The sequence below is a fragment of the Homarus americanus genome, unplaced genomic scaffold (assembly GCF_018991925.1).
Source record: "Homarus americanus isolate GMGI-L3 unplaced genomic scaffold, GMGI_Hamer_2.0 scaffold39155, whole genome shotgun sequence".
NCBI classification, from domain to species: Eukaryota; Metazoa; Arthropoda; class Malacostraca; order Decapoda; family Nephropidae; genus Homarus; species Homarus americanus.
The window spans coordinates 1,792,802-2,073,043 of NW_024737042.1; the positions used below are offsets into that span (position 1 = coordinate 1,792,802).

General features: G+C 40.4%; 10 protein-coding genes across 26 annotated transcripts in view; 3 read left to right on the forward strand and 7 right to left on the reverse strand.

Annotated features, from left to right (window-relative positions):
* Nucleotides 1-44,670: 44,670 nt before the first annotated feature.
* On the reverse strand, nt 44,671-66,183 carry LOC121872556 (zinc finger protein 345-like). Of its 4 annotated transcripts, none has more exons than XM_042375364.1 (6): nt 66,151-66,183; nt 64,627-64,691; nt 64,066-64,174; nt 61,846-61,965; nt 58,497-58,742; nt 44,671-49,111 (listed from the first exon to the last, which is right to left on the reverse strand). In XM_042375364.1, exons 3-6 carry the CDS (start codon nt 64,163-64,165, stop codon nt 48,312-48,314), a joined length of 1,266 nt encoding a protein of 421 aa, XP_042231298.1. In that variant the 5' UTR covers nt 64,166-64,174; nt 64,627-64,691; nt 66,151-66,183; the 3' UTR covers nt 44,671-48,311. The 4 variants fall into 4 exon arrangements, with proteins under 4 accessions (XP_042231298.1, XP_042231296.1, XP_042231299.1 ...); XM_042375362.1 differs by lacking the exon at nt 66,151-66,183 and adding an exon at nt 66,066-66,143; XM_042375365.1 differs by lacking the exon at nt 66,151-66,183 and adding an exon at nt 66,066-66,142 and having other exon boundaries at nt 61,846-61,929.
* A 3,154-nt stretch (nt 66,184-69,337) lies between these two features.
* Nucleotides 69,338-87,972, forward strand: LOC121872557 (prolyl 4-hydroxylase subunit alpha-2-like). Its single transcript, XM_042375367.1, has 10 exons — nt 69,338-69,545; nt 75,160-75,290; nt 81,622-81,792; nt 82,415-82,587; nt 82,978-83,154; nt 83,739-83,983; nt 85,211-85,373; nt 86,092-86,148; nt 86,678-86,843; nt 87,269-87,972. Exons 1-10 carry the CDS (start codon nt 69,388-69,390, stop codon nt 87,337-87,339), a joined length of 1,512 nt encoding a protein of 503 aa, XP_042231301.1. The 5' UTR covers nt 69,338-69,387; the 3' UTR covers nt 87,340-87,972.
* Nucleotides 87,973-91,816: 3,844 nt separating this feature from the next.
* LOC121872558 (protein Aster-C-like) lies at nt 91,817-100,996 on the reverse strand. Its single transcript, XM_042375368.1, has 9 exons — nt 100,918-100,996; nt 98,734-98,944; nt 97,900-98,055; nt 96,516-96,640; nt 95,957-96,149; nt 95,381-95,554; nt 94,527-94,698; nt 93,479-93,605; nt 91,817-93,384 (listed from the first exon to the last, which is right to left on the reverse strand). Exons 1-9 carry the CDS (start codon nt 100,930-100,932, stop codon nt 93,193-93,195), a joined length of 1,365 nt encoding a protein of 454 aa, XP_042231302.1. The 5' UTR covers nt 100,933-100,996; the 3' UTR covers nt 91,817-93,192.
* An 8,702-nt stretch (nt 100,997-109,698) lies between these two features.
* LOC121872559 (protein Aster-C-like) lies at nt 109,699-118,179 on the forward strand. The gene is made up of 9 exons (XM_042375369.1): nt 109,699-109,917; nt 110,238-110,433; nt 111,044-111,187; nt 112,002-112,123; nt 112,441-112,630; nt 113,427-113,630; nt 115,155-115,329; nt 115,949-116,075; nt 117,505-118,179. Exons 1-9 carry the CDS (start codon nt 109,903-109,905, stop codon nt 117,712-117,714), a joined length of 1,383 nt encoding a protein of 460 aa, XP_042231303.1. The 5' UTR covers nt 109,699-109,902; the 3' UTR covers nt 117,715-118,179.
* A 12,307-nt stretch (nt 118,180-130,486) lies between these two features.
* Nucleotides 130,487-144,733, reverse strand: LOC121872560. 2 transcript variants are annotated; one of them, XM_042375370.1, is made up of 5 exons: nt 144,465-144,733; nt 139,685-139,873; nt 137,330-137,491; nt 133,864-134,010; nt 130,487-131,376 (listed from the first exon to the last, which is right to left on the reverse strand). In XM_042375370.1, exons 1-5 carry the CDS (start codon nt 144,477-144,479, stop codon nt 131,245-131,247), a joined length of 645 nt encoding a protein of 214 aa, XP_042231304.1. In that variant the 5' UTR covers nt 144,480-144,733; the 3' UTR covers nt 130,487-131,244. The 2 variants fall into 2 exon arrangements, with proteins under 2 accessions (XP_042231304.1, XP_042231305.1); XM_042375371.1 differs by lacking the exon at nt 144,465-144,733 and adding an exon at nt 141,216-141,332.
* A 10,824-nt stretch (nt 144,734-155,557) lies between these two features.
* LOC121872562 (ferritin subunit-like) lies at nt 155,558-178,209 on the forward strand. Its single transcript, XM_042375372.1, has 6 exons — nt 155,558-155,853; nt 163,784-163,828; nt 167,480-167,577; nt 171,371-171,532; nt 175,195-175,269; nt 177,177-178,209. Exons 1-6 carry the CDS (start codon nt 155,817-155,819, stop codon nt 177,399-177,401), a joined length of 642 nt encoding a protein of 213 aa, XP_042231306.1. The 5' UTR covers nt 155,558-155,816; the 3' UTR covers nt 177,402-178,209.
* LOC121872563 lies at nt 164,342-200,403 on the reverse strand. 9 transcript variants are annotated; one of them, XR_006090116.1, is made up of 10 exons: nt 200,181-200,381; nt 195,765-195,903; nt 195,245-195,358; nt 193,550-193,626; nt 191,484-191,621; nt 189,446-189,575; nt 187,447-187,576; nt 185,448-185,577; nt 183,448-183,576; nt 178,161-181,334 (listed from the first exon to the last, which is right to left on the reverse strand). XR_006090116.1 is itself a non-coding variant. In XM_042375373.1 (4 exons), exons 1-4 carry the CDS (start codon nt 200,191-200,193, stop codon nt 191,579-191,581), a joined length of 309 nt encoding a protein of 102 aa, XP_042231307.1. In that variant the 5' UTR covers nt 200,194-200,381; the 3' UTR covers nt 191,483-191,578. The 9 variants fall into 9 exon arrangements, 1 of the variants encoding a protein (XP_042231307.1); XR_006090121.1 differs by lacking the exons at nt 178,161-181,334; nt 193,550-193,626 and adding an exon at nt 164,342-166,010; XR_006090117.1 differs by lacking the exons at nt 193,550-193,626; nt 200,181-200,381 and adding an exon at nt 200,388-200,403.
* A 7,475-nt stretch (nt 200,404-207,878) lies between these two features.
* LOC121872564 lies at nt 207,879-243,115 on the reverse strand. Of its 4 annotated transcripts, none has more exons than XM_042375375.1 (3): nt 241,675-243,115; nt 213,813-213,912; nt 207,879-210,512 (listed from the first exon to the last, which is right to left on the reverse strand). In XM_042375375.1, the coding sequence occupies exon 3, from the start codon at nt 210,505-210,507 to the stop codon at nt 209,155-209,157; it is 1,353 nt and encodes a 450-aa protein (XP_042231309.1). In that variant the 5' UTR covers nt 210,508-210,512; nt 213,813-213,912; nt 241,675-243,115; the 3' UTR covers nt 207,879-209,154. The 4 variants fall into 4 exon arrangements, with proteins under 4 accessions (XP_042231309.1, XP_042231310.1, XP_042231311.1 ...); XM_042375376.1 differs by lacking the exon at nt 241,675-243,115 and adding an exon at nt 239,472-239,730; XM_042375377.1 differs by lacking the exon at nt 241,675-243,115 and adding an exon at nt 221,076-221,430.
* A 4,345-nt stretch (nt 243,116-247,460) lies between these two features.
* Nucleotides 247,461-263,218, reverse strand: LOC121872565 (neurotrypsin-like). 2 transcript variants are annotated; one of them, XM_042375380.1, is made up of 15 exons: nt 263,109-263,218; nt 262,637-262,713; nt 261,576-261,644; nt 261,247-261,385; nt 260,892-261,016; nt 258,599-258,735; nt 257,846-258,005; nt 257,332-257,535; nt 256,915-257,031; nt 256,471-256,670; nt 256,147-256,312; nt 255,453-255,602; nt 255,164-255,273; nt 254,931-255,042; nt 247,461-249,045 (listed from the first exon to the last, which is right to left on the reverse strand). In XM_042375380.1, the coding sequence occupies exons 2-15, from the start codon at nt 262,691-262,693 to the stop codon at nt 248,734-248,736; spliced, it is 2,058 nt and encodes a 685-aa protein (XP_042231314.1). In that variant the 5' UTR covers nt 262,694-262,713; nt 263,109-263,218; the 3' UTR covers nt 247,461-248,733. The 2 variants fall into 2 exon arrangements, with proteins under 2 accessions (XP_042231314.1, XP_042231315.1); XM_042375381.1 differs by having other exon boundaries at nt 263,159-263,213.
* Nucleotides 263,219-269,288: 6,070 nt separating this feature from the next.
* The window catches only part of LOC121872766 (signal recognition particle subunit SRP68-like), a 24,971-nt gene continuing 14,017 nt past the window's right edge, over nt 269,289-280,242 (reverse strand). The window contains 5 exon segments of the mRNA XM_042375821.1: nt 269,289-270,262; nt 274,612-274,746; nt 275,216-275,327; nt 277,271-277,431; nt 279,350-279,538. Coding sequence (XP_042231755.1) covers nt 270,005-270,262; nt 274,612-274,746; nt 275,216-275,327; nt 277,271-277,431; nt 279,350-279,538 — 855 coding nt within the window. The 3' untranslated portion in view covers nt 269,289-270,004.

The window sequence follows — 280,242 nt, forward strand, 5'->3', positions numbered from 1 at the left end:
ACAGCCGTCGAACATATTAGGGTGAAGGGAGGGATCCCTATCATATGTGGTGTCCTGCTTAGAAGGAGAGTTGGCAATGAATGGTTGTCAAGGGCAGTTGATGTCAATGGCCATCTTGACAGATATTACAAGTCAATATCAGTCCCATTCATAGACAACTGGGACAACTTTTATGGCAGAAGGGACCTTTATGCTTGGGAAGGGGTACATTTGTCTAGGGATGGGGTGGCAACCCAGGCTGGCTCTCTCGAGAGGGCAGTTCAAAAGATGTCGAAGTCTTAAACTGCTAGGGGAACATGTGAGCACGGGGGTGGAGGAGACTGCAGTGGGAGCATGTAAACAAAATGAAAGGTTACAAAAAATAGTACTAGGAATGATGACAAAAGTAAATTAGGCAGGGAATTAAAACCTAAACGCAACAGTAAGAGGACTACGAACAAGACTAAATGTCTACTACGCAAACAGTAGAAGTATGAGAAACAAAATGGATGAAATCACGGCTTTGGTATGTACCGAAAAAATCGATATAATAGTATTCACCGAAACGTGAGTTACCTGTCGAATACCAAATTAAAGGCTACAAATTATTCCATGCTGATAGGCAGATTAGGGAAGGAGGTGGAGTAGCAATCTATGTCAGGATAAATCTGAATTGTGAAATAAATAAGGAAATAAAAACTAAACTGCATACAGAAACAATTTGGATATATTAATCGATGGTAGAGAAAAATTAACCATAGGAGTAATATATAGACCTCCTAATCTTGATAGAGTTAATGAGCGACTTATTTGGGATGAAATGCGCAGGGCTTCCACACATAGCAAAGTCTGTATAGTAGGCGACTTTAACTTTAGCCAAATAGATTGGACGGACCTTAAGTGTATCTCAGAATCAAACGATTTTCTTGTAACAGTTCAGGACTCTTTCCTAAGTCAACATAAAGCCAAACCCACCCGGGGTAATAATATATTAGACTCAGTTCTGTCAAACAGAGAAAATCAGGAGCGAACTCGTAACAATGGTTTTAAATTCGACAAATTTAGATTTAGGCGTGAGATAGGTAAACATTGGTTTGGAAATAGAGTAGTGGATGAGTGGAACAAGTCACTAAACGTCATCATTAACTCAAATACGCTGGATAGCTTCAAATATAGGTTGTATGGATATATGAGCAATAAGGGTTGGGTGTACAGTAAATGGAACTGCCCAGTATGGACCAATAGGCCTGCTGCAGTTTCCTCCATTGTTATGTTCTTATGTTCTTAAAACAGCACTAGTGGTCTTAAAACAGTAACAGGAACCTTAAATCAGCAACAGGGACAATAAAACAGCACCAGGGGCCTTAAAACAGCAACAGGAACAGCAACAGGAACAGCCAACCTGATAGCTACAACACAAGGCTGATGACCAAAGAGCGAGCGGGCGAGTGAACAGCTTTCATTATCTTCAGCTTAATTTGCAAGTTGAGAAAATCTTGTTTCCATCATCCGGGTCGCACTAATTGCTGCTGGAAAATGCATGAGGGTGAGGGATAATTCGATTTGGCATTATCACAGTGAAGCCCGAGTGTAGAGAGTGACATGCCACGCCAGCCAGCTAGTTAGTTAGACAGACAGACAGACAGACAGACTGACCTACATACATACATACATACATACATACAGACAGACATACATACATACATACATACAGAGACAGACAGACAGACAGACAGACAGACAGACAGAGACAGACAGACAGACAGACAGACAGACAGACAGACTGACCTTCACACATACAGACAGACAGACAGACAGACAGACAGACAGACAGACAGACAGACAGACAGAGACAGACAGACAGACAGAGAGACAGACAGACAGACAGACAGACAGACTTTCACACAAACATACATACATACACACAGACAGACAAACAGACAGACAGACAGACAGACAGACTGACTTTCATACACACACACAAACTTTTTGCACTGTCACTATGTTGAAATGCCCTGTAGTATGACTTTCTCCCCACCTAGTTATTATATATCATATTTTATCACTTATGTTACTTGTGTATTATTTGTAAATCAAGCGACCCATTCCCCAATTATGTAACTGTATATTTTCAGCCTTCCGTCTGCCATGCTCTTTCAATAAAGCGTTAATTATTATTATTATTATTATTATTATCACACACACACACACACACACACACACACACAGTAAACGGTACCTATAACCACTCAAACTAACACTATAAACACAAAAACAAACATCTGTAACTTCCACGGATTCATGTACAATATTTATCCCCACGTTCGCTCGACCAAACACTGGACATATATAAACAGCATTTTTTCAGGTAGAGATAGAGATCATAGCGGCTCTCCTTTATCCAGCATTTGGTGAAAGCTGCCATAACTTTCAAGAGCGTGTTGCATGAGCGTGACGTTAATTATCCTAAGGTACTTTTAAACGTTTTAGCCCCTTTAACCACTACCTTAAAAGAGTTAATACTATTACGGGTTAGTAACACTCGCCAAAGAAGACATTTGTAAAAAAAATTGAAGAAAAAAATATGTATATGGACAGTAGGTTGATAAACACGGAATTAACATTGAAGAGATAACTATTCTGTTCAAATCAGCAAAAGACATATCTGTTTAAATCATCAAAAGACGACACCTGTTTAAATCATCAAAAGACTACACCTGTTTAAATCATCAAAAGACGACACCTGTTTAAATCACCAAAAGACGACACCTGTTTAAATCATCAAAAGACGACACCTGTTTAAATCACCAAAAGACGACACCTGTTAAGTCGACAAAAGACGACACCTGTTAAATCACAAAAGACGACACCTGTTAAGTCGACAAAAGACGACACCTGTTAAATCGACAAAAGACGACATCTATGAAAATTAACTAAGACAACACCTATTTACGTCGACAAGGTACAACTCCTGTTCAAGACGACAAGGACAGCATTTATTTAAGACGACAAAACACACCATTATTACACCATAACTACACCTTAAACCTGTTTTAAGTTATACCATATTGGCCAAGTGACCTTAACCCGTCCTACTGCACAAAGGATGTGATCAATTCAACGTTGACCCATAACTCGACAATGGTATGGTCTACGGTATTCCAACTTAACGACCTAAGGTAAAACTAAAATGTAATCACCTATAGATTACCTCCCCCCCGCCCCTCTCACCCAAAACAACCTAAAGTTAATTGGGGTGGGGGGGGGATGATTTGGTTTAGTGTGGTTTGGTAGGATTTGATTTGGTTAGCATCAGGTTAAGTTAGTTTTGGGGGAGCTTTATCATCAGGTGAAATATGCTCGGGTGTCTAATCTCCAGGTGGGTCGTAAAAACCCATTATCCAGTGTGAGTTAGCAATCCAGTTGATAATTTAAAAAGTTTGGGTAATATTCTTTGATTTATGCAGATTATGATGCAAATGACCGTCAGAAGTTTCGTGTCTTTTCATAATGGGGAATGTTCAACTTGAGGTCTTTCAAGAGGAGAAAAAAAATATAATGAACAAGTTATATATGCAAATTATAAGGGGACATTCGCAGAAAAAAGTCCTGTCAGTCCCATCTATGAACCCTGAGATTGGTGAACCTTTGAATCCGAGACATGACATAGTCGTATAGTTGTATATTGTTATGTTGAAGAAAACGAAGGAAATAACATTGTTGCTATAAGGGTGTTGTTCAGTAATACGGATATTGAGGGGTAAAAGACGTTTGAATATCAATAACATACAGACATTTTGTAATCTAACTATATCACATTCTGATAATAATGACTAGCAAGTAACTCGTTAACTGGTTAGTCCTAAAGAGAATAGGAAGTAGTGTTATCGCTCATATAACTAGACATCTTTTGGTTTTTTTAATATCATCACTCCTCTCTCAGTACCGATACAATTATCACTATCATACTACTACTACGAAAAGCATAGGCAATGGTAGAATGTGTGGGGAGGTGCTGTTGCCTTCAGTGTGAGTCCTAGACACCAACCGGAACATCAAACAAGTGCAGGGTGACAGCGCCCATCCACACTACTGATGTGGTGACGGACTGGTTCGCCCAACACCCCGAGAGAGAGGTATTCATCTGGCCGAGCAAGGGTTGTGATTTAAACACAACTGAATATCTATCGGGTATAACGTACCAGGTCTGGGAAGTGGGGGAAACGTGGCCAAACCATACTGCCTCACCACCCAACCATACTTCCTCACCACCCAACCATACTGCCTCACCACCCAACCATACTGCCTCACCACCCAACCATACTTCCTCACCATCCAACCATACCGCCTCACCACCTACCCATACCGCCTCACCCCAACCATACCACCTCACCACCCAACCATACTGCCTCACCACCCAACCATACCACCTCACCACCCAACCATACTGCCTCACCACTCAACCTCACCTAACCTAACAACACCCTCAATCAGGGTAAAGATTTGGAAGCATTGTACACCGTCTCCAGAAAATTGGGTGTGATTTTATGTGTGTGGAGCACCCCCCCCCCTTACCTCCTCTCCAGAACCTCACCCCGGGGAAGGGGCTGGTAGATGGGAGAGGGAGGGGGGAGAGGAGGGGAAGAGATGGAGTTACCCGATTGATTTCACCCGATTACCTGTTATTAATTGTTTTATGTAAAGTTGTTTTTGTTCTCCAGATTTCTGTATTTTTAAAAGCTATTCCGAGTATAATTTTTGTCAGTTTTAACTATCAGATTTAAACTAACTTAATTCCGGCGACTAAAGTCTACGATCGTTCGTTTGCAGGTAACAATTAGTCATCCAGGTGTCAGAGGAGGCTGATGCCTTGTGAAATGGTTTACTGCACTGCCTGGGTGAGGAGGTGCGTCTTTACCTACACTTGCCTAAAATTGTAATAGGAGTAACCTTACCTGAGCTAACGCTAACATAACCTATCGCGAGCCTAAAGGAACGCTAGACTAACCTAACGCCAAGCTAACTTAAGCTAACTTGCTTTGGTTAGATTAAGTTCAGTTAGCGTTGGGGAGGTCAACCTCAAGGTAAAATAAGATCAAACGCTCAAAGAATAATACTTCCCACAAACAGTGAACATCTCAAGTGTACCCTCCCCTCCCCTCCCCTCCCCTCATAAACAGACCAACGAAAAAATAAATTATTTTATAAATCTCTCTCTCTCTCTCTCTCTCTCTCTCTCTCTCTCTAATGTAAACACGAACACACATAATAATAATAGTTGCTCGTCGTGTAACGGGAATGGCCGACCCAAGGGCCACCTAGGAGTGAATTTGTTTAAGATGTAGAAGCTGTCGCCAACACAACATCCACACCCTGAGTTAACGAGCTGCATGACCCAATGTCAAGGAATAGTCCGAGAAGATCGGACAACTCGCCAACTGCATTGGCTAACCATTACTCAGGAATACGATCCTCAAATCGATTAACATCCAGGTTCCCAATTACTGCTGGGTAGACGAGGCAAATGGCGTAAAGAAACTTGCCCATAGTTTCACCCTGCCCTGGGATCGAACCCGGGTCCGCTCGCTTGCGAGGCGAGCATACTGACCATTACACCACAGGTCACCACGAACACACACACACACACACAGAGACAAACCAAAACTAAAATACACCTATTTTGAAGCAGCATATAATAATCTCACAGAATCTCCAAAAATTAATAAAAATAAAACCGACGAGAACAAATTTAAAAACTAATCTATCGACTCAGCCGCCATTAAATTGCAAACTCAATTTCTCATTCATCTTTTGATCTTGTGTTAATTTCCGTTAACTCTGAGTTAATGTGGTGATAGTGGGAGAGAGGCGGGGGTATTCGCCAAGATGACCAGTAACAGGGGTAGTAAACACAGGCTATCTGGTCACAGGATCACATTAAAAACCTCCCCTAGTGGAGCGCTGGCCACACTATGCTGAGGCGCCTGGCGTCTGTCTGCTGGCGCTAAGAGCAGACTGTAGCATATAAATCGCGTGCTAAAGATAACAAGTCGCTAAATTCACGTTATATTGCGGGTGTTCTTTTAATATCCAGTGTAAATCTAATGCCAAGGGCAGCAAACTACTGTACGCTAGAGTCATGTTTTATATGTTTATCTTGGTTGGGTCGGCGAAAAATACCTGACACACTGACAAGCTGTTGAAGCCCACCTGTGTCACCTCTCGCTCACCTGTCTTTTGTCTCATTAAAATATTGGTTTGTCTATTAAAAAATGATTTAGCATAAATAAAACACACGCTTAAAATATTTATAACTAGAAACATTATAAAACTATCTTTCATTTTCCGGAGGAGAAATCTCGCTAATGCTAAGGACTGCAGACTGCGCTAAACTCGAAAGTATTTGGTAATTTCGTTAGACATCTTATGTGTTGGATAAAGATTTTTGTCCTCATAAAAAAGTTTTTTAGGAGACGATTTATTCTTATTATTATTATTAGTAGTAGTAGTATTAGTATTAGTATTATTATTATTATTATTATTATTATTATTATTATTATTATTATTATTATTATTACGTACTCAAGGGATTTCCTGATCTAATGGTCGTTGGTTTGAGTGGGGCGCCCTACAAAAATATATTAATTTTAATTAATAACTAAATAAATAACTAATAATCCACTAATTTCAGTAAAAACAAATCGACAAATATATATATATATATATATATATATATATATATATATATATATATAGGTATTTCATGTAGATTCAATAATGAAAAAACGTGGATAAGATAAATTAAGACCTTAGCTTGGCCTTGAATAAAGATTTTAAAGCTAAGGTGTCTAATATTTCCCTTTTCCTGTGTGGATTTTTTCAAGATATATATATATATATATATATATATATATATATATATATATATATATATATATATATATATATATATATATATATATATATATATATATATATATATATATATATATATATATATATATATATATATATATATATATATATATATATATATATATATATATATATATATACACAAAATATATATAAATAATTGCCCACAAATCAACTGTTGGCTCATCACCCTCAATTAATACTGTATTCGACTATTAACAAGTAATAACATTAAAGATAAAACTTAATAAAAAAAGCATTCCATAAAAATTATTGAATTGATTAAACTCAGACAAATATCAAAGAATTAAAAATAATCTGCCATATATATCAACACTGGTTCATCACTCAACAAAAGCATTCAACCTAAATCAGAAAAATTTAACCCAAAAAATCAAATAGTGAAAACGATAAATTTACAGGATACCCAACACCGGCCCATCACCCACCAACCACACCATCCATAAAATTTGCCTCAGGTGTCAGGGTAAGGCATCACTGTATTAATAATTCAATGTATGTATGACAAATACACATACATACACACACAAACACACTGGTATACACAATAAACCATTACCCAAATTTCTCATCAAATTCTCACGCATGACAAACTTTGTGAGGCGAGAATATATAAATGTTTGATGTTATTTTTTACAGTTTTGCCCCGTTACCGAGTGAAAAATAGCCTGTGTGTGTGTGTATCAATGAGCCCCAGAGGAACGGCGCATAGGCCCATTGGCATGTGGACACGTCCAGGCGCCTACCAATCATTGCCCGCTGCCTTGCGGATTAACCTTGGTAGGTATAAGACTACGGGAGTAAACCCCGAACGAAAAATCTGCTGTGGAGCCCCGCATCAGGCAGACTTGCTTACAGAGCTCCAACAAGACTCCAGCGGCGGTAGAGGCGGAAGAGGTGACCAACATGGGAACCCAAAGACTACACCAGCGGATGAAGGCAGTGCATGATGGACAGGCTACTAAGGCGAAACCCAACAAGCTGGGCTATCGGCAGTCCATTGCAACTCTCCCTCTCCCCAGTCATAGCAAGATTTGCACTACTGGATCATGAAAAGGGAGAGCCAAGATGTGTGGTTGCAGCCTGCGCTCCTGCCTCACCACATAAATCAATTCATGCGCAGCCATCATCCAGCTCATCATACCTCTCATTATCATCAAAACCCCTATACCCCCAAAAGTCCTTTGGCGACAGACGAGTGGCGACGGGGACAGGCAGAGATGACTGCCGGGAGTCTCTAGTCACAACTCTGCACATGGGCGGCACAGATAAGATGGTCGCACTAGGCAGCAGTGCAATCCGGTCCTGTCTGTGCGAATGAGCAGCCCTTTCGAGGAGCCACTCTGCTCACCCCACATGGGGAGGGGGCTAGAAAAGGTGCCCTAAACATAGCCTGCCTAAAGAACCAACCTGACTGGGCAACCGCACCCAGTAAGGTCATCCTTATGCGGTCGAAAACAATCATAATCACAGATCCAAACAAAAACAAACTATACAACTTCTTATGGCCGCTGCATGGAATGTCAGGACCTTTCTGGATACTGGCACAAATAAGCGTCCTGAAAGAAGAACCGCCCTTGTGGCAAAAGAGCTGGCTAGGTATAACATCGACATAGCAGCCATTAGTGAGTCCCGGCTCCCACACGAGGGTCGAACCAGCGTCGTCCATTATTGTGTCTGGGAGGAGTGTGGGGGAGGTGTCATACGATGGGACGATGTTAATTCACCCAGGGTTGAGTTCTCCATGCGGGTCCTTCAGAGGCTTGGGCAGTAGAAGGAAAAGATGTAAAAGTAGAGAAAAGTCAATAAAAAGATCGACTCTGAATGACTGAGGTAACTGATGTAAACAAGATGGCAGCTATGGCGGATATTCACCCTGGGTTCAGCTAAGTTTAAAAAATATTAGCCTTCACAAAATTGTCGGGTGCACTTTCATACGCTAGCTTGTAATTAGTCAAGAAGCTTTGTTGTCTTAGTTACCCAGAACGTGGAGCTCTCTCTCTCTCTCTCTCTCTCTCTCTCTCTCTCTCTCTCTCTCTCTCTCGTCCAACATTTCATCACTATCATTACAGTATTTTTAATCCTTTGAGCACACTTTAATCTTCTGAGTACAATGTCAGTCATCAAATGAATAAAACATTGTACTCAAGGGCTCACGTCATCATACTTAAGAGATCATACACAATAGATTTGGTCATCATATTCAAGGGGTTAAGCCATCGTACTCAAAGGATTACGACATCGTACTCAAAAAATTATGCCATCGTACTCAAGAAATTAAATCAACGTACTCGTAGGGTTAAGATACCACACTCGCTGGGCTAATTCACTGTACTCAAGAGGTTTAGTCATGAAACTCAAAAGAATTTATCGAAAAGTGAACCTAAAATATTTTTAGTATCACATCAATTTTAGTTTTGACAATACAGTTAAGAAGTTAACCGCATGAACTAAGATAAAATTCCATGAGTCTTGCATTAAAAGGTTTATAAACAGCTAGAAGTAGACTTACAAATGGTAGATAGGTTGTTAGAAAGACAGGTAGATTGTGGGCGGCCAGAAAACAATGGTGTGGGTGGCCAGTGATTTAAGGTGTGTGGGTGGCCAATGACTCAAGGTGTGTGGATGGATCTGACGGTGTGAGGGCAGCCAGTGAACAATGGTGTGGGGTAATAATGACTCAAGGTGTGTGGGTGGCCAATGACTCAAGGTGTGTGGGTGGCCAATGACTCAAGGTGTGTGGGTGGCCAGTGACTCTGTTATTTGTCGTTTACCGGTACTTGTCGTTTTTCCCCACTAGTTGTCGTCAAGATCCACACTCGATAATGAGGATAGTTATATAAAATAAAATATCGAGCCACGTAAAATAACTAAATTTATTTTTTTATTAACTGCTTTAAGTATATTTTTTTATTGCTGTTGATATTCCTAAAGACACCTCATAATTATGTTGGGTTATATTAGAAGCACCTGGCCTGGGTTTACAGTCGACGAAGGATGAATAACTCACGTTGGGGCTGTGTTATATGCGTGTGTAACTAACCGAACCTAACCTGACCTATCCTAACCTAACCTAAGCTAAGCTAACCCAACCCAACCTAACAAGTATGGGTGTCGAAAGAAGAAAAGGAGAGAGAGAGAGAGAGAGAGAGAGAGAGAGACGCCAGGTTTAGGTAGGTAGGCAAGCTGGTGTTGACGGGAGGAAGGGTGGTAGGAACTCTATCAACAAACACCCTGTCTGCCTCAATGGTTCCTGAGCCCTCACTAATGGCCATGCTTGATACACGCGGCCGCTACCCTTTGTGCACCGAATTTAAAGCTTGTTTACTCCCTTCGTGGAACTCAGGAGGGCTTCCAACCTACCCACAAAAGAAAGGCCCCCTACCCACCCACACAGGACGGGTCCCCAACCTACCCACAAAGGACGAACCCCTTACCCACCCACATACGACGGGGCCCCTACCCACCACCCACCCACCACCCACCCTCCCTTCCTTCCCACCACACCAGGGCGGAGAAGGAACCTAGATTTATGGCCAGATAGTGCAAGTCCCAGGCAGCCGGGTAACCTAGATGTGCGGCCGGATAGTGTTTTAGGTATACTCTGCCTCCTCCTCCTCCTACGGTGTGTTGTAAGCGTCCCCAGAAGCCTTCAGGGGTCTGGATCAATGTGTACCAGCTTTGTGTGAGGAGAGAGAGAGAGAGAGAGAGAGAGAGAGAGAGAGAGAGAGAGAGAGAGAGAGAGAGAGAGAGAGGAGAGAGAGAGCACACACTGCCATGCCACTATGCATATTTTTCCCTCCCGACAAAGAACGTATATTTCTGTCACAATAATTAAGACACTCTCTTGTTTATCCCTTGGATGGCACACCTGTGTCTTACATTTGTCTGTGTGTCTGTGTGTCTAGCCCGTGTGGTCTGTGTGTGTGTCTGGTGTGTCTGTGTGTCTGTGTGTCTGGTGTGTCTGTGTGTCTGTGTGTCTGGGTGGCCCTGTGTGTGTTCTGTGGGGCCCAGTGTCTGTGTGTCTGTGTCTGCGGCCCTGTGTGTCTGTCTGTCTGTCTGTGTGTGTCTAGTGTCTGTGTGTCTGTGCCTGTGTGTCTGTGTGTGTCTGTGTCTGTGTGTCTGTGTGTAGTCTGTGTGTCTGGTGTGTCTGTGTGTCTGTGTGTCTGGTGTCTCTGTGTGTCTGTGTGTCTAGTGTCTGTGTGTCTGTGTGTCTGGTGTCTCTGTGTGTCTGTGTGTCTGGTGTCTCTGTGTGTCTGTGTGTCTCTGTGTGTCTGTGTGTCTGCGTGTCTGTGTGTCTAGTGTCTGTGTGTCTGTGTGTCTAGTGTCTCTGTGACTAGTGTATCTGTCTTTTCTGTGTCCATGTTCATGCTTCCCAAAGTGAACAAAATACTGCAGACTGTTGGAGGAAACTGTCCATACTAGGCAGCCCCGTTTACAGCCAACCCCTACCGCTCATATATCTGTCCCCAAGGTTCAGGAGGGTATCAGAAGTGATCGTATATCTGTCCATAAAAAAAAAAATATATAAAATAGCTATATACTGTAGGTCTCAAAGGCGTGTGGACAAAATTATCGTGTGTATTTTCACTGATCTGGACAAAATTACCGAAAATATAGTAGTTGCCAATAATCTGGACAAATTTACAAATTAAATCATAGCTTTCTCAATAATCTGGACACAATTGCCTAAAATTATTAGTTTTTATCAATAATTTGGACAACATTGCTTAAAAAATCATAGATTTTCTCAATAATCCGCAAGTAAAAAAAAATTCCTGGTGTTTCTCAATAACCTGGAGAAAATTGCCTAAAAATCATAGCTGTTCTCAACACCTGTAATATAAGCAACGAAATATTTCATGAATTCTCCTCTCAACAGTAGAGTTCAAATTTACCCCCCCCCCCAAAAAAAAACAATTAAAATCCTTCAGTAAATGCCAAACTCCATCATCCGTAACATTAAAAAAAAATCACAGCTCTCAAAAAATAATTGATTAATCGTATAAGTGATTAAAAAAAATCGAAAAATTCAATAAAAAATAATTGGGACGATTATTTACAAGTCATACATTCAGATAACATAAACTTTCCTCGTTCAGGGAAGCTTCGGAAAAATGCACTGCTGTACCAAACTAACCTGCCAGTGCACCAAAAAAAAGTGAGATATTTGTCTTCCTTCCTCGCCCTGTACACAAACTAGAGCCTGAAGATGGTGATTATAGTGTGGTGACGAGAAATATCACCAATCATCGACAACAGACGATGATATATAAAAAAAAGACAGATTGGACAAACATACAACTAATTTTAATGTCCAAACACCCAATCACATGAACTCTCTCTCTCCAATCTTAGAAAAAAATCGAGGAAATTTTGATTATTAGACAAACCAATAGTGAATATCAGCTCCCATCCTCTATAACATGAGCTCCTTCCAATCTTGAAACACAGACGGGAAAATGAAAAAGAATCACCGCAAACATCAACACCAATACCCAATCAAAATCTAAAAAAAAAAAAAAAAAAATTAACAACATGACCTAACCTAACTTAACCTGACCTAACTAACCTGCCCTGATCTAACCCAAGCTAACCTAATTTAACCCGACCTAACTTAAAACCCCAGGTAACATTAGCTTGGGGTTAATCTTCACGTGACTCTTAGTTTATAACGATATCAAAACACCTATACAAATTTCGCCGTATATACCACATACTAACGTAACTCAAACCTAACTTCACCTCCTCGACTCGACCTCAGTGCCAACAAGACTGCCAGATGTGGGTAGGGAGTCACTTGGCACTTGTAGACGAAATGGAAAATAGTAGTGGTGGTGGAAAGGGGGAGATGGTGGAGGAGGAGAGAGGTGGAGGATGTGGAGGGAGGTGGAAAAGGAGGGAGGTGAAGAAGGAGAGAGATGTAGGAGGAGGAGGAGGAGAAGAGAGAAAGGTGGGAAAAGTAAATAAACCTTCTGTTACTTTTCAAATTATTTATGTCAGCCACGTGTCATTGTTTTTGTTTACGCTCAACAGCTGACGGAGGTGGGCGTGGCTCTCCTAAGGACCGCCTCCTGAATCAACTACCTCTATTTTTTTACCCTCACCATCCATTACTATTTCCCTTTCGCCCTCACTACACGTTCGCGTATACTACTACTGCCCCTCACCTCTCACTAACTACCCGCCTTCCCCCCTTCCCACTACTTTCATCTCCTTTCTCTGGGCACATCTCTTTCACTGCTTCCCTCTGCTGGTCTTAATTACCACTTCCTTTCATTTTCTCCCTTTCATCTCCTCTCTCTCTCTCTCCCCCTCTTCTCCCCGCCCCCTTGTTCCTTCTCATCGCCTATTTTACTCTTCGTTTGCTGTGTTAAGCCTTTTCACTGTGTGTGTGTGTGTGTGTGTGTGTGTGTGTGTGTGTGTGTGTGTGTGTGTGTGTGTTTAAATTATAAAATACATGGGTGGTAGCTCAACACTTACACTACACATATACATATACATATATATACACACATATTACATATACATACATACATATTACACACATACACACACACACATACATACACACATACATACACACACATACACACATATTATTATCACACATCACATTATTATTTACACATATTATTATTTACACACATTATTATTATTATTATTATTATTATTATTATTATTATTATTAATAATATATTATTATTATTATTATTATCATTATTATTATTATTATTATTATTATCATTATTATTATTATTATTATTATTATCATTATTATTATTATTATTATTATTATCATTATTATTATTATTATTACTATTGTTATTATTATTATTATTATTATTATTATTATTATTATTATTATTATTATTATTATTATCATTATTATTATTATTATTATTATTATTATTATTATTATTATTATTATTATCATTATTACACATACCTCCAAGACAGTATCGTGTCACCTTTGAACCCATGACCTCCTGAAACGATCTTATTCAGCAAAGGTTTACATTATCACACCAACTTGGAGGTCCTCGCCCGAGCAATTACCCGACACGGCACAAGGATGATTCAAACAGATTATATCCTAAGACCAATTTGTCTTAAAGTTTGTTTTGAGACGAGAGAGTTGAGTTAAGCTTAAGATCACAGGTGTCCTGTCTCCTCAGGTACAGCCACGTACTCTTTATGTTATAGAATTCATTGCAATTTTACTCACTTTAAGATAATTACTCTTCTAATTAACTATCATATCACTAACGTGCTCTATTAACAAGCTATCACATTAAGGTGTTCAGTCAAATGTGTCCTGGTGGATTCAGGTAAACAGTACAGGTATGAAATCTTTTAGCTCTCAATTATACGTCGGATTCCAGAAATATGTGAACAGGTATATCCATACTTAGGTACACAGTACAGCTACACAACTCAAGATTAAAGTAACTATTTAAATTTCAAAGTATATTGTTTTTAAATCTTTTTTTCCCCGTAACAAAAATTCCTGTTAGACATAAATCACGTTGATATATGTCTGTCTGCCTGCCTCTCACATCTGGTCTCGGTTGAGGGACTAGCCATTTACATGATGATCTTACAGCGTTGGATACTAAGGCAGTTTGTTAAATATTTGATACATAAAATTTCACCAGTGACGTGTGCCCGGGTGGACTAATCCCCATGGAAAAAATTGAATCTCCGCGATAGAACCTGTGATGTAAAAAAAATACAATAAATAAATAAATATCCTTAGTTCAATGGAAGTTTCTTAAGAACGACACAAAATGATTCGGATCACCTGAAGATTAGCAACCCCAAACTTGGCTCATCTGATGCTTAAACACCCCAACGCTGCCGGGGGGAAGTGCTTAGGTTATATTATGTAGTCTTGGGTTAAGCTGGGCAGGGCAGGGCAGGGCAGGGCAGGGCAGGGCAGGGCAGGGCAGGGGCAGGGCAGGGCAGGGCAGGGCAGGCAGGCAGGGCAGGGCAGGGCAGGGCAGGGCAGGGCAGAGCTGGGCAGGGCAGGGCTGGGTTGGCTTAGGTTAGGATAGGGTTGGGTATTTAATCATCAGGCGAAATAAACAAGGGATGCTAATCTTCAGGTGATCCGAGGCATCCCCCTACTCCAGTCAACTTAAGTGAGAAACTAAAGGAGCAACAGAGAAACGCCGTCAACAAGCAAACCTCCTAAACAACGGCGTCTCAAGGTGAAAAGATATGATTCTTCTCCACGAGGCTTCAATAGACAAACATAATTGAAGACTACACGATGAAATGATAAAGGAAGGAAGAGATGGCCGGTGAGAGGGATCGGATGAGAGGAAGAGGATGAGTGGGGTAAATAGATGAACCCAAACGGAAACCAAAGGAGCGAAATGTAACCCAAATGTAACCCAAATGGTGTAAATTCAAAACAAATGAGTTTTAATGAACCCATGAACCCGAATGACACTCATGCGGACCCATGGAGTTGCGTGAAACCCAAATTGAACTCAAATCGTACCACACCGCTTCACCCCAGCTTAACATGACACAACCGAGGACCACAACACCTCTTGACATGACACAACCCATGAACACAACACCTCTTGACATGACACAACCCATGAACACAACACCTCTTGACATAACACAACACCTCTTGACATGACACAACCCAGGACCACAACACCTATTGACATGACACAACCCAGGTCCACACCACACCACAACACCTACACTCGTACTCTGAGACAGACGTGTAATATATGAAGCATGACATCCAATACCACTTTCTGAGAAATAACAAGACTGAGGCATTGTGAGTCGTCTTGGGTACAGTTCTATTGCTGGACCAGGTGTGTGAGTCGGTCATAACATATACACGGTGTTCACAAAAGAATCATATATATTCGCAATATTTAAGGTCTGAATTTATGTATTTGTATATGTACAGTTTCCTAAGTATATTAATATACAAGTGAATAAATAAACTACATGTACACAAATACTAGACCTCAATAAGTATGAATATGAATGAATGATTTCTTATCGACACCCTGTATGTCCGGTGAATCAATGATACGACAACAGTGAAGCAATATAAACGTTGGGCAATTTGGACTCTTAAGGTGAACGTTTTCTGTAAAGTTGTTTACTATACAAAACCGCTTCCGATACATGAAACAGTTTGTCATCAGAACTAGAAGGAGTGTCATGAGGCATTCCATAGTATAATTCCTGGTCCCTTACATTACAATGATGATCTTTAACAATATATTAAGGTCCCGAACTTCATATGGTCCCTATCATTATTTTAAGGCTATCATCTTTGTTGTTCTTGAAATATACTTAGAACCACACAGACTAATCATTGGTTCCTAAACTATATCATGACCCTAAATATCTTATTGTAATCTTATACAAATCGTCATAAGTGTGCTGATGGCTCTGTAATATACCTTGAACTTGACCGTCCGTATTATAAGACACAGAAAAGTTAATATTTTCTCACCGGTGATCCAAATTTTTCATCGAGGAGAAGGGAAGGTCAGTTTTCTTAAGGTAGTTGGGATTAAATATATTGTCCACTCGTACAATACACGAACGAAAGAGACAGACAGACAGACAGACAGACAGACAGACAGACAGACACACAGAGCCTTCACACTACACAACAAATCCTTCGTCCATTTCTCTTTGTCAATTCTCTCTCACACAGTTCGTCTTTTCCCCTCACTTACATAATTAAAGTCTCAACCCTCTCCTACTCCACCTCCATAGCCGGACGCATAGAGAGTGCCAAGAGTCCTCACCCTCTTAATTAAATTGAATTACGGTTTCCGGCCAACTTCGAATAAATTAATTATCGGGAATATTAATATCGGAGCTTCAAAGTGATAATTAGATTTAATTATGTTGCCCGGGAGTTCTTATAACTTAATTGTGGGGAATATTAATGAGGAGTCTAACTTGTGTTCAGAAAGATTAATGGAGCACCACCCCCCCCCCCTCCCGCCCTTGTGTTCCATCATCAACACACACCGCCACCATCCCCCAACACCCCTGTACAGTTTTCTCTTAACCCTCACAAATAATGATGAAAAATAAACTGTTCTGATCAGATGAAGAAAACACCTTTCTTTTATATATAATTTGGGAAACTTACATAATTTACATAAATGACTTGTCACCCAGTACCTACCACCCAACACCTGCCACCCAACACCTGCCACCCAACACCTGACTCCCAACACCTGAAACCCGTCACCTGCCACCCAACACCTGAAACCCTTCACCTGCCTCCCAACACCTGCCACCCAATACCTGCCTCCCGATACCTGCTACCTAACACCTGCCATCCAACACCTGTTACCCGCCACCTGCTTCCCAATAACATCAATATCAACCCTGGACATAGACCCCAAACTTAAAGAAGGAAACATACACAAACAGTTTCGATACCCACTTACATCATCGTCAAACACACACGCATTATACAGAACAGCTCCAGGAGTGAGGTAAAACATTAATTCTCAGCTCACTGGAACCACATGACCAATGTATGATAACACGACACAGGCAGAGGGTCACCACACCAAAGCTGGCATTAATACGTCCAGTGTATATAAGTACCGCCCCTCACTCTAGCCTACAGGAACACGCCTAGACCAGTATTCTACATTCAAGGTGCAGTATTCACAACACGAGAGAAGCTCCACCTACACGAATGCAGTCAGTGGACTTTGGTACACCCCCAGTAATCCGATTACCAGGTACAAACAGCATAATTTGCGTGTGAGTAGAAAGTTTAAACTGTGTGGGAAGGGAGGGGAAGGTGGAGAGGAAAAGTGGGAAGGTGGAATCATCAGAAGAATAAGTCGCAGTCCACTTATACGGTCATGAAATATTACGACCCTCCGACACCAACAAGACCACGAAAACCAACATCAAAATAAAGACAAGTACATTTCTGTCCACTCTCATATTTCAATAAGGTAATAACGATGACTATACCAAAAACTCATCCTTGCCTTAACGCAATTCAAGATATATTACACCTAAACATATAGGAAATATACTAACTACCCAAAATTGTATTTAATCTCAATATATATCAAGTACTAAAGGCTGAAATTCAATCCAGGCAAGACTACATAATACATACACCTTTAATTAAGTTACCTGTAAAGCTAATCCAAAGGCCTATCTCGTATACGTGGAAATCATTCTGTATGTGTTACTTTCAACTCTGGATACCTGTATTAAAATTTCGGGATCATATGAGGCTTAACTCCACACCCCCCAGCCCTAGCTTATTTTATCTGATGATTAAACACCTCAATGCTACCTGGTGCGAGGGTCGGGATAGTGTTAGGTTAGTGTTAGGTTAGGTTAGTGTTAGGTTTGGTTAGGTTAGGTTAGTGTTAGGTTTGGTTAGGTTTGGTTAGGTTAGTGTTAGGTTTGGTTAGGTTAAGTTAGTGTTAGTTTGGGTTAGTTTAAGCTAGAGTTAGGTTTAGGTTAGATTAGGTTATGTTAGGTTAGATTAGGTTAACATGAATTGAATTGGGTTCATAAGGTTAGGTTAGGTTAGGTTAGGTTAGGTTAGGTAAGGTTAGGTTAGGTTAGGTTAGGTAAGGTTAGGTTAGGTAAGGCTGGTGTTATGGTGCTTAATATTAAGATTAATTAAGCTCAGGGATAATCTTCCGGTGATCCTAGTTAAGTTACTTGAGAACATAAGGTCATAATGCATAGTAGTCTACATTATATCAACCAGACAGACAGACAGACAGACAGATTGAGTCTTATCATTCGTCCACCTGCAACTCAGTAGGTGGTGGTAGTGGTACAATGGGTGGTGGTAGTGGCACAATGGGTGGTGGTAGTGGCAATAATGGTGGTGGTAGTGGCACAATGGGTGTGGTGGTACAGTGGGCGGTGGTAGTGGCACAATGGGTGGTGGTAGTGGCACAATGGTGGTGGTAGTGGTACAATGGGTGGTGGTAGTGGTACAGTGGGTGGTGGTAGTGGCACAATGGGTGGTGGTAGTGGCAATAATGGGTGGTGGTAGTGGCACAATGGTGGTGGTAGTGGCACAGTGGGTGGTGGTGGTGGCACTGTGTGGTAGTAACTCAGTGGGCAGGTGGTAGCAACTCAGTGGGTGGTGGGTAGTAAATTCCAGTGGGTGGTGGTAGTAACTCAGTGAGGTGGTAGTAACTCAGTGGGGTGGGTGGTGATAACTCAGTGGGTGGTGGTGATAACTCAGTGGGTGGTGGTAGGTGTGGTACATTGGGTGGTGGTAGTAACCTTCAGTGGGTGGTGGTAGTAACTCAGTGGGTGGTGGTAGTAACTCAGTGGTTGGTAATGGTGGCAAAGCGGTGGTGTAGAAAACTCAGTGGGTGATGGTAGTAACTCAGTGGTGGTGGTAGTAACCCAGTGGGGTGCGTGTAGTAACCAGTGGGTGGCGGTAGTAACTCAGTGGGTGGCGGCAGTAACTCAGTGGGTGGCGGTAGTAACTCAGGGTGGCGGTAGTAAATCTCCAGTGTGGCGGTAGTAACTTCAGTGGGTGGTGGTAGTAACCCCAGTGGTGGTGGTAACTCAGTGGGTGGTAGCAACTCAGTGGGTGGCGGTAGTAAATCAGTGGGTGGTGGTAGTAACCAGTGGGTGGCGGTAGTAACCTGCGGGTGGCGGTAGTAACTTCAGTGGGTGGCGGTAGCACCAGTGGGTGGTGGTAGTAACTCAGTGGGTGCAGGTAGTAACTCAGTGGGTGGCGGTAGTAACTCAGTGGTGGTAGTAACCAGTGGGTGGCGGTAGTAACTCAGTGGGGTGGCGGTAAAACTCAGTGGGTGGTGGTAGTAACTCAGTGGGTGGTGGTAGTAACTCAGTGGGTGGTGGTAGTAACTCAGTGGGTGGTGGTAGTAACACAGTGGGTGGTGGTAGTAACTCAGTGGGTGGTGGTAGTAACACAGTGGGCGTGACTTCATTGATGTCGCTGTGGTTGTCGTAGTTGTTGTTGTTGTGATTGTTGTTGCTGTGGTTTTTGTTGATGTAGTTTTGATTGCTGGGGCTGTTATAGTTGTGATAACTAGTGTTGTTTTAGTTGTTGTAGTTGTTATCGTAGTTGGTACTGGTGTTTTAGTTGTTGTAGTTGTGGTTTTATTTGTATTTGTTACTGATGCATTTGCAGTTGCTGTTGTGGTGGTTGTTGTTGTGGTTGTTGACATGTTTACCACAACACAACAGCTCCAATTATTTTACAACCATGTTTTTCTCGTCGCTGTTGTTGTTACTATAGCGGAAGGTGGTGGTGGTGGTGGTGGTGGTCACTGGGTGGCGGGCAATCGCGGCAGTGGGTGGTATGCGGTGATGGTGTGTGGTAGGTGGGTGGGTGGGTGGGTGGCAGGCCAGTGGTGGTGGTGGCAGGCGGTGGCAGGCAACTGGGGGTTGCAGGAGGCAGTGGCAGGCAACTGGGGGTTGCAGGCGACAGTGGCAGGCAACTGGGGTTGCAGGCGGCAGAGCAGGCACTGGGGTTGCAGGCGGCAGTGCCAGGCAACTGGGAAGCAGGCAACTGGGGTTGGGAAGACAGTGGCAGGCAACTGGGGGTGCAGGCTGCAGTGGCTGTGCAACAGTTGGGAGGGGTGGCAGAGTGTGTGGGGCAGGCAGGAGGTGGTGGGGGCGGCAGGCAGGAGTGGTGGGGGTAGTGGCAGGCAGGAGGGGGGGAGGGCAGGCAGAGTGGTGGGGGGGTAGGCAGGCAGGAGGGTGGGGGTGGCAGGCACAGAGAGGTGGGGGTGGCGGCAGGCAGGAGAGGGGGGGGTGGCAACAAGGAGTGGTGGGGGTGGCGGCAGGCAGGAGTGGTGGGGGGTTGGCACCAGAGTGTGTGTGCAGGCAAGGAGGTGGGGGTGGCAGCAGGAGTGGTGGGGGAGCGGGGCATGAGAGGTGGGGGGGGCAGGGGCAGAGTGGTGGGGGGCAGGCAGGAGGGGGATGGGCAGGCAAGGAGAGGTGGGGGGTGGCGGCAGGCAGGAGTGGTGGGGGGCGGCAGGCAGGAGGGGGAGGGCAGGCAGGAGGGGGGTGGCAGGCAGGAGTGGTGTGGGGTGGCGGCAGGCAGGAGTGGCGGCACTCAGGAGTGGGGTGGGAGGTGGAGGCAGGAGTGGAGGTGGCGGCAGGCAGGAGTGGCGGCACTCAGGAGTGGTGGAGGGGGCAGGAGGTGGGGGAGGTGGCACTCAGGAGTGGTGGAGGGTGGCGGCAGGCAGTGGGGGGGGCAGGCAGTAGTGGTGGGGGGGTGGCACTCAGTGTGGGGGGTGGGTCAGGCAGAAGTGGTGGGGGTGGCGGCACTCAGGAGTGGTGGCAGGCAGGAGTGTGCGGCAGGCAGGAGTGGTGGCGGCAGGCAGGTAGTGGGTGGGGGTGGCGGCAGGCAGTAGTGGGGGGGAGTGGCAATGGTGGAGTGGTGCAAGCAGGAGTGGTGTGGGGTGGCGCGGTGCAGGCAGCTGCGTTTTTGTACTATTATAACGGCTACAAAAGTTTGGGATCCAGCAAAATATGTTTTATACAACCTGTGACCTGAATATGGAATATCAAGAACACGAAAAACATCCACTACTCTTCGTGGGTTTTTTATTTGTTGTTTTTTTCACAAGCGACACCTTCATAGACCCAGTCGGATAAACTGCCCCCGAGTTTGAGCCTTGTGGGGGTTTACTGTACACTGACTCTTTTGTGTTTCCTCTTTTGTTTTAGTTATATCTTTTTTGTCCCCTTTTCTATTATTAACTAAACGTATAATTCTCACTTTTTTTTAAATATTATTATCAGGTTCTTTAATACCCATTTTATTTTTAATTTTAACCTTACTTTTGTAGCTGTTGGGGCATAGAGAATTGGCACGGAGGGTAGGGGGTATAAGGGAGGGTAGGGAGGGTATATGGGAGGGTAGGGAGGTGGGAGGGTAGAGGGTAGGAGGTAGGGGTATATGGGAGGGTAGGGGGTATATGGGAGGGGTAGGGGTATGGGAGGGTAGGGGGTATAAGGGAGGTAGGGGGCAATGGGAGGGTAGGGGGTAAGGGAGGGGTAGGGGGGAGTGGGGAGGGGGTATATGGGAGGGTAGGGGGTATGGGAGGAAGGGTGTGTGGGGAGGGTAAAAGGGAGGGGTATATGGGAGGGGTAGGGGGCAAGGAGGTAGGGGGGTATATGGAGGGTAGGGGGTATAGGGAGGAGGGGGGGGGTAGGGAGGGTAGGGGGGTATATGGAGGGAAGGGGTATATGGGAGGGTAGGGGGATGGGAGGGTAGGGGTATGGGAGGGTAGGGGGTTAAGGGAGGAAAGGGTAGGGAGGGGGTATAAGGGAGGTAGGGGGTAAGGGAGGGTAGGAGGTATATGGGAGGTGTGGGGTAGGGAGGGTAGGGGGTATATGGGAGGGTAGGGGGTATATGGGAGGGTAGGGGGGGTATATGGGAGGGTAGGAGGTATATGGGAGGGTAGAGGTATATGGGAGGGTAGGGGGATATGGGAGGGTAGGGAGGGTAGGTGGGAGGGGGGGAATGGGACAACTGCTGCCGCCATCTGGCCGCCGTGACTGGGGGTAAACTGCAAACGCCTAATTTTGCGCTCTCAAGGCAGGTTAGGTTAGGTTAGGGTACTTTCATGGGCTGGTGGCCAGATGGGCCAGTTGTCCAGACCTGGGTGGGGGTATATGGGAGGGTAGGGGGTATATGGGAGGGTAGGGGGTAAGGAGGGGTAGGGGGTAGGGAGGGTAGGGGTATATGGGAGTAGGGGTAGGGAGGTAGGGGTAAGGTGGGAGGTATGGGGCAAGTGGAGGGGGTGGTGGGAGGGTAGGGGGCAGAGGAGGGTAGGGGGGTATATGGGAGGGTAGGGGGTATATGGGAGGGTAGGTGGAGAAGGAGGAGACTTGGTATCGTTGAATCAGGATGAGATTTTTGTGGTTGTTTTGAGTTATTTACAGCACATTGTTAGTGTAAGCTGTGTCTACTTTATAATTAAACTAAAAAAAAAATCAATTTTTGGCGTGAAAAGAAAATCTCAAACTATGGCAAATCTCAACCTACCTTGCCCTGCCGTACACCGCCTCCCTCACTATCTCCCTCCCTCTCTGACCAATTCTTTTTGACCACAACTGGACAATGTTTATATACCTGCACTGTCTTTATACTGTAAATAAATAAATAAATAAATAAATATATCTATACATCTGTCTATATCTATCAATCAATCAATCTATCTATCTACGTTTACTCAATTTTAAAATGTTTATGGAGTTATCTGACAAATTATATGAAGGAAAAACAATAACTTAACATTTATAATAGCAGTAACCAACCGGCCTTCCTCACATTCATTCTTTTATACACAGTCGATGAACACTATTGAGTCGGGTCTCTCGTTCAAGGAGTCATCCATTCATTTTGAAGTTGTCGATATCATGAACAAAATATATTAACTCTGTATACCGTATCGATCATAGTTAAAAAATATCATAACTTTCAGAACTGTTCACTTTAAGGCAATTATATTAAGAGTGTATTATATATTCTTCAGAGCGAAAATCTTTCAGAAATATCTAAGTGAAATAATAAACAAATATGTTAATATCGTGTCTAATTTCGATCAAAGTAAAATTATTTCTATAACTCTTTCAGAATTATTTGACCGAAGACAAGAATTCCCGGAAGGATTAACTCTACTGTGTAAAGCCGCTTGTGTTATACTTGACCTTTGACGCCACTCGACCAGACTCCATTTTTCATCTAAAATTGAACAGTAACACTCCAAGTAAGAATTAAAAACCTAATTTATGTACCGGTTTCTCTTATAAAAAAAATCACTAATTATATTTCCTTTCTTAAACTAAATTTATCAACAACTAATAAGATGAAAAAAATATTAAATAACGTACACTACTGTACACTATAATAAAGGTTTTATGGATGACAAGACGAAATAGTGAAATACTATTACAGAAAATGGCATGGGGTAACTGTGGTAAATCTGGGCTCCACATACCTATTTTCAAAGTGATACCGATTTTCAAGAAGGGAGATAGATCACTATCCTCTAACTGCCTTCCCATCAGTTTAACATCAATTGTAGGCAAATTGCTGAAAGCAACAATATCAAACTCTGGAGAAGAGCAAATTGATCAATGGTTCCCAACATGGCTTCACAAGTGGGCGTTCATGTCTGACCAATCTATTAACATTTGTTTCAACTGTTTTCGAATCAGTGGATGACGGGCACGATTATGATGTGGTATATCTTGTTTTTAGCAAAGCCTTCGACAGAGTCCCCACGAAAGATTAAAAAGACAAGTGGAGGCTCATGGCATTGGAGGAGATATTCTAAAATGGATTAGGGCGTGGTTACAAGACAGGAAACAGCAAGAGGGTCTCGTTGCCGGGTTCTGTTATGACAGCTCAAATGGGACCCCATTTGGCGCTCTGATTTTGGTTGTTTATTGTTGGGTTGTTTATCAGCCCATCGTTGAGCTGCTCTCTGAAAGCATGTACTACCTCTGGATCCTCCAGTCGCTTGATGGTAAAGCCTCTTCTGGAGGCTTGTTGCCTTCGCCATTTTGGGTTTACTTGAAGGGAGAGTTTGGCTCTAACGAACCGATGATCTGTGTCACAGTGGTCTGAGCCACACATGGCTAGGATGATGAGGACATCTTGGCGATCTCTTTCTCTGACACTGATGTAGTTAATGTGATGCCAATGTTTGGATCGTGGGTGTTGCCAAGCACCTTTGAACTTGTCGGTCTACCTAAACATAGCAAACAAGGTGTTGGTGATAGTGAGGTTGTGATCAGCACACTTGCTAAGGAGGAGTAGGCCGTTGGGATTACACTTGCCTACTCCGTTCCGTTTCTCCCTATGGTTCCTTGCCATATGTCAGCGTCTCTATCAACTCTAGCATTGAAGTCACCTAGGAGCACAACCTCTGTCAAGGACGGCATAAAAGGCCTCCTTGATGTCATCATCTGCATCCAGTGTTGGGGCATATGCACTGATGAAGAAGGCATGACGTGAGTCATTCAGTGGGACTCGGAGCGTCATGAGCCGCTCGTTGATCCCAACAGGCATCTCGGTTATCCAATGTACGGTGGATTGGCGAATGATCAAAGCCAACTCCGTAAATGCGGTTCCTCTCTAGTGTAGGGTAACCCTTCCAGAAGAAGGTATAGCCGTTCTGTAAGTCGACCCTCGTCTGGGAGCCGCGACTCACTAATGGCTGCTATGTCGATGTCATACCTAGACAGTTCCTTTGTCACAAGGGTGGTTCTTCTTTCAGGACGCTCATTTGTGCCAGTTTCCAGAAGGATCTTGACATTCCATGTAGCGACCATAAGAGGTTGTATAGTTTGTTTTTGTTTAGATCTGTGATTATGATTTGTTTCCGACCGCATTAGGATGACCTTACTGGGTGCGGTTGCCCAGTCAGGTTGGTTTTTATTCAGGCTCTGTTTAGGGCACCTTTTCAAGCCCCCTCCCAGTGTGGGGTAAGCAGAGTGGCCCCTCGAGAGGGCTGCTCAGTCGCACACACAGGGCCGGATTGCACTGCTGCCTAGATCCCAGTGCATTAACGGCCATATTATCTATGCCGCCCACGTGCAGAGTTATGACTAGAGACTCCCGGCAGTCATCTCTGGCTGTCCCTGTCGCCACTCATCTATTGCCATAGGATTTATGGGGGTATAAGGGGTTTTCATGATGATGAGAAATATGATGAGTTGGATGATGGCTGCACGTGAGTTGATTTATGTGGTGAGGCAGGAGCGCAGGCTGCAACCACACATCTTGGCTCTCTTTTCCTGATCCAGTGGTGCAAGTAGTTGCAACGACTGGGGAGAGGGAGAATTGCAATGGACTGCCGATAGCCCAGTTTGTTGGGTTTTGCTTTAGTAGCCTGTCCATCATGCACTGCCTTCATCCGCTGGTGTAGTCTTTGGTTAGCTGAAAGCGTGAGGAAGCAAGCAGTGCCTGGACCTTAACACTAACGTAATGCTGCCAAGCACACTCAGGACGACACACCACCTTATGCACACACACACACACACACACACACACATGCCTCCTAACTCCACCAACAACGCTGGGGCCAGGAGAAGGTACAGAAAAGAGCCTGCAGAATCATGCTCGGCGCAGAATACTCCGGCTACACCAACGCTCTCTCCACCCTGGAAATGCCATCCCTCAGTGACCTCTACCACCAAGCACTGGAAAGGTTTGGCCGTGGACTACTGCACCACCCTCGCCATCGCCACCTCCTGCCACCTGCAGCCCCCCACCCAACTCGCGCAGTCCGCCACTACAACAAAATTCAGCCCATAAGAGCCCGCACCGATAGATATAAGAACAGCACCATCCCATCTATTGTTAAAATAATAAACAACTCCTGATTTATGTACTGTACAGCCCTGTAAATGTATTCAATGCATATTATATCATTATGTCTGAATCAAATGTAAGTCTGTATATTTTCAGCCACCGGCTGCAACTCTATTAATGTTCATTTATTATTACATATTATTACACACACACACACACACACACACACACACACACACACACACACACACACACACACAGTAGCTATCAACCTGTTTCTTCCATCTCCTACCTGATTCAAGTTCTGAGTTCTCACCTGAGCTCCCAGTGTTTAATTTCCACATCTGTACTACTTGCTTCCTATTTCCCTGCTCAGTCTCCATAAACAACAAAGACCTAGAAAGTGCAAAGATGGCATGCAAGATTATTCTCCTATCTATACATATCAAGAAGCGCTGAACACACTGACCCTCTCGGCTCTCTCTGACCATCACCATGACCTCATCTGCAAATTTGGCGAGAAGCTTCTGCACCATCCTCGACACCGGCTCCTACTTCCACCCGAGATCCCTCGTCTGCAAATTGCTGTTCGAAACCACAACCGCATCCAGCCAATACGAGCACGTACTGATCGCTGTAAGAATAGCCCAGTCCCAACCATTGTAAAGATTATCAACAACTCGTAATCAACCAGTGTATTCACTCCTAGCCAATCCTTACCTTTTTGCACTGTCACTATGTTGAAATACCCTGTAGTATAACCTTCTCCCCACCTAGTTATTATATATCATATTTGTATCACTTATGTAACTTGTACATTATTTGCCAATCAAGTGATCCATTCCCCAATTATGTAACTGTTTATTTTCAGCCTTCCGGCTACCATGCTCTTTCAAAAAACCGTTAATTATTATTATTATTACACTCCAAACACATTTTTATTTTAAATGTCCTAATTATTCTTGGTATACAATTTCTCTCTCTCATGAATCTACATTAAAATACTCCCAGTGGCGGTGATCGTCCTGCTCTTTTTATTGCCAACACTTAATGTCTGTCGCCTGGGGAAGCCTCGTACATGCAACAGATGACCATGGCCTATTAATATTTATTGTTAATCATTTTGTTCATTTATTTAGTCCAACTGCAAAACCCAAGCCTTTCATGTTATGTATGTATGTATGTATGTACATGGCTTTGTATACAACGAGATGGTACAGATATAAGGTACGGTATGTATAGTCTCTCAAGTGTAATTTTACTTCAGTGACACATACATTCTCCTCAAGGTAAACTACGAGTTGGTATATACATAGAGGTATACATAGCAGTATCCACTATGAGAAGAACTTACACCACACTCATTTTCCCGCTAAAACTCTCTTAACCATAACTTGTTTATGTGTCGAGACTCACCAACTTCCACCATTAGCGGTCTGTTGGCATCGCTTCAAAACAAAATGTTCCTAAAATTGAACAACTTTGACAAAACACTCACTGCAAAGGTCGACACAGTTTTCAATTACCAGAAGCTTCAGTAAAGCAACGAGAATTGTGTTTCGATGTTGTATGTCTTTTTGTATTTATTTACTAGAAATATACAAAACACAAAAAGATGAGAACATTTTGAAATATAGGAAATATTCGCTACATTACACTTGCATATTTTTTTTTAAACAATTGTCTTCTGATGTTTGTTTTTTCTTCTCACGTTGTTAAAAAAAATCGTCCGAAATTATTAAATAAATAAATAGAAGAAAAAGACAGTTTGCATTACGTTACATCAACTTCATAATATTAAATCAAGAGGTAGGCATGAGTGGACGTTGATACACACACACTCTCTCCAGGAAGTGTGTGTGTGTGTGTAAACGCATGGAAACGTTTATTTCTGTTTAAGTATGTATGTATATATTACGTGTATGTATGGATACAATTATACATGTATCATTGTATAAGTGTTTTGTGTTTATAAATACATGAGTCTTTTATATGTACACTATATGAATGTATGGACATACTTATGTATATGTTTACATATGCAAATGTATGAATGTAGGTGTAGAGTACATATACGCATTAAAACAGGACTCCATGTGACTGCATATATACAGTGACAAAACATTTACACAACAGTTTCTCTCGAGTACACAGAAGCTAAATTGCCAACAGCAGCAGTGGCAGCAACAGCGAGTCTGTAGGCACGGGGGGCTCCAGACCCAATCACCTCACCAATTAGCAGGAACCTTCCAAATACGATTACTGTACTCCCGCCTACATGCTGAAACCCGACCAGTTCCAGTTTGTGGGGTGCGACATTTACTGTGCACAAAATGTCTTGTTTCAGTTACCCCCTCTCTAGCGTGTTACGTAACCGTTTTCTTTATTTGCGCATAATCTCATTCTCACTAATTCTATTGTTCTACGTCCCTGTTGGTATTCTCCTTTTCACACAGTTATTGTTTATTCCTGTGACTCCTCCATTTATATTTATATTGCATTTGTTTATCTTTATCTTAATGTTTTCCACTTCCTCGTTTTATACAATCTCCTCCCATTACGTTTTGCGTCAATTCCCACCTTTTCTGTCCGCTTCTATCTCCCTTTTCTTTATAAACTCATTTCCTCTTTATCTACCTGTCCCATTCAATTATGCTGAATTACCTGATATTATATAATCCACACCAACAAGCTCATTAACAACTACACATCAAGGAGTTTTCTAAGATCAGGAACTAATGCAAACAGGCACAACATCGTCAACACAAAAGCAACAGCTTCGTCCCTGACACGGAGAGAACACCCCCCGGACCTCCTGGCAATGGCTGACAGGGGCTTTCATTCCCAGCACCTGGCGCGGTATTCGGCAGATTGCAGCACGCCGCCTGTATAGCCCAGAGAATCAGAGCAAGCATATTGCAATTCAGCGTTCAAAAAGGCTTGGCTGGGAGGCAAATATAGACTTTAAAATCCTAATCAAAACACCTCTTTTGACGCGAAAAATCGAATAGAGTGGAGAGCGCTGGCGCGTTACACGAGGCAGGAATATAAGGTAAACACGGAGTCAATGGGCGCCTCGCACCTCACGTCACCGCCCACCTCCCTCACCCTGATGACTGGGCGCGTCTCGTTTCCTTCCTCAGGCTATTGGTCAAATAAACTCCGGTATTAGTGGTGTCTACTGTATGGTAAGAAGACGGCTTGGGTGTGTGGGGGAAGGGTGTGGGCGCGGGAGGGAGGAAAGGACTAAGGAAGGAGTTCGTCTTAATCCTTTACGTGAAAATTTCGTGTTTACATTTGATTCTACTCTTTATAAAATGATCCTTATTATCCATTGTTTTTTTGTTTGGTGTCATTTCTCTCCATATACATAATAATTAGTGATAAGAGAAGACGTAGTAGCGAATGTGTTCTCTCAACGCGTCAATTTCGTTTGACTTCGACAGTAAATATTTTGTATTTCTTTTTTTTTTCATTCATGTCTTGAAATTTAATGTTTTCAAGCAGCTATATCTTTACATACATTCAATTCAGCATTAAAGTGAGCCAGAACTGGATGTCCTTAACAGTTATATATGGATTTATTAGCGATATAACAATATTAATCGAACATTATATATAACCCAAGAGGGGTGGGGCTTGTACCGTCAGATATAGTACTCGCATTCTTCTCTCCCCCTTCTCCCCTCGCTCGCTCTGCCCCCTTTCCTCCCCCACTCTCACTCCTCTCCTCACCCACTTCCTTCACGCCAGACTTGACACCTTTAGTGTGCCCGAGTTTACTTCTCATTACTCTCCCTGACCCTTCTCACCCCTCGGACCCTCCTCCTGTTTCACACTCCTTCCTCGGACCCTCTCCCTCACCTCCCCCTTACCTCTCTCACCCCTCTCTCGCTGAACCCTCTCCCTCACCTCTCGACCCCTTTCCCCCACCTCTCTCTCACTGCTTCGTGATATCACCCCTCTCGCTTACCTCTCCCTCGCCCCTCCCGCACTCCTCACTCCTCCCTCTCCCTCGTCCGTCCCGCAACCCTCTCCCATACCTTCCTGACTCTACCCACACCCCTCTCTCTTATATCCAGCCATAACAAGTAGAAGACAGGGGGTTCAAGGCAGTACCCTAGACCAAGAGAGAGAGAGAGAGATCGGTTCGAAGAAGTCTATACAATACACAACCTAACCTAACCAAACTTAATCGAACCTAACCTCTCCCCCAGCAGAGTAGTGACCAGATGCACACCATTTACATATATATTGGAAGATCCTTACTTGAGAGAAGGACCTGGGTCGAGGGGTCTCTGAGATACAATGGTCACTAATCTAAGTAATGGGTGTCCGTCTGCCGCCTTCACCTCTTTCTCCTACTCCTTCTACACCTCAGTCTGCCTTCTCCTCCTCTTCCTCTTACTCCTACTTTCTCCCCGTCTGCCTCCGCCTCCTCCTACTTTACCCCCATCTGTCTCCTCCTCCTCATCATCATCATCATCATCATCATTATCATCATCTTTTTCCTATAGCATCTCCACCTCCTCTCCGAATGAAGAAATGAAACCACACCAAATTTCTGTAATAATCCTGGTCCTCTTTTTTGTAGAAACACTGAGGGACAATTTTCTATTCTGACATGTTAAAGATCCGACTGACTATAGAGGGGGAATAAACACCCAAACCGCTGGACCTCATCATAACTAGCGAGGAGGGTATGATGGTCAAGTTGGAACATCTAGCCCCTGTTGGCACCAGTCACCACGTAACGTTGTCCTTCAGATTTAACTGTGATTTGGTTCATGATAAAAACAGACCAATGTTCATATATTACAAGGGCGATTACGGCGAGATGATGAAGGAGATGAGGGGTATTCATGGCCTAACTCAGAGATACAAGAACGCAGAACCTATGCTGAATATCATAGCCAGTAAAATGACCAAGCCCACTGGCTCCAGGAACACAAGGAGACCGTTACACATGAATCATGCGGCAGTTGACAAGATTAAGAAAAATATCTAAGAAATTCAAGAGGTGGGTGGCGACAAATTACGAGCAGGACAAGAGGGTGTATCCTAGGTCCAGGTACCAAGCAAATTCAGAGTGCAGAAAGGCTAAAAAAATAGTTCCAGAGGCGGATTGCAAGAGAGGTCAGATCAAACCCAAAGGCTTTCTACCGTTACACAAAATTGAAATTAAAAAACACATGTGGGCGAATCGGATCTCAGGCTTGAAGACGGTGGTTACTGAGACTCGGGTCAGAAAAAGGCGGAGGCGTTAAACAAATTAATTTCCTCGGTGTTCACAAGAGAGGATGCGGACAATCTACTAGCGTTTGAAGAAAGACGGTTTGACAACAGTGCTGATCCACATTGTGTTCTTAAGAAGAGGATATAAGAAATAATTTGACAAAACTAAAGATTTTTAAGAGCCCTGGCCCTGACTTGGCGCCTCCCAGAGCCCTTGAAGATCCCGTTCTGTAAATGCCTGGAAGAGCAAAAGGTCCCCAGTGATTGGAAAATGGCTTATGTGAGTCCTATCTTCAAGAAGGGCAATCGTCACTCCACGAACCACTATAGACCGGTGAGCCTGGCCAGCACAGTGTGTAAAGTACTAGAGAGCATTATAAGAGATGCCATGATGAAACATCTACTACGAAACAACCTTGTAGGGGACGGCCAACAGGTTTTATGTCAATTACTCAATATGCCGGTTGTTTGGACTAAAATTCTGTTATGTTGTGTTGTGTTGTGTTGTATTGTGTTGTTGTGTTATCGTGCTTTGTTGTATTGTGTTATTTTAGGTTATGCTGTGTTGCTTATTGTTGTTGTGTGCGGTTGTGTTGCTGTTATCGTGTTATGTTCTGTTGTGTTTCTGTGCTATCGTGTTTTGTGTTGTTTTGCTGTGTTATCATGTTATGCTGTTGTGTTATCGTGTTATGTTGTGTTGTGTTGCTGTTATCGTGCTATGTTGTGCTGTGTCGTTGTGTTTTCGTGTTATGTTGTGTTGCTGTGTTATCGTGTTATGTTGTGTTGTGTTGCTGTTATCGTGTTGTGTTGCTGTGTTATATTTCTCTCTCGTGTTGATATGTGTTGTATTGTGCTATGTTGTTATATATTATCGTGTTATGTTGCTATGTTTTATTGTTTTATGTTATGTTGCTGTGTTATCGTGTTGAATTGTGTTGCTGTTATCGTATTGTATTAAGTGTTGTGGCCCTCCAAAACACTCAGAAGTTACAATATATGTGTTGTATTACACTCACAAAAAGAAACTCGACTTTAAATATTAAAAAACTATCACCCTTCCTGACCTCTGACCTTTCAGTGCCGAGATCAACAAAATATTTACCTGCCGTAGATGTTACTCCAATAGACAATTCTAACAACCATTTTCACAAAACCTTTTTTGACGTTTATAAAAGGAGTTGTGGACTCAGGTCTCTAGGACTATGGACAGCCACAAGGAACCTACACTAGTGACCTGTGGCAGTGAGGAAAAGATCTTAACTCAAATAGTGGTCCTTAACCGTATGTGATTTCTAAAGTACAATTCTATTAAGATATAATTTTGATTTTAAAATATTATTATTTATATCATGTCATAGTTTTAACTTACGATTTTCCTCATCGCCAGAGGTCATTAACTGGAGGTTCCTTGTGGCTCTCTACGATTTTAGTCTTACAAAGAACAAAATCTCCTAAAAAATAAATAAAAGGGGGACCGGTGGTAGATGCGGTACCGTTCTTGCCTCGCAAGCGAGATGTCACGGGTTCGATTCCCGGGCCGGTGGAAGTTGTTTGGACTTACTTCCTAGCCCCCATTAGTCCCTGTTCACCTAGCAGTAAAGTAGGTACCTGTTGTAAGTCGAAAGTTGCGAATTCGTATTCAGGGAAAGTTGTTTGAGCTTCCAATAACTTCATGACATAAACCACTGACTCTTCAGGCTTCTACGCCCTTGACTCTTCAGGCTTCTACGCCCTTAACTCATGAGACATAAAGGCAAGCATGAACTTAGCATGCTTCCCTGTTGGGCGCTGTAAACGCTTCTGCGCTTCACCTTGCACAAAAAAAAAGTGACAAAGTACCATATACAAAATATATATATATATATATATATATATATATATAAAGTTAATAAAATAAAAAAAATCCAAATTTTACAAAATACGAAAAAAACGAAAACACTGAAAGTGAAATTACGAAAATTTTATAAAGAACGTCCTGATGTTAGTCAAGAAAATATTAAGCTCAGTTTATAGTTAAGAAGATACTAAGTTCAATTTATAGTCAAGAAAATACTAAGATCAGTTAGACGTTGTGATGGTTGTTGACGGCTGAGGCTCAGTAGTCACAGCAGTACCAAAAATAAATTATTAATAATAATAATAATAATAATAATAATAATAATAATAATAATAATAATAATAATAAAGAACCATAAATAAATACAACAAATATTAAAAAGGGATCAAGAGTGAGAAACGATATACTGTATATGTTGTGTTGTCAAAATAAAAGAAACAATTGAGACCTGCAATTGTGTGTAAATGAGACAGAAAGTCAGATCAGCAACCAGGGACTTGGTCACATGTAGCAGCAGGGTCTACCATAAGACAATACATTATACTTCCAATATCTTCCCAGGCGGTAGTACCTCCCTGTTTGTGTATACAACACACTATCCACCAAGCCTTCGATGCATAAGGAGGCAACGTAACCGACAATTCACTCGACCACCTTCAGTTTCCCAAAGTGTAAAATTAAGTACCCATTTACAGCTGGGTGGACTGGGGGGTGCCCCTGGGTCACACGACAAGAAGCGAGCTCAGTATCCAGTCGGCCGCCGCACTCCTATACATATGAGTATACATAAAAAAAAATATTTTTAATTCACATTTAACATCAAAAATATGTAATCATAAAAACAGAATAAACTCACGCAATGATAGGCTGAGTAAATTGTTTCATCAGCGGAACGAATAAATTTTACAAGGGTTTAATACTAATTTGAAGTTAATTTACTTCAAAATTTTACAGCTTTTGATGTTTTAATGTATGCATGATGGGGGAAATAATTAAGCTTTTTATACAAAGAGATTTATTGTGAGATATATTTCAATTTCAATGTGTATTACAGCGAGATATATTTCATTCTGTTTTATAGTGATGTGACCCCACGAGTGTGTGACCTCCAGGTAGGTGACCCAAGGTGTGTGACCTCCAGTTATGTGACCTAATAATGTGACGTGTTTGACTCTAAGTATATGACCCCCGATGAGTGACCCTGAATATGACCCTAGATGTAACCCCAGGAATATGACCCCAGATATATGACTCCAGATGTTTGACCCCATGCATGACCCCCAGATGTGTGACCCCAGGGTAAATTTTTTTGTATTTGTATTTATTTCGAATACAACTTCACAATAGCGCGTGTCAACCATCATAACTGCTGTCAATCTGAACTGTTGTATATGGTGGCAATACTCCCAGGCACCACAGTAGTTCTTATCCCTGATTCCTCCCACGTACAGTGACGCCTCCCACGTACAGTGACGCCTCCCACGTACAGTGACGCCTCCCACGTACAGTGACGCCTCCCACTTACAGTCCAAAGTGTGTGTAAACCTGACCACCCAAGTCATTACCATCAAGCGAGGGAAAAAACACAACATACAAAATATATATTCTTTTGTTTTACGCTTTTGAGCAATAATTACTAATAGGTTCCAGGAAGATCATATTGTCGTATTTGTATGTCCACCAAATATTTTGTTATTACGTAATTATGCATTTTCGGCTGGGAGTCTGATAATAAATCAGTGTTTTTTATATATTCAAAAAAATTGAATTACGCTTTGCTTTGAGAGTAAATTACAACAGTTGAATAATAATGTTAGTAGAAGGAATATGTGTGTGATGTGATATTTACCTTCCCGAGTGTAAAGTAATTTTTTTGTATTAGAATTACAAAGAATTATATGCAAAGCGAGTTGGTATTAAAGGGGAAATAACCATGTACTGTATTGTGGACATATTACTGTCTGGTGTGAGAGAGAGAGAGAGAGAGAGAGAGAGAGAGAGAGAGAGACAAATGACTAGAAGACGGCAGCTTCAGTCGGTACATTACTTACCAGACCCCCAACATTCAGATCGGAGGACACTCTGACTAAATAATATTACTAGCGAGATCTATAATTAATCATCCTAAATCATCAGGTGCCTGTAGCAATCAATACGTTGTAGGTAAGGCAACTTTTTTATGGGCGACCCACATGAAAACAATAAGAGGCTCTGAGCAGCGATTTGGGGTATATGGAAAGTTGAGACGGATTTTTTTGTGGTGCTGAATACAATGGTGACATCCAATTGTGATGTAAATGCGAAATAACCTGACCCAATATTACCAAGCTAATCTAGCATTAATCTCATTTATTTCCAAGTTATAGATTACAGGTTACGATTACAGTTAGCGAAGGTATATTTGTAGGTTAGATACATAAGATTAAGATCTTTGGCATTTGTGACAAAACAAAATTATTCTATTTTACATCTGTATTAACAGATTCAGTAACATGCCAAATTACACCTGACCATTTTACACCCCTAAAATATACTGGCCGAGGGCAGGTACTGTACCACCCTAGATATAAACTGCCCTACAGTAGGACAGATACCACCCCGTGGGTTAGTTTATCGTACACTCCCCCAGGCCAGGATACACCCTCTTTGGTGATTCATAAATGTAGAGTACATTATCCCATTGAGTATTTTGACTTTTTACTTCGAAAGTGGGTGGCAATAATAGTGGGTGGTAATAATAGTGGGTGGCAATAAGTGGGTGGAAGTAATAGTGGGTGGTAATAATAGTGGGTACTAATAATAGTGGGTGGTAATAATAGTGGGTGGTAATAAGTGGGTGGAAGTAATAGTGGGTGGTAGTAATAGTGGGTGGTAATAATAGTGGGTGGTAATAATAGTGGGTGGTAGTAATAGTGGGTGGTAGTAATAGTGGGTGGAAGTAATAGTGGGTGTGGTATTAATGGTGAATTGGTAATAATAGTGGGTGGTAGTAATAGTGGGTGGTAATAATAATTGATAGATTATGGTAGTAATAGTGGGTGTAGTGAAAAGAAAAATGATGACAGTGAATTGGTAGTAATAATTAGATTGAGTAGTAATAATTCTGGAATTAGTAGTAATAATTAAATTGGTGAAATAGTAGTAATAGTGGGTGGTGGTGAATTGGTAATATAGAATTGGTAGTAATAAGGTGAATTGGTAGTAATAATTGAATTGAGTAGTAATAATTGAATTGGTAGTAATAAATTAGATTGGTATTAATAATTGGAATAATTAATAATAATAGTGGGTGGTGAAGTAATAGTGCGTTAATTAGTAATGACAATTGAGTGAAGTAATAGTGGAATTGGTAGTAATAGTAGATTAGTAGTAATAGTAGATTAGTAATAATAATTGGGTGAAGGTAGTAATAATTGATAGTAATAATTAGTAATAATTAAATTTGAGTAATAATAGTGGGTGAAGCTAATAATAATTAGATTGGTAGTAATAGTGGAGTTGGTAGTAATAGTGCGTTGGTAGTAATAATTAGATTAGTAGTAATAGTGGGTGGTAGTAATAATGGTGGTAGTAATAATTGGGTGGTAGTAATATTGGGTGGGTGGTATAATAGTGGGTGGTAGTAATAATGGGTGGTAGTAATAATTGGTGGTAATAATAAGTGGTAATAGTGGGTATAATAGTGCTGGTAATAATAGTGGCTGGTAATAATAGTGGGTGGTAATAATAGTGGCTGGTAATAATAGTGGCTGGTAATAATAGTGGCTGGTAATAATAGTGGGTGGTAATAATATAACTCATTTAAAGTTCTTGATAAATCACTGTTCGACCAGGAGACGTTTATGTCAACACACTATAGATCTGAGGACTAACACTTTGCTCTAACTATTTCCGAAAGCAAAAACAACACAGCCACACCTGACCTCCTTTTAATAAATAGTGTCATGGCATTACACGTACGGTAGATAAAATGTTGAATTGTTTTGTACATGAAATCCGGCGTCATATTTCAACCAGCTTCCCGCCATTTGTGTAAAAGTGGCGGGAAATATGGCAAAACAAACCAATCTCGTCGAAACTTTTTGTAGATTCAGTATTTTGTTTTAATTACAACAAAGTATAAACAAACATAAATCACTTCTACGTGTACATATATATATATAAACGCATACATATGAATGCATCACTATTAATTATTCCCGTTACTGATGTCGTTAAAAATTATAAAATTTGCCTTTATTATATATAGATCCAATCATTCATACTAAACTAGATATACACACCCCGGTACAATAATACATATGGTACTAGTACTATAAAATAATTCAGATCACCTTTTCATTACCACCCTCCCGTTTATTTCACCTGGTGATTAAAGACCTAATGATACCTGGCAGTTAGGTTAGGTTAACGTTGGGATGTTTAATTGGGTGAAATAAGGTAAAGTGCCTTATCTTCAGGTGTTTCAATAATTCTACTAACAACAGTATACCCCTGACGGCATAGATGATTTTTCATTATATTAATGACATTGAACATTGCCTTTCACAATGAGGATTCACGTCATGGTGTAGCTAATTAATTTACTAGAAAATAACAGGATGGACCAAATAGTAAATTAGTATTGACTGTGACAGTGAAGTTAATGTGATTTACTCTCGGGCAAGACGAGTGTTACGAGCCTACCGAACATTGCCCGTTAAAGTACCTGTAAAAGAGAGTGAAGCAACACTGCGGCGAAGAGAAAGGGAAGGAATTTCGTCTTTGATTCCACCGGCGGGGGCCCACCCTATCTAACAGTTGGACAGAAGAACCACCCCAGATATGAAAACAGGAAGGAAGTATGAATCCCTTATATACCAATAGCAACTGCTCAGGAGTGAAGTAGCTACGTCATCTGTACAGCATTCCCAGCATTCAGGAGGCAGCTTTTGCAATGTAGTAGACGTGGACTTTATGAGTGAGAACAAAAATACCACTGAAATGTCTAATTATGGTAAAATTTTAGTTTTGGTCATCCTTATATTTAAATATCCAAATTGTGTGATTTCCGACATATATATGAATGGCCAAATCGTTCAAAACACATCAAAAACCATCGGAAAAACATACGGTAGTTTGGATATCTATCCTATCCTAACCTAACCTAATCTAATCTAATCTAACCTAATCCCCAAGATTCCCTGCATGACCGAAACTAAAATACCCTAGTTATTACCAGAAGTGAACTAAAGAGCAATTATATATTAAAAACTGACAGTTATCAATGGTTTGTTCCTATCCAAATCAGACAGGAATTCAGTGATGGTTTGTTTCCATTAAAAGAGACAGCCTCAGCGGAGGTGTTCCTGCAGCACACACCTCCAGCTGTAACCTCAACGGCGTGTAGCAACTAGAATATGGGAACAAATACATAATCAAACTATATACTAATTTTAAGACGCCTTCACCAGAAACTTAATATTCTTGAAATAAAAGAAACCCCAACTAAACAAACAAAAATATGATTTGGTTGTCTTAGGTGTAACTCTTTTGTATAATGTACCATTACCGGAATGTGATATTTAAAATACAAGCAAGTCTCGACCAAGTGGACAAACAAATATGAACGGAGGAAAACGAGTTTAAATCACCAGGGAAACGAATAAATAACTTCACATATACGAAGCCAACTTACCAAACCTAACCCCCAAAAATGCCAGAAGTTACCTAATATACAAGTTAGATTTACTGAAGTCATATTAGTCAACAGTCCCAGGCCTAACCCCGTAAATACGCACAATTTCACTTTTCGTTACTACACACATGATTTTTACTTCTTTAAACACCAGGAACATATTCCAACACAGTTACAAAGAACTCTCCCATTCTATGAGTTAACAAATCCCTCGTACCTTTTATCACGACAGACGCACTTTTGGTAATTCTTGATAAATTTCTTCGGATTTAGTAGATGGCAGAGGAAACTAGGCATACCTTTGAGGGGGAAAAGATTTGAAGATTGTTGGGGTAGGTGTGTATCAGTCAGCCACACACCACGCTGCCTTCCCTTGTCACCTTTGATAATAAACAGACTATGGACGCGGCCTTTAATTATCCCCCGGGTTGGCACCCTAAAAAAAGAGCTAAATAGAAGCCACTTTGTGTATTATTATTATTATTATTATTATTATTATTATTGTTATTGTTATTATTATTATTATTATTATTATTATTATTATTATTATTATTATTATTATTATTATTATTATTATTATTATTCACCCTGTTGCGAGAGGTACTTGGCAGCGTGCTCAATAGATGGCGCGCTATACGCTCTGAGAAAATATTACACCTAATTGTGCTGTTTATGCCTGCACTTTCCCGTCTTTCTTATAGTCTTTGCTTTTATGTGGATGACTTGCTGGGACGGTGATTATATTCTTATAAAGTAGCAGGTAACTATTGGTCCACTAACTATCCTCAGGTTTTGATACAAAAATAGGATTTTTTTTTTTATTATGGTGTTTTACTCACATCTGACCTTTATTTCTTGAGCAAATTAGCGGGTTGTTGTTTTTTTATGGACATTTTCATTTATAACAGAAACCGCTAATTTGTACCAAAATGGCGGTCAGGTTTGAGTAAAACACCGATCTAAACACAAACAGCTGGGCGATCTGGTACTGTGGTAGCTGGGCGATCCTGTGGTAACCTACAGCTGGGCGATCTGGTGCTGTGGTAGCTGGGCGACCTAACTGGGCATCTATTGTGGTGGAGGTACAGCTGGGCGAACTGTGGTGGAGGTACGATCTGCTACTGTGGTGGAGGGTACAGCTGGGCGATCTGGTACTGTGGTGGAGGGTACAGCTGGGCGATCTGGTGCTGTGGTGGAGGGTACAGCTGGGCGATCTGGTACTCTTAAGGTTACAGACAAAAGGATTTCTGTCTTTTCTTAAAAACAACCAATTTCCACACGGACACAAGTCTTGATGATGGTAGGTCACCGTTATATTGTAATATTTGGATTGCTTCACTATTGTTCTGATAAACTCGGTGAATAACAGCTAAGTAAGGGAGAGAGCACCACTTTTCGCACGCCATCACGAGCCTTCTAAATGGCTGCTTCAAAATTATTAGCCAGCCAAGTCACATGACATGGTACTTGAAGGTCATTGGTTGTCCTGTCGCAAAGAGGAGGAGAGAAGTGACTCTTGCAACATGGCAGGTACAGAAATTTACGCTTAGAAATTTGTGAGATACTCCGTTAATATTGATTTGCACCAGAAATGATGAGGCTGTATGTCTGTTTGTTTTTATAGTCTTTGTGTCTGATATTGAAAATTGGAAACCTGCGGACAGCCAATGGACGAATATTAACCCAAAAGTTACGCCGCCGACCACACCTGTGACTGTCGGGGCTCACCTGTTCCATGTGTGATGTCAAGTACACAACTCCGCTCCAAACCAGTATTAACTAACAAGCAAATTGGAAGTTTGTGTTCAAGATACTTTAAAACAATTTGATATTTTTTAGACTTTAAGGACCATGCAAAATAATCTAATTTATTTAATCAATTATTTTTCTTATCAATAATACTGCACAGTGCACAGTAAGGGTAAATACTCTTGATAGTGTTTTTTATTTCATTATGGGATACGCAAAGCCGCTGATTTCATCTTCAACTTCACTGCACTGTCAAAAAACGTTTAAAAGGCAGACACTTTTGCACATTGGAAATAATTAAATACTTACAGAAGAATATTCCTACCCATATACTGTAGTCGCCGAAAAAAGTCCTGTAGCGAACCATGAACCCCGAGATTCAGACTCGTGAACCCGAAGCAGTAAACACTGATACATTATTCTGTCCATAAATGCTTCGAATTCAAGAGTCTGAATCTCGGGGTTCATGGTTCGCTACAGGACTTTTTTCGGCGACTGTACATGTACTGTCTCTGGCTCATTATTGTAGATAACAGAAAAAAGGTTCGTGAAAATGGATCACCTGGAGATTAATTACCCCAGTTATTTCACCCTACACAGACGAAATATTCCTCAATTTCATCTGTATATCTATTTCCACTTTATCATTCCCAACTATCCACCAAGTTAGCCAATACTGTACTGTATATCCCCCAGCAATATCATCCCTACAGAGGTCTATAGCCTACACGCCTTTATACTGGTGGCAACCCTCTTTTCTTTTGATTTCTCTTTTGTAATCGTCTTTATCATTTTGTGTCCATCCATTCTATCCACATCTAAATGTTCAATATACCTACACCCCAGGCTTATTTATTTTTAATTTTTTTACTTCTATCCTCTTCACCACTGATCGGCTCGTTAGCCGCTTGGGCGATCGGTCACGTCTCTGTGACACACTGTTGGCAAGTACTGGGCATGCACCGGCTCTTGAAAGTATCTGAACCTACTCCAGTGTTGGTCAAGTCTGGTCTTGAATGATTAAACACCCTAACATTACCTGTTGGGAGTTAGATTAGATTAGGTTTATGTTAAGGTGGTTAATTTGAAGGTGATATAAACTGGGGGTCTAGTCTTCATGTGATCCAGACAACACAAAGAAAATGTAGGTGGTGACATTTATGCAATAAATTTCTAAAGCATTTTCCAACTCAAACCTGATTTGGATTCCTTTCAGTATCAAACTGCTACCCAAGACAAAACACAATTAAGCATACAAAGTATCAGCACAGCGAACATAAAAAAATACTGAATCAAACAGAACTGTATGTGAAAATGTATAAACAAACATTTTACTAAGCCTGAATAGATTTTTCATAGGTGAATCAGACACAGGAGCCCGGGATGTGTTTATTGTACCATTTTAATCTTCAATCTAATCTTTCAACTGCTTGTTCTGGCTTTTTCTTATCACTTTTCTACTTCTCACCCAAAGCACCTCTTATGAACATGGAATGCCCTAACACTAAGAGATAAGCACTACCCTTGTGAGTTGCCTACCCTACCAGTTTATGGTTTATGAATGTGTGATTACTTATCCCTCAAGATATATTTCATAAGTTAATTCAATGATACACAAAAATATACAGTACTGTAGTGTACACCTAAAGTCTACAATCCATCGAAAGGAGTGGTGTCCAAACTGGGGGGCGTGAGGTGGGTGCAGGAGAGGCGTGAAGCCATCTGCCAAAATTTGCTATTTTTGGCTCAAAAAGAATATAATGAAACTCATTCAGGAGTAACACTCTCTCCGTTTGAATCTTCCACACATCCGTGCAAAACCAAAGTATAGCAGTCACCCCTATCGTTTTCTATCATTATATCTCTCTCCTTACTTGTCTTGTACTCGTCATGGATTCCATACCGACTCTCACATTACCGTATCTTTCACAACACTACCAGCCACCACTCCTCCCTCATCTTCAGTTATGGTGTGTTAACATTTATCTCTTTTAATGATTTTACAATTGATTTTGCTTATAACTACTGTATGGTGTGATGTAGATTTTACATACAAAAATATAAGGGGGAGGAGGCAAGAGTACTGTAGTGGACGTCTCCCCTACAACTGCGTAGCTGCATGCCACCTGCTACGTCTTCCCTAGCAACCAAACGAGCGGCCCAGGGGGGGGGCGTCACCAGATGCCACAGTATCCTAGCAACGGAGCCAAAAGACCGGCTACTTCCCGGGGTTTCCCACCATGACTCACGGCTGCTGTGTATATAAGCTCTGTCTCTCCATTGAGATTCATTCTGCTCTCGGTTCCTGAACACGCAACACCTCCTCCAAGCAAGCTCCTCGCTGTCCCATTCTCATTCAACCTGGAGGCCAGCAACAGGCAACATCTTCTCTAACGAAGCTCCTGCACATCTACCTCCTTCAACAAGCTACTCACCGAACGTGCCTACTGAGCAGCTCCTCACCACACGGCATCTCCAGCACCAGACTGTCTATCATATAACTTATATTATACAAGAAAACCACCTTAGAGTTTCCATCCATCCTGAGTGCTAGACAACATTATATCACGAAACCCTACAGTACTTTGCAAAAAGCAAAAGGGGGCATCATGTTAAAAAGTTTGGGAGCCACTGATCTAATGATAAATAAAGTGTCCATCACAATTACCATCTACATTAATACAGGGTATCTCCATTGGCCGGAAATTAAATTTGCTCAATTCCGGGTTTCAGAAAAATTTTCCGAAGTTGAAAAATCAGGCACATTTTCTGATGTCTGAGAAACATTCCAGAAACCCTCCATTTTTTTTTTTTGGGGGGGGTGGGTCTGGTAGCAAATTCCAAGGATGAAATAATGCACAATTTCCAGAAAATTCCAAAAAACTTATTCCAGTATCAGGAAAAATTCCTGGGATGGAGGATTTTTTCCAGGATTAAGAGTCATTTCGTTACCCAGAAATCTCTCATTCCTGGAAGTGTTCTGCACCGATTGTTCCAAGTAACGGGGATATCACTGTACTCTTCAACTTGGACAACTGTGAGAATGCAATTTATATACAGTAGTATACAACTGATAGCACCACATGCTGTACTTTACTATTTAAGCTTTTGAAAATACAGATTCTTGAACTGTAATTGGACTGAATTCACTGCCATTGTCTGTGTTCCAGTTTCATTTCTAACTTTTATATACTATACAGTACAGTATACTAGTAGGTACATTATAAATCACATGACACCTGTTTCACTCTCTTAAAACAATATAGAAAAGGCTACTGGGATGCTCAAGACCAAAGGTTACAAAATGTTGTTTGATCATTGGTTGTCACTCACAACTATGCCATGTGTAAAGAGTTACTTTAGTTAAAGATACCCTGCAATGTCTTCAAGTTGGTGGTTCAGGCACACAACCATTGTAAAGTATTACCCAAAATGTCTTTATTTCCTGGTTAATGTACAATACTGTGGTCAAACATAGCCAACTTTATGTAATTAGTAAATTAAAATCAATCGGACAATTAGACCATTTCCAATATATAACCTGCAAGTAAGTTCGGCCATTTGAAGATCTTCACATTGTCATCTTTCAAAAGATCCTTAACTTTGTACTAATAATTATAAAATAACTGTACAGTAGTTTAAAAAATCCAATGTGTAAGGTCATTGTGCCAACACCATCATAAATCTTCATATATCTTATTAAACAAGAATAGTTATATTCTTGTGAACATACAGTACAGTACGTTCTGTACTGTACAGTACCAACTCTCCACAACTGTTGAGAAAATTGGCCTCATCATAACCAAGTTTTTACCATTTAATGCCACCCATGAAACTTAATTTATATTCCCCACACACACACACACACAAATGCACACAAATATATACATACAGTATATAAGAAATATTCAATAACTCCAGGGAAATCAGAGACCTTCCTATGAAATATCAGTTTTATTCTAAATCAGACTTCTTTCCACAGTACAGTACAGTACTGTGGCTGAACATTCAGATCACTGAAATTGTCACTTAAAAGTTCAAAGATCCATTCCTGACTTACTTATCATACTACGCATCCAAACAGTTCCCAATCACTTCCTTCCTCATCAAATGTGGGATTACACTTCACCGAAACTTTAATACAGAAAAATTATCTGGAAGAAAGTCAGCTTACTAAGTTATACTGCAAATGACAGAACTTTGCTTCACAAACGTACCAAAGGAATAGATTCAATCCTCAACATGAGGTCTACTACTATTAACAATGGCAAGTGAGGACTTATGTACACTACATTATCAATTACTTTTATCAATCTCTTACTCACATGAGTCGCCATATGTGTGCAGTGTCAATCACCTTATCTTCTCTACATATGCGTTCAAGCTTATCTTTGTCTACCTTTGCACTTTATTTTTCATTACAATGCAAGTACATTCTTGCCATGTTAGTGATACACCATACTGCAATCCTTTTGGTTTAATTCTGGACACATTGCAGTAAGCACAACATGCACCTGTACCAGTAAACTTTTACAGCTGTTTTCATGTATATTATTATCAGTATCATATAAATTAAAGTGTTACAGTGCAAGTGAGCAGGCACAGTCATTTGATATAGTGATGTCACAGGTCAACAAAAGCTATGTGCATTTGAAGGCCTGCAGTCAAAACATCCAGCTGGTACCACTAGTTTGGTGTGTAAAATGTTATACCAGTTAGAGAATTCACCATTTCTTCACAAAACAGTGGAGCTGTACCATCTGCCGACACCTAAAACTTATATAAGGACATAATTTACCTCAACCATTACTCATAACACTAGAGAAAGTACAGTATGGCACATCCATTATACAGTATTTTTACTGTGTACTTACTAAAACAATTGTTAAGAGATTTCCTAATACAGTATATTATAGAGATCCAATATTCAATATAATAGAGCAGCAACAAATACACTTACTCTAGGAATTGATAATACTGTACAGTAGATGGGATTATACAGTAAGATTCCAACTTATTCAAATACACTGTACTAAATCCTTCTCATTTTTCATTATTTTTAACCAAATTGTTTTCCTAAATATACAATGCATGTAGCTAGGAATACAACTTAAAATTGTTGAGTCTGATAGTTAATTTCAATCACATGGTGTCCACTCTTCCATACCCGGCTGCAACCCCCCCCCCCCCGGATGGTTACATATATTAAGTGTACTACAAATGGTTGAAGTGAATCAAAGGTGTATTTTCTTTTCTCCATTGTGTTTGGTTGGTAAGGTATGTACATTTAGGTTTGGTTAGGTTAGGTCTCTAAAGTAAAGTTGGTAAGGCTTGCAAGATTCAATTAGGTAATGTTGGTTAGACTGACTTAACCTCACCTGGTGTGTCCTAGTTCAGCTATACCACATGAATATCTTACACTGAACCACAATTTTTTCCACCGCAGACACAACTCTTTTGGTTTTAAAGCACAGAAGACTTGAGAAACTTACAAATAATTATTTTTAAAACAAGCGTAGTGAACCAAACAAACCTCACCTCACCTAATCTAACAAAGGAAGGAACATCTCCTGTATGGCTTGCTACAGCCAATCACAGTGTAAGACTCTTTTACTTACTCTTAGTATCCTCTTTGCCACCTATTGGTTCGTTAGTCGCTTAGGCGGCAAGTCAAATCTGTGTTACACGCTGTTGGCAAGTACTGGGCATGTACTGGCTCCAGAATGATTCTGTACCTGCACCAGTGTTGGTCCAGTTTGGTTTTAAATGAGATCACACTCAGCACCATCACAACACACTCTGGCAGTTTGTTCCATGAGTTTAAAATTCTCACTCCAAATAAGTTTGCCCTGACAATTTTCTGTGGCTTCTTCAATATTGAGCTGTAGTCCCTAGTAGGGTGGTTGTCCACCAGCTCCAGTTATGGACACTCGACTATGCAATGCCCTCTGAGATGTCTATAAACTTAAATTTAGTCACCCCTTGCCCACCTATAGTATATGCTACTTAATTGCAGGCATCAGTCACACTGCATGATTCACAATAACTTATGCCAGTATGCAAATTTCTACAGGAAATTACAGCATGTGACTCACCAGGTCACTACAGCCAATCACAGCTTACATAATAAATTACCCACCGTACATTTACACATACCGGTATGCCATTTACAGTACATAATTGTAACAAAAAGTAACATTTGTTAAACTACAGTACAGTATATAAATTCTGCAAACTTCCTGTACTGAACCTGACCAAACCAATTACTGTACAAGATATCCTGTAGTTATTATGTATTGCTTTCATAATATTGTAGATTTACATCTTCCATTCAATACCTATTACTATACAGTACAGTATAGTTTTATATAATATAAAAATTTCAGGAATTTGAGAAAATCATCTGATCATGAACTATGACAGAAGTAAGACACAGCTAAAACATTATCTTTATATTTCATTAAAGTGAAGGTCCTAACACTTACATAATACTGTATGTGATAAGTCATCATTATAATAATAATAATAAAAGAACATTTAAATAAAAACACCGTTACTAGCAGTAACAAGATGGTCCAACACAGCTTTGTTTTGACAGCCAGCCACAATGCAAACAAACTCCTGTGAGTGCATGACATGACGAGTGCCTGTCTAGTGTATCCTCCAGGTTATTATAGAGGCTACCATATTCTCCATCACAATTTCCAGAGGTCATCCAAACATAATGTTGTTAGAAACATCTTCTTCCAATCATTTCCTCTTGAATTATTCATAAAATGTAAGTATTATTAATAAAAACTAAGTGAATAGACTTAGAGAGTTAATAATTGTTATCACTGTTCATGTTTTGCAAGCAACAGCCCCTTTTTGTTTTACCTTAGGTCTTCTCTCTCCAAGGGCTTTAAGAATAGCAAGTGATCTTCACACAAGCAAGATGGCTATCATCTCCTTAATTTAAATAAAAATTAATAGTTATCTCACAAACTATCTTGACAACCAGTAGAATAATACGTAGGTACAGTGAGAGAATGTGGTATCTTCCTGGGGTTTTGATTAATACATCGCAGAATGGTTGAGCCATTTGATAAATGCATGTGGGGAGCCCATAAACAGTTGGCAGGCCTGTGGAACCTTTGAAAGGGATCGCCAGTAATGCCATTCACTGTGCTGGGCAGTCAGGATTCATTATACTTTGGCCAAATCTGGGAAGATACTTCATTCACACATTGTACATGATGTACACATCAAGTATCTGGCAATGCAATGAAATTTAATTTCATTATGTAACTTGTCCTTAAATTTGAAGGAAAAAAATATATAAAAAGAACAATTTACATGTACTGTTCTCTTTCACAAACCTCTTAATGGATTCTGGTAAAATCGTAAAATTTGTCCACCAAAAATTTTAAATAATAAGTTATGAGAGGATTACATAAGCTAAGCTACCAAAATAACTTAGCCCAGATACAATACAATATATTATGGACAATATCATTTCTAGGATAAAACTTACATGACAAGTTGATGACAGGATATCTATTACATAAATGTAAGAAACAATTTCTTTATGGTATTAAAATTCATGATAAGGTTTGAGACCCACTACCACTTGCAAGAGAGGTGCCACTTAGAAGAGATGAATTGCTTAAGAGTGAACTACCACTTAGAAGTGAAGTACCACTAAAAACTGATGGTCCACTTGTTAGATGACTACCACCAGGAAGTGAGGTACAAGTGGTTAGTGATGAACCACTAAGCAGTGATGTACCACTTGGAAAAGCAGTACTTGATGATGTAGTAGCACTTGCTGATGTAGGAGTGTTTAATGATTTACTACTGCTCTGAGCCAGTTTGATACCACTCTTATTATCTGTCAGATTAAGTCCTTGTGGGTGGTATCCTGGGCTCCCAGACCGAGGCTGCTGCACCACAGTGTAAGGGAGGCAGTCAGGATGCTTCCTCTCCATGTGGGCATTGTAAGTTTCTTGACGTACAAATTCCAGATTACACGGCACACAAGTGAAGGGCTTGTCAACTTTGTGTATCATCTCGTGCCGCTGCATCTTATCCTTCCGAGTAAAGGATTTGCCACAGTGCTGACAGACAAATGGCCTTTCACCAGTATGAACTATAGCATGTCTAGTAAGTTTATCTTTCCTTGTATATGCCTTCCCACACACCATACATACATAAGGACGCTCCCCAGTATGAACGCGGTTGTGCACACGAAGTCCCTCTGACCGGAGAAATCCTTGGCCGCAGTCGTCACATTCGAAGGGGAAATTTTTGGTATGTGTTCGGATGTGATTCTTCAGTTTGTCACCACGAGAAAGTACTTTTCCACAAATGTTACAAACTTTCTTCGTGTCCCAGCGTTCACCTGCAAAAAAGACAATACTAGTTATTATAATTTGTAAATGAAGGATTAATTATTTATACTATATCCGTTTTACAACTTAAAGGATCTGCAGTGAGTTACCTGTGACATCTCAACCAGTAGGCATCTATCAGGAGCATTTTGTTGGTACTAAATAGGCATAAATATTTACTGGCATTATATACTAACATTAGCCATGAGCAAATACCTTCTCACCTGAGAAAACCAAATTCAGCCCAATCTACAAGGACAGTTCACATTTCCAGCCAGATTAAATTGCCGACCATTATATCAAAACATAAACCTGTCTTGCTTCCCTGATGAACAACTGAAATTATGTGTTATATTTGTACTTTACTTCTCATATACAGTATTATATTTATCCTTTTCTATTTTGAAGTATGTCACAGAATCTGTAGTATGGTTGGTGTTTGGTTTTTAAAAGTGAATGATGTATGTTTAGTTCAAGTGGTTTTTCTTAGCCAGTTGTGTAATCATTCACTATGCAAGATATACTGTAAATCTACATTCCTAGTACAGTACAGTACAGTACATAACCCAAGTACTGATTACAGCCAGCAAAGTAGGACTGGTTTACTCTTCCCAATACTTAGAGTTTGTTGACACTCAAGCTCACCTGAAATTCAACCATTGTATATTTTATTGGAAGAAACAGTGATGTGGTTGTAGTTGTGATCCAGGAAAACAAACGAGGCCATTTGCAATTCTCGCCTTTAAGGATCACTCGAAGATCAGCCCCTAAAGTGCTCACCTTAAATCATCCACCAGCTAAACCAGCCTGAAACTACATTGGGGCAGGCCTAATCTTCAAGTGATCTATAAAGGCTAAAATTGTGCATAGTATCATTCATGATCTGGGTCAAATCACTGCTCCAAACATAAGTTGGACACTATTCACTAAGTATTGACCCACAATCTCTAAATTACACATCATTCATAAAATTGGGATGGCTTAGGGTCTCATATCATCCACTTGTATATACAGTAACTATCCCTAGTACCTCATCTATCTACCAAGAAACAACATGGCTGCAGCTTCTTGTAGAGAGAACATCACAGTAGTACAGTACACATTTCCTGCAACAGTAAGAATGAATGAATGACAGCATATGAGAGTTGAGTCTGTTGGTGTCTGTTCATGATTCTGGTCACTGCATCATAGAGGAAAAGGATTAAGGGAAACAGCCAAAGGGACCTGTTAACTGAAGGGTGGTAAATTATAGAAGGTTATTTCCTTATAGAAGTACAAGACCACATACCTTAGGACAATTAATCTATTTAACCAAACATAGAATACATAAACTTTTGATTCATTAAAAAGTCCTTCCTCATAAAAATTCTTGGATATGGTAAAATTCTTTAGTTTGCCGATCGATACTTTGCGGAGTGGGATAGTTCACTTTTATTTCACTAAAAACCTGTGTTTAGTTCACCAAAATATACAATACTCTGCACTTACTGGCAAGGGGGGAAAAAATTTATACCAGTTACATCACTGACCAAAAACTGTCATGTTAATTTCAGACATACAGTATATAAGAATTGTACTTTGAATTGAGTACAATTATATACCGGTAATTGTTAATATCTTCATTGTAAAGAAAAATGGAAACCCACTTATACTTACATCATGCAGGTTAGAAATAAAACATGCTAGTATTGTTTATACAGTTGTACCCCACTTAACGCGGTCAATAGAACCCAGAGGGTCCCGCGTTAAGTGAACAACAGAACATATGGGATTAATTCCAATAGAAACCAGCCCGACCCCCAAACTCCACTTTTTGAAGACACATAACTATGTTGTAGTAAAAATAACATCTTAATTTTATGATGGTACATGCACACAATTAATACTTAAGAGAAATAGAGAAATACAGTCGCCAAGTTAATGTCCATTCAAATAATGGACTCAACTCCCTCCCCCTCTTCTCACACTACACTGCTGGCTCTTCCCTCTCTGAGAAATTTTTGGGGAAAACCACTAAATTTTAATAAATAATACCTCAAACTAAAGTTAGGATAATACAATTGACATTGCTGGATTCCTTGTAAGACCAGGAATATTTTGAATATAAATGTCATATATTTTGCACAAAAGATAACATATTTACTAGAGAAAACATTTTATCTAAAATTTGTATGTCTAATGCAAAATATATGATGTTTATATTCAAAATGATCACCAAATTATAAGAATTCCAGCAATGTAAATTATATTCTGGCCGGGTAATTTGTATGAATTTTATGAGCTAAAACAGGCAGTCAGGCAGGGTGGCGGGTGGGGCAAATCTAAAAATAGCGTCTCGAGCCGGACACTCACCACGTATATGTGGAAAAAATCCGTGTTAAGTGAAAGTTCGCTTCTGGCGAGGCACCGCGTATATGAAAAAACGCGTTAAGTGAAACCGCGTTAGGCGGGGTAATACTGTACCAAAGGTTACATCACTAGTTTTTTTTTTTTTTACAGGGAAGAGCCCACCCGGGCACGTGTCATCGACCCACAACAGGGCCTGGGAGGCCAAAAATAAGAGAAAATACATTAAAAATAGAAGAGAAAAAGACTATAGGTACTCCTCGACTTACGACCACCCGAAAATACGACCGACGCAATCGTATAAAATATTTTTCAAATTACATATTTTCGAGTCGCGACGTTACTGATCGCACTGTGTACCGACAAAATTTTAGTTTGTAATTCCCTTTAAAATGGCTGGCAAGCATAAAAGTGAGAGTTCTCGTGGTGCTGAGAAGAAAGAGAGACACCCATTTTAGATTTCCTTGCATTATTTTTGCATTTTCGACTTACGACCAATTCAACTTACGACCTGGTCATCAGTCCAGAACCTCGTTGTAAGTCGAGGAGAGACTGTATGCTGTATTAATCTACACCACGAAGATGCCGGAAAACCAGCTTTTTGAAGTGAGACAGATTGTATGAGTACAGAAGCACAGAGGAAGGCTGGGCATTCCATAGTTTGGCTGTGTGCAGAAAGAAGGATGTACTACTGTATACGTAAAGGGTTATTCTAGTGTGACCGACATCCACACAGAAACGGTGGGCACTGCGGGCAAGACGAGTGTTATGAGCCCACAGCCTTACCGGCGGTACACAGGATGCCAAATCCACCGAGCATTGCCCATTAAAGTACAGTGAGTTCTGCTATAACGCGTGTTTTGATAACGCGAATTTGCTCTAACGCGATTTATGAATTAGGAACGATATTTGTATAACGCGAACGCTTGTTTGCTATAACGCGATTTTTGCTTACTATTTCTCCAATTTTGTGGTATTAACTGTGAATATGGTAAAGAAGAATATCTCCAAGAAGCGTTCTGGTGATAGAATTCCCGGTGATGATCGTAAAAGAAAGGATATAACACTTGAAGAGAAGCTCGATGTTATCAACCTCAAAATCACCCTTCTCCCCCATCAAGTTACATTCATATTTTGTCAAGGTAAAGTATTACATTTACTGTATGATTTCATTATTAGATATGAATGTAACATTTATTTAGACTGTGCTATCCTTTGTGTTAGGCTAACTACTAAATTTTTTCGATTTCGAGTAATCTGCACCTAACCCTATTTTCTCCATAAGCCCTGTTATTTCTATTACGCGATTTTCTATAACACGATATTTTACAAGAACACAATTATCGCGTTATAGCAGAACTACCTGTACCTGTAAAAGAGAGTGAAGCAACATTGTGGTGAAGAGAAAGGGAAAAGAGCTTATCAACTAAAGGAGGAGAGTTAATAAGACAAAATGCCTTTGAGTCCACCCTATCTAACAATTGAACAAAAGAAGAGCCACCCCAGATATGAGAGCAGTACTCCAAGTTAAGACGAATGAATCCCTTATAAACTTGAAGCAACTGCTCAGGAGTGCAGTAGCTAGTGTTCTGTATAGCATTGTGGCTTCCACAACATTTTAGAGAAAATGGCGAGGCCTAGCATAACTATTTTAGAATTTGGCAGAATGATTGCATCCTGAAATGTGATTAGTGGGAGATCTTCCTTTTAGGAAAGTGTAATTGGTAAATACTGTGTTTTATTACTACAGTATTGAATTTAACCAAGTTTCTACCTCCCCGTTCGGAGATGCTGCACAGATCCGCATTGATAGATGAAGTGATATCAGCTCTAGAAACAGACCTAGTTTGAGAATTGGGGGAAGGGAAAAATATGAAGAAGAGTGGAAACTAGAATCATCAGCGCAAGAATGGATAGAACTAGTCGTAGTGTGGAGAACAGAACCCTGTGGGACGCCACTATTGGTAGATAAAAAGCGAGAGATCGATCCCTCGACATCAACTCCATGGATCGGTTCTCAAGGAAGCTAGAAATTAGAGAACAAAGTGGGGGACAGAAACCATAAGAGGGAAGTTTAGAAAGCAAAGGCTTCTACCATACCCTCCAAATGCTTTGGAGATGTCAAAGGGAATGACGAAAGTTTACCCATAATCCCTAAGAAAGGATGACCAAAGATGGGTGCAGTAGGAGAGCAGATCACCAGTAGATCTTGCCTGGCAAAAGTCATACCGGTGATCCGACAAAAGAGAAAGGCTGGCACTGTATAAGCGAAATTGGTACCTGTATAAACACCTAGTTACGTCAGGCAGGTATAACTACAGCATTCCAACACACCATTAGTCTGCCACATGCTGTTCTAAAGCAATCTTGGTCTCATGGATATTTCCTTTGAATTCCTGTTCTGTATTAACCTTTAAATATAATGGTGCCTATATGTAATGCATCTGAATGTGTTGCTGCAGTGAGGGAAAACAGCTTTAAATACAGAAAGTGGAGCTAGTTGATGAGCTGAAGAATGGCATAAGCTTTGTGACACATGGACAAGAACATGGTATAAAAGGAACCACACTGCTACTCGTAGTTCTGAAGAAGATGTCCATGCCAGAGTGAAAGCTTCAGTGCTTATCTGTGTTAAATTGTCCTGTGTGAGTTGGAGAAATCATGCACTTGAAAAGCTAAAAGAAATTAACATATGGATTACCAAAATGTTCGAAAATAAACAGCTAGAATTCATTATTTTTTGTTTCATAATGGTTTCTATTTTCACATACATACTTAATACTGTACAGTCAACCCTCGCTTTACGCGGTCCCACTTTACGTGTTTCCACGTTTACGCGGTACCCTGCCGAAACCGGAATGCTCACTTTCCGCGGTGCGTGTACCCCTTTACGCGGAGAGCGGCTGGCGAGCCGCGCCATTTTTGGATCCAAACCTCCCGCCATCCGCCATGTTGTGCAAGCGGCGCGAGTAGGTTGCGCAGTGTGTGTCTTTGTTGCGTTATCAGTGACATCATATGACGTATCGGACTGTAATTGGGCCATGCGCCCTTACCTCCCTCCACTGCTAGCTGTGATTGGTTTAAAGTAATATGACGTGTCCACCCGCAGGAGGGAGGGAGGAAAGACGACGCTTGACCTAGCCGCGGCAGTTTCATCCCTCCAGGCCACACCGTGTATACGTGAATCCATTGTTCTGTAAAATGGCTTCCGCCGGACCACCGCCCCCAAAGAGAAACCTTTCCTTACCTGGACCCAGCCACCCTAAGCCAAAGAAGATACGACGTTCCTTAAGCTACGAAATTAAGTATAAGATCATACAAGAGTTGGAGAAAGGAACAAGACAGGATGATCTCGCGCGCCAGCATGGTGTTAACGAGTCTACGATCAGGACAATTAAGAAGGATGCAGCCAAGATAAAGGAGCACATGAACATCACAAAGTCTACAGGTGCTTCTATGATCAAGTATTGCCACAACCAGGTGCTTCCCAAGACAGAAAAATTACTTGTGAGCTACTTGGTGCGTCAGGCGCGACTGAACATAGCGGTGGACACGCGCTCAGTTCAGGAGTACGCACGTGAACTGTATGCTGCAGTGTCACGAAAGATGGGAATTACAGAGCCCAAACCCTTTAATGCTTCCTCTGGGTGGTTACAGAGCTTTAAGAAGAGAAACAAGATCACCAATATCAACATTGGTGGTGAAGAAGCTAGTGCTGACCGTGTTGCGGCTAGGGAATTTCCTCCGTTTTTACGTGAGATTATGGAGGAAGGACATTACACCGACGACTAGGTGTTTAACATGGACGAATCTGGTCTTTTTTGGAAAAAACTATCTTCCAAGACCTTCGTTGTGAAGAATACCAGCAAGATTCGGGGCCGGAAGTTGCAGAAGGAGCGCATCACCGTCCTGTTTACCACCAATGCCTCCGGTACCTGTAAGCTCAGGTTATCGGTGATCCACACAGCACGCAAGCCGCACGCCTACAAGAGCATGGACATGACCAAGCTAAATGTCCACTGGCTGACCGCACGTAAGGCATGGATGTTCTCTACACTGTCCCTCTCCTGGTTTGATGACTGTTTTGTTCCCGATGTGAAGAAATTCTGTGAGCAACAGAATGTGCCATTCAAGATTTTGTTGCTGCTGGACAACGCACCAGGACACTCGCCCCTACTGTTAGATCGTCACCCCAACATAAAAGTGGTCTTCCTTCCTCCCAACACTACGTCTATATTACAGCCCATGGACCAAGAGTTAATCTGTAATGTAAAAGCTGCATTCTCTACTAAAAAATTCAAGCTCCTGAACGACTACACCAACACCAAGGAAGAGTTGCGTAACCTGAGTGACACCAACACCGATAGCAAGAGCAAAGACGACGAGGATCAACAGTTAGCAGAGCAAGAAGTACTTTTAAAACAATTCTGGAGAACATTCATCGTCAAGAAAGCTGTGGACTTCTTGGTGGAGGCATGGGATCAGCTCTCTGTAGCAACTGTTCGTCACGCATGGAGACATGTGTTGCAAGGCATTCCAGGCGTTAGGCAGAGTAAATCTGTGACTGGTGAGGTTCAGACTGTTGCAGTAGCAGTGGACCTTGCCAGAGAAGCTGCACAGAGTGTTACAGCTGCAGGCTTCTCCGAGACCACCAACGACGACATCCTGGAGGTGATAATGGATCCTGTTGTGACTACCGACGACATGGTAGATGATGATGACGTCAGTGAAGAGGCAGGTGGTGTGTCATCCCAAGAAGAACGCCGCTTATCCCATAGTAATGTTAGGGGTGCCATCAAGTGTACCGAGAAAGCCAAGCTCCTCCTTTCCGACGACCCTGACGCAAACAGGTATGAAATCTTCACTACCCAGCTGTTGCAGACTATGGAGCCCTACATCAAGGTTTATCACGACAACATAAACACCAGCCGTCAACAAAGCATAACAGAGTTCTTCGCCCGCAACCCACCACAGCCAGCCCAAGCCAGTGATAGTGACAGAGGTAGAGACAGTGATGATGACTTTGAGGGATTTGTCAGGGAGGCACTAGTAAGTGTGGATGACACCGATGAAGACTCACCTGAGGGCCAGTAGCCTGCCCTCTGCCTCGGAACCAGCCTCCATTCCCCTACGCCGACCCATCTCTTCTACTAACGTAAGTGTTAACCCCAGCCTTGTTTTTTTCTAACCTAACCTTCAGTTTATTCTTCTCTTATTGACTGTTCCCTTCTATATTATGTGTGTGTGAATACCATCATAAAGTTAAGAGGTTATTTTTAGTAAAACATACGTATTGTGTCGGGAAAAAGTGGAGTTTGGGGGTCGGCCCGGTCTCTATTTCAATTAATCCCATATGTTATGTTGTTCACTTTACGCGTTTCTCACTTTACGCGGGCCGCCGTGGGTTGAATTAACCGCGTAAAGTGAGGGTTCACTGTAGTTTTATTCCACTTGTGCTTCATAAAAAAATGGAAATATGTTTGGAATGCTGTATAATGTATTCACAGTTACCCTTTAATCCTGCATTCCCATAAGATATTAAATTTCTCAAAGCCACAACTGAAGGGGTAGATGTGAGAGGCAGCAACTGATGCACTGCAAATATACAGTTACATACAGTCACTGATTTATAAAAGTTCGGTTCATGAAAACCCAAAGTTATGAAAAAATAGAATTTGTTCCACGATTCGATTTACAAACAAAAATCCTTACTTACAATAGACATTTCTGCCAATATAATTTTTTTTCCCTGAGTAATTATGAACTTTATGTTAAAGTAATGCAGTTTTCTACTACCAATATGCTTACTTATTTCACTAACTTATTACATTATTCTCTACCACTCCCAGTGATATGAAGTCTACAAATTATCTTTCAATATGTCATCCTCCTCCAACAAACACCATATAACCTACTCATCAAACTCACTGGGGGCAAATGGACTCATTTCAACCAGACAGTTCCTCAGCCAGTTGCCTGATTGTCAAATTTCTCTTCATTTATTGTCATGTAATCACTCTGTATTTTTAAATATCATCTGCTAATTACAGGTATGTACAAGTGTGGAGTTATAGGAGTGGGTGGAATTTGGAATTGAACAAACATTTGGATGGCAGCATTCATGTCATGTATACAAAGCAGTGGGAATTTAAGTTTGATGCAAAAACTCATATTTCATAAAATCCTATACTATACTGTACTGTAATTCATAATGTGGGCTAGAGTCCACATTATTTTAAATTATGGTATGATTTTTTTACTGTACAAGGTAATTGTAAAATATAACTTTTAGGTGCATTACTAATACAGTTGGTACCACTGTCATAGAAGACTACTATATACAGGAGTAATGAGGAAATAATCCATCCCCGCTACACCACACCAACTAAACCCACGGTACGTTAAAAATTTTTTATGTAACTGGATAAGAGTGACACCTACAGTATTTTCAATGGTATAAACTTAACTACTGTGCATAAATCTGCTTTCAATGAGGGCCCACAGCACTAAAGCAAAACTAATGTTCTGTATAATCATGCAGCTCATCTTCCTCGGGATAAAAGACAATGTGAAGCGAGACAAACAAATACCTTTACCTGTACTTTTATATGTATCTCAGGATTTTAGACACCTTAAAAAATCAAAATAGGTCATCGCCAGTCATTATGGGGCATCATACTGTAACTTGGGACCAAAGGACATTTTCACGGGTCAAATTATAAATGAATGGCAAGAGAAACCCCATTTTTTTCATTAACACTTAACACAGAATATTAACTAAATAATAAATAGTCTCCATTTTATAACCTATCATACGGTGTGAGTGAAACTCTTCATGACCCAATGGCCTAGGTCACAATACATAGGAGCCACACTGCTTGAATATTCAACTTGGGCCACCAGCAAAACACTGTATTCCCCCAATACAAAAATTTTACAGCCAACAATAAATAGTATGTAATTAATGATTACTAGTGAACTTACCTGACTTATTGCAGACAACCATACTCACCTTTATTAAACCTGTTAACAAAACTTAAAGTTGCTTACCAGCTTTGGCTTTATGGCTATGGTGAGCCATGTTGGTGGACAAGGGGGTGAGAGCTACTGAGGGAGTGGGCGTCTTGCTGTCATCCCTTTCATCCACTTCTCTAGACTCAGACTTCACCTTTGGTGGTTCGACAGGAGGTTTAAAGGCCGACTGTAGATGTGGCTGTGTGGAAGTGGTGCTGTAGGTATTGTGGTTGCTGCTGGTAGGGTTGTTGCTGCCAGAGATGGGAATCAACTGGAATGAACCTGTAATAAAAGCATATACTGCTTAAGTGTGCATTCTTACTCCTTCAAACCTTTCCCCACTTACTACATGGTGCCCCAAAACAAGAGAAAATACACACACATCTTCCCTTCACTTATTGTCATTAATTCATTCTTACTGCTATCAAAGATGTACTGTATGTGTCCAAGGTTACACAACAATGTCTCAGAGCCTGTCCTCCTACACCAGCCAGCACCAGTATGTACAGAACTGTACAGTAGTTCTCTAAAAATCACTCTACTATGTACTGCACAATGTTGCTTCTTACATGTTCATTCCCTTCAACTCTTCAGCAAACTTTAATCTGTCTCTCCATTTCAATCTTGGTATTCCCTACTCCCTCTGAATTAGCTATACAATATTTTTACATACTACAGTATCTCTCTCTCAATATGTCCACACTCTCCAAGAAGACCCCAATACACCCACTCCTCATTAGGCGTGCACTGAATAGACTATCCAGCTGGATAATAGATATTTACACTCCAACTCAGTATCTGGCTGGATAGTTAAATTTTTTAACTATACATACAGTCTCTCCTCGACTTACGACGGGGTTCCGTCCCGACGACCAGGTCGTATGTCAAATTGGTCTTAAGTCGAAAAAGCGAAAATAATACATAGAAATTCTAAAATGGGCGTCTCTTTTTCTTCTCAGCACTACGAGAACTCTCACTTTTACGTTTACCAGCCATTTTAAGGGGAATTACAAAGAAAAATGTTGTCAGTACACAGCACGATCACTAACGTCAGGACTCGAAAATACGTGTTTGAAAAATATTCTATACGACCACGACGGTCGTTGTCCGGGTTGTCGTAAGTCGGAGTACCTGTATATGTGTGTGTTTATAGGTATGGGATCTTTTATCCGACATGCTTTGGACCTAGGGGTTACCAGATAGGGTTTTTTTCCGGAATTTGGAGTGCTAAGCCTAAAATGTACTAAATGTACAATATACCCTCTGTATCTAGCTGCAAAGCCTGAGTTCAGATCACAAGATTCACCCCTAAAAGTAGCTTTATCTGTACACTGTAACATTAAAAACTTAAGTTATATGTAACAATGAAAGTATATACAGTACTGTACTTTATTGTAAATAGCAAAAATGAAAGCATAAAAAGTTAAAAAATGATAAAAGTTAGTGTCCACACTACATCACAGTTCTCGGGGATACTGGCTGCCTTGATGCTCGCCTTAGCAATGCAGCCCAGCTGGGACATTGCCTGGCTGCCTTCCCTAGCAATGGTGCTCTGCATTGCAAAGCCTCCAATCTCCACATGCTCGCCACACAGCTTCATGGTGGAAACTCGTAGATACTGAAAACTTTATACCTTATGATATATATATATTATATTTTCTTTTGCATTTTCTGATTTTAGGATTGCATGTGTATTTAACCGAGTTAAAAAAAAAGAAAATTATGTGTATCTCCCCGAAATTACGAGTTTAAAAACAACCCTAATACAACATACAGTTCAGAGGTGGGGAACTGTTGGAAAATGCCCCCCACTGCCCTAGAATTACTTGGCGCTTCTTTTAAATAATTCGCTCCAAAATATAGCTGGTTTTTCCAGCGTTCCAGATACAGGATCGCAAGATAAACGGCCCCATACCTGTATATAAACACAATTAAATAAATAAAAATATTTATATACTGTATAAGCTTTCTCAGGACTGAATTGGACTCTTTATTACTAGTCCTTGATTACAATATTTTAATGTTTTCTCTATATTGTAGGTTTTAACATAGAACTTATGTTTGAGAATTTTTAAAGGCATTTAGATGAAAAAAAAAAAAGTCACGCCAAGCTTAAGGCTGTGGAAGCAAGCAGTAGCCGTGATTGACACTACTGTATGTTTAGGACAGCAAAACAAAAATTCTCATGACTTTTATATGAAAACACTTTTAATTAGTAGGGACATAACTATTTTCCAGCTTGAAAAATACCAAACATAGGCATCGTATAAAGAGTAAAGAATATATAATTATCATAAGAAGAAGACTTATACAGTACAGTATGGTGTTATGGTAAGTTTTAGAGGGACAGAGAGAGCCAAGTCCAACAGGTAACAGTTATGCTGCAGAAAATTAATTTTAAGGATATTGGTGAAGGAGGTGATGTTAAATGGTGTTTCTTGTGAACTAAATGCTTCAAGAATTAAAATATAAACAGGGAGAGCTGTATGACCATGTATGTGAAAGCTACCCAAGATATAAGACAACAGCAGGAGTGGAGGAAAAGGCTGGCAGTAAGTATACCTTATTTATACTGAACTCAACACAAATTGAACTATCCAGCCAGAAAATCCAAGTAAAATTTACTATCCAGCACATCCTTACTACCCATTACTTCTTTCACCTCACCTCCATTCTACAATATTACCTCACATAATGATCCCGTGAGTGTCATTTCTGTTACCTGCACTTCCAATTTTCTCCAAAGTCCATACTTCACAATCATACTATGTATGTATGTATGTATATATGTATGTATGTATGTATGTATGTGTGTGTCTCACACTAAATGGGGATAATTGTCTATTAAACCTAATAGGGGTAGCTTTTTTGCATTTTGCTATAAATTAATGGAAATCAATTCATATGCAAAAAAAAATTTGCTGTTTCACTGAAGACATGTTTTCTGTTATGGTTACAACCAAAACACCAAATTTAGGTTTAGTTAGTAAGAGTGTTATCTATTTATTTTTTGTTACACAATTACCTATATGACTGTCTCTCCATATATGGACCAGTTTGTTATTATACAGTATGTTTAATTTGTCACTATTTTTAATATTATCCCTATGTAGCGTGACACATGCTTTGGGACCGACCGTTTGGTGAACATTTTTAATTTTGCAAAATAAAGATTGTCGTACACCATGGGTATTATGGACCTTGGCACCATGAACCCAAAATATAAGGTACTGTACGGTATGTACAAAATTCATCTTCTTACCCAAAGATCATAAACTACATGAACCTCTAAAGCACTACTGACCCTAAGAGCCCAAACTAAACCAAAGAATAAGGACAGAAATGAAAAGGTGGTGTAATAATACAAATTACTACTTATACTCACCATCCAAAGAGCTGGTGCCTATACAGTACATAAGGGGTTGCAGGTGTCGTGAAGGACTTGTGTATTGGAGAGGGAGGAGCGTAGCTGCAAGATGGTGTGGTGAACTCCTGTGGCACGTGGCTAATCGGTATGGTAGGAAAGGGCCTAAAATAGGCACAGTACACAACACAATTCCAGTGCTTGTTACATGTCGGTGGGAGCAATACAGTAGGGACTGCCTAGAGTTACTACATCACCATCAGCTAAATCAAGGCCACATGATAAGAAACAAAGTTCTTTATCTCAGCACAGCCAGGTGTATCACAAAGTGAGTGAGGTTCCCAACCTCGAAACATCTGTACGCCGTTCAGACGTTAATTTTGTAAAATTTGTGGATAAAAAATATGAAAAACTTAGCTGACCTGATAAACTTGTGGGAAATGAATTTAAACAAAATTTAATAATCTTTTTTTTTATAATCAGTACAGTATATAGTTTCTACAAGCCACACGAAATGGCATTTTAGAGGTAACGACACCCAGTTAATCCCTGAGCAGTCATTTGTGTCTCTCTTAACAAATAAAGCACATACCATAATTATTACTAACAGCTGGCATCAAACAAAACTAAACTGGCTACTAATACATATACAGTACTGTGTAAGCAAGGAAAAAAGGAAAACCTGTACTGTACTAGATATATGGATATACCCTTTGAAAGTTATCTAGGCATGATGGTCTGGCATACCCCAGTGTAGCCAGTGACCCGCACTTACCTCAGCTGGCTAGTGACGAAACTTCAAGTACACAAATTATCCACAAACCACTTAGCATTTTTACAGTCTTCTTCAAGATGATCCGAGCTACTTTATCTGTTATTGTTTTTTTTTATATAAATTACGATGTTTTGAGCATTTTTACTTTTTCAAATTAAATTTTGCAAACTGTCGGAAGCTTTGGGCAAACTTAGCACAGGTTGGATCGTAAGTGAATTCAATGCGAACTATCCCATTTTGCGAAGTATCGACCAGTAAACGAGAGAAGTTCTACTGTATATACATATGTGTGTGTGTGTGTGTGTGTGTGTGTGTGTGTGTGTGTGTGTCTGTATACATTTTTTAAACCAAACTGGTCCATACACTATATACATATGATCATGTATATCATCATAAATTAATACAAACTATGAATGATTAACTTTATCACTAACCTTATTATGACAGTAAACAAAGTCTTAAATAAAACAGCATTTTTTACTATAAAAGCACTAATTTCCCTTAAGTCACAGCAATAAAATCAATGTTTTATAACCCCTATTTGGCAAATGCATTAACTGCATTTTATGGTTTAATCCAATGACTATCCTTATTTAATGTGAATATATATGCGAGAGACTGATAAGCAAGTGTTCTTGGGCCATTATGTAATATAACCTAGTTTTAATATCAGAAGCAGTGAGCCAAACATTTATGGTGCAAATAAAAATGTGACCATTTAGACACAGGGGCAATGGGACCTATGATATTACAAGACTCAATTCCAATACATAATGAAGATTGAGCCCAAATCTTGATGTGTCAGTATACATTGGGCCTTCAGCGATCTCTGCCTTAATAACACCCAGTCTTAGTGAAAATGAAGACTGGGCCTAAAGCCATGGGTGCCATTAATTTGGGGGCCTATTGAATACCACATAATGAAGAAAAGTAACCAGGTAACATCAGATAAGGTTGTTCTTGGTAGGAATAACTAGGATTTATCCCTTGTACTGTACACTTAATACTCTTGCTTCTAAATACATTTGTTAATGATTTCCATACAGTATTTAAAAGTAACTTTGCCTGCCTATAGGCACAAGCAAGGCATCTGTGATCTGAATAATGCAATATAGCCTTAGTGTTTGGTAGCGTTCAGGTAAACGACCCAAAGAGGATTTCAAGAGGCTGGACATGAAGGAATCCATGGTTTATGAAGTGTACAACATTAACCAAGGAACAACTACAAAGAACGAGTGATACCATCAATGTTGTTAATGGTTTCTTCATCTTCAGATACATGAAGATATTATCCTAGAAACAATTTAGACCAGCCAGGAATGAGACAAAGACAACAAAATATCCAGTGGCTGGTTGAAGATAAACACCCAGGTTTGGGAGCAAATGAATACTGTATATCTAATTATTCTCACATTATACAGTACACTACTACTGTACAGTTAAAAAGACAATTACAATAAACTTACTATTGCCAATGGAAAACTCATGCCCATGCGCTGCAACAGCTGGACGAGGAGCATACCATGGGTTGGGTCCATGGTCCAAGCCACTTAGAAAATGGTCCATACCTCAGCTCTGAAAACCACAAGAAATTATAGTTTTAAATTTCAACTAACTAACACAACACTTCCCAAACTATACTTTACTTAAACAAAACATATAACACCTACCTACAAAATTTCTACTGAGGTAAACAATAAAGTAAATTAAAAAATGACATTGCCTGCATGGAGGATGGGAAGGATGTCTTTGGACTGAAGATCAGGGTACAGTACGCAGAATGTTCCGAGTTGGATGATTAAACAGGACAGGAAAAAACAAGATCACTATTTCAGAGATTTTTAACTGTATAGTATATCTAAACTTTGATAAAATACTATCCCTTTTGATGAATATTCAATATTAAATAACAAAATGCTGTCATGAAAATACAGTATTTAATTCTATCTCAATTCATTTTTATGTTTTCCAAGAATAAACACACAAGACTTATTGTGTATCTAAATTGTTGTATGTACTGTACTCACTCAGCTGCTGTTTTCAGATGACATCCGCTATGGACCTGATCACAACCACGTCTTTTTCTCCTAATCTGTAAATAAAAAACAATTATAAAACGATATATTAAAATTCTTATCAGATTAATGAATGCCAATGTTGTGGGAAAATCTTTTCTAATCAGAGTACAGTACAGTAATTGCCCAAGATACAGATGGTTGCTATAATTTCACCCAAATAGAATACAGTACAGTATAGAAATCATGACCCCGAAATGGAATAATCTTACAACAAAAAATTTCAACCTCACAGAAATAACATAAATCTTTAAAGACGAAAATCTTTGCTGAAATTACAAGTTTTTGTAACTTGTCCTTGTGTGCACAGTATATTACAGTGCATGCCAGTGTCTTGTCTTGTCATGCCAGTACCCACAAATACAGAACACATGGTAGACTCAGCTGGTATCTACACAAGCAACTAGGTTTGTCTGGAGTGCAGCACTTTCTCAGTTTTCACACCTCTATCCTATACGGTGTAGTGTAAATACCAATTTATAACAAGGTTTTCACATCCTGTTATTATTATTTATAACTGGTGACATTGTAGACTAAAATATTATTAAAGGATATATTAAAAGATAATGTATTGAAGGGGATCTAATTACAGTAATATAAGCAGAGCAAAAGTCTGCTACATGAAGTAGCTACATGGCCATATATTAGGTTAGGTTAAGTTAAGAGAAATTAATTATCACCCTCCAAAAACCTTACCAGTGCTACCCACAATGATGAACGAAATAGTTTCTATTCTCTAAGAATGATATATTATGACCACAAGAGGACATAACTACAAGCTCAACAAGTTATCATGCAGAACAAACATAAGGCAACACTTCTTCACACAGAGGCTGGTAGACCTATGGAACGGTCTACCAGGCCAAGCTGTGGAGTCATGAACAGTACTGGGCTTCAAAATAACCCTTGACAACATTATCAAGAACAATGGAGGGATCCTACACAGGCCACTGGTCTCCTTCCCTCGGCATTACCTCCTCTAGTGGGAGGCCATAAGGTGAATAAGGTGAATAAACAGTAATGAAAAGAGTAACATCTTGCTGAAGGTTATATCAAATAGATGGTATAATAATGAGAGAAATATCTTACTAAAGAATGCGTTAAATTGATGGTAATAACAATGGGAAAATAACTACCACAAGGAGAGTAATATTTCCCTAAGGGTTATGTTAATGACGAGAGTAATATTAAGCTACAGATATAGTAAATAAACGGCAATGAGGAGAGTATTATTTAACTAATGAATATATTAAATACACGGTAATATATAATGACTAAGAGAGGAGGTGGAGGTCTGGCTTGGGGGCTCTGAGGCACCCCGCCAGATGTACCCACCAACCACTACTAACACCTTATTCCCACACCTCACACTCAACGTCACTACCTCATACCGTAGATATAGAGGAATTATCACAGTTTACGAGGTTAGGGTCGGTATTATCAAGGAATTTAGTAGAATGAAGCCAAGAGTCCTACCTGTGTATGAACACTGTTACCATCCGGGTCAGGTAATAGAGAACATACTACTACCGCTCTAAGTCTCTTTAATTATAAGGCGATATCTTTCTCTTGAATGATATATAATTTTGAAGTAACTAAGAGCATCTAATTTTGATTTGTATTTATTATTTATATAAATTATCGGGATTGATGGGATAATGACAAGTGAAGGCAACAGTAGTATCATTGTTATATAACCTGGTTGTGGGGAAGAGGCGCCATATTGGATGCTTGTAAACAGCGGGTGTCCGAACAGTCCATCACGACCTATGTAATATATCATTAACTCTCAAGATCAATGTTGGGAGCTTATAATTCATCATTCTAATAAAGGAAAATATTTGATAGCGTTGTTTTCCTTTTAAAAAAATACAGGAAAAAATAAGATAATGGGTGGGGTGGGGGGCATATACCCCTTAGGAAGTTGGTGAGGATGGTACAGTGTAACCAATGGGGTGGACAATGGTGTAACCAATGGGGCGGTGGGGTGGGACAATGGTACAGTATAACCAATGGGCAGGTGGGTGGGACAATGGTACAGTGTAAAAACCAATGGGGCGGTGGGTGGGTGACAATGGTACAGTATAACCAATGGGGCGGTGGGTGGTGACAATGGTACAGTGTAACCAACGGGGCGGTGGGTGGGTGGGACAATGGTACAGTATAACCAATGGGGCGGGTGGTGGGACAATGGTACAGTGTAACCAATGGGGCGGTGGGTGGGGTGGGACAATGGTACAGTATAACCAATGGGGCGGTGGGTGGGGTGGGACAATGGTACAGTATAACCAATGGGGCGGTGGGTGGGGTGGGACAATGGTACAGTATAACCAATGGGGCGGTGGGTGGGGTAGGTACAAGGATGGATATTACAAACAATAGCATTTAAAACAAAGTGAAGAACTTTGTCAGTCAGCGAATACTTGTCAATTATTATTTCGACTGTATATTTACGAAAACATCTCGATCCGCATAATCAATTTTGCTGACGATACGAAGGTTTGTGGGGAGATACGGCATCACATCATGCTAAACCATTGGCACGAACTTTTCAAGTGTTCGCAGGACTGGTGGCAAACACTCTTTTAACATTACAATAATAAGTAAGCTCCACGTGGGGCACAATAACCCAAAGTACGACTAGATTGTGAACATTTAAACAACAACTTTCTGGCATCCACGGATAAGGAAAAAGGCCTCGACGTCCTGGTAGGCTAACCACTGGGGGCAGCAGTGAAGGAAAAAAACAACTCTAGAGGTCATAATCGTTCCTTTCACTGTAAAGGTAAGAAAATGTTCCTTCAACTTTATATATATCCTGTATGTAAACATACTAGGAAAAGTGTAATAATAATAATAATAATAATAATAATAATAATAATAATAATAATAATAATAATAATAATAATAATAAACGGTGGCTGAAAATATACAAACTTGCATGTGATTTGGACAATGATATGCGTTCAATACATTTACAGGGCTGTACAGTACATAAATCAGAAGTTGTTTATTATTTTAACAATAGATGGGATGGTGCTATTCTTATATCTATCAGTGCGGGCTCTTATGGGCTGAATTTTGTTGTAGTGACGGACTGAGCGAGATGGGTGGGGGACTGCCGGTGGCAGGAGGAGGCGATGACGAGGGTGGTGCAGTAGTCCCCTGCCAAACCTTGCTAGTGCTTGGTGGTGGAGGTCACTGAGGGATGGCATTTCCAGGGTGGAGAGAGCGTTGGTGTAGCCAGAGTAGTCTGCGCCGAGCATGATTCTGCAGGCTCTCTTCTGTACCTTCTCTAGCTGACGTTGTTGGGTAGAGTTGAGAGAAGACGACCAGGTTGGTGACGCATACGTTAGTTTTGGGAGAATAAAGGCGTTGTAGATAGTCCTCAGCTCTGGCGTGGGTGCCCCAAGTGACTTGAGTCGTCGTAGCATGTAGAGTCGGTACGAGGCTGCCTTGATTGTGTTGTATACATGGGCCTTCCAGTCCAGTTTGTGGTCTATGGTAACACCCAGGAGTTTGGCAGACTGCACTAACTGGAGAGGATGGGCACCCACTGTGATTGCTGGAGCTTGCACTGGAGTGGTGGTGGTGGTATTGATGAGCATGACTACGGTTTTGGTGTGGTTGATGGTGACCGTGTTCTCAGTAGTCCATGCCTGTAGCCTGTCCAGGGTGCCTTGTAGCGATGAGTAGTCCGGTGAGGTGTTGTCCTCTGTAACCCCCACAGTGCAGTCATCCACGTACTTCCACATGTGAGGAGTGTCCGATAGAGCGTCGTTGATCAGGGTGAGGAAGCACAGTGGTCCCATCTTGGTCCCCTGGGGAACACCACAGGTGAGGTATGTGTGTGTGTGTGTGTGTGTAATAATAATAATAATAATAATTAACGGTTTATTGAAAAGGTTCTGCAGTTCTGTGTGTGTGTGTAATAATAATAATAATAATAATAATAATAATAATAATAATAATAATAATAATAATAATAATTATTATTAACGGTTTATTGAAAAGGTTCTGCAGTTCTGTGTGTGTGTGTGTGAGTGTGTGATAACAACACTTACACACACACACTGCTGATATCTGAACCGTGTGTGTAGACAGGAGTCAGAGGCAACCCCCCCCCTCTTCCCTCCGCCCCCCTGTCGCCGCTACACACCAAGATCCTCTCTTATACCTTCACCCGCCCGCCCGCCCTCTCAATTCATATGTTGGTCCACAGTCGTTTACCCAATAGTGATTAGGTGTCCCTTGGCGATGGTATTAACTACAAGAGTTAGCTGGTGATTGACGAGGTATACCACACCAGTTAAGATAATGGTGATTGAATATAGTTATCTAGTAAGCCTTAACTAGCTGTGTTAGTTCACTACGAAGCACCATACTATAGTTGACCCAATGTTGATGAACTGTGTTATCTGTTACCTCGTGAATGTGCTTGGTGACTTACCGAAGCACTACACCAGTTTATGTATTGGTGATTCAAAGTGATATTCCCTAAGAGGAGAGTAAGAGAGGCGGTAGTCTGTGTACAGTGAGGTGTTTGGGGGCTTTGTGACTTAACGAAAAACAGATAACATCCAGCCTTCATCTCCCGCTATGGTGAGTCTTGTTGAGGGAGGAGGAGGACGAGGAGGGGGAGGGGGAGGGGGAGGAAGAGGAGGGGGAAGACGAGGACGGGAAAGAGGAGGAGGAGGAGGATGGATAGTGATTATGGTGATGGCAGGAGTGATGGGGAGGACGTGGGGTCTTGGGGACGTGCACACATCAGTAGCGACGGTGGCTCAGCTGGTGGAGGCCGAGCATCACGTCATCAGCACCCTACAGGAGTATCTCGACAAGGAAGAAGAAAGACTGAACACCATCAGGAAGTAAGTGTGGCTCATTATATTCTTGCGATACTTTCTCTTACACCAAAACCCCTCGACTGATACGTCACACTACATGACATGACAGTATATGACAAAACATGACAGTATATGACAAAACATGACAGTATACGACAAAACATGACAGTATATGACAAAACATGACAGTATATGACAAAACATGACAGTATATGACAAAACATGACAGTATATGACAAAACATGACAATATATGACAAAACATGACAATATATGAAAAAACATGATAGTATATGACAAAACATGACAGTATATGACAAAACATGACAATATATGACAAAACATGACAATATATGAAAAAACATGACAGTATATGACAAAACATGACAGTATATGACAAAACATGACAATATATGACAAAACATGACAATATATGAAAAAACATGATAGTATATGACAAAACTTGACATAACATGACAAAACTTGACATAACATGGCAAAACATGACATAACATGACAAAACTTGACATAACATGGCAAAACATGACATAACATGGCAAAATATGACAAAACATGACACTAGATGACAATGCATGACAGTGAATACCCGGGATGATGATAGCCAGTGTCGGGTTCTCAAGGGTGGTTGACGTGAGGAAACCGGAACTACGCTCAGTCACTCTCCCGGAAGTGGAGTTTCCTTATTGCAACTATGAGGGAAACCAGTGAGAGGCGCTGTGTGTGTGTGTGTGTGTGTGTACTGGGTGGGGTGAGGAGAGGGTGTAAGTAGTCAGTCAGCCAACCACAGCTAACGGGAAGCGACGTTATGAAAATTATCCACGGGCGGCTGATCCTCCCGCCTTACGGAGTCTCTGACCTCCATTGAAGTCATGAGCAGGACAAACATATCGCCCGAGAGCTTTACTGACAGACACGTACGATAGACTGTAAATATACTTTAGATTTATAATTATTTATTGAATTGGTATAACCTAAAATATATTAAGGTTGTTGAAAATTGTAAATAAACACGTTACCGGAAACGACTACGTGTATACTAGGCTACCTCACCAGCCTTCATAACCGCTAAACAATATACACATTTCCACTTTATATTTATCAGCAAGACCAGATGCAATGACTAACTTAAAAACAAAGATATAAAAAAAGGCGTGACAAAACTCAAGTCTACTATAAACCTTTCATCAAACTTATTTTTAAGAAAATTATGAAAACATTTTGTCGTAAGCAGTAAAGTTTACACACACACACACACACACACACCTACCTCCCTACTTTTTTTTTTTTAGGTTAAGGTGGGGAAAGGATGGAAGGCATGCTGGGGCTCAAGGCACAGCCAGACATGAGGGATGGAGAAGTCACAACATATAGTCGTGGGGGGAAAGGTTGGAAAAGAAGTTTAATGAGTTAAACAGAGGGGGACGACACCCCTTGTTTTACATATTACAGAGTTTGTTGACTAACTAAGCTAACCTAGGATTTAGGATGAGGTTGTACAATGTTTACTTTGGTTAACAATGAATAGTTTGATTTTACAATTACATATTTATTAAAATCTCCTACTGTATTACGTTATGGACTCCCTAGAGTGTGACTTGTTAAATGTGATCTTATATCATCTAACTTTTAATCTAAGGTGAATCGTTGTGGCGGACATACTGTAGATGGTCGCAGGTTGGGTTGTTGTAGTGCGGAGGCCCGGGGCGGCCTAAAAGTCTGTCGATCGTTTCTGCTCAGTGTGACGTACTATCGTGGACAAAAGTTCGCTCCTTCCCAAACTGAAGCAGTATCGACCCGCACAGCACACCCACACCAGATAACAATCAGGGCAAGTCAGTTCGGAGACTCATTCCCGTGTCTCAGTTTCACGACAGGGAGCGAACTTTTGTCCACGATAGTACAAGCCTAGTGATAATTGTTGTGCAAGTATTGTGGAATTGTCGTGAGCTATATAAAGTGAAAAGACTAAGGAATAGCTAGCACACTGCTGACTGTTTAGTGAGTTCAGCTGTGAAGACATACCCTGAGAACAGTTTTGTGAAGATTTAGTGATAATTAAAGAAAACTACAGTTCACAAGTGTTTCTGTGACCTGGTGGAAATCTACCTGCCTGTTGTTTTGTCTGTACACTGATGCCTATATTCGGGAAATTACCAGAGACTGTCAGGACAGCCAGTGGTAATTCGACGACACTAGTGAGATCTCTGCTACTTCTGTACAGACGACTCTGGCCGTTGGTAGTCAGCGGTGGAAGCTGGGTAAGCGGCGAAAGGAGGATCGTAACAGTATATCTAAAAAGCAGTAGTTTTTCTGAATAAATCTTGTGAATCTTAAGTTAAAGTAACCCGGTCGGTGCTGTGCTGTGTGTAATAATAATAATAATAATAATAATTGACGGTTTATTGAAAATGTTCTGCAGCCCGAAGGCTGAAAATATACATTGGACATAAATGACTTATTACATACATTGGTGGTTTAACAAAAGCCTTCATTAGAGAAAGGTAAAGGAACATACAGTGAACATACAGATTATTGTAGGTGTTGAACAGCAAACACGTAGTGTAGTAACTCCCTCTCAGATAGTGTTAGGAGGGACCTCACGTGGTGTAGTAGTTCCCTCACAGACGGTGTTATGAGGGGCATCACGTGGTGTAGTAATTCCCTCACAGATGGTGTTATGAGGGGCCTCACGTGGTGTAGTAACTCCCTCACAGATGGTGTTATGAGGGACCTGACGTGGTGTAGTAATTCCCTCACAGATGGTGTTATATGAGTGAGGTGTGGTCCCAGGCCTTCCTATCGTAAACGGATTAACACATCGCTGGTTGTTGTTGTGTCTCACGGGCCGTTATCACTGGGTACCTGGGTGTGTGTGTGTGTGTGCGTGTGTCTATGTGTGTGTGTGTGTGTGTGTGTGCAGATTATACTATTCTCATGTGCATCGTGCGTGTGAGATTATGACGAAGCAAAACTTTTGTAAGACCATAAAAACAACATCCCCCTCCACACACACGGTACACCACCCTCCCCAACACACACACACGGCACACCACATCCTCCTAACACACACACGGTACACCACCCTCCCAACACACACACACGGTACACCACCCCTAACACACACACACGGTACACCCTCTCCCCACACCTACACCATCCCCCCACACACACATTATCGGTACACCACCTCTCCTAACACACACGGTACACCACCTCCCCAACACACACACAGACACCACCCTCCCACACACACACGTACACCACCTCCCAACACACACACACGAAGACCACCCTCCCCTAACACACACGTGGTACACCACTCTCCCCTAACACACACACGGTACACCACCTCCCCAACACCTACACCATCCCCCACACACACACACACACACAGTACACCCTCCTCCCCACACACCCACAATTCATCCCCCTCACACACACACGGCACACCATCCCCCCCCCACACACACACACGGTACACCCTCCTCCCTCTGACCACAAGCACACATAACCACAAGTGTTCTCTCGTGACAGACAGACATCTATGATAGCCAGAGACCCAAGTGTTACCAATATTAATTTACGCCACGTATCCCTTCACAATATAATATAATATACATACACATATACTGTATATAGTTTTTTATTTATATATTCCTGTAAAGTTCAGGAGTATTTACTGTAGTTAACACCTGTGGGGATTACAGTAGGTTGATAATACGTTTACCTGTACTGTACCCTCAGGTAATAAAGACGGAGATTATGTTATATTTTATTTTATGTTAGTTATGTTTTAAGTTAGGTTAGGTTATGTTAATTTAAGTTAGGTTTCAAGTAGGATTAGTTAGGGTTAAGTGAGGTCAGATTAGATTATGTTAGATTATAATAGATTTGACTAGAAAAGATAAAGTTTGGCTAGACTGTCAGATTACCTTAGATTAGATTACGTTTGGTTATCCTAGATTATATTAGATTAAATTAGATTCGGTTATTTGGGATAAATTATATTAGTTTACGTCAAGTTAGATTAGATTAGAATAGATTATATTAGGTTAGGTTGTCAGATTAATATAAACCATTAATTAACTCGCGTGACAACCTATAGATTACCCAAGACGACTTCTGAACTAATCGATTACTCCATTTTAACCTTTCACCTTTTATATTATGTATATTGTATACCTGCACTGTCTATGTATATTGTATACCTGCACTGTCTATGTATATTGTATACCTGCACTGTCTATGTATATTGTATACCTGCACTGTCTATACACAAACTGAATTAATGTAAACTTGTATCTCTTAACTATCTGTATATTTAAAGGGATAATTTCACACTTGGTATACAGAATATCCAGGCAAATCTTTGGTTGCCATAGTGACGAGTGTTCCGTTGCCCTGGTGACGAGTTGCCCTAGTGACGAGTTGCCCTAGTGACGAGTTGCCCTAGTGACGAGTTGCCCTAGTGACGAGTTGCCCTAGTAGTGACGAGTTGCCCTGTAGTTGCCCTAGTGACGGTGCTGCCTTAGTGAGTTGCCCTAGTGACGAGTTGCCCTAGTGACGAGTTGCCCTAGTGACGAGTTGCCCTGTGAGATTGCCCTAGTGACGAGTGTTGTGTTGCCCTAGTGACGAGTGTTGTGTTGCCCTAGTGACGAGTGTTGTGTTGCCCTAGTGACGAGTGTTGTGTTGCCCTAGTGACGAGTGTAGTTGTAGTGCCTAGTGATGCGGTTGCCTATGACAGTTGCCTTGACGAGTTACGAGTTGCCCAGTGACGAGTTGCCCTGGTGACGAGTTGACTGGTGACGAGTTGCCCTGGTGACGAGTTGCCCTGGTGACGAGTTGCCCTGGTGTTGCTGGTTGCCCTGGTGACGAGAGTTGCCCTGGTGACGCCCCGAGAGTTGCCCTGGTGACGGACGAGTTGCCCTGGTGACGAGTTGCCCTGGTGACGAGGGTTGCCCTGTGAAGTTGCCCTGGTGGGTTGCCTGGTGACGAGTTGCCCTGGTGACGAGTGCCCTAGTGACGAGTTGCCCTAGTTACGAGTGACGTTGCCCTAGTTGCCCTGACAGTTGCCTAGTGACGAGTGTTGTGTTGCCCTAGTGACGAGTTGCCCTAGTTTGTGTTAGTGACGAGTGTTGTGTTGCCTAGTGACGAGTGTTGTGTTGCCTAGTGACGAGTGTTGTGTTGACCCCCTAGTGACGAGTGTTGTGTTGCCCTAGTGACGAGTGTTGTGTTGCCCTAGTGACGAGTGTTGTGTTGCCCATGACGAGTGTTGTGTTGCCCTAGTGACAGTGTTGGTTGCCCAGTGACGAGTGTTGTGTTGCCCTAGTGACGAGTGTTGTGTTGAGTGACAGGTTGTGTTGCCCTAGTGACGAGTGTTGTGTTGCCCTAGTGACGAGTGTTGTGTTGCCTGGTGACCTGGTGACGAGTGTTGTGTTGCCCTGGTGACGAGTGGTGTTGCCCTAGTGACGAGTGTTGTGTTGCCCTAGTGACGAGTGTTGTGTTGCCCTAGTGACGAGTGTTGTGTTGCCCTAGTGACGAGTACAGTTGCCCTAGTGACGAGTGTTGTTGCCCTAGTGACGAGTGTTGTTGCCTAGTGACGAGTGTTGTTGTCACAGATACATAGGCAGCTGGCAGGGTGGTCAGGCAGATTATGTCCACAACCCGATCAACAGTTATCACTTCCTGAGACGCCTGACGCAGGAGTATACGACGGTCCAGGACGCCCTTTACGACACCTCCCTCCAAGGTATGTCAACACGTATACTGTACTTCCTGACTGGTGGTGGTTGTTGTTGTTGGCAGTAATGTAGTAGTTTTGGCGGTGGTGGTGATGACGGCGGCGCGTGTGAGGATGGGAGTGTGAGGAGGGGGTGGGTGGGGTGGGTGGGTGGGGTGGTGGGGGTGGGTGGGTGTGGGGTGGGTGGGTGGGTGGGGGGTGGTGGGTGTGATTGGGGTGGGGTGGGGGTAGGGTGGGTGTGGTGGGGTGGGGTGTGTGGGTGGGGTGGGGGTGGGGGGGTGGTGGGGGTGGGTGTGGTGGGGTGGGTGGTGGGGATGGGTGGGGTGGGGGGTGGGTGGGGAGGTGGTGGGTGGGGTGGGGGTGGGTGGGGGTGGGGGTGGGTGGTGGTGGGGTGGGTGGGGTGGGGTGGTGTGTGGGTGGGTGGTGGGTGGGGTGGGTGGTGGGTGGTGGTGGGGGTGGGGTGGTGGGTGGGGTGGGTGGGTGGTGGGTGGGTGGGTGGGGTGGTGGGTGGGGTGTGGGTGGGTGGGTGGGGTGGGTGGTTGGGGTGGGGGGATGGGTGGGTGGGTGGGTGGGGGTGGATGGGTGGGTGGGTGGGTGGGGGTGGATGGGTGGGTGGGTGGTGGGGTTGGATGGGTGTATATTCCAGCTAATCAATGTTTTATTAAGAAATAAATGCGTTTTGGAATCTCGTGAAGATTAGGAACCCCATCTAACTTAACCTAACCCCAGCTAACCTAACCCCAGCTCATTTACTTAGCGTTAGGGTGTTTCATAGTCAGGTGGAATAAGCGGAGATGGGTTCCTAATATTTATGAGATTACGAATTTGTTCAGTGAGTGACCGACCACTAAGATAACAGCTGGAGATGCCTATGACGAGGGTGATTATATTAACTGGTGGATCTGAGTCAGTACGTGTCAAGCATTAAGTGTAGTGGTCATCAACAGTCACACGTACTGTACACACCCTCACACCGTATGATTCGCTTACCTCGTCTCCTCTTTCTACCCACCACTGTAGCAGGTAGTTCCACACAGGGTTACACTGGGTATAAACCAGTTAAGGAAGGTTGAGGGTTTGCAGCACAGTATTTAAACAAGAATTCCCGGGTCCTCCCAGATGCCCTCGTAGGCTCGTCACAACATTAAACCCTTCATTCTTTACTCCAATCGTTACATAGATGATAAAAATTGCAACGAAAGCACTCAACAGTTTATTTACACAGTTATAAGATATAATAAGTATTGTTTTTGGCGTCTGGGTCCACCTTGTGTTCCCAGGTGCTCTATGAGATAACCAATACACGTTTATATACTTCCTTATGAGACCGACGAAACTGGCCATGTTCAGTGATTGCAGGTGCACTGGGACTTGTCGATCACTATGTAGATATTATAATCTTGATAATGGAAATCATAAACACGACTCTGGAAGCATCATAATAAGTATGACCTCATCAACAACATTTTCTCGTATAATGCAAGTGATAAAGAACGAACGCACCCACCTCCCAGCCTTTGTGTCCAAGACTTGACAGGATGAACTGGAGTTAACGAGACTCCAAAGTATCTGTGTCTTACTTCCTGGGATACCAAAGACCAAACTCAAAAGGCTTCCCCACCACTGGCCGAACCTTGCACCGATGGGTCACTTCTGAGAGGGAGCCTAAACCGTGCAGCTCCCAAAGGGACGACAGCACCAAAGGTGAAAGAGGAGAGTCCCGATGGCCACGGGCAAGACAAGGCAGGGAAGCCAACATCTGTTGGCTCTTGAGATTTCAAGGATACATCCTAAGGCCAGCCCGTCCTTGCTCAATCCGGCCCGTCCTAGCCAAGCACACTCATTTCCTAGCCCAACTCAGCCCGCCCTAGTCCAGCCCGTCCCAGCCAAGCCCAGCGCATAGTGTGACGTGGCGGATGGAGAATTAAGAACAAGGACGATGATAGAGGAGAAAAAAAATAAGAAAATAGAATGAAAGAAGCCACTGCCTCCTGTGGTTCTGTTTGGCACTTGTCTTGAACTTTCTATATGTCACTGGAATGCGACTCACTTTGACACTCACATAAGGGTGCAACTCTTCGTTAACATAACGTACTGAATGTATATATGAATATAATTACACCCAGGGTATACTTAAGAAGGTATACTCGTACATAGTCAAAATGGGAGGAGGGGGAGGCGTGTATTTTGGTGTCATTTTGGTTGAGTCGTGTGTGTGTGTTGGAGGTGTACATGTGTATTTTAGTGTGTCGGAAGATTAAAAATAAAGGTGTTTCTCTCATCCTCCTCCTCTTCTTCCTCTCCTCCTGCTCTGCTTCCTCTCTTCTTCCTCTTCTTTCCTCCTCCTTCCTCTCCTCTTCTTCCTTCCTCCTCTCCTCTTTTTCTTCCTTCCTCCTTTTCTTCTTCCTTCCTCCTCCTTTTATCAGACCACGCAATAGATTCCTACTACACTTATCTCTATTAAACCAAAACACAAGAATCACACAACTAAATAAATCAATTATATCTAAGGAAGACCAACTCTGTAGAATATGTTATCTGTAGTTTATATTACCACTGCCGGAGACGTCAACAAACTCATGATTTCAGCAAACTTGGAGAGCAGGGGAGAGGAGCAGGGGGAGACGGGAGGGTTGGGCAAGCAGGGGGCCGGGGGTTAGAGGAGGAGATGCAGAGGTATAGTAACAAAAAGCGTAATTGGCACTTGGCTCTTATTACCGGTGACAGGTCTCGATATCGTGGTTGTTGCCGAAAGGTGATTCCACCTGGTGTACGTGGGAGGAGGGGGAGGGGACTGGGAGGAGGGGGACTGGGGAGGGACTGGGAGGGACTGGGAGGGGGACTGGGAGGAAGAGGGGGAGGGGGGCTGGGAGGGGGACGTGAAGCATTGAATCTAAACTCATTCCGGTATCATATTAACTGTGCTCTGTGGTGTCGGAAGTGTCGAGTACCGAACCTCATCTCCGGCCATCCGGAAAAAGTCATACACCTCGCATATTTATTTATTTAATATATATAAAATCTTAATTTATCCCCCAAACAGTGGACAGAAGAGAAGGACTTGAAGATCTGGCCAGTAGCCAAATGAGACCCCATGAAGCCTGTGCCTCCCCTTACTTAGGTAGCTTGGGGTATTTGTACCCAGGGAACTCACCTAAAAGAGTCCTGTGATACGAATATTTGAGCTCGGTTGTACAAAGACCCGGCCCAGACACCCAAAATCCAGCTCAAGAACCCAGTACCTGACAACTGGTGTGTTAAAGGACCGACTGTATGAACCAAACCTAACCTAAACTACCGCAATCTTAAGCTAATTTAATGTTAACCTAACCTAACGTTAACCTAACCTATCCTAATCCACAGTTAGCGTTAGGGTGTTTAATCATCAGGTGATATAAACTGAGACGAATCTTCTGGTGATACGAATTTGCGACCAGGAAGTGTAATTTCTCTATCATAACACATCAGCTGAATTTAACACCTGTACGACCTGAACCCGTGTGTGTGTGTGTGTGTGTGTGTGTGTGTGTGTGTGTGTGGAGTTTCAACACTGTCATCTCCTCGCATGAAAGACTCATGAGGTTACTGTACCTCAAGTTTCTTTCACAGCATACTTGAGTAAGTCCACACACACACACGAGAAAAAACATACGAACTAAAATACAAACATGCACAAAGCAACAACACACACAAATACATACACCCACAACAACATCATTAACACACACACACCACTACTACTTTGCTGTCACTCGGAATCGAGTATGACGATCATCCAGGTATGATACAATGATGTGAGTTATTAAGAATGTCATCTTCGTTGGTGAGCTCTCAGGTGACTAGAGAGGCCGATACGGGATCGCCAGGGTCGTTCACAGATGTTACACATTTGGAGGGCTACATCTAGTGCGGGAGGGGTGGCAGCAGCGTCTTTCCGGCGTTGGCACTTGTCTGCCTCGGTATGCAGTCGGGCTAACTCGAAAGTATTGACACCTTCTCGTGTGGTGCTCCTCAGAGCGTTACCATCAGGGGAGCAGTGCTGCCGGAGCTCACTGGAGCACTGCTGCGGCACCTCTGTTTTGACCAATCAATCAATCAATATCGCCGACGCTTTGTTCCCTCCTGGGAACTCCCCCAACAGGGGGGCGGCCATGGCAGAGGTGTCTCCAGGCCATTTTATCCTTGCACACCTCACTTGCTCTCTCAAACACTCTTCCTCCCCTTCCCGCTCTCTCAAACACTCTTCCTCCCCTTCCCGCTCTCTCAAACACTCTTCCTCCCCTTCCCGCTCTCTCAAACACTCTTCCTCCCCTTCCCGCTCTCTCTTCAACAAACTAACTATTTTCTCCCAGCATTCCCTCTCTCTTGCTATCAAACTTTTTTTTCAGCCTGTCTTCATGCATCCTCTGCACATGTCCCTACCACCTTAGTGTATTCCTCTTCATCCACTCCACCACACTTCACACATGAAGTTATAGTAAGCTCTACATGTTACTATAAATCTATATCAATCAAGCAATCAACTTTATTTTGCATTAATATACATATACAAAATCGAATATATCCTCATATAATTAATCTCTCCTTCAGTATCGCCAATATATACCTAGATTTTGCCCAGGCTTTCGACAGGGTACCCCACTAAAGGCTGAAAATGAAACTGGATGGGTACAGCGTGGATAGAAGACTTTCTACATGACCGCAAGTAGTGTGTGGTGATTAATGGCACGAAATCATCTGTACCTGTACAAGCGGGGTACCACAGGGCAGTGTATTGGGCCCGCTATTTGTTTGTTTGTTTGTTTGTTTCATAAATGACATGCCTGACGTTGTACACTCCTCCAAACAAATGTTTGCCGATGACGCCAAGTTATTTTGGGAAATCAAGAACCATGCGGACTGTGAAGAGCTGCAGAAGGACCTCTGTGAGCTCCAAGAATGGTCGAAGAAATGGCTGCTGAGATTCAATGTCACGAAGTGTAAGTGGATGCACCTGGGGTGTACCAACGGTAAGGAGGCGTATCATATGACCCAACGGGATGAAGAAACTGCACTATTTCAGACAATGTGAGAAAGACCTAGGTGAGTATGTTGACAATGAGCTGAAGTTCTCGGGCCATTGGGAGAAGAAAGTGAATAGGGCAAATAAATTATTGGGTCTTATAAGGTCGTTCAGATATCTAGACGGTCCGTCCCTCGTAACGATCTTCAGGAGTGAAGTGCTTCCCCATCTGGAGTACTGTCACCCCGTCTGGTCCCCGAGATATGCTAGGAAGTCAGTTGGTTGAAAATGTTCAAATGAGGGCCACCAGACTGGTGCCTGCACTTCGGCACCTCAGCTACCCTGACAGATTGGAGCGCCTGAACTTGCCTAGCTTATACTACAGACGGGCAAGGGGGGGGACCTAGTTGAGGTGTATAAGCATCTCAGGGGGCACTACTCAGTCGAGTGTCCTTACTTGGAGCTGGCGAACGCTCGCCCCACAAAGGGTCACAGCTCAAGCTTGAAGAAGCCGCAAGTCCAGAAAAATGTGATGGCAAACTTTTTCGGAGTGAGAGTTGTGAACTCTTGGAACAATCTACCAGAGAGTGTTGTGACGGCACCGAGTGTGAGCTCTTTCAAGACCAGACTTGACCAACACTGGAGCAGGTTCAGGTTCATTCAGGAGCCGGTGCATGCCCAGTACTTGCCAACAGTGCGTAACAGAGACGTGACCGATCGCCCGAGCGGCTAACGAGCCGATCAGTGGTGAAGAGGATAAAAGAAGAAAAAAAAGATGAGCATACATTTTATGACTTATCAATATTGTAGAGAGACTTTGATAACAAGTGCCTTTCTAAACACGTAAAAACAGTACTTTTTCAAAAGTAGGTATGTATTTCCTCGCATAAGAGCTATAGATGTGACCAATATCGAAAGGATAAGCACATTGGACTACTAGTAGATCAAATATATATATATATATATATATATATATATATATATATATATATATATATATATATATATATATATATATATATATATATATATATACATATACATACACGGTTCAGGAAATGGAAATTATTTTGACAGCTCCGGCAACTTAAAAATTGGCACTGCAACACTGGATACGATGTGGAGTAATCGACTCCCAGATGAGGGGGGTCGATTTGGCATTTTTCAGATTTGTGTTAAGAAGATATTTATACCTTTTCAGCTCCTAGGTAATATAAAGGTGTTTAGTCATAAGGTGAAACAAACTGGTCGTGTCTAATCTTCAGATGACCCCAACAAGCAATCCTCTTAGTTATAATATATTTCACTAGCCACGTCCTGAACCAGTATTGTCCTCAGCGGTACGGGAGAACATCACGTGGCTGAGAGAGAGTGTAGACCAACCAGTTGAAGCTGATGTGAACGGTGCTGCCTATGCCTTGGTGCGCCTCCAACACATCTACGACCTGAACATGAACGACCTAGTGGAAGGTGATATCCTAGGCACGAAGGCCATCCAGGAACTGTCTGGTGAGTACTGTTTTACTAAAAGGAAGGAAGGGGAGGGGAGGGGACGGGGAGAAGAAGAAGGAAGGGAAGGGAAGGAACGGGAAGGGAGGGAACGGGAAGGGAGGAGGAGAGAGAAAAAGAAGGAGAAGGTAGTTACGCGTTCCTAGTTTTAGGGTGAACAAAATAACGCTCAAGGGGTTTATAAATTAAAAAAAAAAGGCAAAATGATGAACTAGAAAATTAATTAAGTACTTACATAAGCGTAAAAACAATATTGGGTATTTCACAAGAACATCAAATATTAATTAATTAAAGAAAATACGACTTAAGAAAATCAAATACTTGTAATTATAATCAAAGAAAACAGCTATTGTTGGCTATCTTGGGCTACCATTGGTCAAAACAACTCAGTATTTAATCATTGTCTGTATATTTGTACTGTCAATGTATATATACTGAATCAATATAAATTCGTTGGGTGATTTTACTGAATAAATAAGTCCACCTATATTAATCTATTTATTAGCTAACTCATGTATCAGTCTATCTATCTATCTACCTATCTATCTACCCATGTATGTATGTATCCCTCTTATATGTATCCTCCTGCACATGTATCTCCCTCGACTCACGTGTGTTGCAGCGGACGACTGTTTGAGACTGGGGCAACAGAGCTTCAATAACCTGGAATTTGAGCTGAGTAAACAGTGGTACAGGAAGGGGCTGGAGATGATGAAGGCGAGGCAGCCTCTTACACACCACGACCAGCTCAGGATCGACAAGTTAACCAAGCAACAGCATCAACGGGTCCTTATGGTCAGTACACATGTGAAGCATAGACACGTGTGTAGTGTGTTTAGGATTTCTTACACACCTGTCGATTTACACGTATGAAATAAACATGATACATATGTTATGGTGGTTCAGGCTTGTTACACACCTGTTAATAATGATGATGCTCGCTCATACACCTGACCACACAAACTATAGGTGTGCATGTTACCATATCAGTCACATAATTATACTCCTGGTAACTCAAACTACAGTTATGTAATACCATGTAAGTCAAACACACACACAACAGGTAGCTGGTGCCAGTATCTTGACAAACACACCAGACACACATCAATCCTCCAACCAGTGCACTGTGTGGATCCAGGAAAGCAAAATACAAAAGGTTCAACATAAGTAAATTTACCTTGACAGCGTGACCTGGTGACGAAGTTGGCCAAGAGCTCTGACGAGAAGGTCTTGCAAAAGTTCTCTGGTCTGGGCATCCCAACTTCCTTCCAGAAACAGATTTACGCTGACGACAAGGAGTTTGGCCAACTGGATAAACTGGACAACTACTACCAGCGTCTGTGTCGAGGAGACCAAGTCCAGGTTAGGCCATTTGTGTGGACGCCTTCATCCTGTAACGTAAGATTCATTTGTTATAAGCAAAATAAATGTTCTTGGGTAGTTTCCAAATTAAGTTTTTAAACCTTTGTGGATAACATAAATAGTGGTCAGTCATTAGGGATTTCAATATTAAATTGCACACACATTATTATCATTATTATTATTATTATTATTACACACACACACACTTACTGTATGAGAACCACTTTCCTTTTTGGAACTGTTTCCTAACCACACTAGAGTGAACGATTAAGCTTACCAAACAAAGCTTTACTAAACTACTCACCTTCCCTCACCGTACCATAATAAACCGGGATTACCTGAAGATTAACCCCCAGCCTATTTGACCTGATGATTAAACACCCTTACCCTACCCGGGGGGGGGGGGAAGGTCAAGTTAGCGTTAGGGTATTAAATCATCATGTGAAATAAGCCATAGGAGGACAAAATCTTCCCGTGATCCTAAAATTCCCACACAACTATACATCCATATTACACCTTTATTTTGATCTCTACTTATCACAAATCATGGATAACTTACACCAGGTCCCTTGTGCTGTAACTAGGTGCCCGAGGCGTACAGGGGCCTTAAGTGTGGCTACGTGCACGGGAACAGCGGCTACCGTCGACTAATGCCCTTCAAGGTGGAGCTACGGTGGCCCGATCCGGTCATCGTTGTCTACCACGACGTGCTGTCTGACGCAGAGACGGACATGGTGAGGGAGATCGCCACGCCTCGCCTCACCACCACCATGGTCCACTCCTTCACCACACACGAGGCTCGCAAGTCCCTCGCCAGGATAGGGAAAGCGTGAGTTATACAGTGGGAAGATATCAACATTGAAACGCCCTTGATATCGTGATGGATGTTTCTGACGAGTGAGGATGTTGCTGGAGTGTGTTTTAAAGCAATCGGTGTTCAAATACAATGATTATTTTTTCGAGTGAGGATGTTCTCTGAAGAGTAGTTTGACTTAGCCAGTCGCCAATTTCTGATCACCACTGATAAAATACGTAAAGAGTCTCAATGTGAGATGAAAATACTTCGAAGATATTTTCTGTAAAAATCTTTATTGGGGTCACGCGAAGATTTGGGCATCCTAGCTTATTTCACCTGATGATGAAACACCATAACGCTAACCTAGCCTAACCTACCTTAACCCCCATTTAGCGTTAGTGTGTTTAATCATCACGTGGAATAAACTGAGAGGGTTACCCAATGTTCACAGGATCCCTTTATTGCAAGGTTGGTAAAAACCTCTCATTTTTTTAAACCAAAAAACTATATTTTGGGGGGTTTAATGATATTGTTGGTTTTAGTAAGTTTTAAGCATTTTTAGCCCTTTATAGAACCTTTTAATATACTATTAATGAGGATGATTTAGCAATAATTTATACTCTTTCACCATCTAAAAAAATACAATCACTATGCAAAGGCCAGATTTGAAAAACACAAGCTTTGATCAGTCACCCAACATGCATCAAGTAAAAAAACTAAGTTTAAGTGGCATGGAATAACCTTTTTTTTTCAAAATTTTAAAGAATTCATTTAATTATAGTTAGAGAGAGACGGGCAGTGACTACTTGGCTCCCCTGGACCCGTATAATACGTGATCTGAACACATTAGAATCTGAGACTACATATTTTCATTGAAAATTATCATAAGTAAACCTGCAGTTCCCATGACTCCAGACCTATGAATTTTTAATCCTAATAAATATTGTCACGTCTCCTTCAACGTTCTCAGGGTGGTCTTGGTGTAGTACTCAGCCAAGGTCCTTCATTAAAGACCATCAAGCCCCGTGTTAACTGTTACTTCTCCCAGGGCATGAGTGAACAACACCACTACTGGGCGTGGGTTAACAACACTACCTCAGGGCGTGGGTTAACAACACTACCTCAGGGCGTGGGTTAACAACACTACCTCAGGGCGTGGGTTAACAACACTACCTCAGGGCGTGGGTTAACAACACTACCTCAGGGCGTGGGTTAACAACACTACCTCAGGGCGTGGGTTAACAACAATGTCTCTTACAGAGCGTGGGTAAGGCGTGGAGACGATAAGACAGTGGACAAGATACTACAGAGAATTGAGGACATGACGAGCCTAACCACGCGCACCTCAGAGGATTTTCACGTCCTTAACTACGGCATCGGCGGCCATTACGACGCTCATGTGGATTTCTTCGACTTACAGAACGTGTGTTGGTGTTAAATGTCTTGGATTGCACCTGAAGATTAAACAACAAACACCCCTATATTTTTCTCTTGAAGATTTACTACCATAACTTAACCTAACTAATGCCAACCGACTTTAATCACACAACCTAATCTTAGCTTATCTAACTTAACCTAATGCTAACCTAAACGAATGCCAGCCTAACCCGATTTAAATTAATACTAACCTAACCAAACTTAACCTAATCTAACTTTACACTACACGAACGTAACTTAAACTTATGCCAACCTAACAATCTAATTTAAACTTACCTAGATTAATCATACCTAACCTAACTTAACTTATTCTAACTTAATCTAATGATAATCTAACCTGACTTAATCTAACATTATGAAACTTAACTTAACCTAACCTACATTAATCTAATCCCTTCAGGTAGCATTTCTGGATAATCTTCAATAACTTTCGATTACCCTCTGTATAATTTTCTAACAGTATTAAAATCTGTATACCGTAAATATAACTAATGTATACTAAAATATACCTAATGTATACTAAAATATACCTAATGTATCCTTAAAATATACCTAATGTATACTAAAATATACCTAATGTATACTAATGTATACCCTAATGTATACTAAAATATACCTAATGTATACTAAAATATACCTAATGTATACTAAAATATACCTAATGTATACTTAAAATATATACCTGTACTTGTATACTATTTCAGAAATCCCTGGACAAAGAGCCACATCAGGGAGATCGTCTGGCTACTATACTGTTCTACGTGAGTATTAAACCTAACACAGCTTAAACCTAACCTAACCTAACCCAACACAACTTAAACTCAACCCAAGACAACGTAAACCTAACCCAACTTAAACCTAACCTAACCTACCATACCTTTCTACACAAGTACACAGCAATAGTTTGGCGTCTTGCATTAGAAATAGTTAATTCTCTTCCTCGTGTCTGACAACTAAGAGAACGTATTGAATTATGTTAAAATTAGCCCCCCTCCCCCAGCTTATTTTACCTGATGATTAAATACCTTAACGTTAAGCTAACCTAATTAACCTATCCTAAACTATCCCATCCTAACCAACTTATTCTCCCCTAACTTAACCCCCAACTTAACTTAATCTAATCCAACTTAACCTGACTTACAGTAATCAACCCCCAGGTAGTACGAGGGTGTTAAATCATTAGGTGAAAATAAACTAGTATGGCTAATATTCATGTGATCCAATTATCAGACTATAAGATTTACTTGTATATTAGAGGAGATATTCATTAACTACTTACTATGGATACAGCTGAACGACGTAGAGGCTGGAGGGTCGACAGTATTCCCCATGTTGGGTGTGGAGGTGCCAGCCAGACGAGGTTCAGCACTCTTCTGGTTCAACATCAAGCGTAGTGGCCAAGGCGACTACCGCACACTCCACGCCGCCTGCCCCGTCCTGCTTGGCGAGAAGTGGAGTAAGTACCGCCAAGGTTTTTAAGACACTGGTTACATCTTTTTTTTTTACGGAGATTGGCCCACCCGGGCACAGGTCACTGACCCACATTAGGGCCTGGGGGCGAAAATATTATAACAATAATAGTAAAAATAATAATAGTAAAAATAATAATAGTAAAAATAATAATAATAATAATAATAATAATAATAATAATAATAATAATAATAATAATAATAATAATAATAATAATAATAATAATAATAATAATAACAACAACAACAATAAAAATTTGCCTTATAGTATCAAATTTCATAGTCATCAATAAATATAATTCTCAGTCTGCCATTCTTTTTACTCCTAAATTCTACACTTGAAATCTCAGATCTAATTTTTTTTCCAATTGTCGTTTATTTGTGTCTTAATCTGGTTGTTTTTGTTTTTCAGTTGCCAACTTGTGGATACACGAGTTTGGGCAAGAGTTCCGGTGGCCTTGTACTCTAGACCCTGAGGACTAGACCTCCCCTTCCCCTCCTCCTCCCGTTAAGTGTGGACGTAATCAACTGCGGGAAGATTTACCGTACATCACGATAGGGTTCCTATTTCTCGCTCATCTCGGCAAATCGGATCACGTGAAGATTAACCAACTCCGCTTATTCCACTCTTAAGATTAAATATACTAACGCTAGCTTAACCTTGTCTAACCTAACTTAAACTTACTTTAACCTAACCCCCTCAGGTGGTGTTTGTGTGTTTAATCATCAGGTGGAATAAGCTGGGAAAGGGAGGCTTGTAGTCATGTTATCTTCAAGACTTCTTAATGTACACAAGGCGAGGAGGACCGTTTAAATTTATGCTAAAAAAGATCTTGGATGGGCAGGGGAATTAGGGTATACTGTAGGCTAAACAACACGCCTAAAATATATAAACAATCTAGCACTTTTCACCTCCCTAATAGAACCAGTATTTACGAATCAAAGAAGGGCCAGTATATATAGTGTATAAGTATCATATATTTTAGCCTATTTCCCACTTATTTATATATTTAAGAGACAACGTTTATTCCCTCCCTATAGTCATTTCATCCACTGACCCAGGGCCGGATTCAGGAGTGGGCAAAGTGGGCAGCTGCCCAGGGGCCTCCACAATCTGGGGGCCTCCACATATCAGGGCTGGTCGACTTGAAACCACATGAATGACTCCAGTCATGTCTCACTTTTGTGTGTGTGTGTTGGGAATTTGTACACTATCAATAAATATACAGTTAATTAAAAATTTCTCAATGTTCCAATTTCCTCAATATAACTGCATATGGCTTCAAAATTCTCCAAAGAAGTGTTCAAATTTCAAAATTTTCCCCGGGGGCTTACAGCGCCCCCCGGAACTCCCAGATGTTTAGGCTCGCTTCACTCGCCACCCCACCCTCTTGGGTAGTTATAATGAGGGGGGCCTCCACAAAGAGGCTGCCCATGGGCCTCCACAGGTCTAAATCCGGCACTGCGGACTGAACATCTCTACAATTTAAAGCGTTGGGGATTGAGAACGTGGGTGGCAAGTGTCAATTAGTTGTATTTAGATTAAACCTAAACTAGCATATCATAATCTATCCTAAACTAAGCTAACCAAACCTGTCTAAACTGGATATCAAAACTCAGATTAAACTCAAGATCATCAGGTGGGACGCGTCCAAGAGGGATGACATCAAAAAGAAATTGCCCTCAATAGAAGAAATGGCGGCTCAGGGACTCCCATACAGCGTTGACATCACCATCACCACCAAGACCTCCTGTACACAGTGGCACGAAGCATCAGGGACCTTGTGCTGGGTTACAAGACCAGCACAAGTAGCGTGGGTCATGCCAGTACCTACTACAGGGAGGGTGAGATACTTGGAGTAAATCATCCTTCGATACCACATTGTGTTCTATGCTTTATTATCTGTATGTGATCCAGTATATTCACCTCAGTGTTTATTATACCATAGTAAAATGAATCGGACAATTGATGGGTTAAGTTTTATTATTTCCTTAACCATTTTGATCAACAATCTAACATATAAGTCATGACCTCAGTTAATAGAGAACATGTTACACTTAAAACCGAGATATTATTATTATTAGTCACGTCTTCTGTTGAATACATATTTCACGGATCACCTTAAGATTTCACCCTTAGACTGACCACCAAAATGCTAAGATAACCAAATTTAACCTAACTTAGCTAAATCTAAACTCGCAGGTCGCATTAGTGTAGTTAATCTTAAGGTGAAATAACGTGGGGTATCTTATCTTCAGGTAATCCCATTTCACAAAAATTATTAAAATGAATATAGATAACAATTTAAGATTGCTTGTCCTAGACCGAGTTAAATGTGATATTAGTTAAAATACATAAACAATACGTTATGCACATAAGGTAAAGACCCGAGTTGAAAATATGGCCCAGAAACACACCTTAAAATGTTCTTGCTTATAGGATGGTCTACTGTATAAAAGGGAGAGGCGGACTAGTGGATGCAGCGTTCGCCTCTTGTCTACTGTAAGTATCATTGGTTCGATCTCGAGGTACTCCCAGTCCACCAAGCTGTACAGTATATGGGTACCTAACTCGGCCGCCAAACACCACTATATAAGTTCACAAAATGATCTATACGTGTGTGTTAAATGCGTGGGAACAGTTTAAGTGTACAAATAATATGTCCCGACTGAGTGTTTCGTCCTCATTACACTATAAATCTCTGCGACTACCGAACATTGTAGGTTTTCTCCAAGCTCCCCGGTCTTCTCATGTACGAACACTGGACCCATGAAAGACGGTCCTCACTGGCCCTCTAGGTGGGAGACCATCTAGTTGTCCAGTATAAATGTAAACATTAAAAAAAGTAACTATCAAAAACTGCAGTTTACTGGTTACAGTCACCCTAAAGGATATAAGATTACCCCAAACCTGGGACCCATAAACATGAAGGAAACGTCTTTGCAAGTGACCTGCGAATCCCGTAAAATAAAATAATCCATTTTTTTCATTGCGAATGTCTGCCCTCCAACCGTGACTAAGATACCGTTTTCTGTGAAAACAAGAGCTACACTAAGCACTTCCACTCTTAACTGAGTATGGTGACCAAACGAGACACGTTATAATAATAATAATATTTATTCAGTAAAGTTGTCATACAGGTTTATAATTGGATAAGCATATGTATAAACTATGCAGTTATACAGTTCAGCGTGAATATAGAAAATGTTGGTAAACGGTGCAGGTAGGCCGTAGGAGTATAGAGTTCCCTGCGTGCCGAGACAGTGCAGTTAAACAACAAAGGTGAACAATAAGGCAACTTGACCAAGAATAGGCGACAAAGCTGTCAGATGCTTAATTCGTTGAAAAATTAAAATGTTATAAACTCTGATTTTTTTCGATATCAAAATAGGACAAGCTTGCACGAAGTACAACACACCTCATTCATCACTTCTTGTTAAATCGCTAAATGATCCATTATTATTCCAGTTATAAATAAGAAAAGTACCACAGTACACGGTCAACCTCGGCCTGGCATCCTGAAGGGCGTCTCCTCTGTCACCTCAGCTACTTGTGAGTACAGTACAACCATGAAGATACAATATACCTCCAGGAGTACAACAGCCAACCCAGGTAAGGCACGTGACCACACTGACACTACCAGCAGAGCGTTAACCACCCCCCCCCCTCCGACACCTCCTTTAATATTACAAGTTTTTCATATATTTTCTTTCTAACGATTATATTAAGTTATTCATATAAGTTACATATAAGCCATAATTGATACATTGTGTATGTGTGTTCAAAGATACATAACACATTGACTTGTAGTCTATGGGAGACTGAGGAGTTGTCAGTCAGCGGTTTGTTTACCCACAGTAAGAGTTTGTGCTGTAGCTACTTGCCACAGATAAAGCTTGTATCTCAATAGGCCAAACAGGCGTGGAGCTGGCGAGCTGCTTTATCGGGTAATCTGATTTATATTAAGAATTCGACTGGCGGGCGAAGTACTGCAGAGTTTAGTGAAAATGGGGATTACGAATGATAACAATGTATGCAATAAGCAGGTCTGCTAAACCTAGTGTAGGTTCGTAACCCTACACTCGACTCCTGGCCATTCTGTGTACCTGTACCAGCTGATTCAACACAAGAGCCGAGGCAGCCAACAACACTATGTGTACGCAAGTTGGCAACATATGTAAACAAACATTACAAGACGATATATGCAATAAAAAATAAAGTGCATAAATAAAATCGCTCTGTTGCCTGACACGTAGTCGCAGACCTCCGACATATCCGGCTAACAGGTCCCCGAAGTATGACACAAGACGCGATACTTACTTTCTGTGGACCACATGCCGACGAGAGCAAAGGCGACGGTCCTCGCGACCAGCAAGACCAACCGCTAGCAGTACCAGCTACCAACTGAAGCAGATGCCGTTGACGTGAACAGAGTCGGTTCACTCCGAATCACATAACGGAGCAGTCGCCTTGGCGTGTTTAGTGTTTACAGGAGAATTATGGCTGTTATAAAAACCCTTTTCACCTCGAGGTACCGCCTTATATGTCCCCTTATTGGAGCCTAACGATATCAGGGGGAAGGGAAGGGTAATGGGTATATCCAAAAAGGATTAACAGATAAACTCAGGATAGCCATGCAGGACTGTTCAATGACTCATGAACCTGCAGTGAGTCACCCCCTATCACGAGGGTTGCTGTAGGTACAAAACATTCGTGCTTTTTCATGTGTAAAATAGTAATAAAAATAATTCTGATAGTCAATAGACACAGTACCCAGTCGTTAATAGACACAGCACCTGGTCGTTAATAGACACAGTACCTGGTCGTTAATAATCAGTGCCTGGTCGTTAATAATCACAGTGCCTGGTCGTTAATAGACACAGCACCTGGTCGTTAATAGACACAGCACCTGGTCGTTAATAATCAGTGCCTGGTATTTGGGTAAATGTAAATATTAGATCGTGTGAGCAGTAAACAAATCATTTATTGTATGAAATGAATGAATTCACATAACAGTAAACACCTCGATGGCACAGATACCGTTTAATGCAACTTAAAATCCTCATTAACCTATTAAACAACTCATTAACAACCTGTAGGACAAAGTAACACACTCAACACCTGTGTCTTCTTGTCAGGTTTAATTGTATCATACAGAAACTTTTGTATAATTTAACATTTGTGCAAATGTGAGTGTGTATGTGTAAATCATCACCAATAGGCCTATCCTATGAAATCCCCGAGTACTGTTTTATGAGGCAACAAATACCTGGTTTTGTATTATAGGACGAGGCTTAGAACAGCAGGGCGGGTGTTTACAACGCTCAATAAATTAACTCCAAAAAATTAAGCCCCTACATTGAGTTAGCGTATATTACTCCACATCTCTGGTAAAAAGTTTTGATAAGACTTATAAGACACGTGTATGTGGTCAGGTGGTAATGATGATGTGTACTGTACAGTGTTTTCACCCTTTGGCAGAGGGAGGTTACCCTAAGCTGAACAAAATCGTCCGGTGGCAGCCAGAATACAATGGTAAGTGCGGGAAACGCAGCGAAAGGGTTGAAAGAATCCATCACACACTGTATAATGAGATGATGATGCCTTATAGACAGACAGCACTACACTATAACACTTTGTCAATAACGAAAGTAAAATAATAATGACTTAGGTTGAACACATGGAAGAATACTTCCATTTTCGTTTCGTAAGACAAGGTGTACTCGCTCCAAAAAATACCTTTAAGGAGAGGTCCGATGAATTTCAAAATGAACAATGCGACTCCTGTTGTCTCGGTAGAGTTGTCAAAATTCCTCGTCCGTTGTGTCATATTGTCTAATCAAATACCAAGAACTACCAGGACAAGATATGACTTTCTACTGTTATTACTGTACTTCAACAACTAAGTTTATTAAGGTATTTAAGTAGCGTAGCAAGGTTGGTAATTATACTAATCATTCAGCATCTAAGAATCATGAAAGGTATAAATCTTTGTTGGTGTTAGTAAGAATTAAGTTCAAGAAGTGCGTACCAAAATAAAAGTGACGCGTCGATGACGGATGGAAAGACATGGGCAGGAACCTGAGAGCTAGTTAGTAACTGCCTTAAGACATACTTGTAGCCGGTCTAGTCTTCCCCAGTCTGCAATCTCTTGTGTTCTCAGTGAGTGTTTTTACAAGCAAGCAGCCATGATTACGACTGGCGTTTTGTCTTCATTAAATATACTGACATTTTGTTCACTCTTCGTCATGATTTACTGTCGTGTGACTCGAGGAAAGACCGTTGCCATTTTCCTGAAGGTGGTTGTCGCTCTGTAGCAGATCTGGAAGTAGATCCTACTGGTTGTCCTCGAGTGTGTTCTGTGACTGGGTGTGTCTTCCTTCCAGGTCTTGTAGCTGCTGTTCAAGTCTCGCCTCGGCCTCCAACCACCCGGTCTCTACATCGGCGCTCTCCTGTAGTAAGGCCAACTTCAGGAGCTCCTCGTGTTCCGGGATCGTCTTTAATAAAGTCTCTAGTGATTGTTGTACCTGTGAGTTGATGGATATGGTAAGACTTCTGCCAGCAGCACAGACCAAATTACAGACTAAAAGGAAATTTCAAGTCACTTTATGCAGCACCCACCTGTTGAAGGGTGTGCGAGGACTCCCGAAGCTTGGCTTTCCAGTGATTCATCTGGTTGACGTGTAGCCCCTCCTGACGCTGCAGGATCCTCGCCACCGCCTCCCACGACCCAGTCACGCTCAAGTACCTCAAAGGAACACAAGTGAACATAAATATCTGTCATGAAATTAATCGTGATTACCATTTTACTTTACTAGTTACAGAATAGTTACATATATTATGTTGTGGAGATGAACTGCACTTGAGAAATTCATTAATATTTAAGTTTTTTAGACAGTTTACCAAGTTCCTGCCTTAACAGTGATCTATATACCTAAAGTAACTCACTCTCACTCTCTTTCTCAACAATTTCCTTCTTTGTGTACGAACCTCTGTCCTGCGTGGCAGTGAACAGTGGCATGACCCACATGAATCTGACCTATATATAGTGTCAATGAATATGATGCATTCTTTGTGTACGAACCTCTGCCCTGTATGGCAGTGAAAAGTGACATTACCCACATGACTCTGACCGACGTATATGTATGTATGTGTGTGTGTGTGTGTATATATATATATGTACATGTATATGTGTATGTATATATGTATATGTGTGTGTGTGTGTTTACATATATGTATATGTACTGTCAATGAATATGATGCATCTCTTTGTGTACGAACCTCTGTCCTGCATGGCAGTGAACAGTGACATTACCCATATGAATCTGACCTCTATACATTTATAGCTGTTAATGAATATGATGCATCTCTTTGTGTATGAACCTCTGTCCTGCGTGGAGAAGTGATACCACCCTCAGTGTCAAGACCTGACTGAATTACTCAGAATAGGCAACTGTACTACAAGCTCTGCCAATAAATTTGTTAAACTAAAACTAAACCACTATTATCATCCTGTACCTCGTATTGGCCTACTCTTTCAATATTTACATGTATTTCTAGATCTCAATATTGTACTCTTAACTGACACAGACACACACACAAGATAGAGAAAGATATGTAACCACTCAAAAGGGGAAGGGCAGTGGCAGTTTATCTAAATTCCCCTTACTTAGTGGCAGGTGTGGAGTAGAGAGGTGAGCCCAGGATAGAATGGTGTTCCAGCCACCTCACTCTGGCAAACAGGATGAGGTTGCCCATTCCCAGAGCCACTAGGGCCGTCAACACCATGACCACAGCCCAGCTACAGTTCCTGCTATGCTCTGGAGGAGGTGGTGTCGGACCTGTGCCAAGATTAATTAGGATTTAGATACACCAGCTGAGCATAAACACCAGCTGAGCGTCAACACCAGCTGAGCGTTAACACCAGCTGAGCGTTAACACCAGCTGAGCGTCAACACCAGCTGAGCGTTAACACCAGCTGAGCGTAAACACCAGCTGAGCGTAAACACTAGCTGAGCATAAACACCAGCTGAGCGTCAACACCAGCTGAGCGTTAACACCAGCTGAGCGTCAACACCAGCTGAGCGTCAACACCAGCTGAGCGTTAACACCAGCTGAGCGTAAACACCAGCTGAGCGTAAACACTAGCTGAGCGTTAACACCAACTGAGCGTTAACACCAGCTGAGCGTTAACACCAGCTGAACGTAAACACCAGCTGAGCGTTAACACCAGCTGAACGTAAACACCAGCTGAGCGTAAACACCAGCTGAGCGTAAACACCAGCTGAACGTAAGCACCAGCTGAGTGTAAACACCAGCTAAACGTAAACACCAGCTGAGCGTAAACACCAGCTGAGCGTAAACACCACAATGAGCCCAGCTGTACGTTGTGTTATATTAGGTTTAGTTAGATGAGGTTAGCTACTATTAAATTAGTTAAACATTATAGGTATGTAATCATCAGGTGAAGTAAGGTACATGGAGAGGTTCCTAATCCTCAGGAAATCCAATTCTGTCTCTCACCTGTTTTATGTAAATTCGTGTTGGATCTGGTCTTCTCGCCACCTGTTTGGCCCCTTCGTCGGTGCCTCATACCCATAGCCGGTGGGGCCCTCTTCTCCGCCTCTTTCGTTAGTTGCTGTGATATCTCGGCAAACAGTCCCTCCACCCCCATAAAAGTGTTCTTCTCTATCAAACCTACGCTGACGAGGGAAAGAAAAAAGGAGAGTATAAAACTTTTTTTTTTTCAAACCTACAAATCGAAGCTTAATAAAGTACAGGTACTTCCAAATACGCTACTAAGCTTTAATAACCAAGAGCCAACAGCTTCCTCAGCTTAAAGATATATACAATAAGTACACTTTTTAAGGAAAATGAACAAAGAAACACTAAACATACAATGAAATTAAACACAAACAACACTTTACAATGAAACTAAACCAAAAAACAATAAAAAACACAATAAAATATAAACAAAACTAAACAAAAAACAAACAATAAAAAACACTTTACAATAAAACTAAACAAACAAAAAACAATAACAAAACACTTTACAAGAAAATAAACACGGAAACCCCCCAAAAAAAAATCGACACTGACCCTTCAGAAAACCCCAAATTGTCTTCTTGTACTTGATGCACACCCAAGTAACAAGGCGGGTCTTGATCTCATCCTCCTTCATGATGCAGTAGTGGGTGGCGATGTAGAAGGCGTCAGCGTAAGGTATCCCGCTGTTGACCGTCTCCGTCTCTACCACGTATACCAGGCCTGGCTGTGTCTGTGACTGGATTACCTGTAACAAACACCATGGGCAGGGAAGTGTTAAATGCTGGGGCTGGTAACTGCATACCTGTTCAGTGTTGCTAATTAACCTGTTCCCTGTTGCTAATTAACCTGTTCAATGTTGCTAATTAACCTGTTCAATGTTGCTAATTAACCTACTCAGTTATGCTAATTAACCTGTTCAATGTTGCTAATTACCCTGTTCAGTGTTGCTAATTAAGCTGATGAGTGGACATATTGTATCAGAGAGTGAAATAGATCAACTAGACTTGTTAGGTTAAGGATTTAGTAATGAAAGTAACAGTTAAGGTCAAAAGTCGTGGTTATGAGGATTAGAGACGTGTATTCAAAGGACGTGGTTGTCATGGCTCATTACCTGTTTTTCAGTGACGTAGGAGACCTTGGAGGCGACGAGGTTGGAGGAGGGAAGAGTCATAGTGAAGGTCAACTGGCGGCTCTTCTGTCCTTCCTCCATGTCCTGCCACGGCGGGATGACAATGTCTGCGGTAGTGGATGGAAGGATGGATGGAGAGATGGAGAAAGGGATGGTTGGATAAGGAGTGAGAGGGAGGGATAGAGAGAGGGAGGGATAGATAAACATTAAACATCTACACTGAAAAGTTATATACCGTAGGTCGATCAAAATTTCTGGTGAATAGGTAAAAAAAAAAAAGGTCTGCAATTACGTAAATTTATATAACATTTACCAGAAAACATTATACCGTACTATAACTTCCCCGAGTCAGCAGGAACAACAAAGCGAACGAATCCTAAACGACGTGACGGTGCAAACAGAAATTCTTGACAAATCGCTGTTTCGCTTTCTTAAATAAGTTAAAGATGTAACGCTAAACAACATTAGAAAATACAAAAATAATTCCTTGGCGTAATCATTGTAATAAACGAAACGGTGATTATATTAATTGTTGTCCATAAATGAAGAAAAATAAACATAATTGTAATACATATATCCATAATAATTATGGTTGACCTTCGTGTAACGGGAATGGCCGGCCCAAAGGCTACCTAAACGTGAATTTGTTTAAGGTGTAGAAACTTGACCTAGTGTCAAGGAATAGTCCGAGAAGACCGGACAACTCGCCAACTGCACTGGTAAACCATTACCCCGGAACACGATCCGCAAATCAATTAACATCCAGGTCCTCAATTACTGCTGGGTAGACAGAGGCAAATGGCGTAACAAACTTGCCAGAGATTTTCACCTTGCCCGGGTATAGAACCCGGGTCCACTAGCTTGGGAGGTGAGCATGCTGACCATTACACCACACACACACACACACATACTGTACATAAATTAAAGAAAAAAAGAAAATATCACCTAATCACTAAAGACAAACAGAGTGTCAATACAGAACAGCCAGCAAAAATTAAGTATATTTTTGATAAATTTTAACATAATATTTAAAGGGCGGGTGAGAGAATGAGTGAAATTATATATTGCCAGACGTACAGTGGACAGTGGCGTCGGATAAGTTAATCTAACCCGGAGGTAAACAGTCAAAACATATCAGCTGACACAAATATTTTATGCAAACTTATAGGTGATACCCTTCTGTTGTCAGAGACCACTTAATCGTGTTAAATTTTTTCTGAAGACCTGTTTAGTGTCCTCTCTTATTCATATTTAAAATACTTGTGAAGAACAATTTTATCTCTCTCTCTCTCTCTCTCTCTCTCTCTCTCTCAACGGAGGAAAGGCAAGAAACTTCGATCACACGAGTAAAAAAAAGTGAGCTCACCATAAGTCTTCCTGACACTGTAAATATCAAGCATAAACTGTTCCTGGACGAAGAGCAGATCGAAGACTGTGTCGACTGGAAGCGCTATCACTACATTGATCGCCTCCTTCCCCTGGTGCTGTTCCTCCCCGGGGCACCGCCAGCTCCGTGCCTCTCCTATAACACGGGGGAAAATTACAACAAAAATAACAATAGTAAACAATAACATAGTAAATCCTGTAAATTAAATCATAATAGTCACTACTGAAAACAAAAGCTGCAAATAGACTGGTTCTTCTAATTCCTTTACAATCGACATCAACACCAAACCCCAGTGAAATTTTAGTTGTGAAGAACGTCATCTATCCTATACATTAAAAGATTGAAAGAAATAAAATGCCCGCTCAAACGTTTTCGGTCAGGGGTTAAAACAGATTCTCTATATTTAATTCGACTCCTTGTTTAAAAAGAGTTGTGTTGTGTACATATAGGCTACAAATGTATGAAATCCGAGATATACCATTGTACAGTATAAATGCCAGAGACAGATTAGATTGTCGGGTTTTAATGTAAAGTATCAAAACAAACATTATTTTTACAATGTAAAGTATCAAAACAAACATTATTTTTACAATGAAATCAAAACCAACATTATTTTTACCATATAATATTAAAACAAACATTATTTTTACAATGATATCAAAATAAACATTATTTTTACCATATAATATTAAAACAAACATTATTTTTACAATGATATCAAAACAAACATTATTTTTACCATATAATATCAAAACAAACATTACAAGTCTCATCACTTGAACCAGTCCCCCAGCTCGTGTTCCGTCAACTTACCAACACCGTTCCTAGCGGTTGTGTCATCACTCTCCGAGGAGTTGTCAAGTCTCTGAAGTCTCTCCCGGGAGGTGTAGATGTTTGCGTGGACTGACGAAGCCACAGGCATCTGGGATGACGATGGCCGAGGATTTGGACTCTCCCCACGGCGCTCTCCAGTGGCTATATAAGAGGCGCTTCTGTCCTCTCTCCGACTGGTGCAGTACTGAGCCTGCCGGAAGGACTTCGTCAGCGTTATCACAACATACTTCTTAGTATAGCCTGGTATAGTCCCCTGATATTCCCCTCAGTATAGCCTGGTATAGTCCCCTGATATTCCCCTCAGTATAGCCTGGTATAGTCCCCTGATATCCCCCTCAGTATAGCCTGGTATAGTCCCCTGATATTCCCCTCAGTATAGCCTGGTATAGTCCCCTTGATATTCCCTTCAGTATAGCCTGGTATAGTCCCCTGATATCCCCCTCAGTATAGATATTCCCTTCAGTATAGCCTGGTATAGATATTCCCTTCAGTATAGCCTGGTATAGTTCCCTTCAGCCTGGTATAGTCCCCTGATATTCCCTTCAGTATAGCCTGGAATAGTCCCCTGATATTCCCTTCAGTATAGCCTGGTATAGTCTCCCGATATTCTCCTCAGTATAAGTAGATTACATATGAGCATAAACTATCATAATTATCTTAGCATGTAATATTTCCCGTTCATTGTCATATGCATAGTGCAGGTATACAAAACAATATACAACTACGTGGTAAAAGTAATTTGTTCTCTACTAACGCTGTACAGTAAATCATTCGCTATAATTTGGTGACAAACTTAAATACCGAATTACTGAATTCTTGTTTTTGTTTTTGTTTTTTCAAATTACTGTAAATACGAAATTGTGTTGACAATAATAGCTAATGTTATAATACATTACTGCCCTTCAACAACTACGTTACTTAAGCGAGTATACTATGTAATTAAACTAGTGCTAAACGATTAAAACAAAATTTCAACTTCTTAGCTCATAAAGTGTCTACGGTATCGCCCGGCCGAGTAAACGAGAAAACGAGTAACCATTAAGTAACGCCTCTCCCACGTGTTTCCCGTAGCACGAGTGTGAATGGGTGGGAGGGAGGGAGGTTGCATGATAGACTAGCCAATTATACGAGTCCGTGATATAACGATTAGTAAGAATAAATAATGTACTCTTACGTTACATCACAACACCCAACCAAAAACGTGTTACTACCATCTGATGTTGTAACCGCTCAAAATATTCTCTAGTTTATCACAAGACATCAGTGTAATAATTAAAGCGTTCGTTAGTATAATCAGTCAATGTTTATTTCCACTGTTAAACACTTACATTCATGAACACTCCGGAATATAAAACTGTAAACGTAACCAGAAATATATAATTACCCAACAGTTTACAATGATAGATGAAGGCTGGGGTCACATACAATAATTACATTTAGTTTGATTATCGTCAGTCACGTGGATATAATCAACTTCATTTCTTGTTAACTTTTAAACAATGTATTTCTTAGTACAATGAGTGAGTGAGCGAGTGGTGTGCGTCTGTAGTAAAAATTGAGTGTCAAGTTTGTCTTACGCGTCGCCTTGCAGTACATGACTAACAAAACAAGTTATTCAAAACTTGGCGTTAACAATAATCTCTCTAATATGCGTATAATTATTTTCCCTCACTTCTGGTTCACTAATTCTCGAGTTATAAAAGAGAATCGTATAAGATAAACATATTTGTATAAGGAGGTATTTACGAGTTTGCTGTGAATAAATGATCACTTCACTGAAGGACAAATTATCACTCCTCACTTTTCTGTTTTCACGCAGATCTGTGGTACTTCTGAGTTAACTCCTCTGGCCAGTGAAGCACGTAAATTAATAAGAACGACCACAACCTGTTAAGCAAAATCAACCACAAACAAGCAAATCTTCCCAAAATGAATGAGCATGCAAAACCACAACACAACCTCACTACGCTACACTATAATATTATATTACACTTGCACGAGGCTGTCAGCTGACACCACCGCCCTCCATGTGGTATTACAACACACCAACTTACACAAACTTTCTCTAACTTCACTCGCACTGAAAATAATTTACTTGCTTTAAGACATTATTACACTATTCATGAGGAGTAGCACAGAGTAAGAGTGTGTTTATTTTCTTACCTGGTAGACTGTCATGTGTGATGGTTAGGTGCTGGAGAGGTACTGAGTGTGGCGTTGGTCTCCTGATAGTGTGTGTTCGGTACCAGTCAAGGTCACCTGCGAACAGCAGATAGATTACCGTAATAAATCGTACGCGTTTTAGGTTTACAATGGACCACTTAAAAATATTGTGATTATGAACAATAAAATATCTTTATATATTATAGTTCATACTTAACTAGACCTAAAATGGAACACTTCAATAATCGTATTTGTTGTTATAATGTTATTATTGCGCTCCAACAACTAAGGTCTGCAAGCACGTAGCAAGATTAGTAATTACACCAGTTCATCAACACAGGATACAAATAATAACTTAACAGATTATATTAAGTGATTTTATGGTTTAGGAAAGAGTATTTATACAGGTAATATGACGCTCATTTCCAACTGTATACATTTAATCAGCGGTTCCCAATTAGGGGTCAAATTACCCCCAAATGGGGTAATTTGACATTTTTCGGGGGTAACGACAGCCCATGAGATTATAATATAAGTTGTTGTTCTACTCTATTCAGCCGGGGCGGCACTGGAGTCACGTAAAGGTGGGTCACTTGACTCTATATACTCTTGTATCCATCCATGTTATTGGGGGACCCCTTTGTTTAGGTTATTGTAGTTAAGAAGGGAAATGGAAAGAGATCACCAAGTTAAATTTATTCAGCAAAGACGTGATATGAAGTCATATGTGTACGTCCTATTTCTAACTGGAGGTACCATGGGGGAATCACTATACATCCGCACGACTACAGATAAAAATACAGTAATACACGTTACCACGCCTCAGTACGACACGCCGCAGGCTCATCCAGAAAACCGTCACACAATAACACACCCAATGCTAAAACTGCCTGTATTTCCAACACTGCTCACCAGCTGCAGAGAACACATTCTGAGTGTCCTGTCAGTGCCCGTTTTATCCAAAGATTCTTCTGTTCCCTTTTCTGATTGGTTAGTTCACTATATGGGCGTAGTCACGTCAGTTTCTGGGCAGAGCTATCGTAATGATTTATCCTCATGACACCTAATACAGGTCTACATCTGTTTTTCCTTGAGAGATTGACAAATGGAGTCCATCTGGTCTGACGGGGGGGGGGGGAGCCTATAAACATCCTGGTCAGTTCTCCTCACGGCTGTTTACGTGGGCGTATGGGCGTAGCCATGTGTGGGCGTAGATGTGTGTGGGCGTTTCTGTTTATTACAAGATTGCCATGATTTTCCTGCTTCTTAATTCCATACACAACCACTGGTCATTCATGTGTCGGACACGTCCTGGACGCGACAGAGTTGGTACCTCTTGCCTCACTCTCCCACGGCGGAGTATGGAAATAAACTGTTGACAAACCTATGTCGGGGTAATGAGTATTGGTGTCAGTCTTGTTTTGGGGTAATGGCTAGAATTAATTGTTAACTACTGAACTAAATTTTCCGACATTTGTAATTTATGCATTTCATTATCAGTTCCTAAATTCAAAGGTACAGTACGTACTAGTTTAATATTACACAATTACACTCAAGAAATAACACATGAAACACTAATGACAAGTATGTACTGATAAAATATTAAACTAGTTAACAGTGTCTAAGGAAATTCGGCAACTGATATGAGGAAATATTACACCACCTGATGATATTGTTAACTCTTAAGCAATAATGTGATTGACTGAAGATCATCAAGCAAGCAAAGTAAACCTTAATCAACATGTAATGTATTCATATTATATATATATATATATATATATATATATATATATATATATATATATATATATATATATATATATATATATATATATACTGATTGATGATGTTACGTGAGGATAATTTAAAAAAAATCTCTATACATCTCGTCAAATCCGGCTATTAAGTGAATATTGTACTGCAGTTGTGTTTACGTATTTTTACAACACATGGATCATGCATGTAACAACTCCCTGACTTGCTAGTTCCTATTTATACAACGCTACAGTAGCACAGTATAGCAAAATAGGTTTAATTAGTGGTTCTGAAAGTTAACAAGAAAAGGGATAAATTAAAAAAAGTAAAATGTCTTACAGTACAGTACGTTCTTTCGGGCTGCCGTTCGTGATGACCATGAACGACGAAAACAGAAAAAGCAAGACACCTAGAATCCACCACCGAAAAATTGCTTCAGACCATGAAAAGAGGAAATCTTTAACTCCATATTATACAAGTACAGTATAAGGACCGGCTATCTATTAGAAATGAAACCTACAGATAATGTTTCCTACTTGTCTCCACCTTATTATAGTATTGCAATTAATACTCTAAGAAGGTTAGCAAGGCATCATAACTTTCCCAATGTCAAGAATAAAGATGCGTACAATATGTTAATGATATGGACAAAACCTGCAGTTGAAGAAAAGTATCCGCTGTTTAAATGGCCCATTATTTGGGAAAATATTACTTGTAAATATATGGATCCTCACCAGAGAGGCTTCATATATAGGTATATTCATGAAACTCTACCAACAAATCAGAGACTAAAAATGTTAAACAAAAAACAAGATGATAGTTGTGTAAGATGTGGTGAGGTAGAATATCCATTACATGTATTTTACTTGTTTCCATAACAAAGAGATAATTAAATGGTTTAAAAATCTCCTGAATACAGTCTGCAATGTCAATAGCAAATTATTTCTACATTTCTTAATGTTTAATATTAACTGTAGTGATAATAAGGATAAGAATACAATGATCATGCTAATGTCAGATTATATTTACTGTATGTGGTTAAGTAGGAAAGAAAATTATAATGTTAAGGAGACTATAGCCTTTATTAAAGGCAGGATATATTATAATTAATGGATGATCAAGTGTAATTTAAAAGAAAAGTCATCAAAGTATTTCACTTACAAATATATTAATATGTCACCACTAGTCAGTCAGTCACCAGGCGAGATAACTTATCAAATCAGTTAAGCACCACTATCTAGTACGGATACTCGTCACATTACACCTACGATCTCTGGTACGGGCTATGATACACCTACGAGGAGAAGACAAAGATGCGCTGGATGGGTTTAGTCATAAGGATCACCTGAAGAATAACCCCCAAAGTTATTATACATGATGATTAAACATTTAATTCTACCTGGGCAGGAGAGGGTGGAGGTTAGATCACATGATAAAAACAATATTACTACACACACAATGGGTTGGCATGTCCGGCCTCGTCAAATGTTCCTTCACCATTTTAGGACGAAGTTTTAACCCTTAGAGGACTATAATTTAAGGTTTTGATTCAACAATTATTGGACGAAGTTTTAACCCTCTGGTCCTCAAAGGTGTTCATGAGAACAAACTCAGTCAGTGGGAGAAAAGTTAAATTACTGACAGAATCGGATTACCTGAAGATTAGCCACCACCTTATTTCACCTGATAATTGAACACAATAAAGCTAACCTAACCTAACGTAACGCTAAGCTAACCTAACCTAACGCTAACCTAACCAAACAATCTAACCTAACCTAACCCAATATAATCTAACCTAACCTAATCATCAAGGTAACGTAAAAAACTAATAATCCTCAGGTAAAATAAGCTATGGGGGTTAATATCCAGGTAATAAAACATCATTACTTATTGCAGAAACTTCTCTCTCGTCAATAGAATTAGATATACCATTTAAAACAGCCGAGTAGAATAAAAATAACACGGGTTCGAACCAGTGATCATTAGGACAAGAAACGAGTACTATATCCATTCAACCACCGCAGTAGTATTAATCAAGAAAGCTTTGGTCATCCCTGCTTCGAGACAACTTAAGATACTATACCATACTATAAAGACTATTAAGTTATATCATATTACATAAACTATATACTGTATACCTAAGAGATATTTCATACACTGTAAAGCTCTGCCATATTACATAGACTATAACACTATGGCATATAATATGAAATAAGTTATCGTGGTGAGGCCTAGCAATGCTGGTATCTAAAGTGCGTTTCCTGCGTGTGGCAGCAAAGATACGCAAGGGGGAGGTACTCAAGGTGGGGGGGAGGTACCAATGGTGGGGGGAGGCACTCATGGTGGTGGGAGGAGGTCATGGTGGGGGAGGTACTCATGGTGGTGGGGGAGGTACTCATGGTGGTGGGTGGAGGTCATGGTGGGGGGAGGTACTCATGGTGGTGGGGTGGAGGTACTATAATGGTGGGGGGAGGCACTCAAGGTGGTGGGGGGGGGCACTCATGGTGGTGGGGGAGGTACTCATGGTGGTGGTAGGACATGGTGGTGGGGGAGGTACTCATGGTGGTGGGGGAGGAGGTACCATGGTGGTGGGGGGAGGCACTCATGGTGGTGGGAGGAGGTACTCATGGTGGTGGGGGAGGAGGTACTCATGGTGGTGGTGGGAGGAGGCACTCATGGTGGTGGGGGAGGTACTCACGGTGGTGGGGGGAGGTACTCATGGTGGTGGGGAGGCACTGGTGGGGAGGCACCATGGTGGTGGGAGGAGGCCTCATGGTGGTGGGGGAGGTACTCATGGTGGTGGGGAGGTACTCATGGTGGTGTGGGGGGAGGTACTCATGGTGGTGAGGGGTGGTGGGGGAGGTACTCATGGTGGTGGGGGAGGCACATGGTGGTGGGGGGAGGTACTCGGTGGTGGGGGGAGGTACTCACGGTGGTGGGGGAGGTACTCATGGTGGTGGGGGGAGGTACCATGGTGGTGGGGCGGAGGTACTCATGGTGGTGGGAGGTACTCATGGTGGTGGTGGTGGGGGAGGCACTCATGGTGGTGGGGGGAGGTGCACTCATGGTGGTGGTGGTGGGGGGAGCACCTGTAGCTCGGGGGGTACTCATGGTGGTGGGGGGAGGTACTCATGGTGGGTGGGGGAGGCACTCATGGTGGTGGGGGGAGGTACCCGCAGGGGTGGTGGGAGGTACTCATGGTGGTGGGGGAGGTACTCATGGTGGTGGGGGAGGCACTATGGTGGTGGGGGGAGGCTCATGGTGGGGGAGGCACTCATGGTGGTGGGGGAGGTACTCACGGTGGTGGGGGGAGGTACACGGTGGTGGGGGGAGGTACTGTGGTGGTGGGGAGGTACTCATGGTGGTGGGAGGTACTCATGGTGGTGGGGAGGCTCTCATGGTGGTGGGGGAGGCACATGGTAGTGGGGAGGTACTACGGTGGGGGAGGTACCATGGTGGTGGGGGGAGGTATCATGGTGGTGGGGGGGGAGGAGGTCATGGTGGTGGGGGAGGTACTCATGGTGGTGGGGGGTCATGGTGGTGGGGGAGGTGGGGGGCTCATGGTGGGGGAGGGTGGTGGTGGAGGTACTCATGGTGGTGGGGGGAGGCTCATGGTGGTGGGGGGAGGTACATGGTGGTGGGGAGGTACTCATGGTGGTGGAGGTACTCATGGTGGTGGGGGGTACTCTGGTGGTGGGGAGGCACTCATGGTGGTGGGGGAGGTACTCATGGTGGTGGGTGGGGAGGTACTCATGGTGGTGGAGGTACTCATGGTGGTGGGGGAGGTACATCATGGTGGTGGGGGAGGTACTCATGGTGGTGGGGGAGGTAGGCACATGGTGGTGGGGGGAGGTACTCACGGTGGTGGGGGGAGGCACTCACGGTGGTGGGGGGAGGCACTCATGGTGGTGGGGGGAGGTACTCATGGTAGTGGGGGGTAGGTACTGAAGGGTGTTTTAGCTGGGTTTGCTACCCCGTATGTCCACCTTCGACTGACGTACGAACAAGGTTTTTCCACGTAAGCAATTTTTTTTTTAATTTTCGGATCACCTGAAGTTTAGACACCCCATTTTATTTTACCTAAAGATTAAACACCCCCCAGCTAAGTGTCTATTTTTCGTGTGATTCAAAATTTGATCACTAGTTTGGTACCGTCTTATTCATGGTTCGTGACGTCATTACAGAGGAAGGAGCTTCCTTATCAGTCATCAGATAAGGCACACCACACCTTATACGATAAAATCTCTTTCCAACTCAGAAGGCTACTTGGTTAACTTTACGACAATGTGGTTTAAATATTCAAGTTTATATTCGTGTATTTCAACATCTGGTCTCTTAGGATATTGCAAAATGATAATGCAGAACCGTCCTGAGAATGATAAGATCGTTAATTGCAAAGGGATAAAAGTTGCATCCAAAGAGGTATGATAATTCTTTCTTGGCCGAGGAGCATCTCCAAAGCTTATAAAAAAATTAAACTTATTTGTTTTTTGTTCTAAAGAGCATTAAAGTAGTAATTATAAGCTTAATAGAGGGCAAGAATCCTTCCCTTTCACCCACCTCTCCAAGGTCTATTAAAACAAGGTGGTTGTATGAAGAACGCTGGCAACTGAGGTACTCCACCACCTATGCTTGTCGCCTCTGTTACAACGTGTGGAGTTCACTTTACACAGTGCGCGTCAGGAAGTCATAAAATTATAGTCTCGTGTGAAGGTGAACTCGTGTGAGGAACCCAGTACTTCCACAGGTTAAGAGTACTGTATAATTATATACAGTACAGTTTTATCTGTACATCGTAAGTAAAGATTGTCTCGTGGTATTAGTTAAGAAATAAAGTTGATTATTATTCCCAGGAGATAAGATAACTTATATTGTTACAGGATTTAACTTTGAAGAGACAAATAATTTCTTTAACACTAAAGTTAAAATCATACAGACAATCTCACTCATGTTGTTTTTCGCGATGGCTGGGAAATTAAGAACAAAAGAATAAATGAAACTACAATTGGTCTGTTGTTGGTCCATACTAGGCAGCCCTGTTTACACCCAACCCTTCATACTCAAATATCTGCCTTACCTGTAATTTGGAATTACCTAGCATGTTCGAGTTAATGTTGATGTTCGGTAACTTGTTCCACTCATCCACAACTCTTTATTTCCAAACCAGCGCTCACTTAACTCCCACCAAAATCTTAATTTGGTTTGATAGTTTAAGCACCTTAGTTATATCATCTTTATTTAACCCCATCTTCCATGTATATACTTGGATCATATCGCCTCTCACTCAACGTCTCAAGAAAATGTAAATAAATTTTTTAATGTCTCTATACTCAATGGATTAACTGCTATCCTCTTCTGAATGTTTTTTTAATAAATCAATATCCATTCTATAGTACGGTGACCAAAATTGAAGCACATAATCCAAGTGAGGTCTCACATAAGCGAGGTATTAGGATAACTTCGCTAGTCCTGTTACTAACACTCCTATACATATGAACCCTAGTACTTTGTTAGCCTTGTTTCCAACATGAACGCATTACTGTACTGACTTGATTGGTTATACGTTCCTATGTATTATTAACCCGAAATTGCGTTCACCACGTTGTCTCGCTGGAGGTTAGGTTAGTTTACGTTACGTTAGGTTACGTTACTTAGGTTTCTCGAAATTCATTTAATTCTCGGTCATCGCCAGAGACAACTTTACCAAATTTATTCCTATTATTAAATAAACTCACCCAATTAAAATGGCAGAAAAACAGACCCGAGACCACACATCTCTTCAACTCCCCCTCCCAAGTAAATAATTTAAACAAACAAGAAGCAGTGCCGGATTTAGACCTGTGGAGGCCCATGGGCAGCCTCTTTGTGGAGGCCCCCCTCATTATAACTACCCAAGAGGGTGGGGTGGCGAGTGAAGCGAGCCTAAACTTGTGGGAGTTCCGGGGGGCGCTGTAAGCCCCCCGGGAAAATTGTGAAATTTGAACACTTCTTTGGAGAATTTTGAAGCCATATGCAGTTATAATGAGGAAATTAGAACATTGAGAAATTTATAATTAACTGTATATTTATTGATAGTGTACAAATTCCCATGAATTTTAAAGAATGAAAATAAAAATAATCCAAATGAATAAACAAAAAATTAAATATTGTAATATGTGGAGGCCCCCAGAATGTGGAGGCCCCTGGGTAGCTGCCCACTTTGCCCACTCCTGAATCCGGCCCTGACAGGAAGTAAGAACATTTAACTAGTATTTCCACGCTAACCTAGCCCGTAAGCCACGCCCCTCGTCTATAGCTACAAATAGCCGATTGGTTCGCCTGAACGTTTTACCTCCCCCAGACTGGGCGTATATATATCCACCTTTTATAATAGATATTTAAACATTTCTAACATCCTCTCTGAAGTGCTAATGCCTTGAAATGATTTGCATTTATAGTCCAAATATTTAACATTATTGTAGCTAATAACAGGTCTACTTACCAATTGTGAACACATTTAGTTTGATTTTTCTATGAACCAATCAGATAGAAGAGGGGCGTCTCTTACGGGCCAGGTTAGCGTGGAAAGAGTAATTGAATAACGTGAAGAGTAAACACTCCAGATTATTTAGAATATTTCACCTGAAGATTAACCACTCTAACGCTAAACTAATCTAACTTACCCAGCTTAATTTATCCTAACTAAACCTACCCTATCTTAACCTACCCCCCCAAGTAGCATTAGAGTAGTTAATCTCCAGGTAAAATAAGCTGGGATATCTAATCTTTAAGTTTTGTTAGCGTTAAGGAGGTAAATCTGTAGGTGCTCCGAATAAATATAAAACATGTCCTAAATAAAATCATAAAGTTCAATTTCACAATATGCCAAATATCACAATCTGTAGCTATACTTACTAGTGAACTGTAATCTATTGCCTGGATATTATTAAGAACTATATCAAGCTACAGGTGGTTTTGACACACACAACACTGTCTTCAATTCTGCCCAGTGCCTCCAGCCAGACGAGTGACAGTGTGTGAGGTGACCAGGAAGGGGTGCCAAGTGACCAAGAAGGGGTGCCAAGTGACCAAGAAAGGGTGCCAAGTGACCAAGAAGGGGTACCAAGTGACCAGGAAGGGGTGCCAAGTGACCAGGAAGGGGTGCCAAGTGACCAGGAAGGGGTGCCAAGTGACCAGGAAGGGGTGCCAAAACACCTGGAGATAACACAACATCGCACACCACCAACACACATGAAGCTGGAAGAGGTATGATAATGTGATGGTTTGATCTAAACATAACTACCGGCAATAAAGGTGAGGTCGTTCATACTACATTTATCTAATAAGACGTTGATAGCTTTGACAATTCATATGACGTCTGTACTTTGTCACCCATTGAATAATTATACGGTATAAAACTTTTTCCATTACGTTATGAAAGGTTTGTTTATTCAAGAACAGTTTAGTGAAAAATGAAACCAAATCAATAACACTATTGATGACAAAAATTAATCAAGGTGACACCCAAACAACAATAAAACATTAATTTAACATTACGGCTCAAACAACGTTGACGGTCCCCTCAGGTGGGAGACGGGGAAGGTGAGGACGAGGAGCAGGAGGAGTCATTCTACTCGGAGGTGGACGAGGCCAACAGTGAGATCATCCATCCAACACCTCTGTCTTATCTCGCCCAGACAGATCCAACTAGAGGCTCCACGATTGACCTAGACGGGAGAGAGAATGAAATAGAAAGTGATGACGCCAGCTCCACACGACAAAGTAACTGTTACATAATTATAAGATTAACATACAGTCGCGGCATAAAGTCCTATCACTCCTCCGTCCCACCCATGAACCCTAAGCCTCATGAAAGTGTGAATACGAGACATGACACTGTTGGGTCTATAGATGGTGTACTGTGTGGTGTCTCTGATTCTCAAGTTCAAAGGTCTCGGGTTCATGAATGGGACAGTCTACTGTATCCATTACTTTATTGAGAAGTCCGCTATTGAGAGGGTTTACTGGATCCACTACTTTATTGAGAGGGTTTACTGGATCCACTACTTTATTGAGAAGTCCGCTATTGAGAGGGTTTACTGGATCCACTACTTTATTGAGAAGTCCGCTATTGAGAGGGTTCACTGGATCCACTACTTTATTGAGAAGTCTGCTATTGAGAGGGTTTACTGTATCCATTACCTTATTAAGAAGTCCGCTATTGAGAGGGTTTACTGGATCCACTACTTTATTGAGATGTCTGCTATTAAGATGGTTTACTGGATCCACTACTTTATTGAGAAGTCTGCTATTGAGAGGGTTTACTGTATCCATTACCTTATTAAGAAGTCCGCTATTAAGAGGGTTTACTTTATAGTTCTTGTTGTTCCAGCTGGGTCTCGTCTCCTTGAAGTCCAGCACCAGGGGAAGGAGGTGATAAATTCCTTCGTCCACCTCCCCGTTGACACAGTCTTTAACTTAGTGTTCCTGCACGACCGCTTCATGGCTGACGTCCTCTCTGCTAGGAAGGTCACTGGTAAGTCTTTGGAATAGTTCTCACCGCAGTGTCCGTTTTGCCTCATTTTTAAGATAATTTGATATGAAAACAATCAAGAACTAGCATAAGTATTCGGTATTTAATTTTTAATTACCCGAAATAGGCACATCCTCTTCTCTAGCTTATTTCACCTGATGATTTAACACCATAACGCCACCTGGGGGAGGTTTGGTTAGGTTTAAGTTAGGTTAACGTTAGGTAAGGTTATGTTAGGTCAGCGTTAGATTAGGTTAGGTTAGCGTTAGATTAGGTTAGTGTTAAATTAAATTAGATTGGCGCAGATTAGGTCAGCGTTATATTAGGTTAGGTTAATTAGGGTTGGGTGTTGTAGTAGCAGTTATATTTAGCTTAACATGAAATAATATCAACATTTTACTACAAAACAACAATAAGAAACCTTGATGAAAATGTTAGCACACTTATGTAAATAAATGACAGGAAGCCAAACACTTAAATATGTTAGTATGATTATTACAAGCATCTGCAGTAAGCGACTACTCTCACCCAAACACATGATAAAAAGTCGTGAATGTTTTAGTCAGACGCTACCGATAGTCTGGGTATTAACTGAAGAACTCCTACGGCTATTATTGTGCCCCATGAAGGTTTAGTGCCACTGTAGGAGGCTGTTTAGGTCTTGGCACTCCTTCGGGTGACCCTTGGTGCTCTAGTGCCGTTGTTCGCGGCTGTGCTGAAGGTTTTGGCACTCCTTCAGGTGACCCTTGGTGCTCTAGTGCCGTTGTTGGTGGCTGTGGTGTAGGTCTTGACACTCCAGGTATCAATCATCCTCCAGATATAATGAAGACGCCGTGGCAGGAGCAGGAGGATGGTCGCCGAGTACGGGAGGTGACCTACACTATGTCTCTCTCCATCTCCAGCATCACCTCCAAGGCCTCCAATGTTACTGAGAGGCAGGTGAGTCTCAAACAACACACGATCTCTTTGACCTGCACCAACACCTCAAGATTAGCCCCCATCTGTTTTCACCAGAAAATTAACCACTATAACGTTACCTGGTGGGGTTAGGTGAGGTTATATCAGATTAGGGTAGGTTAGATTAGATTAGCTTCGGTTAGAGAGGGTTGGGTTAAGTTCGTATAGATTAGGTTAAGGTGATTATTCTTCAGGTGAAATAACCTGAAGGAGAGAGCAAATTTTCAGGTAATCATAAAATATCTAAACTTAGGAACTCTTGGTGAAGACAATGAGTGTGTGTGTATTATACCCTACAGGTGGTGCAGGAGAGCCGGGCGGGGTACAGGTATGTGGTGGAGACAGAGGTGTTTAACACAGGTATCCCGCATGGTGATGACTTCACCGTGTTAAACTACTACTGTTTCACTAGCGCCGCCGACCACACCACCATTATCACCGTATGGTCCAGGGTCATGTACAAGAAGACTCCTTGGGGTTTAATGAAAGGTGGGTCACTTTACGGATCACCTGAAGATTAACCACCCTATCGCTAATATAATTTAGGTTATATTTACACATTAATATACCGATTTACTATATATATATATATATATATATATATATATATATATATATATATATATATATATATATATATATATATATATATATATATATATATATATATATATATATATATATTTATGTAGATCCACAATGAAAACGTGGATAGATATATCTTGATAAAATCACAGGAAATGAAACAACGGAGCACCTCAGCTTTCGTCTTTATTCAGTTGCCTCTGAAGATGTCTTGAATAAAGACGAAAGCTGAGGTACCGTTGTTTCCATTTTCCGTGTGATTTTATCAATATATATATATATATATATATATATATATATATATATATATATATATACACACACACACGAAAGCTTCCTTGTTTCATATATTAACGTTTTATAAATATTGTGATAATTTTAACAAACACTGTACATGACACTACGGTTGAAACAAAAGTATAAAATTGTAAAGAAAATTGTATTTGTGTAGGAGCCGAAGAACTACTGGAACGACTGAGTGTCCTGCCTACCCCCAGCTTTAATTAACCCAACATAACATAACTTTAACTACGTCCAAATCTTAAACTAGCCTAACCTGACCTAATTACCTTAACCTAACCTAATATTAACATAACCTATCTAACTATAACTCAAGTCACCTTAACCGAACTCCGTAAACTTAACCTAACCTAACGTGAGAATCTAACAGCTCCTCCCTCACCCTCGTCCTCCTCCACAGTGGTGTTGGAGAAGAACACATACAGTGGGGTGGAGGCGTTGATGGCTGAGCTCCTGACGCAGTTGGTGACGGAGGAGGAGAGGACTGCCTTAGTGGCGATGGGACGACGAAGACGAATACAATCAAGAGCATACGACCATGACGATAAAGTTGAGGATAATTCACACGACCATGACCATGACCTTGCCCACGCCACCGAGGAAGGTAAGATACTACAGTGACCATGACAGTCGCCCACAAATGTCTTGTCGCCTCTCTTGAACCACGAGCCCCGAGCTTCACATTCATGAATCCGAAGCGTTTGTGGATAATGCTTCGGGTTCACGAGTCTAAATCTCGGGGTTCGTGTTTCAGGAGGATAGGCGACAGGACTTTTGTGGGTGACTGTACACTCGATCCAAAAAGTAACTTTACAGAAGAAAACATAAGAAAATAAGGCGTCTGCAATAGGCCGGTTGGCCTGTGCATGGCAGCTCCTGTCGAGAGTTACTACCACTCTCTATCATCCATGAATCTATCTAGCCTCCTTTTGAAACTTTCCAGAGATCCCGCACTTACTACAAAGTTGCTAAGCTTGTTCCACTCGTCCACCACCCTATTTGTGAACCAGTTTCTTCCTATCTCCCTCCTAAACCTAGACTTATCCAACTTGAATCCGTTGCTCCGAGTCCTATCCTGCTCGGATATTATAAGAACTTTATCTATATCCCCTTTATTGATTCCTTTCACCCACTTAAATACTTCTATCATATCTCCCCGCACTCTTCACCGATTTTGCGTGAGGCCATATGACACAACGAAGGATTTTGACAACCCTACCGAAACAACAGGAGTCGTGGTGTTCATTTTGAAATTTATCGGACCCTCTGTAAAGTTACTTTTTGGAAGGAGTGTACAGTCACGAATAAAAGTCCATTTATACATTCTTAGACTCAGAACTGCTGGAACGAATCCCCGAATTGCTTGCCTATACCCATAACAATGGCGCTGAACTGTACTGTAATATCTTATACGAGTTTGATACAGTTTCGGTAAGGTTTTTAAACGGATTCCTGTTCGCGGCTCAACACTTTTTTTAACGTTTTAGTACATGTCTTGTCTAATAGGAACACAGCTTAGTATAAAACTACCCCCCCATGCTTGTCACACACACCACAATGGTGATGTGAATCTTTAACCACTTATAATTCAGCCGCCAATTTGCTTAACCTTAATTAACATATTTTTGTTGTAAAAAAATCATAGTGTAGTAACTTAACATACTGTACACCAAGTTAGGGAACGTTAAAATACGCTGTTGTTGTTAGTGGTTGTTGTTGTTAAGGATTGTTGTTGTTAAGGATTGTTGTTGTTAAGGATTGTTGTTATTAGTGGTTGTTGTTTTAGATGATTTAATTACCCGGATTATTTCCTTAAATTATTTTCACCGAGCAACCTCTGTGTTGTAGATTCAATTCGATTAGGTTAAGTTTAGCTGGAATTAAATAAGCAAGGTTAAGTTAGGTTAGAATTATTATAAGATTAAATTAAAGGAGAATTGGATTAGGTAACACTAGGTTAGGATAGTTTACAATTACATTAGGTTTCGCTAGAATAATATTAGATTAGGTTAGGATAAGTTAGAATTTCGTTAGGTTTGGCTAGAATTATATAAGATTAAGTTAAGTTGAAATTATATTCAATTAATTTTTTTTCCACAAATGCAATCCCATCACCACTTCACTACAGAAATCTTGAAGGAACCACCAGCCTCGGAGTCGGACAAGGTGCAGGGATGGGCAGGGGTGGTAGTGGTGACTGCCTTGCTGGTACTGTTAGTGGGGAATGCTCTGCTGTACACCAAACTCACACACCTGGAACACCTAGCTCGTCACCACCCCCCACCACCTTCTCTTCCCCACAGGTGTGTACAGCACTTATAAGAAATGGGGGTGTGTAAACTGAAGGGAAACCTAACCTAACCTGAATTAACCGGCAGAGAGACGAAAACATAATAGATTAAGAGAGAGAAAGATAAGAGGAAAATACAGTGAGTAAGAGACGAAAAGAGAAAAGAAATAAGAGGGCGAGTAAAAGAGAGAGAGAGAGAGAGACTGACACCAACCACTTTAACTTCTCACAGTAACACGGTGTTGTGAAGGAAAACTAAGGGTTGTATCTGTGTTATGCAGAAGACCCGACAGCAGCACCCTTATTCACTACCTCCTAAGATGTCCCCACACACAACGCCTCCGTGACGCCTGCTGGACCACCACTCCACGACCCCCTGACGGAGACACGATGATCCTCCCCATACTGGCCAGATATTTTGTAAATAATATTGATTATGTGTTAAAGGAATATCCTTCCTTCCTTAGGCTTTAGTAAGCCCCTTTATAATATTTATACTGTATATACTTGTCACACTTGCCAGATGCTTCTGGTGTCATTGTACAGGGGTACCTAGTGACAGCACTAGGATCCCGCTTCCTCTATCAAGGAATAAACAATTGAAATTGAAATTGAAGGGTTGTATCACACAGGCAGGTGGGGGTGAAGAGGTCGTGGGAAGAGGTGGCGAGGGTACTGCGCCGTCAGGAAGAACTACACCAACACCACCAACGCTACTGGAAGACCACTATACATCACGTCTCCCTCAAACTACAGGAAGTGAGTTGACGGTGACGTTATCGATGTTATTAATGTGCTTCAATAATTGCATTAAGGTGTTTAAATGCGTAATAAGGCAGGAGTGAGTTACAACACAGCCTATAATCCATCACAACACACTGGCAGATCCTCGGGTGGCCGGTAATAAAGTCACAGGAAAAAAAGTCACAATTAATTTATGGTGGCCGGTAATAAAGGCACAAGAAAAAAAGTCACAATTTTGGTTAAGAAAGAAAGTCAGGTAATCAAAAAAAATATTCAAGTCAGTCACAGTTTATTTAAGTACCATAAACAATTAAAGTAATAAAACTGAAAATATTTTAATTCAGTTATTAACTGGCAATACATTGACAACACTATTTATATATGATGGCATTACATGTATGTGAAAACAAAACACGTTTTGTTCAATATCTTAAGCACAGTAAGGTAATCAAACAAAAATATTTAAGTCAGTCATTTATTGACAGTCCATGACATGTACAGATTGAAAACAGCTTTCTCATTAATTTACCATCAGTTCTGCATATTCCTTTACTGAAACTGATTGACATATTAACCTTAAAAAATGTGAGAATTCGATAGTTAACTTTTCTTTTTTTCCTGTGACTTTTTTTCCTGACTTTTTTTCCTGTGACTTTTTTCTGTGACTTTTTTACCTGACTTTTTTACCTGGATTCGATCCTCGTGGTTGTATCAGCTCATAACAATAATAATAATAGTAATTATAAGAATACAAATAATATAATAATAATAATAATAATAATAATAATAATAATAATAATAATAATAATAATAATAATAATAATAATAATAATAATAATAATAATAATAATAATAATAATAATAACACCTCAAGAACTTCATCAAGATCATTAAAGTTTAAGTAAAATTACAAAACATCTGAAATTAACACCATCACAGGAAGCGAATGTTTACATTTTCGACTTTGTTTTCAACACATTTCGGGAAGACAGTCTACTAACCCCTTGTGTACGGGGTCCAATCTGTGCTGAATAAAATCGTCTGCTATTAACCAAATAAAATATTAAAAGTGGCGTCCTTGGAGTAAAGTGGTTAAAATTTTACTAAATCCCCCCCCCAAAGTATATAAATAAAATGCAAATCTTTTAAACAGGATTAAAGCTTTCAAGTCACCTGAAGATCAGCCCCGTTACTTATTTCACCAGATGATTAAAGATTAAACCCAACTTAACCACAGAAGTCCTGTCCCAGATAATGCTACACACCGAACACACCTCACCTCACCTAACCTAAACTTAGCCCTACCTTAACCTAACCTAATCTAACCTAAACTTAACCCAACCTAACCTACCCTAACCTAAACTTAACCCAACCCTAACTTAACCTAAACTTAACCCAACCTTAACCTATCCTAACCTGCCGTAACTATCAACACTACCCACAGGTACACAAGAACTTGGAGGTGGTGCTGTCGACCATCCCAAAGCACGAAGAGAGCCTCAGACAGGTCCTCCTACAGCAGTGCGACTTATTCGAGGGGTTACAAGGCGAGGACAACCTTCAACATGAACTGGAGGACCACCTCGATCATGACGTCATCTACGACCAGCCACAAGAACCTAGACAGATCACAAACACTGATACTCTCAGCTGATCACCACGCTACTCATCTGATCACCACACTACTCAGCTGATCACCATACTACTCCGCTGATCACCACAACAAGTACTCACAGCTGATCATTACACACACTGATACTCACAGCTGATCACCACAACAAGTACTCACAGCACATCACTACAGACACTGACACTCACAGCTGACCACCCAAACACTGGCTTAAGACGTACCAATGAGTATAAATTAACACTACGCGACACAACGTTAACCAAATTCATTTTAATTAATACACAAAAAATAAATAATTAAATAAATAAATTCAAAATCTAACATAGGTTTATTTAATTGGATTAAATTTGTGAGATGTGAAACATTTGAATTAGAATATTATGTTAGTGATGATGTGAATGACTTAAAATACATATACATACAGTGTACCTTTGTTTTATAGACACCATTTTCTTCACTATGTTTTATTGGCGTTGATCTCAGACTATTATATATAATTTCCCATGATTTGTGTATATAATTTTTCCTTTATATCTCTATTATGTGCCTATGTTTCCTGGATGGTAATATTATTCAGTATACTGCTGGTGGATATCTTCTCAAATGACGAATAGAATTAACCCGATTGATAAATTATATTACTAGTAAACAAAGACGCAAAAGCTTGAACGAAAAATTGCTTGAACCAGACAGAATTAAAACGGGTGACTCTTGACAAGGTATTATTTCTTTACGAGATATTAAGCTCAGGGAGAGACGAGAGAAGCATTATGGTCAGGACTATTCAGCGAGGCGTCACAGCAATAGACAGGGACTGAAATGATACTTGAAGGAGAAGGATTTGTACTGATGGGGGAGAAATCTGAAGGTATTGCGTATTTGTCCAAACTTCACAGGTAAGGGAACAGTGCTGGATAAATAATAATATTGAGAATGATGTAAGTCTTATGGTGTGTGTGTGTGTGTGTCAGAATAAGAGAACGAGTGGGATTGAGAGAGAGAGGTAGAGACAATTAAACATAGATTGTGACAGAAAGAGGGGGGGGGGAGAGTGAGACAGACATACAGACAGAGAGAGGGAAAGGTGGCAGCTCTCCCTTCTAAGGTCTCCACAACACCCATGTCCTGTTGGCTTCTATCATTATTCTAAGCCTCTATCATAAAAATCATGTCTTTTTCAGCTAATTTCCTCCTATTTTCCCTTTTAATTCGTCATTATCTTTATCTTACACTTAATAATGAACACACCTTTGTAACTAATATATTTTATGTAGAGTTTTCCATTATTATATTTAAATCTAAAACACTTGAATCCCCCCCCCCTCCCAATCAACTCATTTCACCTGATGATTAAACACCATAACAAATCTAACTCTACCTGGTGGGTTAAGTGAGGTTCACATCAAGGTGTTTAATAATCAGGTGAAATAACCTGGTAGGGGGCGAACTTGCAGGTGATTTTTTTAACTAAATCATTATTATCTACTCAGACCTTTATTCACATTACCCACCAAGTATAAATTACACTTCCGTTACTTCATTTCACATATTCTTCATCTTCGTCAGTATACTTCCTGTGCAAGACGCGAGAGATAGAACTAAAGTTATTGAAACTCCTGCCAATATTCAGTAACAATAACGTGTGTATGGCAGTCATTCCTCCACCACACAAACACACTCATAATTATTAAAGGTGTCAGAGAAAGTCTTTTGGCTGGAACTTCTCAGGTCTTGTTGGACTCCTCAAAACACATTTCCATTCGCACATAAAAAATCACCCAATTCTTTTATTTTTCTTTATTTTGTCTGTTGTTTGACGTTCGTTTTGTTTATTATTTGTTTTATTATCTCTTCTTATCTAACAGGTGTATAACATGTTCCTACTAGCCTGGCTGCCTCACTCTCCTCTGCAGCCTCTGTTAAAGCAGTGGCGTAATAACAGTCGAGGACTCCCCCCCACCCCCTCCCGCGGACACCCATCCACACTCTCACCACTAGTGATGAAAAAAATTGCGTTTCTTTCCCCATATTTTTTTTCCTAATTTCACTTAAAATAATAATTGATTTGTTGAACACCATTTACTATGCTAGAAATTATTAATTTTTTGGTCATTCATTGTAGCTAGGCATACTCTCCTGGAAGAGGTGAAAACAGCTATTTCCTTACACACACACCGGCTGCGGCGGGTTGACAAGGGGTTTAGGTATTGCGAGAAATTAACCCTAGATTTATCTAAGCTCAGGTATTTCTTCTTTATATCATCTGTACACTTCAAACAGTTTTCAATATGTTTCATCATTCTTGTTCCATTCTTGCTCAGAACAGTACAACAAACTATACATTTCACCCTGGATGTCTTCAATCCTATACCCTCTACAACTTTAAAAAGTCATAACTGCTGATTCCTTTCTCCCTGGCATAGTCATAGATGCAAATCGTCTGAACTTATCATTAGAGAAAACTAAAACTATATCGAATTTTGTCCTCTTCTATAAATTGACTCGGAACCTTCCAGCCAGGGAACGCCGCCGCCCACACTCCCCAAAGAGACAACGACGCCATCCCTTCACCACCCAAAGGACAATGCTGCCGACACTCAAGAGTTGGAAGAGAAGGGTTAGGTTAGGGTGGCATTAAATTAGACTAGTGTTAGGTTAAATTAGATTTAGTTCAGATTAGGTTAGCATTTGGGTTTTAAATCATCAAGCGAAATGAGCTTCAGGTGATACCACATCATTTTCTACTAATGAAATTCCACAACAGCGTCTAATAAACCACACATTAACTAACTTATTAATCTATAGCACATGGGAGGGCTAATTACAGCACCTTGTTTATTAACCTCTTCTTTCAATTAGCCTCGATAATTTTTTAAGATGAGGACAATAACCTGACAACACATCGGGTGTGGAGGATGAGTCACAGTGCGTGGGAGGAGGTAGGTCACAGTGGGTGGGGGAGGTAGGTCATAGTGGGTGGGGAGGGTGGGTCACAGTGGGTGGGGAGGGGGGGGTTGTGGGGTGGGGAGGTAGGTAGTGGGGTGGGGGAGGGTGGGTACAGTGGGTGGGGAGGGAGGTGGGGTTGTGGGGTGGGGGAGGTGGGTCAGGGGTGGGGAGGGGGGGGGTGGGTGGGGAGGAGGTCACAGTGGGTGGGGGGGTGGGGGAGGTCTAGGTGTGGGTGGGGGAGGGTGGGGGTGGGGAGGGTGGGGAGGTGGGTCAGTGGGTGGGGAGGTGGGGTCATAGTGGGTGGGAGGGTAGGTCAGGTCATAGTGGTGGGAGGGGGTCACACAGTGGGTGGGAGGTGGGTCAGGGGTGGGGGAGGGTGGTAGGTCACAGTGGGTGGGGGAGGTGGGTCATAGTGGGTGGGGGAGGTGGGTCATATTGGGTGAACGGAAGTCTCGACAATATTGGCTGTTTTCCTTAATGACCCAACGCTATTTTTATGACTTTATGACCTTTTAAACACCTTGAATTACTAAATATTTATCATTCTAATTATTTATATCAGCATTTATATACGAATAGTTATAATAAATTATTATGGGGGTCGGGTAGACGTGTCCTAAGCGCGCCGCCTCCCTTGCTACACTGATGCATGGAGATTCGTTGTTTATGGAGTAAGAATCTAACTTACCAATATCTTACACACCACCACCAACAACCAACCAACCCACCCACACTACCTTCTATATATATTCAGATTCCATACTCTGGGTCTTAACTCCCTCTTTCCCGATCTAACAGCGTTTCGTGGGGGTATTCGTGGTTAATTACCCATATACACACACAGTCAACTGACACACTGAAACAATGTGACCTTGAGATTCTTTCAGGTCGTATATATCAACAGTGGATATTATACAGCTATTTAGGATGCGGTAGATATGTTTCCCTTGTACTTTCACTTTAAACAATTCAACTTACTACTGTCATACTTTAAGAGGGTGAATACTGTTACACTTTAAGAGGGTGAATACTGATAATTCACTTAATTATTGGTGTAATTACCCTAAGTAGTTGGTATTTCTAATAACAGTAATCGGTTGCGATACTTGGAACCAGTTAGTTACATTGATGTTGAGCTTGAATTGTGTAAAGACGTCAACAATTAGTTATACAGACGCCAAGAGTTACCGGTAATTATAGACGCCAAGAGTTACCGGTAATTATAGACACCAAGGGTTGCCGGTAATTATAGACACCAAGGGTTGCCGGTAATCATAGACACCAAATGTTACCGGTAATTATAGACGCCAAGGGTTGCCGTTAATCATACACCAAAAGTTACCGGTAATTATAGACTTCAAGAATCACCGGTAATTAGAGACGCCAAGAATTGGCGGTAATTAGAGACGCCAAGAGTTATCGGTAATTAGAGACGCCGAGAGTTACCGGTAATTAGAGACGCCAAGAGTTATCGGTAATTAGAGACGCCAAGAGTTTCCGGTAATTATAGCCAAGAATTTATTATTGTCACCAAGAGTGAGTTATTAAATGTCAAGAATGAGTTTTATCACCACCTGTCAAGACCGTGCCACTAATTTTGTTGTTACGAGGATTCTATAAAAACAAACACTGTATCATGTCCCGAGGAATTAAAGCTGAAGGCAGTAGTAGCATTTTGTCACTTGAAGCTGAAGCTTGTCCTCATAGTGGCAATAGACATGTTTCCTCGTCAAGTCCTTCAATATAAATTACCCAGGGGGAAATAATACTGCTAATGTGTAGATGCATTGTGGGTCGTGAGCTGCAAGGAGGCGCTGGGGAAGCCGCAGAAATCGAACGACAGTGCGCGAGCATCAACACTAAACGTTGACGTCATCACGAGGAAACCATGTTGTGCTTGTGACGTCACTTGGCACAGTTCCCTCCTCCTCCTTCTCTCTCTGTGGTGTGTGAGGCCGCTACCAGTCTGGCTGCCTCCGCCGTGTGTCCCGCTCACCACCTTCGCACATGAGCATCCCCTCCAGATCGATATGAACTCACCAAACCGCCCCGCAGCTCCCGCCGTGGCAGACGGCGGTGATCTCGGAGCCACCAGCGCCGATCTCGGACCCCAAACTGAGGTGGGAGACGCGCTGGGGAAGGTGCCTCACAGTGCCCTGGGACAGATAGGGGAGGCAGCTTCTGGGGCAGTAAATGTCCACGAGGTACTGTACCTGACTGACATGGACTCTGAGGCCTTGTGTCTTCAACACCTGCACCAAGAGTGACACTTGTGATTCACCAACACGTTGACCATGGTCCAGGACCAAAGATCACCAGGATAGTGTGGCGCCGCTGTACAACTTCTACCAGGGTACTCGACTAGAGATTGTACCTGACACCTGAGCGAACCTCACACAGATGTACAGGTACGTACTGTGCAGGTAAATGTGGTCAACAGGTGTGGAAGAACACCAGCCTCCGCACCTGAGTCTTCACCATGACTGTCAACACATCGTTCCACCACAACATCCGGTCATCAACACCTTGTTGCAGAGAACTGAAAACAACAATAACGCCGTGGTGACCAAAGACAACACAGTAATTAACAGTACTTTAACAAATTTGTATAAAAAACAGGCAATAAAAAAAGGGCAGCGATGAACTACAAAAACTGTGTTCCATAATTACGTGTGCCCGGTGTCCCTGATTCTGTATTTAGTAGGAGGTAGTACTGACGCTGTGTACGCGAGTTGTGTACGGGTGTTAAGGTGTCTCTGTCTTGGATAATATAGCGGTTAGACAACTCCCTCGTCATATAAGATTAGACCTGTCATGTGTCAAGCATGTGCCTTAGAATATGAAATAACGATAATAATGAAATAGATTCAGCATTAGAGGGTGTTTCCATCCCGATTATTAAACTGTGTGATAGGTGGATAATGATTGATCATTTTAAGTACTGGGTCATCGAAAATCTATACCCAAATTTTAATATATGACTAATTAAAATCTAAACATTGTTTTTCAATGATTGTATGTACAGTACAGTATATATATGGAGCATTAATTGTCACTTGTACAGAGCCAGTGACCAACAGCGAGCTCTCATGTGGTTAACAGAATGTAACCTGTACCAAGATTATTATTATTATTATTATAATTAATTGTATAGGAGCAGTATTATTATTATTATCAATATTATTAATATTATTACTATTATTATTACTGTATTACGTAACTTGTGTGGATGTTGACAATAACGTCTCCTGTAGTTAACACTTATTGTGGATCAAAACATTAACGTCAGACAATGATCCATCTATCCGCTACACTACAGTCAAGGTGGCGACCGACGGTATAGGTTCTACTATGTGAAGGTCTTGTTATGTATAGTATGTATTGTATTTTTGTAACTTCCCTTAGCGTTGTGTTCCCTCCTAATGTGACCTGGCAACGCTGTGCTTTGTTGTGTATTCTTGTCACTTACGACAGACCTTGGGCTTCCTTACACATCTTTGGTTCATGATACATAATTGTTCAAATTATTTGTATTAGTTCAAAACAGATTGATATTTGGGGATTAATAAATAGATATACTGGTGTGTATATTCTGTGTGCATATAGAGCGTTAATCAACCACACTGTACTTCAAATTAGTGCTAAGTTTACTAAGATATGTTTCTTAGGTCATACAGTATTTACAATTATGTACTGTATCATGTATGTATGTATGTTTGTGCGCGCTGCGATTCTCAACATCTTAAGCTAAGTTTAAATGTTGTGTGTAAGAGGATTATATGTGATCTTAAACACACGTCTTCCAGCAGTACTTCCACATGACCATTTTCCCCACAACTTGTCTTCCGTAATGGGAACTGATGGCCAAAGTTAAGCCAAAAAATAACGATGCTTCCCACTGTAGCATACCGTGTTATAATACCAAATAAAGAGTTATGTTCAAAATGGGAGTTTCACCAACCTTATAAATACTGTTTTAAGCTGCCACACCGCGAGCCACGACCTACTGTTAGCTGTAACAGGTTAGGCCTATACTGCACTGTGTCAAGGCTGGCCGCTGTCATTACTAGGCCAAGGTCGCTCCTCGCCACCACCACAGTTCTTGTATTTCTCTCTCCAAATTAGTGTAGAGGAAACAGCACATTATCTTTTCTGCTAATCAAAAGCCATAACTGATCAAATATGAAAATTATCTGTAGAATGCTGTAAGCGATTTTAGCGAATATAAGTGAATGATATAAAACGAATTTGTCAACTTGTGCACGGCAAAAAAATGAAATGTCTACGTGTTCTAGTTTTTTGTTTCCGAAGTCGTGCATGTGATTTAACCCTAAATTATTAATCTTCGGTATATACAAAAATTAAACACTACTAGGCTGCATTTTCAAGGTGGTTTTACAATGCTGGACGGATCCCCAGAAGATTTGCTCCCTCCCCCCCCAGATTATTTCACCTGAAGAATAACTGAGCTGACTTTCTGCCTCATTTACACACAATTGCAGGGACTCAATTGTTTCTCTTACTATTGACAATACAACATACATATATCGTTTCTCACTATTGATCTTTTTTTTAATTTCTTTATGATTCCTTGTTATTATTATTATTATTATTATTATTATTATTATATTACGTTTTCGCGCCCCGAGCCCTGATGTGGGTCGGTGACCTGTGTCCGGGTGGGCTGGTACCCGTAAAAAAAAAAAAAAAAAATAACCTACCGTAACGCTAACCCAACCTTATCTAGCCTGAAGATTAACCACCCTAACGCATCCTGGGTTGGGTTAGGTTAGCGTTAAGGTGGTTATCTTCAGGTTAGATTAGGTTAGGTTGGCGTTAAAGAAGTGAAACATTAGGTGACCAAGTTTATCTACGATTTATTATACAATATAATAAACAAATCTGTGCTTATCATTCCAAATTATACCTAAAACAGTGCAGTTGAGCCCCAAACGCCTGACCTAGTTGGCGCTCTGCCAGGATGTGGGCGAGCCAACAAAAGTCTCACAGTAGAATTACACATAGGGCTTCATGTAGCCACGCTCTCTGTTTTAATGTCAACCACACAAGAATTACTTCCCAATTAACAAATGATATTTTTTAAAGTTCTTTTCCCGGGATTATTGGCACTGATAGTGGAGTAATTGACACCGATAGTGGAGTAATTGACACCGATAGTGGAGTAATTGACACCGATAGTGGAGTTATTGACACCGATAGTGGAGTTATTGACCGATGATGGAATTGTTGACACCGATGGTGGAGTTATTGACACCGATAGTGGAGTTGTTGACACCGATGATGGAATTGTTGACACCGATGGTGGAGTTATTGACACAAAGTCAATAATTACCGTTATTGGCACCGATACAGGAGTTTAAACCATACAAAAATTCCGGCAATACTTCACTTGATGGCCGCAGCTGCGTAAAACAGACTATGTGCTACAAATCAAAGCACATAAGCGCCCCAAGTCCGGTTGTGTAACAGGCCTTTGAAGCAGAGGGAAAATGTGTGGTGAAATACCCCAAAGAACACCAAACAAACCTTTGAAAAACCTTACCTAACCTTTCCTAACCCATAAAAAAGGTAAAAATCGCTTTCGAGTTCAGAGACCCCCCCTCCCCCCCACCCTCCTCTTCTCAACACCGAAAATAATAGTAGGGCAAGTGCTTTATAGTTTTAGGATTTTTATAGGTTAGGTAAGATTTTTAAGGGTTTGTTTCTTCAAAATATTAAAATGGCTGGAAATAAACTACGGGTATAAAATGAAGTATTCCCAAAAATCCATACTGAACATGAATTCCGAACCATCATTTAAACGGCTTCAAAGATTCAATTATAGACAATAACCTCAAAGATTCATAACATGAGACTGAACAAGATTCATCGCCAACTACTCAACAGCCACTCCAAATTATATACACTGGACATTTACAGTACACAGTGTGATGTCCCTCCTTGCTACCCATAACATTGAGGAAAGGCAAAGTTCACAAGCAAAAATACAGAGTGAATAATCAAGGGGTTGAAATACGTGGATGCATCATGTAAGGAGCACACACACAAGAATCACTGTTTGTGGCAGACAATTTTAAGTTATGAAAGGGATAAGAAGATTATCATGTAAACTGAGTAATTTCAAAACATTTATATTAAGTATTATGTTAGTTAATTAGGTACATTCACTAATAGAAGTAAACCAAATATGCAATTATCAAAAAAGTAACAACTATGCATTTGTCAAAACACACAAGAATATTACCCATTTATTCTTACATTATACATTAAATACACATACTATACACAATAACACAAAAACCTGGTGGAAATGGCAGCTCAGGTAACAAGTCCAGGTTGCGATGGTCAGCCACAAGGAACCAAGGATTAACGCCGCAGTCCACTACCATCAAACCATCACAACACCACCACTGTAGGCCGCAGAAAAAGAGACTCGGCCTACCAGGCAGATACACTTGCCTCGATACCTCAGTCTCATAGTCAGATGGGAAACTGGTTCTGAAACGGTGCTCACTGGGGTCGAGTAGCTTCGTGAAGCTACCAAACAGGAAGGTACTACCGCCTGGGAAGCTATTGGAAGCATAATGTGTTTTCTTATGGTAGACCCTGCTGCTATATGGCATCACGAAGATTGTGACCATGTCCCAGGTTGCTGATCTGACTTTCTGCCTCATTTACACACAATTGCAGGGTTTCAATTTTTGTTTCTCTTACTTCGACATGACAAATAATAAAATAATACTCACAACGTTGCCTTTAGTGTTGGCTAGTTAAATACTAGTCAGTAGCTAAGGGGAGTAAAACATAAATACATAGAGCTAACTGACCCTACAAGCGCTTTGGGGAAACTGCTAAACAAATCATAATAATTATAACACAAATTAACATAAAAATAATTATCCTTATCATTTATCTACAGGTACAATACTACCACTCCCACAAATTAAGTAAAAGTACACTATTAATACATGATGTCCTACTACTTACAAGTAAAATTATCACTAAGCGATAAATAGGACACTACTAAAACATCCTTTTGACCTTTGTACTTTACAGTCGACCATAGGTAAATGGTATACTGACAACACCATTATGTACAAGATGGATCAAATTACTGTATCTGGTAAAACACAACAAAGAACTCCCAGAACTTCAAAATGACTTTTTTGTGGGGACTGTATCGTGACGATCCAGATACATGTAGTATACAATTTCCAATGTACATTACAGTACCATACAATAGTGTTACGAGTATAAGCATTTCCTTAATGTTTTGTGAATTTGTTAGTAGTTAGTGGGTTAGGCCTGTTGTGTGGATTTTGGATGTGTACTATAAAGAGAATGCTCGGTTGAGTTTAGGAAATGAACTGTGCCTGCTGTGGAGCGGAGAGCCTTGCAATGGACGGAATCATTCAAATTCAAATTTGCTGAGTCAGTGTTGCAGGGGCGGATCCAGATATACCAAAAGGACTGAACTAGCACGTATATTTTAGTCATTATGAATATTATTACTGTACAGCAAAAAAGAAACATTCACTGCCCTCCAATTTCATATTTTAATTTAACTAAACCCTTTTATAAAACATATACACAAAATATGGCTGTTCTCAGCTTGCATGGACAGTCGGTTAGGTGCCATATGGGAGACTCAGATTTTGTATATTAATATCTGCAATTGAAAAACTAAGCAAATGACTTATTGACATACTCACATACCTGCCAATAGGCCATCCACTCTTGTAGCTCATTGGTGAGGGAAGAAGGAACTGGAAGATCTGCCTCCCAAAACTTCATCTTCAGAACAAGTGTCTTCAACTTGAAAACAATTCATACTTTTAACTGGCAGCAGGGAAAATATTGCTTGGCTCGGATGAATGTCTTAGTTTTGAATCTCGTTTTTATCTCAGAGATAGTGTAATTAATGAAAGGGACTGCAACATTCCTTTTGAAGTGTTCCTGCGTGGAACTTGCTGCAGCATTAGCCATGTGATCCTTGGAATCTCAATTGCACATCCAACATCATCTGCCATTTTCTCACAGGCTGTGTACCATAAAGTAAACTCTGTGTCGAAATTGGACCTTATTTCTTGAAGCCTTGCAGTTGCACTTTGAATCAGTAGATAAGCTTGGTAAATGTCCTGATCTCGTTTTGGCAGTTTAGTGGGTCAGTGTCTGTAGCAAAGGATAGTCTTGTCCCTGTAAGTATCCTACGAGATACTGGTGCATCACACAGTATTGTGGGGAAAAGTTCAATCCTATTTGTGAAGGAGACTTGTACAGGAGAACATGTGTTGCAGGGAGTTAACGGGAGCATTGTTGTTCCGTTGTGTAGACTACAGGTATACTTTAAGACAGACCTCGTATCTCGACCAGTAACTGTGGGTGTTAAAAGAGTCATTGCCAATTGACAGTGTGACCTTATTGAAAAATGATATTGCTGGAGACCTTGTAGTCCGAAATTGAATACTGTAGTAGGTGTTGATTGCTAGCCTCAAGCAGGCATCCAGTTGGTCATCTGACAAATCTGATCAGTACAGTATTTGGATTTGACGTTTTTCATGTGTGAGAATGTTGACTTACAAAGGTAGATGATCCAGATAATGCTGCCAATACCTAGCAACTTTTCCCACATTTGGTTATTTTTCTTTGATGAGTAGGTTCCAAAAGCTTTACCCTGAAGCCCTGGATTTTATTTGAATATTGTTTTGCCAAGTCAAAATTTTCTTTTCGACTTTCGTTATGTTCATCAGAAATAACGATGCCTCTAAAATTGATTCACAACCCTGAGATTTCTGCAAGTACTGAACTATACAGTATACACAACTCACACGAATTGAAGCATTGCTACCCTTGATTTCAAGCTGGATCCTGTATAGATGGACTGTGAAGCAGTACGTTGAGACTGACATCTTGCCACCCCTGTTCTAGAGGGCATATTGTTCTGGAAAGACATTTTTCTTGGGAAATATTGTTCTGAAAGGGATACAGTATTGTTTTGAAGAGGATATTGTTCTGAAAGGGTCATATGTGCGAGCTCTTTCAAGACAAGACTTGACCAACACTGGAGCGGGTTCAGGTACATTCAGGAGCCGGTGCATGCCCAGTATTTGCCAACAGTGCGTGACAGAGACGTGACCGATCGCCCGGGTGGCTAGCGAGCCGATCTTTTGGTGAAGAGGATAAATGAAAAGGAAAAGTAATCAGAGACGTGACTGATCGCCCAAGCGGCTAACGAGCAGATCAGTGGCGAAGAGGGGAAAAAAAAAAATTTCTAGTTGATATATTGATCTGGGGGATATTATTCATGAGGATATTGTATTGGGGTTATATTGTTTTAGGCCTCTAGGGAATAATGTTCGAGAGGGTATATTGATCTGTTTTATTGGGTATATTGTTGCTGGGGATATATTGCTTTCCATGGGATATTATTCTGAAGGATATAGGATATAGTTCTAGTGGATTCTATGTTCTTGTGAGTACAGTATATTGTTCTGGGGGCATTGGTCAGTAGGCAATATGGTTCTTGAGAGAATAATTTCATTTAAACAGTATATTTTTCTTAGGGAACTATACTGTGCTGCATCACTCAGGTGTGTTGCATTGTCTTAGTGGATACATTACTCGACTCCTATCCTAGAGGCAGCAGTAAAAAGGTATCTAATTTCGAAGCTGGCCAATCATGCTGCCTCCTTGTGTATAAGGCTTTGTGTACAAAGTGTTGTATCAGTTCTTGCTCAAATGGTTTGTCAGTCCTAAGGGACCTTACCACATGCCTGTTTTTTTCTCAACGACTGCATGCTCTTTTTCTTTAAGGTGACATCAAATAACATTCTAGTACTAAACTTTATTGTAAGTGTTGACAAATTCCTTATTTGATATATCTATATTTGTCTAACAATAAAGTTGATTGTATTAGTATATACTATTTATTGAATGATAAATTATAGCTTACTCAGACTTGAAGTAGAACTAAGCATTTTTCATAACAATATACAGGGTACAAGCATGCTACTTTAAAAAATTAATTATGAATTCACATTTCAAATCAAAATCAGCTCTAAATTATTATTTTGTAAATATTGAGACAAATTAAAATATAGTAGAAGACTTTGTTTGTCTGGTTTTATAACGTTGCAATATGTATATTAAGAATCTTAATGTAGGAAAATTCAAACATCTTGAACATATGAAGAATGAAGATGATGCAGATGTTTTATATAAGGGTGCACCACCTATGGTTGGTTCTGAGTAGGACACACTTCACCTCATAGAAATGAATAGGGATTGCTTATGGAATCAGGATCATTTGCCTGCACTTTTTCTACCACTCCATTTTTTTTTTATTTAACAATATAACTTCACTAAATTGAAACTGAGGTTACAGTATTACTGTGAAGAAATATCCACTTAGAGTCTTATATGAAAAAAGATACAATACAGGTAGGTATTTCTGTAGTTTAAAAGATATTAATACAGTTTTCTAGAATATGACCTATTATGCTGGTCGTCATTGAAATACTTGTTCACTAACACCTAAAACACATATCTCAATGGAGCCTAAGTACACAGAATTACCTTATATGACATTTAAAGATTAGCATCAAACATGTTGAGGGCCACACCAAGGGTCTTCATCTTCTTCAGAGTAACAACATGACCAGCCATTTTACGGGTGTACTCAGCCTCGGCCTTTAATTTGTTATCCAGGAAGTGGCCAATCTGATAATAAAAATATACTGTGGTTAAACAATACAGGTACACCACCGATTTTCCAGCACCCGTGGTTCTAAAGCATTGCCGCCCAAGCGGCTAACGAGCCGATCAGTGGTAAAGAGGATAAAAGTAATGTGCACACTTTGTATTCAAATGTACTACATTAAAGGACTAAAATTTTTATCTCTTGTGCAAACTATGTGATGCTTATACAGCTCCTCCCCGACTTACGACCTACTCGACTTACAACCACCAGCACTTACGACCTGCCTCAGTCATACCAAAATTTGGTAAAATTACGTATTTTCGAGTCCCAAAGTCGGTAAACAGACAAAATTTTCATTTGTAATTCACTTTAAAATGGCTGGCAAGCTTAAAAGTGAGTGTTTTGTGGTGCTGAGAAGAAAAAGAGACACCCATTTTCGATTTTCTATGTATTATTTAAGCATTTCCGACCTACGACCATTTCGACTTACGACCTGGATTTGGGTCCCTAACCCCGTCATAAATCGGGGAGGAGCTGTACTCAAATTAATCACAATCTTACAAGGATTCCAGCAATGCAAGTTATATTCTGCTAAATTTGGTCTGTGACATTTTATAAGATAAAAACTTTAAGCCTAAAACTACCTTCACCCTGGCTGGGAAGACAGGTTGAGTGTTGACACAGCCAGGCAGAGGTTACCAAGTGTGTATTTATCAGTTAATTAGAGGGACTTGAAATTTTTCGCTTATAAAATGTCACTGAATTGATTTGGCAGAATATAACTTACATGGCTGGAATTCTTGTAAGATAATGATTAATTTTAATACAGCATGCCCTTCAAATTCGCGGGGGTTAGGCCAAAATGGCCGCGAATCGCCAAATCTGCAAATAACATTTGCTGACCGGGCGGGAGGGGGTTACATTTTTACTTGTGTACAAAAAATGTATATTTCCCCCCCTCCCCCCCTTTTTTTTACAGGCACTAGCCCACCCGGGCACAGGTCATTTTTAATGACACACATCAAGGCCACATCTCAGAGATATACAGTATACAAAATCTTGAAAGAAAAGGAAAACATGAACTTTGGCCATTCCTTTATGTCATGCACCGTCAGCATGAGGAGATATAACTTCAGTCACCAAGTTATCATGCAGGAAGAATAATTTTTTTGTACAGTACTTCTTCACACAGAGGGCGGTAGACCTATGGAACACTTTATCAGCTCAAGCTGTGGAATTGAAAACAGTGCTATTGTGGGTAGCCAATGGGTAAATAGTTATTACCATACAACATGTGCATTTTTATGGTGTGGAATGTGAGAAAAGGAAACCCTCCCATTGATGGAATTCTACCAATTACGGACAGGGATCGCAAGAATTAGTCTACTATCGGGAGGATTTACTGTATTGTGAGAAGAAGGTAAATCAGGCAAATAAATTATTGGGTCTTATAAAAAGGTCATTCAGATATCTTCAGGAGTGAAGTGCTTCCCCATCTGGTCCCCGAGATATGCTAGGCACTGTCAGTTGGTTGAAAATGTTCAAAGGAGGGCCACCAGATTGGTGCCTGCACTTCGGCACCTTAGCTACCCTGAGAGATTGGAGCACCTGAACTTGCCTAGCTTATACTACAGACAGGCAAGGGGGGACCTAGTTGAGGTGTATAAGCATCTCAGGGGGCACTACTCATTTGAGTGTCCTTACTTGGAGCTGGCGGACGCTCGCCCCACAAGGGGTCACAGATCAAGACTGAAGAAGCCTTAAGTCCAGAAAACTGTGAGGGCAAACTTTTTCGGAGTGAGGGTTGTAAACTCTTGGAACAATCTACCAGAGAGTGTTGTGACGGCACCGAGTGTGAGCTCTTTCAAGACAAGACTTGACCAACACTGGAGCGGGTTCAGGTACATTCAGGAGCCGTGCATGCCCAGTATTTGCTAACAGTGCGTGACAGAGACGTGACCGATCGCCCGGGTGGCTAGCGAGTCGATCTTTTGGTGAAGAAGATAAATGAAAAGAGACGTGACCGATTGCCCAAGCGGCTAACAAGCCGATCAGTGGCGAAGAGGATAAAAGTAAAGCAAAAAGAGATGAATATAAGTACTGTACTGGACAGTACTATTATCAAACTAAAAAAAAAAATGTACAAACTGAAACACAGAAAATTATGGACATACTAGACAAAACAATGCAAGGAAGTGATCTAAATAATGCTTGCTAGTCGTGCCAGGCTGAATATGACACCACAGTACAGTAGTCACTGTACATTATTAAATATAATTCTACATAAATATACAGTATTTCCAAACGGACAGTAGTTTATTTTTGTCAACAAAATTACACAGTTTGCACCAAAATTTACCACAATAATTCATTAAGTAAACACAGCACACAAGTGGAAACACGAAAAAATGAATTTGAAATAACTACTGTAGTGTCATCTGGTGTTATTTATATTTTGGCTTCATGCTTCTGAGGAAGCATAAGCCTGAAACATGCTTTGCTCTTACCTCAGGATCTCCATGCCTCCACTTGCTTGCTACATGATGCATTTTGTTCATCTTGTGAGACCGTGAAATGGAGTCGATCACAATATCTTTAAGTGTGTTCACATATTTGTCTGCAATGACCTCAGTGTTGTCTAAGGTTAATTCACCCTGAAAATAAGGAAATTTTTTCAGAACATTATCTTTCGAAACAAAATTGGCATCTACATTGATGATATAATGAGTTAATCATTATGTTATGACTCTAAGGAGCTTTATTATACAAAAATAAATACCTCCTGTATGTGGGAAACATAACATATTACAGTTGAGAAATGTTACAGTCAAACATTCAAAATTCAAATGGCCCAAATTCAAAGTCTCCATAAATTATACAAAATTCCCACCATGTGCTTTTCAATTTTTTTTTTTTTTGGAGCAACATAAAAAATATTAAATAAAAACAAGAATATTATCAGTAAATTATGAGGAAAAATTACATACAGAAGGTCCCCAACTTATGAACATCCGACTTACAAATGCCCACCGATATGAATGAGGTTAATCATTAAATTTACAGAAGGTCCTCGTTATAAAAGTACAGTGGTCCCTCGGTTAACGAGCACAATTCGTTCCAGAAGGTTGCTCGTTAACCGAAAAATTTGTTAACCGAAACCATCGTTTCAATGGGTTTTTGGGTAATTGGTCCCAGCTCACCGAAAATTACACACAAACAAAAAATAAATGCAGTAAAGTACACTTACTTTGAGGTGTGCATGTAGAAGGCTCCTGGATGATGATGATGGGAATTAGAATGGAAGTGGAGGAGAAGGGAGAAGAGAAGGCATTGGGGTGGAAGAGAAGTCACCCCATGGCGCCATTTCACCCATAAAATTTTGCTTCACTTTGTGTAATTCAAGATTATTTTCTTTAAATCAACACTGCACTGTACTATACTGTATATCATCAATATGTAAAATAAATTTCAAAATGACCAATAATTTGATTGGAAACACAGAAAAAAAGGGTTTATGTTGAAGAGAGTTTGAAGCAAGATGTTACCTTCACTGAAAAGACAGAGACTGAGACTGACACCTGTATGGTGTGTTGACAGGCTGTTTGGCGGGCTAAAAACTAGTTTCCCTGTACTTAAATTATGTTAAATAATTGTTAAAATGACTAAAAATTTTAGTATAAGACTTTTAAAATTATTGAATAGTACAAACTTCTTGATATTTACTAAAATAGTAAGGAATTTAAGCCCTAGAACCGATTACTGTATTGGCGGACTAATACGACAGCAAGTGTGCAAGCGAAAACATGTTGAGGGGCGCTCGTAAGGAATTCATTAATCGAGGGAATGCTCGTTAACCGAAGTTAAGAATCTTATGGAAGGTAATTCATTAACCGAAATTTTGTTAACCAAGTCGCTCCTTAACCGAGGGATCACTGTATTGTATTCTCTATCCACGGTTTCGCAGTCAAGTGGTCAACTTTTTGTGACCATCCACATAAAAAAAGGCTCCGCATTTAAGTGGATTCCACTCAAAAACTCTGAAAACTCCTGTATATAATCTACGGATTTTTAGCTTAAGTGACTAGAAATTTCACCCTCTTCCTGGCATCATGCATGCCACACGTCTCCGCACCAATCTCCCACTTTGTTTCGTCCAGACCAGTGCTGTGTTTTGTTTACTCCTGCCTTTGTTGTGTCTTTTCATGCATGTTGTGGTGAATTATTTTATTAATTTTTGAAGCCATGAGATCTCAACCCAAACAGGGTGGTGCAGCGCTCAAAAGGAAGCACACAAGCTTTAGTATAAATGTAAAATTAGAAGTATTAGGCAAAAGAAGAGTGGGAATGGACAATCCACCAAGTCCTGTTTCTTTTTCATCCTCCAATTAATCCTCCTCTCCCAACACCCACCTTCATCAATCCAATTAAATCAAACATCTCTACCTCTTAAGCTAAGTAAATGAAAATATTTTATTATGTTTACATTATTTATTTTTAAAACATTATAATATGTATTCTGTTTCAATGAACCACTGCAGTGAGTGTGCACCAGCTGGCACAACCTACGTTGCCTCAACACACCGACCCCAATGAACTTTAAGGACGTTAAATAAATTATAAAGCTAAATACTCCCCTGCCACCCAACACACCCTGGTCGCCGTCACCGGGCTAGAACAAACTGATGACATCCGTGTCAAGTTTATTTGGATCCCGTCACACATAGGAATAACTGCCTGTGACACTGTTGATCGGCTTGCCAAAGAAGCAACACAAGAAGAAGATATTGAAACTACCCTCGCCCTCTCCCTGAATCATTTCAAATCTCGCATACAAGCTGCGCAACGCAAAGCATTCAACAAAAATTGGACACAACTGACACAACGGGGTAGCGTCACACTACTGTACGCCATTATGACGCTGTAACCGGTGACGACAACCGCCACTACAAAGAGTATCAATCCCTGACTCGATCTCAACACATTATGTACATGAGACTGCACTTAGGGTACAGGTACCTATGGGAGTATATTGGCAACCCTGAGCCTGGCCGCACTGTTTGTAAACTTTGTGGCCAACTGACTCTCACACCCTCTCTCACTACATCCTCACTTGCCCTATGACCTCCTCCTACAGGTCCCCAGCCGTTACCAACACCTCTTCCCTCCCTGACCAGATATCCCTCCTCCGAGTGACAGGCCTGGCACTTGACATTATTAGGGACCTGCCACGCTTTGCCATAAACAGATGAAATGTACCGGGAACTTTTCCCCCCACACACTCATCATTCTGTCACTTTATTTAACTTGCTGACAAAACCTATGACTCTTCAGGCTTTTACGCCCTTAATGCATGAGTCATAAAGGCAAGCATGAACTTAGCATGCTTCCCAGTTGGGCACTGTAAATGCTTCTGTGCTTCACCTTGCACAGGATGTAAGGGGGTGCCCAATAAACTAGCCCCCTCCGGGGCAATTTAAAAAATAAAAAATAAAGCTAAATAATTTCTTAAAACGATGTGTTATCAAATGTTTAACAAACATTTCTCAGGTAAATACAGTAATTTGTTAAAAGATATCATATAAAAATACTTAAGTGTCGTGTACAATGTCATGATCCCAATTTGACCCATTTCCATTGTTTCTTATGGGATTAATTCCCCGCTTTAAGTGGATTCGTTATCAGAAGCGTTTTTCCGGTTTCAATTATTTACCTGATGGCTTATTTTTTACTTTCATTTACTGTACATATTTTATCATTCAATTTTTACCTTTCTCTTAAATTCAGTGATTTTAGATGTATATAAGGACTATGTTATACAGTAGTGGGATTTTAAACAATGTTCTGTAAGTTCAGTATGCACATAGCATGTGTTCAGACTTACGTACATTTCCAACTAACGAACGTCCTTAGGAATGAAACCCGTTCATAACCCAGGGATCCCCTGTGTGTGCACACACACACACACTTACGAACCTTTCCAGTGAAAGACAAAACAAAATTCTCATCAAGTGTGCCACCACGCTGGAGGTATTTCTTGAGGAAGTCTAGGCCCTCCTCCCACTGGTTATCACTAGCATCCATCAATAACTTAGCCATGCCAGGGCGCTCCACAAACTGGCTTCCATACTGCTTGCTCTGAAAGCATATGACAAAATTTAAGAATTTACACTGCACTGTATAGAAAAGCTAAAGACATTGTTAAAACTTAAGTGCTGCAAATGACAATAAAATATATATAGTGAAGTGCAAAATAAATTAAACTAGCATTGACCCATATACTGTACTCTGGTGATCAGGGGTTATAAATAAGAGCTAGAATTCTTGCACATGAAGTAAACCAAGTACAGTAGTATCTATATTATAAGCATTTTGAATAATTGTACTGCACATGTTTCATATGCTTTTAGCCAACATGATTTTATCTCCAAGAAATTTTTTGTTTTGCCAACTCCACCTATATGTTCCACAGGCTGTCCAGTGAAAACCCCACCCTTCATTTCTTTGTGATGCAAGGCGTGAGTCCATGATGATACAGAAGGAATTCCCTTGAGCTTAAAGGCAGCTTGAGTATGGGGTACTGTACTTTGTCTACACTTTTCTCTTGGTTTCTTATTATTTAGGCTCACACCAACCTACATCGCCAAAATACCTAACCCCACCATGGTTTGCATACTATACAGTAGCCAGTATATGATGCCACACAGGTAAGCTCCATTATGTCACTGAGGATAAGGCATTCCCCAGAATTGTATAAATGCTGCTGTTTATCAATATTTTGGTGCTGTTATTCATCCTTATACTGTATATATACTGTATACTGTACAAGGGTTTACATACTGGAGTGTTCGTAACTGCAGAAGCAATGTTATCTTACAACCATACCTCATATATTATGTGAGACAACACTTGGATTATGTGGTTGCTTTGGCCACGACAGACTGCATATTGATTTCATGGAAACGTTTCAGAAAAGGATGACACAGTTAATCCTAGCTATTAAGAACTTTTTAGTACTGTATACTTTAGAGACAGATTAAGGAAACTGAACTGGCATTATCATGAGAGATGCTGAGTGAGGGGCAATATGATCCTTATGTATAAATGGAAGATATAGTTAAATACAGTATAGGTGATATAACTAAGTTGCTTAAACTATGAGATTGGGAGCAAACAAATAATGGTGGTTTTAAATTAGAGAAATTTAATCTTAGGGAAGAATTACCCCAGATGAATTTATTCAGCTGGGAGGCATCAAATATAGGTTGAACAGATATTTAGTTAATAAGGGTTGGGTGTAAACAGGGCTGTCTAGTACAGACCAATAGGCTGACTGCAGTTTTGTTCATTCTTCTGTTCTTTCAGCTCAACTTACATAGACTATCCATTAAATAAATCAGCAGTTTGAAATCAGACAAGATGCATAGCATTTAAAAATCTTAAGACTAAATTGAAATTCAACTATTTCAGGAATGGATGAGGAGATCTCTCCAATAGTGCATACCTCCCCAACAGGAGTCTACAACATTACCATATGAACCATGGTTAACAGGACATGCTGAGGATATCTTACAAAAACAATATGTATTGGGCAGAAGAAAATATTAAATAAAACTCAAGTCCGTACCATATTACATATTTTGAGAGAGGGTACTGGGTAGAGAAGTACAACATCTCAATTTATATACAGTACTCTACTGTGCATAATTTGCTGTGTGCAACATCTGGTTTTTATCATTTGTTAATTATTGATTACGACTCAGTCCCAATTGTTTAATGTAAAATTCTGTTCATTACTAATACTGTGAAACCTCTACCAAACTACAGTATATGGAGAGGAAAGTCCATTAGATGTGAAACGTCTTTGTAACAAACTATATCAAGATGAAAGTCTGTTCTGTCGTGAGTCCTTTAAAATGTGAAACCCCCATCTAATGGATTATATGGAGAGAGAAGTCCAATATTTTGGAGGTTTCACTGAACTTTCAACTACTGTACTGTAAAGAAAATGCATAATTAAAATTATAATTGTACTGAGGGATCTCCTTGGGGGTACACTGTACAACACTGTTACAGTACTGTATAGATATTTTATTGATCTGTACAACATTTTGTGAGAGCATGCACGGAAAGTGTTAAGGAGGGCAAACCAGAATCATAAGGACTTGACTGTAGAGGTATCTTCAGGTATAGAGAATTCATTAAAGTAAATTTACATGTAAACGTTTTTAGTAGACTATACTAAGGCAAAATTACACATAATCAATAGAACACACAGGAGCAATTTTAATATGTTCTTCTGAAGAACAGAACAGACCAAGCTTAACTCACAGTGTACAGGTACTTGAGAGAGTCGTCAAAGTGTTTCTTCATGAGATCCATTACTAACAAGGTATTATTGCTGTTACTGAGGAATGGGGATATGATAACTGGATTTAGATCGATGGTGCTGTCTCCATAAGCCTGGACCACAGCATATGCCACCAGAATGGCACACACATTGAGACATAACACACGCATCTGTAAAGGATAACACAATAAATCAAGCAATATTGTACTTTTAATGTCCAGTGACAACATGTCTGTCTCTAAGTAACAGCTATTCAGGGAATGTTTATGGCACCATATTAACTCTCACTGATGTCCATTGACAATGAAGACATCCTTAACCCTCCAAAAATCAAATTACAGTACAGGTACTGTACTTGTATTTTTTTTGTCTTGTGAAATTTTTACAAAATTAATTTATGCACGATGTCCCTGCCATGCCCGAAGTACCAACCTTCACTTCTCACCTCCTACCATATTCATCACCCTTCACTGTTCTGCCCTACCCTGCTCCATCATTACTCAGCTACTGCCTGGTCCATCACTCTTCATTGCTCACCTCCAACCCAGCCCATCATGCCCTGCCAACCACCCCTCGCTGACTGCTTCATGACCTACTAACCACTGCCCTGTCCACTATTCCTCACTGCCCTCCTCACTATTGTATCTACCTCCTGCCCTCCTCACTGTCAGCCTCCTAACCCCCCTCCCTCCACTGAGGCATGCATGAACTCTGCATACTTCCTTGTTGGGCGCTGTAAATGGTTTTGCGCTTCGCCTTGCACAGGATGCAAGAAGGTACCCAATAAACTAGCCCCTCACTGGGCATATCTGAATCACTGCTCTGCTCCTCTTCTGTCTCATTTTGCCATAAGAGACCAACTGCCCAAAAGACTATATATATATATATATATATATATATATATATATATATATATATATATATATATATATATATATATATATATATATATATATATACATTTTCAGTCCATATAACATGCGGACTTTGAACATATAATCAACAACCTCACCAGCCAGGACTCGAACCCACAACCTACTGTGTGGAACCAGGGAATGTTACCAACCATGCCACAAGGACACTAAAAGGCAAGCAGTTCTAGACTTTGTTATATTTCACACAAAACCTGTTCATCGAGCTGATGGCGCCGTGAACCTCCCACTGAGAACTGCCCGTGCTGCTTATGTGGATGTCAGTAGCATTTTACCGAACCCAGCTGGTATGAAACCCGAGGTACCATATATACTTCATTTTTAGTCCATATAACACGCGTACTTTGAACATGTAATCAACAACCTCACCAGCCAGGACACGAACCCTTGACCTACTGTGTGGAACCAGGAAACATTACCGACCATGCCACAAGGACACTAAAAGCAGTTCTAGACTGTATATATAAAGTTAAGGAAGACTACTAGCTACACTATAACTGAGTATCAATTTCCCATGAATGAGAAAATGTATAATATCTTCTTTTGTCATAAGCTTGAATGAAGTGAATACTGTACCCACCTTCTTAGTTTTGTTTGGATGTAACTAGTACCAATGTACTACACATCCACAACGGTAACGTGAGCTGTTCAGAACTGTCACCACAAAGCTTTCGTTATGGACTGACCCGTCCTATCACTTCAGCTGATAGTGGTTTAGCCACATTATGCGATAAGCAGTAGCCCAGGGACAAAGTTCCCTAAGCATTAACCATGCAGAACTATTGTACAGTATAAATGGATGTGAAAAAGTTTGCTGATACATCAAATCTTGTACTATGCTTTGGTCCACAAGAAGGCAGAGGGGCCAGCATTGCACTTGGTTCCTTTACTCCCCCATTTGTAATTTTAAGTACAGGGTATCCATTCAGAGGGGAGCACGAATCAGCAACACTTAGGTCCAATAGAAGTAGAAGCATGCAGGGCCAGACCACGGCGCCAAATTGTTGGCCTTGATACATATTTTATCGTTGCCAACTTGACTATGTTCGGAATTTAATTTAAAGGGGAGGGGCCAATAAGGGATGATTGGCACAGGGTGCCATCAGAGGCTAGTTTAATTAGCCAGAAAAACACAGATACAGGGTGGATAATAATAACAATATTAACATGGCTGAGCCAGTTGAGAACCTGAGCTCTTTATATTTTTCTTAAGCTGCTGCAATCGAAGTTAATTTGTAATTTTATCTGATTTGTCCCAAGTTCAAATTGCTCACAATTACAACTTCAGAAACACAATTAATAAATATGCCAGCCATCGACACCCATATGCAGGCGCATACAGACTGTACTACACACTGATCTCAGTAAGTCCAGTTCTTACACTCACATACATCCATTACCTGCAAACATAAACACATTACTCGCAAGTGACGAGTATAGTTTACATGAACCCGAGTATATCACAGCATGTCAGATCATGCATTTGGTCTATGTGTTTATGATCGACATTATCCTTAAAAAAGGTGATGTCACCACCAACAATTTCCTAAATTGAAAATGTTAAAATTCGAAGATATTAACGCCTACTGCAGTGCCCTCTTTGTTTACAAATCTATCAATCACTTGCTTGACAATAATTATTTCCAGTTCCGGAATAATCAGAGATACAACTTAGGCACCCAGAGCTACTAAGACCACCCCACCATGCGTTCCTCTCAGTCCTAGACCTCCATAAAATATCATGGTGTGAAGGTATGGAACAACTTACCCCCACCCGTCAGAGCAAAGACTACGCTCCCTTCCTTTAAATTAAATCATCTCTAAAAAAATATCTATTGTCTAAGTATTAATATTCCATGTAATACCTACTATATTTACAGTACCTGTTTTTATTGTACCATCAAAACCGTTTTATCGGAAATTATCATGTATAAATAGATAAGAAATTACCATTGCAATAAACATGGTGATAACCGTGGTAACATTTTGAGATGTTCTTATTACCACCATGCTATTGTACTATTCCAGATGTTACTAAATGTTACATAATACTTCCTTGAGATAAATGTATAGTATATATCAGGTGCCTAAAAGAGAGTTCAGGTTCTCAATTGGCTCTGCCATGTAAATAGTGTTATTATTATTCACTCTATATCTGTTTTTCTGGCTAAATAAACTGTTTCAATCCAATCCAATTCAATTCATAATTGCCAACTAGACATAATCCTGACAGCTCTGTCCTCTTGTTCAACCTTAATACTGTACAACCCATGTTGTACTGCTCCCCCATTATACTCATGTTTTTAAATTCCACTGTAATTTATGTATATGCTTATACAGTAATATAAATATAATATATATACTAATAAAAATAATAAATAAATAAAATACATAAATATTGAAGTGATAGCCGTGGTAACATTATGAGATGTTCTTGTTACCACCATGCTATTGTACTTTTCCAGATGTTACGAAATGTTACATAATACTTCCTTGAGATAAATGTATAGTATATATCAGGTGCCTAAAAGAGAGCTCAGGTTCTCAACTGGCTCAACCATGTTAATATTGTTGTTATTATTATCCACTCTGTATCTGTGTTTTTCTGGCGAAATAAACTGTTTCAATTCAATTCAACAATGCGTAAAAGACGTAATCAATCGCCCAAGTGGCTAACACGCCGACAAGTGGAGAAAATTATTAAATTAATGTCAGATTATTTATAATAAAAAAAAAGATTGACAGACTTTCAGTGAGATCGCCATAAAAGTTCTACTACGCTAAAAAGGTTTAGCATGTATATAGTATTGTGCAGGTTTACGAATAATGGTAAACAGGCATATGATTCAACCAAGAAGAGGTCAAGAAACCACTGAATGCTTATTGGCATAGGTGTACATTAGGTATACGGACTCATCCCCGTTAAAATGCAGCAATAAAAAGAAAAAGTTACCCCTGACTAAAACTTCACGCCCAATAGTGATAATCGTCGATTATTACTATCACCATTTATAAAGAAAAACCATGGACAAACTAAAATGGGACTTAGGGAAGCTTAAAACAGGCGCAGGGATAGAATATGAAATTGAAACAAATTAGGCATACAGTAAAACGAAAGGGTGACTTTGATGAACAAGGATAGGAAGACAATTAAATAATTACAAAGTAATGTCTGTTATCTTTGTGCAAAAAGGAACCAGCTCAGACCTCAGGGGGTAAAATACTAATGACTCCCTTTGTAAAAAATCTACAGCATGTTAAATAATCCAATGATAGATAAGACAACCACTATAGGATAATTGTTGTTTCGTGTTGGTTAATCAATTATTATAAAACCATTCTAATTATTATAAAATACAAACTCTTGAAACTAATTAAATTCCTTTTAAAACCATCATAATGAAGACATGCTGCAATCATATTTAGTTAAGCCAACGTAGTCCCCAGAGACGATCACGTGATCAGGGTGGCGAGGAAATATGACGCAGTGAAGGTTGGCTGCAAACATTACTCTATTAACCATGGATACACAGAGCTGTGAGGACCCGGAGATAACATAGCCTCAAGTAGACTTTTTTTTATGACAAACTATTGTCCTGAATGTCATAAAAAAAAGTCTACTTGAGGCTATGTTATCTCCGGGTCCTCACAGCCCTGTGCATCCATAGTTCAACAATTAAATGTTTGAAATTATAAAGTTGGAAGCATAATTCTAAATGACACCCTATAAGACATTTTTGTAAGTAGTTTCCATTGGCATAAATAATATGTAACAGAGCTATGCATTTTTAACTGTTGGCATGTTATTATTATGGAGGAGTGGACCCACCTTTCTGATGGACATTTGGTAATCTTACTACGTTGGCGATAAATCTGGTCGTATCTGATTAAAGGTCACTGTTGGTGTTCTCAGTTGGTTGTTCTTCGGTTCAAGTGGTTCCCAGGGTGATACGAAGCAGACAGATGATAAAGATGATGTTCCAAGAAAGTATTTGACGACCCAGACTGCTGCGACACTTCACTGAGTGTGCTACAGCTACCCCGGGCGTTGCTGGGGTGTTACTGACTGTCTCGCTCCAACTCAAGAGTCCAACCAGCCCCAGCCCTCTCGGCAGTCGGCACAGGCCGCCCCAGCCATGGCCGTGCGCACTCCCTCACGTCATTATTTCCTAGTGCCCGACTAGCCTGCCAAGCATTAAAGCTAACACCATAGCATGCACCACATTCCCACTACCACCGCTTTACACCAACACCACTATAGAAATAAACATACCACTATACCAAATGCTGTCACAACCATCAACCACATAAAAAACACACAATGCACCCAAGTAAATTGTATTACCTGGCCATATACCAAAATGCCGGATACAATACTTACAAAAATCGGGCGGAAAAAAAATTATATATATATATATATATATATATATATATATATATATATATATATATATATATATATATATATATATATATATATATATATATATATATATATATATATATATAATTGTAATAAAGTACCAGATATCCCACCGCCTACGTATATACCTGTACAAGAAAAGAAACAGGTACGTTGTAAGTTATTACAGGTCGGTTAGATCCTGTGTATTGTTTATAAAATTTTAGAGAGCAGTGCACTTCAGGTATATGTTCAAGTACAAAGATACCATGATGATAACGATAAGATGTACAGACACCAATTAAGTTTCAGGGGCTCTCACTCAACTGACACCTTCATTTTACTCACCATTCATTATATCAAATTCAAAATATGGGCAGAACGAGCTCAAACTTTGCTTTATAGTTTGGTATTAGTGTCAACTCCCAAATATTAGTCGCATTTTGAGATTTCGCCGGCATAATATAAGATAAAATACCAATAATAAAAATGCGCTCACCAGAGATTAGCAGGAAGCCCTAGAAAATAAACCTCTCACAACCAACACAACAACACCAACAGTTAAAACTAATTCAAACATTACATCATCACACAACTTCATACACAACATTACATAAAAAAAAACTCTAAAGACCCCACACTGCGTGGGAAAAATCTGAAATCAGAAAATGTGATATGAACATTCGACTGAGTAATATCCTCTGAGGTGCTTAAAAAAAATATTAAATCGCCCCTTCCCCGTTTATAGTATAAGCTAGGTAACTGGGGGCATTCTAATCTCTTTTGGCACCTGAGGTATTAAAGTGCAGGTACCATTCCGGAGGTCCTCTTTTAGACGCCCTCAATCAACTGACAATTTCTAACATATCTCGGGGACCACCAGAAGGGATGGCAGTACTTCAAACGGGGATGCACCTCACTTTTGAAGAGAGCTGAGGGACAGACCAGTTATGTGTATAAATAATCTTCGTGTAAGTTCTAGAAATTTATTCACTCGATTTACCTTCTTCTGACAATGGTTCAATAACTTTAGCTCTTGTCAACCTTCATTACAACACCATAAACACCCCACATTTAACTCGTACACAGTATCATAATTATCACTATTATTCTTAACCTAGAAGTCACCACCACAACATTATTAACACACCACAACCACTCTACATTCTCCACCCAGAATAACCACTATCCATAAACACATATTACCCCTAACGCCATTCTTCCAAGAACAGTTCAACATACAAAATCATCAACATCCTTCAACAACTGTCGCTCCACAGGTGATAGGAATAGTTGTCTCTTGTACTCTAGGATGGGCGGCACTAAGGCCACCTCGCAGCGAACTTACTTCAGGTGTAGAAGCTGTCACCAGAATAACAAGACAATCAAAGATGGCTTACCTTGACCCAGCTCATTTTACTCTTCGGTCACGTTTTTATTGACATGCCTTGATCCCAAATTTAAAGATTTTATCCAGAAGGTTCCGAGATATGATGATTAAAAAAATTGCACCTTTTTATTCATCATGACCTTGACCTTCAACCTATTAAAGTCGTATCTTTTATGTGGTGCCCCAAGGAGACTTTACTCGCATCATTTTTGCCAAAAAATCGTCAACTTTGACGCGATTTTCTGGAGAAACGCGACGTCATAAGACAACGCCATAGGCGCTGTCTGCTGTTGTGGAATGTAATGCATCGAGTTTCAGCCTTCTATGATTCATTTTTCGAAAATTATCGTATTTATATTTTTTTTAACTTTCGATGACAATGACTTTTAACCTAAACCTTAAAAAAAAGTTCAGTGCTTAATGTAAACACAATATGGCTCATCCAGTAATGCTAGGATTCCATATATGCGTTTGCGTTAAATTGCCTAGGAAAACAGACACCCCTGTTTCCATTTGCAGTTGCATATTCTGTCTTAGCGGGAACAGGACAGGAAAGATGGCTGCCAGTTCATCGAAGTTACGACGCTAATTATATGAACAGGATGATTTGCTATTAATTATCCTGGTTTTGTATAAGATCCTGCCGCATGCGTGATGCAAAGGGAACATAAATGATGGGTGCATAAATTGCTGCTGAATCGGCCCTTATGTGGAGCCTACAATACTTTGGTAAAAGAGCTAAGCTTGGTTGAAGAAAATGCAAAGAATATTTTGCTGGTTGAGGAGAGCACGTATATGAAACAGGAACTAGTGACGTCACAGTGTGGGATTCCCTCGTCCGTTTCCATGCGGTTGCATTTTCAATTGCTACAGGGACCGAGTGGAATGTACTGCAAACGCATAACGCTACCGTGCCAATGGCAACAACCGTGCACATTTCACTATGATCTACTTTTGGCGCTAATGCTACAGCTACCACGTGAATGGAATCCTAGCTTAAGGCTGTAGTAGACCGTGCAGCATGGTGAGCTGCCATCGGGTAATCACGGCTACACACACAAGCGTGGAAAATGGCCGTAAGACGATGATGATTACGATTGCGTTCAGTCAGGTTTGGTGCAGACATGGCTGAGGTTAGGTTAGGTTAGGTTATCAGCCTAAGGTAATTTACCAATAATGTTGTTCTAGTCATCAAATTTTGGACAGTCATATACTGTACCTTGTTTACAGAACTGTACATCTAACAGCAAGGTTGGAAAGCTGCTTTCTGGATTCATTTAGGCTGATCCTATAGAAACCCAGAAAGAATGGATATATTCATCATCATTCAAATATAGTGAGTTTTGTCAGACCAAACCAAGCCAGCAGAAAAAACATACATATCAGTAACTATGAGGGAGAGACAGAACTCAGAGGCAGACGGAGTCACACTCGTCACAAGTCGAGGTCGAGAGGGGGACTTCCCTTCCCAGCACCGAGTCCCCAGCTAGCAGAGTCCACCACCCGCCGGGATCACTCTCTTCAGCAGTACCAGCCCTACAGACAGAGTCCCCAGCTGCTAGGCCTCCCTCAGGTCACACGTGAGTCATTGTCAGGGCGATCCATAGAGTGAGTTACTTACGGTGGGAAGTGTATCCATTTCATGTTTGTGTCCAGGAGTCATTTTCTAGTAACGTCAATATAATGATTTATTAATGTGTTCATGCCATTCAATTAACTAATAAATAACTGTGCTTAAAAGTGTTGTTTAGAAGATTCCCCTAAGATCATATTAACGGTTAAATAACTAATCGGCGACGCTACCAAACTTCTTCACTTTACAATCCTACAACTGTAACTCTTACTTTACCTTCTACCCGAGTTTACCCTCATTACACAAAATACTACCAGGACTCCGACATCCAGTTACAGATATAAGACATATTATCAAGTCACACAGGCATGGTTAGGATTGTTACATTAGATACAGGTCTTCCTCTATTTTCATATGCACAATAGTCATGAGCTCGACTGGTCTTTAAAACCTCCCCAAATGCAACATGTTCGTAAATGTCTATTTCACCTTAAATATATTTCCAGTTTATACTACAGACGGGCAAGGGATGACCTAATTGAGGTGTATAAGCATCTCAAGGGGCACTAACTACTCAGTCGAGTGTCCTTACTTGGAGCTGGCGGACGCTCGCCCCACAAAAGTTCACAGCTCAGATTGAAGAAGCCGCAAGTCCAGAAAAATGTGAGGACAAACTTTTTCGGAGTGAGAGTTGTGAACTCTTGGAACAATCTACCAGAAAGTGTTGTGACGGCACCGAGTGTGAGCTCTTTCAAGACCAGATTTGACCAACACTGGAGCAGGTTCAGGTTCATTCAGGAGCCGGTGCATCCCCAGTACTTGCCAACAGTGCGTAACAGAGACGTGACCGATCGCCCAAGCGGCTAACGAGCCGATCAGTGGTGAAGAGGATAAAAGAAAAAGAAAAAGTAAATAATTTATTATTTAGATGAAGAGCTGTTTTTACCTTAATTTACCTTAATGTCTCAGGTGTGCTCTTGGTATTCATGATACTGTCACTAACGATTGGCCAATTTACACATTTGGTCACTCTAAATTCTGAACTTCAGTCATGTCACACTCCAGACCACATAAAAGAGAATGCGGACAGTAGGGTAAGCATACTGTAAATGAACATTGATCTTAAAGAATTGTGGAATCCTTCTGCTGTAAAAGTTGCACTCTGAAAAATGAACGAAACTTCAATATCTTAGATTAGAGCAATAACTTATATGCAATAATATAAGTACTATATAATATACGAAAAAAATATATATAATAACAACAACAAATAATAATAATAATAATAATAATTGTTATCGCCGCTGGCTTCAGCTACAGTGCTTGCGTGTGATGCCATTAAATCTTTCGACCTGTGTCCTCGCCAGATGTAGAAGTGTTTACAGACAAGTCCTGGTTCTGCTGAGTGGACTGTCTTAGACTGGTGGCGGTGGCTGCCCGCCCCTCCATGAGACAGATCGCCCTCTCTAGTGATGCTGTGAAGACCAGCCTTCTGTCCGAGAATTTGTGCTGGGACGATTTACACAATACTGTTTTCTCTTGGAACACCATACTGATCTGCATTGACCCGCACTTGTAAGTACAGCCTAAGTAATGACATACCCCTCGGTACTGAAATATTGTTGAATAATTACGCCTACTCGTTTCTGCCTAACCTGGAATAATTAGACAATGCAGAGTGAAGCGAAGCTAAGATTAATAGAGTTATGAACTTTGTGTTATGTCAGTATGTTTAATAAATTGTAATTAAGATAAAATTGTGTGAGACTAACTAATTATGTATCAGATGGATCACCTTGTAATATTATGAACGCCTTCTCCTCTGCAGGTTTTGACCACATCAATAAATATTGAATGCGTCAAAAGACGGGTTTCAATCATTCCCTTCGACTTGCCCGTAACCTGAACGTCCTTAACTAAGGCGTTTACAATAATAATAATAATAATAATAATAATAATTTCGGTCCGCTTCGACTCGACGTTACCGCAGGAATGGGGCTGGCTGGTGACATCCAGTGCAGGGAGCGCACTAATATATGACGATTTACTTATGTTTAAACATAAATGCATAATAGCTGAATTTATGAGAGGTTGAATAGACAGGGGTTAACTTTACAGGGGATTGAGTTGGCGTGGGTTGAGTTGGCATGGGTTGAATTGACAGGGAAGTAAGTTGACGGGTTGAAATGACGGACCACCAATGAAAAACAGCGTTATTTGATATAAACCAATCATATATATGACCCAGAGTTCAGGCAATTTTGTCCGACACTACATCTACAGTATACTCCATGTTTAGATAAGGTTTGTTATGATATCCTGCAAAACCGGAAAGCCAAAACTAGATGTGTCGTCAATACAAGAAATCTCCAGAGGCGTATAAGCATATGTGACAAGAGGTTTATTTCAACTTCAATTCAAAGAAAACAAGAAATATGTCGTCAGTGAGCAGGATGTCACAACAGCCTCATCACAAGCTTGTAAAGGGCAATTATTATTCTACGTCGTCACTTTAAACACAAAGAATTGTTTTTATAGGTCACAATTACAAAATTACGTTGTAGATTTAAAATGCTGCCTTTTGTCGAGTCATAACGAAAAACAAGACATTTGCTTGTTAGGCGCATATACTGTACATGGAGAAAGTATATATAATTGAAATTGGCCCTACAGATTACAGATTGCCCACGAGGGGGCTAGTTTATTGGGCACCCCCTTACATCCTGTGCAAGGTGAAGCGCAGAAGCGTTTACAGCGCCCAACTGGGAAGCATGCGGAGTTCATGCTTGCCTTTATGACTCATGCATTAAGGGCGTAAAAGGCCTGAAGAGTCATGGGTTTTGTCAGCAAGTTACATAAAGTGACAGAATGGTGAGTGTGTGGGGGGAAAATTCCAGGTACAATTTATCTGTTTATGGCAAAGTGTGGCAGGTCCCTAATAATGTCAAGTGCCAGGCATGTCACTAGTTTTGAAGGTTGTGGCCAAAGCTGATTAACCTTGAGTTTGACCTCCTAGCCACTTGTTTGTGGGAGTTTGGAGCAGGGTGAAGTCCGGGTGTTCTTGAGGGGATGGGGGTTGGGGCTTTGGGAAGGATGGTTTATTAGAGTGGGAGGGTGGGGGGCGGGGGGAACTGGCCTCGGGGTACGACCTTTGTGAGCGCCAAGCTCCTGGCTCTTCGACTTTAAACCACCTTACGCTAGAGCTTAATATTGTACCACTAGTCATAGGAAGCTGACGAAAGTCCACGAGTCACTATGACTCCTCATTCTGTAAACATGACAAGGGGAAATACCAATGATGTTTGGTTGTATCATTACAGGAAAAGAATAAATTTTACTACGCCTATTAAATATTTTTGGTTCACACACTTGTCTAGTCAGGCTTATGTTAATACCAGCAGCAAACCTCTGTCCACGAGCACATTGGCTATTTACCGATATGGCTGTTGCTATGGGAGCCGGCCCTGGGGTATAGTTGGTCCTTTTACCCAGGCGCTGTTATTATTAATACAATATACACCTTTAACGTGTAGGACTATACCACACAATCGTCTACACACACAGAGTTATAACTGAGATTTGTTAAGTCTCAAAACGACTGTCATCGTCTCCAGACAACATACCATTTGCCAGTGTTCTAAATGCAATAAAACGACGCCATTGTTATGTAAAAAATAAAAATAAAATTTAAATTGTATTTTTATTGTTGAATATTGAGTTTTCTCCCAGTAACAAAATAAATAGTTCCCATATGCAGCCATAACGTAATGGTATCTGAACTGTGAGTCACATTTGTTACAAGATGAGGCTGGGAGAGCAGACAGTATCAGATTACGTGGTTTCTCCCGCTGACTGGCTTGTTGGTGTCCAGGGCCTGTGGCTGACTGCATCCTGTCCATAAAGGCTTATGCATTACGGACTTCCCGACATATTGTATATGATGCCACTCTTAAAAATATACAGTGTAGTGTACTTGTTCCAAACATACATGAGGTATTTGAAACTACAATGGAGATGGAAATGAATACCCCATACATTAAGTAAAAATATTTTTTTTTTTTTTGTATTGAGAATTAAAAAAAAAACATTATGATCAGTCTAAGTATTAAAAAAAATCTGGACCATTATTTACTACATGTTCACCACAACACTAGTATACTATACATGCTATTATATTAAGAATTCAATAACAAAAGTATCACACGCCATTTATATTACCTGTTCTGTAATAATAGTACTAGATGTTCTTGTTCTTTGTATTACAGCACTGTAGGCATAAATATAAAGTTAAGTCACACAACAAATGATCAACTGAACTGCAACCCTTTGGGATGACATAACGCCGGGGACAGCTACCTAAGTTTGTAATCCCTCCATACCTTCATCCCTCGTATGTTTGCACCAATACTTGAATTACTCGTCATCATTCACGCTCACGTCAGTATAAGAGTGAGTTACAGTGAAAGATCCAGTAAGACGGGATTTTGTTTTCATCAATAACGTCTAAGGGTGGCAAAGTACACCTTAACTGCTTTGTATGTTCAAGGGTTTTCTTTCTCATTAGCAAAGGAAAAATAAAAACTGAATGGTTTTCTCGCGAATTTGTGTAAGTAATCTTATTATAATATGCCACATCTTAGTGGTCATCTATAGTTTTCACCCTTGACCGCAAGAGGACTACGTGTCGTCGTAGATTACGTGCGGCCTATACAGTATTAGTCTATAGTACAGACTGTCGATGACTCGGTGTTACCATGGAGTCAAGGTTTGTTTGTGTCTGTTTATCAGTTACAAGACGCACCATCATCTCCTTTATCTTTATATAGCTAAATGAGTACAGATATTTTGCTAATGGTAAATATATTATATATCAATGAAAATTTGGCAAGTTGATGTAATTTCTTTTATATCTGATATGGTAAACGTAAACATCCAAAGGTGGCAGTATTTTAAAAAATATGCAGTACTTATTTTATCTTCTGCAGACAAACCGAGAATACCGAAATAACCTATGCCAATTTTAAGCAATGAAGAGAAAACTTAAATATTCTAGGTCGTCCGAATACAATAACAATAACCTTCAATAACACTTTCATTTAAGACACTTGTTTTGCGTAAAAGTATTGATTGAAAAATATTGGTGGAATACACATCCAAGTATAATATACTGTAGAGTTACATGATATATGTCTGGGAGAGAAAAAAATTGACATACGGAAGTACCTGTATATTTGCTCGTTACCAAAAATATGCCACCCGTAGTTTATTTTACTTGATTAAACAGCTTAACGCTAACCTATGCTAACCAAACCTTTATACCTTACATAATCTAACCAAACTAACTTAACTTCTGCTAAAATAAACTGGGGGCTAATCAACTGGTGAAATAAGCTGGGAGGCCAACTGACCGTATGATACGACTTTTCAGCATTATCAGTCTTGTTCGTCCTGTGCCATCCACTCAATAATACTACGCCATCTAACGACCCTGGAATAATCTTTCATTGATTAACCTGGAATCGGACAAGGTTGAGTTATATTTACATTTCGTTTCAACAAACTTAATTTGCTTTGCACAGTGATTACGCAGTCATTCGATGGTAGAGACTGGGTGGCGCAAAGTAAGAATAATTTTCAAGACAGCCAGATAACTTTATATACAATACCTATAAAAATGAAAAAAAACCAGGCTCTTAACTTTAGCTTGAGAGTACTCTACTCTGTTGTAATACAGTTTCTGTGGATTCCATCTCGTGTTGGTAATAGTACACAATGATACGATTGACTCGCGCTAAGACTGCCTGTGGTCTTGATTTCCGAGGCTGGGCCTACTCCCTCCTTCCTCTGCTACAGAGAGAAAATAAGTTCTACCCGTCTCCCTAAACAAAATGTTTAATTTTTTGCCAGTAACGTGGCTAATTACTGTAAACGGATATTCCTTGAACATATCACATCATTCCCTCGGTCTTATGAAATATATAGATCCTTGTAAAGGGGTCAAACTGCCAACTACGCACTACCCGGCAAGAACCCGAGATCATTTTAGCATGCCGCCTCGCTTCTCTCACGACTACTACGCAAATGTGAGCAGTGGCAAAGTCGTAAAATTACCCATCTTTTTAGAACTGTCTTATATATTTGTCTTACAAATTATTCATGAATAATTTAGGTCCGCTTTCCATACTTCGTAAATTCTAATACAAGTAGGTGTATGCAATTGTTAAAATATAAAACGTAAGGCTCTTACAAAGGTACGTGATTCTGAGATCAGTTATTATTTGATATCATTTACTTCTTGTAGACAGCTCATGGTGGTTGCTACGCCAAGTGTGGAAACCTCAGATGTTTTACTATCTCCAAGGCGTACACATTATAGCGTCGTCTGTAATTTGGGGTATAAACATTTCGAGTGTGTCAAACTTCTCTATGCGTCGCCAGGGAAATAAGTACCACAATCAATCAAACTTTTCCATTAACGGGAAGAAAATAAGACACTGTACTTCCGATGTACGAAAGTACAATTTGTTTGTACCGAAACGTATTTATGGCTAAAACAAATAATAGTTCCACAATTTATGGCGTTAACTATAAACATTACACAGAATTTGTATCCTTATTTTTCTTAGTAAAACCGACACTTACATAATGCACACCTGTAATCTAATGCTTACTTATATTAAGTAACTGCTAGAGTGCAAATTTTTTGAGAAGAGTAATGTTTTAATAAATAGAAAAATTATCTTCAAACCTATATATCAATATTGAACACGCAATGTCCTGTTATTAAAACATTACGCTCATGGTAAAAATTTACAAGGATATAAAGTTCTCTTCAGTATATAAACTGATTCCTGTTGCTTCAATGAGAACAGACATACTCCAAAGGAGTGAATGAGTGATGACGTTTAACTAGCTAGCCGATTCAGTTACGGGCAAAGTACTATTGCTGAATAGGTCGTCGGTTTATCTTTGTTTTATCCATATAATTATTAAATAAAATTATGTTCTTATTTCTAGAAATTTGTTAAGTATTCACTGCGCGAGCATTTCGCCCTATATAAAATACTCGAGCAATACAAAGGGGTGGATTAAAGAATTCGCCAAACAATAAAATAAAAATATTTTTATTTTCCTTTGTGGAAATTATAGAACCTATAATATTATCCTTTCATTTGTATTCGGATTAAATTTCATTATCAAGCAGCAATGACAGATTTTGTTTCTACCCCGAGTTTACTAATTACAAGTTTAATCGGCAGCCGTACAATAGACTATACCTTCTATCCTTATCGACAACAGGGAACCAGTTTCGGGCATGCGCAGCCTCGGTAGCCTGTCACTGGTTGGTGGAGTATACTGTACGTCGTAACTTCAGTATAAGCTCATAATCCTAAAACAAAACAAAACAAAAAACGCTTAAATTTTAGTTATGTATCCATTCAAGTGTACAAAAAAGAAACCTCCACATACGATCAAAAACAAAAACATTAATCATGGAATTAAACCAGCGATGCTTGGCAGCTTTTGCCTTGAAGAGTGCAGCAACGCAGGCCGCCGCTCCCAACGCTCAGTATCGTATTCACTTAGTCAGAGAAGAGCTATCGCGCATTCAGTGTAGTGCCGTAGCCATCTCTACGATCCCCTTACTTACATTATCTCTTATCATCGACATATCACGATCACTGACCAATCAGATACCAACAGGGTTAGCTAACGTGTCCAACACTGCGCTGAGAAGCAGATCAAGAAGACACTACTGGACCCAGCATACTCTGCTTATTATTTTTAACAAGACAACTACAACCACAGTGCCATCATGGTTCGCCTTGTTTTGGCAGTGCTTTTGGTCTTAGGTGAGTATATATATATATATATATATATATATATATATATATATATATATATATATATATATATATATATATAATTTTTTTAATATATAATTTCGGAAATTTTCTGTTTGGGGGCAAGCAGCGGATTTCAATGAAAATTGGTACACTGTAACAGTACAGTTCTTTACGTTGATTCCAAAACTAACTTTTAATATTGGTAGAAATTAAAAACAAAAAAGTTACATGTCCCCAAGAAGACGTAGAAACTGCCTTAATTGAAACCGAATGTGAAAAGGACCTGGGTGTGCATGTCGACAATGAACTTAAATTCTCGGGCCATTGTGAGAAGGTGAATCAGACAGCGAAACTATTAAGTCTTATAAGGTCGTCTAGTTATCTAGATGGTCAGTCACTCGTCATGCTCTTCAAGAGTGAGGTGCTTCCCCGTCTGGAGTATTGTCACTCCGTCTGGTCCCCGAGATATGCTAGAGATTGTCAATTGATTGAAAATGTCTAATAGAGAGCCACCAGAATGGTGGAACCTCAGTTACTCAGAGATTGGGGCGCCTGCAACTACCTAGCTTATACTACAGACAGGCGAAGGGCGACCTAATCAAAGTGTATAAACATCTCGGGGGGGCACTACTCGGTCAAATGTACATACCTGGAGCTGGCGGACGTCCACCCCATAAGGTGTCACAGCTCAAGGTTGAAGAAGCCACAAGTGCAGAAAACTGTGAGGGCAAACTTCTTCGGAGTGAGAGTTGTGAACTCTTGAAACGATCTGCTGGAGAGTGCTGTGACGGCACCAACTGAGAGCTCATTCAAGGCCAGACTTGACCAACACTGGGGCAGGTTCCGATATATTCAGGAGCCGGTGCATGTCCAGTATCTGCCAACAGTGCGTATCGGAGACGTGACTGATCGCCCAAGCGGCTAACGAACAGATCAGTGGCGAAGAGGATAAAAGTATAAAGTAAAGCATATTTAAGTGGGGAAATTTTCCATTTGGGGTCTAGCAGCAGATTTTAATGAAAATCGGTATACTAATGCAGTTTTTTACACCGATTCCAAAAACCTAACTTTCTCCATTTATTCCTCCAGGTTTGCACTGCAGCAATGACCACTATCCAGTGACGATTGGAGAAGACATGATTTAAATATGCTGTAACTTTTTTATTTGTTATTTCTCCAAAAATTTTGTCATGTTTGGAATCAGCTTAAAAAACTGTACTAGTTTACCAATTTTTATTAAAATCTGCTGCTAGCCCCCAAACAGAAATACTCATAATTTCCACCACTTATCAGCTTTCTAGCAATTGGGCAATCTGTCTGTTCATTGTCACGACCTACCCTACCCGTAGTGTCCAGTGTTAGTATTGGCACAGTTGGGGGAAACCGGAGTAGTAAAACGGAGAAAACTGCAATGTTAGGACGGGTCACACTTTTTACTTTTACTCTCTTCACCACTGATCTGCTTGTTAGCCGCTTGGGCGATTGGTCACGTCTCTGTTACGCACTGTTGGCAAGTACTGGGCATGCACAGGCTCCTGAATGTATCTGAACCTGCTCCAGTGCTTGTCAAGTCTGCTTTTGAAAGAGCTCACACTCGGTGCCATCGCAACACTCTCTGGCAGATTGTTCCACAGTTCACAACTCTCACTCCAAAAAAGTTACCCCTCACAGTTTTCTGGACTTACTGCTTCTTCAACCTTGAGCTGTGACCCCTTGTGGGCAAAGCTTCTGCCAGCGCCAGGTAAGGACACCTCAATTAGGTCCCCCTTATCCGTCTGCTGTATAAGCTAGGCAGTTGCAGGCGCTCTAATCTCTCAGGGTAGCTGAGGTACCGAAGTGCTGGCACCAGCTTGGTGGCCCTCCTTTGGACATTTTCAATCGACTGACAGTCCCTAGCATATCTCGGGGACCAGGCGGGGGAAGCATCTTTCTCTTCAAGATCGTTACGAGGGACAGACCATTTAGATATCTGAACGACTTTCTTATAAGACCTAATAATTTAGTTGCCCGATTCACCTTCTTCTCACAAAGGCCCGAGAACTTCAATTCATTGTCACCATACACACCGAGGTCCTTTTCGCATTCAGTCTCAATTAATGCAGTTTCTTCGTCCCATTGGGACATATGATACGCCCCCTTATCGTTAGTACGTCCCAGGTGCAGCCTTACATTTCATAACATTGAATCTTAGCAGCCATTTCTTTGAGCATTTTTTAAGTTCACAGAGATCCTTCTGCAGCTCTTCACAATTTGCTTGCTTCTTAATTTCCCGAAATAACTTGACATCATCCGCAAACATTTGTATGGAGGAATTTACAGCTTCTGGCATGTCAATTGCTGTATGAAGCAAACAAACAACAGTGGGCCCAATACACTGCCCTGTGGTACCCCACTTGTGACCGGTATACATGACGATTTCGTGCCATTAATCACCACACACTGCTTGCTATCATGGAGAAAGTCTCCGATCCACGCTAGGACACTTCTCCAAAACCCGTACCCTTCCAGTTTGATTTTTAGCCTTTCATGGGCAACGCTGTCGAAAGCCTTGGCAAAATCTAGGTATATATTGTCGATATTAACACCCTGTTCCAGAATTTGGGTCCAAACATCCAGTACCATGAGTAATTGTGTTAAACAGGAGTGTGTCCCGGCATAAAACCGTGTTGGCAATCCTTTACAAGGTTGTTTTGTAGTAGATGTTCCATCGCCGCATCTCTGATAATGCTTTCAAGTACTTTACATACTATGCCGATCAGGGTCGCTGGTTTATAGTTATTCATGGAATGACGATCGGCCTTCTTGAAGATAGGACTCACATAGCCATTTTCTAATCACTGGGGACCTTTTGCTCATCCAGGCATTTACAGAACAAGATCTTCAGGAGCTCGGCAAGCTCGTTGCACAACTCTCTGAGCACTCTGGGATGCACCATGTCAGGGCCGGGACTCTTATGGACCTTTAGCTTTGACAATTTATTTCTTATAACCTCTTCTGTGAATACAATGTGGCTCAGTGCTGTGTCGAACCGTCTCCTCAAACGCAGGAAGATTGTTCACATCGTCACTTGTGAACACCAAGGAAAAGAAACTGTTCAATGCCTCCACTTTGTCCTGGTAAGAATCTGCGTAAGTACCATCTTCAAACCTCAGGTCCGATACTCCTACTTGAGATTTTAATTTTGACTTTACAGAGCAGTTAAATGCCTATGGGTTTGACTTGACCTCGTTTGCAACCAGCCTCTGGAACTCCTTTTCAGCCCTTCTACTTTGCTGCGTTCCTGGATCTTGTCTTCATCCTCCTGTCCTGCTCATCGTTTGACCTAACCCATGCCTGGGTTTGCTTCTTAACTTTGTCGACCGCCGCATGGTTCATGTGTAGTGGTCTTGTATTCTTAGAGGCACTGGGTTTGGTCTTGGGTATATATTTTTTGATCAAATGGTTCACTTTACTGGCTATGGTATTCAGCGTAGTGTCTGCATTCTTATACCTTTGTGAGTCAGCCCAGTGGATACCCCTCATCTCCTCCCTCATCCTGTCGTAATTTCTATTATAATATTTCCACCTTGGCCTGGTTTTGTCGTGAACCAAGCAACAGTTAAATTTGAAAGACAACATTACATGGTGGCTGGTGCCAATGGAGGCTACATGTTCCACCTTGGCCACCATAACCCCCTTGTTTGTTATAATGAGCTCCAGTGACTTGGATATTTGCTCCCCTCTGTAATGCGTTGGGTCCTTAACATGTTGGAACAGAAAATTCTCTCTCAGAGTTTCTACAAAAAGAGTAGCAGGGTTATTTAAGTCATTTGGCATGAACTCATTTCTCCAGTCGATGTCACCATAGTCGGAGTCCCCCATGATAAGAAGGTGGCTAGGGTTAAGCATCGCTGCGTTGTCTGTTAAGGCTCTTAAGTTCCTTTGATTTAGTGGGCCACAGTTTGGGGATTTGTAGATACACCCACCAATAAGGAAGTCTTCCCCTCCCCTTTAATTTATTTCACACCACTTGGATTCTTCAAAAACATCCTCTCCCTGCACCCTCACCTGGCTGGCTCTAAGGTCTTGCCTAGCTTAACTCTTTAGGTGCGTAATTAAATTTCGCGCCGGTTCCTGAAAAGTGTCAATTATCCTGCCAAAAATGAATTTCATATAATCACATTTTCTATATGTTTTTCCTAGAGAACTTTTAGTATATTTTCCAAATCTGGAACAAAAATTCACATATGTGTGCACATTTTAGAGAAAAAATGACATTTATACCCAAAAATGCAGGAAATTGGTATAAATCAATGTCTGGTATGTGGCAAATAAATTTAATCAATTTGGTTACTAAACAGCAAATTTAGATATGTATTACATATTCAGATAATATCAAACAAAATAGTACAAAAATATGCTATATTGCATTCAGGAAATACTCCTATACCTCAATACATAATATGTCCGCATGTCGTCTCATTTGGGGAAGTTTTTTCAAGGCCGTGGGATATCCCCGCTTGTCGCATTTAATTAATATAATATTTTGGGCGGGTTTACCCGCATGTCGCATCCAAAGGGTTAAATAACCACACCCCTCTTGCAAGTATCCAAATAACAATGACCCTTCTCACATCCGACCCAAGGTTTCGTAAACACGACCGCAGTTGAGGCATGGGCGTTATTGCTGTGTGCAGTAATTATTAATACCTACCAACATCCATTATATAATACTGTACACTCCACTGACGACTGTAAAAATTATACTTTAAATGTGCAGAATATGATGCAAATATTTATCCAGCAGTTGTGTGAAAAACAAAACAAGTTTTCTTCTTGCTCGAAAATTAGATCATTAGATTGTGATAAATATATACCGTACGTAACGGGAATTCCAATGTACAAAATTGTAATTGTAATCAGTTATTAACCTAGTGATTTTTTTCCATAGAGTTAATACAGTACAAGGCCTCTTGAACACATTTTCACTATTGGACTATTATTATTTTTTCTTCACAGTACAATACAGTACTATATTTATGTACCTGCTTAATAGGTGTTATGTACAGTCTCGTTCAAGATTCTTCAAACACTGCTGGAGACAGCTGGCAATTCAAGTACAGTACAGTATTTAAGAATCCTTGTTTTATGGTTGAAGCTGTAATATTCCCTTAGAGATTTTATGGCTAACTTAACTGTAGTAAGTAAACTATTCCTAAAGGCTTAAAGATTGTGCAGTCAATCAAAAGCACGGGGGTGTTAAAAAGAAGTAAAGAACACGTGACCGATCGCCCGGGCGGCTAGCGAGCCGATCTTTTGGTGAAGAATATAAATGAAAAGAGACGTGACCGATCACCCAAGTGGCTAACAAGCCAATCAGTGGCGAAGAGGATAAAAGTAAAAGTGAAATCTTACGGACAGGACTGAATTTTGGAAAAGGAGTCTTTCTATATAAATTGCAAGAGGCATTTCTTGTTACAAGCGATATCTTGGGTATGCTGAAGCCACTGATGATGAATACCTAGTTGAAAAATGCCTTCTTGATCACTAAATTCCGAAGCTAAAATAACCACGACATGAGACTAATTTTTTCTAGTGTATACAACAATAATACTGTAAATGTTTTGTTTGTTTCAGTTAAAAATAACCTCCTTTTTTTCATACATCTTTTAATTGATGACAAACTACTAATAAAATCAATATAGTAATCAATTTGAGCAATTTTTTATTGATATAAATGGTCATCTTATGTGACCTTTGACCTTGTTTTGCCAAATTTTATTAAATAACCCTAAATAATGTTAATCTCGTGTACTATCATGGACCAAGGTAAAGTTCCTAGGGACTGGAAATTAGTCAACATCACCCCAGTATACAAGAACGGTAGGAAAAGTGCAGCAAGAAACTACAAGTCGATCAGCCTAACAGCACATACTGTATATGCAAACTCTTTGAGAAAATTTTGAGGTACACCATTATCCAACACCTGACCAATGCATCGCGGTTTCATGGAAAGAAAATCCAATCTGACAAACTTTTTCATGTTCCTTGAAATGGTAATAGACTACAGGCGTTTTAAGATGCATGGAATAGCTAACGCATTAGCTTTCCCAGACTATCATTAAAAAATACGACGTACTGCTTTTTTTAATAACTTTTTTTTTTTCATATTCCCCACTTACCAGCTTATTAGCCGTTTGGGCGGTTCATCCAGTGTTAATACAGGAGGAAACCAGGGACCGGAAACCCTGTGGTGTTTGGTAGGGTCACACTGGATGTACAACACGGTCTTCAGAAATAATAAAATTAGGAGAACTGTTATTTGGACACAATACGGAAAGAAATAGAGAAGAAAATATATAGAAAATTATGGAAAGAAAGACAAAAAGGGAAAAAAAAGTCAATCAATTAACAATAAATAAGAATAACACAAAAAATCTGGCCAGTTGTAAAGTTGGTTGGTCCGGACTCCGGAGTGGGAGCCTGAAACCACACTATCCAAAGACCATGTCTCTCGAGGCTAGGTATTCACATACTGTATTTATAAACGAAATACGGCGAATTTCAGGTTCGTTTAAACGAAATACGGCGAATTTCAGGTTCGTTTAAGTCTTAATTTTTGCACTTACAGAACTGTAATCAACTTGTTCACCTTTATTTAAAGTATCTTATGAGTAATGATATTAAGGTTTCAATCATATTTGGGTAATTATCAATATTATTACACCAAGGTCACTAACGGCAAATGAAATCAGACAGTGCCCACTTAAAAATGGGCGGAGCCAAAACTGGTTTCAACTAGATGCAATCCTTTTCAATTCTTTAACGCCATGCACTTTGCTTTCGGTCCTATCCAATATACCATTGTTTTTATTATTATATCACAGCTTTTTTTATTATCATACATGCTCCCAAGTCTTCAATATTAATCAAAATCTTCTCCATAAGCGGCCATGATCCGCGTATTTTCAGTGGGAGAAATCGCTGATTGGTTGTTAGCTATTTGGGCCGCTTGGGTGTTGCTCAAGGCTAACTCCTGATCGAGGTGTTAGCTTTTCCCTCTGAGCGTTCCATGCATACAACTCTAAAGCAGCATCTGCGCAGACAGAATAGCTAATGCGTTAGCTATTCCGTGCATCTGAAACGCCTTACAATAACCGCCTTACGTGAACCAAGGCTGCAGAACTTTTTCAATAAACCATTAATTATTAATATGGCAGATATTATGGAACCATTCAAAATCCTGAAAGGGATGGAAAATGTGAACCCAGGCCATTTCTTTGTGATGTCACACACCATCAACGAGAGGATATAACTATAAGCTCGCCAAGTTATCATGCAGAACGAACATAAGAAAATCATTTTTCACAGAGGTGATAGACCTATGGAATAATTTACCAGCCCAAGTTGTGGAATCAAGAACAGTACTGGGCTTCAAAAAATCCCTTGACAAAATCAGGAACAATGGAGGGGTCCTACACAAACCACTGGCCTCCTTGGCATGGTCACCTCTAGTGGGGGGCCATTAGGTAAATAGGTTAATTTCATCTGTGGTTTCATTTTTGGTTTCAGGGTTTTTTTTTTTAATTTAATACTGTACTGTATGTTAATTATGACAGTACAGTATGTGAAATGTGGATCAACAAATGTTAACTCGTCTTTCTGGCAGACGTATGGGGATGGTGTCTTTTGTGTTAATATTTACTAGAGCTCAGTGTGATGGTCTTTGGGACCTCCATCATCAGTCTTTCAGCATGATGCTTCTTACTACATGAAATATAATCATCTGAATTATACCAGATAGGGACCTGTATACTTGGCTGAAATGCATCAACTTCCACAGACTGTCCATTTAAAGTTTGAGAGAGGAAACTTTGTGGTCTAGAGATCATCCCAACCTTTGAGCCAGGTTGACTTTGCTCTTAGTAAATGGTTAACATAGTATTCTTTTTAACAGGGTACGTGGCTGCCGAAGAAGACTTCAATTGCCAGCCTTCTGGAAGTAAGTTTTAATTTTCTGGTTTCTTGGATTGATTAAATTTAATAACATTGTACAATATGTTAATTTTTGGTAATGTATTTCACAAGTCTTTTTGTCAATGTTCTGGTATGTGAGATAAATTAAAGATTGATCCTGTGTTTCCCAATCTACAGCAGTAGTTGGGCCAAGAAAACTCATATATTTTATAGATATTTTTTATTTTTTGCCTGGGGCAAAAATATAATAATAATAATAATAATAATAATAATAATAATAATAATAATAATAATAATAAAAATAAATAAAAAATAAAAATGATAACAAAATATTAAATAAAAATATAATACTGTATAATATAATAATAATTATAATAATAATAATAATAAAGTCCCATAAATAAAAAAAAAAATCAATAGTGAGAAATGATTACAGTATGTATTTTGTGTTGTTAAAGAAAGAGAAACAATTGAAACCCTGCAATTACATGTAAATGAGGCAGAAAGTCAGATCAGCAACCTGGGACTTGGTCCCAATTTTTGTGATGCCATATGGTAGCAGGGTCTACCATTAGACAACACATTATGCTTCCAATATCTTCCCAGGCGGTAGTCCCTCCCTGTTTGTTGCAACCTTGGCTAACTTCTGACACTGATGTTGGCACTCATGACACACTTAATACAATTAACTCTGGCTAACCCCTAATGCTGATGTGACACTACAGCTTATTTTTTAAATAGTATCACTTAAAAGTATAACTCTCCTGCTTAAAAAAGTTCTCAAGGTTAAGAAGTAATTGGGTCTTTGTGCCACAGACTTTTTTGCAATGAAGCTCTTCCTTGTCTGTCATTGGCAATTTCCATTAAACAAGCATCTGTCCAGCTGACCTTCATGAATATATTTTTTCACTCTGAAAATCTTGGATATCTTCTCACAAACATACTGAGTGTATCAGTAATAGAAGTGGAATTTTATGAGATTTCCAACAGTGACTTAGGAATTTTGATATGAGTAATAGTGGGAAGGGTCAGAGAGGAGTTAAAGGGACAAAAGCGACCTACCAGCAAGGCTGATGGGAGGAAACTGATGGACAGCACCCACCCACACCTTGGTACTTTCTGGAAGCTTTCCTTGCAATATACCAGGGTAATGCTTTCATCTATGACGCTAAAAAATTTATGCAATTATCTTGAAAATTCTTTGTGGGCAATTTTTTTTTTAATTTGATGTGATTCACGTCACTGACGCAAATAGTACAGCTACTCCCCAACTTACGACCTACTCGACTTACGACCGCCTCAGTCATGCCAAAATTTTGTCAAATTATGTATATTCGAGTCCCAGCGTCAGTGATTGCTCTTTGTACTGACAACATTTTCGTTTGTAATTCACTTTAAAATGGCTGGCAAGCTTAAAAGTGAGAGTTTTGTGGTGCTGAGAAGAAAAAGAGACACCCATTTTAGATTTTCTATGTATTATTTAAGCATTTTCGACTTTCGACCTGTATTTGGGTCCCTAACCCTGTCGTAAGTCGGGGAGCAGCTGTACTACCCAATGATTTGATGCAATTCATGTCAAGATATGCAAAAGGGATAATTAAATGTGTATAAAGAATAATGAGATCTACTTTTCTTATATGCCAAAAAGTAGGAGTCTCAATCTTAGAAAGGATTTAAACATCAGTCTAAGGCTAACCTAACTTAAGGAAGGTCCAAAGATGAAACTAGATCCCATTCTAGTTGATGCTGTAGCTGTCCAGATCAACACTTTCATGGAGACCAACTCTAGTTCTCCCTCGAGCAAGTTCCCAATGGATTTAAGGAACTTGAGAACAAGCTCTAAGGATCAAGAAACAAACAATTTTGTGGTTCAATTAAAAAACAAAAGAGGAAGTAAGCCATCTGGCACAGGGCTGAGACCATGGTTGAGAGCATAATGCCAACATTGTGAATGTACTGTGCAATACTTATACACCTTGACTCCTTACCTGTTTGAATCCTGAGACTGATATGTGGTCAAGAAGTAGGATCATCGCTCTGCAGAAGTGGCTTCTGTACAACATGATAGCTGTAGCTGTGGTGAAGGAGATATTACCATTGCCTGCATCTTGTCTGGAGTGAATTTCACCTATTAGTGGAGGCTCCATGTGTGCTTAGTTGTGACATGTTGAATGATGTGTCTGGCTACATGCTGAATGTTCCCATCTCTGTGAATGAGAATACAGTCACTTGCATAAGATCATACTTGTATTCATTGTTGAAACAGGTCAACTAAGAAAACATACCAGAGGATTGGACCAGGGATAGATCCCAGAGGCAATAATCCTCCTATTGTATGTCTGTCTGTCCATTTACAGTATGGCTGCTCTGATTCTTCCCCCTCACAGGTAGTTCTTGAAAAGCACTAGCAAGATGCTTCAAGATGCCCATTAGTAGTCAGGTGGTCCTGCAACAACCAGTGGGGGGGGGGGCAACCGCCTCGAGTGACATTCATTAGATTAACCGACCCATTTTTACTTTTTGATTTGGAGTTGTTCGTTCATTTCTTGGTGGTCATAAAATAGAGGGACAGTATACCTACTGCATGGATTATTTCTTTGTTTTTCAGGTGACACTATACACTGTTAATATCATGTAATAAATGAGTTTGCCTTACTCAAGGCTAGAAAAAAAATTGAATTAGCTCGTTGCAACAAAGAATGCTCCCCTGTAAGACAGCTATTATTTAGAAAACAAAGGAAATGTCTGGTTTACTGATTGAAAATTAACTATAAAAAAATAAAAGATATTTTATCTAATTCCAAGGCTTAAATATTTTTGTTTTCAAATTAGGCTTTGTGTTGACAGATATGTCGTGCATTCCTTTAAAATTGTAATACAGGCAGTTTAATGTTTCATGTTTTCTTCAGCACTTATGTTTTTAAAAGTGAGAGGTAAACATGTCAAAAATGCTAAACTTATTTTTATAAAGCAAATCAAAATGTGATTCAAAATCATAAAACTCAAAGAGAGGGCAAACAAAATTCCAGCTTTTCCAGTTAACACTTTGTGCTCTAGGCACTTTGATATTTTATACAGGCTAATGCCAGATGATTACTATGCATTTATTTAAAAAAATAATAAGCACTGAAAAGGTTAAAAACAAGTGAACAGGAGCATACCTGTATTATATACTGTATGTACTGTACTGCATACAGTATATAGAGGTATGGAAGGTGATCAGTGGTTATTAGTTACACAATTAAGTAGTTTCCTGTACCACAGCACCATAACAATTCTTACATCTTCACAGGTTAGCTTATACATTTATATTAGGTCCTTTCTAGATTTTGAATGCTTGTTAAACACCATTATAGGGATCAAAAATGCAGAAAAAACAATTGAATATCTATGGGTGCATTTGCCATGAATTCAAACTGTTATAATGTTGAAGTACTCATAGTGTTGTGGGCTATGACAGTGTTGTACAATGGAACAGTAAGTCCTAGAAATGTGCTTAGTCCTAGATTCAACAGGAAGATATTAAGGTTTTTATTGTATTATTTTTTTTTTTAACTCGAGCCACAGCATAGGGGTTGACATAGTTTAGAATGCTCGATTGCTAATATTGGACTGAAATAAAATACTGTATATGAAAGGTGTGTCATTACTTTGCTAATAAATTATGTCTTCATAGGCTTCCCAAAGACAGTATGCTACACCTCCAAGTGTGCAGTTGCTGTTAAGGGCCAAATACAACATGAACTGAATGCAGCCTTTGGGTACATGTATATGGTAAGAATAATATATATTGTAATGAATTGATGAGACAAGATCAGTACAATACAGTATAGTAGAGAAAAAAGTCAGAAAAGATGAGCAGATAACTTGTGATTTCAGAGCTTGCTAACTAGGATCATAAGAACTTTATGTTTTCAAGTCCCTCATAATCATACTGTAGACTATTCCTGCAGAGATAACTTTCCATCTATGTCTTGATTTATCATTCATAACAGAAAAGGTTATCGAAGTGATATAATAATAATAATAATAATAATTAACTGTTTATTGAAAGAGCATAGCAGCCAGAAGGCTGAAAATATACAGTTACATAATTGGGGAATGGGTTTCGATTTACAAATAATATACAAGTAACATAAGTGATACAAATAAGATATATAATAACTTCCGGGTAGTAGTGCAAGAAGTAGGATTTACTGGGAGTGAATACACTGGTTTATTACAAGTTATTGATAATTTTTACAATGGTTGGGACTGGGCTGTTCTTATAGCGATCAGTTCGTGCAAGTATGGGCTGGATGCGGTTGTGGTGTCGAACAGCAATTCTCGGGCTAGGGATCTCAGGTGGTAGTAGGAGCCGGTGTCGAGGATGGTGCAAAAGCTTCTTACCAAATTTGAAGATGAGGTCGTGGTGATGGTCAGTGAGAGTCGAAAGGGTCAGTGTGTTGAGCGCTTCTTGATATGTGGAGTAGGAAGGGGAGAGAATAATCTTGCATGCCCTCTTTTGCACTTTTTCTAGGTGTTTACGTTGTGTGGCATTTAGGGAGGAAGACCAGGTGGGGGAGGCATAGGTGAGCTTGGGAAGTGTGAATGTAAACACTGAGGAGCTCGGGTGCAGGAACTCCGAGGGACTTGAGTCGGCGGAGGAGGTGGAAACGGAAACTGGAGGACTTGACAACTTCACTGATGTGTGGTTTCCAATTTAGTTTGTTGTCTATGGTGACGCAGTGGAGCTTAGTGGAATCTACAACCTGGAGTGTGTTGGGACCTAAAGTAATGGAAAGGGGGTGGGACAACGTCGGAGGAGAGGTTGATGTGCATAACCAAGGTCTTGGTATGGTTGATGGTGACGTGGTTGTTGGTGGCCCAGTTTTGGAGACTGTTCAATAAATCCTGAAGGGCGGTATAGTCAGGAGCAGAATTGTTGACGCTGATCCCAACAGTGGAGTCGTCGACATATTTCCAGCGAGCAGGGGTTTCTCTTAGGGCATCATTGATAAGCATAAGGAAGCAGAGTGGTCCCATCTTGGTGCCTTGGGGCACGCCACAGGTGAGTGATTGAAAGGTGGAGACAGCCCCTCGGAAGCGTACAGCTTGGCGTCGGTCACTGAGGAAGTCTGTAAGCCATGGTATAAGACTTCTCCAAAGCCCGAGGTCAATAGCTTTGTTGATGATTAAATTGTGGTCGACTAGGTCAAATGCTTTAGTGAAATCAATGAAGGCGACAGCTACAGACGTTTTTCGTTTCTCGAGATGGCTGTATATGTAATCGAGAAAGCTGACAAGACAGTGAGTGGTGGAGGAAGTTTTCATATTGCCAAACTGCTGAGGGTCTACGACTCCTGTAATATCAGCATAAGCCCAGTTGAACACAAAACTTTCACAGATTAGGCTGGGTATTGGGGTGATTGCAATAGGTCGTAGCTGATTTAAGGATTGTGGGCTGGTTGACTTGGGCACTGGTGATACATAAGAGGTCTTCCAGTCAGTTGGGCATCTGGCTTGACTGAGAGAAGCATTGATGATGGAGCATAGGGGTTTAGTAAGCTCCGGGGAGAACTCCTGAAAGAGTTTCATTGGTAAGTCAATGGGGGTGGTAGTGCGTTTTAATTTTAGTTTGTCCAGACGTTTTGCAACTTCAAATTCTTCTACTAAGTCAGTGGGAAAGGGGGCTGGTAGGTAAGCAGGGAGAGTGGTTGTGTCAAGCTGGGTGAGCGTCTGGCATATAGGAGCGAAATGGTTATTTGATTGCTCAGCTGCGTCAACATTAGTGAGATGGCTAAGGAAGGGGAGGGGGTGTGTCATATTGTTTAGTCCACTGAGTTCTTTAAGCTTACCATACCATTGACTGATGTTGGACTGCTTCAGGTGTTGCAATTTGTTTGGGTAGTGAGACTTCTTTGCAGTACGTATTTCGCGGATGACTCGGTTGCGAAGGGACCTGTAGCGGATGTGGTCATTGAGATAAAAGGCTCTGTCTCTCTGTTGCATAAGTCTTTTGATCCAAGGTGTGATCCAGGACAAGTCAGCTGGGTGAGATCTGACGGACTTCTCGGGGAAGAAGTGGTGGTGAACTTCCATGGTGGTGTTGGTATAATTTTTCCATTTGGTTTCCACGTCATCCACCCTAAGTACTTCAGTCCAGGGATGGTGAACTCTCCACTGCCCAAAGAGGCGCACTGCAGAGTCAGTAATCGGCCTGTAGGTCTTGATGTAGGGTCTCTGTACTTGCGTGGGAGTGGCAGCTGGGGACCAGAGCACTGATAAGTGTGTGCTACACCCGATAGGAGGCATTGGTTGAGGTGGCTGGTACAGGTCCACTAAGTCAGTTAAGATAAGGTCAAGGGTATTTTGACCGTGTGTGGGGAAGTTCACAACTTGTGATAGTGACAGCTGGTCCTGGATATCAGTGGTGTCAATTTCATTATAATCCCCACATAATACTAACTTGGCACATGGGCACCTAACTCTGAGGTGGTAACGAGATATGGGTGTTATCCAGTGTGACCCTCACTACCAAACATCACAGGTTTCCCAGTCCCGTTTCCTCTTGTACTACTAACACTGGATAGACTAATCTCCCAAACGGCTAGCTGAGACGTGGCGAACCAAAGTTATTGTCCCCATGCACAAATCATGCCTGACTTGTTCTAATCATAGAAAATGGGGCATCTCTTCCTTTATATTTAGCCACACCTTTTAACATTTCAGGGAGGAGGGTGGATAAGTCGAATCAACAGCTCACCTCTGATATATAAGAGAGATTTCTGGATCAATCCCAATCCATGATGACAATGCTTTGTACATGTCTTGCAATTATAGAAGCCAGATAAATCATAGGAGAGAGGATTATTAATTTATTTAAGAAAAAAAGCTCTCTTAAGAAGTTAGGAAGCTAGAGATTATGTTAAGTAGCTACAGTAATAAGAAGTAAAGTAACCTTGTATACTTAACAGCTTCATGACCAGTTTGCTCCTTTTCCTCTTGCAATTAATGAGAGTTAAAGGTTTTGCAGACCTTCAGGAACCTCCATTATAATACTGCAATGTAACTTACATTCTTCTCAGTAAGGCTATGAAGTAACCCAGCTGGTCTTGAGTGCAAAGGCGAGGGGATGCACTTTGCTCTTGTTATGAGATATAGACTAGCAGAAAAGCTGCCACTTGATCTCAACTGAGCACTGACCCAAGAAATTATGGTTTATAACTGAAGCTAATGAAGGTTGTGGAGAGCACATACTAGTGTGATGGTTTGACTCTTTGCCTTCAACCTTGGTTGATGACTGCCATATTCCAAGTTCTCATTTAATTTTAAGATACCCCTATACAATATTCTGTAACAGAAAATTATTAATATCAAGGGTTATTTTTCGGCTTATAAATACTCTACTGTATAGTCAGTAGTACTGTATACGAGTCTCCTGATCCAGGCAAATACTGTTGTCTATTAAGACTCGTTTCTTTATAATACTTGTGTCTTGAAAAATGAGCAATCTTAATACTAATAAGCCAAGCATATTTTGTATATGGTTGTAGTAGTCAGTCATTAATTATTTCTTTGTTTATAGGGGGCATACTTTGCGCAGTACGCTGTGGATAGACCGGGTATTGCCAAATTTTTGCTGGAGTCTGCAACAGAGGAGCGAAGTCATGCCATTCAAATGTTGGACTACCTCAACACTCGTGGTATCAAGCTGAACATTCCTAATTACACATTTAATAATAATCAGGTTAGTTGTTCACTCCTTTATGTACTTTAAATATAATCTATTTTCAATTACAATTTTCAATTATCTCCTGGTTCTGATGTAACTCATATGGTACCTACAGTATTAATTTTTTGAAAGAATGAAGTCAAAGAGAGCAAGAGAGGTACTTACCTCATGCTTAGCTGGCAATGATCCACACTCGTAAACTCTGCTTCTAAAAGCCTGCTCTTTCCTCTCCTCACCAGCTCACCCTCATACACCAATAAACAGGTAGCCCTCGTTATCCAAATAGGTTAGGTTACTTGAAAACTATTTGGATAACGAATTACGGAACAAATGAGAAAGATAAGGTTGGCTTCCCCAACGATAAAACAAAACAAAACAATATTATACCTAAAAATAATGAAATTGGTGCAGGAACAAGAAAACCAAACCTACCTACTGTATGGTAATTTCTAAAATAAATACAGTTAAATATTGTCTAGTTGATACATTAAATACTTATGGGAGGGTAGTCAGGGCACCACCATAGGGATTGTTTTGAAATTGCGATCCGATCATTTTTTAGGTAAGCGAGGATCACTTTTAGATACAGTATAAAAAAAAAGGTGTAAGAATAAAATTTTCAGATTAATGAATTTTTGGATACCGAACATTCGGATAACGAAGGATACCTGTACTGTACTACCACTTCTTCATCCATGGGTGCTTCTTTACAATGAACCGGTCCCAGACTCCATTCATGGCCCCAGAACTAGCTAACACTGTTATATACTCCACCTAAGTCATAATAAGAAAATTGATGGTTATTACTTTCTTCATGTCTTTAATCCCCCTGCTCGATGTACAGGTGTATAGTAATGATTGATGCACTGGCAAGAACTGGAGCAATAGTATAGATGCCCCAACATCAAAATTGCAAGAAAATCTATTCTTGACCACGCTTCATCCACCAACATTTGAAGTACTGTATATTCTTACTGATGGGCTTTCAAGAGGTAGCCTCCTATCCTTGCATGAAATAATAGTATACATTTAGAATTCTTGCTACTAAGACTTCCTGTTCCTCCCCCTTCTGCTGTTTTCCAACACACCTTCAATGCTATTTATAAGCTTAAAACAGATGTCACCTCATATACCTTTAGCAGTCATAAATTCATCACTGTAGAATGGATGAAAGCAACTGAGTCTAGAGATACTTAAGTCTATAATTATGTGTGGAGGGGAGGGGAGGAGAGCCAGGGGCAAGCCAAGAATGACATGGAGGGAGATAAGAACCTGACAAGAGAGGCTGCAAGTGACTGCAGCATTGAAAGCTAGCTGCCAACAGGTAACTGTGGCTAAGCCAGGCAAGTGTGGAAAATGGCCATTGGTTATAGCTGTAGAGGAAGCAACACATGTAAAGAAATAGAAGTCAATTCTCTCAAATGCTGAATAAGTACTGTACTTCACAATGAAAACCTTTAATAAACTCTGTATTACTCTAAAAATACAGGGAAAAGGCAATTAAGAGCCATTATTACACAGTTGTGGTTGTCATCAAGGGCTATTCTGAGCCCATTTTCCAATGACTTAACCTCAACCAATTGTATTTACAAGACTGCAATTTGGACAACTAAAATACATGAAAACATCAATAACCCTGAGCCTGGCCACAGACTGTGTCAACATTTGAACACCCATAGCCTTCTACACAACATACTTCAATGTGTTGAATTCCTCACCTGCAGATCCTTGCTATCACATCATTCCTCACTGTAACAAAATATGATTAGATGTCCCTACTTTAATGTAATATATTTTATGTAATGCTCTACTCTTTCATTGTCTTTTTAATTCTTTATGTTTATTTACTTATTTATTTACAGTATATACTTATTCTTCTTTCTCTCTCGTTACACTCGTGAGAGGTGGAGAGGGTGAGGGAGGTAATTGTTTAAGGTTGCGGTTGGCTGGTGATATAGGCTTACAATTGGCCCTCCCACACACGCACCAGCCAGGGGAGACTCGGCCGGGAGGCTAGTTAGGGGAACTAAGCTACAATACTTCAGAGGGGAAATATAGGATAGTTATTATATATTTAGGACTCACTATATAACTGCATAATACCAAGACATATATAATACATCACTCTTTCTTAATAAGGGAGGGAAGAATTAGGACTCTTATTAACAGTTACTGTATTTATTGAATTAGGGTTTAACAGCTACACTTCAAAATAATGAACCAATCTTCCTAGCTAGTTAAACGGGGACCATGTATCTCACAACAAGTGGGAACTTGAGGATTTACCAAAAAGAATACACCAAAATACCTGCCATGTCGCCACCACAGACGTTCCAACACACTCTCTCCTATTCAAACTGAGTGAGCCCACAAGGGACGCCAAAACTTTCATGGTCACGCCTCATAGGCTTTCTCATTGGTCGAAGACAGGCCTAAGGCCTTCATACTATTGGCTTAAAATTGGCAGGAACTCTCAAGTGGCGGGAAACTCATGACATTGTTACATCACAGCCCAAATATAATTCCTTTGACAAACAGGCATATCACTTGATATTAATAGGTACACTTGCTCCAAAAAGTATCTTTATGGAGGGGTTCGAAGAATTTCAAAATGAACACCTTGACTCCTGTTGTCGTGGTAGGGTTGTCAAAATCCTTCGCCCATCGTGTCATATTGTCTGACAAAATTAAAATAATACTTTTTGGAGTGTATCTACCACACCTTATCACGAAGAGAAAACTACACATTTTCTCTTTATGAACACTTTGTTTTACCATTCACAGCAACCAAGTCTACCAAGGCAAGCATGAGCTTATCATAATTTTCCTTTTAGGTTCCTATATTGCTTTGCACATCACATTGTAAAGGATGCATGGGGTTGCTCAGTACAATCAACCCAGGTCTTGGTAAACAGACTATCATCCTCCTACTCTTATCCTTGTTATAGAAGGTGCAATCCATGTACCTAACCTGCAAATCACCAACTATTAAGGCTGTCTTAACCTTCAGTGTCCACCTTATCTACAGTACAGTATATCCCTCTTATGTCCAATTTGTCCCCAGTAAACTGAAAAGGTTTGAACAATTACCGGTAGCTGCTAAATGCTTTAGTCTTCTTAATCACAATTTCTGTTGCCCCCTCTTCTTGGCTTTTCACTGCTTGGCAGAATTGTCCAACCCAGACTCTCCAAGCCTCACATTCTCCTTCACCTGCTCAAACTCAGCCATCAGAGGCATAGGGCTATTCCCAGCAAGCAACAGACATGGCTACACCACTTGGATAATCCTGGAAACTAATTTGACACAATGTCTCCTCCAGTGAGGTCAGAAGCTTAGGGTAACATTAAAGTGATAGAGGAACAGGTGACAACTGTTGTTGAAAATTATTTTGATAATTTCAGAAGTGGATTTGGTTTTCTGGATGAATGTGTCAGACCGAGGGGGGGGAGGGGGGGGGGTGTTACTCTTTGGAGAGGACATTGAGCAAGGAGGTAATTTCAAGTAGATTTGAATAAGCTTATAATTTTCCTTTACTTCCTCTGAATGGTGAGAATTATAAGAGGTTAGTATTACTTTCTTTAAAGATAACTAAATAGCAACTCCTTAAAATGTCTTAGTAATGTGTCATACAATGTATTTGCCCTAAAATGTGCACTAATGTTTTTGTGACTTTCAGCTCAATACTTCATTTGTGGGAAAGACTCGACCTTACAAAGCAGCCTTAGAGCAAGCCCTTAATATGGAAATTGAGGTTAGTTGGACTTGTGAACTTGAACAAAAATAGATAAATTTTCATTATATCATAAGATTATTGAGTGAGGTCCAATGCCTTGTGATATTTACTGGTTTCATTGTTATGTATAATATAAATTATACACCAGATTTCACTTTTTTCGGACTCAGGTGCTCAGGACTGCCCCTCTATCCACCAGAAATATATTTTAAAAGTCCGGAAAATCCAGCATCACTCCAGATAGTTTGTGTTTGCATGTGCGGTTGAACGTCTGTTGTGGGTGTTGCATGGCATGTGTCTTATTCAGAATCCTGCCTTCATACGTATTGTATCAGTGTGCTGCACCTCGCTACCTACACTTATAATCATTTATGTGAACTTTGTATGTAGAGTACCGTACACATTGTCTTTATCGGGAATACTAGAGGGTTTTAAGAAATGGGTAAAATTAAAGAAATGCTTATGAAAAGAAAAACTTGCGAATTGAATATTGTACAGTGGTCTAATCCGATATGCTGTAGGCCTACCAAGAGCTAAGACACTGGTATGTAAACAGGTTGGGGGTGGCGAAGGGAACTGAACATTATCACATTTGCCAGGTTTATTTACTGATTCAATACTATTATATTCTATGATTGGCCTCTTATGGTGTTTGAGTCATCATAATTATCACAACATCTTCAATAACAGAAAAATACAATATAATTTGTATTTTTTCCCAAAAATAAATGAAATTATTCGAATTGGGAATGAATCCGAAATGAGATTGGTTTCGAAACATCACTTTGGTTGCCACATTAAATATTCTATTTATAATTACTGTGCAAACAAATGATTTTTAAATGTACAGTGAACCCTCACTTTACGCGGTCAATTCAACCCACGGCGGCCCACGTAAAGTGAGAAACGCGTAAAGTGAACAACATAACATATGGGATTAATTGAAATAGAGACCAGGCCGACCCCCAAACTCCACTTTTTCAGACACAATACCTACGTTGTAGTAAAAATAACTTCTTAATTTTATGATGGTATGCACACACAATTAATAATTAAGAGAAATATCAATATTAGGTTTTTTAACACTTACATTAGTAGAAAAGATGGCTGGGCACACGGGGATGGGGGGTTGGTTCCGAGGCAGAGGGCAGATTATTGGCCCTCACCTGTATCACTATCCACCACAGAGGCTTGCAGGACCTCTTTGTCAAACCTCTCAAAGTCCATATCCTCACTATCATTATCACTGACTTGGGCCGGTTGTGGTGGGTGAAGAACTCGGTAATGTTTTGATGACTGGGCGACCTTGTGCGCACCCTGCTCGCGCCGCTCTCCGTGTAAAAGGGTACACACACCGCGGGAAAGTGAGCATTCTGGTTTCGGCAGGGTACCGCGTAAACGTGTAGTGGGACCGCGTAAAGCGAGGGTTGACTGTACAGTACATACAGTAATAATAAAGTAAATTACACAGTAATAAATAGATGTAACACTTACATTGTGAGGTGAGCTGATATGTAAATACTGTACTGTATATAAATCTAGGGAGAACAATAGCATCCACTAAGCATGTCACACAGGCAGTAAACAATAAGGTGTTGTCAGACGTATGGGCATCCATAATGCAATAAGCATTTACGTACGTTTTTATTACAAATTGTATTAATTTTACTTACAGTAAATTATTATTACATTCCCCATAAAAAGTAGTCTGTGGCGACGCTAAAAACGACATTATATTGAGACGTTAACCAACTTTTTGGTATCTGAAGAGTAGCGACGTTTTAACGAAACGTTAAACGAGGACTTACTGTTTATAAATTATGTATATAACATCTATGGTCCTGAAAGAGCATAATTACCACATACCCTGTACTGTACTAACATTCATTAAGTGTCAATAATTCATTGAATTATTACATTTTCAGGTGACTAACTTGATATACAATGTGGTGAAAGAGTGTGGTGAAGACTACCATGGAGCCGATGTATTCACAAATCCCATCCTAGATGAGCAGCACAATGGTGTTCGCAAACTTCAGGGAGCTGTAAAAACCTATGCTGACCTGCATTTGAATCAGGAGAATGATGAGGCTGCTGCTGCTTTGGCAGAATATATCTTTGACCTCAAGATGTTGAATGGACAGTTTTAGTTAACATGAACTAAAAATGAATTCTCATGTTCATATAGATCAGCATGTGTTGAAGTCATGGCAGAAATTTTGCAAATTGCCACCATAAGAGTATTTTGTTTTTTAAACCTCACCCATACTGTACTGTAAACAAATTAACAACAATAAGGATATTGAAGTAATTGATAAAACTAATCTTATATAGAAGAACCTTCAAGTCATAAGCAATAGACTATGACCTTAATATCTCCTAATGCAACTGTAGTATTGTACTGCATAATTAAGATTTTATGGACAAGACAACTTTTAATAGTATACTGTATACCAAGATTTTATGCTGTTCAAGTTCATGTTACTATCCACATTTTACACTATTTTAATTTTGAATTTAGAGAGCAATTTAAATACTTGTGTGTATAACTTTAGGTTAATTATATATTAGATGAGATTCCAGTTTAGATAATATGTCGGAAATCACAGGTTTCTTCATGGTACTCATGCTTCCCCTTTATTCACACTGGACAGTAAAGGTCATAACATAGAACAGACCAATATGCTCGTGGGGCTATTAATTTGATAAGGGATGGAAAGGATAAATTTGAATCTAGTTTGTTACTATTCTCTGTAGTTACAACATTATTATGTTAATTAGATTATTAATTAAATTTACTGTTATTCATATAATAGTTTACCATGGTGCATAATAAAGACTAACAGTTTGAATAGCTTTAGTGAAAACGAAAGTACTGTATACAAGTACAGTAAATAATTCAAGTGACCCACCATATATTAATTTATGATGAAAAAAAAATATATAGTTGAAGTATCATGAGAGCACTTTGTCTCAGCCTAATAAAAACACTGATGATGCTATCCTGCCAACCATATTCCAATCCACTGATTCCCAAAGGGCATATAACATCCTGGCCCCTGTAGATAACTCGAAGGACATAGGCATCTTGACAGACCGAGAGAGAGACTCATACAGACATTGCGAATTATAAAACCGATGAAAAACACATATCCTAATCAATTTGTCTAATGTCAAGTGCTTCAAACACAAGTGGTCATAGTTTCCAGTTCCCTACATTGTAATGCAAAATGAAAATAAGCTGTAGACAATAAGCCAAGACAAAACTTAAGAATGATGGAGGATCCCACACAGGCCATCATCTTTCCCCCAAAGTGGTCACTTATAGTTGCAATGGCCATGAGGATATTAACATTCAAGGTTAGAAAGACTTGGAGCTTTTAAATACTGTAGTCACTTTAGCTAACCAATTTCCATTTCCAATTGATCATAGAAAATAGCCAACCAAAATACAATGGCCTTTCCTGTTGTACTCCACTGGGAGGAAGTGAAAATCTGAGCTTCCTACTACAGTACAGTATAAAAAGCAATTTAAGGATCAATCCCTCCCTTATGATCAACAGGTTTTGTAATACCTGTACCCGCAATCCAGGATACAGGTCTTATTAATCATGAAACGAGAAGTTAATCAAAAGGCATGTGACTAAAGTCGCTGTAAAGAAATAAGATTAAAGCTACAGTTTCAAAGGGGTCACTTATGTTCTCTATTGCAGCATAACTGATACTGACAAATGGAAGCATCAACTGGTGGTCAGCTTTGTATGTCACTGCCGAGATTCCAATCATCAGCGGTCTTGTATCCTGTCTCGGCCTGAGAGCACCTTATAATGGCCAATAGTTCTGTGATCAGGAGCCAGTTAGGGTGTGACTATATTTGGCAGGATGTTTACAAGACAAACTTAAAGGTCATTATTAGATGTGGTTTGTTAAGGTGTTTATTACGTAATATTCTGCACTAAAATTGTAAGAATACGTGATCATACACGTATGATCTCTTAAAGTTGCTTAAGCTTTGGGAAGCAATTTACACTGACATTACAGGCAAGATGATGTACTTAAATGCATAAAGATGAAATCATTTGAAGGATTGCATATGAGTATGGAATTAATTAAAGCACAATACAATTGTACAAGTAGAGCACCGACCTTGAAATCCTATTTTACATCAGAAAGCAAGACCTAATGACTTTTGATTTTCTGTAAAGTTATGACAGACAAACTTAATGTTAAGCACTTTGTCTATGGATGACATAAGTTCATGAACGTTTCACCGTATGCCGGTATCAGTGCAAGCATTTTATTCCTTGCAATGAAAACTTTACCAAAACACTTCAAACATGCATTTTGATTGAAAATTTTAAATCTGATCACTTTCCTCATTTTATGTATACAGAACTGTACTTGCAGTCAGTACTGATGAGCTACAGTCACTAGTGCCACCACCCTGCATCCTCTATCAGCCTACAAGGGCATCTGACAGGGACCTGAAGTTTTCTGGTGAAATTCCACTTTGCAGTCTCAACCTACCAAAACCCATTTAAACTCAGACTACCACTATAAAACTCCCTGCCTCAAAAGTATTTTTCCCTGCTACATAACCTCCACCAGTAAAATCCTAAACATCCTCAATCTTTGGCAAATGAAAAGGTTTCATAACACTTGCCTGTTGGCTTCCTCCTGTGATTTCTATTTGTAAAAATAAATAAATAAAGTGGCACAATGGATAGGAAAAACTAAAACACATTTTAATTTACATGTATCAAACAAAGCAATTTAATTTGACATCAACCTTTCCAAATTTCATTTATATGATGCTGCATCAATAGGCAGCAGGTACAGATAGATACAAAGAGTGGATAAAAAAATGTATCTACCTCTCTATCTTACCCGAGAGAAATATTGAAGGCAATAAAGACTAGACTCACCTGTCTAGCATCAAAGACAATTACCAGTCTGCCAGGACCCAAACATACATTTGACCAATTTCATCTGAACATACCAAGGGGTTAAAATTCCAACAGACATCTTCTGCAGTGACAAAGCAATATTAAATTTATATGAACCACTGTCTGATTACCATATACAAAAATTACTATGCTCCATATTTCTGTTTGTTAGTCCTAGTTACGGCACAGTTAAACCAACATGAAATACAGCTTCCTAAGAACTAATTTTCTAGCACCTTCATTGGCACCATCTAGACATCACCAAGATGTTGAGGTGTGGCGGATTGGTGAGGCAAAATAAATTAGAGTGATCAATGCAAATTTCATCTTTTCACTTAAGGTAAAACAGAAGAGAGGTAACAAAAAAATTCTATGACCAGTTTCAATTTCTGGGCCCTTCTGTAAATTACATTCAGATAATGTAGGAACAACAGGTAATTAGTAACAATTGACATCACAAAGCTGAGCCTACAAAATGGGTGTCTACTTGTCTATCTCACCCGAGAGATGCTGTTGAAACCGAGGAATAGTTTTATTTTTACAGTGAAGACACTTGCAAGTCTGACGCTACTGAAGCAAGTTTATTTCTCGATTTAATTATAATTGACCGAGAGGTTATGCCTTAAAATTTCCTTCCTGCATACTGTACTATCTACTGCTATGGTTCATATTATTTCAATAGTTAGTCCTAGTTACGGCACAGTCATACCAACTGAAGGAATACTGCTTCCTAAGAACTAATTTTCTAGCCCCTCCATTGGCACCATCTAGACATCACAAAGATGTTGAGGTGTGGCAGATTGGTGAGGCAAAATAAAATGGTTCTGTGCTAAATTTGTATTTTACATGTGACAAAACAGAAGGGGATGGCATGAACGTGACACAAAATGTCTGACACGAGACTTCAGTTTTTAATTAGGCGACACCTTAGCCAAATTCCATTTTGATGATGTAGCACCAACAGGGAGTGAATAACAAGTGATATCACATAGGTAGGCCTTCAAAAAGTGAATCAGCTTCTCTTAACTGAGGGATGCACCATTGGAAATATTAGAGCAGCTTCATCTTTATTCCAACACACCCAATCAGATATTTGCCTGGTTTCAACACCTCAGATTATGCCGTCAATACCACTTCCTGCAAACAAGAGTAATTTAATATAAGTATTGACTACTGCTATGGTTGATAATTCATGTTTTTAAGTCCTAATTAAGGCTCTGGTACACCAACGGTTGGAAAGGTGCTTGGGAAGAATTTAGCACTTTCCCTAGCATCATATAAACATCATAAATGCTTTAACAGTGTGAATGGTGGACGTGACCAAACCGTTAATTTGACGGCTTAACATATTGTGAAAGAGAGATGATTGAAATGTGTTAAGACTAAAGCTTTTATTTGATATTATACTTTGCTTATACCTTGTAAAAAAAATTTCCATCTTGGCAATACTGTACATCAACATATAGTGAGTAACAACTGACATCAATGAAATATATTTTTGCCTTTCCAGCTTGACACCTGAGAATTTCACAGCATCCAACCACATTTTCACCCAATTTCATTACCAGATCTCACCAAATATTTACATTTTCCATCACCTATAAAATTACTAATATAAAATCAGTCTCAGGCACTTTATAAAGATCTTCTGCCAAGTTATATATTATATGTTATAAATCCTTGTTATGGTAAAGTTAAACCAATCAATGGAATACAGCTCCCAAATGATTAATTTTCTTGCCCCTTCACTAACATCAACTTGACAAACAAGGGAGATGGATGGGTCATAATAAATGCCCTTATTTATACAGTTTACAATTACATATTTTACAACAGAAAGGACTGTAAAATATTTAATACCAAACCACTTAGAAGTTGAAATTATATTTAGGTGGTTGATACCTCCTCCAAATTCCACCATGGTGGTGATATACCAAGACATTGTGAAATTGAAATTACAGCAAGTCCTCGTTTAACATTGCCCCCAACAACATTGTTTTGTTATAACGTCGCTACTCTTTAGATACCAATGATTCAGACAATGTCCCGTCAATCCAGTATAAGGTCTTCAAGGACTACCTTGTACGGCGCATCACCCTCTCTCACACCAGTTAGAGCAGGAGGAGGAGCCACCCTCCGGGTCTCAGTGACTCACCACCCTCCACCTCCTCTCCACTACCCATCCACACACACGCCCTACATCCGCCCATCAGTAAATACAATACAAAATGATTTAGTTTATTTATCTTTTGGGATGTATAATACATACTATTTTCTATAAAAAATTCCATTGAATTTGTGTATATGTAATGTTTTTTATGGGGCAAAAGGAGGCTGGGGAACGTAACTCCCGTATTTTATCTACACCTTATGGGGAAAATTGATTCCGTTAATGTTCGCAGTTTTCAGGAAGGGAACCACAACGTTAACCAAGGACATACTGTACATATACAGTCAGTCCTCGACTTACGACGGTTAGGGACCGACGACCAGGTCGTAAGTCAAAAATAATACATAGAAAATCTAAAATGGATGTCTCTTTCTTCTCAGCACCACAAAAACTCTCACATTTACACTTGCCAGCCATATTAAAGGGAATTACAAACAAAAATTTTGTCGGTAGTAGTGACTCGGTACACACAGCGATCACTAACGTCGGGACTCAAATACGTAATTTGAAAAATATTTTATACGACTGCGGCGGTCATATGCCGAATAGGTCGAAAGTCGAGGAGTACCTGTGTATCTCATTTGACAGAATTATTATGGATATAGAAAACGAGATTCACCTTTTCAGCTTAAAGAAACAAAGGTCTAAAAGTATCAAGAGCATTAATTTCCCAAATAAAATGTAGCCTAACCAAGGGTGTACATTTTTTAAACTTCTTTAAACACCAAGCAATATAAAATTAATACAAACCACATTCCAATTATCTACAACGATCTATATTTCATGTTTGTTAGTCCTAGTTACGGCACAGTCATACCAACTGATGGAATACTGCTTCCTAAGAACTAATTTTCTAGCCCCTCCATTGACACCATCTAGACATCACCAAGATGTTGAGGTGTGGTGGATTGGTGAGGCAAAATAAAAAGGAGTTATCAATGCATATTTCATCTTTTCATTTAAGGTAAAACAGAAGAGATGTTTCAATTTGTGGACACTTTTGAAAATTACATTTAGAAATGAGTAACAATCAACATCACAAAGCTAGGCATACAGAAAGGTGTCTACTCTCTATCTCACCTGAGACACTGTTGAAACTGATGACTAGTTCTCTCTTTACAGCCAAGACACTTGAGAATCTGATGCTACTGAAGCAAGTTTGTTTTCTTTCAGTAATTGGCTGAAAGGTTATGCCTTAAAATTTTCTTCCTGCAAACAAGAAAATATACAATTAATATTGACTACATGCATACTTTACTGTCTACTGTTATGGTTTACACAGGACACTTTTTAAAGTCCTAATTACAGTAAACCCTGAACATCGCATGGGTTAAGTTAATGAAAACCCCGGGAAGTTCACCCATGAGAAGCCCAAATTGCCAGAAAACGAAGAAAATTCACTCCAGGTGTTTGAAATACAAACATCAAAATGGAAAGAACAGTTAGTGTCAAGCAACAAAGTTCACTATAAAGCAATAAAAATATGCTTAGTAAAATAAATATGCACACTAGCTGTAAATGATGGAGGATTTCTTTTGCTCTAGTCTGTCAACAATTGCACTGGTAGCAACTCTAGCCAGGCTAGCACCACCACTTGCACCTGCAGCACTGTCACCATATACAGTCGCAGACAAAAGTTCTCTCCCACTCCCTACCACAATGTGACTTCGAAATATCCTAGGTTTGAACAACGAAGCAGCAGAAGAAGTGCCTTTTTGACCCAAATAGTTGGGAGAACCATCTAGGAAACAAAGAAAAATAGTCACAATTGGTAGATATTTGAGCCAGATGGCATCATAAAGAGAAGATTCAAGATCCGTGCATCGAGCTATAGAACGGAAAGAGGTATAAAAGTTGTAGTTGGAGACTTGAAAAGGTTTGGGTGAAGCTGCTTTGTTCAGTTGAAGCTCAGATAATAGTAACAGATTGGGGGAAGAGGTTAATAGATGGTGCTCCACAGAATAAATATTGGATCTCAGACTGCGAATGTTGGGAAAATGGTGTGAAAAAAACCGATCCTCCAGCAACTGCAGTGAAGTCAGTTGTGGCCCCAGTTATGGCGGTTGATATCTTCAATCCAGCTTATTTATAACAGGGTCTCTAAGATAGTGTGAAGATGGCAGTAGTTGTAACATTCAGGGCAACACACACATGAATCTCCTTTATGTAGTGAATGCTGGACTCGTTCATGGCGACCACAGGCAGCATAGCTCATACCAATCTTCAACCTATCAAGTAGCTCCACCTTCTCCACCATAGGCGGGACCTTCCTTAGAATCCTTACATTGGTAGGAATGCCAATAAACCCTCCAGCAGGTGCAGGAGGTTTACGAGACAAGGCGAGGGAGTAGGGAAAGAGGGTGCGGATACGTAAGCAACAAAGTTCTTCGAGGGCTGGCAGTGTGTGTAACAGTGAGGGCGAGGAAGCATGGAACTCCCCCGTACCACTGCAGACCCCTCATGGCTAGTAGTGGAAACTGTCACACGTGACACACAACATCCCTCCCCAAGCAGCCCATAATGCAATCCACAGAGTGGCAAGGGATGAGATGTTCAAACCCACAATGTTTAAGGATTACTATTTAGTTTGGGTAGACTAATTTTAGGGACAATGTTTGGGAGGAATTTTCTAGCACTTTCCCTGGCACAATCTAAACATAAACAAAATGGTGTAGTGAGGTGAAAGAAAGGAGCAAAATTTTTTTCTTAAAAACCTTCTTTAGAGACAGTGTTACTAAATTAGTACAAACCACATTCCAATTATCTACAACGATCTATATTTCATGTTTGTTAGTCCTAGTTACGGCACAGTCATACCAACTGATGGAATACTGCTTCCTAAGAACTAATTTTCTAGCCCCTCCATTGGCACCATCTAGACATCACCAAGATGTTGAGGTGTGGCGGATTGGTGAGGCAAAATAAAAAGGAGTTATCAATGCATATTTCATCTTTTCATTTAAGGTAAAACAGAAGAGATGTTTCAATTTGTGGACACTTTTGAAAATTACATTTAGAAATGAGTAACAATCAACATCACTAAGCTAGGCATACATAAAGGTGTCTACTCTCTATCTCACCTGAGACACTGTTGAAACTGATGACTAGTTCTCTCTTTACAGCCAAGACACTTGAGAATCTGATACTACTGAAGCAAGTTTGTTTTCTTGAAAGTAATTGGCTGAAAGGTTATGCCTTAAAATTTTCTTCCTGCAAACAAGAAAATATACAATTAATATTGACTACATGCATACTTTACTGTCTACTGTTATGGTTTACACATGACCCTTTTTAAAGTCCTAATTACAATAAACCCTGAACATCGCATGGGTTAAGTTAATGAAAACCCCGGGAAATTCACCCATGAGAAGCCCAAATTGCCAGAAAACGAAGGAAATCCACTCCAGGTGTTTGAAATACAAACATCAAAATGGAAAGAACAGTTAGTGTTAAGCAACAAAGTTCACTATAAAGCAATAAAAATATGCTTAGTAAAATAAATATGCACACTAGCTGTAAATGATGATTTCTTTTGCTCTTGTGTCAACAATTGCACTGGTAGCAACTCTAGCCAGGCTAGCACCACCACTTGCACCTGCAGCACTGTCACCATATACAGTCGCAGACAAAAGTTCTCTCCCACTCCCTACCACAATGTGACTTCGAAATATCCTAGGTTTGAACAACGAAGCAGCAGAAGGAAGTGCCTTTTTGACCCAAATAGTTGGGAGAACCGTCTAGGAAACAAAGAAAAATAGTCACAATTGGTAGAGATATTTTGAGCCAGATGGCATCATAAAGAGAAGATTCAAGATCCGTGCGTCGAGCTATAGAACGGAAAGAGGTATAAAAGTTGTAGTTGGAGACTTGAAAAGGTTTGGGTGAAGCTGCTTTGTTCAGTTGAAGCTCAGATAATAGTAACAGATTGGGGGAAGAGGTTAATAGATGGTGCTCCACAGAATAAATATTGGATCTCAGACTGAGAATGTTGGGAAAATGGTGTGAAAAAAACCGATCCTCCAGCAACCGCGGTGAAGTCAGTTGTGGCCCCAGTTATGGCGGTTGATATCTTCAATCCAGCTTATTTATAACAGGGTCTCTAAGATAGTGTGAAGATGGCAGTAGTTGTAACATTCAGGGCAACACACACATGAATCTCCTTTATGTAGTGAATGCTGGACTCGTTCATGGCGACCACAGGCAGCATAGCTCATACCAATCTTCAACCTATCAAGTAGCTCCACCTTCTCCACCATAGGCGGGACCTTCCTTAGAATCCTTACATTGGTAGGAATGCCAATAAACCCTCCAGCAGGTGCAGGAGGTTTACGAGACAAGGCGAGGGAGTAGGGAAAGAGGGTGCGGATACGTAAGCAACAAAGTTCTTCGAGGGCTGGCAGTGTGTGTAACAGTGAGGGCGAGGAAGCATGGAACTCCCCCGTACCACTGCAGACCCCTCATGGCTAGTAGTGGAAACTGTCACACGTGACACACAACATCCCTCCCCAAGCAGCCCATAATGCAATCCACAGAGTGGCAAGGGATGAGATGTTCAAACCCACAATGTTTAAGGATTACTATTTAGTTTGGGTAGACTAATTTTAGGGACAATGTTTGGGAGGAATTTTCTAGCACTTTCCCTGGCACAATCTAAACATAAACAAAATGGTGTAGTGAGGTGAAAGAAAGGAGCAAAATTTTTTTCTTAAAAACCTTCTTTAGAGACAGTGTTACTAAATTAGTACAAACCACATTCCAATTATCTACAACGATCTATATTTCATGTTTGTTAGTCCTAGTTACGGCACAGTCATACCAACTGATGGAATACTGCTTCCTAAGAACTAATTTTCTAGCCCCTCCATTGGCACCATCTAGACATCACCAAGATGTTGAGGTGTGGCGGATTGGTGAGGCAAAATAAAAAGGAGTTATCAATGCATATTTCATCTTTTCATTTAAGGTAAAACAGAAGAGATGTTTCAATTTGTGGACACTTTTGAAAATTACATTTAGAAATGAGTAACAATCAACATCACTAAGCTAGGCATACATAAAGGTGTCTACTCTCTATCTCACCTGAGACACTGTTGAAACTGATGACTAGTTCTCTCTTTACAGCCAAGACACTTGAGAATCTGATACTACTGAAGCAAGTTTGTTTTCTTGAAAGTAATTGGCTGAAAGGTTATGCCTTAAAATTTTCTTCCTGCAAACAAGAAAATATACAATTAATATTGACTACATGCATACTTTACTGTCTACTGTTATGGTTTACACATGACCCTTTTTAAAGTCCTAATTACAATAAACCCTGAACATCGCATGGGTTAAGTTAATGAAAACCCCGGGAAATTCACCCATGAGAAGCCCAAATTGCCAGAAAACGAAGAAAATCCACTCCAGGTGTTTGAAATACAAACATCAAAATGGAAAGAACAGTTAGTGTTAAGCAACAAAGTTCACTATAAAGCAATAAAAATATGCTTAGTAAAATAAATATGCACACTAGCTGTAAATGATGATTTCTTTTGCTCGTCTGTCAACAATTGCACCGGTAGCAACTCTAGCCAGGCTAGCACCACCACTTGCACCTGCAGCACTGTCACCATATACAGTCGCAGACAAAAGTTCTCTCCCACTCCCTACCACAATGTGACTTCGAAATATCCTAGGTTTGAACAACGAAGCAGCAGAAGGAAGTGCCTTTTTGACCCAAATAGTTGGGAGAACCGTCTAGGAAACAAAGAAAAATAGTCACAATTGGTAGAGATATTTTGAGCCAGATGGCATCATAAAGAGAAGATTCAAGATCCGTGCGTCGAGCTATAGAACGGAAAGAGGTATAAAAGTTGTAGTTGGAGACTTGAAAAGGTTTGGGTGAAGCTGCTTTGTTCAGTTGAAGCTCAGATAATAGTAACAGATTGGGGGAAGAGGTTAATAGATGGTGCTCCACAGAATAAATATTGGATCTCAGACTGCGAATGTTGGGAAAATGATGTGAAAAAAACCGATCCTCCAGCAACCGCGGTGAAGTCAGTTGTGGCCCCAGTTATGGCGGTTGATATCTTCAATCCAGCTTATTTATAACAGGGTCTCTAAGATAGTGTGAAGATGGCAGTAGTTGTAACATTCAGGGCAACACACACATGAATCTCCTTTATGTAGTGAATGCTGGACTCGTTCATGGCGACCACAGGCAGCATAGCTCATACCAATCTTCAACCTATCAAGTAGCTCCACCTTCTCCACCATAGGCGGGACCTTCCTTAGAATCCTTACATTGGTAGGAATGCCAATAAACCCTCCAGCAGGTGCAGGAGGTTTACGAGACAAGGCGAGGGAGTAGGGAAAGAGGGTGCGGATACGTAAGCAACAAAGTTCTTCGAGGGCTGGCAGTGTGTGTAACAGTGAGGGCGAGGAAGCATGGAACTCCCCCGTACCACTGCAGACCCCTCATGGCTAGTAGTGGAAACTGTCACACGTGACACACAACATCCCTCCCCAAGCAGCCCATAATGCAATCCACAGAGTGGCAAGGGATGAGATGTTCAAACCCACAATGTTTAAGGATTACTATTTAGTTTGGGTAGACTAATTTTAGGGACAATGTTTGGGAGGAATTTTCTAGCACTTTCCCTGGCACAATCTAAACATAAACAAAATGGTGTAGTGAGGTGAAAGAAAGGAGCAAAATTTTTTTCTTAAAAACCTTCTTTAGAGACAGTGTTACTAAATTAGTACAAACCACATTCCAATTATCTACAACGATCTATATTTCATGTTTGTTAGTCCTAGTTACGGCACAGTCATACCAACTGATGGAATACTGCTTCCTAAGAACTAATTTTCTAGCCCCTCCATTGGCACCATCTAGACATCACCAAGATGTTGAGGTGTGGCGGATTGGTGAGGCAAAATAAAAAGGAGTTATCAATGCATATTTCATCTTTTCATTTAAGGTAAAACAGAAGAGATGTTTCAATTTGTGGACACTTTTGAAAATTACATTTAGAAATGAGTAACAATCAACATCACTAAGCTAGGCATACATAAAGGTGTCTACTCTCTATCTCACCTGAGACACTGTTGAAACTGATGACTAGTTCTCTCTTTACAGCCAAGACACTTGAGAATCTGATACTACTGAAGCAAGTTTGTTTTCTTGAAAATAATTGGCTGAAAGGTTATGCCTTAAAATTTTCTTCCTGCAAACAAGAAAATATACAATTAATATTGACTACATGCATACTTTACTGTCTACTGTTATGGTTTACACATGACCCTTTTTAAAGTCCTAATTACAATAAACCCTGAACATCGCATGGGTTAAGTTAATGAAAACCCCGGGAAATTCACCCATGAGAAGCCCAAATTGCCAGAAAACGAAGAAAATCCACTCCAGGTGTTTGAAATACAAACATCAAAATGGAAAGAACAGTTAGTGTTAAGCAACAAAGTTCACTATAAAGCAATAAAAATATGCTTAGTAAAATAAATATGCACACTAGCTGTAAATGATGATTTCTTTTGCTCGTCTGTCAACAATTGCACCGGTAGCAACTCTAGCCAGGCTAGCACCACCACTTGCACCTGCAGCACTGTCACCATATACAGTCGCAGACAAAAGTTCTCTCCCACTCCCTACCACAATGTGACTTCGAAATATCCTAGGTTTGAACAACGAAGCAGCAGAAGGAAGTGCCTTTTTGACCCAAATAGTTGGGAGAACCGTCTAGGAAACAAAGAAAAATAGTCACAATTGGTAGAGATATTTTGAGCCAGATGGCATCATAAAGAGAAGATTCAAGATCCGTGCGTCGAGCTATAGAACGGAAAGAGGTATAAAAGTTGTAGTTGGAGACTTGAAAAGGTTTGGGTGAAGCTGCTTTGTTCAGTTGAAGCTCAGATAATAGTAACAGATTGGGGGAAGAGGTTAATAGATGGTGCTCCACAGAATAAATATTGGATCTCAGACTGAGAATGTTGGGAAAATGGTGTGAAAAAAACCGATCCTCCAGCAACCGCGGTGAAGTCAGTTGTGGCCCCAGTTATGGCGGTTGATATCTTCAATCCAGCTTATTTATAACAGGGTCTCTAAGATAGTGTGAAGATGGCAGTAGTTGTAACATTCAGGGCAACACACACATGAATCTCCTTTATGTAGTGAATGCTGGACTCGTTCATGGCGACCACAGGCAGCATAGCTCATACCAATCTTCAACCTATCAAGTAGCTCCACCTTCTCCACCATAGTCGGGACCTTCCTTAGAATCCTTACATTAGTAGGAATGCCAATAAACCCTCCAAAAGGTGCAGGAGGTTTACGAGACAAGGCGAGGGAGGACGATAAGAGGGTGCGGATACGTAAGCAACAAAGTTCTTCGAGGGCTGGCAGTGTGTGTAACAGTGAGGGCGAGGAAGCATGGAACTCCCCCGTATCACTGCAGACCCCTCATGGCTAGTAGTGGAAACTGTCACACGTGACACACAACATCCCTCCCCAAGCAGCCCATAATGCAATCCACAGAGGGGGAAGGGATGAGATGTTCAAACCCACATGTTTAAGGATTACTATTTAGTTTGGGTAGACCAATTTTAGGGACAATGTTTGGGAGGAATTTTCTAGCACTTTCCCTGGCACAATCTAAACAAACAAAATGGTGTAGTGAGGTGAAAGAAAGGAGCAAAATTTTTTCTTAAAAACCTTCTTTAGAGACAGTGTTACTAAATTAGTACAAACCACATTCCAATTATCTACAACGATCTATATTTCATGTTTGTTAGTCCTAGTTACGGCACAGTCATACCAACTGATGGAATACTGCTTCCTAAGAACTAATTTTCTAGCCCCTCCATTGGCACCATCTGGACATCACCAAGATGTTGAGGTGTGGCGGATTGGTGAGGCAAAATAGAATGGAGTTATCAATGCATATTTCATCTTTTCACTTAAGGTAAAACAGAAGAGATAGCATTAAAAAAGTCTAAGATTATGTTCAGTTTCAATTTGTGGATACTTCTCTATATTACATTCTGATTACATAGTAACAATAGGTAACAATTGACATCACAAAGCTGGGCCTACAAATTGGGTGTCTACTTCTCTAGCTCACCTGAGAGAGAGAGTTGAAAATGAGGACTAGTTTCATCTTCACAGCCAAGACACCCTTGAGTCGGACACTACGCAGGCTTATTTTTATCCCCAATTTCATAATAGGCAAAGAGGTTTTATATGCTTCCCATTCCACATCCTGCAAACAAGAGAATATACGATTACTAGTGTATACAGTGGGCTCTCGGTTAACGAACACAATTTGTTCCACAGTCGTTCATTAACCGAATCTATTATTTCAATGGGATATTGGGTAATTGGTTCCAACTCACAGAAAAAGTACATACAAAGTACTGTATACCAGTAAATAGAATTAACAGAACATTAAATATAAACTAAATACAGTATGTACTGTACTGTACATTATACTGTACAATAATAAATGAAAAACAATAGAATACTGTATTTTAACTTACTTTGAGGTGTATATGTCATATTCCCGGCAGCTTTGTTTACATATCAAACAGCTGATTGTAGAGGCAGTCGATGATGACATGCCATATTCTTTACAGGGTGCATTGGTTCTAATGCTTTCTTCATGTTTCATAATAATTTCTGCACTGTAAATTATCAATATGTTAACTGAATTTCAGAATGACCAATAATTTTAATGTAAAAATACAAAAATATTTAAGAGACCAACAAACTCGGTGTTTACTCCGCTGTAAACAAAGTTAAACTGTGACACGTTGTTGGGTGATTCAATCAGTGATTGGCGCACAAAAACTGTTCCCTGTACTGTATATATTATCAATATGTTAACTAAATTTCAGAATGACCAATAATTTTAATATAAAAAATGCAGAAATATTCAAGAGACCAACTTTTTTTATATTTACTTCACTGGAAACGAATGTAAACATAGAACCAATTACTGTATTGGCAGACTAGCCGATCAGATGATGCAATCAACAAAATGTTTGTCGTAAGGATTTCATTAATGGAACTGAAAATCCTTAAGGAAAGCTAATCCGTAAACCAAAATTTCGTTAATCGAACAGTTTATTAACCGAGGGACCACTGTACATACATACTGTCTACTGCTATAGTTTATATTTCATGTTAAGGTCTAATTATGGCTTGGGTACATCAAATGCTTGGGAGGAATTTCCTGGTTCTTTCATTGGCACAATCTATATATCAAATATGATATAGTGAGGTGAAATAATGAGGCAAAATATATATTTTTAAAATTAACATTCCACATGTTGTAAAAAAGAGAAGAATGGGGCATGTTTAGAACTACAGCTCTTTATTACTGTATTTAATATCACAATTAGTTTACAATTTGCTGATATCTTGCAAAAAACTCTCTTGGTAGTAGAACATCAACAAATACATGTACAGGTTGACAATCCCTTATCCGAAATCCTTGGGGCCAGAGGCATTTTGGATTTCGGAATTTTTCGGTTTTCAGAATGGTTAGGGTTTTTTTTTTTTAAATGTGTATTAGCCCACCCGGACATAGATCACTGACCCACATTAGGGCCTGGGGGGCGAAAATATAATAATAATAATAATAATAATAATAATAATAATAATAATAATAATAATAATAATAATAATAATAATAATTCATAGGTCTAGGTCATGTTTCTCACTTTTGATCTTTTTTTCATTCTTTTATTTCTTTATTATTATTATTATTTTATTATTACAGTATTATTGCTATTATTATCAAATCTATTATTATTATTTTATTTTAGTGTATTTTTATTAAAATTCTTATTTACTATGAATAATTATTATTACTATTACATTTTCGCCCCCATGCCCTGATGTGGGTCAGTGATCTATGCCCAGATGGGCTAAACCCTGTTATAAAAAAAAAAAAATCCCCCCCAAAAAACTTTCGGTTTTCAGAGCTTTTCGGTTTTCGGATAAAGGGTTGTCAACCTGTAGTAAGAAACAAATGAACACCTTAGCCCCAAAATTTTGGCTCCATTTCTCTGTAAATAGAGGAAAGGATTATTGTTGGCCATGATGACTACAGTGCATTTTTTTTCCAGCTGAAAAAAGATGCCCCACCCCCTCCTCAAGAGTTACAGCTGATTGGCTGTTACAAACCTGTCCAATTTTGTCCTGAAGTAATGAAGTTCAGTATTTCTAAACGAGTTTATTCATAATTGTTGGGATGACCGTTTCTGACGAGAAAGACATTTATCTAAATTATATAAAGATGTATACAGCGAACCCTCACTTTACGCGGTCAATTGAACCCACGGCGGCCTGCGTAAAGCGAGAAACGCGTTAAGCGAACAACATAGCATATAGGATTAATTGAAATAGAGACCGGGCCGACCCCCAAACTCCACTTTTTCAGACACAATACCTACGTTGTAGTAAAAATACTTTCTTAATTTTATGATGGTATGCACACACAATCAATAATATTAGGGTTTTTAACACTTACATTAGTAGAAAAAATGGCTGGGCACACGGGATGGGGGGTTGGTTCCGAGGCAGAGGGCAGATTATTGGCCCTCACCTGTATCACTTGTATCACTATCCACCACAGAGGCTTGCAGGGCCTCTTTGTCAAACCCCTCAAAGTCCATATAAGTCCATATCCTCACTATCATTATCACTATCATTGACTTGGGCCGGCTGTGGTGGGTGGCGGGTGAAGAACTCGGTAATGTTTTGATGACTGGGCGACCTTGTGCGCACCCTGCCCGTGCCGCTCTCCGCGTAAAAAGAGTACATGCACCGCGTAAAGTGAGCATTCTGTGTTCGGCAGGGTACAATGTAAACGTGGAAACACGTAAAGTGAAACCGCGTAAAGCGGGGTTTTACTGTACATTCATTATTTCAAACATAAGCATGTAGGAAGTTTATCAGAAGTATTAGACATGAATTAACTATTAAACTCGGGTAGCAAATTCACGCTTTCGGAGGATGCATTTAATATACTGTATACTTATTTTTTTCCACAAGAAGGCACACTAAGACAAATTTTGTATCAGTAATACTACATTATGCAAAAACAACATTTTAAAAGATCAGTATCACATTGAAATATTACATGACCATTAGCAGAGGCTGGAAAAAATGTGAAGTTGTTTGCAGTCATATTTCCCGCCTCTGGTAACGTCCATGTAATATTTCAATGTGATTCTGATCTATTAAAATTTTGTTTTTGCATAATGTAGTATTAGTGATACAGGTCAATGACCCATATCAGGGTCTGGTGGGGAGGAGGATATTATTATTATTATTATTATTATTATTATTATTATAATAATTAATAATAACTGAAAAATATTAAATAAAAATATAATACAATAATTATAAACAATAAAGGACCCTAAATAAATACAAAAAATATAAATATAAATAAATTAATAGTGAGAAATGATATATGTATGTTGTATTGTCAAAGTAAGAGAAACAATTGAAACCCTGCAATGTGTGTAAATGAGGCAGAAAGTCAGCTCAGCAACCATTATTCTTCACGTTTGTTAGTCTTAGCTATGGTACAAATGAACCAACTGTTGGAATATTTACTCCTAAGGAAGAATTTTCAATCCCCTTCACAAGCACCATCTAAACAGGGTATCAAGAAATGTTATGCTGTGACATGCAGTATGCTGTAAATGGGTTAATATAAACTTCATTTTTTTTAAACTTTTTGGCACCTTATGAGATAAAAAATGGTTGATTGGGTTGTCATTAATATGACTAAATTTAAAACTAAACATTTATTTAAGCTTTTGGTTCTGTTACATCAACAGGTAGTTAGGACTAACTGCTCTATCTCACCTGAAAGAAGCATTGAGGGTAATGATGACTGCCTTCAGTTTGGACACTTGCCAGTCCATCAAAATCAAAGCACCAATTTCACCACCACTAACTGAGGTTGTTTTCAGGCGACAACTGCAGAGACAGTGTTACTAAATTAGTACAAACCACATTCTAATTATCTACAACAATCTATATTTCATGTTTGTTAGTCCTAGTTACGGCACAGTCATACCAACTGATGGAATACTGCTTCCTAAGAACTAATTTTCTAGCCCCTCCATTGGCACCATCTAGACATCACAAAGATGTTGAGGTGTGGCGGATTGGTGAGGCAAAATAAAATGGAGTTATCAATGCATATTTCATCTTTTCACTTAAAGTAAAACAGAAGAGATAGCATTAAAAAAGTCTAAGATTATATTCAGTTTCAATTTGTGGACACTTCTCTATATTACATTCTGATAATATAGCAACAACAGGTAACAATTGACATCACAAAGCTGGGCCTACAAAATGGGTGTCTACTTCTCTAGCTCACCTGAGATATGTACTGTTGAAAATTACCACTAGCTTTATCATAATTGCAGAGACACTTGTGAGTCTGACACTACCCAAGCCTTTTTCTTTTCCCATTTTCAATATAATTGGTTCAGAAGTTATGATTTCCATTTCTCCTCCTGTAAACAAGAGGAAGATGAAATTATTATTGACTACAGGCATATTGTCTATAACTATGGTGCATATTTCAGGTTTGTAAATCCTAATTATGGCTCTGGTATATGAAATGCTAGAACAATGCTCAGGAGAGATTTTTTATCACTTTCCCTGGTGTTATAAAATTGGTACAGGATACAAGTACGGCAGCCGTATGCAAAATGTAAGTGTTTATTGGTACAGCAGCCTAATGCGCACACGTGGTGAACGGACTATACAATGATAGTTACTGTACTAAGCTGGCCTTCTTTCTGACTAACCTAACCTAACCAATAACAGTCTGTCAGTTGTGATTTTTGGTGTACGGCTGCCACCTACATCAACTACACATGAAATTACTCACAGATACTGGATCTGTATTGACGGATTGTGTGGTTAATGGTACAGCAGAGATTCGGGCATGTGCAAAACGTGGAGCTTCCTTCTAATGTTAGTAATTGTCATTGTATAGTCTGCCCATGCATGTGTATTAGGCTTCCATACCAATAGATATTTTGCATACAGCTACCATACACAGTAACTTGTGCGATAAAATTATGAGGGAGGGACTAGGTCAGTTTATAGTAGAGGACATAATGATGATTTCAGACAAAAACAAGACGACTTTCTTCTTTGGCACTTTGGTTCATTTTACCCATAACCAAGACATCAGATGAAAATCAGAAAAGTACTAAAAAAAATACTATTGCATTTGTTGCAACCAACCAAATCTTGGAAATTTTATCTTTGCTCGCTTTTCTTGTAGTCTGATTTTCCACTCTCGATATCAGTAAAGATTTACTTTTGGAAAACACAGAAATGTTAGGAATTTTATCTTTGCTGCAATTAATAGTTTGGACAATTCTAAGACAATTTTCTTCTATGACACTTCCTTTGCAAATGACCTAAAAATTACCTAACCTAACCTCCTAACCAGAGGCTTAACCCCCCAGCATATACAGTACTGTATTAGTAATTTGTGAGGGAATGTCAAACAAGAAAAGTGTCTTAAAATTATCTAACTATTAATTGCAAAGATAAAATGGTAATCCTGGAGCAATTGTTAACACCAGAACACGTTCGATTTCGTTCATTTTTTCCAGATGTTCTTTGGATGATAGTAAGTACTGTAATAAAAATTATACAATGCAGCACAGAACCTATTAAAACCTGACCTGACCTAATTTCCTAGCCGGGGAGAGGGGCATATTAAACAGAACGTACACTTGAAGCAGCATAGTGTAATTTTACGTTATTTGTGGACATGAATACACTCAGCCCGAGTGACTTGGTTGTTGCACTGAAACAAAGTGCGGACAACAAAATGCGCCGACAAGGCAGGTTTTTTTGTTGGAATATTTCTGGTATATAATTTTTTTTTGCCTATAAAGCAAGTACAGACATCATTTTAGGGTACAGTATTATTATTGTTTCGGTCATGCAGCGAATTTCAGGATTTTAAATTTAGGTTGGTTAGGTTTGGTCATGTTGAAATTATGTTTTCTGATGGTTTTGAACAACTTCCAAATAGGTGCACGACTGAAACAATAGTTTTATCCATTTTAGTGTCATATGATAGGTTTTGACCATGTTATACCCTGCAATATCCCTCATCCTTCATACCCTGACCAGAACAGGTGATTTATAATAATAGAGAGAACTAAATAAAACATATACCTGGTAATTAAAATAATAAGTTGTCATATCGTTTTTATTATTTTCTATCATCTAAAGGACATCTGTGGAAAAAGGTAATTATTGACTAACTCGCGGCAGATTGTTTTTAGAAAAAGGTTTATAAAACCACCGAAATTTCACTGTTTTATAGTGGACACTGTCATAGTCTGTGAAAATGTGTTAAAAAGTTATTTCTAAATTAAACCTAACTTAGCCTTTGTTGATATGAAAAACAAGCAGCAAAATCATTGTTAGATCTCACCAACCTAACCCCAAAAAACATACCTAACCTAACCTAATGAAGCCCCCAAGACCCTCCTGTATATTAAACAGAAAGAACTTACTACGATATGGTGTAATTTTAAGTTTTTTTGTGGACGTGAGAGCAGCTGTCCGTATCGTACGAGTCTTAAGCATACACTGAGCGTTGGTGTTGATCAAGCCCGAGTGGTGGAATGTTTTGAAATACGTCAATGTAATTGACTGTTTACAACCTGGGGTGAGATGTCACCGCCGCATTACCGCTAAGAATACAAAGTAGTAAGTGTCTAGGCACCTAATTATCTACCAAATGAAGCATTTGCACAAGAAATTATGGTTAATAGTATTTTCATCAGTGGATTCTGATATGATCATTTCTTGTGCAAATGCTGTTTTGTAGGTAAATAGGCACCTAAGGTGACATACTTTGTCTTCCAGGGGGTAACGCAGCTGCGTTCTTTGCTGCACTCACCTCTCATTTCCAAACCACTTTATTTTCAGCGTGATGTGGCATGTGAAGGTTCTTGTCAGCCTTGTGCTACAGGTCTAGTGCTTATAAAGGAACTTGACTTGAAAATGGCAAGATTAAACCAAGTAATGTACAGTACTTTTATTTATAAGCATCCTTCTTAAAAAGTAATTTTCACAGCAATACTGTGAAAATGTACTGGGTTTGTGTGCAAAGTCTGCTTGATAATACGTATTTCAAAACACTACGCCGCCCAGGCTGGAACAAAACCGATGCGCTCACATGCACAAAAAAAAATTAAAATTACACCATATCATCGCAAGTTCTTTCTGCTTAATATATCGGGGTGATCGGGTAAAGAAGTTAGGTAAGGTTAGGTAGGTTTGTTTGGTGAGGTATGTTTTTCATACCCACTAAGGTAAGGTTAGGTTAAGTTTAATTTCGAAAAAACATTTCAACACATTTGCACAAGCCAAAACAATGTCTACAATAAAAAAAAAGTGAAATTACGGTATTTTTAAAAACGATTTCTATGAAAAGTCGGCCGCGGCTCAGTCGTCAATAATTACCGAAATGATTATCATAAGAACATAACATAAGAATGGAGGAAACTGCAGCGGGCCTATTGGCCCATACTGGGCAGTCCCATTTACACCCAACCCCTATTGCTCATATAAGCATCCAACCTATGTTTGAAGCTATTCAGCGTATTCGAGTTAATGATGATATTTGGTAACTTGTTCCATTCATCCACTACTCTGTTTCCAAACCAGTGTTTACCTATTTCGCGCCTAAATCTAAATTTATCTAATTTAAAACCATTGTTACGAGTTCGCTCCTGGTTGGATAGTTTGAGTACCTTTGTAATGTCCCCTTTGTTTAGCCCTGACTTCCATTTATACACCTCTATCAGGTCGCCCCTCACTCTACGTCTCTCGAGGGAGTGCATATCATATCATGGTAAATATTCGTCCATTGGCTGTTCTCAGGTTTTGGTATGAGAATAGGTTTTCTTTGTCGTTTTTCGGTGTTTTACTCAAATCTGACCTTCATTTCTTGTGCAAATTACAATTTTTTGCAAGAAATTGACATTTTAATTTTTTAACAAACAATTTGCACAAAAAGAGAGGTCAGATTTAAGTAAAACAAACCAAAAAAAAGCAAAAGAAAACCTATTATCATATCAAAAGTACTAACCTACCTAACCTAACCTAACTTAACTTACAAGGAGGAGGAAAGGAAGAGACAATTGACTTTGAGGAGTATAACCTCAGGTAAACTTGGCGGGAACCTGTGGACAGCCAATGGACGAATATTAACCTAAGTATATTATTACTTTCGGACATGAGTCCATAGGGGTTATGAAATAAGTTTTTCCAGTGTATTTTGGTGTGTTTTAAACGAATCTGACCATTTCTGGCGGAAGTTTATCGTTTCCCCCCCCCCCCCAAATCGATAATGGGGGAGATCCATAGATACATCATTGGTCACGACTGGATGACGTCAATCCATAACGAACTCTATTTCACGTCGATAACATCACCCCAGAGGAAGACTGAAGTACATAAAATCAATTAAAATTCAATTGTGTCGCTATTATCTATTTCCACCTGGTATATATGGGGTTCAAAATGCTCAGAATAGGAAGATCTATGACCTAACTGCTTGTAGTATCTTAGTTGCCGATTGGTTAAATCCAACTGCTTACCATGTTTACCGGCACTGAACATGAACTTATGACTATCCATCTAAGCCCTGTTGATAAATTAATACATATAGAATGCTGACAATCTATTAACTGTGAAAATATTCTTATACTACAACACTCAAGATGATCCACGTGGGAGATCTTACCACAGCCATTCATTATTTAAATACTTTTCTGTGGATGGCATGGCCGTTTCTGGAAGATCCACAGCAGAACGTTCGGTTAATATTCGTCCATTGGCTGTCCGCAGGTTCCCGCCATGATGTGGTGTAATTTGAAGCTTTTTCTGAAATCTGGGCGTGAGTTAATGAGGCAGGCGGTCCTGCAGCCCACGCGGCGGCAGAGCGACTTACTGTAATGGCGGGCGGCGGCTGGTGGGGTGAAGAGCGCCACAGCAGAACGTGGCCTTTACCGCCGGGAATAGAAACTAGTGCCCGTCTCGGCGCCTAATTATCTACAAAAAGAAACATTTGCACATTATATATATATATATATATAAACAAGTTCACTTTCCTTCATGATTTTAATGTCACCTTTTCCTCTTTTGTGTACGTACCTGGTTTATTCATATTTGACCACAATTATTTCACACTGTCAAAGTTTAATGAAATTTCATTTACTCGTTATTAAGACTTGTGACGTACCGTTATTCACTCTGCCCTGTTATATTCAATTACAGTACTGAAATAACATGCATTTTTTTTAAATTTACTGGTACAACCTATAGATTTTGTACTGCGCATATCATTGTCATTCCTAAAAAAACAACTTTAATTCATATTACGCTACATAACATTCAAATCCACCGCGCTTGTAGAATCTCAGAAAACGGGAAACATTGATAAAGACTAACTCACCTAATGAATGTTACGGAATTATTTGATGAATTGTACCCAACTACGGGTATATAATGTTAATGGTATGTACTCATAGCATACCTATAGGATGGTTGGGAAGGTCAAATTGATACAGACTAGTGTACACTCACACCAAAAAGTATTGGTGCAGGGTGAGATCGACGAGTTCCGAAACGATACGTATACACTGTGATATGTCGGGAAGGTTGGTAAGTGTGTCCTCATTACTCCCCCCCCCCCCACCAAATCCACTAGGTGTTGCCATATGGCTGACAATCAGGGCTGCCAACATACGGCCGGAACAACTCGCCTTTCCCAATACCTATCGTCACTGGTCTCAAATTGTTCACACTACAGTATGCACCGATACTTTTTGTTGCGAGTGTACATATTTCCCAACGGGATGAAGAAACTGCACTAGTTGAGACTGTATGTGATAAGGACCTAGGTGAGTATGTTGACAATGAGCTGAAGTTCTCGGGCCATTGCGAGAAGAAGGTAAATCAGGCAAATAAATTATTGGTTCTTATAAGAAGGTCGTTCAGATATCTAGATTCTAAACGGTCCGTCCCTCGTAACGATCTTCAGGAGTGAAGTGCTTCCCCATCTGGAGTACTGTCACCCCGTCTGGTCCCCGAGATATGCTAGGAAGTCAGTTGGTTGAAAATGTTCAAAGGAGGGCCACCAGACTGATGCCTGCACTTCGCCACCTCAGCTACCCTGAGAGATTGGAGAGCCTGAACTTGCCTAGCTTATACTACAGACGGGCAAGGGGGGACCTAGTTGAGGTGTATAAGCATCTCAGAGGGCACTACTCAGTTGAATGTCCTTACTTGGAACTGGCGGACGCTCGCCCCACAAGGGGTCACAGCTCAAAATTGAAGAAGCCGCAAGTCCAGAAAACTGTGAGGGCAAACTTTTTCGGAGTGAGGGTTGTAAACTCTTGGAACAATCTACCAGAGAGTGTTGTGACGGCACCGAGTGTGAGCTCTTTCAAGACAAGACTTGACCAACACTGGAGCGGGTTCAGGTACATTCAGGAGCCAGTGCATGCCCAGTATTTGCCAACAGTGCGTGACAGAGACGTGACCGATCGCCCGGGCGGCTAGCGAGCCGATCAGTGGCGAAGAGGATAAAAGTAAAAAAGGGATAAGTGTAGATCGTGTCTGGAGGTCATACTATTTACGTCTGTGAACGATTAGTGAACATAACTACTGCAGGTGTCAGATGAAAATACAAGAGAACAATGATCTGGAAAAAGGATAAATGTATCAGAACTATGTGAAGTGTTGGAAGTGATCCAAAAACTATGCTTCAAAGAGAATATCTTGTATACCCACGCCATGAAAATACTACGCTAGGCTTTGTTCGGGTTGGCGCCTGGGCCGCCTCGGGCGCGTTGATATTATAACCCAATTAATTTCCCTAGGAACTGTCAACCCTGAGCCGTACTTTAGTATGTAATGTTGGATGAAAATATGTATTTATACGGCATAAGGTAACAATAAACAGGAAAGTGTTATTGTGAGAACCATAGAACTCAAAGTGAAAATTAGAGATTGGACACTGTAGGCTGAGAGTGAGAGGAGCGCAGGGGCATCAGCTTAGTCGCACCTACTCCTTCACCAACACAGGTCAGTGAACTTCATCGGGCTATATTCAGCCCTAAAACAAGACTTATATAGCAGTTATTACAGCTTTAAACTTTACCTGATGTATAAAGTGAAATAGTAATGTGTTAGGGTGTGTGATAACGGCCCAGCAGGCATTATTTCTTAGTCGTCCCTACTCCTTCACCAACACAGGTCCCACGCACGCTCTGAACTCACCAGAACGGCGGCCATTACCCCCGTGAGCGTCCCACCATGTGAGATAACTACTCCCAGTTATGCTACTCCATTGTGAACCTGTGGATTCCCGGCATGCCACCACACATGAGTAGGAATACATAATGGAATGCTTGAAAAACTCCGCGGTCGTCACTTGGAGCTACCTATAATACCAGGCGTAGAAACAGTACTGGTATGTCTCTTGGTAAAGCCCTCGTCTCTACCCACCGAGGGCGGTATGCGAACGAGGTGCCTGATATAAGAACATAAGAACATAAGAATGGAGGAAACTGCAGCGGGCCTATTGGCCCATACTGGGCAGTCCCGTTTACACCCAACCCCTATTGCTCATATAAGCATCCAATCTATGTTTGAAGCTATTCAGCGTATTCGAGTTAATGATGATATTTGGTAACTTGTTCCATTCATCCACAACTCTGTTTCCAAACCAGTGTTTACCTATTTCACGCATAAATCTAAATTTTTCTAATTTAAAACCATTGTTACGAGTTCGCTCCTGGTTGGATAATTTGAGTACCTTTGTAATGTCCCCTTTGTTTAGCCCTGACTTCCACTTATACACCTCTATCAGGTCGCCCCTCGCTCTACGTCTCTCGAGGGAGTGCAATTTAAGATGCTTTAACCTGTCTCTATACTCAAGGTTCCTAATGCCCGGGATTAGTCTTGTCATTCTCCTCTGAATTCTTTCCAATGATTCTATATCCATTCTGTAATACGGTGACCAGAACTGAACTGCGTAATCCAGGTGTGGTCTCACAAGAGCAAGATACAGTTTTAGGACGACCTCGCTAGTCTTGTAACTAACACTCCTTTGTATGAACCCAAGTACTTTATTAGCCTTGTTACGAGCAAAAACACATTGTTTACTTGGCTTAAGGTTCTTACTTATCATTACTCCTAAATCTCTCTCGCAGTCGGATTTCTCTATGGCATCGTTGTTCATCTGGTATCTGGTTTCCCTGTTTACATCTCCTATACTGAGTACTTTACATTTGTCCACGTTGAATTTCATCTGCCATTTTTCAGACCATTCGAAAAATTTGTTTAGATCTTCCTGTAGTTTTGTGGAGTCCTCGTCAGATTTAACAACACGTCCTATTTTAGTGCCATCAGCAAATTTACTTATGTTGCTGTCTATGCCGATATCTATGTCGTTTATGTATATAATAAATAATAATGGTCCAAGTACTGAGCCTTGGGGAACTCCACTTTTGACTTTGCTCCAATGTGGCTTAGTGCCGTTAATGCTCACTCGCTGTTTCCTGTCCTGTAACCACACCCTAATCCATTTAAGGATGTCACCTTTGATGCCATGAGCTTCTACCTTTCTAATTAGTCTTTCGTGGGGGACTCTTTCGAAGGCTTTGCTAAAGTCGAGATATACCACATCATAATTGTGCCCCTCGTCCACCGATTCGAAAACTGATGAAAAGAATGTTAATAGATTAGTTAGACAAGAACGTCCGCTTGTGAAGCCATGCTGGGAATCATTGATCAATCGGTGCTTCTCCAGGTGATTTCGAATAGAGTTTGAAATGATTGCTTCCAGTAATTTGCCTACTATCGATGTTAGACTGATTGGGCGGTAGTTAGAGGATAGTGACCTATCCCCCTTTTTGAAAATCGGTATTACATTCGCTATCCTCCAGGATTCTGGTACTACACCTGTTTTTAAGGACATGTTAAACAACTTTGCTAAGGGCATACTAAGCTCTTCCTTACATTCCTTTAATACTCTGGCAAATATCTCATCGGGACCAGGTGACTTATTAGGCTTTAGTTTGTCTATTTGCTTACTAACATCGTTACTAGTCACTACTATCTCGCTTAATTTGTTTTCTTCACTATCTCTGAATAGAGTCGGTGCCTCGGGTATCATGCTTAACTTTTCGGTGGTGAAAACTGTTGAAAAATATTTATTAAAATTATTGCTCATTTTTCCGTCGTTATCAGTGAGCTCGCCGGTATTTGACCGTATTGGTCCAATCTTTTCTCATGTTTTAGTTTGATACATTTGGTAGAATCCTTTGGGGTTTGTCTTCACCTCCCTTGCTATCCTTACCTCATTATTCCTCTTGGCTTTCCTTATCTCGGTTTTAACCCTACTCGCCAATATCTTATAATAATCCTGGAGGTAAATTTCGCCACGCTTTATCCTTCTACCTATAGCCTTCCTTTGGCCAATGATGTTCTTTAAATAATTATTTATCCATTTAGGGTCATTGTTGTCTGATCTGAGTTTTTTGTATGGTATGTTCTGCCTTTGTGCATTAAGTAACTCATTATTTAAATTGTCGTGGAACTCGGCAGTCTCATCGTTATCAGGTCGGAGTCATCTGTCAGGTTCACGGCCAAGCGCGACACCCCCTCTCTCAGCTGCCTCTTTAAACTGTCAAAGTTTGCCCTTCTGAAATCTGGTACTTTAGTGGAATTTTCCTTACGTCTGCCCTGAAAATCTAACTGGAATCGAATTTCTTTGTGATCGCTGTTTGCAAGTTCGTTCCCTACCTCGACATTGCTAATGAGGTTTTCTCTGTTCGACAGAACTAAATCGAGTATATTATTACCCCGTGTGGGTTTGGTTATATGTTGACTTAGGAAACAGTCCTGGATCGTTTCGTGGAAATCCTCTGATACTGAGTTACCTGTAAGGTCAGTCCAATCTATTTGGCCAAGGTTAAAATCGCCTACTATACAGACTTTGTTGTGTATGGAAGCCCTGCGCATTTCATCCCAGGTAAGTCGCTCATTAACTCTATCAAGATTGGGAGGTCTATATATTACTCCTATGATTAATTTTTCCCTACCGTCGATTATTTCTATCCAAATTGTTTTTGTATTCCGCTCAGTTTTTATTTCCTTATTTATTTCGCACTTCAGATTATCACTGACATAGATGGTGACTCCGTCTCCTTTCCTGGACGGCCTATCAGTATGGAACAATTTGTAATCCGCAATTTGGTATTCGACAGGTAACTCACGTGAGTCTAGGTTGATCCATGTTTCAGTGAATGCTATTATATCGATCTTTTCGGTACATACCAAGGCCCTAATATCATCCATTTTGTTTCTCATGCTTCTACTGTTCGCGTAGTAGACATTTAAGTTAGTCGTGTTCTGAGTCCTCCCTTTACCGCGTTTAGGTTTAAATTCCGTGTCTAATTTAGTTTTGTCATCATTCCTAACACTATTTCCCTGTAATCTTTCACTTGGCTTACCCGCTCCCACTGCAGTTTCCCCCACCCCCGTGCCCACATGTTCCCCTAGCAGTTTAAAGACTTCGATATCCTTTGAACTGTCCCCTCTAGAGACCCAGCCAGGGTTGCCACCCCATCCCGAGCATAAAGATCCCTTCTGCCGTAGTTGTCACAGTTGTCAATGAATGGGACCGATATTGACTTGCAATATCTGTCCTTCTAGGCAGGACACCGCATATGATCGGGATCCCTCCCTTAGACCTAATACGATCTATAGCTGCCTTGAACTTATCAAGAAGCTCCTCGCTCCTACACCGTCCAATATCATTGCCTCCTGCATTGAGGCAGATAATGGGTTTGTTCCCATTACCAAACGAGATATTGTCCATCCTGTCAATTATATCCCCCACCCCAGCTCCTGGCAAACACATCCTCATCCTATTTTTGTTTTTACCACAAAAGGCCCTGTCCATGTACCTTACCTGTGAGTCACCAACAATTAAAGTTTTTATACCTTCCTTGTCAGCCCTGTCCCTGACTGTACTAACGTCCAATTCATCTATCAAGGGACTGAACGGGTTGGTACACTTAGCTGTTGTTGTCGTTTCCTTGGTGTACTTCTTCCCCACCAGCTTGGTCTTCCCACTACTCACAACCTTCCACTCGCTTGAGTTTTCGTCAGACACTGGCTTTCCCTGTCCAGCCTCCCCTTTTAACCTCGCCAGCTCTTCCTTTAATTTCAGGTTCTCCAACGTGGCCCTCTCAATTTCTTCCTTGGCCCTCGCCAATTCTTCCATGGACCACTCCAGTTTGGTCAACAAACTCACATACCCAAGACCACACATAGCACTGGCCATATCTGATAATTATCCCTCGGGAGCTAACCCTGCCGTGACCTTTCCCCTAGTGAGGTCAGAACACAAACTTGTGTGCCTAGAAATCACAAGGAGCCCCATACTTGCAGGTGTGGAGTATAACCGGTGGGTGGTGTGATGTTACAAGGTGGTGAGATGGTGCTATAATGTATAATAACCTAAGGTGCTATATTCCAAACAGGTGGAGCGGTCTGATGTGTTGGGTATTACGGTAAGAAGGGATGACCGAGGTAAGGAGGTCACTGATTGTTATGAGCAATAAGTGTATGGATAACACGCAATTAATGTAAGACGTCTGTTGGTGAGCAGTGTAACTAGAATCATTATTGTTCTTCTGAGGAAGGCCAACGCTTCTTGTACTTTGAAGGAATGCAATATGTTTTAGAAGGAATAAATTAGTTAAAACATGTTATTGTTTCACCCTTCTTTCCCTTATCGATTTGGTCAATGAAGAACACAACCCAATGCCTAGTTCACTCTGCCCGCTACCTAACGAGCTACATACTGCCCAGAGGGGGTCTGGTGGCAGCAACCTTTAAAATTAAGACTATACCTGTAGTTAAGTTATCCTCCTTAGAATTAGTGACCCCAGAATCAGGCAGTACAATGTTACTGACCTCACAGTTAGGAATGACAAAACAAAATTCGTAACTTAAATATTCACGAATATAGAGTAATAATTTGAGGGAAGTTATTAATGCCTGTAGAAAAATATATTTTTTATCATTATTTACTAAAATCTAGAGAATAAAGTAATTCCTCTTGATTAAAATAATTATGTATGTACTATAAAGGTTGACGCCTTGCGAACTTGTCCATTCGTCTGTCTATTCATTTATCAATCATTCTATGTGTCTGTCTATCTATTACTGTCAGTATCTTTATCTATCTATCCATCTATCCGTCTGTCTGTCTGTCTGTCTTTCTATCCATCGATCTAATTATCCATCACTCTATGGATGTACCAGATACCTTTTTAAGTTAAGAATATACACCTAGAACACACATACCTTTACTCAAAATATATACATACAATATACACTAATGAATACGATACATACAGTATGTACTTTGTTATACATCTGAATTGTTAAAATAAAATAAAAAAATAATGAAAATTGCAGCTCTTGATCACCTGTAATTCTTTTATGAGCTCATCTGTCACTTATGCACTTATGAGGTGTAGTGAATGCTCGCGCACACATATGTGCAAGTGATATTTAGGAGATATTCTAAGGTCAATAGTAATTACTTTTTATTATACAAAAAATGCCTGAGTACAATATTGCATTTAAGAAAAAGTACAGTATTGGAATTTTCTGATAAAAAGGGAGGGGGTCCGGACCCTCCCCTGCATAAGTACAAATATACATTCAATGACAAGGACGAATACATGTGAATATACATACACATACAAGAACACAAGATATACTACAGATTGACTAGTAACTCAATTATAATGAATCCAAAGACTGGTCCACACACCGTCTACTGACGAGTAATGTGACTTATAACAAGCCTTGATTTTTGTCTGTAGTGAAATTTAACAGAATTTTTTCTTAATATTTTCCCTTCCTAGCAGTTGTTCTCTTACGGATCCTTGATACACGCTTTTGTTTTCGTTCTCACCTTCTACGGCTTCAGAAAGGAGAGGTAGATGCATCAGGTACATGGAAAGGGGATGAAATAATCTGGCTGTGTTTGCACACACACATGCACACAAATGCATCAAACCATCCCATCTGTGAGCCAGTGGGGTGTTCAAATTTGCTCATGTATTATACCATTAATTTCACTTAAATAATAATATCCTGCGTCATTGGGCAACTCCCGAGAACTACTCCCAACAACACGCCTTTAATCAAATACTTGTGTAAGTAGGACCACTCTAACAGTGTCCTGATATATGAAACCTCAAGATAAGAAAACAAGGAAAGAAGAGCCCAAGGCCTATAACTAGAGTGTACAACATTTTCCTGAAACAATGAGAATAAAATTCGGAAATCCTTTTCGATTCAGTCTTAACTAAAATGGAAAGATGAATCAATAATCTACCTAAAAAAATAAATCAAACAGGGACAACATCTAAGTATACTAAGTAGCATCCCACAGATTGGTTAAACAAAGTATATACCCATACAGTGTTCACAGAGTATGTTTAATCTTCAACACCTTACTTTCTGAGGCTCATATCACTAGATACACACTCACTGGTGCTGGAAAGCTCAAGTGCTGGACAACAGCTCCACAACGCAATGTCCTTTTTTTTTTACGGTGTTGACCAGCTTCTGCGCAAACCATCTCAAGTTTGAATCACAATCTATGGCAATTAATACAGTGGCTAGCTACTGTGGCCACGGAAATGAGGATGATGTGACTTAAAAAACCACGACGGATTCTGGTTCTGTATGAACCTGATAGCCGTCTTCAGCAATTGGTTGAAGAGCAGTACTACACCAGGCACGAGGAACAGGACATGGAACACGAACCTCAGGACCCAATACTGGCAGGTGTGGAAGGTGCTCATGTGACTGATGAAGGTAGGCACAGCCAAGTCCAAACTATCGGCCAGGAAGCGGAACATGGCAGGGTAGGAGAGACCCGGCACCATGTAGTTCATACCATCAATGAGGGAAGAGGCCATGTGCTCGTGGCTCCACCCAACCTCTGACAGCCTCGGCTTCACCACCAACTGTTCTATCTCATGGCACAGAGCCTTCGTTTCCTTCACCGTCCCATTACAAAAGTTGTATTTGTCTTCGATGCCCAGAAGCCAACCAATCCCTCGCCAGAAGTGGATGAGACCAGCCAGCTCATTCTCAGTGACCCACCATGCACCCATCCTGCATGGGTGAGCCACCATCATACCCAGGAAGGAATACTGTGTGATGAGCATATCCCACTGACTGATGTACACTGGCGAGTTGTCGGGCGACTCCAGGACCAAGCCAGCTCTCACCTGAGGCTGCAGATCTTGGCAGATAGCTGGGTATATGGGGCACCGGGGTTCCTCATGTTTCTTTTTTTTCACATCCATCGTTTCAACTTCTTCATAGTGGGTGGAGGAGTTGAATATCTGTGCTGAGTTTTTGTGGGTGGAGCGTACTGTCATGATGTCCTTGTGGGCGTGGTCGAGAGGATCCCATACGTCCCCGGAAAACCAAGTTATAACATGCATAATGGTAGACACGTAGCGGCGGAGAGCCCGTCGTGGTGTGTCCGACCGCTCAGTATAAATCAATGGCCTCAGTATACGGCTGATGCTGAACATCACCAGTAAAGACAAAAGGTCTGAAAAAAATATGCAGAAGAGATAACGTTGGTAGAACTGTCGACCCCGATTAAATAACTCCCTATCCAGCCACTCTGGCGCCTCTGGCAGGTTACCGGAGTCTCCGGGCTCGTTTAGACCCTCCAACAGTTCCTTCAAGCGGGGTGAGGCTCGCCCCTCGCTCGTACCAATGGACCTCAGGCGAGTAACTTGTTTAATGTTTTTGTGATCCATCCGATTATTCCTGTCTGCCTCATCGTGCGGCTTTATGACACCGTTAGGGATATCGCCGTTGGGTGTGAGATGAGTGTGCGTATGTCGGGTCCTCAGGGCAACTCCAGGGGCCAACAGGGTCTGTCCCATCACCGGGCACTGAAGGAGCGCTTCCCCACTCCTTCCCTCAGCCGAGCACAGTAGTGTCATCGTGTCTGAAAAACACACTGTGTTACGAGTGATGTACTGTCAGTTTATTCAGAAACATTAGTATAAAAACAGTAAGGTATAAATATTTGGACATTAATATCTACAGTATGTGGTAATAATATACCATGGTCTCTTACTCCAGTAGGTGCTGTCCCCCCCCCCCCCTATATACTGCCCATTTTGGGGTCACTAATCCTAAGGGGACAACTTAAATCTACTCTTAATTTTAAGGTCGCTGCCACCAGATCCCCTGGACAGTATGTAGCTTGTTTAGGTAGCTGGCAGAGCAAGCCAGGCATTGGGTTGGGTTTTTCATTGACCAAATCGAGAGTGGGAGGAAGGGTGAAACATCAATCATGACTTAACTAATTTATTTCTTAACCAAAACATAATGCATCCAGTCACAGAAGAAGCCAGAGCATTCCACAGTTTAGCTGTGTGAGGAAAGAAGGATGTACTATAACGGGTTATTCTAGTGTGACCAACATCCACAGAGCAACTGTGGGCACCACGGGCAAGACGAGTGTTACGAGCCCACGGCCTTGCCGGCGGTACACAGAATGTCAAATCCACCGAACATTGCCCGTTAAAGTACCTGTAAAGGAGAGACAGTGAAGCAACATTGCGGCAACGAGAAAGGGAAGAAAGATTTTCAATTAAAGGAGAAGAGTTACTAAGATGAAATGCCTTTGATTCCACCCTATCTAACAGTTGGACAGAAGAAGAGCCACCCCAGATATGAGAGCAGTACTCCAAGTTAGGACGAATGAATCCCTTATAAACTTGAAGCAACTGCTCAGGAGTGAAGTAGCTACGGCACCTGTACAGCATTCCCAGCTTTCGGGAGGCAGCTTTAGCAATGTTGTGGATGTGTGGCTTCCATGACATATTAGAGGAAATGGCGAGACCTAGCATATCTATAGAAAATGGCAAAATGATTGCATCCTGAAATGTGATTTGTGGGAGATCTAATTTGGAAAGTGTAATTGGTAAATATGGGGTTTTATAACTATTGAATTTAACCAAGTTTCTACCTCCCCATTCGGAGATGCTGCACAGATTCGCATTGATAGATGAAAGGATATCAGATCTAGAAACAAATCTAATTTGAGAATTAGGGGGAAGTGAAGAAGAGTGAAGAGTAGAATCATCTGCGTAAGAATGGATAGAATTAGTCGTAGTGTGAAGTAAATAATTGATAAAAAGAAGTAAGAGTAGGTGAAAGAACAGAACCCTGTGGGACACCACTATTGATAGAGAAAGACCGAGAGGTCGATGCCTCGACTACAACTGCCATGGATCGGTTCTCAAGGAAGCTAGAAATAAGAGAACAAAGCGGGGGAAAGAAACCATTAGAGGGAAGTTTAGAAAGCAAAGACTTGTGCCATACCCTGTCACATGCTTTGGAGATGTCGAGGACCACGACGATTGTTTCCCCATGATCCCTGAGAGAGGATGACCAAAGATGGGTGCAATAGGAGAGCAGATCACCAGTAGATCTCACTTAGCAAAAGCCATACTGGTGATCCGACAAAAGAGAAAAGCGTTCAAAGTGACGGAGAAAATGAGAGTTTAAGATAGTTTCGAAATCTTAGAGAGGGATGAAGTAAGGGCAATGGGGCGATAGTTAAGAGGGATTAGAATAGTTCACCCTTCTTCGGAATGGGATGAACCAAGGCATGCTTCCAAGAAGAAGAAAAGTTTTGGGTTTTGAGACAAAGGCAAAAAGGGCGAGCAAGCACAGGGGCTAGATTTTCAGTACACTCCCTCAGAATACGAAGGGGTATTCCGTCCGGTCCATGCACCTTAGTCACATCCAACCTGGATAACACACCAGCAACCCTACGAGTGGAGATTATGGGAAAGTGCATAGGTTCAGTGTGTGTGTGTGTGTGTGTGTGTGTGTGTTCCGTCCCATGCAGTGTGTTCCGTCCCATGCAGCGTGCTCTACTTTCAATGATCAGATATGGTAGGTCTGTGCATTTGAGAACTCTCGTCACACACATTACCTTTGAATTTCATTTCATAGTGGCTTAACATTCAGTAATACTCTTGACTATGAAGGTCTATGGTCTTGTCTTCTCTTCTCTCTACAACTCACCATAGGTATACAGTGCAGAGACGCCCGACAGTATACTACAGTCGCTGCTCCTTTCCCACACAAGAATCATCGATATAAACTTAAAGTTCCACAAATGTGATGTCACTCCTCGCATCAAATAAATATATAGACATGTCTGGTAAATCGCAAAAGGTCTGTAAGGTGCGTGATAATACAGACGATGACCTCCACCCCCTTGAGCTAATAAATTATTCCAAATAAACCATTTTTAACAATAAGAAAAAATAATGACGATAACGAAATAAATACAAATGATAGTTTCACTACTTGAACGGTATGGTCAGGAACTTTTTTCACTCCTCTTCGCCACTGATTGGCTCATTAGCCTCTTGGACGGTCGGTTACATCTCTGTTATGCACTGTTGGCAAATACTGTACTGGGCTTGTACCAGGGGCGGATCCAGGAATATCTAAAGTGGGGAAGGGGGGGGGGGTCTGGGCCCCCAGGACACCCCCCTTTGGATCCGCCCCTGTGGCCTGGCTCCTGGGGTACAGAAAAATATTAATTTTCTCTTATTTCAACAATACCTCAGTATGTTTCGTTCAAAGTTCCCCCCCTCCCCGGTAAATTTCTGGGTACACCAATGTTAATAACGCCACAGCTAATTCTCTTCACCAGTACTACCTCAGCTGGATCACTGTCCGGGACCCGTTATCACAGGCAGCCACTCAACCGCTGTGTCCAGTGCCCACCACCACCTACTTACACCCCATTTGTATTTCCGATCCTGAACCCACACTCTTTAAGAGGCCTTCACTCCCACTGTCTCTGACTTGTGCTGTTATAGTTGTTATAATGAATTACTTTGAGTATCAGTAACTAAGGTCTTTAACAGCGTATTCTGGGTTAGTACAACACTTTCTTGTAGTTATTTTCACCCTTAATTACAAAATTAATCTAGTGCCAACTACTGCTTCTTGAGATTACAATTACTGTACATGGCCTCTTTGCCTTTGGGATATTCCGGCCGATGTCTTTGTTATTTCTACTACAGGTATAATCATGTTTTAACTTACGAACCTAAATCCTTTAGTTAATAAAGTGTAACAATACATTAAAAGTTAGCACCTACGACAAAATAATCTATTGCAATATAATAATAATTGTATAATATAATACTGCATTAATAAAACAAACAATTATTCTAGGTGATTTTCTATGTTGTGAAATTACAATAATTACCTCTGTAACTGTTGTCCTAATGGTGAAGAACATCTGTAGACGACCTTGGAGAATAAAATCTTGAACTTGATATTATTGATGAACAAATCCCCAACTGTCTCTGCAAGAAAGGTTACATATTAGTTGTAAATAAATACGCTTACACAACTCTTAATTAAAAAAAAAGGTGAAATTTGTGGAAAATATCTGAATACACTATCATTTGGCTAACAGGTTCTCAGAATAAAACAAAAGTTACAAGGCTTTCCTGTAGCCTCCCCCCACCCCCTGTTTATGATTGTGAGACTACACGTTCCGAGTCTATCTGTGAAGTAGATTACGAGAGAGATTACTTGCCAGCAGTCATATGATGTCAGGGTTAAAAGATTATAGTGAAACCTCTATTTAACGAACTATATAGATGGCAATACGTTATATCGAGGGTCCATTAGCTGTGAAACCTCCCATCTAACGTATTATATGGAGAGAGAAGTTCGTTATATGAAGTTTGACTGTATAAAGAAAGTGTCGAGATACTGTATTTACCGTCAATGTTTTTAGACGGTGAATGTAAACACTTATAACATTTTAATGGTTCTTTTGTGAGATAAATATTCCAGTACTCAAGTAAATACACTACACAGTACTGAAGTAAATGCGCTGCACAGTACTGAAGTAAATGCGCTGCACAGTACTGAAGTAAATGCGCTGTACAGTACTGAAGTAAATACACTACAGTAGAGAAGTAAATATAGCAGAATGATACGGTGCAGCAAGTGTTATAGAATAATATTTTTTTACATAAATTGGGATACAGGAGTCAGCTTACATTAGGTCAGTAGACTAGAGCGTCTCAAGTACTGGCTGCGTGTTTATCTTCGGAGATTTTTAAGTAAGGCGTTCTTAAAGTAAGTGTGCCAGTTCTTGATCAGAGGTGATTCACAGTCATTTGACATTAAAACATATACGCAGGATAGCTTCAAACATAGGTTGGATGGATGTATGAGTAATAGGAGTTGGGTGTAAATGGGACTGCCCAGTATGGGCCAATAGGCCCGCTGCAGTTTACTCCATTCTTATGTTCTTATGTACGCCAAGCACGTAATTAGTTCTTACATCACGTACCAGGCGAGGGAGGGTGGTGTTGGTGGTGGTGGGAGGGGGGTCAAGGCTTATACTGGTCTCATTAATTATAATTATAATTATAATTATAATTATCAGGATCAGAGGATGACTGTTTGGCAGGAACCTCAGAACTTGGGCTTCTAACTACATACATTTGCTCATGGTTCAGTGACGCCCCCTCAACCGCCAAAATAACAGAAATGTTGCCCCCAAACAGACACACGTCTTGCCCGCGGTGCCCACCGTTTCTCTGTGGATGTCGGTCACACGAGAATAACCCGTTAGTGCCTCCTTCTTTCCTCACACAGCCAAACTGTGGAACACACTGCCTTCTTCTGTGTTTCCATACTTATACAATCTGTCTCACTTTAAAAAGCTGGTTTTCCGGCATCTTCGTAGTGTAGATTAACACAGTATAACCTTTTTCTTCTCTATATTCAATTTCTTTCTGTTCTTATTTTTTCGCCCCCCCAGGCCCCGTTGTGGGGTCATTTGACCTGTGCCCGGGTGGGCTAATTCCCGAAAAAAAATACGGGGTTATTAAATAACTACAATAGGCAATTTGATTAATTGACCGCCACAGTAAATTCCGGACGAAGGCTCTAACGCCTGTGTATTCAGATGCTCATCTGTTTCTCTGGCGAGGTTTATGAGTTATGACACTCTTAGCACAGTCGGGGTATGAAGGGGTTATTCTCGAGCCACCACCTGCAGCTGACGTAACTGAACGCTGCCACATTGTGATGACACAATATGCCGAGATGGCTGACATCAACAAGGCTTGGGAACATAACTCTTAACATAATCAGTTTTTGTCGCTACTATCAGGGCAACACTCCACAATTTGCGGTCATTGTCAGATAACATGCGGAGTGTCTAGCCAGTGTTGTCGACTATGCAATTCTTCCGCCACTGTATACCACCAAAGGTTTATCTCATGGGACCTATCGTGTGTGTTGTCTGCACACAGGCTGGAGACATTGGTTTCTGCTTAAGAAACCATTACTCCAGCCTGTGTGGCCAGAAAATTGAGACCATCGAAACGGGATGGTGTGGGTCATGTGGTTGAGCTTCTGAGCTGCGACTGTCATGGAAGCTATAAAGTTGACTCACGGTACTGTCCTAAACTCATCTGTCCCAGGTGAGGCGGTGAGAGAGGTAATGTGGTGGTGGTTGTTGTTGTTTGGGGGCAAACAACAACATCAACCATTCTCACCGCCTCCCACCAGTTTATTCTACTCGGCTGACTTCTCCCTGGAGTCCCCGGCGCCTGACCTGCCTCCTGGCCGCAACCAGCTGCCATCCGTCCACTGCATCCCGACGTCGCGCGCTAGCCTTCTGAATCCACTTGCGATTCTAAACGCCCCCCAATGAGACAGGTGTCCTTTCCCTCCTGCACAAACTCGAGTGAAGGTGGCGAGCCGTCAGTTTGCACAGTAACACGCAGGCCTCCCTCCCTGCCGCCACTAACAAACTACAGCAAACTATGGCGACCCCCTCCCCTCCCTCCAGGGTCTGTCTTGGCGGGCCCTGTCCTCTTTGTACCTTCACACTCGCCACGTGCCTGACTTGTCCAGCCTCGTGTCTGCTTGCCCCTCTACTGTAAGTAGCCCCTCTACTGTAAGTAGTCCCTCCTACTGGTCCCGGGGACGTCAAGATAGCGTACTCAAAAAGTTAAGATAGCGTTAAGAATTTCCATTAAATCTGAGTTTTTAAAAAGGGGTTGAAATTTGGCGAGTAAAACCTGTCCATGAGAAACTCAAGTGTTTGTTTCTCAGTTGTAAATTTAGAATATAAGGAGTCTGCAATAGGCCGGTTGGCCTGTGCATGGCAGCTCCTGTCGAGAGTTACTACCACTCTCTAGAGACAGATGGACGTCACTCAGTGCGTCCTATCCTCCCCAGAGAATTAATGAACACGTTTACATCTGCGTCGGAGTGTAACTTAAAACAATACTTTTAAACCTCAAGTCACTATAAGACATCTGTTCCTTCACGGGGATAGTTTCTCATTAGTACAAAATAGCGTCGTGGTGTAGTGAGACACGAGTGTGGTGAACGAGACATGGGTGTGGTGAATGAGACTGATAAGTGTGGTGAACGAGACTGCTAAGTGCGGTGAAACAGGCATAATTATTAAAGTGTGTGACGCACTTAAAGACACAGCAAAAGTCAGCGGCAGGCATACAGTAAGGTGGGTGGATAGGTGGCTACAGGTCAAGACTGTAAGAGTTGAGGCAGGTCAGTATACAGACCCCCCCACTCCACACAGTCATAAAAAATCGACTTCTTATCGTTGTCGGGATTACACGATTAAGTTATCAGTTCACATCCATGGGCAACACATTCTCTCATGGGTTTACATAATGTTCAGTATTTTTTCAGGGTTATAACAACAATATATGCGATACATAAATGTAACCTACATGTGTATTACAGACGAGTTACAATATCTGCTGTATTCTCTACACAGTATTTGTGACAAGTGAGATTCTCGAACAGGAAAGTATTGATTTCTGCATGACTTGAGAGGTGATGAAGGAGTGACGAATAGAGAGAGAGAGAGAGAGAGAGAGAGAGAGAGAGAGAGAGAGAGACGGATGGAGGTAGAAATGGAGGTAGGGAGAGAGGACGGATGGAGGTAGAAATGGAGGAAGGGAGAGAAGGAGGGAGGGATGGAGGAAGGGAGGGAGGCAGAGAGAGATGGAGGTAGAAATGGAGGGAGGGAGGGAGGGAGGTAGAGGTGGAAAAAGGGAGAGAGGGATGGATGGAGGTAGAGGCGGAGGAAAGGAGAGACGGAGAAAGGGAGGGAGGGAGGGAGGGAGGGAGGGAGGGAGGGAAGGAAGTAGTAAATGTGTTACAATTGAGGTAGGTCGAGGTAATAACACTGCAACACATACCACAGGCACATGAACCACATGAACACAGCTCTTGTTTTGTGACAATTCCCTCAGCCTCGCCAACCAAAGCGTGAGGGAAATACTACACTGTCGCCTAACGAAATGAGTCATGACGGAATATTGACCCATAAGGTGAAATATTGACCCATGAGGTGAAATATTGATCCACGAGGTGAAATATTGACCCACGAGGTGAAATATTGACCCATGATGAAATACCGACCCATGACTAATGATGAAATACTGACCCATGACTAATAATAAGTTGTATCTTCATGACGACAGCAAAAAAAGTATTATTACTAGTAGTTGAAGTAAATCCAGCCTATAGCCTCATGAATTCGTAAGAGCATTGGGGGGTATGAGATTTGAGATGGACTACTTGGAGCAAGGTAACAGCAACATCTCACCCACTTACTGTAAAACGTTAATGTTTGAAGTTCGACTACGTGTTAGCAATACGCATGAAGGAATGGGGGAAAACAAGCTTACAGTAAAAGCAAATGCTATCCAGGAGTCACACAGAGACTGACAAACTAATAGCACAGACGCTGTATCTCTCTAACTTCCTTGGTGAAGGAATAATTACGCTCCAGCAGCCTGCCAAGGCATGCACGCCAGCAGCAACTTGAGTCTATATTTAACATAAAACTCACCTCTGACGATATTGTCAAGCTACACGTACACATGTAGTGTATACTTAACGTCCACGAGCTACGTTCATGTACTGTGTGTGTGTGTGTGTGTGTGTGTGTGTGTTAAGGATGTATCCATATTAACGTCTAAATTCATGATCATCTTCCCACCACGCATCAAGAGATAAACTTAGTTAAGTAACTGTGTGATAAGACTGACCTTAACCTAACCTAACCAGTAACCAAAATACCACAAACGGTTATACAGTATTTGTTCATATAGGACAGCTATTTTTTTATGTTCAGTGGCTCAAGGTACACACCTCTCAGCAGCGAGTTGACGGTTCACATGTTTACGTACAATTTCCTTGATAATCATGTCCTGAAAAAAATCTCTTAAGCCGTAAGCTCTTTCAGGCACCATTTATAAAGGAACAGTTTGTTCAGATGGCATTTGTGACTATTATATAACAATACAATAGCTATTGTATAGGTATACAACTATACACTAAAGTAGTAATTGAGCATTTCATTTGTCAAAACATACACGTGAACCCTTTTACAGGTACAATGGCAAGAGGTCTACAAAAATCCTCCCGCACGCACGACACGGGAGAGAGAGCCCATGTGTTGCGACTTACGGTAAATAGCGTTGCCTGCTTCAGTTCTTCGCATATTCTAATTAAAAATGCAGACGGATGAATAAATCCTGTTTTTTTTTATCTACATTCTCTGGTAAATGTAGGTCTAAATCGGCGCTTGAAATATTTTAGTGCAATCCTGATTTTGGGGGAAATAAAAATCAGAATTGGAGACAATGACAAGCAACCCTCAAAAATAAAATAAAATAAATAAAAAATACTCCAATGACCTCAAATTTTCCACACAGCTGCAACACCACTGTGACGTCACGAGCACCACCACCACACTAAAGCGCGTTTTTTCCCAGCTGAGAAAAGATGCCCCCCCCCCCCTCAAGAGTTACAAATGATTAACTGTTGCAAACCTGTCCGATTTTGTCCTGAGTGATGATGTATTTCTAAACGAGTTTATTCATAATCGTTCGGATGACCGTTTCTGACGAGAAAGATATTTAGCTAAATTATATAAAGATACCTACTGTACCTTCATTATTTCCAACAAACACGTAGGAAATCTATCAGAAGTATTATACGTGAATTAACTGATAAACTCGGGTAGCAAATTCACGCCTTCGGAGGATGCATTTAATATATACTTATTTTTACCCTTATTAAGGCATACTAAGACAAATTACACATTAAAACTACATTATGCAAAAACTAACATTTTAAAAGATCATAATCACATTGAAATATTACACGACTGTTAGCAGAGGCTTCTTCTACATATACCCCTGTATACACTTTTCTATACATGGATATAATCGCTATAAAAGTGGAGGGTACATTTGGATATCAAAATTAATGGGCATTTAATACTGTACATGTATTTAAAATATCGTAAAACAAATGATATGATAATATCGCATTGGATCAGTACAGCAGTACAGTATATATTGCTTGAGAATATTTACCACGTAATAACATTCTAACACAATTGAAAAAACAAATTTTGAGATACAATATTCTACAAAATATTGTGACCTAATATTTATTCTCGTAAATTAATCTCGACCTTTAGCTATTAATGCACTGTTGTTATGTTAGCAATACGCTTACACATTACAAAAACATGAGATAGAACGCTAATGCACAAAAAAAGATTTTATTCGCTGACAAAAATTAGCCGATCATACGATAGTCTAACTACATAAAGTATAATACAATAACTAAAAAAAAATTTATCTTGCTCATTCCCTTCAAACGTGTGTGCGCCTGTTAATACATGTAACAGTAACTGCATTTGTGGCTTATAAGCTTCCCATCTAAGCACGTTCGACCCTAAATATGTGATGATCGAAATATGTGCATGGGCTATTTGTGGTATTTCCTGCAGTTTGTTTAACCCAGCAAGGGGGTCTTTTGTACACATGGCATAATAGTGTAGCGTGGTTTAAGCGTTCTTTGTATCATTGTGTTGCAAGACACGTTTTTAACCTCCTCCCTGCCTTAATACATTTCTGCCTCCACATGAACAAATTACTTTTTTAATATCGCTAACAATCTTGAATGGCACCAAATAAGCGAAGTTATTAAGCTCAGCAACAAATATGCCTCCTTGTATAATATTTTCTCATGATTTGAAAACTATTCATATTGTTAGCGTATTAGGTGAAACAATGACGAAGATATACTAAAACCATAACAGAAGGATACTCTTAATTAATTAGACTTTGGACCTCATTATATGATACGTAAACAGTATCTTTATCCTATCATCGTTGTTAAACACATTTTTGGCACCTCGTGCAGAATACGATTACTGTATTGGTGACATCTTACACGCGTTCGTCTTTTGTTTGATTCTCCATTTCAAGGTTTACCCCACGTATTGTACTGTACTTCGTCTCTCACTCTCTCTCATTAATACATCCTACCGTCTCTCCCTCGGTTGCTTTTTACCTCCCGTCTTTTCCATGTTTGTCTGTCTGTCTCCAATCGTCGGCAAAGAACAACATACACTTAATTATTTCCCAAGTCTTACCTTACAGATAAACTGTTGGTTGAGTGAGGGAAGAAGAGAGAAAGGAGGGAGGAAGATGTGGCGTGTTGGTGTCGCTACTGTAACCCCACCAGTTGCTCACAACCACACCACCACAGCAGTTAGTTCACCCACGGTCAGAGATATGGCGCTTAATTTCAGCTACACATTCTCTCTCCAAATGTGATGTGCAGTACGGCGAGCAGTCATTAACACGTATTGTACGTATCCAAACGATTTTTTTTTTCACAGCTTGAGTGTACAAGGTGAGGAGGGTAGATACAGTACAGCTTATGATTATGTACACAAGTATTTAGTGTCTGGGAGTTGTATATGACAACCTCCCACCGTCACTGCCAAGGTGCCACTGACCGAGGTCGTGGGGGCCACCCAGGGCCACCTGAGATACTTCAAAAAATTTATGGGACTGTATGTCGTTGCGTACCCGTAACTGGACTCACAGTCTCAGATTGGCCTACTCAAAACACAGATGGTATACTCAAAACCAATATTTGACATCGAACTCCGTAAGTTAACGCAAGTAACTTACACCAGCTCCCGAGGTTGTGTAACACTCTCAACCCGGATGTAGTAGTGACTAATTCCCGATTGTATAGAAAATAATAATAATGTATGTTGTGATAATGCTTGTTAGACTTGTTTTATCATAGAATAATGAAGAAAATGTTTTGTACATCAACATACTGAAATATAATATTTCACTTTGTCTTTCTTGTTGCCATAATAAGCGGCTTGAGTGTTTGTATTTGTCTCAGTTTGGAAGAGACGCATCTTTTGTCTTCTTACACATTATAAAGTATTTCTTACCAAAACAGAAGGTTTGTATTGTTCACACTTAGGGTAAAAATATGTTTTATGACTGAGTAAACTTGCAGATAGAACTTATTAATGTTGTATAGCCGTAAATATCCCTCAGTAATGAAAGCCAAATATGAGGTCAAGTGAACATTCCTGCCAAGACTTCGCCTTGTTTTTCTAATATTCAACCAATAGCCTTAGCCTATTTTCTTATGTGTATGGCTTATGATAACATGAAAGGCTATAAATTCCCATAGGCTAGCCAAAATTAAATGATATTAGGTGTAAAATATGGATTGCAATTAACTTGATTAATAGGTGCCTATATAACTGCTTTTTCAGTCTTAGGCAAATAAATGTTTAAACGTGGGGCCTACTTAATTTAGTTAGAACATGGGGATTATTTAAATAAGAAATTATACTAATAGGGTATAGGTTAGATAGATAGGTTTGGTTATGTTATGTTATGGTATGTTAGGTTAGAGAATGTGTACATGGTTTTTAGGTGAGCGTCAGGCCGTCAGTGAGACACTTAGTCTAGCAGCTACCTTAGGCCTAGTTCCAGACTTTCCTTGAACATTATCATAGGTAGAGTATTAATTTAAGAAAATTTACGGCTAATCCGATATATTTTCAGGTTTTAAATTGTTGTTTTTTGTATGAACTTGAAGACAATTCAGACCAAATGTCCCCAACATTGAAAGGAAAACACCAGGGTCTAGGCTAAATGAGTAATTTAAGAGAAGTGATTTGTCATTTAGGTTAGGCAAGGCTATACTATCAATAACCAATTTATTTGAATTTGCCCAGAATAAGGCTATCTTAGTATATAGCTTATGTGTCTTGTCACAGGCCAACATTATGCAAGGGATTATTTACCTAAAATCTATTTCCACCGATTTAACTTCACTACGAAACTGAACAAACCTGGAGTAAAAATAAGAAAAAGCAATAAAATAAAAGGAAGAAATAGAAATGTGTATGGAGAATAATTTTCGCTAAGAGGAGAGACACCACTAGGCTTCCCGCGTGGTTTTTTCATCCCTTCAGCAGACGAGGCTTCCATAAAACATCAAGAAAAAAAATTCGAACGTGTGTGTGTGTGATTAAACAAAAATACGAAGGGGGAGGAATAGTACGAGATAATACTCAGGACTTTTTTCACATTTGGGTAACAAGTTCACTGATAAGGATCTTTACGTCAGTCAACAAGATAAGTCATGTGGCATTTAAAACCACACGAGGTGAGATATTACAAAAGGGCGAGTCGAGAGATATGATAAAAAGATAGTAAGACCGAGGGGGTAAAAGGTAGCCAGCCAGCCAGGGGTTTTTAGTACAGTAGCTATTCGTGTTTAGTTATATACAATACATACTACCATTAGTGACTATAACAAAATCTAATATACTATAAGACTATCCGTCTGTTTGTCTGTCTGTGCAGCCGAAACGGCACAATCGTTTTTCATCAAACTTGGTGGAAAAATCGCACAAAATTCGTAGAGTAGAACAAACCTGGTCCCATGTCGATGGTTTCTTTAGGAAGCCATTAATTAACCATTTTATTTACGCTGGAAAACGATGCAAGTCTACGGACTTGTCGCACCCTCATTCGCTGTACGCAGTTATCGTACGGCTCCCTCCTCCTCCCCCCACTTTTTTTCTTAGCCTACTTTTTTTTAATGTTGTTTGTATTAGTAAAGGAAGGAAGATGAGTAAATAGAAGAATAAAGAAGGGGAAACAGAAAATAGTTGGAGATAACAGGTGGGGGGGGGGGAGCTCAGTTTCATCATGCGTCTGGATGCGCAGTTTCAACATTACAGACCATTTTCGAACCTTACAGCTGCAGTGTGTACAGTATACATAGTCCTGTGGCTGACTATACAGGGAAAAGGAGAAGAGAGAAAAAGATAATAACAGGAATGCATGGAGAAGATAGAAAGGGAGAAGAGAAGGAGAAGAGAGACTGAAGCATTATTATCCTTAAGAGGCGAGGAAAGGAGATGGGAGAGAGGGATAGCGAGAGGTGGAGGTATGAATGGAGGGATGGAAGGACAGAATAAGAATGGTATAGAAGGATAGTAGAGGAGACTAGAGAAGGAGACAAAGGAAGGACAGCGATAAGTAAAACAAAAATGAGAACAACTATTCGGATGATAACATGTAGAAATTAGTCGGTTAAATGTAGGTAAAACGAGTAAGAATAATGAGATAAAACAAAGAAGAGACACTTATTATAACAACCACGACCATGATTATAACAACCACGACCATGATTATAACAACCACAACTATGATTATAACAACCACCATGATTATAACAACTAAATTACGATTATAACAACCACGACCATGATTATAACAACCACGACCATGATTATAACAACCACGACCATGATTATAACAACCACAACTATGATTATAACAACCACGACCATGATTATAACAACCACAACCATGATTATAACAACCACGACCATGATTATAACAAACCACGACTATGATTATAACAACACGACCATGATTATAACAAACTACTGACCATGATTATAAACCACAACCATGATTATAACAACCACGACCATGATTATAACAACCACGACCATGATTATAACAACCACCGACCATGATTATAACAAACTACACCACCATGATTATAACAACCACGACCATGATTATAACAACCACGACCATGATTATAACAACACGACGTCTATGATTATAACAACCACGAACATGATTATAACAACACTATAACAACCACGACCATGATTATAACAACCACGACCATGATTATAACAACCACGACCATGATTATAACAATGCAACCATGATTATAACAACCACGACCATGATTATAACAACACGACCATGATTATAACAACCACGACCATGATTATAACAACCACGACCATGATTATAACCACGACCATGATTATAATAACCACGACCATGATTATAACAACCACGACCATGACTATGATTATAACAACCACGACCATGATTATAACAACCACGACCATGATTATAACAACCACGACCATGATTATAACAAATATACGACCATGATTATAACAACCACGACCATGATTATAACAATCCACGACCATGATTATAACAACCACGACCAACCACGACTATAACAACCACGACCATGATTATAACAACCACGACCATGATTATAACAACCACGACCATGATTATAACAACCACGACCATGATTATAACAACCACGACCATGATTATAACAACCACGACCATGATTATAACAACCACGACCATGATTATAACAACACGACCATGATTATAACAACCACGACCATGATTATAAATATTATAACAACCACGACCATGATTATAACAACCACGACCATGATTATAACAACACGACCATGATTATCATGATTATAAATAACCACGACCATGATTATAACAACCACGACCATGATTATAACAACCACGACCATGATTATAACAACCACGACCATGATTATAACAACCACGACCATGATTATAACAACCACAACTATGATTATAACAACCACGACCATGATTATAACAACCACGACCATGATTATAACAACCACAACTATGATTTTATTTATTAATTTGATGCGTATTGCCCGCACCCTAGAATCAGAAGGGCAGCTCATAGTCTATGTCCGTCCGTGGCCAAAATTAAGAGCACTTGTCATAAATAGTCATACATAAATTCAGCTGTTAAAAACTGTGACCGTGCACAGGGAGGTTCCACGCGGCCATTTAGACGTTCGTGAGTATTCAAAGAGTATTTTACGTAGGTATAACAAATTTCAGCTCTATTTCAAAACCGTGGTCGTGCATGGCTAAGGTAACAAGACATTGTATATACCGGGAGACCACTCAGGCCCATGTTCCCCCAAAAGTCCACTTGGGAACATGCGCACATAGCTTCAGTCTTGCAACTATTTTCACTAGTTATTAATATTTTCACTAGTTATTATTATCAACATTTGCTCTTTATTTTACACAATTCTAACGCTCATTGCCGCATCTATATTTCATGAACTGTAAAGTCAAATAGTTTAGTACAGTGTAGTGCAATCAGAGTAGTATTTGTACACTTATCTTGGGTTTTTGCACACTAGGCAAAGTAAACACTAATCTGAGATCCAATGGAATTTTGTATTATTATTATCATTAATATTATTGGTCAATGTTTGAATTATGACCGTGAAAATAACGTCAGTGAGCCACAAAGACCAATAAACCAGACCAGATTAGGTTAATAATCTAACGCACTGATATATCTCGACTTATTCAATTCAATTTCAATTTCAATTGTTTATTCCTTGATAGAGGAAGCGGGATCCTAGTGCTGTCACTAGGTACCCCTGTACAATGACACCAGAAGCATCTGGCAAGTGTGACAAGTATATACAGTATAAATATCATAAAGGGGCTTACTAAAGCCTAAGGAAGGAAGGATATTCCTTTAACACCTAATCAATATTATTTACAAAATATCTGGCCAGTATGGGGATCATCGTGTCTCCGTCAAGGGGTCGTGGAGTGGTGGTCCAGCAGGCGTCACGGAAGCGTTGTGTGTGGGGACATCTAAGGAGGTAGTGAATAAGGGTGCTGCTGTCGGGTCTTCTGCATAATGCACAAGAGCGTTGCTCAGGGGATGCGGGGATACCGCTCTCCCAAGCAAAGTCATACCCAATGATGATACGGGCAGCAATCACGTCCCCTTTCCGCGACCCTTTCCCGTAGACGTACGAGAGGTCAGGAAGTTTACGGAGGACATCGTACCAGGTGGGCGGGGAGTCCAGAGGGATGGCTGCTTCCCGAGCTTCTCTCTGTTTGCGGCGAATTTGGGTCCTAATCTGTAAGAGTGTTCGAGGAACAACGTAGTCAGGTGTGGCCTTGTTGCAGCCAGTCTTGGAAAGGCCATCTGCTGCCTCATTCCCCAAGATACCGACATGACTGGGTATCCATAGGAATGTCACAGGACGGCCTGCATCCTGAAGTGTGGATGTTAACCCTCGTATTCGGAGGATGAGGTCCTTATTTTCCCCTGATCCAAATGCGATCCCGTCGAGAGCAGACCTGGAATCGCAGCAGACAAGCAAGGGGCAGAAACCATCTGCTTCTTCCCCAGCGAGAAGGGCAGCAAGGAGGGCTATTAGTTCAGCCTGAGTGGAGGATGCCCCGTCAGAAACTCTGAGAGACAGCTTGATAGGCTCAGGGGCATCAGGACGGGAGATGTAGACACCAGCCCCGGCCCTACCTGTAGCGGGGTCAACAGAACCATCAGTGTAGAGGACGACCCTACCTGGGGACCAGTGTGCGATCCTGGAGAGGTGGTATTTGCAGAGAATAACAGGGTTCACTTGGGATTTCGGGAGCGGTCCATCGAGGGCAATCACTTCAGGTTGAAAATCCAGCCAGGGAGACGAACCAACAGCAGGGGTGACAACAATATCAGGCAGGAGGTCGTGTTCCTGAAGGGCTCGGATGAGTGACCCTCGCCACTGTCTTCTAGATGGAGGTCGGTCTCGGACAGCAGGAGTCAAGTTGATTTGAACATAGTTGCCCCGAGGATCCCGTAGAATGGAAACGGCAGTTTTTAGGTAAAACTCCTGGACACGATCCTGTAAGGGGGAAAGACCAAGTTCGGTATATAGAGAAGTAGAGCGTGTCCACTGAGGAGCCCCAAGGATGATACGAGCAGCTTTCCTCTGGATAACTTCGAGACGGTTGACAGCAGTCCGACTAATGTTGACGAGGGCAGGGGCGGCGTAGTCGACACAGGAACGGACAAAGGACTTGTACATGGTGAGAAGTACAGGGATGGTGGCACCAAGGGAACCCCTGCACATGGTAGAGAGGGGAGCGAGACGCCGAAAGCATATGTCTCGAAGATAGCGGACTTCAGGGATCTGACAACGTGTGCGAGTTACATACACACCCAGGTATTTTGTCTCATTAACCCAGTCCAAGGGCGTTCCTGATAAGAGAGGGGTGGAGGTACAACACGACCGTGCCACATGGCTTTTGTTTTCGCAGTTGAAAGAAGGAAACCAAGTGAATCACACTCTCTGGAGACCAGATCAAGGGCTTCCTGCATGCTGAGGTAGTCAGGGGCTTGGAGGAGGACATCGTCGGCATATCCTGAGTGGACAACTTCTGTCGGACACGGGAGAGATGCAATGGAGTGCATGGGAGTGTTAAACAAGGTGGGACTCAGGACTCCACCTTGAGGAGTGCCGAGGTTCATTTCTTGAACAGGAGACATAATAGCCTTCAACGTGAACTCGGGCCTGACGTCCAGTGAGGTAAGAGGCGATCCATTGTAGAAGTCTCCCTTTAACCCCTAACCGCGCAAGTTCAGCTAAAATGAGGGCAGGCTGAGCCGTATCAAAGGCTCCCTTGATATCAAGGAAGGAGATGCGGGCAGTCTGATTGCAATAAAAGGAAGCAATGGAGTGTGCTGTGCTGCGCTGTTGAATGAAACCATTGAGGGAGTTGTGGAAGCCGCCTATGGTGTGAAGAAGGCGACGATGGAGTATCCTCTCCATCATCTTGCAAACACAGGAGGTAGGACTAATGGGTCGATATTTCCCAGGATCTCCCGGCTTAGGGGTGGGGATAATAGTGGCATTTTTCCAGTTGGACGGGAGAACCCCATGTTCATAAGACATATTGTAGAGAGCAAGCAAGGGGCCGTTAGGAATATTAGTACAGGCGTTGAGGACGGAGTAGGTTATCTGATCATCCCCAGGAGAGGTGTCTTTTCTAGAGCGACGAGCACTGTCAAGCCCGAACTGTGTGATGGGATGATCAGTGGGGGCACGGGAGGTAAGAGTAGCACGAACAACAGGCTCAGACGCATCGATGCGAGCCTGCACTGCCTCCTGCATTGGATCTGGAAGTGCCTCAGGGGAGGAAGCTCGTGCCCAGTCCTCCATTAAAGAGCAGGCAAGGGAGGTGGGGTCAGGGTGGGGAGGAGGCCTCCGTCGAGTACCCCGTATAGCATTAATCCGATTCCATACATAAGAGAGTGACGACTGGAACGATAGAGACCCCGTGAAGGATAGCCAGTCCGCCTCACGTATCCGACGGCGTTCCTGAGTTGCAAAGGAGCACCAATTTTTGAAGTCTTCCCAATCCTCTGGAGACCGAGACCTCCGTATGGCAGAGTGGAGATCACGGGTTACCTGCCGGAGATGTCTCATGGCAGGGATACGATACCAGTAGTTGGTGGCACTTCTGGGGTGACGGGGAGGGCGTGGAGGGGTAGCGCGATTGACAGAGTCATACACAGCATCAACAAAATCAGCGCTGTAAGAGTCAAGGGACTGGGGGACAACATAGGAATCCGCCCAGGTAGAAAGGTATTGGGTAAAGGAAGGCACAGCATCTTGTGTGAGACGAAGGCGAGGGGATCGATAAGGAGCTGATGTCGGGGCAGAGAAGGAGAGCCTGAGATGGGTAGTAACGGCAAGATGGTCACTATACAGAGCAGGCTCGGTGCAGACGGTAGGATGAAAGGAGGTATGACCGTTCAATAGTAAGCCAACATCAAGGAAACTATGGGGAAGGCGAGTAGGATCGTCAGGACAAAGAAAGCGAACATCATCATCCCCATTAAGAAACTGTGAGAGATGTGATCCGTTAAGGGTACATGGCGTGGGATGATCCGGAGTAAGAGTGGGATGGCGGGCATTAAAGTCGCCAAGAACAATAGTGGGAACCCCATCAAGGAGGTCGTGAAGAACCTGGGGGTCCAGAGAATCACTCTTGAAATGAACATTGACTACACGAAGGGTCCGGTCACCAAGAGTAAGGGAGACAAAGTAATTCAGACGGGGGTCCATGTGAGTCAGGTGAAGGGAGACGAACAGATGGAATGGTGTTACGCACAAGGGTGAGGAGGCCTCGAGCCTGCCCACGGTACCGAGGCAGGGTGTAAACAGTATAGCCAGAGAGGCGGAGTGGAGTAACATCGTCTGTGATGGTTTCCTGAAGTAGAGCAACATCTACTTGATGGGAGAGCACAAACTGGGCGAGGTCTGTCCGGCGAGGTCTAAGTCCCTGGATGTTCCATTGTAAGAAGAGGAGGGAACGGCCTCCGGTGTGAGATGAGTCGGAGGGGCTAGACAAGGCTCCAGAGGAGGTACCAAATTCTGTTGAGAAAAATGGAGAGGGAGGAGTTGGAGAGTGAGGGATGGATCCTCCATCTCGGGAGATGGAAGGAGGCGGGTCATCAGGTCTTGCAAAGTGCGCCCCTGTTGGGTCAGGGTGTCCAGAATGAGTTGTTGTTGCCTCTGCAATGTCGCAATTGTTTTCACAAACAAGTCGAGTTGGGCAGAGAGAAGGTTGATTTGCTTGGAGTGGCGATCCAGACGGAGAGTGATTGTTTCCATAGAACCAACTTGGTGTACCTGTACAGGAGCTGGAGGTGACGGCGAGGATAGCCGAGGACCCGACTGGGCATGTGGTGGTGGTAGCGACGGAGAGGGACGGTGAGGGTTCAGTTGAGTAAGAGGTGGTGGTGCTGGTGAGAGACAGCGGGGTCCGGGTGGGCAGGAGATGGTGGTGACTGTGCGGCAGGGCCGGCAACGACCTTGTTCCAAGAACGGTAGGGAGAGGGAGGGAGGGAAGAAGGGATGGGTGGTAGGGGTGATAGGGGGGGGTGGTAGAGGAGAGGAGATCAATGGGAAATCCTTGGTGGATGGAAGAGGCGGTGGTGGATAGGAGTGAGGTTTGGTTGACAGGGGCTTCGTCAGAGACGAGGGCGGTGGTACAAGGTAAGTTTTCCCCGGGCGAGTGCCAGGACGCTGTGGGCAATTGGCATTCCAGGCGTGGTGACTGCCATGGCAATTGACACATCGTGGAATAACTGGGATTTTGTTCTGAATTTTCGATTTGCATTCCACTGTTTCGTGAGGACCTGCACAGAAACCGCAGGCGACCATCCTCGTGCACTCCCAGGTGCGGTGTTTCCACGATTGGCAACGACCACAGATTTTCGGGGTTCCGATAATTCGGTCGAGAGGACAGTTGTGAATTGGTCCTACATTCACCTTCGGAGGGAGGGGGCCCACCCACCAGCCGATGAGTTCGTTGGATGGACGTTTGGAGACCAGGTTGATGCGGCGTTCCATGTCCAGTAGTTGTGGGAGAAGAGGGCGAAGATCGTCGATAGGGATCTCCCAGGGTACGTGGCGAACCATTACCTTGGTACGACGAGTTTCTGGGGTGATGGTGGTGAACTTCAGCATCACCTCCCCCTGGGGAGCAGGAAAGCCCACCTGAGTGAGCAGGCGTACCGTCTCGTCCATTTGTGTGGTGACTATCACGGCTGTGGGACCTCGGCGGAGGCGAAGTGTTGAGTCCTGAAGTGGAGAGCAGTGACGGAAGAACCAGGTCGTCCGTGTGCTCAGAGGCAAGTCCCGAGGGAAGGCGAGACGACGAAGGCGCGACGGGGCAGGGAGACAAAGGGAATCCCCTATGTCCATCGTCGGCGGAGGGTCGGTCATTGAGCCACATGTAAGCTCACTTGGGGACCCCGATGACAGGAGGAGTCCACCCTCTACAGCCCCAGAAGGGGTGCAAGGGGGAGCCGTGGCCCCTGCTGGGGACCCTGACTTCTGAGGTTTCTGCTTCTTCTTTGACGTGTTTTCAAGAAGAAAGTCGTCAGCATCACTGTCACCTACTGCCGCCGTTTCCAACGAACGGGGGCGTTTAACGGCGGGCAAAGGGCACGTTGGCAACACTGCAGTCAGTTGGAGTGGTAATGACGTCACTGCTACGTCACACTATCACATTGCGCTTGCGCAAACTTGAAAAACTTTGCTCAGAGGGATCTGGTGGTAGGACCAAATGTTTTATCCCCAAAAAATGAGTCCAAAAGTAAAAAAAAAAATATATGCCACTGTGCTGATAACTGGGTCTTACTATAGTTGTCTGCACAGGCTGGGATTGGTAGACTCGCTGAATTCGTCAGAAATACGAATTTAAGGAGCAGTCTCTTACAGCCTTTGTTGACACTACGCACGCATGCGCTTACTCCTATCAATTATTTTAAGCGGCGCTCCGCAGCAGAGAACGAAACGGACACAATATTCAAGGATGGGTAACAAACGAAGTAAAGGAGAATGCAATCCTGAAACATTAAATCAAATGAAGTGTCGTTTGATTCCATGTGACAAATGATTCGCGGTATACCAACCCATCGGCCATCCTGTCCATTTGCACATGTTAGTAGCCCGACTCAAAATGGCTATTCGGGTGAGCAGAGCACCAAGCCAAAGCCACCTTGACCAAGCATACTACCTCCACACAACGTTCATTTTACAATTGATTTTACACTATAAAATGGCTGCTTTATGTTTGGTGTCATCTGCCTCGATATATACAGTAATTATAATAATTTGTTCTTCGAAAGAATGAATTTTTATGTGACTTCGACGGTAAATGTTCTTTATTTCAAACATGTTTCCACTCATATTTTGAAATTTAAAATTTTTAAGCAGTTATATTTTTACATATATTAAATTCGGTATTAAAGTGAGTGAAAACTAGGTATCCTTAACAGTTATACATGAATTTATTTGCGATATATCAATATTAATCAAAGATGATGCAAGAGCAGCGGGGCTTGTGCCGTCAACTTTAAAAAAAAAAAAAGATTAGTTAGGACTGAAAAATCATTAAACTGCTAATCACTCTGATTTATGGGTCTTCTTGATTTAGCTGTACACCCAAAGACGGACTCTAGTGCTTAACCATTTAGAATGAATATTTGTCACACGTGAATACATCAGCTTGAAAAACTTGAGTAATAGGAACCTTGATTTTATTGGTAACGTAAAATAAATGCATTGACAAATTGGTGAATACCTTCAGATTATGACGCTAGATAGTATTCATGGCTTGGTGAATCATGGATTACATGAAAAAAAAATCCAAAAGAAGCACCGTTTAAAATAAAATAAAAATATCGTGGTGCTTTTCGCCGTCATCGATAAATCAAGAGAGTACATCTCGTTCCTAGATATAGTGAATACTCTAATGCAACGGTTCCCAAACACGGGGTCGAAATTGCAAGATGCATCATAAGAGGTCGCATAGAGCTCGTAGAGTCGCTGACCTTTGGAGCTTTTGGGGTTGCTGGAGTCCCTTGAGTCTTGCAATGGACTTTTTTTTTAGGTCCAGATGCTATCTCGTTAAGTCGAGACCATAAATTAGGCCAAGGGATTAACGCAGTTACTTTCCTTGTGTCAGGTCAGTCTAGGTCAGGCTTGCCTTGATGAAAGTTTTGCAACAGAAGTTCCACACTCCTACCTTTGATCTGTTCCCAGCCCCCTTCACTCTACTTCTCACGGATGAAATCAGAAAATGGCAGCAAATTTTAATGACAGATTCTTTGAATTAAATATTTGTCTTTTGATTTTGTTCAGTTCCGTTCAAGACACATGCAAAACAGTGCGGTTATTTTACTCTCGAAATGGCAGAATTACAGGTTGACAACGAGGCATGGATGAATTTTTACGTGGATGGTTTGGATTACTTGAAAAATCGAGCTATCTAGGTACTGGTACAATTTGGAAGCACTTGTATCTGTGAGGCCGTTTTCTCGTCAATGATGCTTATGAAAAAAAAAATATTACGACAATAGTATTCAGTACTGTAGCAAACGTCAACTTAGAAAATTGTATATGTTGCTTAACCTCATATACCCCTATGTACTGTCTGTATGTATATATATATATATATATATATATATATATATATATATATATATATATATATATATATATATATATATATATATATATATAGTACGTACTGTACAGTCATTTTGGGCTGTTTCCTCTAAGAAAGTTATATTAAATGGATTTAGTACGTGATTTACGTCGCTGTGGACGTAACTTTATTTTAAGTTCGGTAATAGTTCAGTTTAGTATAAGAACCCATATTAAGTATAAAGAAATATCAATGACAATTTTTCCCCTAATGTATCAATGCGCTTCCTGCACCCCGAAGTCTGAAGCTCTCCTTTATACTAATTAACTGTCATTTATTAATGGAGATATATCTTTCACCTTTGTTGACGTATTACAGTTTCTGCACGACCAAATTCTTGTTATTAGACCAGTGTAAATATCCAAAAAAAGGGTAAGGCCTAGTCTGTAAAACTTAATCTTATCTTCTGATCGTTTCTGATATCTCTGTCTAGGTTTAAACTTAATTCCATCAGTTACTTGAATTCTTTACATCCTTATTTACCAGGAAAACTTCTCGTACGAGCCTTCGAGAATCTCCGCGCCCAGATCATTTTCTTGAAGCTTACAGTATACAATAGTCTTAGCTCAGTAACTCACTCATGTGCGCCAGGATGATTTGCCACTCTTGCGTAAGATAGCTGGTCAGTCTTATACAGAATTGCAAGTTTTGTTCTTATCCATATGACAAATGTTGGGAGGAAGAAGTGGTTAATATTCGTCCATTGGCTGTAAGCAGGTTTCCAATTTTCAATATTACAGACACAAAAACTATAAAATAAACATATGACTTCCTATCATTTCTTGTGCAAATCAATATTAAAGGAGTATTTCCAAATTTCTAGGCGTAAATTTCTGTACGCGCCATGTTGCCAGTCACTTCTTTCTTGTTGGTGACATGACAACCAATGACCTTCAAGTATCGTGTCATGTGACTTGGCTTGCCAATCATTTTGAAGCGGCCTTCCACCGCACAATTTCAAATTTTGAAGGCTCGTGATAAGTGTTCTCTCCCTCATCTACCTGTTATTCAGCGAGTTAATGAGAACGACAGTGAAGCAATCCAAATACTACAAAATCACGGTGTCCTACCGACATCAAGACGTGTGTCCGTGGGGAAATTGCTTAATTTTAAGAAAAGGCAAATTCTTTTGTCCGTAACCCAAGCGTACCAGATCGCCCAGCTGTCTCCTCCACCACAGAAGCAGGGAAGCTCCTAAAAAAGGTTAGGTTGGGTTAGGGTTAGGTTTTTGGGTGTTTTATGGTGCTTTAATCAAACGACCGCCATTTTGGTGCAATTACCGGTTTCGGTTACAAAAGAAAATGTTCATTTTTTTTTCTCAAAAAAACCGCTAATTTGCACAAGAAATGAGGGTCAGATTTGAGTAAAACACACCAAAAAAACACAAAAAATTATCAAAACCCGCGGACAGCCAATGGACTAATGTTTACCGCCAAGCCATATTTGTGACATCTTACGTAAAGTCAGTAATTTTTTCCTTAGTCCTCTTTGCAGTCTCTGCATTTCAACACTTTAGTTATATATATATATATATATATATATATATATATATATATATATATATATATATATATATATATATATATAATATGGGTGCACATCTAAAAAAAAAAACTTAGTTTTACGTTTAAATTTCTTAACGGCACCACTGTTTAAATGCGTATTTTTCTTTTTGTCAAAGGTTATCTAAGATGACTCCCGCCTCACTCATCCACCCTTAGCAACACCACGCCACATCAAGGCCCCCTTAAAACCACCTCTGTCATCATAACGTCAAACAGTTGATTCTCCCTCGCACAGTTACTGTCACTCGCTTTGTACGGTACAGTATATTGTGTTTCTTAACGAGGTGTCATTTTGAAAGTTATTTCTAAAACAAGGCTCACATTTTCACTTACATGACATGTGATTAGTATACAAAACCTATGTATAATATAATTGAAAGAGAGGGTGTGCAGGCAGCGCTATCAACAACTAGGGCGTTTAATTACAACTAAAATATTAAATTGAGGTAGGACCGATAACTTCTGTAGAAAATTTTGAAAATCAGTAAAGAATCCTACCTCTGATAGTTTCTTAATTAGACAAAAAATTATTTCCCGGCTAACCCAAGATTAGACAATCTTTGCTTGCCTTGCCAACATTCTTCCCCCACGCTCACGTAACACACCTTCCACCTTTTGTTGTCATTATTTTGGAGCTAAACTTGTCATTATTATTATTTTCATATTTTCATTATTATTATTACATATATTCGTGAATGATGCCTAACCCAACCTTCCCCCTAACAATTCAAGAACCCAGCTGCATTATTCTTATTTTTTTTAAAGCAGTAGAAAAATAAAAGTGGGTCCTACATCACTGATTGCACACTGAATACTAAGCATTCCAGTTTACAAGTGACCGGCACTTCAGTGTACCGTCTTCATTTTATTCAACCGTAGCGGATGGTTCGAGGTGCTCTTATATTCAATAACTGAGGAAAAACATAAGTCTTCAAAATACGGGTCTAATTAACACTTTCCTACCGCGCTTCTCTGATATTAACAGGAATGAATTACTAAGTATTGTTAATTATATCATGCAATGGTTCATTTTTGCTAATATCAAACAAGACGAGATACTGCATACGGCTTCCCAAATAATTTCGAGTTGTTTTAATGTTCCCAGTGGAATTTTAATTTAATAATAATAATAATAATAATAGGAATAATAATAATAGTTCAATCCTAGCATTATTATGGCTATCACTAATGTGGTCTTCAAAATTCTTAAGAACGTACGTCATTGAGTCACGATGAGTGTGGTAACCCTGCTTCTCACGAAGTGCAGTTGGTAACTGTAGTTGCAAATATTTCAGACATGAGGAGCCGTTTATATACCGGTCACTAGCTACTGAATGCTCGTGGAGGGAGGGAGAGTGAATAGTGAAGACAGTACTGTACATCACACGCATATTAAGCCGTTTGTATAAGTCACCAGCTATTGAATGCCCGTAAGTTGAGTGAAGAGTGAAGGCAGTACTGTATATCACACGCTTAATAAACCGTTTGTACTGTCCATGCAAGGTCAATATATTGATCTTGTGTACATGTCACTGTACTGAACGCCCATTGTGAGAGAATAAGTAGCACAAAATGATAGCGATTTTAAAAGCTTGTTCAAAACGCCCTTGAGGATTGAAGATGACTGAAAGCAACTGTTATGACCACTAGTCTAGTGTAACCTTACCACAAACACAGACACACAATACGATAACCTCTCTCTTTCTCAATTGTGATGGATTCGTAAACCCTACATAAACTTGATGGCTCTAACAAAAATATTCGTTTATTGTAATTGGCCGCGCGTTAATTAATTATAGTTGAAGGAGTTGACTGTATTTCGTGTCCTAGCAAACACTGTCCGGATAATATATCTGGAAATTAACGAAACTTAAGTCTCCTTCCTTTCTTCCAATTAATGCAGACTTCTAATTAATTCAGCCCCAATTTTAATTAATCCACGCTTCTAATTAATCCAAACCCTCTCCTAATTAATCCAGACCCTCTTCTAACTAATCCAGACTCTTCTAATTAATTCAGACCCTGCAGTTAATCCGATATAAAAGGGGTTTCCCGATTGTCCACAAACGTAAACATAAAATAATTGTCAAAGTACAACTGCCGGTAGAAGGGTCATGACGTGCATAAAGAGTATAGTGTACAGTATTTGGTCAAATATCGTTTCGGTAATCCACCAACGTGAAATGGTCAGAATCGTTCAAAACATCAAAAGACCATCGGAAAAAAAACGTAATTTCAACCTAACCTTACCTCGCCGGATGTCCGAAACTACACAGTACTAATACTGTTTATTTATCAGATAATTCATTAAACACAATACAGGACTGGCCTTTTTATCTTATAAATTTAAGATACGTATCGGTATTGTTGCATTTTCAACCAATATGTACCCGAAGGCTACGTTAGGTTAGATTAGGTTACCTTAAGTTTTGTTAGAAACAAATGATTTTCCACAAAAATCAATATAAAAATCGAATAAAACATCAAAATCATCGAAAAAAAAACATTGCTCAACTCGAGCCATTTATATATTGGTTGAAATGCCAATTTACCCACGTACCTTATTTATACCCCTATATATATATATATATATATATATATATATATATATATATATATATATATATATATATATATATATATATATATATATATATATTCTTTTTAATCTAATAAGCTAAAATAATTAGGAAGTATTTGACTTTGCATGTTTGAATACATTGTCAGTGTTTCCCCCTTTTATCAGATACGTCACTGACGTATCAAATCGATGAATGAAATATTAAAGTATTTTTCGGTACTAATGTTCCCACACTCGCTATTTGCAGTAATCACTGATTTCCTTATTTTTATTAATAAAAGCAACCAAGCAGCAAGTGTTGAAGGAAACAAGCAAGATGCTGAACAAATGAGGCTACAATCAATAAGCATTTATGAGTCGACTCCGGCATTAGGTACGGCAGTAAAGACGCATGGAGAGTAGTGTACAGTACATGATCCACAAGCAATATAATTAAATGGAAATTATTTAATTAAAAATACCGGAGGAAGGCGTCAGGGCCTCTGTATGTAGACCTTAAATTTCGTCTTTCCAGTGTTGGTACAGGACGCTGCAGTATCCGGGGTCAATCTGACATGTTATTAAGACAACACTTCACATCCGACCCAAGATGAAATTGTACCCGGGCCGCAGTGGTGACAGGCAAGCACATTATACCTCTGCAACACGTGTCACGGGGATCACTGCGTACAGCCACGTAAGCTCGGCCTCACGTATTGCAGGCCGAGAATAAATCCGCGACGTCAACCGCACGAACCTAGTCACGTAGTATCACATAACCTTACATAGAGCGCACCCGGGGGATGGGAGACGCATGTACCTCCTCTTGCTTTGTCCAGCTTTAGACTGAGTCTGTGACACTCATTATATGGCCATGAGATGGTAGTCAACCAACCCAGTGTCAGCGCATCACAGAAAGGATAAGTCCCTCCATTGCGTCACATTTCTGAGTATTCTTTTTCTGTTATGTGATGTAGCGCAAATGATGAACGTTACTTTACACAAAAGTCTTCAAACACGACTGTGTGGTCGTGACCACAGCCTGGCAAACTCTTTACTTCTTAGCAGACACCGGGGAAATTAATGTATGAATATGTAAATATTAACATGTACAACGGTATACCAGAGCAAAGACCAACTTTTCCCAGTGAGTTTTAAAGGTTAGTGAGTGTGAGAGGGCGTGTGATTGTCAACGAAAGTGTTGTGCCCACACGGCTGATCAGTGGCCACGAAGGATAAAAGTAAATAAACCATTTTAACCACCATTTTATATTATTTTTTAAGTTGTATTATATTGCATCATTTCCTTGTACATTTACATCGCATAGCTGATGAAACAAGATTTTGCCCTGAAGCAACTTACTGTCATTAGCCCTTAAGATTAAACCAAATGTGCATAAATTCGTATGATTTCACCCTCTTCATAGACACCAACAACAACATTAGCGATGGACTTGATATGACATTCAAGAACTAATTTTGCTGTAAAGTTAACGTTTTGGTAACATTATAATATTATGGTGTTGTCGTTCGGTAATATTATGACATTCTTTGAAATTCAACATATTTTGTATGATCTAAAAGAACAGGGCTTATGTATTGGTCCCTTCCCACGATGTTACACAATGAAATAATAACATTGACTAATTGATAAATACCTGACAATTGCAGTGGACGAAGACACACTCATTTATCATTCGAGATGAGGCGTCGTTGCTAATTAATCTCTTGTATAACACACTTCTAGGTCTCCCTGTTCACCTCCTAACTCATGATTTCACCTTTACACAAAATTAATGTCAAATTCCAGAAAGTCGTCGTAGATATTGAAGTGCGTGAGGAGGTGGGAGGAGAGTGGGCAACAGACAGCTGCCTCGAGTGAGGTGTGAGCGTCTGCTGTAGCCGGGGCACGGGTGTTGTCTGGCCGAATGGACAGGTTACAAGTGTTGTTCAATCGTTTGAGCTGAAATCCTTCCTTCATATCCGAGCTCAATTGTCTGTGTGTTGGGCCTTAACAGTTGATGAATAGTGTACTGTACAGTATGTACTAAGATTACGCGATTAAAATGACCTCATAGTTGTCGAAGTTAGCAGTTGATGACTACTTTGTATAATTAGCGTTCACTCTTAATGACAATTTTCACTTAAAATGAGGACGATAATGTAACTAAGAAAGACGATTTTGATGTAATAGAATCACTTAATCAAACGTGTATTTATAATTTCAGTGCATTTAAATGTCCAATCACCCATAAGTCCTGTCGCCTCTCCTGAACCACGAACCCCGAGATCCAGACTCGTGAATCCAAAGCATTTATGGACAGAATAATGAATGCATTCGTGTCTACTGCTTTGGGTTCACAAATCTGAATCTCGGGGTTCGTGGTTCATGGCGAGTTGATTGTCCTATTTTTTTTTTCGGGGATATTTTACAGATTGCCTAATTTATTTTGACACATGGAGTGTTACATAGCCTAGTTTATTATTACAAGCGCAAGTAAACACGTCCTCTACCTCTCATAATTTTGTAATTGCTGATTTAATAGTGCCATTGCTAACCTTGTTATACGCGCTTAAAGACCAAAGTTGTTGAAGCTCAGTAATAACATTATAACAACAACAACAGGCCAATAAGGCCCCTATCTGCGTCAACCTAGTGGCCTTAACGTCAGATATCACAGAAAGGTTGACGGATCGTCAGCCTAACGACGTCAGCTATATGCGTGTCACGTGTGTGATGCATGTATAACAGACTGAGCGTACTAAGAGATATATACTGTACTGTTTATTGTTACATTCATTTAAACAACACAAATACACACACACTTTTTCCTATTATGACAGTGAGTAAACCAGTTTTGATATTTATAACTGACCACTCGGGTGAGGAGGAGGAGGTGGTTCTGCTTAAAATAGAACTCTCCTCACACCGGATGCTACACGGGCACGCAAACGTAAACAAAAAACAAACAGCCAGTACAGGGTATAATAATAATAACAAAGATAAGAAGCAACAAATATAAATTAAAATTAAAAACAGCCAGAATAACGGAATGGGAAAGAAAGTAAAATCAGGTAGACAGAAAACAAAAGGGGAGAAGATAAAGAGACAGAGAGAAAGAAGGAAAGCATAAGAGAGAAGAAAGAGAAAAACAGAATAATTGTAGATAGAGATAATAATAACGGAAAACGAAAGATAAAACAGGATGCTTAAGCTCCTCTACGTGTGTGTTGGTGTGGGGATTAGTGGATGACATTATGACCTGACCTCATGTTTAATAAGGTCACCCTGTATATTTAAGCCTCTCTCTGTCCATGTTATCCAGTTGCCTCTGAAGATGTCTTGAATAAAGACGAAAGCTAAGGTGCTCCGTTGTTTCCCATTTCCCGTGTGATTTTATCAAGATATATATATATATATATATATATATATATATATATATATATATATATATATATATATATATATATATATATATATATGCAAGTAAATCACTGTGGGTGCGCGTGATCCAGGTATATGCTGATAACCACAAGGAAAGAAGAAAACACGAAGTTCCCAAGCGCTTTCGTGTAATTCACATCTTCAGGGGTGAGACAGTCTGTACTCACCCCTGAAGATGTGAATTACACGAAAGCGCTTGGGAACTTCGTGTTTTCTTCTTTCCTTGTGGATATATATATATATATATATATATATATATATATATATATATATATATATAATATATATATATAATATATATATATATATATATATATATATATATATATATATATATATATATATATAATAAGAGAGAGAGAGAGCGCCTATCACACACCGCTTCAAAGAAAATATCTCGTTGCCTCATCACGTACCTCTGAAGGTCAAGAATATACGGCTTATGGCATGTCCGGCCAACGTCTTCCTTCTGTCCGGCCTACGTCTTCCTTCTGTCCGGCCAACGTCTTCCTTCTGTCCGGCCTACGTCTTCCTTCTGTCCGGCCAACGTCTTCCTTCTGTCCGGCCTACGTCTTCCTTCTGTCCGGCCAACGTCTTCCTTCTGTCCGGCCAACGTCTTCCTTCTGTCCGGCCTTCGTCTTCCTTCTGTCCGGCTAACGTCTTCCTTCAGTCCGGCCTACGTCTTCCTTCTGTCCGCCTACGTCTTCCTTCCGTCCGGTCTTCGTCTTCCTTCTGTCCGGCTAACGTCTTCCTTCTGTCCGGCCTTCGTCTTCCTTCTGTCCGGCCAACGTCTTCCTTCTGTCCAGCTAACGTCTTCCTTCTGTCCGGCCTACGTCTTCCTTCTGTCCGGCCAACGTCTTCCTTCTGTCTGACCTCCGACCTCCGTCTGTTCAGCTCCCGACCTTCTCCTTAGCCTCCTTCGTCCTCAGGGAATGTCTCACGCGTCCGCTAGATATATACGGTTTCCTCTTCACATATCCTCTTATTACATTTAAAAGCTTTCCACATAATGTTCCTCCTTCCATTAGTTCTCATTTCCATTATAAACATCAATGTCATTCATTGACTTTAATTTTGCTTTTCATTTCCTGTGGTTATAACGTATTCGTACACTCAATGTTATTCAGTTATAGGTTCCACTTTAAAGATTTCAACACTAACTGTGTCAAGGCTTTATCTTTTATTCTTGGTTTAAATCTGTTACAGACACGATTTTATCTCTTCACTGCCCACCAATACTGATATTGTACTCTTGATAGAGGCAACAGGCAGTTGTATCAGTGTCCTTAACTGTCTAATTAGTGACACTTCTCACATTAAAACGTGAACACAACTTCAGCAACAAGATGACACTTACGTATAATGTTTACCAGACAAGGCGACATGTACAGACAATTTATCAGTTACGACAAACATGTTGGCAGACACATATATACTGTACACAGTGGCGGACAAAACACAACTGATATCGCTCAAGCTTATATAAGCAGCCAGACGAAAGGATTGTGTTGCCTGCTCGGGAATTTCCTGTTCGATTAGCCGAGAACTGTGGACCAGCAGATCATGTGGTGGGGAGGGGGGAGGGGGAAAGATTTGCCCTTGTGTGTGTTTGGGGTCTAGACTGACGTTCCTGGTATTGTGTGTAGGAGAGGAGAGGATTTGTGTATGTGTGTGGAGTAGAGTGTGTGTGTGTGTGTGTGTTTCAGGAGGGTTTAGGAATGTATTTTTAATAAGAATACATATATTATGTGTACACATGTTTGTACTTGAGGATGTGTGTACTGGATATATGTAGGTGAATTTGTGTATGCGTACGTATAATTGTGTATCTTTGTGTATGTGTACGTGTTGTGGTTGGGGAGGAGGGGGAGAGGGAGGAGGGACAGGTGAGGGAGGGAGAGCGAGACCTGTGCCAATAGCTAATTCAGGATGTTGGAGGAGACAAACCTCCCTCCGTCCCCATCATTCCCTACCATCACCCCGATCCTCCCCCTCCCCCACACCACCCCTCCCTCTCCCATAGCCTAGTATTATTTCAGGAACAACAAGCACTGGTTTACATAATATCACGTACAATACTTTTACTTTTATCCTCTTTAATTTCCCTTGGGTGAAAGAATAAAAAAGGTAAATAGTATCTTGATGATTTTTAAGATAATTAATAGGAGATAAATTCGTTATGTATAGTTATATTACTATAAATTTTAATGGGATTTTTGGTGCTTGATAAACCATATCTAACAGTACGCAAACAGCTTAAGTCACCTCACCAGTCACCGCAACGTCACACCAGCCACACATTGTGATGGCTGAAGGTCGCCGACACACGTCACAGCCATTTGCTGGGAAACGGTGGGTTAATTACAAACAGCATATTGGATCACTCTCTCCCTCCGCCTTGTATGGTGGTACAATGATTTCTCTCTTTCCACAGGTCACATATGTTTACAGATGTTAAAAGAAAACAACAATATGGTATTTCTCTTGTCATGTATAATATGTTAAGACAAAGCGTAAGAGACGTGACCGATCAGTGGTGTAGACTGTAGACGATAAAATTAATAAGTAAAAAAGTATTTTGACTCTTCAGTGTTATAAACCCTTGATGAACATAGATAAATACAAAGGTATAGCTATTGCAAATATTTAAGGCTGAAACTTTACAAGAATATCGAAATAAATTGGAACACCACACGAGGCTCTATGTTGTCTGCGACGGTGTTAAGCGACCCATAGGGAGGGACTTAATATTAATTCGCTCAGATCTGAGATTTTTTTTTCCTTCGAGTGTATATTTTAGCTCAGGTTTTACAGATCAAAGATAAAAACCACGAAATTCAGGGTGTAGGATGGCAACTAGCTCGATCCATCCGATATACTTTTTTGAATTTAAGACAATTGAAAAGTTTTGCACCTAATATAAGCTTACAGAAGCCCCCCCCCCCCTCTTCCTCTCAGTGATGCCGAGTCTTGGGATTAATGTTCGTTTTTTCCCCCTCTTTCATAATGTCAAAATTATATCAAAGGGATTTGAGGGAAATGGGAATTTAAATGTATGAAGTTAATAAATGAACATTACCAGGTATCATTCATTGATGGGCGGAGAGTTAGTTTCATTTATATTAAAGAGACCGAGTTAGTTGCTATTTATTTCACCAAATGAACATCTTACCATTAACATTTGTGCGGGGAATTTAACAATGGTTATACATTTCCATTTATAACCTGACAAGTTACAGTACCTAAGAATAGTATATCAACAACGGCTCTGACAACTCGTGTTTCTTCACTACAGGAACCACGAATCATTATACCATATAGTAGACTCGACTACCGTACTTACATAAACACTAGAACTGTAGGTTTACTTCTACAGTACATTTATCCTCTTCGCCACTGATCTTTAGCCGCATGGGCGATCGATCACATATCTGTTACGCACTGTTGGCAAGTACTGGCTCCTGAATGTATCTGAACCTGCACTCGGTGCCATCACAACACTCTCCGACAGGTTGTTCCAAGAGTTTGCAATTCTCACTCCGAAAAAGTTTTCCCCATTGTGAGAAGGTGAATCAGGCAACGAACCTAGTAGGTCTTATAAGAAAGCCGTTTAGATATCTAGATGATCCGTCAATCATCGCGATCTTCAAAAGTAAGGTGCTTCCCGGTCTGGAGTATTGTCACCCTGTAGGGGTATCGAGATATTAATGTTGTCTAGCACTCAGGATGGAAGGAAACTCTAATGTGGTTTTCTTGTATAATATATAAGTTATATGAAGACAGTCTGGTGCTGGAGATGCCGTGTGGTGGGGAGCTGCTCAGTAGAAGACGTTCGGTGAGTAGCGTGTTGAAGGAGGTAGATGTGCAGGAGCTTCGTTAGAGAATATGTTGCCTGTTGCTGGCCTCCTGGTTGAATGAATGCTGGACAGCTAGGAGCTTGCTGGGAGGTGTTGCGTGTTCAGGAAGATGGGCAGAATGAGAATTGGTTGGTGAGGAAGCTCAGAGGGCGGCTGGTGGGTCGCCATGCTCGCTGGCGGGAGCGAGGGCCGCCAGGCAGGCGAGGAGATGCGAGGACTGCCAGGCAGCGGCAGAGGAGGAGGTGTTGCTTGTTCAAGAAGAATGGTCAGAATGAATCTCAATGGAGAGACAGAGCTTATATACCCAGCAGCAGCCGCTATGAGTCATGTTGGGAAAACCCAGAAAGTCGCCGTGAATAGTTTCGTTGCTAGGCAACGGCACGTTGGAATGTGATAGGAGGTGGTGGCGGTGCTACGCAGTTTGTAGGGGAGACGTCCACTACAATACTCCCCCTTCCCTCCAGGCGGTGTAGGAGACTTGTTGATTGTAGAGTTGCTTAGCACATGTGAGGCAGACCGGGCGGTGCATGCCTCATGTGAGACAACGGCGATGGCGTGATGAGCCGATCGCTGAAATACAACTGTCTAGATACACACTATCTGTGGGAGAAGGGAGAAAAAGGGTGTGTGGAGGCGATGATTGGTGTGCTTCCCTCACGACAGGTACAGGGTCGTCAGATGCGCCTGCTGGGGTGTGTGTGGGCCTGGGTCAGGAGCAGGGGCTGCGTCAGCAGAAGCGGATTAGGGCTCGTGACAGCAACTGGGTCCACGACAGCAGCAGGGTGCAGGACATTAGCAGGGAGTACCTGAGAGAGAAAAGAGGGGGTGTGGAGGCGATGGATGTTGTGTGCTTCCCTCACGGCAGGTACTGCTGGGCCGGGGTCGGCGTCTGAGGCAGGACGGGTGTGCTGGGGTCGTCAGAATGTGGTGCGTGGGGCAGGAAGAGGAGCCGGTGTCTGCTTGAAGACTGGGAGCGTGATCAGTGTCTCCTCCATCCTGTGTGAGTGCTAATCTCCGGGAGTAACCATTGTAGGGGTTTCGAGATATTAATGTTGTCTAGCACTCAGGATGGAAGGAAACTCTAAGGTGGTTTTCTTGTATAATATAAGTTATATGATAGACAGTCTGGTGCTGGAGATGCCGTGTGGTGGGGAGCTGCTCAGTAGAAGACGTTCGGTGAGTAGCGTGTTGAAGGAGGTAGATGTGCAGGAGCTTCGTTAGAGAAGATGTTGCCTGTTGCTGGCCTCCTGGTTGAATGAATGCTGGACAGCTAGGAGCTTGCTGGGAGGAGGTGTTGCGTGTTCAGGAAGATGGGCAGAATGAGAGTTGGTTGGTGAGGAAGCTCAGAGGACGGCTGGTGGGTCGCCATGCTCGCTGGCGGGAGCGAGGGCCGCCAGGCAGGCAAGGAGATGCGAGGGCTGCCAGGCAGCGGCAGAGGAGGAGGTGTTGCTTGTTCAAGAAGAATGGTCAGAATGAATCTCAATGGAGAGACAGAGCTTATATACCCAGCAGCAGCCGCTATGAGTCATGTTGGGAAAACCCAGAAAGTCGCCGTGAATAGTTTCGTTGCTAGGCAACGGCACATTGGAATGTGATAGCAGGTGGTGGCGGTGCTAGCAGTTTGTAGGGGAGACGTCCACTACAACCCCGTCTGGTCCCCGAGATATGCTAGAGACTGCCAATTGATTGAAAAAGTCCAAAGGAAAGCCACCAGAATGGTGCCTGCTCTTCGAAACCTCAGTTACCCAGAGAGTGGGGCGCCTGCAACTACCTAGCTTATACTACAGACGGGCGACCTAATCGAAGTGCATAAACATCTCTGGGGGCACTATTCGGTCGCACGTCCATACCTGGAGCTGGCGGACGCTTGCCCACAAGGGGTCAAAGCTCAAGGTTGAAGAAGCCACGAGTCCAGAAAACTGTGAGGGGTAACTTTTCCGGAGTGAGAATTGTGAACTCTTGGAACAACCTGCCAGAGTGTGTTGTGACGGCACAGAGTGTGAGCTCATTCAAGGCCAGACTTGACCAGCACTGGAGCAGGTTCTGATATATTCAGGAGCCAGTATCAGCCAATAGTGCGTATCAGATGTGACCGACCGCCCAAGCGGCTACCAAGAGAAGAGGATAAAATAAAATAAAAGACATTTTTCAGAATTTATGGCTTCTTCAACCTTGAGCTGTGACCCCTAGTTTCCATCTTGACTGAGTAATGTCCTCGGTAATGTTTAAAAACTTCAATTAAGTCACCCTTTACCCGTTTATAGTATAAGCTAGGTTACTGCAGGCGTTCTGGGTAACTGAAATCTGCTCCAAGTGTTGTGGCAAGATACCAATAAATAAGGTAATTAAGGTCCAAAGTATTTATTGTTACATTTTGAAGGTTGTAAGGGCAGTAACGATCTTCCTGCTCGTTCCCGCTGCTCACTCGCTCGTTTGCTGGCGCAACCCCTACTTGGGGGGGGGGTTAGACGGAGGTGAGGAAGTCGCTGCTACCAGAGACACCGGCTCAGACATTTCCCAACTTCAAACCAGACACACCTCGCTGCTCACCCAAATTCTGGCGGTGTTCTCATCAAAGGCTCTGGATTCGTGGGCTGTGTCCCCAGACCTTCACCTATCGACTGTCAATCTCTGGAGACCTATCCCAAACTACTACCTCGGCTGCCACGACCGTCAGTTCATCTCCACCGTCTGTGTCCCGGTGTTTCGTCTGTTGTGTCAACACATCCGCCGCTGCCGCTCAAGTGTGGAGATGAATGGACCTTCCCCAGGGCCGCTGCCATAGGAATTATCTGTTCATTGTTTGATTCTCTTGTTTGTTTGATTCCATTTAATTGTTTGATTCCATCAGTTGTTGACTTCCATTAATTGTTTGATTCCATCAGTTGTTGACTTCCATTAATTGTTTGACTCCATTAACTGTTGACTGCATTAATTGTTTGACTCCCGTAATTGTTATTTCAAGTTGCTGAGTGGTGTCAGATTTTTGTGTTATATTTTTATAGTAAAGAGACGTCAATCACAAACACTTGTTTGTTATTCCTCAGAAAACCATGGTCCTTGACTTTCCTTTTAAAAGATCCTGATTAGGCTGGTAAGGGTTTTCTATCCCTAAGTCCCAGGCCTTTACAAAGGTTTATTCCTTGCAGCATATGGGCCGCCAACGCCAATAACACACACACACACACACACACACTGTACTTCCCAACAGGAAGACGCAGAAAATTGGTATAGTGTTTATAACTCCTGCCAATCATAATTTTTACACAATTAATCACACCAACCGTTTTGTCTGTAACCAGGCACCCCGCTGTGGTAAATAGTGTCGCACATCTATTTAAAATCAACAGAGGCCAAGATAGGAGTTGTTATCGAATTCTCGATACTTTTCCAGAAGTTACGGGATGATAAAACGGTCAATTGTTGATTTGATTTCTTTTGGCCACTGTACTAGCGCTCCCCAGTTATAAAGGTGATTGTGGTTCTAACCTATTCCATATAATTGTAATTAGAATGAATATATTGTTAGTAGAACGTATATATTTATGAAATTACTACACTCGAGTTTATTTCCTGAATTCTAGACTTCACTTTAAGCTACCTACACATTGTTCCACCTCAGAATCCTCTTATGCTGGCGATGGTCTCCTGTATCCAGCGGAGGAACTTGGTGACCTTAGTGTAATTATCAGGACTGGTTAACCTTCCACAGGTCAGCCCGGTGCTCACAATACCGTACAGAGTGTGAACACCGTCCTTCTCACAAGTGAGAGGTCCACCAGAGTCACCCTTGCAAGGGTTGACCACATTTTCTGTACTGCTGCTGGCGCACAACATAGAAGATGTGTAGTTCCCCACTCCGCCAGACGGAAGGTAACATTGGTCGTCACTCAGGATGTTCACTGCGGCAGTCCGTGGAAGCACAGTGTTCTGGCAATGTAATATCAATACATGTAGTGGTCCAGGGTGCACCAGCAACAATAAAATTAAAACCTGGTAAATATTCGTTTTGGCGCCCAGTCAAATTCGATGACAAGGAAACTTTTTTTTTGGGGGTAATTTCCATGCGCTATTTGTTTCTTGTGAAAGTGCATAATTTTCTTGAAACTACGTGGTGAATAACGTAGAAACCTAACACAACAAAAATGGAAGTACTCTTAAGCCCCGTCCACACGATCGAGCAGTGCCCGACGGGCACGTGCTAAATGCCCGTTATCTGGCAAAATTGGCGGGCAAACCAGCTGAGTGCCCGTGCCCGTCGTTGAGTGAAATCATGGTCAGCCTGCCTGGTGGTTTGCTGCAGGATATGGAGCGACGACTCTGAGTACTGCAAATGTGATACGTATATGTTCCCTGCTTGGTCCAGATGTCCAATGTATAACCAAATAAGCTTATGCAATGTACATTATTGGCGTGACAATAAACGGGAGATTGTTTATGTATTATGTAATGAGGACATTCGTGTGTGTTCTTCGTTCCTGCCGCTCTCCTCACTCTAGTCCCATAGCTTCCTGTCTATGCATATCATAATTCTAACATTATTCAATTAATTTTTATGTACTACAAATCTCACCTGCAAGTAATATTCCTTTAGTACTTCATACAAGGCTTGACAAGTTGCAGGTATTATGCTAGACAAACTTTGTTTTGATATCCTCGTTCTATACTGAAGTGACGTGTAGGTGCACCCAGTTGAAAGATATATGAGCGTTGCCTCTAGACAAGCCTCTGCAGATATACTCTCCCTCATATTGGTATCCTGTTTTTTTATATATGGTTCCACTTTCGCTAGAAGTTTGTAAAAGGTGTTGGGGTCCATGCTCATGTAATTGGTGAAGTCTTGCTCATGTCCATCTTGCAGTTCACATAAAATCGTGGCATGACTTCCCGGTACTTTTCTTCGACCTAACCACTCTGCACCATTCCCTTTTCTGTCTTTGGTTCTTCTTTTTGCACATAGCAGCAATTATTATAGTACACAACGCTATGCTCTTCGCTTTAACTGTCCGGTGATTATTCCTGCGACACACCATGGTGATCGTACCGCACCCGCCACTGCCTACCACCTACTAGCTACCGGCGCCCGACTATGACTGCCGACAACCATCCCCTTGTGTACAACAACACACAGGCTTTGCCAGGTAAACGGGCAAAGCCCGCCGGGCACTGCTCGATCGTGTGTCTACTGTGAAGATAAAAAACCTGCATTAGCTTTTAGTGGTGCATTCGTTTGGGGACACTTAACGATGCAGGCATAACGCTATAATCAACAATCACTTGCACCACTATATCATCATTAAGTCCAACATGACGTATTACTTTTACTTTTATCCTCTTCACCACTGATCTGCTCGTTACCCGCTGTTCTTAAAGCCAAAAGCGACACGAATTGCACATCCTTCCACGAACGTGTCACCATACAAACTGATGCACCATATCAGTATTGTAACATCACGTGACATAGAGTACGGAAAAATGAACGACATCCCTCTTTACGCGCCACCAATTATTGAACACAAATTACAAGCGTTATATCAATTTGCACAAGAAACGACACAGTAATTCCCATAGTTAGAAAAGCCATCACAGTATGCTATTCACTTTTTAAAAGTTTGACTGGGCGCCGAAACAATTATTAACCCCAAACCTAACTTATTTTAATGCTATTACCTAACTCTGCTCTAAGCCTCACCTGACAAACCCCACGACGGGAACTTACAGGTGGGTAACAGCCAGATAAAGTTAGCTCATGGGGGAGGAATGTTCAGGTCATCAAAAATAAAACCAATGGTTTTGTATTTCTATATCGCTCACCTAACCTAACCAAACAATAAAATATAATGTCCAAAGGTTGTATGATACAGTAGATGTTGTATGATACAGTAGAGGCTGTATGATACAGTAGGGGATGTATGAAACAATAGAGGTTGTATGATACAGTAGGGGATGTATGATACTGTATGATACAGTAGGGGATACAGTAGTTGTATGATACACAGAGTATGATACAGTAGGATGTATGATACAGTAGAAGTTGTATGATACAGTAGGGGATGTATGATACAGTAGAGGTTGTATGATACAGTAGGGGATGTACGATACAGCAAAAGTTGTATGATACAGTAGGAGATGTATGATACAGTATGATACAGTAAAGGATGTATGATACAATAGAGGATGTACGATACAGTAGAAGTTGTATGATACCGTAGAGGATGTATGATACAGTAGAGGTTGTATGATACAGTAGGGGATGTATGTTAAAGTAGAGGTTGTATGATACAGTAGGGGATGTATGATACAGTAGAAGTTGTATAATACAGTAGATGTTGATTGTATGATACAGTAGATCTTCGTTGTATGATACAGTAGAGGTTGTATGATACAGTAGGGGATGTATGATACAGTAGAGGTTGTATGATACAGCAGAGGTTGTATGATACAGTAGGGGATGTATGATACAGTAGAGGTTGTATGATACAGTAGGGGATGTATGATACAGTAGAAGTTGTATAATGCAGTAGATGTTGATTGTATGATACAGTAGATGTTCGTTGTATGATACAGTAGAGGTTGTATGATACAGCAGAGGTTGTATGATACAGTAGGGGATGTATGATACAGTAGAGGTTGTATGATACAGTAGGGGATGTATGATACAGTAGAAGTTGTATAATACAGTAGATGTTGATTGTATGATACAGTTGATCTTCGTTGTATGATACAGTAGAGGTTGTATGATACAGCAGAGGATGTGAGATACAGTAGAGGATGTATGATACAGTAGATGTTCGTTGTATGATACAGTAGAGGTTGTATGATACAGTAGGGGATGTATGATACAGCAAAAGATGCATGATACAGTAGAAGTTGTATAATACAGTTGGGGATGTATGATACAGTAGAGGATGTGAGATACAGTAGAGGATGTATGATACAGTTGATCTTCGTTGTATGATACAGCAAAAGTTGTATGATACAGTAGAAGTTGTATAATACAGTTGGGGATGTATGATACAGTAGAGGATGTGAGATACAGTAGAGGATGTATGATACAGTTGATCTTCGTTGTATGATACAGTAGAGGATGTATGATACAGTAGAGGTTGTATGATACAGCAGAGGATGTGAGATACAGTAGAGGATGTATGATACAGTAGATGTTCGTTGTATGATACAGCAGAGGTTGTATGATACAGTAGGGGATGTATGATACAGTTGATCTTCGTTGTATGATACAGCAAAAGTTGTATGATACAGTAGAAGTTGTATAATACAGTTGGGGATGTATGATACAGTAGAGGATGTGAGATACAGTAGAGGATGTATGATACAGTTGATCTTCGTTGTATGATACAGTAGAGGATGTATGATACAGTAGAGGTTGTATGATACAGCAGAGGATGTGAGATACAGAAGAGGTTGCATGATGATACAGTAGAGGTTGTATACAGAAGAGGTTGTATGGTACAGTAGAGGTTGTATGATACAGAAGAGGTTGCATGATACAGTAGAGGTTGTATGGTACAGTAGAGGATGTATGATGCAGTAGAGGTTGTATGATACAGAAGAGGTTGTATGATACAGTAGAGGTTGTATGATACAGTAGAGGATGTATGATACAGTTGAGGTTGTATGATACAGTAGAGGTTGTATGATACAGTAGAAGTTGTATGATACAGTAGAGGTTGTATGGTACAGTAGAGGTTGTATGATACAGAAGAGGTTGCATGATACAGTAGAGGTTGTATGATACAGTGGGAGTTGTATGATACAGAGAAGTTGTATGATACCATTAAGTTGTATGATACAGTAAGTTGTACGATGCAGTAGAGGTTGTATGATACAGGTTGTATGATACAGTAGAGGTTGTATGATACAGAAGGGGATTGTATGATACAGTAGAGTTGTATGATACAGAAGAAGTTGCTTATGATACAGTGGGGTTGTATGATACAGAAGTTGTATGGTACAGTAGAGGATGTATGATACAGTAGAGGATGTATGATACAGTAGAGGTTGTATGGTACAGAAGAGGTTGTATGATACAGTAGAGGTTGTATGATACAGTAGAGGTTGTATGATACAGAAGAGGTTGCATGATACAGTAGAGGATGTATGATGCAGTAGAGGTTGTATGATACAGAAGAGGTTGTATGGTACAGTAGAGGTTGTATGGTACAGTAGAGGTTGTATGATACAGTAGAGGTTGTATGATACAGAAGAGGTTGCATGATACAGTAGAGGATGTATGATGCAGTAGAGGTTGTATGATACAGAAGAGGTTGTATGGTACAGTAGAGGATGTATGATACAGTAGAGGTTGTATGATACAGAAGAGGTTGTATGATACAGAAGAAGTTGTATGATACAGTAGAGGTTGTATGATACAGAAGAAGTTGTATGATACAGTGGGGTTGTATGATACAAGTTGTATGATGCAGTACAGGTTGTATGATACAGAAGGGGTTGTATGATACAAAAGAAGTTGTGTGATACAGTAGAGGTTAGAGGAGGTAGTATGATACAGAAGGGTTGTATGATACAGTAGAAATTTGTATGATGCAGTAGAGATTGTATGATACAAAAAGAAATTGTGTGATACAGTAGAAATTTAGAGGTTGCATGATACAGTAGAGGTTGTATGGTACAGTAGAGGATGTATGATGCAGTAGAGGTTGTATGATACAGAAGAGGTTGTATGATACAGTAGAGGTAGTATGATACAGAAGAGGTTGTATGATACAGTAGAGGTTGTATGATACAGTAGAGGTTGTATGATACAGTAGAAGTTGTATGATACAAAAGAGATTGTGTGATACAGTAGAGGTTAGAGGTAGTATGATACAGAAGAGGTTGCATGTTACAGTAGAGGTTGTATGATACAGTAGAGGTTGCATGTTACAGTAGAGGTTGTATGATACAGTAGAAGTTGTATGATACAAAAGAGATTGTGCGATACAGTAGAGGTTAGAGGTTGTATGATACAGAAGAGGTTGCATGTTACAGTAGAGGTTGTATGATACAGTAGAGGTTGCATGTTACAGTAGAGGTTGTATGATACAGAAGAGGTTGCATGTTACAGTAGAGGTTGTATGATACAGTAGAAGTTGTATGATACAAAAGAGATTGTGCGATACAGTAGAGGTTAGAGGTTGTATGATACAGAAGAGGTTGCATGTTACAGTAGAGGTTGTATGATACAGTAGAGGTTGTATGATACAGTAGAGGTTGTATGATACAGTAGAAGTTGTATGATACAAAAGAGATTGTGCGATACAGTAGAGGTTAGAGGTTGTATGATACAGAAGAGGTTGCATGTTACAGTAGAGGTTGTATGATACAGTAGAGGTTGTATGATACAGTAGAGGTTGTATGATACAGTAGAGGTTGTATGATACAGTAGAAGTTGTATGATACAAAAGAGATTGTGTGATACAGTAGAGGTTAGAGGTTGTATGATACAGAAGAGGTTGCATGTTACAGTAGAGGTTGTATGATACAGTAGAGGTTGTATGATACAGTAGAAGTTGTATGATACAAAAGAAATTGTGTGATACAGTAGAGGTTAGAGGTTGTATGATACAGAAGAGGTTGTATGTTACAGTAGAGGATGTATGACACAGTAGAGGTTGTATGATACAGTAGAGGTTGTATGATACAGTAGAAGTTGTATGATACAGTAGAAGTTGTATGATACAGAAGAGATTGTATGATACAGAAGAGGTTTGTATAATACAAAAGAGGTTGTATGATACAACAGAGGCTGTATAACACAGGAAATATGGGCTGGGTTGTGTGTCCAAATACCTTACCGTTCCATTTTTGTGGAATCTGCCCCATCCAGCGATCATACAGGAGGCCCCAAGTGTCCTAGTTGGCTCCCCGACTCTGGGCAGACAAGCAGCTTGCACACGCCCGCCCAATCTGTCAGCCGGAAACTCCCAAATTAATCCAAACTTACAATGAAATAGTAATGATACAAAGACGTTGTGTTTATGGCAACATTTTCACCCCTGTACTGCGTAAATTAACCACACTGACTCACGTTATTCCCCGGCCAAACTTTCGCTGTATTTTGACAAGGGTGATATCGTTGTCAGCAAAAGCTACTTCATTGTAGTGTTCGTGGACCCGTATTTTATCAACATCAAACTCCTGTCCGGAATACCAAGGCGTCATGAAAAACAATAAATAGCAGAAACAATAATAATAATTATTCTTCACCTTTCCCACCATTCACTTGTATAAAGTGAATAAACCCATATTAAAGATAATACGCAATAAAATGATACAGTAAAGAACAACTAAGATATAACATGAGATGATCAAGATACCTCCTCGCCGGGCTCTTTTTCCAGGGAGTTGTAGTCTCCGACGCGGATGACGAGCGTGTAGGGAGCCAGGAGTTCAAAGCAGTGGGCCGCTGTCAACACGTAGTCCTCCGATATGATCACCGCCCCGCACAATAGCTGTGGCGCTCTGGCCTACCAACACCAAGTTAACAGTTGTTGTAACACGCGCGGTTATTGCCCATAGTTGTAATCAAAGTTTATTAATTCGACTTTGGTTGTAATATTACAGTAAGATGATAATTGAAGAAATGGGAAGTTTAAGGTTGTAACATGAAGTTTGTAGATACAACACAATGTTTATAGCTGCAATACATGTTTATGGGTGTAACACAACGTTTATCTCAACTTATAGTGGCTTGGGGGGGGGTTCCTTCGTTGAATTGACACATGGGAGAGCGAGAGAGAGGTACAGCAGGAGAAGGAGAGATTACAAGCAAGAGAAAGCAAGAAAGACAACGAAGAGAGAGAATGACAAACAGGAGAGAAAGAAGAGAGAGGAGATAAAATGACAAGCAGGAGAAAAAGTCAAGGGAAAAGGAGAGGGGGGACAACGGAAGAAGGAAATATTACAAGCAAGAGAGAGAAAGAGGAGGGAAAGAAAGATAAGAACAGGAGAGGTAGAGGGAGAGAGAGAGAGTAATCGAAACTAACATCAGTTACATGTTAGGATTCTTACGAGCGTCTTCTCGCGCACAGTTGCCAGCCAGGGAGCATCGAACTTAGTGGGTGCAATACCTCCACGAATCTTGCCCAGTAAACCCAGGAAGTGGTTCTTGGCGTCCATTGGCTGCCCACACTCCGTCGGCAATACTGACTGGAGAGCTTTGTCCACCTCTCCCGCTCTGAACCGGAAAGAGAGAGAAAGAGAATTATTCCGTCAAAATCGCCATACAATTTAAACACTGATTCAGTATATTTACAGACAGTGGAGATACTGTATATAATAAACAATGTTAATAGTAGATCGATTTAGGTTAAGTTACGTTATGTTAGAACCCACCTGTTGTTACACGTGACCCCCGCTGTGGTAGCCTGGGTACAGGTGGCATTGGTCACTTTAACTAGACACTGCTGGAGGTTGAACTCGGTGCCCAAGCAATCGAGGACGAGATTCCACACTGGAAGTTGACCTCGACCAAAGTGGGAGTTCCTGTGACCTCTGGCCTCACCTCCTCTATGACCCAGAACGTTACACACTACCTGGAGGGCGACACGACTCTTTACTGTCACTTTCTCTACCTGTCTGTTTGTCTTTCACTTTGTCTGTCTTTGTGGGAGAGAACTGTTTCACTGAGGGGATGTTTGTGTGTCTGTGGGAGAGAGAGAGGAGCATATATGTATGTGTCTTTGGAGAGAGATAGAGATAGAAAGAGACAAGAGAGAGATAAGGATCATTGTGCGATTCTTAGCTAAATTTCACCTGGCACCAAAGCTTAATATTTACCTGAGCGTCAAAGTCGTCAAAGCCCGTGTGACACAGGCTGCCCCACTCTCCTCCCAGCCGCACTTCCACTTGCCCCTCCTCGCGGGTTCTCCCACCAGATAGCCGCACCTCCACACCCTGTTGAAATAAATGCATAAATAAATAGACAAATCTCATAAATCTCGTAAAAATCCAAATAAATTCTTAAATTTTAAAAATATACTGTAAAATAAAGAGTACTTTAATATCGACACTGCATTTACTACGGAAAATACAGACGTTTATTCCGAAACACCGGGGAAGAGTGAAGAGTACTCGAGAGGGAGAGAGTGAAGGAATTTCAATGGGGGGTGTTTGAGTGTATTGATTGATAGATAGATAGATAGATATAGATAGACACAGAAATATAGATGGATAGACATATAGACATTTTCTTACCCCATCGTAGCAGAAGACGCCAGCATCTTCAAAGTGAAGGCAGTTTGTCATACCCCAAGGCTCCCTCAGGCAGTCGCCCACCCACGCCTCGTCTCCCCGACATTCCAACTGGTCGACCAAGATACTACCAGTGCCGACACCCACGTAGGAGTTGTCATATACCCCGACCCACTCGTCTCTGTACCCCAGGCTGCGACAGATCACCTGGGGGAGGGGGGAGGGGAGGGAAGATGAAGTGTTAGTCTCGACTCTAGAAGGTTGGTTTCTGTTTGCCTGTCTGTCTCTCTTCCTCTCTCTCATTCTATCTGCTTCTCTCTCTTTTTGCCTCTTTGCCGCTCTCTGCCTTTCTGTCTACCGCTTTCTTTCTGTGTGTCTCTATTGCTGTCTGCCCATCTCTGCCTGTCTCTCTTTCTGTCTGTCTCTCCATTTGTCTTTATTTCTGCCCGCCTTCTCTCTTGCTGTCTGCCCCCCTCTCTCTCTCCCTCGTAAACAGCGATAAAGGAACTCTCTTCACCTTGGCATCTTGGATGTCGAAGGCATCATCACAGACGGTGCCCCATTCCCGGTAGTGTTTGACCTCGACAGTACCCATGGCTGCCCCGGGCACATTCAGGGGCGTGTTGCTCCTCAGCCTCACGACACCCACGTCTTCACACACGTCAGGTTCCTCGTCGCTGTCAACAACACGTTAAACACTACAGTGCATCAGCTTGTATCAACCAGTGTTTATGTTACAATTAGGGAAAACTGAAACCTATGAAATACTGTATATATTAATGATCGTATGAAATATATATTTATGACGGAACTTACATGAACGAATTAAATAAGGAGGAGGAGAGAAGAATTAACTCAGAAACATTTAATAATTCGCTTCAATGACGCTGCTTAATTAAGTGAGCTTCTCGGATACGTTTACCCTATCACCAGTTAGGAGGAATTTCAGGAGTGAATATTTGATAGAACCTAACCAAGAGAGGTAGGTAGGTAATCAAGTGAAGAGAGAGAGAGAGAGAGAGAGAGAGAGAGAGAGAGAGAGAGAGAGAGAGAGAGAGAGAAACACGCATAAGAAAAAGACAAGGGAAAAGGAAAGAATAAAAGCAAGAGAGAGAGAGAAGGGAAGATTACATGTAAGAGAGAGAGAAGAGAAGGAAGTATTACACGCTGGAGAGATAGAGAGAGAGAGTAACAAACGGGAAAGAGAGACTAACCTAGACAAAACACTCGTGGTAAGAGAATTAAGACAAAGAAAGAGAGAGACACTCACAGGCCGTTGTCACAGTCGACCTCGCCATCACACACCCAGGACCGAGGCACGCAGGTGTTGTTAGTGAAGGACTCCCGGCAAGCGTACTCCTCTGGTCCACACTTTGGCTTGCCTTGTGCACACACTACCCCCGCTACCTGGGGATGGACGAGTGTGTGAGAGGTGGAGAGGTGAGATTGTGTGAGAGAGAGATGGAGAGGAGATAGTGTGAGAGAGTGATGGATAAGAGAGATGGTGAGAGAGAGATGAAAAGATAGTGCGACAGAGGGCGAAGAGATAGTGTGAGAGAGAGAGATGGACAATTAATTCAAAAGAAATGGAGAGAGAGAGAGAGTGAGAAAGGTTAGTTACTGTACATACAGGCATTTATGGAATGTTCATATTATGAATACCCAGTCTGCTCTTTCGTCAATAAAGGGAGCTAGGATGTAAACCTCAGCTATATATGGTGGTCTTACCTCAATAAAGGGAGCTGAGATGTAAACCTCAGCTATATATGGTGGTCTTACCTCAATAAAGGAAGCTAAGATGTAAACCTCAGCTATATATGGTGGTCTTACCTCAATAAAGGAAGCTAAGATGTAAACCTCAGCTATATATGGTGGTCTTACCTCAATAAAGGGAGCTAGGATGTAAACCTCATCTATATACAGGGGTTTAGTATATATATATATATATATATATATATATATATATATATATATATATATATATATATATATATATATATATATATATATATATTTTTTTTTTACGGTGATTAGCCCACCCAGGCAGATCCGAGCGAAATGTAAATAAATAAATAATAATAATAAAATAATAATAATAATAATAATAATAATAATAATAATAATAATAATAATAATAATAATAATAATAATAATAATAATAATAATAATAATAATAATAATAATAATAATAATAATAATAATAATAATAATAATAATAATAATAATAATAATAATAATATAATAATAATAATTGTTACCGCCACAATAGGATATGTTACTGCCATAATAGGATAAACTAGAAGAGAGAGAGAAAGGGTGTTGACAAATTCTGCTGGGGTGTTAAATGTGAAACAGATGGTCTTCCTCTCGGGCTGACTCACTCCCTGTGGGGTTCAGAAGACAGTCTCTATCCGTCCAGTGACCGATCAAGTCAGGAAATTAAATAAGTCCTACATTAGACCCGAAACACGTAAGTTTTATATGGTTTAACACCCTACTCTACTCAAATATACTATATGTAGTCGCTAATAGTGATGGAACATACGATTGAATTAATTATCTCATATGTAACATATGTAATTTGTATTCTGCAGGTTTTGACCAAATAAAGAACAATCGAGTCCTACATGTAAGGGTGTCATTAACCCATAGTCGCTCAATGGGCGGCAATAATAATAATAATAATAATAACAATAATAATAATAATAAAGAACAATAAAGAAATAAAAAAATGAAAAAAGATCAAAAGTGAGAAACAATATATGTATGTTGTGTTGTCAATAGCAAGAGAAACAATTGACACCATGCAATTGTGTTTAAATGAGGCAGAAAGTCAGATCAGCAACCTGGGACTTGGTCACAATTTTCGCAATGCCATGTGGCAACAGGGTCTACCATTAAACAATACATTATGCTTCCAATATCTTCCCAGGCGGTAATACTTCCGTTTGGTATCTGCCTAATACCTACTACCTTATGGTGGTCTTACCTCAATAAAAGGAGCTAGGTTAAAAGGTAATTAATGGAACCAGGTGGTAGCAGTCGAGGAGGAACGGGGTGGGTGACTTTGTAGTGGATCTCTCCTCTACAACTGCGTAGCCGCATTCCAATGCGACAGTATCCTAGCAACCAGCGAGCTGCTCGGGGGTCACCACCTGCTACGTCTACCCAAGCAACGGAGTCAAGAAACCGGCGAGTTCCCAAGGGTTTACTTCCGGCTGCTGTGTATATAAGCTCTCAGTTTCTCCATTGAGATTCATTCTACCCTACGTTCCTGAACACGCAACACCTCCTCCAAGCAAGCTCCTCGCTGTCCAGCTCTCATTCAACCTGGAGGTCAGCAACATGCAACATCTCCTCTAACGAAGCTCCTGCACATCTACCTCCTTCAGCACACTACTCACCGAAAGTGTCTTCTGAGCAGCTCCTCACCACACGGCATCTCCAGCACCAGACTGTCTTGTATATAATATATTTTATATAAGAAAACCACCACCTAGAGTTTCCATCCATCCCATCCTCAGTGCTAGACAACATAACTTCACGAAACCCTACAACTTTACCTCTGTTAGCCGGCAGGAATGAGGGCTACCGAGACCTCCAGGGAAGGTACATTCACTGAAGGAAGTAACCGAGCTGGGGCATACTGACTGATACACCCAGAACTTGACCTCCATACGGCGCCAACCTAAAGCATATTCACTTTTAGACACTTTACTAGGAAAACCTCCAAATTCTGACTCATATTTAGGAAAGATTATTTAAAAACATAACTACACGTATACATATTTATGCTTGTAATACATGGGTCAGATTTTTCCAAGATTCGTATGGTATTTGCTTCATTATAACTAACCACACCATTTTACCACTACATCACCGTGTCGCTACTGTATTCTGCACCAGTGTCATACATACCTGCAGGTTTCTGGCCGAAATGCCTGTTACCGTAGTATTTGACTGCCTGAGGGTACCCAAGGCCACGACACACTGCGTCCGCCTGGTCGAAGCTGAAGAGATCGTCACACACGTATCCCCACACACCCCCGACCTCCACCTGTCGCGGCGGCACACATGCGACACGTTACTAACACGTAGATCTCAGATAAGTCATTATTCACTAGACAAAGTCATTACATAATCAATAATATTTGGTTAATTGACTTTTGTTTTGTATTTCTGTTTGCAATATAGTCTGCGTGAATTAAGTAGATTCACAGATAAACAGGCCACGGACGCCAGCTTACCTCAAGGTTGCCTTCATGGGGTCCTGAGCCGCCCGTCAGTCTCACATTCCCGATTCTCTGACCACAAACCTGGCGAAGGAACACAAGCTACTACAACACCACCTCCTCCACCCCTTACGTGTATTATATACTCCATACATAAACTATATACATAAATAGCATACATATTAGGATGTGCATGTATATGTTTGTTCAGCTTGTGGAACAACTTAACCCCCACCCATCCGAGCAAAGACACGCTCCCTTCCTTTAAATCCTCTCTTAAAAAATATATATTTTCTAAGTATTAATATTTCTTGTAATACCTACTATATTTACAGTACCTGCTTTTATTGTACCATCAAAGCCGTTTTATTCGAAATTATCATGTAAATAGATAAGAAATTACCATTGCAATAAATATATTTGCCAACTAGACATAATCCTGACAGCTCTGTCCTCTTGTTCAACCTTAATACTGTACAACCCATATTGTACTGCATCCCCATTATACTTATATTTTTCAATTCCACTGTAATTTATGTATATACTTCTAATAAAAATAATAATAATAATCATAAATAAAATAAATAAATATTGAAGTGACAACCGTGGTAACATTATGAGATGTTATTATTACCACCATGCTATCGTACTACTCCAGATGATTCTAAATGTTACATAATACTTCCTTGAGATAAATGTATTGTATACAGTATATCAGGTGCCTACAGGAGAGCTCAGGTTCTCAACTGGCTCAGCCATGTTAATATTGTTATTATTATCCACTCTGTATATGTGTTTTTCTGGCTAAATAAACCGTTTCAATTCAATTTTAATGATACAATTTACAATACTGGGAATTCCAGTAATCATTCGTATATCTGAAGAATTGTGTACAATTTGATTTTTTTCTCGACCATTTAAGCATAATCTACAGTACATTAGACGTAAATAAAAGCACCCCCCCCCCCATTACCTCTCTCTCTCTCTCTCTCTCTTAACATGTACAGTTAACACCCTTCAGGCGAACACTTTTCTTCTCAACTCACAACCAAGCACCCTTATGTGACTCTACCTACCTCTAGACACAGTAGCAGCAGTAGTAGCGGCCACACCATCCCGCCACACTTGCTCATCCTTCTCGTTGTGGCCACACCTGATGTACACATACACGAATTTAACTATACCAGGACGGCTATTGTAGTCTTATTAGATAACGAATCAAGATATACGTCAATAACGGGACAGCTAATGGTCTTTATAAATAATTAAAACAGATACATCTATCCTACATTTGTTAAAGTACTATGAACATAATCTGAAAAGAATGCACTGGACAATGAAGGTCTTAAAGTAACAAGCAAAACCGACCGCCGAACGCCTGATATAGTAAAAAAAAAAAAGTGGTGGAAATGGTACAGAAAAAAAGTCTCCGTAGCCTACTATACCTGTAAACTTGCAAAGTTGGACGCATGCACTTTACGCTAAAAGAGAAGAAAAAAATCACATTCGTTATAATTCTGATTTTACCATTTTAGTTGAAGGACATACCTGAAACCGTCAATTGATATTTTTATTTAGTGATGTGGTGAGCTAAGTACCGTGATGTTAAAGAGTTTGTGTGCGAGGGAGAATGACTGCCGCACCCTGCTGTGGACGCCTCAACACTGGGGACCAAGGTTAAGGATAGCACTCCTTTTATAATCCACCTGCCAAGGGGCGTGCATGTTGCCTGTTGTCATATAACTTAAAGTTCCTGGACGTTCAAATATTTTTATTCATTCAGAACATTACGTTTAATTTCATAGTGCAAATGACGTATGGCGCCAGGGTACTGTGTCCATTATCTGGTTATTATATTAATGCCTTATATGTGACGTGTTATTACTGACTATCTTCCCTCTCTCTTCCCCAAGACTTTCGCCTTACTGGCTTGTCTTGTTACGGTATATTGCAACTGCAAGACCGACCAAACATTTCCCATTGCGTTATGCTGAGCGTAGCTTACATCGCCTGTCAGTAGAAACGCGAAAGCCTTTTACGGAATGAAGGATTATAGATAGATAGTGAGCAAATATTATAAACCAATTATAGAAGATATGAGTAAGTAGCAGACGACTAGGGAAGGGGGTACAACGACTAGGCAGGGTGGGCACAATGACTAGGCAGGGGGACAATGACTAAGCAGGGGACACAACGACTAGGCAGGGAGGACACAACGAATAGACGGCAGATACAACGACTAGACGGTAAACACAACGACTTGAAGTTGGTGAAATGTAGGTGATAGTGCAGTGGATGTAGTGTAGATGAGAGTATAGTGGATGTAGTGTAGATTCAAGATTGTGTAGCGTAGTGTAGTATAATTACGGACATAAGCAAAAAACTAACCCAGAGAACTCCGGGTACCCCGGTTTAGGAATAGGGCGAAAATGTAGTAGTAATAATAATAATAATAATAATAATAATAATAATAATAATAATTCATAAAAAAATAAAAAATAAAAAATAATTAAATAATAATGATAATAGTAGTAATAATAATAACAAAGACAAAAATGAAAAAAAAGAGATCAAGAGTGAGAAATAATACATGTATGTTGTATTGGCAAAGTAAGAGAAACAATTGAGACCTGCAATTGTGTGTAAATGAGGCAGAAAGTCAGATCAGCAACTTGGGACTTGGTCCCAATTTTTGTGGCGCCATATGGCAGCAGGGTCTACCATTAGACAACCACATTATACTTCCAATATCTTCCCTGGCGGTAGCACCTCTCTGTTTGGTAACTGTTGATGCCTAGTCTATATATATATATATATATATATATATATATATATATATATATATATATATATATATATATATATATATATATACATACATAAACCTTGAATAAGCTCTCAATGACCTTGTTGATGCGCAGTAAGATCCTTAGAATTATAAAGTCAACAAGTTTGTAATATTGCTACCTCACGTAAATTGTCATCTCTGATGAAGTATTTTACCCACGTCAACACTTACGTTTCTGACATTTCTCAATATTTTCTTTAATAAATATTCTAACAGCCAATATACATCAGGCAATACAATACCATTATTATGCCAGGCATGTCAAAGGCCACCTAGATAGAGACTACTCAGGTGGCTTTGGCACGTCAGGGCCATCCAGCGCAGAGCCATCGCAAATGATTATCTGCTGTGTTATCCACCCACGCTCAAGGTTATTTTAGTAATCAAGATGATATATTACAGATTATAAATAGCTGATGATACAAGGTAAAGAGAACCAAGAGAGGAGTTTAGCTAAATAATGATAATAATAATAATAATAATAATAATAATAATAATAATAATAATAAGTAAAAGTCAATCAACTACACTTGTTAAATCCCTCACGTTGATGCGAATGGACAAATGGGACTTATAATAGTTGTGTATATGTGCCTCAGTCACTCTCAAGAATTAAGGGAACAAATTAATTCTTCCTACAAGGATGAATTTGTTCTCTGAATCCTGGAGTTTTTATTTATTTTTTCTAAATAATATACTTTTGCCCTTTTTTACGACTAATATTAGCTGTAATTCTTACTTAAAACTACATAACAAGTGGAGGCTACATAATGCGCGGCAAAGTATATAACATATATAAGCTACATAGTGCCCAGCTCGGTACGGCTGAAATTTCAAGGTGGATAAGGCAAGGGTGTCTAATTTTCCTGAGATCCCAATTAGTCAACAAAGCTTTACATAACTACTACTATAGGAAGATACTGACTCGGAAACTTTTTTTTAAGTAAATTACCCCCGACAGTTCGCAGGAGGACGTTTGAAGGAGAGAGATATCAGCGCCGCCTTACAGTTGCCAATTGCAGGGCAGTGAAGTCGACTGTTAAACATGTAATAATAAAAATTTAAGCGGGCGGAGACATTGAAATCTACATTAATTATATTATTTTAAGACAAGTTATGGGGTGGTTATAACTTGTTGTATTTCTGTATGTTATTTCCATTGCTCCATTCAATGTCTCGTAACCAGATAGCAAAGATTCGGACACCTTCGGAAAGCCTTGCCGAGTACAGTACTAGGAAATATTTGGGTGTCAAGGAATTTATAATCTAGCGTCGTGGAGTCTACCCTTATAATGCATTCACATAACTTGATTAAATCTTTTACACACATCACCGAGAGCAGATTAGTAATGTGAGGTTGTATTAACAACTAAAATTGGGACCAAATAATGTATTGTTCGCATATACTGGAAGGGTACGGAATTCGGGTAAATGTCCTAGCGTGAATAGACTTTCTACATGACCGCAAGCAGTGTGTGGTGATTAATGGCACGAAATCATCAATCCTACCTGTCACAAGCGGGGTACTGTGGGGTACGAGATGTTTGGTTCACACTCAGGATGGGATGGAGAAAGGAAACTCACAATGTGCTCTGTATACATATTGTATTGGATGTACAGTGCAGCTTGGTGCTGGGAAGTGGCAGCGTGGTTACAAGCGTGATGTAGAGAGAGCTGGTTGGTGAGGATGATCAGAGGAAGACCAGCTTGTGGGTCGCCATGCTGCCGGCGGGAGCGAGGGCCGCCAGGCAGTAGGAGGTGGTGGTGTTGCTTGCTGGTTGGTGTAGGTAGAAAGAGAGGTAGGTCACCACGAGGTCAGGTCATATATAACGGAGGTAGGCGTGGCTTAATAGTTGACCTCCGTCATGAAAGGCGGCGCTGGTTGACCTAGACCACGAGGCATACACTGGGAAATTCGCGGGTCGGCTACTCAGCGACAAACAGCGTGTAGGGGTATTGAGATATTAATGTTGTCTAGCACTCAGGATGGAAGGAAACTCTAATGTGGTTTTCTTATATAATATAAGTTATATGATAGACAGTCTGGTGCTGCCGTGTGGTGAGGAGCTGGTGAGTAGAGACGTTCGGTGAGTAGCGTGTTGAAGGAGATAGATGTGCAGGAGCTTCGTTAGAGAAGATGTTGCCTGTTGCTGGCCTCCTGGTCGAATGAATTGCTGAAAGCGTGGAGCTTGCTGGAGGAGGTGTTGCTTGTTCAGGAAGATGGGCAGAATGAGAGTTGGTTGGTGAGGAAGCTCAGAGAAGGACAGCTGGTGGGTCGCTATGCTCGCTGGCGGGAGCGAGGACCGCCAGGCAGGCGAGGAGAAGCGAGGGCTGCCAGGCAGCGGCGGAGGAGGTGGTGTTGCTTGTTCAAGAAGAATGGTCAGAATGAATCTCAATGGAGAGACAGAGCGTATATACCCAGCAGCAGCCGCCAGTCCTCTATGAATCATGTTGGGAAAACCCGAGAAGTCGCTGGTCTTTTGGTTCTGTTGCTAGGATACGGTGACATTGGAATGCGGCTACGCAGTTGTAGGGGGTTGTAGGGGAGACGTCCACTACAAGCGTTTGTAGGGAAGGAATCCACTACAGTACCACAGGGCAGTGCATTGGGCCCGCTGTTGTTTGTTGGTTTCATAAATGACATGCCTGACATTGTACACTCCTCCATGCAAATGTTTGCCTATGACGCCATTATTTCGGGAAATCAAGAACCAAGCGGACTGTGAAGAGCTGCAAAAGGAACTCTGTGGGCTCCAAGAATGGTCGAAGAAATGGCTGCTGAGATTCAATGTCACGAAGTGTAAGAGGATGCCCCTGGGGCGTACCAACGGTAAGGGGGCGTATCATATGTCCCAACGGGATGAAGAAACTGCACTATTTGAGACCTGTGTGTATGTTGACAATGAGCTGAAGTTCTCGGGGCATTGCGAGAAGAAGGTAAATCAGGCAAATAAATTATTGGGTCTTATAAGAAGGTCGTTCAAGGACAATAATTAACTGATCACTGATTTTCACTGCATCGTCTATGGAGACTTTTTCACCTGTGCTCACAATTTCATCATCACTACTACTACCCTCATGCATATCTTTATTTAGCACCATTTCAGTTATTTCCCCATCACTCAACGAATGCACAAGTGCATCATTGTCAATGTTCAGCACTTCTTCAATGTCAGCTTCCTCCAACTTATTTACACTTTCAGATGATAAACCTTTGGCGCAAGTAAGGTTTGATGTCGTCGTCGTCATCTCCTCCTCCTTAGTGACACGAAATCCTTCTAAGTCTTCATCTTCATGTACATCGTTGTAGGCCAAAGTGAGCCAAGCATTTGTTAATGTTAGTTTATCAACAGTGTTCCAAGCATTAGCAACTGCATAAAATGGCATCCTTAACATTGAACTCTTTCGTGAAGCTTTGGATTCCTTCGCCTGTTGACTGCATCAAGCATACATTTAAAAAAAAATCATCTTTATATTTGCTCTTCATGGCCTGTAAAATTCCTTGGTCACAAGGCTGTATTAAAGACGTCACAATGAGGGGAAATAAATGCCAAAAACATTACTTTTCACAAGAAGTTCAGCAGGGGGATGTGTGGAGCAGTTGTCAAGGAACAACAGAATTTTACAGTTTGCTTCCAGTCTAGCTTCCCTGCAATGAGCTCGTGCTGCTGGTACAATGTGGTTATTGAACCTGTCAGAAAATAGCTATCAGGTTACCCATGCTTTCTTGTTGGCATAATAATGCACGGGTAAATTGTGTACACCTTATGGACATCTTGGTCGTTGACTTTTTCCAATCACTGCCAACTTCAACTTGTATGTGCCTGCAGCATTGGCACACTCAAGAACAGTCAACCTGTCCTTAGCATCCTTAATACCTGTTGGTGCTCTCTCATCAGCCGTTGTTAACGTTTTCTAGGAACGTAGCACCACTACAGAGCCGTTTCATCAGGTTTTCATCAGATATAATTTTGGCAAATTCATCAATGTAATTTTCAGCTTCTTAAATTTCTGCAGCCAACCTTCTCAATGTTCACACTCATCATCAATGTTTAATTCTTCATGGTATATTCTAGCTTGCTTCATGACCAACAAACCAGTCAGTGGAACACGTTCACTTCTTCGTTGTCGAATCAACTCGGACAGCACACGGTCAAGATCTTCATTTTTTGCCCTATACAATGTTTTTCTGTTTTTCATTATTTTTGGGTCATCACTGTCAGTGTAAAACTTCAACAACTTGTCTTCGTTTCTTTAAGTCATAAAATGGTAGATCCCACACCATATTTTTCAGTACGACGCTGCACAGGTACACCACGAACAAGCTTCTGTAACAACTCCACTTTCTGTGCTATTGATAATGAGAGATGCTTCTTCTCACTGTTTCCTACAGGGGTATCTGAAGCTCTTTTGGGCATTTTCAGTGAAATTAAACAAAATTACATAAAATTTAAGAAGAGCAGATGCAAATACGTGACTAGTACTAACACCAAGACACAAGTGACGCCTCACTCACACCTCCGCCTGGCGTGGGTCAAGCGCCCAGTAGCGTCATGTTCCACATCACACGAGTGATGCGCCACGAAAAAACTTTCGGGTTTTCAGATAAAGGATTGTCAACCTGTATTCGCTTTTCTCGGACTGGGGTCTGCCCCAATTAGTCTGATTTATCGAGGTTCTACTGTATACAGTGCACAAAAAATTATGGGTTGATGGGTAAACTTTCTTAAAATTTGCTTGATGACAACTGGGACATCAGGTAATCACTATTAACCCACACAGTGAAAAATTTATAGAAAACGATAATGATGATGTCACCTACAACAATTCCAAAATTGGTAGAACATGTTAAGTTAATGAAGGTAAAAGAAAACCAAGTATGCTAAGTATCTTTATCAAAAGGGTCCACTGACTTTATCAACAATTTATTAAAATTGTTCAACATATTGAATACTGTACTGTGTATCAAGATGAAAATTTTCCTATCTTTACAAAGTTTATACTGTTTGCTGAAGAAGAGTAAAATTTGCAATAAATGCTTCAAAATGCTGGAGGGCCGTAGAGACTGCTAAAACACAGAAATGATAAGTACAATAACAGACCTTGCTCTGCAATACAAACCAAAATAATATTTTAGGGAGTTATTCCATTTATCTTTTTCATTTTATAATCAAAACATTATGAAGCTCTGAAAAAATATAAAGAAAATATTATGTATTGATATCAAATGCAAACTTCACTTAGGATACATTACATAATTGCTCATTTATACAGTATATCCATATTATATGAAACAAGTTTGTGTTGACTTCCACGAAAGAATGAAGTGTAGGAGTCATAGCCAAGGACCACTTTTATTAAAAAACTCCAGCAGAAGGCACATTATAAAACAAGATCATTCACATCATGGAGAACCAATCTATAACTAAACTACATCAAGAACAAATTTTAGTATTCCTTAATCAGCCATGTCATTCATCCCCAAAGCAATTACTATACTGTACTAATAACTCCAAAGCATTCGTTGCAGTATTAACAAAATACTAGCAATATTTTCATATATATTTTGTATTCTTTCATTATACAATAAAAACTTCTACTTTTTACTACCCCAGCCTCCCCAGAGACCCTTAACTAAGCCGGTAAGGCCGCCGCCAACTCCAGCTCCCGACGCTTGCTTCTTCGTCTCTGTTTTATCGTCGAGTGAAGGGAAATCGACGTGGTTTAGCGCGAGGTCGAAGAACAGTGGCTTGCACGGCACAGAAGTCATTGGAGATGGCACTTGAGCTACATTTGGGCTGTTCGAGGTTAAACTTGAGTCTTCAATGTATTCATCCAGGCGGTCGACAAGCAACTGGCAATAATGAAATTCAATTTGTATTACATGGTTACATCAAATTATTTTAAATATCATTGCATTAAACACAACCACAACTACACAGAAATAAATAATTATATATAAATATTAATTATGTAATACAATACTGATACAGTATATGCATGGAAAATAAAGTCACTCAAAAAGCATCTTTACAAAATTGTACCGAGAAAATATGATTCAACAGATGAAGGATTTTGACAACCCAACCGAGACAACAGGATTCTGTGTTCATTATGAAATTCATCCCCTATTGTAAATAAACAAAACAATTTCCTTAACTTGATAAACCTGTTTAGTTTCCTTCATAATAAGTGGCCCAAAAAGTGACTTACTCTCACTCAGCTGTTACTTCAAACACTGGACTATAACTCTGGAAACTATACTGCACTGTACACTACTTTCTTGTGATATTTTATTTTGCAATTCATTTGTTAGCCCCTGTTGTGGAATAAAACTTCATGACCTGTTCCTTCTGGGACTTAAAGTCAGTCTCTGGTGGCAGTGATAATGTTAAATGTTAACAACAGAAGTTGGTCCCAGCTGACCTGCAGGTGATCTGGTAACATTGTATGAGGAAAGTTGACAGATGTGCTTTAAATGACTAGTTATATAAGATTTATCATTGGAGATTATCTAATAGTAAATTTCATGTATATACAGTAACTTTTTTGAAGAAATTCTCATTACACATGAAAAATACTCAATCGCATCAGCAGCACAACCAATCATATATGTCTGGTTCTCTGGTTATGAATCACCCTCCACCGTCATATACTTCTCAATTACATTATTTTCCAAAATCGTATACCTGTACATTGACACTAACTTATATACATGAAATATATTCTTAGACAATCTCCAATAATAAATATTAAATAACTACACTCTTTCCAAGCTAACCTGGGCCGTAAGCCACGCCCCTCTTCTATACTAATAGCAAATTATTTCAAGGCATTGGCACTTCGAAGAGGATGTTTGAAATTGTTAAATATTTAATATAAAAGGTTGAGATAAAACACTCAGGAGAACCAATCAGCTATCTGTAGCTATAGATGAGGGGTGTGGCTTACGGGCCAGGTTAGCGTGGAAATACTATAGTCATTTAAAGCATATCTGCCAACTCTTCCTCACACATTGTTACCAGAGCACCTGCCTCATATCATGCAGGTCAGCCGAGATAGACTTCTGCTGTTAACTGTACTACAGTAGAACGTCGATTTAAAGCGAATCGATTTAAAATTATTGATTTAAAGCGACACCGTATCAATTTAAGCGAATCTTTCCAATTTTATGCGAGTCATGTGGAAATACACACTATTTTAAGTTTCCCGCCAGATGCCTCTCTGGGCATGCTACAAGGCTGCCTGCCACCCTCCCACACCCTCACGCATCCTCAGTTCTCGCGCTGACACTCTAGTGAATGGACATCCTGTGTGACACTATCTCCTCCTACCACATGCATCAACCATCTCCATTATGTCCAAGAGGTCAGCCACTATATCATTAACGACCACCAAAGACCAAGAAATCAAAGCAAGCAATTACACTGGAGCAGAAAAACAAGGTGCTGGAAGCACTGCAGCGTGGAAATGGTGCTTTCCGCGTGTCAGATGCGTCCACAGCAATACCACTAGACAATGATGTGGATGATGAGCTGGTCGAGTTAGGCTCTGCATCTTCAGAGGATGAATTGCCTAACTAAAGTTGAGGGAAAATCAATTTTTGATAGCACAAAGTAATTAAAAAAAATCAGTTGAGAGGAAAGTGATAGTGCCGATCAGTGGTGAAGAGGATAAAAGTAAAAATAGGAGTGAGGCAGATGTGAGGCAGGCGATGTGCGGCGCCAGCACAACCACCCTCTCACATCAGCTGATCACTAGTAAACAGGCCATTTCGAGTCCCATAATTTTAGCTGTGTTGATTTATGAGTGCTTGTTTTAGCATAATACTACAAAAAACAATGTTTTGTTTATTCTAGGAGATGGGCTGTGATGCATCTGGGTACTCTCTCAGTCGGGGCAGGGGGAGGGCTAGTGATGAAAGGCAGCAGACAATACAGTACAGTACCGTCCAGCTCTCAACTCGACTGCAGGGAGTGCTTGCTGCATATACAGCTCCTCCCCGACTTACGACGGTTTCAGGGACCCAAATCCAGGTTGCAAGTCGAAATGGTCGTAAGACAAAACTGCTTAATACATAGAAAATCTAAAATGGGTGTCTCTTTTTCTTCTCAGCACCACAAAACTCTCACTTTTAAGCTTGCCAGCCATTTTAAAGTGAATTACAAACGAAAATTTTGTCTGTGTAATGACGCTGGGACTCGAAAATACGTAATTTGACAAAATTTTGGTACGACTGAGGCAGATAGTAAGTGCAGGTGGTCGTAAGTCGAGTAGATTGTAAGTCGGGGAGAAGCTGTATATCATTACGCCATATATTTTTCCCATATTTATTAGTTAATTAAAGTCTTTTTAGTATTTTGTTTCTCTCAAGTACCAAACTAAATTATTCCATTGAAACAACACTTCGATTTAGTGTGAATTCAATTTAAAGCGACCATTCTTGGAACGTATCTCGTGTTATATTGACATTCTACTGTATTCATCAACAAGCTTGCAGTAGAAATCTAATTAAACATTCTGAGAATGCCCTAACACACCACCAGTCCCTGGTTTACAAACTTAATGTATTGATGAAAAGGTGTTTGTAAACAAGATCATTAAATCCTACAGAAATAATGGCATAATTAATTAATTGGTCCCCAGATGCAAGTGAAAACTGCATTTCTTAAACAAAAACATTAATAAATACTGTACAGCTATCAAAACATAAATTAATAATAATATTACAGTGTAATAATAATAATAAAGTACAGCATAATAAATTAAAAAACTTCACCAAATGAATGATCAGTGTTAAACCACAACACAGGACACGTACAGTATGATGCCACTCAAACAAAACAGATGCATTATGGGGGTGAGACATGTAAACACATGGTGCTACTCAAACAACACAGATGCATTATAGGGAGAACACATGTGTAAAACAAGTGTGAGGAAGACTACTAAGTGTTTGCTTTCCAACATTCAAGTGCCTGAATCCCTGTATTTCACTGATCGGTGGCAGTAACTTCAAAAGAGCAGTGTTTGTATAAGCAAAACAGACTTTCAACAGATCAAAATGGTTATGAAGTACAGTACATATAACATTCATATGAGCAAATGTTTATATGCCAGATGTTTGGACACTGAGGAATGCCTGTACTGTACTGCACTGTACAACCAATATGTAAAACTTGAAGACAATAACAGTTTAACAGTTGAGATGATCCCACTGTTCAGGCATCTCCCACTTTACAAAAGGTTCCATTCTTGGAAAACCTTTCATAAATCAGATCACATTTTCCCATACACGGTAAAAGCTGAGATACATTCCTACAAAAATAAATAAATAAAGAAGTCTTAAAATGCCATAAAACAAGATTTTTATGATAATATTTGGAATAAACATAAACCAATACTAAACATAATACATGCAGTACAGTACAGTACAAATTCCATGCCTGTACTGTACAGTACGTACAAGACATCTGATGAGATAAAAGTGAAGAGTAAACACTAGGCCAACATCAACAATATATATATTTATATATTTGGAGAAACATTAAAGACTGAACATGATGAACACTTGCAGAAAGAAACTATTGCCTTCTGCTGTTTTTAATTAAGTATTAATACACTGAATTCTTTCAATGGGTTGTTTAATGCAGAGCCGTAGCTAGAGAGAGTTCGGTCAACTCGGTGACATGCAGGCGCTATGTTGTTACTCAGCTGAAGAAGTAGTTTGTGCTATATGTAGAAGAAGAAGAAGAAGAAGAAGAAGAAGAAGAAGAAGAAGAAGAAGAAGAAGAAGAAGAGGAGGAGGAGGAGGAGGAGGTTTATTCAGTAAAAAATTTTCATAATGTTTACAATGGAATAAGCATTTATAAAGTATGTAGGAGACAACCCAAGAAGACCTCCCACCCGCTGAGTGACAACATGACGCCTGGTTGGTCAAACTCACTCTATCTATGGCTCTGGATTAATGTAGTCAGCAAAAAAAATCCAAATTAATACCAATAACTAATGATATAAAACAATTATTGCAATATCTATTATGATACAAAAAAAGCTGCAGGATAACATGACAAGTAATGATCTTGTCCACTTTAACTGAAGAGGCTTATACCATCATCATCAGGTCAAAGAACATGTTTCCTGTTCTCTGAAGAATATAATGTAAAATACTTGACACACACACCCCTACTGTACTGTACTTACTTTCTTGCCCTTTGTAGACAGCTTAGATACATTTGGAGTTGAGGATTCAGATGCAAGAATAGCCTGTGCATGGGCAGTAAACTTTTTGCTATCTACCAATACAGACAAATTCTCCAGTCCTTTTACCATAGACATCTGAGGGTAGAACAAGATTTTTTTTTAACTCTTATATAAGAAATATACTCAACATAAGCAAGGACTATGAATGTGATCAATCCACAAGTGGATCTGATGGCTGGCTGGGGTTAGAGAAACACGGGAAAGAGCTGTTTCCTTATTTTTCTTATCATTTCAGGCTACACAGAACCGAAACATTAGAGAAATCAAGAAACTTCGCTCTTTCTTGTGTTTCACCCCTCTCCCACACATCAAATACATAACTACTTAAGACAAACCTATATGAGAGTAATTGAACATTTACAACATCCAAATGGAGATGAAAAGATAGTTTAGTTATGAAGCATGATTATAGGTTCAGTATTATAACTCAACCGTATATAGGTTCAGTATTATAACTAACAGTATATAAGTTCAGTATTATAACCAACAGTATTTAGGTTCAGTAACATAATTTAAGTGGAAGTAAAGATATTGTCACTGTTACCTTCATCTGGCTCTTGTCTGCAGCTTTGATGTGTGCTAAAGTTCTCTCATATAAGACAAGAGCCTCGGCCCACTTCTCCATCTTAACGAAACTCTCAGCCACAAAATAACATCTGCAAAATGGAATAAAGTCTTTAATTAACCTGCACGTTTTAAGAAAGTCAACATACTGTAGATACTGTACAGCTAGTGTGACTGAGTGACAAGGAAGGCTGGGTGAGTAATGTGTTACTTTCACACTATGTACAGAGCCCTTCACTAGTGCATTTACAGGGGCTCATTAGGTTTTGTGCAGCATGGCAGCCCTGTGTTTGTTTACATTCAACAGAAGGAAAATTGCAATAGTAAACATACTATACTATGTGTATGATATATATGGACACAAAGTAGTACCTTCAGCTGTGTATTATTATATTACTCTTATATTACTCCATTAATTATGTATAGTAAAGTATTACAGAACATGTATTAATTCTAAGTAATATTCCATTTCTGGTGCACCATGTTATGTATATAAATTATCATATTTATACTTTATGTATTCAGCTTGTGAATGCTGGCATCTGTACATCCCAGCGCGCAGTAATACATAGAGAGAGTGAAGACAGAGTCCTTGTGGTGGACGCGAGCTCCTGGGTCCTTCTGTATATATATATATCTCCCGTACGAGAATAGAACCTACTTTTAAGACAAAAAGTGTTTGTGTATACCCTCAGTAGTATAGAACATTTTGTGGGTATCCAAGACACACGTCAGACTATGGAATCAAATTAAAAAAATATTAAAACAAATATCTCAATGATAATGATTTGTGGAATGTTTATATGACATGCCCCTGTAAATACACTAGTCACGAGGAATATACACTCAACAAAAACTTGTCCATCACTATAAACACTATGTAATCTGAAAAATGAACAAAGACTCTGAAACCATTCCTAGTTGACAAGCCCCATTGTGCTCCTTCTCACATCCATCATGCCTAGGTGTTGGAGAAGTTTTTGTGAAGTGTACATCCACAAAAAATAAAATTAAAATAAAAAAATAAAAAAAATAAATAAAAAATCCTGTCAGTCCTCTCTCCCATACATGAACCTTTGAGTCTTGATACATAACACAGCATACCCTCTATGGGCCCAACAATGTGTGGTGTCTCAGAATCACAGGTTCATGAGTCTGAGGCTGGTTCATGGATGGGACGGAGGATTAATGGGACGGTTTTTAGTGGGTGTACAGCACCAGAGTGGGAAGGACTTTAAAGGGAAGAAAAAATAAATACAATTTGAAATATTTGACACTTTTTCCTTTTTTTTTTTACTTTAACTAGAATGAAAAAGATAAATATTTTATTTATGCATATACAGTGAAACCTCTATATACAGTAATGGAATTCTCTCTCCACATAATCCATTACATGGGGTGTTATCGCCACGCATAATTGTGCGCGCCAACCACATGTTAAGTGAAGAAACTGTTTACAACTCACAATAGCTTACTAAGCGAGATGGAGCTGGTAGCAGCTGTGTGACTGCCTGAGGGACAGTCTATCTTGATTTTCGACAGCCACCATTTTTCCTGCAGGACATTATATTTGTTCTCATTGGTCTAACCCTAGACCCCAAAACGTGAGTGTGATTGTGAACTGTTGAATCCTCTGAGAACTCTAAATAACTTTAATAAGTGTAATTATGTACTGTATGTTGATCTTATTATTCAAACTGTGTCCTGATGTACCAGCAGTTGTTATATGTGAATTGTATTCAACAGGTTTTGACCGAATTATACCTATCGCGTCAACGACAAGGGTCTTATTGTCCTGCACAAACCAAAATCGCTCCTATGAGCAATTACATGGGGGTTTCACATCTCACACTCTCTCGATATAATAGACTTCCCTCACCACAGAGTTCGTTAAATAGAGGCGTCACTGTAATTTTAAATAATATAAATATTAAGAGGCAGCTGCTATTCACAATCACTATATTTAAGGAAATATTACAATACAGTACGGTATATGTTCCCAAAGAGATCGGTAAAACGATCAGCAATCACTCACCTGTGGGCTTTATATGCCAGCACTTGTCCCTCAATGCTCTGCTTCAGCTGGAGGTCATCTTCCAACCCTGAGAGATGGGTGATCTCTTTCAAATTCTGGATAATAATCTCCTGTAAGCGCACCAGGTCTTGCAACTTGGGAGCCTTCTTACCATCTTCAACCTTTGAAAGAATAAATGTTCTCTATGGATTATCAAATTATATTTTTTTCCACTTGTTCTGTTATTCGAAATATGAAAATTCACTTAAATTTTTTGGGGAGGGGAACTTAACCTATTCGTATATCAAGGGATACCTGTACTACTCAAAATTCCTAAAGCACATTACATACTTATTTTAGTTCTATAATTAGTGTAACAGGGTCCAAATAAAAATATAAATTCACAACAAAAACTACATGTTTGCAGGTTAGTTAACTCCCATAGCTATAAACATTTACACCGTTAAATCAATAATTGTATCATTACTCAACATCGGAGAACATTATTACTGACTATAATTAAAAAGCTTATGCTAAGAAAATTTTGAGTACATTATTATACATGCAGTCCCAAAATCACCTTTCCAATATTCTTTTTTTAAAGCAGAAACCATTTTACCATAGACTCCCATTATGAAAACCGAGATGCAGTACATTCTGAAGGGAACTTCCTCAAAATGTCTTAAAATGCTACAAGACATGACATTAATAAAAAATTTTGGTGTTCTATAATGATTATAAGCCAAAATTACACATACATAGTAAGTCAAATGCATACAACAGAGTGCTGTTTTTCACCAAGTTTTAAGCTCTACAATTTCTTACAAGTAATTCTAAGCTTAAAACTTCGTGAGAAACTGCACCACTGGTTGCGAGGTCCAGTCAACATAATATGGTTTTTAGTCTTGTGACACACCTACCTGTAAGTCTACTGCACTGTACAATGTCAGATACTTGGATTTTCTGATGAGACTTTTAACAGTTAAACTTAATTTGTTTAACATTTTACTCTTTCCACTGACATCAGATTAAACATGAAGCAAAAGACTGATACATTATTCAGTCCATAATTGCTTCGGATTCATGAGTCAAAATCTCGGGGTTCGTGGTTCAGGAGGAGAGGTGAAAGGACTTGACTGTACTATATAGTACAATCCCCTTCACTAGTACATTTACAGGGGCTCATCAGCGCTGTGTTTGTTTACAATGTACAGAAGGAAACTCGCAATAGTAAACATACTGTACATGGAATCAAAGTAAATCAATATTAAAACAAATATCTCAATATAATGATTCATGGAATGTTTATATTACGAGCCCCTGTAAACGTACGAGTGAAAGGAACTGTACTTTCAACCTGTTAAAACAGTCTTGTATTACTACAATGATCATACACATGGACATTAATACAATGTCATACTCCAAAGCGACTCAGTTTGTGGCTAGTTCTAAGTTGGAGTACAGTACTGTACAGTACAGTACGGGCAGTCCCGAGCTATGAATACCAGACTTGCGAACACCTGTATTTACAAACGAGATCCCAATATAATCATCGCAAATGTTTATAATTAAAAACCCATTTTCCATATTTTTATTATTCTATATTGTTTAACATCACTTGATTTACAGTATTTTTTGTGTATGGGATATTAATGTTGTTTTGTATGGGCAGGGTTGTGCTTTACCCTAACCTAAACTATGGAATTAACACTCTTCTCACTTATGAATAGATTGAGTAACAAACAGAGACCAGAAACATAACTTGTCCGTAACTCGGGGACTGCCTGTACAGTAATTCCTTTCAATTTCAGAATATTTAACTGAAAACCCTTTAGAGAAGATAAATGTTAGTTGCAGTGTAACCTCTATTTAACAGACTACAGTACAGGAAAAGTCCATTATAACGAGGGTCTATTAGCTGTGAAACCTCCTTCTAACGAACTATATAGAGATGAAAGTCCATTATACCATAGGTCCGCTAGATGTGACACCCCCCATCAACTAATGGATTATATGAAGGGAAAAATCTGTTATATGGAGGTTTTACTGTACAGTAGCCTCATGACTAGACCAGATACAAGGAAACATATTATACTCTACCTGCATTTCCCCGGACACAATTTTCTGGTATGTGTCAACGAGAGCGACATTCCGTAGAACAGTGAGGTTCAGTCGGTGATACGACAAGTAGGTGTGGAGGAAGTGCAGAGGGGATACAGGGCCCTCACTTGCTTGTTGTCTGGGCTTAAATGTCTGAAGAGAAACAACATTCATAAATTCATTCAAGTTTTATAACTATCTGGTGATACAGTATAATTATGATCTTTGGTTTGGTTAGTTTTTTTTTTTTTTTTGCCGACGGTACTAGACTAAGAAGCGCCGCCCCCCTGAAACTTCAACTGTAAATATTCTCTATTTCAGACATTTTTCCTCCACTATTATCCAGAAAGTAAATTTTTCATGCAGTTTTATTTTAACACATTAAATTCAGCATTAAAATGAGCCAGAACTTGTTTCCCTTAAGTTATATGTGAATATATATATGTGATATATCAATATTACTCGAACATTATAAATGAGCCAATGAGTTGCAAGGGGATTGGGGCTTGTACCATCAACTAAAAAACAAAACAAAAAAACTAGTCACTATTATCTTTTCATAAATACAGTAAAGCCTCCGATAAAAACGGTTCAATCAACAACTTTTCATATTTAAAACCCTAGTTAATTTAGGACTCAATTCAATTTACATCCTTATTTCATTCATATTTGCAACCAAAATATAATAAAAATAAAATAAAATTACATTTTCATATAAATAATAACTAAATCCCAAAATGTATAATAAAAAAAAATTACTGTAAAAAAATTAAGAGCGCCTTGCGCAAAGAAACTGCCTTGCTAATGAGTGGTAAACAACAGTCGGAGCTTGGCGGGCCTTTTGTTTTCACGCATCTGGAACAGGATAAAAACTTTCTCAGGTTTCTTACAGC

Bases quoted from the DNA above. Each gene is read 5' to 3' on its own strand.
- LOC121872558 (XM_042375368.1), bottom strand. The intron at 96,641-97,899 runs GTGAGCTCACTT...CCACTACCGCAG, and splicing joins CAGTGTCAGGAAGACTTATG to ACATTGTCATCCCGCCGTGG. The intron at 93,606-94,526 runs GTAAGGGGAATT...TGTTCCTTTGAG, and splicing joins TACTCCACACCTGCCACTAA to GTACTTGAGCGTGACTGGGT.
- LOC121872563 (XM_042375373.1), bottom strand. The intron at 195,359-195,764 runs GTGAGCTAGAGA...CTGTCTCTGCAG, and splicing joins TTCAACAGTACATATCTCAG to TTGTCGCCTGAAAACAACCT. The intron at 191,622-195,244 runs GTGAGATAGAGC...TCTTGTTTGCAG, and splicing joins ACCCTCAATGCTTCTTTCAG to GATGTGGAATGGGAAGCATA.
- LOC121872560 (XM_042375370.1), bottom strand. The intron at 137,492-139,684 runs GTGAGTTAAGCT...ATATGCTTTCAG, and splicing joins CTCTCAAGTACCTGTACACT to AGCAAGCAGTATGGAAGCCA. The intron at 134,011-137,329 runs GTTCGTAAGTGT...CCTTATTTTCAG, and splicing joins TTTTGTCTTTCACTGGAAAG to GGTGAATTAACCTTAGACAA.
- LOC121872564 (XM_042375375.1), bottom strand. From the start codon at position 210,507: ATGACACTACTGTGCTCGGCTGAGGGAAGGAGTGGGGAAGCGCTCCTT.
- LOC121872557 (XM_042375367.1), top strand. From the start codon at position 69,388: ATGGTGATGGCAGGAGTGATGGGGAGGACGTGGGGTCTTGGGGACGTG. The intron at 75,291-81,621 runs GTATGTCAACAC...TATTGTCCTCAG, and splicing joins TTACGACACCTCCCTCCAAG to CGGTACGGGAGAACATCACG. The intron at 82,588-82,977 runs GTCAGTACACAT...TTACCTTGACAG, and splicing joins AGCATCAACGGGTCCTTATG to CGTGACCTGGTGACGAAGTT.
- LOC121872565 (XM_042375380.1), bottom strand. From the start codon at position 262,693: ATGAGCAAGTGTGGCGGGATGGTGTGGCCGCTACTACTGCTGCTACTG. The intron at 256,671-256,914 runs GTAAATATTAAG...GTCGCCCTCCAG, and splicing joins TTGACGACTTTGACGCTCAG to GTAGTGTGTAACGTTCTGGG. The intron at 255,043-255,163 runs GTGAGTCAGTGT...TCCGGCTGACAG, and splicing joins AAGTTTGGCCGGGGAATAAC to ATTGGGCGGGCGTGTGCAAG.
- LOC121872556 (XM_042375364.1), bottom strand. From the start codon at position 64,165: ATGGACCATTTTCTAAGTGGCTTGGACCATGGACCCAACCCATGGTAT. The intron at 61,966-64,065 runs GTAAGTTTATTG...CATACCGATTAG, and splicing joins TGAGTTTTCCATTGGCAATA to CCACGTGCCACAGGAGTTCA. The intron at 58,743-61,845 runs GTGAGTATAAGT...CTTTTATTACAG, and splicing joins AGGCACCAGCTCTTTGGATG to GTTCATTCCAGTTGATTCCC.
- LOC121872559 (XM_042375369.1), top strand. The intron at 110,434-111,043 runs GTAACTGTTACA...TTGTTGTTCCAG, and splicing joins CGCCAGCTCCACACGACAAA to CTGGGTCTCGTCTCCTTGAA. The intron at 115,330-115,948 runs GTGTGTACAGCA...TGTATCACACAG, and splicing joins CCACCTTCTCTTCCCCACAG to GCAGGTGGGGGTGAAGAGGT.
- LOC121872562 (XM_042375372.1), top strand. From the start codon at position 155,817: ATGGTTCGCCTTGTTTTGGCAGTGCTTTTGGTCTTAG. The intron at 163,829-167,479 runs GTAAGTTTTAAT...ATGTCTTCATAG, and splicing joins CAATTGCCAGCCTTCTGGAA to GCTTCCCAAAGACAGTATGC. The intron at 175,270-177,176 runs GTTAGTTGGACT...TTACATTTTCAG, and splicing joins CCCTTAATATGGAAATTGAG to GTGACTAACTTGATATACAA.